This window comes from Salmo salar, chromosome 17 (genome assembly GCF_965601325.2).
Source record: "Salmo salar chromosome 17, fSalSal1, whole genome shotgun sequence".
Classification (NCBI taxonomy): domain Eukaryota; kingdom Metazoa; phylum Chordata; class Actinopteri; order Salmoniformes; family Salmonidae; genus Salmo; species Salmo salar.
In genome coordinates, this window is record NC_138307.1 from 72,262,970 (window position 1) to 72,523,479 (window position 260,510).

At 38.6% G+C, this 260,510-nt stretch overlaps 2 protein-coding genes across 2 annotated transcripts; one reads left to right on the top strand and one right to left on the bottom strand.

Annotated features, from left to right (window-relative positions):
• Positions 1-22,460: 22,460 nt before the first annotated feature.
• On the bottom strand, positions 22,461-213,987 carry LOC106609680 (transcription factor E2F7). Its single transcript, XM_045700104.2, has 13 exons — positions 213,753-213,987; positions 213,050-213,139; positions 198,123-198,413; positions 197,534-197,693; positions 196,352-196,600; positions 194,662-194,820; positions 194,158-194,295; positions 193,520-193,687; positions 191,775-191,862; positions 190,244-190,613; positions 26,380-26,581; positions 25,561-25,922; positions 22,461-24,571 (listed from the first exon to the last, which is right to left on the bottom strand). Exons 2-13 carry the CDS (start codon positions 213,137-213,139, stop codon positions 24,416-24,418), a joined length of 2,433 nt encoding a protein of 810 aa, XP_045556060.2. The 5' UTR covers positions 213,753-213,987; the 3' UTR covers positions 22,461-24,415.
• A 14,473-nt stretch (positions 213,988-228,460) lies between these two features.
• Positions 228,461-238,915, top strand: LOC106593762 (fish-egg lectin). The gene is made up of 5 exons (XM_082963341.1): positions 228,461-228,500; positions 236,800-237,033; positions 237,220-237,437; positions 237,571-237,689; positions 238,361-238,915. The coding sequence occupies exons 1-5, from the start codon at positions 228,461-228,463 to the stop codon at positions 238,500-238,502; spliced, it is 753 nt and encodes a 250-aa protein (XP_082819467.1). The 3' UTR covers positions 238,503-238,915.
• Positions 238,916-260,510: the final 21,595 nt, after the last annotated feature.

Genomic DNA, 260,510 nt, shown 5'->3' on the forward strand with positions numbered 1-260,510 from the left:
TGTAATGCTCAGTATCATGCCCAGCAGGAACCAGATGTAATGTCCAGTATCATGCCCAGCCCAAATCAGATGTTATGTCCAGTATCATGCCCAGCCTGAACCAGATGTAATGTCCAGTATCATGCCCAGCCTGAAGCAGATGTAATGTCCAGTATCATGCCCAGCCTGAAGCAGATGTAATGTCCAGTATCATGCCCAGCCTGAAGCAGATGTAATGTCCAGTATCATGCCCAGCCTGAACCAGATGTAATGTCCAGTATCATGCCCAGCCTGAACCAGATGTAATGTTCAGTATCATGCCTAGCATGAACCAGATGTAATGTCCAGTATCATGTTCAGCTCGAACCAGATGTACTGTCCAGTATCATGCCCAGCCCGAACCAGATGTAATGTCCAGTATCATGCCCGAACCAGATGAAATGTCCAGTATCATGCCCGAACCAGATGTAATGTCCAGTTTCATGCCCGAACCAGATGTAATGTCCAGTATCATGCCCAGCCCGAACCAGATGTAATGTTCAGTATCATGCCCAGCCTGAACCAGATGTAATGTTCAGTATCATGCCTAGCATGAACCAGATGTAATGTTCAGTATCATGCCCAGCCTGAACCAGATGTAATGTCCAGTATCATGCCCAGCCTGAACCAGATGTAATGTTCAGTATCATGCCTAGCATGAACCAGATGTAATGTCCAGTATCATGCCCAGCATGAACCAGATGTAATGTCCAGAAACACGCCCAGCCTGAACCAGATGTAATGTTCAGTGTCATGCCCAGCATGAACCAGATGTAATGTCCAGTATCATGCCCAGCCTGAACCAGATGTAATGTTTAGTGTCATGCCCAGCATGAACCAGATGTAATGTCCAGTATCATGCCCAGCCTGAACCTGATGTAATGTCCAGTATCATGCCCGAACCAGATGTAATGTCCAGTATCATGTCCAGCCCGAACCAGATGTAATGTCCAGTATCATGTTCAGCCCGAACCAGATGTATTGTCCAGTTTCATGCCCAGCCCGAACCAGATGTAATGTCCAGTATCATGCCCAGCCTGAACCAGATGTAATGTTCAGTATCATGCCCAGCCCGAACCAGATGTAATGTTCAGTATCATGCCCAGCAGGAACCAGATGTAATGTCCAGTATCATGCCCAGCCCGAACCAGATGTAATGTCCAGTATCATGCCCAGCCTGAACCAGATGTAATGTCCAGTATCATGCCCAGCCCGAACCAGATGTAATGTCCAGCATCATGTTCAGCCCGAACCAGATGTATTGTCCAGTATCATGCCCAGCCCGAACCAGATGTAATGTCCAGTATCATGCCCAGCCTGAACCAGATGTAATGTTCAGTATCATGCCCGAACCAGATGTAATGTTCAGTATCATGCCCAGCCCGAACCAGATGTAATGTTCAGTATCATGCCCAGCAGGAACCAGATGTAATGTCCAGTATCATGCCCAGCCCGAATCAGATGTAATGTCCAGTATCATGCCCAGCCTGAAGCAGATGTAGTGTCCAGTATCATGCCCAGCCTGAACCAGATGTAATGTCCAGTATTATGCCCAGCCTGAACCAGATGTAATGTCCAGTATCATGCCCAGCCTGAACCAGATGTAATGTCCAGTATCATGCCCAGCCTGAACCAGATGTAATATTCAGTATCATGCCCAGCCTGAACCAGATGTAATGTTCAGTATCATGCCCAACCCGAACCAGATGTAATGTTCAGTATCATGCCCAGCATGAACCAGATGTAATGTCCAGTATCATGCCCAGCCTGAACCAGATGTAATGTTCAGTATCATGCCCAGCCTGAACCAGATGTAATGTTCAGTGTCATGCCCAGCCTGAACCAGATGTAATGTTCAGTGTCATGCCTAGCATGAACCAGATGTAATGTCCAGTATCATGCCCAGCATGAACCAGATGTAATGTCCAGAAACACGCCCAGCCTGAACCAGATGTAATGTCCAGTATCATGCCCAGCCTGAACCAGATGTAATGTTTAGTGTCATGCCCAGCATGAACCAGATTTAATGTCCAGTATCATGCCCAGCCTGAACCTGATGTAATGTCCAGTATCATGCCCGAACCAGAAGTAATGTCCAGTATCATGCCCAGCCCGAACCAGATGTAATGTCCAGTATCATGTTCAGCCCGAACCAGATGTATTGTCCAGTATCATGCCCAGCCCGAACCAGATGTAATGTCCAGTATCATGCCCAGCCTGAACCAGATGTAATGTTCAGTATCATGCCCGAACCAGATGTAATGTTCAGTATCATGCCCAGCCCGAACCAGATGTAATGCTCAGTATCATGCCCAGCAGGAACCAGATGTAATGTCCAGTATCATGCCCAGCCCAAATCAGATGTTATGTCCAGTATCATGCCCAGCCTGAACCAGATGTAATGTCCAGTATCATGCCCAGCCTGAAGCAGATGTAATGTCCAGTATCATGCCCAGCCTGAAGCAGATGTAATGTCCAGTATCATGCCCAGCCTGAAGCAGATGTAATGTCCAGTATCATGCCCAGCCTGAACCAGATGTAATGTCCAGTATCATGCCCAGCCTGAACCAGATGTAATGTTCAGTATCATGCCTAGCATGAACCAGATGTAATGTCCAGTATCATGTTCAGCTCGAACCAGATGTACTGTCCAGTATCATGCCCAGCCCGAACCAGATGTAATGTCCAGTATCATGCCCGAACCAGATGAAATGTCCAGTATCATGCCCGAACCAGATGTAATGTCCAGTTTCATGCCCGAACCAGATGTAATGTCCAGTATCATGCCCAGCCCGAACCAGATGTAATGTTCAGTATCATGCCCAGCCTGAACCAGATGTAATGTTCAGTATCATGCCTAGCATGAACCAGATGTAATGTTCAGTATCATGCCCAGCCTGAACCAGATGTAATGTCCAGTATCATGCCCAGCCTGAACCAGATGTAATGTTCAGTATCATGCCTAGCATGAACCAGATGTAATGTCCAGTATCATGCCCAGCATGAACCAGATGTAATGTCCAGAAACACGCCCAGCCTGAACCAGATGTAATGTTCAGTGTCATGCCCAGCATGAACCAGATGTAATGTCCAGTATCATGCCCAGCCTGAACCAGATGTAATGTTTAGTGTCATGCCCAGCATGAACCAGATGTAATGTCCAGTATCATGCCCAGCCTGAACCTGATGTAATGTCCAGTATCATGCCCGAACCAGATGTAATGTCCAGTATCATGTCCAGCCCGAACCAGATGTAATGTCCAGTATCATGTTCAGCCCGAACCAGATGTATTGTCCAGTTTCATGCCCAGCCCGAACCAGATGTAATGTCCAGTATTATGCCCAGCCTGAACCAGATGTAATGTTCAGTATCATGCCCAGCCCGAACCAGATGTAATGTTCAGTATCATGCCCAGCAGGAACCAGATGTAATGTCCAGTATCATGCCCAGCCCGAATCAGATGTAATGTCCAGTATCATGCCCAGCCTGAACCAGATGTAATGTCCAGTATCATGCCCAGCCCGAACCAGATGTAATGTCCAGCATCATGTTCAGCCCGAACCAGATGTATTGTCCAGTATCATGCCCAGCCCGAACCAGATGTAATGTCCAGTATCATGCCCAGCCTGAACCAGATGTAATGTTCAGTATCATGCCCGAACCAGATGTAATGTTCAGTATCATGCCCAGCCCGAACCAGATGTAATGTTCAGTATCATGCCCAGCAGGAACCAGATGTAATGTCCAGTATCATGCCCAGCCCGAATCAGATGTAATGTCCAGTATCATGCCCAGCCTGAAGCAGATGTAGTGTCCAGTATCATGCCCAGCCTGAACCAGATGTAATGTCCAGTATTATGCCCAGCCTGAACCAGATGTAATGTCCAGTATCATGCCCAGCCTGAACCAGATGTAATGTCCAGTATCATGCCCAGCCTGAACCAGATGTAATATTCAGTATCATGCCCAGCCTGAACCAGATGTAATGTTCAGTATCATGCCCAACCCGAACCAGATGTAATGTTCAGTATCATGCCCAGCATGAACCAGATGTAATGTCCAGTATCATGCCCAGCCTGAACCAGATGTAATGTTCAGTATCATGCCCAGCCTGAACCAGATGTAATGTTCAGTGTCATGCCCAGCCTGAACCAGATGTAATGTTCAGTGTCATGCCTAGCATGAACCAGATGTAATGTCCAGTATCATGCCCAGCATGAACCAGATGTAATGTCCAGAAACACGCCCAGCCTGAACCAGATGTAATGTCCAGTATCATGCCCAGCCTGAACCAGATGTAATGTTTAGTGTCATGCCCAGCATGAACCAGATTTAATGTCCAGTATCATGCCCAGCCTGAACCTGATGTAATGTCCAGTATCATGCCCGAACCAGAAGTAATGTCCAGTATCATGCCCAGCCCGAACCAGATGTAATGTCCAGTATCATGTTCAGCCCGAACCAGATGTATTGTCCAGTATCATGCCCAGCCCGAACCAGATGTAATGTCCAGTATCATGCCCAGCCTGAACCAGATGTAATGTTCAGTATCATGCCCGAACCAGATGTAATGTTCAGTATCATGCCCAGCCCGAACCAGATGTAATGCTCAGTATCATGCCCAGCAGGAACCAGATGTAATGTCCAGTATCATGCCCAGCCCAAATCAGATGTTATGTCCAGTATCATGCCCAGCCTGAACCAGATGTAATGTCCAGTATCATGCCCAGCCTGAAGTAGATGTAATGTCCAGTATCATGCCCAGCCTGAAGCAGATGTAATGTCCAGTATCATGCCCAGCCTGAAGCAGATGTAATGTCCAGTATCATGCCCAGCCTGAACCAGATGTAATGTTCAGTATCCTGCCCAGCCTGAACCAGATGTAATGTTCAGTATCATGCCCAGCCCGAACCAGATGTAATGTTCAGTATCATGCCCAGCATGAACCAGATGTAATGTCCATTATCATGCCCAGCCTGAACCAGATGTAATGTTCAGTATCATGCCCAGCCTGAACCAGATGTAATGTTCAGTGTGATGCCCAGCCTGAACAAGATGTAATGTTCAGTATCATGCCCAGCCTGAACCAGATGTAATGTTCAGTGTCATGCCCGAACCAGATGTAATGTCCAGTTTCATGCCCGAACCAGATGTAATGTCCAGTATCATGCCCAGCCCGAACCAGATGTAATGTTCAGTATCATGCCCAGCCTGAACCAGATGTAATGTTCAGTATCATGCCTAGCATGAACCAGATGTAATGTTCAGTATCATGCCCAGCCTGAACCAGGTTTAATGTCCAGTATCATGCCCAGCCTGAACCAGATGTAATGTTCAGTATCATGCCTAGCATGAACCAGATGTAATGTCCAGTATCATGCCCAGCATGAACCTGATGTAATGTCCAGAAACACGCCCAGCCTGAACCAGATGTAATGTTCAGTGTCATGCCCAGCATGAACCAGATGTAATGTCGAGTATCATGCCCAGCATGAACCAGATGTAATGTCGAGTATCATGCCCAGCATGAACCAGATGTAATGTCCAGTATCATGCCCAGCCTGAACCTGATGTAATGTCCAGTATCATGCCCGAACCAGATGTAATGTCCAGTATCATGCCCAGCCCGAACCAGATGTAATGTCCAGTATCATGTTCAGCCCGAACCAGATGTATTGTCCAGTATCATGCCCAGCCCGAACCAGATGTAATGTCCAGTATCATGCCCAGCCTGAACCAGATGTAATGTTCAGTATCATGCCCGAACCAGATGTAATGTTCAGTATCATGCCCAGACCGAACCAGATGTAATGTTCAGTATCATGCCCAGCAGGAACCAGATGTAATGTCCAGTATCATGCCCAGCCCGAATCAGATGTAATGTCCAGTATCATGCCCAACCTGAACCAGATGTAATGTCCAGTATCATGCCCAGCCTGAAGCAGATGTAATGTCCAGTATCATGCCCAGCCTGAAGCAGATGTAATGTCCAGTATCATGCCCAGCCTGAACCAGATGTAATGTCCAGTATCATGCCCAGCCTGAACCAGATGTAATGTTCAGTATCATGCCTGAACCAGATGTAATGTTCAGTATCATGTCCAGCCTGAACCAGATGTAATGTTCAGTATCATGCCCAGCCTGAACCAGATGTAATATTCAGTATCATGCCTGAACCAGATGTAATGTTCAGTATCATGTCCAGACTGAACCAGATGTAATGTCCAGTATCATGCCCAGCCTGAACCAGATGTAATGTCCAGTATCATGCCCGAACCAGATGTAACGTCCAGTATCATGCCAGAACCAGATGTAACGTCCAGTATCACGCCCAGCCTGAACCAGATGTAATGTCCAGTATAATGCCCAGCATGAACCAGATGTAATGTCCAGTATCATGCCCAGCCTGAACCAGATGTAATGTCCAGTATCATGCCCAGCCTGAACCAGATGTAATGTTCAGTATCATGCCCAGCCTGAACCAGATGTAATGTTCAGTATCATGCCCAGCCCGAACCAGATGTAATGTTCAGTATCATGCCCAGCCCGAACCAGATGTAATGTTCAGTTTTATGCCCAGCCTGAACCAGATGTAATGTCCAGTATCATGCCCAGCCTGAACCAGATGTAATGTCCAGTATCATGCCCAGCCTGAACCAGATGTAATGTCCAGTATCATGCCCGAACCAGATGTAACGTCCAGTATCATGCCAGAACCAGATGTAACGTCCAGTATCACGCCCAGCCTGAACCAGATGTAATGTCCAGTATCATGCCCAGCATGAACCAGATGTAATGTTCAGTATCATGCCCAGCATGAACCAGATGTAATGTCCAGTATCATGCCCAGCCTGAACCAGATGTAATGTTTAGTGTCATGCCCAGCATGAACCAGGTGTAATGTCCAGTATCATGCCCAGCCCGAACCAGATGTAATGTCCAGTATCATGCCCAGCCCGAACAAGATGTATTGTCCAGTATCATGCCCAGCCTGATCCAGATATAATGTCCAGTATCATGCCCAGCCTGAACCAGATGTAATGTCCAGTATCATGCCCGAACCAAATGTAATGTCCAGTATCATGCCCAGCCCGAACCAGATGTAATGTCCAGTATCATACCCAGCATGAACCAGATGTAATGTCCAGTATCATGTCCGAACCAGATGTAATGTCCAGTATCATGTTCAGCTCGAACCAGATGTAATGTCCAGTATCATGCCCAGCCCGAAACAGATGTATTGTCCAGTATCATGCCCGAACCAGATGTAATGTCCAGTTTCATGCCCGAACCAGATGTAATGTCCAGTATCATGCCCAGCCCGAACCAGATGTAATGTTCAGTATCATGCCCAGCCTGAACCAGATGTAATGTTCAGTATCATGCCTAGCATGAACCAGATGTAATGTTCAGTATCATGCCCAGCCTGAACCAGATGTAATGTCCAGTATCATGCCCAGCCTGAACCAGATGTAATGTTCAGTATCATGCCTAGCATGAACCAGATGTAATGTCCAGTATCATGCCCAGCATGAACCAGATGTAATGTCCAGAAACACGCCCAGCCTGAACCAGATGTAATGTTCAGTGTCATGCCCAGCATGAACCAGATGTAATGTCCAGTATCATGCCCAGCCTGAACCAGATGTAATGTTTAGTGTCATGCCCAGCATGAACCAGATGTAATGTCCAGTATCATGCCCAGCCTGAACCTGATGTAATGTCCAGTATCATGCCCGAACCAGATGTAATGTCCAGTATCATGCCCAGCCCGAACCAGATGTAATGTCCAGTATCATGTTCAGCCCGAACCAGATGTATTGTCCAGTATCATGCCCAGCCCGAACCAGATGTAATGTCCAGTATCATGCCCAGCCTGAACCAGATGTAATGTTCAGTATCATGCCCGAACCAGATGTAATGTTCAGTATCATGCCCAGCCCGAACCAGATGTAATGTTCAGTATCATGCCCAGCAGGAACCAGATGTAATGTCCAGTATCATGCCCAGCCCGAATCAGATGTAATGTCCAGTATCATGCCCAGCCTGAACCAGATGTAATGTCCAGTATCATGCCCAGCCCGAACCAGATGTAATGTCCAGTATCATGTTCAGCCCGAACCAGATGTATTGTCCAGTATCATGCCCAGCCCGAACCAGATGTAATGTCCAGTATCATGCCCAGCCTGAACCAGATGTAATGTTCAGTATCATGCCCGAACCAGATGTAATGTTCAGTATCATGCCCAGCCCGAACCAGATGTAATGTTCAGTATCATGCCCAGCAGGAACCAGATGTAATGTCCAGTATCATGCCCAGCCCGAATCAGATGTAATGTCCAGTATCATGCCCAGCCTGAACCAGATGTAATGTCCAGTATCATGCCCAGCCCGAACCAGATGTAATGTCCAGTATCATGTTCAGCCCGAACCAGATGTATTGTCCAGTATCATGCCCAGCCCGAACCAGATGTAATGTCCAGTATCATGCCCAGCCTGAACCAGATGTAATGTTCAGTATCATGCCCGAACCAGATGTAATGTTCAGTATCATGCCCAGCCCGAACCAGATGTAATGTTCAGTATCATGCCCAGCAGGAACCAGATGTAATGTCCAGTATCATGCCCAGCCCGAATCAGATGTAATGTCCAGTATCATGCCCAGCCTGAAGCAGATGTAATGTCCAGTATCATGCCCAGCCTGAACCAGATGTAATGTCCAGTATCATGCCCAGCCTGAACCAGATGTAATGTCCAGTATCATGCCCAGCCTGAACCAGATGTAATGTCCAGTATCATGCCCAGCCTGAACCAGATGTAATATTCAGTATCATGCCCAGCCTGAACCAGATGTAATGTCCAGTATCATGCCCAGCCCGAACCAGATGTAATGTTCAGTATCATGCCCAGCATGAACCAGATGTAATGTCCAGTATCATGCCCAGCCTGAACCAGATGTAATGTTCAGTATCATGCCCAGCCTGAACCAGATGTAATGTTCAGTGTCATGCCCAGCCTGAACCAGATGTAATGTTCAGTGTCATGCCTAGCATGAACCAGATGTAATGTCCAGTATCATGCCCAGCATGAACCAGATGTAATGTCCAGAAACACGCCCAGCCTGAACCAGATGTAATGTCCAGTATCATGCCCAGCCTGAACCAGATGTAATGTTTAGTGTCATGCCCAGCATGAACCAGATGTAATGTCCAGTATCATGCCCAGCCTGAACCTGATGTAATGTCCAGTATCATGCCCGAACCAGATGTAATGTCCAGTATCATGCCCAGCCCGAACCAGATGTAATGTCCAGTATCATGTTCAGCCCGAACCAGATGTATTGTCCAGTATCATGCCCAGCCCGAACCAGATGTAATGTCCAGTATCATGCCCAGCCCGAACCAGATGTAATGTTCAGTATCATGCCCGAACCAGATGTAATGTTCAGTATCATGCCCAGCCCGAACCAGATGTAATGCTCAGTATCATGCCCAGCAGGAACCAGATGTAATGTCCAGTATCCTGCCCAGCCCAAATCAGATGTAATGTCCAGTATCATGCCCAGCCTGAACCAGATGTAATGTCCAGTATCATGCCCAGCCTGAAGCAGATGTAATGTCCAGTATCATGCCCAGCCTGAAGCAGATGTAATGTCCAGTATCATGCCCAGCCTGAACCAGATGTAATGTCCAGTATCATGCCCAGCCTGAACCAGATGTAATGTCCAGTATCATGCCCAGCCTGAACCAGATGTAATGTCCAGTATCATGCCCAGCCTGAACCAGATGTAATGTTCAGTATCCTGCCCATCCTGAACCAGATGTAATGTTCAGTATCATGCCCAGCCCGAACCAGATGTAATGTTCAGTATCATGCCCAGCATGAACCAGATGTAATGTCCAGTATCATGCCCATCCTGAACCAGATGTAATGTTCAGTATCATGCCCAGCCCGAACCAGATGTAATGTTCAGTATCATGCCCAGCCCGAACCAGATGTAATGTTCAGTATCATGCCTGAACCAGATGTAATGTCCAGTATCATGCCCAGCATGAACCAGATGTAATGTCCAGTATCATGCCCAGCCTGAACGAGATGTAATGTTCAGTATCATGCCCAGCCTGAACCAGATGTAATGTTCAGTATCATGCCCAGCCCGAACCAGATGTAATGTTCAGTATCATGCCTGAACCAGATGTAAAGTCCAGTATCATGCCCAGCATGAACCAGATGTAATGTCCAGTATCATGCCCAGCAGGAACCAGATGTAATGTCCAGTATCATGCCCAGCCCCTGAACCAGATGTAATGTTCAGTATCATGCCCGAACCAGATGTAATGTTCAGTATCATGCCCAGCCCAAACCAGATGTAATGTTCAGTATCATGCCCAGCAGGAACCAGATGTAATGTCCAGTATCATGCCCAGCCCGAATCAGATGTAATGTCCAGTATCATGCCCAGCCTGAAGCAGATGTAATGTCCAGTATCATGCCCAGCCTGAAGCAGATGTAATGTCCAGTATCATGCCCAGCCTGAAGCAGATGTAATGTCCAGTATCATGCCCAGCCTGAACCAGATGTAATGTTCAGTATCCTGCCCAGCCTGAACCAGATGTAATGTTCAGTATCATGCCCAGCCCGAACCAGATGTAATGTTCAGTATCATGCCCAGCATGAACCAGATGTAATGTCCAGTATCATGCCCAGCCTGAACCAGATGTAATGTTCAGTATCATGCCCAGCCTGAACCAGATGTAATGTTCAGTGTCATGCCCAGCCTGAACCAGATGTAATGTTCAGTATCATGCCCAGCCTGAACCAGATGTAATGTTCAGTGTCATGCCCGAACCAGATGTAATGTTCAGTATCATGCCCAGCATGAACCAGATGTAATGTCCAGTATCATGCCCAGCATGAACCAGATGTAATGTTTAGTGTCATGCCCAGCATGAACCAGGTGTAATGTCCAGTATCATGCCCAGCCCGAACCAGATGTAATGTCCAGTATCATGCCCAGCCCGAACCAGATGTATTGTCCAGTATCATGCCCAGCCTGAACCAGATGTAATGTCCAGTATCATGCCCGAACCAGATGTAATGTCCAGTATCATGCCCGAACCAGATGTAATGTCCAGTAACATGCCTAGCATGAACCAGATGTAATGTCCAGTATCATGCCCAGCATGAACCAGATGTAATGTCCAGTATCATGTCCCGAACCAGATGTAATGTCCAGTATCATGCCCAGCCCGAACCAGATGTAATGTCCAGTATCATGCCCAGCCTGAACCTGATGTAATGTCCAGTATCATGCCCGAACCAGATGTAATGTCCAGTATCATGCCCAGCCCGAACCAGATGTAATGTCCAGTATCATGTTCAGCCCGAACCAGATGTATTGTCCAGTATCATGCCCAGCCCGAACCAGATGTAATGTCCAGTATCATGCCCAGCCTGAACCAGATGTAATGTTCAGTATCATGCCCGAACCAGATGTAATGTTCAGTATCATGCCCAGACCTGAACCAGATGTAATGTTCAGTATCATGCCCAGCATGAACCAGATGTAATGTCCAGTATCATGCCCAGCCCGAACCAGATGTAATGTCCAGTGTCATGCCCAGCCCGAACCAGATGTAATGTCCAGTATCATGCCCAGCCCGAACCAGATGTAATGTCCAGTATCATGCCCAGCCTGAAGCAGATGTAATGTCCAGTATCATACCCGAACCAGATGTAATGTCCAGTATCATGCCCAGCCTGAACCAGATGTAATGTCCAGTATCATGCCCAGCCTGAACCAGATGTAATGTTCAGAATCATGCCCAGCCTGAACCAGATGTAATGTTCAGTGTCATGCCCAGCCTGAACCAGATGTAATGTTCAGTGTCATGCCCAGCCTGAACCAGATGTAATGTTCAGTGTCATGCCCGAACCAGATGTAATGTTCAGTATCATGCCCAGCATGAACCAGATGTAATGTCCAGTATCATGCCCAGCATGAACCAGATGTAATGTTCAGTATCATGCCCAGCCTGAACCAGATGTAATATTCAGTATCATGCCTGAACCAGATGTAATGTTCAGTATCATGTCCAGACTGAACCAGATGTAATGTCCAGTATCATGCCCAGCCTGAACCAGATGTAATGTCCAGTATCATGCCCGAACCAGATGTAACGTCCAGTATCATGCCAGAACCAGATGTAACGTCCAGTATCACGCCCAGCCTGAACCAGATGTAATGTCCAGTATAATGCCCAGCATGAACCAGATGTAATGTCCAGTATCATGCCCAGCCTGAACCAGATGTAATGTCCAGTATCATGCCCAGCCTGAACCAGATGTAATGTTCAGTATCATGCCCAGCCTGAACCAGATGTAATGTTCAGTATCATGCCCAGCCCGAACCAGATGTAATGTTCAGTATCATGCCCAGCCCGAACCAGATGTAATGTTCAGTATCATGCCCAGCCTGAACCAGATGTAATGTCCAGTATCATGCCCAGCCTGAACCAGATGTAATGTCCAGTATCATGCCCAGCCTGAACCAGATGTAATGTCCAGTATCATGCCCGAACCAGATGTAACGTCCAGTATCATGCCAGAACCAGATGTAACGTCCAGTATCACGCCCAGCCTGAACCAGATGTAATGTCCAGTATCATGCCCAGCATGAACCAGATGTAATGTTCAGTATCATGCCCAGCATGAACCAGATGTAATGTCCAGTATCATGCCCAGCCTGAACCAGATGTAATGTTTAGTGTCATGCCCAGCATGAACCAGGTGTAATGTCCAGTATCATGCCCAGCCCGAACCAGATGTAATGTCCAGTATCATGCCCAGCCCGAACAAGATGTATTGTCCAGTATCATGCCCAGCCTGATCCAGATATAATATCCAGTATCATGCCCAGCCTGAACCAGATGTAATGTCCAGTATCATGCCCGAACCAAATGTAATGTCCAGTATCATGCCCAGCCCGAACCAGATGTAATGTCCAGTATCATACCCAGCATGAACCAGATGTAATGTCCAGTATCATGTCCGAACCAGATGTAATGTCCAGTATCATGTTCAGCTCGAACCAGATGTAATGTCCAGTATCATGCCCAGCCCGAAACAGATGTATTGTCCAGTATCATGCCCGAACCAGATGTAATGTCCAGTTTCATGCCCGAACCAGATGTAATGTCCAGTATCATGCCCAGCCCGAACCAGATGTAATGTTCAGTATCATGCCCAGCCTGAACCAGATGTAATGTTCAGTATCATGCCTAGCATGAACCAGATGTAATGTTCAGTATCATGCCCAGCCTGAACCAGATGTAATGTCCAGTATCATGCCCAGCCTGAACCAGATGTAATGTTCAGTATCATGCCTAGCATGAACCAGATGTAATGTCCAGTATCATGCCCAGCATGAACCAGATGTAATGTCCAGAAACACGCCCAGCCTGAACCAGATGTAATGTTCAGTGTCATGCCCAGCATGAACCAGATGTAATGTCCAGTATCATGCCCAGCCTGAACCAGATGTAATGTTTAGTGTCATGCCCAGCATGAACCAGATGTAATGTCCAGTATCATGCCCAGCCTGAACCTGATGTAATGTCCAGTATCATGCCCGAACCAGATGTAATGTCCAGTATCATGCCCAGCCCGAACCAGATGTAATGTCCAGTATCATGTTCAGCCCGAACCAGATGTATTGTCCAGTATCATGCCCAGCCCGAACCAGATGTAATGTCCAGTATCATGCCCAGCCTGAACCAGATGTAATGTTCAGTATCATGCCCGAACCAGATGTAATGTTCAGTATCATGCCCAGCCCGAACCAGATGTAATGTTCAGTATCATGCCCAGCAGGAACCAGATGTAATGTCCAGTATCATGCCCAGCCCGAATCAGATGTAATGTCCAGTATCATGCCCAGCCTGAACCAGATGTAATGTCCAGTATCATGCCCAGCCCGAACCAGATGTAATGTCCAGTATCATGTTCAGCCCGAACCAGATGTATTGTCCAGTATCATGCCCAGCCCGAACCAGATGTAATGTCCAGTATCATGCCCAGCCTGAACCAGATGTAATGTTCAGTATCATGCCCGAACCAGATGTAATGTTCAGTATCATGCCCAGCCCGAACCAGATGTAATGTTCAGTATCATGCCCAGCAGGAACCAGATGTAATGTCCAGTATCATGCCCAGCCTGAATCAGATGTAATGTCCAGTATCATGCCCAGCCTGAACCAGATGTAATGTCCAGTATCATGCCCAGCCCGAACCAGATGTAATGTCCAGTATCATGTTCAGCCCGAACCAGATGTATTGTCCAGTATCATGCCCAGCCCGAACCAGATGTAATGTCCAGTATCATGCCCAGCCTGAACCAGATGTAATGTTCAGTATCATGCCCGAACCAGATGTAATGTTCAGTATCATGCCCAGCCCGAACCAGATGTAATGTTCAGTATCATGCCCAGCAGGAACCAGATGTAATGTCCAGTATCATGCCCAGCCCGAATCAGATGTAATGTCCAGTATCATGCCCAGCCTGAAGCAGATGTAATGTCCAGTATCATGCCCAGCCTGAACCAGATGTAATGTCCAGTATCATGCCCAGCCTGAACCAGATGTAATGTCCAGTATCATGCCCAGCCTGAACCAGATGTAATGTCCAGTATCATGCCCAGCCTGAACCAGATGTAATATTCAGTATCATGCCCAGCCTGAACCAGATGTAATGTCCAGTATCATGCCCAGCCCGAACCAGATGTAATGTTCAGTATCATGCCCAGCATGAACCAGATGTAATGTCCAGTATCATGCCCAGCCTGAACCAGATGTAATGTTCAGTATCATGCCCAGCCTGAACCAGATGTAATGTTCAGTGTCATGCCCAGCCTGAACCAGATGTAATGTTCAGTGTCATGCCTAGCATGAACCAGATGTAATGTCCAGTATCATGCCCAGCATGAACCAGATGTAATGTCCAGAAACACGCCCAGCCTGAACCAGATGTAATGTCCAGTATCATGCCCAGCCTGAACCAGATGTAATGTTTAGTGTCATGCCCAGCATGAACCAGATGTAATGTCCAGTATCATGCCCAGCCTGAACCTGATGTAATGTCCAGTATCATGCCCGAACCAGATGTAATGTCCAGTATCATGCCCAGCCCGAACCAGATGTAATGTCCAGTATCATGTTCAGCCCGAACCAGATGTATTGTCCAGTATCATGCCCAGCCCGAACCAGATGTAATGTCCAGTATCATGCCCAGCCTGAACGAGATGTAATGTTCAGTATCATGCCCAGCCTGAACCAGATGTAATGTTCAGTATCATGCCCAGCCCGAACCAGATGTAATGTTCAGTATCATGCCTGAACCAGATGTAAAGTCCAGTATCATGCCCAGCATGAACCAGATGTAATGTCCAGTATCATACCCAGCCTGAACCAGATGTAATGTTCAGTATCATGCCCAGCCTGAACCAGATGTAATGTTCAGTGTCATGCCCAGCCTGAACCAGATGTAATGTTCAGTGTCATGCCTAGCATGAACCAGATGTAATGTCCAGTATCATGCCCAGCATGAACCAGATGTAATGTCCAGAAACACGCCCAGCCTGAACCAGATGTAATGTCCAGTATCATGCCCAGCCTGAACCAGATGTAATGTTTAGTGTCATGCCCAGCATTAACCAGATGTAATGTCCAGTATCATGCCCAGCCTGAACCTGATGTAATGTCCAGTATCATGCCCGAACCAGATGTAATGTCCAGTATCATGCCCAGCCCGAACCAGATGTAATGTCCAGTATCATGTTCAGCCCGAACCAGATGTATTGTCCAGTATCATGCCCAGCCCGAACCAGATGTAATGTCCAGTATCATGCCCAGCCTGAACCAGATGTAATGTTCAGTATCATGCCCGAACCAGATGTAATGTTCAGTATCATGCCCAGCCCGAACCAGATGTAATGCTCAGTATCATGCCCAGCAGGAACCAGATGTAATGTCCAGTATCATGCCCAGCCCAAATCAGATGTAATGTCCAGTATCATGCCCAGCCTGAACCAGATGTAATGTCCAGTATCATGCCCAGCCTGAAGCAGATGTAATGTCCAGTATCATGCCCAGCCTGAAGCAGATGTAATGTCCAGTATCATGCCCAGCCTGAAGCAGATGTAATGTCCAGTATCATGCCCAGCCTGAACCAGATGTAATGTCCAGTATCATGCCCAGCCTGAACCAGATGTAATGTCCAGTATCATGCCCAGCCTGAACCAGATGTAATGTTCAGTATCCTGCCCAGCCTGAACCAGATGTAATGTTCAGTATCATGCCCAGCCCGAACCAGATGTAATGTTCAGTATCATGCCCAGCATGAACCAGATGTAATGTCCAGTATCATGCCCAGCCTGAACCAGATGTAATGTTCAGTATCATGCCCAGCCTGAACCAGATGTAATGTTCAGTGTCATGCCCAGCCTGAACCAGATGTAATGTTCAGTATCATGCCCAGCCTGAACCAGATGTAATGTTCAGTGTCATGCCCGAACCAGATGTAATGTTCAGTATCATGCCCAGCATGAACCAGATGTAATGTCCAGTATCATGCCCAGCATGAACCAGATGTAATGTTTAGTGTCATGCCCAGCATGAACCAGGTGTAATGTCCAGTATCATGCCCAGCCCGAACCAGATGTAATGTCCAGTATCATGCCCAGCCCGAACCAGATGTATTGTCCAGTATCATGCCCAGCCTGAACCAGATGTAATGTCCAGTATCATGCCCGAACCAGATGTAATGTCCAGTATCATGCCCGAACCAGATGTAATGTCCAGTAACATGCCTAGCATGAACCAGATGTAATGTCCAGTATCATGCCCAGCATGAACCAGATGTAATGTCCAGTATCATGTCCGAACCAGATGTAATGTCCAGTATCATGCCCAGCCCGAACCAGATGTAATGTCCAGTATCATGCCCAGCCCGAACCAGATGTAATGTTCAGTATCATGCCCGAACCAGATGTAATGTCCAGTATCATGCCCGAACCAGATGTAATGTCCAGTATCATGCCCGAACCAGATGTAATGTCCAGTTTCATGCCCGAACCAGATGTAATGTCCAGTATCATGCCCGAACCAGATGTAATGTCCAGTATCATGCCCGAACCAGATGTAATGTCCAGTTTCATGCCCGAACCAGATGTAATGTCCAGTATCATGCCCAGCCCGAACCAGATGTAATGTTCAGTATCATGCCCAGCCTGAACCAGATGTAATGTTCAGTATCATGCCTAGCATGAACCAGATGTAATGTTCAGTATCATGCCCAGCCTGAACCAGATGTAATGTCCAGTATCATGCCCAGCCTGAACCAGATGTAATGTTCAGTATCATGCCCAGCATGAACCAGATGTAATGTCCAGTATCATGCCCAGCATGAACCAGATGTAATGTCCGGTATCACGCCCAGCCTGAACCAGATGTAATGTTCAGTGTCATGCCCAGCCCGAACCAGATGTAATGTCCAGTATCATGCCCAGCCCGAACCAGATGTAATGTCCAGTATCATGCCCAGCCTGAAGCAGATGTAATGTCCAGTATCATACCCGAACCAGATGTAATGTCCAGTATCATGCCCAGCCTGAACCAGATGTAATGTTCAGTATCATGCCCAGCCTGAACCAGATGTAATGTTCAGAATCATGCCCAGCCTGAACCAGATGTAATGTTCAGTGTCATGCCCAGCCTGAACCAGATGTAATGTTCAGTGTCATGCCCAGCCTGAACCAGATGTAATGTTCAGTGTCATGCCCGAACCAGATGTAATGTTCAGTATCGTGCCCAGCATGAACCAGATGTAATGTCCAGTATCATGCCCAGCATGAACCAGATGTAATGTTCAGTATCATGCCCAGCCTGAACCAGATGTAATGTTTAGTGTCATGCCCAGCATGAACCAGATGTAATGTTCAGTATCATGCCCAGCCTGAACCAGATGTAATGTTTAGTGTCATGGGTTTAATGGCACAGGCAGGGAGCCCCGCCAACAGCGAGTTGCAGTAATCCAGACGGGAGATGACAAGTGCCTGGATTAGGACCTGCGCCGCTTCCTGTGTAAGGCAGGTTCGTACTCTGCGAATGTTGTAGAGCATGAACCTACAGGATCGGGTCACCGCCTTGATGTTAATGGAGAACGACAGGGTGTTGTCCAGGGTCACGCCAAGGCTCTTAGCACTCTGGGAGGAGGACACAATGGAGTTGTCAACCGTGATGGCGAGATCATGGAACGGGCAGTCCTTCCCCGGGAGGAAGAGCAGCTCCGTCTTGCCGAGGTTCAGCTTGAGGTGGTGATCCGTCATCCACACTGATATGTCTGCCAGACATGCAGAGATGCGATTCGCCACCCGGTTATCAGAAGGGGGAAAGGAGAAGATTAATTGTGTGTCGTCTGCGTAGCAATAATAGGAGAGACCATGTGAGGATATGACAGAGCCAAGTGACTTGGTGTATAGCGAGAATAGGAGAGGGCCTAGAACTGAGCCCTGGGGGACACCAGTGGTGAGAGCACGTGGTGCGGAGACGGATTCTCACCACGCCACCTGGTAGGAGCGACCTGTCAGGTAGGACGCAATCCAAGAGTGAGCCGCGCCGGAGATGCCCAACTTGGAGAGGGTGGAGAGGAGGATCTGATCTTAATGTCCAGTATCATACCCGAACCAGATGTAATGTCTATGGCACACCATTTGGTAAGCCTCTGGTGGTGCTTTCTAGTGAATTAGTAGAAGAGTTTCACAAATCATTATGTGTAATGTGTATCATGTTAACCTATTGAATGGAACATAATGGAGCCTACAGTAGAGTCACATCACATCTGGGGCCATATGCATCAAACGTAGGAGTGCTGATTTAGGATCAGATTTGCCTTTGAGATCATAATATTTAAAAGAATATCCTAGATTTTTATTTTGTTATTTTATTTCACCTTTATTTAACCAGGTAGGCAAGTTGAGAACAAGTTCTCATTGACAATTGCGACCTGGCCAAGATAAAGCAAAGCAGTTCGACAACATACAAAAACACAGAGTTACACATGGAGTAAAACAACATACAATCAATGATACAGTAGAAAAAAATAAGACTATATAAAATGTGAGCAAATGATGTGAGATAAGGGAGGTAAAGGCAAAAAAGGCCATGGTGGCAAAGTAAATAAAGTATAGCAAGTAAAACACTGGAATGGTAGATTTGTTATTTGAAGAAAGTCAAAGTTAAAATATAAATAAGATGGTACAAAGGAGCAAAATAAATAAAATAAATAAATACAGTAGGGGAAGAGGTAGTAGTTTGGGCTAAATTATAGATGGGCTATGTACAGGTGCAGTGATCTGGGAGCTGCTCTGATAGCTGGTGCTTAAAGCTAGTGAGGGAGAAAAGTGTTTCCAGTTTCAGAGATTTTTGTAGTTCGTTCCAGTCATTGGCAGCAGAGATCAGCACTCCTACCCTGTCCTCGGGCTTAACCTCTTCATACTGACCTACTTTTACTTCCTTTTTCTAGTCTCTGCCAAAGGATTAGATTTGGAACTATGTTTGGGTGCAAACAATCAGTTTCAAATATAGAAATCCTGGAAGGAGTGGGCAGAGAGTGGGCTCATGGGCCTAACCTGTTATGCCTATATTGGCACTGCTCAGGCCAAGGCTTTTCAGCTGGAATGCAAATAATATGAAATGTAATTCAGAAATCGCACTCTAGTGATTTCTTGTGGCGGGCCTGGGCACATGCACACTGACTTCGGTGGCTAGCTGGACGGTGTTTCTACCGACACATTGCTGCGGCTGGCTTCCGGGTTAAGCGAGCATTGTGTCAAGAAGCAGTGCAGCTTGGCGGGGTCGTGTTGTGGAGGACGCATGGTTCTCGACCTTCACCTTAGACCGCTGACCCACTCGGGAGTCCTGTCTGTAGATGTTTTTGACCTCTCCCAAGGTAACCGTTGAGAAAAACAACACATTCACATGATTGGCATTAGTGTGCAATTATAATGACCCCCTGAGCTCTACTCATGTTTCTTACTGTCCACAGGGAGTCCTGCTTGTTTAACGTCTCTATGATGTTAACAACAGGTGATGTTGGGGAGCCTAAGTGGTGTTCAGCTGCAGCAGCTGCTTTGATGAGGAAACACCTGTTATCACCAGTAACACCTGCAGCCGCTAGCAGCCCACACCATAGAACTAGAATCCCATTACATCACCATAGAACTAGAATCACATTACATCACCATAGAACTAGAATCCCATTACATCACCATAGAACTAGAATCACATTACATCACCATAGAACTAGAATCACATTACATCACCATAGAACTAGAATCCCATTACATCACCATAGAACTAGAATCCCATTACATCACCATAGAACTAGAATCCCATTACATCACCATAGAACTAGAATCCCATTACATCACCATAGAACTCGAATCACATTACATCACCATAGAACTAGAATCACATTACATCACCATAGAACTAGAATCACATCACCATAGAACTAGAATCCCATTACATCACCATAGAACTAGAATCACATTACATCACCATAGAACTCGAATCACATTACATCACCATAGAACTAGAATCACATCACCATAGAACTAGAATCCCATTACATCACCATAGAACTAGAATCACATTACATCACCATAGAACTAGAATCACATTACATCACCATAGAACTAGAATCACATCACCATAGAACTAGAATCCCATTACAACACCATAGAACTAGAATCACATTACATCACCATAGAACTAGAATCACATCACCATAGAACTAGAATCCCATTACATCACCATAGAACTAGAATCACATTACATCACCATAGAACTAGAATCACATTACATCACCATAGAACTAGAATCACATCACCATAGAACTAGAATCCCATTACATCACCATAGAACTAGAATCACATTACATCACCATAGAACTAGAATCACATTACATCACCATAGAACTAGAATCACATCACCATAGAACTAGAATCCCATTACATCACCATAGAACTAGAATCACATTACATCACCATAGAACTAGAATCACTGATTCTTGTTTTTGTTCTTTGTTTCTTGTACAAGTTAACAAAATCAATGAAAACAAAATCAATAGTGCTCTTCCTTTTATATATCACAATCACTATTGTACCGTTTCTATTTTTACATTGCAAACAAAACAGAGAAAAAAAACAATTCTGTCCACAATCACTAGAACAAATTCATTCTTCTTGTCTTCCAAAGAACTGCATAATTGTTGGCCATGTAGTTGAAAATGTCCCAGTATGACTAAATAAAGTGTTAGCTGAGGCCCGTGTAACTTGGCTAGAAGTCATGTATGTTGCTTGTTTCCTCCAGACAGATGCTGGCCTGCTACTCTTTTGCAGCTATTCCAACTATAGCAGAACACGTCATTGTGACGCAACCATGATCTTCTTGGATGGAGAAAGATGACTTCAGGACTGATATTGTAATACATTTTTCATATCAAACACCACAGATATCAATATGGTTATCTGAAGTCTAAACAGAGACTTTTGTTTCATGTTTGTCTAAGGCTGAGCAATTCACTCAGCATTCTCTAATATCAATTATGAATGAAATAAGAGCCCAGACATGACAGTCTACTCTGTTCTCCCAGTTGAAGAATTGTGTATTTGTGTATGGTTTAGTACCTTCAGGGGGAGAATACCAGTACGTTATACTTAACTGGACGTCATTGGCTGTTAAATATTTATTTTTTAATGCCTGGACACTACCAGCTTATGCCGTTGATTCATCTACAGATGTTTGTGATGTCGTAAATACATACAAGGCCTAAGCCCGAACCGAGCCCATGGGCAGCAACCCACCAGGTTTATTACACCTGTAATAAAATACCGGATTGGTCTGCAGTCACACTGACAGGATGTGTTTGCCTGACCTCTATTATTAGGACAGCTTTGATTGGATTTAGAGAGGTCATTGGCCCTGTTTGAATACTGTTAGAATAATTAACGTGATCTGATAGATGACCAGTCCAGGCATGTCCATGTCAGACTAGTGAATACTTCAGAGAAAGGAAGAAGGAAGGATGCAGGTATTCATTCAGGGCCTTTATACGATATGGTAGCACGCCATTTCTTTGAGTAATCTACTGCCATCTATTGGTCAGTTCCTTCAATGGCAGCCAAGTGCCAATGCCTTATTCACTATATTGTGTAGTACAACTACCTGTGGCTAAATATGATGTAATTTGACAGAACAAAGTGTCATTGCTCAGAGCTAGATATACAACGCTAGATTTACCTGTGCAAAATCTATTTGTGAGAAATACAACGAGTTGCTCATATCACTTGCATTTCTATGAAGACAACACAAAACGCAGCTGGACATTTTCACTTTTTTATTACAAAGGTTGTGGATGTCTAGAGAAAGAAACTGTTTGTCCCATAACATACATACAGCTAGTAGTAAGCACCGTGAAAATAACAATGTGTTGTAATGTTACAAAAGGTTTCCTACAAAGCAGCGGACGGATAACTACAGAAACTAGCAGTGCAATTATTATTTTATGATAAGAAGCAGCATTAAATTAAACATTTCAAGGTTTTGAAGTAATAATTAAAAACATATGAATACAATATACAAAAATAATTACTGGTTAAAAAAAAGAAAGATTTCTGTACCTGAACAACACATCTACAGCAGCGGGGGCTGCTGAGGGGAGGACGGCTCATAATAATGACCAGAACAGAGCAAATGGAATGGTATCAAACACCTGGAAACCATGTGTGATGTATTTGATACCATTCCACTGATTCCACTCGTCATTACCATGAGCCCGTCCTCTTTAATTAAGGTGCCACCAACCTCCTGTGTTCTACAGTTCAAGTAGATGATCAGCACCCTTCGGTGTAATGTAACTTTTCCTCAATTACGCCCCCCAAAAAATATTCCAGGGGCCAAACTCTAATGCACGTCATTTAATGCATTAAATACAGTACTTCGATATTTCACTCTAGTCTCCAGTATATACCCCTGGATAACTAAGTAATTCAAGTATCTCGTAACATCATCAAATCATTTCACATTTCGTTTTCACCTTGCATGCGGTGGCGTAAGCACATTGACAGAGAGCTATGCTGGTATTTGGTGTCATCCTTAAAGCCCAACAACTGGAAACCTGTAAACCACATTAGTGTTGTAAAAATACATAACCCTTTGGCGTGGCCAAGATGCCAGTCTTTGTACCAAAAACCCTGGCAGCCATTTTGTAGGCCTTAAGCTCACCAATGTGTTGCTGTGACTGCTTAAAGGAAAACTCCACCCAAAACATTTTTGGACTACATCAACAATGGACTAATGAAACATATAGCAAAAGATAGTTTTTGGGTGAAGTTTCCTTTAAGTTAAGACCTAATTTGCACAGTGAAAACCAGTGTTTTTTAAACCTCTTAGAGCCAGGTCAGTTACACGCTAGAAGTGCAACCGAGAAGCCGTAAACGTATCGATATCTCTTCCACATCGTGACTTATTACCAACACCAGTTTCTGAAATGTGTCCTCATGGGAAACCTTTCCACAGATATCATTCACCTATGATCAACTGTTTTCCCTTTTCCTACGGATACCGTTTTTACCGAATCCCTACGGAGCCAGCGAAACTCTCAAAAATCAGACGTATATTCTTAGTGCTAAAAGTAGAGTAACATCATCAGAATTGTTACTCAACAGTCCCAATACTCAACAGATATATTAGCTAATATATAAATAACGTTGGGATATAATAAAGTCATGGGTGGAGCGATTACCAAGGTAGCTCAATCTTTCTATGGAAGATGGACTACAAAAATAAATATGAGTGGTATGTAACTCCCACCACAGGAGGGCACTAAAACAAAAGACAACACTGCTTCCCTGAGTCCTCTGATAGTTATCGGTGTCCTACAGTCCAATCATGAGGAACTCGAGGGTGAAGTTTCCCCTACGATCAGCTTCCCTTCCCCCAATCCTAACCTTAACCATTAGTGGGGTAAATGCAAACTGGCCCAAAATCAGAGTCTAGGGGCAACTTCACCCTACATGATGAGGCACTTAAAGGAGGTATCGTATAGACTAGCATTCATTCACTAGTAATAAGGCGAAGCACCAGTGGTATGAAAGCAACAGTTAGGTCATACAGAAAAGATACCCTGAGAGTCAGTGCGTGGGGAGTAAAGCCAAAGCTAGCGCAGTCAGAGCACGTTTAGCCGGAGAGCAACATTTGTCCATTCCTCTCGGGCCAATAGGCAGCCTTTCAGGTTATAACTAACAGCCAGGCCCACTTTAAAAGGTCCCCAGACTTCTAATTGGTCAGTGGTTGGCCGATGTCCAGCCTCCTCTGGACGGAGCCTCGTCGGCGGGCCACGGGGTTTGTGGTGGCCGTTCCCAGGGTCCCCGGCGTCTGGAAGAAGGCCTTGGAGCCACCGCCAGCTGTCGCCTCCTTGGGAGTCTGTGGTGTCTGTGGAGGAGAGACAAGAGAGGGAGGCCCTGAAACCACACAGTTTAAGGAACGCTGCATCTGCCGAGCATCTCACTCCAGATGAATAATAAACTCTGGCAGTAGAGTATCACTGTGACAGTATTCCATCTACCCCTCACCCCTCTTCCAAATACCAGCCTTATAAAATACCACTCAATTCAATTCTAAGAAACAACAAGGATACATTTCAGCTTGAACGGGGCCACTGCGAAACACAGCGATGCATTTCTAAGCAGAGCAAGAGAACAACCTCAATTTGGAAACGGACCACTTGTATCAGTCTTCATTCCATCAATGTTAGGAGAGGGAGTGCATAGCAGGAATGGGAGACCGTGTACATGGCTGATTCATTTGTTATGGATGTACACGTTGGCTCGTCCAATCATTAATAATGTCCCTTCATTTGGCGCAGAAAGTCTAAGGAGGGAGACTGTGTCCCAAATGGTACCCTATTCCCTACATAATGCACTACTTTAGACAACAGTCCTATGGGCTCTGGTCAAAAGTAGTGAGTTATAGTTATAGGGAATAGAGTCCAATTTGGGATACACCCGAAGTCTGAGAAGTGTCTTCTCGAGGCACAGAGCGACGACGTCATCAGAGCGACGACGTCATCAGAGCTATGTTGGGGAGTTTAATTGTCTTTTAACGACCAAAAGATTCATGAACTCTACCGAGGTGGAAAAAGCTATATTTTCATTTTCGGGGATAATCTTTTTAAAACAAACAAAAGCTGAACTACTGTGGAGTAGTTAAACATGATAAATGGAGTTTGACGGTGGCATTTCCAGTGTTTGTCTGCTACACAAAAGGTCATACATCATGTGACTGGATTTAACTGCTTTCCAACTATAATCTGATCCATGTGAAATGGTCTGTCTGTCTGTCTGTCTTCCTATCATCCTGCCCGTCTTCCTGCCTGCCTGCCCGTCTTCCTGCCTGCCTGCCTGTCTTCCTGCCTGTCTCACCTGTGTCTCTGTCTGGATGAAGGTCAGAGGCGGTCTGGACTCCAAGGGAAAATGTGGAGGTATGGGTCCCGACCCGAACAGCCTGTGCTGCTCTGGACAGGAGAGGGCCGGCGCCACTGCCACCCCATTGAACTCCGGGGCTCCAGCCACTGCGTAGGGCCCGGCGGATCCCACCACGAAGCAGGCGGGGGACATCATGGCGGACATGTTGAAATTGAGATTGGCATCGCCCCTGTTGGCCATGCGCGGGTAGGGGGAGAGGGTGGAGGAGGACACGAGGACATAGGGCAGGGTGCCAGCAGGTAGAGTCAGGCCGCCTGTTGTCTGACCAGCAGAGAGGAGGAAGTTGAGACCGTTGAGACCTGGAGGGGAGAGGGGTGAGTGAGGACGAGTCATCTGTGAAAAATGGCACCCTATTCCCTATTTAGTGCACTACTTTTGACCAGCGCCCTATGGAACCATGAGGAGGGGGAATGGACATCACTTCAACCAACAGGAGACGAGGTGCAGCCAAAAATCACAAGAACATCTAGAAAAATAGGTGTGATCATCACTCACAATGCTTTTATCCTTGAAAGACTACAAATCCCTACATGGGACTGAGGTCACTACGTTAAGGACACTGGTCCTAAGTAGACCTTACAACAAGTCTATCAGCACTACCTGTACAGTCCAATATCCATCCTGGCACAGAGTCGAAGGTCATGTTTCAGACACACATAGAAAAAAAATGATGGTAGTGTGGATAATGAGAGACATTAACTGAGCAACACTGCAACACTGACTGACTGGCACCGAGTTGTTTTTAACATAGCATACCTGCAGAGTTAGGCACATAGAGGTAGTGTGAAGGCTGGACCAGGTTGTTGTGGGGGCTCTGTCTGCCCACCTCCCCGTCTCGGAGGACTCTCAATGGGGCCTCTTCCCTGGCTAGTCCCCCTGGGTGCTCTAGGGAGCTGGTCCTTAGGCTGGTGGTCATCTGCAAGCTGTTTCCCTCCATACTCCTTCCCTCCACACTCCTCTAGGAAAATAAAAACAAGGGACATGTTGAGAGGAGTAGGGTGAAGTTTCCCCTAGACGCTGATCTTGGGTCAGTTTTGTATTTTCCCCACTAATAATTAAGGTTAGGATTGAGGGAGGGGAAGCTGATCCTAGAAATGTACCTACACTTGTAGAAAAAAGGGTTCCAAAAGGGTTCTTCAGCTGTCCCCATAGGAGAACCCTTTTTTGTTCCCGGTAGAACTCTCTGTACGGGTATAGCCCGAAGAACCCTATAAGGTTCTAGATGGCACCTTTTTTTCTAAGAGTGTAGGGAAACTTCCCCCTGGAGCCTGATGCGTGTGAAAAGGAAGATCAAATCAAACTTTATGTCACATGCGTCAAGTACAACAAGTGTAGACCTTACTGTGAAATGCTTACTTACAAGCCCTTAATCAACAGTGCAGTCCAAGAAGAAGAATAAAATAACAATAACGAGGCTATATACAGGGGGTCCCGGTTCCTTAGTCAATGTCCGGGGGTACAGGTTAGCCGAGGTAATTTGTACATGTAGGTGGGGGTGAAGTGACTATGCATAGATAACAAACAGCAAGTAGCAGCAAGGGGGGTGGGGGGCAATGCAATTGTATTAATTGTTGAGCAGTCTTATGGCTTGGGGGTAGAAGCTGTTAAGGAGCCTTTTGGTCCTATACTTGGTGCTGCGGTACCGCTTGCCGTGCGGTAGCAGAGAAAACAGTCTATGACTTGGTGACTGGAGTCTCTGACAATTTTTTGGGCTTTCCTCTGACACCGCCTAGTATAGAGGTCCTGGATGGCAGGAAGCTTGGCCCCAGTGATGTACTGGGCCGTTCACACTACCCTCTGTAGCACCTTACGGTCAGAGGCCGAACAGTTGCCATACCAGGAGGTGATGCAACCGGTCAGGATGCTCTCAATGGTGCAGCTGTAGAACCTTTTGACGATCTGGGGACCCATGCCAAATCTTTTCAGTCTCCTGAGGAGGAAAAGGTCTTCACGACTGTCTTGGTGTGTTCGGACCATGATAGTTTGTTGGTGATGTGGACACCAAGGCACTTGAAGCTCTTGACCCACTACACTACAGTTAATGGGGGCCTGTTCGGCCCGCCTTTTCCTGTAGTCCACAATCAGCTCCTATTCTTCAGTTTTTAATATGACCCTCCCACAGCCCAATGCTGCAGCGCTCCCTGGTGCATCCCATAATTAATTTACGATGAGCTTTGATCATATTTCCTTCTCAAATAATGAGCCATGAAATTGCATGGCTCATCTACAAAAATGATGGCTCTGTTTTGCTAATTTTCCAAGCACAAGAAATGTGAACTTCTATGCTTACTCTGCAGAGGATTTTGTGACTGCTTCAGGTGAATGTACTAGACTACTGGTAGGTAAGAAATACTGTGTGGATTTGAGCACACCTACCATGACTTATCTAGCTCCTCAATTTGAATAGAAGTGAGAGGCTGAGATTAATAGTCTGGGGTTTTGTACAAATATCCCATACATCAACAAAACAATAATGCCATTGTGTTTAATTACAACTTGGAATACTTTTATCCAAGTCAGTGAGCATGCAGTGATTCAGATTTTAATTTAATGCTTCGCTTTCGGGAATCATTAACAAGATTTTCTGAATTAAATCACAGAATGTATGATGATGAAATGTACTGAAATACATTTTGTCCTCTACTACTTCAATGTCTTCATAATGTCTTCTATTACTTCAATGTCTTCATATCATCATAATGTCCTCTACTACTTCAATGTCTTCATATCATCATAATGTCCTCTAATCATCATCATGTCCTCTATTACTTCAATGTCTTCATATCATCATCATGTCCTCTACTACTTCAATATCTTCATATCATCATCATGTCCTCTACTATTTCAATGTCTTCATATCATCATCACTGTCCTCTACTACTTCAATGCTCTTCATCACTGTCCTCTACTACTTCAATGTCTTCATCATCATCATGTCCTCTATTACTTCAATGTCTTCATATCATCATCATGTCCTCTACTACTTCAATGTCTTCATATCATCATAATGTCCTCTACAACTTCAATGTCTTCATATCATCATAATGTCCTCTATTACTTCAATGTCTTCATATCATCATCATGTCCTCTATTACTTCAATGTCTTCATATCATCATCATGTCCTCTACTACTTCAATGTCTTCATCACTGTCCTCTACTACTTCAATGTCTTCATCACTGTCCTCTACTACTTCAATGTCTTCATATCATCATGTCCTCTACTACTTCAATGTCTTCATATCATCATGTCCTCTATTACTTCAATGTCTTCATATCATCATAATGTCCTCTACTACTTCAATGTCTTCATACTGTCCTCTACTACTTCAATGTCTTCATATCATCATGTCCTCTACTACTTCAATGTCTTCATCATCATCATGTCCTCTAATACTTCAATGTCTTCATATCATCATCATGTCCTCTACTACTTCAATGTCTTCATATCATCATGTCCTCTACTACTTCAATGTCTTCATCATCATCATGTCCTCTACTACTTCAATGTCTTCATCATCATCATGTCCTCTATTACTTCAATGTCTTCATATCATCATCATGTCCTCTACTACTTCAATGTCTTCATACTGTCCTCTACTACTTCAATGTCTTCATATCATCATGTCCTCTACTACTTCAATGTCTTCATATCATCATCATGTCCTCTACTACTTCAATGTCTTCATCATCATCATGTCCTCTATTACTTCAATGTCTTCATATCATCATGTCCTCTACTACTTCAATGTCTTCATCACATGTCCTCTACTACTTCAATGTCTTCATATCATCATCATGTCCTCTACTACTTCAATGTCTTCATATCATCATCATGTCCTCTACTACTTCAATGTCTTCATACTGTCCTCTACTACTACAATGTCTTCATATCATCATGTCCTCTACTACTTCAATGTCTTCATATCATCATAATGTCCTCTACTACTTCAATGTCTTCATACTGTCCTCTACTACTTCAATGTCTTCATACTGTCCTCTACTACTTCAATGTCTTCACATCATCATGTCCTCTATTACTTCAATGTCTTCATATCATCATCATGTCCTCTATTACTTCAATGTCTTCATATCATCATCATGTCCTCTATTACTTCAATGTATTCATATCATCATCATGTCCTCTACTACTTCAATGTCTTCATATCATCATCATGTCCTCTACTACTTCAATGTCTTCATATCATCATGTCCTCTACTACTTCAATGTCTTCATATCATCATGTCCTCTACTACTTCAATGTCTTCATATCATCATGTCCTCTACTACTTCAATGTCTTCATATCATCATCATGTCCTCTACTACTTCAATGTCTTCATATCATCATCATGTCCTCTACTACTTCAATGTCTTCATATCATCATCATGTCCTCTACTACTTCAATGTCTTCATATCATCATCATGTCCTCTACTACTTCAATGTCTTCATATCATCATCATGTCCTCTACTACTTCAATGTCTTCATATCATCATGTCCTCTACTACTTCAATGTCTTCATATCATCATCATGTCCTCTACTACTTCAATGTCTTCATACTGTCCTCTACTACCAATGTCTTCATATCATCATGTCCTCTACTACTTCAATGTCTTCATATCATCATCATGTCCTCTACTACTTCAATGTCTTCATACTGTCCTCTACTACTTCAATGTCTTCATATCATCATCATGTCCTCTATTACTTCAATGTCTTCACATCATCATCATGTCCTCTACTACTTCAATGTCTTCATATCATCATCATGTCCTCTACTACTTCAATGTCTTCATATCATCATGTCCTCTATTACTTCAATGTCTTCATATCATCATCATGTCCTCTACTACTTCAATGTCTTCATATCATCATCATGTCCTCTACTACTTCAATGTCTTCATATCATCATCATGTCCTCTACTACTTCAAGGACTTCATATCATCATCATGTCCTCTACTACTTCAATGTCTTCATATCATCACTGTCCTCTACTACTTCAATGTCTTCATATCATCATGTCCTCTATTACTTCAATGTCTTCATATCATCATCATGTCCTCTACTACTTCAATGTCTTCATATCATCATCATGTCCTCTACTACTTCAATGTCTTCATATCATCATCATGTCCTCTACTACTTCAAGGACTTCTATCATCATCATGTCCTCTACTACTTCAATGTCTTCATATCATCACTGTCCTCTACTACTTCAATGTCTTCATATCATCATGTCCTCTATTACTTCAATGTCTTCATATCATCATCATGTCCTCTACTACTTCAATGTCTTCATATCATCATCATGTCCTCTACTACTTCAATGTCTTCATATCATCATCATGTCCTCTACTACTTCAATGTCTTCATATCATCATCATGTCCTCTACTACTTCAATGTCTTCATATCATCATCATGTCCTCTACTACTTCAATGTCTTCATATCATCATGTCCTCTACTACTTCAATGTCTTCATATCATCATGTCCTCTACTACTTCAATGTCTTCATATCATCATGTCCTCTACTACTTCAATGTCTTCATACTGTCCTCTACTACTTCAATGTCCTCATACTGTCCTCTACTACTTCAATGTCTTCATATCATCATGTCCTCTACTACTTCAATGTCTTCATATCATCATGTCCTCTATTACTTCAATGTCTTCATATCATCATAATGTCCTCTACTACTACAATGTCTTCATATCATCATCATGTCCTCTACTACTTCAATGTCTTCATATCATCATCATGTCCTCTATTACTTCAATGTCTTCATATCATCATCGTGTCCTCTACTACTTCAATGTCTTCATATCATCATCATGTCCTCTACTACTTCAATGTCTTCATATCATCATCATGTCCTCTATTACTTCAATGTCTTCATATCATCATGTCCTCTACTACTTCAATGTCTTCATATAATCATAATGTCCTCTATTACTTCAATGTCTTCATATCATCATCATGTCCTCTACTACTTCAATGTCTTCATATCATCATCATGTCCTCTACTACTTCAATGTCTTCATATCATCATCATGTCCTCTACTACTTCAATGTCTTCATATCATCATCATGTCCTCTATTACTTCAATGTCTTCATATCATCATCATGTCCTCTACTACTTCAATGTCTTCATATCATCATCATGTCCTCTACTAATTCAATGTCTTCATATCATCATCATGTCCTCTATTACGTCAATGTCTTCATATCATCATCATGTCCTCTACTACTTCAATGTCTTCATATCATCATGTCCTCTACTACTTCAATGTCTTCATATCATCATGTCCTCTATTACTTCAATGTCTTCATATCATCATGTCCTCTACTACTTCAATGTCTTCATATCATCATGTCCTCTATTACTTCAATGTCTTCATATCATCATGTCCTCTACTACTTCAATGTCTTCATATCATCATGTCCTCTACTACTTCAATGTCTTCATATCATCATGTCCTCTACTACTTCAATGTCTTCATATCATCATGTCCTCTATTACTTCAATGTCTTCATATCATCATAATGTCCTCTACTACTTCAATGTCTTCATACTGTCCTCTACTACTTCAATGTCTTCATATCATCATGTCCTCTATTACTTCAATGTCTTCATATCATCATCATGTCCTCTACTACTTCAATGTCTTCATATCATCATCATGTCCTCTACTACTTCAATGTCTTCATATCATCATCATGTCCTCTACTACTTCAATGTCTTCATATCATCATGTCCTCTATTACTCAATGTCTTCATATCATCATCATGTCCTCTACTACTTCAATGTCTTCATATCATCATCATGTCCTCTACTACTTCAATGTCTTCATATCATCATCATGTCCTCTACTACTTCAATGTCTTCATATCATCATCATCAGGCCCTCTACTACTTCAATGTCTTCATATCATCATCATGTCCTCTACTACTTCAATGTCTTCATATCATCATCATGTCCTCTACTACTTCAATGTCTTCATATCATCATGTCCTCTATTACTTCAATGTCTTCATATCATCATGTCCTCTATTACTTCAATGTCTTCATATCATCATGTCCTCTACTACTTCAATGTCTTCATATCATCATCATGTCCTCTACTACTTCAATGTCTTCATACTGTCCTCTACTACTTCAATGTCTTCATATCATCATGTCCTCTACTACTTCAATGTCTTCATATCATCATAATGTCCTCTACTACTTCAATGTCTTCATACTGTCCTCTACTACTTCAATGTCTTCATACTGTCCTCTACTACTTCAATGTCTTCACATCATCATGTCCTCTATTACTTCAATGTCTTCATATCATCATCATGTCCTCTATTACTTCAATGTCTTCATATCATCATCATGTCCTCTATTACTTCAATGTATTCATATCATCATCATGTCCTCTACTACTTCAATGTCTTCATATCATCATCATGTCCTCTACTACTTCAATGTCTTCATATCATCATGTCCTCTACTACTTCAATGTCTTCATATCATCATGTCCTCTACTACTTCAATGTCTTCATATCATCATGTCCTCTACTACTTCAATGTCTTCATATCATCATCATGTCCTCTACTACTTCAATGTCTTCATATCATCATCATGTCCTCTACTACTTCAATGTCTTCATATCATCATCATGTCCTCTACTACTTCAATGTCTTCATATCATCATCATGTCCTCTACTACTTCAATGTCTTCATATCATCATCATGTCCTCTACTACTTCAATGTCTTCATATCATCATGTCCTCTACTACTTCAATGTCTTCATATCATCATCATGTCCTCTACTACTTCAATGTCTTCATACTGTCCTCTACTACAATGTCTTCATATCATCATGTCCTCTACTACTTCAATGTCTTCATATCATCATCATGTCCTCTACTACTTCAATGTCTTCATACTGTCCTCTACTACTTCAATGTCTTCATATCATCATCATGTCCTCTATTACTTCAATGTCTTCATATCATCATCATGTCCTCTACTACTTCAATGTCTTCATATCATCATCATGTCCTCTACTACTTCAATGTCTTCATATCATCATGTCCTCTATTACTTCAATGTCTTCATATCATCATCATGTCCTCTACTACTTCAATGTCTTCATATCATCATCATGTCCTCTACTACTTCAATGTCTTCATATCATCATCATGTCCTCTACTACTTCAAGGACTTCATATCATCATCATGTCCTCTACTACTTCAATGTCTTCATATCATACTGTCCTCTACTACTTCAATGTCTTCATATCATCACGTCCTCTATTACTTCAATGTCTTCATATCATCATCATGTCCTCTACTACTTCAATGTCTTCATATCATCATCATGTCCTCCACTACTTCAATGTCTTCATATAATCATGTCCTCTACTACTTCAATGTCTTCATATCATCATGTCCTCTACTACTTCAATGTCTTCATATCATCATGTCCTCTACTACTTCAATGTCTTCATATCATCATGTCCTCTACTACTTCAATGTCTTCATACTGTCCTCTACTACTTCAATGTCCTCATACTGTCCTCTACTACTTCAATGTCTTCATATCATCATGTCCTCTACTACTTCAATATCTTCATATCATCATGTCCTCTATTACTTCAATGTCTTCATATCATCATAATGTCCTCCACTACTAGAATGTCTTCATATCATCATCATGTCCTCTATTACTTCAATGTCTTCATATCATCATCATGTCCTCTACTACTTCAATGTCTTCATATCATCATCATGTCCTCTACTACTTCAATGTCTTCATATCATCATCATGTCCTCTACTACTTAAATGTCTTCATATCATCATGTCCTCTATTACTTCAATGTCTTCATATCATCATCATGTCCTCTACTACTTCAATGTCTTCATATCATCATCATGTCCTCTACTACTTCAATGTCTTCATACTGTCCTCTACTACTTCAATGTCTTCATACTGTCCTCTACTACTTCAATGTCTTCATATCATCATGTCCTCTATTACTTCAATGTCTTCATATCATCATGTCCTCTACTACTTCAATGTCTTCATATCATCATGTCCTCTACTACTTCAATGTCTTCATATCATCATGTCCTCTATTACTTCAATGTCTTCATATCATCATGTCCTCTACTACTTCAATGTCTTCATATCATCATGTCCTCTACTACTTCAATGTCTTCATATCATCATGTCCTCTATTACTTCAATGTCTTCATATCATCATAATGTCCTCTACTACTTCAATGTCTTCATATCATCATAATGTCCTCTACTACTTCAAGGACTTCATATCATCATCATGTCCTCTACTACTTCAATGTCTTCATATCATACTGTCCTCTACTACTTCAATGTCTTCATATCATCATGTCCTCTATTACTTCAATGTCTTCATATCATCATCATGTCCTCTACTACTTCAATGTCTTCATATCATCATCATGTCCTCTACTACTTCAATGTCTTCATATCATCATCATGTCCTCTACTACTTCAATGTCTTCATATCATCATCATGTCCTCTACTACTTCAATGTCTTCATATCATCATCATGTCCTCTACTACTTCAATGTCTTCATATCATCATGTCCTCTACTACTTCAATGTCTTCATATCATCATGTCCTCTACTACTTCAATGTCTTCATATCATCATGTCCTCTACTACTTCAATGTCTTCATACTGTCCTCTACTACTTCAATGTCCTCATACTGTCCTCTACTACTTCAATGTCTTCATATCATCATGTCCTCTACTACTTCAATATCTTCATATCATCATGTCCTCTATTACTTCAATGTCTTCATATCATCATAATGTCCTCTACTACTACAATGTCTTCATATCATCATCATGTCCTCTACTACTTCAATGTCTTCATATCATCATCATGTCCTCTATTACTTCAATGTCTTCATATCATCATCGTGTCCTCTACTACTTCAATGTCTTCATATCATCATCATGTCCTCTACTACTTCAATGTCTTCATATCATCATCATGTCCTCTATTACTTCAATGTCTTCATATCATCATGTCCTCTACTACTTCAATGTCTTCATATAATCATAATGTCCTCTATTACTTCAATGTCTTCATATCATCATCATGTCCTCTACTACTTCAATGTCTTCATATCATCATCATGTCCTCTACTACTTCAATGTCTTCATATCATCATCATGTCCTCTACTACTTCAATGTCTTCATATCATCATCATGTCCTCTATTACTTCAATGTCTTCATATCATCATCATGTCCTCTACTACTTCAATGTCTTCATATCATCATCATGTCCTCTACTAATTCAATGTCTTCATATCATCATCATGTCCTCTATTACGTCAATGTCTTCATATCATCATCATGTCCTCTACTACTTCAATGTCTTCATATCATCATGTCCTCTACTACTTCAATGTCTTCATATCATCATGTCCTCTATTACTTCAATGTCTTCATATCATCATGTCCTCTACTACTTCAATGTCTTCATATCATCATGTCCTCTATTACTTCAATGTCTTCATATCATCATGTCCTCTACTACTTCAATGTCTTCATATCATCATGTCCTCTACTACTTCAATGTCTTCATATCATCATGTCCTCTACTACTTCAATGTCTTCATATCATCATGTCCTCTATTACTTCAATGTCTTCATATCATCATAATGTCCTCTACTACTTCAATGTCTTCATACTGTCCTCTACTACTTCAATGTCTTCATATCATCATGTCCTCTATTACTTCAATGTCTTCATATCATCATCATGTCCTCTACTACTTCAATGTCTTCATATCATCATCATGTCCTCTACTACTTCAATGTCTTCATATCATCATCATGTCCTCTACTACTTCAATGTCTTCATATCATCATGTCCTCTATTACTCAATGTCTTCATATCATCATCATGTCCTCTACTACTTCAATGTCTTCATATCATCATCATGTCCTCTACTACTTCAATGTCTTCATATCATCATCATGTCCTCTACTACTTCAATGTCTTCATATCATCATCATCAGGCCCTCTACTACTTCAATGTCTTCATATCATCATCATGTCCTCTACTACTTCAATGTCTTCATATCATCATCATGTCCTCTACTACTTCAATGTCTTCATATCATCATGTCCTCTATTACTTCAATGTCTTCATATCATCATGTCCTCTATTACTTCAATGTCTTCATATCATCATGTCCTCTACTACTTCAATGTCTTCATATCATCATCATGTCCTCTACTACTTCAATGTCTTCATACTGTCCTCTACTACTTCAATGTCTTCATATCATCATGTCCTCTACTACTTCAATGTCTTCATATCATCATAATGTCCTCTACTACTTCAATGTCTTCATACTGTCCTCTACTACTTCAATGTCTTCATACTGTCCTCTACTACTTCAATGTCTTCACATCATCATGTCCTCTATTACTTCAATGTCTTCATATCATCATCATGTCCTCTATTACTTCAATGTCTTCATATCATCATCATGTCCTCTATTACTTCAATGTATTCATATCATCATCATGTCCTCTACTACTTCAATGTCTTCATATCATCATCATGTCCTCTACTACTTCAATGTCTTCATATCATCATGTCCTCTACTACTTCAATGTCTTCATATCATCATGTCCTCTACTACTTCAATGTCTTCATATCATCATGTCCTCTACTACTTCAATGTCTTCATATCATCATCATGTCCTCTACTACTTCAATGTCTTCATATCATCATCATGTCCTCTACTACTTCAATGTCTTCATATCATCATCATGTCCTCTACTACTTCAATGTCTTCATATCATCATCATGTCCTCTACTACTTCAATGTCTTCATATCATCATGTCCTCTACTACTTCAATGTCTTCATATCATCATCATGTCCTCTACTACTTCAATGTCTTCATACTGTCCTCTACTACAATGTCTTCATATCATCATGTCCTCTACTACTTCAATGTCTTCATATCATCATCATGTCCTCTACTACTTCAATGTCTTCATACTGTCCTCTACTACTTCAATGTCTTCATATCATCATCATGTCCTCTATTACTTCAATGTCTTCATATCATCATCATGTCCTCTACTACTTCAATGTCTTCATATCATCATCATGTCCTCTACTACTTCAATGTCTTCATATCATCATGTCCTCTATTACTTCAATGTCTTCATATCATCATCATGTCCTCTACTACTTCAATGTCTTCATATCATCATCATGTCCTCTACTACTTCAATGTCTTCATATCATCATCATGTCCTCTACTACTTCAAGGACTTCATATCATCATCATGTCCTCTACTACTTCAATGTCTTCATATCATACTGTCCTCTACTACTTCAATGTCTTCATATCATCACGTCCTCTATTACTTCAATGTCTTCATATCATCATCATGTCCTCTACTACTTCAATGTCTTCATATCATCATCATGTCCTCCACTACTTCAATGTCTTCATATAATCATGTCCTCTACTACTTCAATGTCTTCATATCATCATGTCCTCTACTACTTCAATGTCTTCATATCATCATGTCCTCTACTACTTCAATGTCTTCATATCATCATGTCCTCTACTACTTCAATGTCTTCATACTGTCCTCTACTACTTCAATGTCCTCATACTGTCCTCTACTACTTCAATGTCTTCATATCATCATGTCCTCTACTACTTCAATATCTTCATATCATCATGTCCTCTATTACTTCAATGTCTTCATATCATCATAATGTCCTCCACTACTAGAATGTCTTCATATCATCATCATGTCCTCTATTACTTCAATGTCTTCATATCATCATCATGTCCTCTACTACTTCAATGTCTTCATATCATCATCATGTCCTCTACTACTTCAATGTCTTCATATCATCATCATGTCCTCTACTACTTAAATGTCTTCATATCATCATGTCCTCTATTACTTCAATGTCTTCATATCATCATCATGTCCTCTACTACTTCAATGTCTTCATATCATCATCATGTCCTCTACTACTTCAATGTCTTCATACTGTCCTCTACTACTTCAATGTCTTCATACTGTCCTCTACTACTTCAATGTCTTCATATCATCATGTCCTCTATTACTTCAATGTCTTCATATCATCATGTCCTCTACTACTTCAATGTCTTCATATCATCATGTCCTCTACTACTTCAATGTCTTCATATCATCATGTCCTCTATTACTTCAATGTCTTCATATCATCATGTCCTCTACTACTTCAATGTCTTCATATCATCATGTCCTCTACTACTTCAATGTCTTCATATCATCATGTCCTCTATTACTTCAATGTCTTCATATCATCATAATGTCCTCTACTACTTCAATGTCTTCATACTGTCCTCTACTACTTCAATGTCTTCATATCATCATGTCCTCTATTACTTCAATGTCTTCATATCATCATCATGTCCTCTACTACTTCAATGTCTTCATATCATCATCATGTCCTCTACTACTTCAATGTCTTCATATCATCATGTCCTCTACTACTTCAATGTCTTCATATCATCATGTCCTCTACTACTTCAATGTCTTCATACTGTCCTCTACTACTTCAATGTCCTCATACTGTCCTCTACTACTTCAATGTCTTCATATCATCATGTCCTCTACTACTTCAATATCTTCATATCATCATGTCCTCTATTACTTCAATGTCTTCATATCATCATAATGTCCTCTACTACTACAATGTCTTCATATCATCATCATGTCCTCTACTACTTCAATGTCTTCATATCATCATCATGTCCTCTATTACTTCAATGTCTTCATATCATCATCGTGTCCTCTACTACTTCAATGTCTTCATATCATCATCATGTCCTCTACTACTTCAATGTCTTCATATCATCATCATGTCCTCTATTACTTCAATGTCTTCATATCATCATGTCCTCTACTACTTCAATGTCTTCATATAATCATAATGTCCTCTATTACTTCAATGTCTTCATATCATCATCATGTCCTCTACTACTTCAATGTCTTCATATCATCATCATGTCCTCTACTACTTCAATGTCTTCATATCATCATCATGTCCTCTACTACTTCAATGTCTTCATATCATCATGTCCTCTATTACTTCAATGTCTTCATATCATCATGTCCTCTATTACTTCAATGTCTTCATATCATCATGTCCTCTACTACTTCAATGTCTTCATATCATCATCATGTCCTCTACTACTTCAATGTCTTCATACTGTCCTCTACTACTTCAATGTCTTCATATCATCATGTCCTCTACTACTTCAATGTCTTCATATCATCATAATGTCCTCTACTACTTCAATGTCTTCATACTGTCCTCTACTACTTCAATGTCTTCATATCATCATGTCCTCTACTACTTCAATGTCTTCATATCATCATCATGTCCTCTACTACTTCAATGTCTTCATATCATCATCATGTCCTCTACTACTTCAATGTCTTCATATCATCATCATGTCCTCTATTACTTCAATGTCTTCATATCATCATCATGTCCTCTACTACTTCAATGTCTTCATATCATCATCATGTCCTCTATTACGTCAATGTCTTCATATCATCATCATGTCCTCTACTACTTCAATGTCTTCATATCATCATGTCCTCTACTACTTCAATGTCTTCATATCATCATGTCCTCTATTACTTCAATGTCTTCATATCATCATGTCCTCTACTACTTCAATGTCTTCATATCATCATGTCCTCTATTACTTCACTGTCTTCATATCATCATGTCCTCTACTACTTCAATGTCTTCATATCATCATGTCCTCTACTACTTCAATGTCTTCATATCATCATGTCCTCTACTACGTCAATGTCTTCATATCATCATGTCCTCTATTACTTCAATGTCTTCATATCATCATAATGTCCTCTACTACTTCAATGTCTTCATACTGTCCTCTACTACTTCAATGTCTTCATATCATCATGTCCTCTATTACTTCAATGTCTTCATATCATCATCATGTCCTCTACTACTTCAATGTCTTCATATCATCATCATGTCCTCTACTACTTCAATGTCTTCATATCATCATCATGTCCTCTACTACTTCAATGTCTTCATATCATCATGTCCTCTATTACTCAATGTCTTCATATCATCATCATGTCCTCTACTACTTCAATGTCTTCATATCATCATCATGTCCTCTACTACTTCAATGTCTTCATATCATCATCATGTCCTCTACTACTTCAATGTCTTCATATCATCATCATCAGGCCCTCTACTACTTCAATGTCTTCATATCATCATCATGTCCTCTACTACTTCAATGTCTTCATATCATCATCATGTCCTCTACTACTTCAATGTCTTCATATCATCATGTCCTCTATTACTTCAATGTCTTCATATCATCATGTCCTCTATTACTTCAATGTCTTCATATCATCATGTCCTCTACTACTTCAATGTCTTCATATCATCATCATGTCCTCTACTACTTCAATGTCTTCATACTGTCCTCTACTACTTCAATGTCTTCATATCATCATGTCCTCTACTACTTCAATGTCTTCATATCATCATAATGTCCTCTACTACTTCAATGTCTTCATACTGTCCTCTACTACTTCAATGTCTTCATACTGTCCTCTACTACTTCAATGTCTTCACATCATCATGTCCTCTATTACTTCAATGTCTTCATATCATCATCATGTCCTCTATTACTTCAATGTCTTCATATCATCATCATGTCCTCTATTACTTCAATGTATTCATATCATCATCATGTCCTCTACTACTTCAATGTCTTCATATCATCATCATGTCCTCTACTACTTCAATGTCTTCATATCATCATGTCCTCTACTACTTCAATGTCTTCATATCATCATGTCCTCTACTACTTCAATGTCTTCATATCATCATGTCCTCTACTACTTCAATGTCTTCATATCATCATCATGTCCTCTACTACTTCAATGTCTTCATATCATCATCATGTCCTCTACTACTTCAATGTCTTCATATCATCATCATGTCCTCTACTACTTCAATGTCTTCATATCATCATCATGTCCTCTACTACTTCAATGTCTTCATATCATCATCATGTCCTCTACTACTTCAATGTCTTCATATCATCATGTCCTCTACTACTTCAATGTCTTCATATCATCATCATGTCCTCTACTACTTCAATGTCTTCATACTGTCCTCTACTACAATGTCTTCATATCATCATGTCCTCTACTACTTCAATGTCTTCATATCATCATCATGTCCTCTACTACTTCAATGTCTTCATACTGTCCTCTACTACTTCAATGTCTTCATATCATCATCATGTCCTCTATTACTTCAATGTCTTCATATCATCATCATGTCCTCTACTACTTCAATGTCTTCATATCATCATCATGTCCTCTATTACTTCAATGTCTTCATATCATCATCATGTCCTCTACTACTTCAATGTCTTCATATCATCATCATGTCCTCTACTACTTCAATGTCTTCATATCATCATGTCCTCTATTACTTCAATGTCTTCATATCATCATCATGTCCTCTACTACTTCAATGTCTTCATATCATCATCATGTCCTCTACTACTTCAATGTCTTCATATCATCATGTCCTCTATTACTTCAATGTCTTCATATCATCATCATGTCCTCTACTACTTCAATGTCTTCATATCATCATCATGTCCTCTACTACTTCAATGTCTTCATATCATCATCATGTCCTCTACTACTTCAAGGACTTCATATCATCATCATGTCCTCTACTACTTCAATGTCTTCATATCATACTGTCCTCTACTACTTCAATGTCTTCATATCATCACGTCCTCTATTACTTCAATGTCTTCATATCATCATCATGTCCTCTACTACTTCAATGTCTTCATATCATCATCATGTCCTCTACTACTTCAATGTCTTCATATCATCATCATGTCCTCTACTACTTCAAGGACTTCATATCATCATCATGTCCTCTACTACTTCAATGTCTTCATATCATACTGTCCTCTACTACTTCAATGTCTTCATATCATCATGTCCTCTATTACTTCAATGTCTTCATATCATCATCATGTCCTCTACTACTTCAATGTCTTCATATCATCATCATGTCCTCTACTACTTCAATGTCTTCATATCATCATCATGTCCTCTACTACTTCAATGTCTTCATATCATCATCATGTCCTCTACTACTTCAATGTCTTCATATCATCATCATGTCCTCTACTACTTCAATGTCTTCATATCATCATGTCCTCTACTACTTCAATGTCTTCATATCATCATGTCCTCTACTACTTCAATGTCTTCATATCATCATGTCCTCTACTACTTCAATGTCTTCATACTGTCCTCTACTACTTCAATGTCCTCATACTGTCCTCTACTACTTCAATGTCTTCATATCATCATGTCCTCTACTACTTCAATATCTTCATATCATCATGTCCTCTATTACTTCAATGTCTTCATATCATCATAATGTCCTCTACTACTACAATGTCTTCATATCATCATCATGTCCTCTACTACTTCAATGTCTTCATATCATCATCATGTCCTCTATTACTTCAATGTCTTCATATCATCATCGTGTCCTCTACTACTTCAATGTCTTCATATCATCATCATGTCCTCTACTACTTCAATGTCTTCATATCATCATCATGTCCTCTATTACTTCAATGTCTTCATATCATCATGTCCTCTACTACTTCAATGTCTTCATATAATCATAATGTCCTCTATTACTTCAATGTCTTCATATCATCATCATGTCCTCTACTACTTCAATGTCTTCATATCATCATCATGTCCTCTACTACTTCAATGTCTTCATATCATCATCATGTCCTCTACTACTTCAATGTCTTCATATCATCATCATGTCCTCTATTACTTCAATGTCTTCATATCATCATCATGTCCTCTACTACTTCAATGTCTTCATATCATCATCATGTCCTCTACTAATTCAATGTCTTCATATCATCATCATGTCCTCTATTACGTCAATGTCTTCATATCATCATCATGTCCTCTACTACTTCAATGTCTTCATATCATCATGTCCTCTACTACTTCAATGTCTTCATATCATCATGTCCTCTATTACTTCAATGTCTTCATATCATCATGTCCTCTACTACTTCAATGTCTTCATATCATCATGTCCTCTATTACTTCAATGTCTTCATATCATCATGTCCTCTACTACTTCAATGTCTTCATATCATCATGTCCTCTACTACTTCAATGTCTTCATATCATCATGTCCTCTACTACTTCAATGTCTTCATATCATCATGTCCTCTATTACTTCAATGTCTTCATATCATCATAATGTCCTCTACTACTTCAATGTCTTCATACTGTCCTCTACTACTTCAATGTCTTCATATCATCATGTCCTCTATTACTTCAATGTCTTCATATCATCATCATGTCCTCTACTACTTCAATGTCTTCATATCATCATCATGTCCTCTACTACTTCAATGTCTTCATATCATCATCATGTCCTCTACTACTTCAATGTCTTCATATCATCATGTCCTCTATTACTCAATGTCTTCATATCATCATCATGTCCTCTACTACTTCAATGTCTTCATATCATCATCATGTCCTCTACTACTTCAATGTCTTCATATCATCATCATGTCCTCTACTACTTCAATGTCTTCATATCATCATCATCAGGCCCTCTACTACTTCAATGTCTTCATATCATCATCATGTCCTCTACTACTTCAATGTCTTCATATCATCATCATGTCCTCTACTACTTCAATGTCTTCATATCATCATGTCCTCTATTACTTCAATGTCTTCATATCATCATGTCCTCTATTACTTCAATGTCTTCATATCATCATGTCCTCTACTACTTCAATGTCTTCATATCATCATCATGTCCACTACTACTTCAATGTCTTCATACTGTCCTCTACTACTTCAATGTCTTCATATCATCATGTCCTCTACTACTTCAATGTCTTCATATCATCATAATGTCCTCTACTACTTCAATGTCTTCATACTGTCCTCTACTACTTCAATGTCTTCATACTGTCCTCTACTACTTCAATGTCTTCACATCATCATGTCCTCTATTACTTCAATGTCTTCATATCATCATCATGTCCTCTATTACTTCAATGTCTTCATATCATCATCATGTCCTCTATTACTTCAATGTATTCATATCATCATCATGTCCTCTACTACTTCAATGTCTTCATATCATCATCATGTCCTCTACTACTTCAATGTCTTCATATCATCATGTCCTCTACTACTTCAATGTCTTCATATCATCATGTCCTCTACTACTTCAATGTCTTCATATCATCATGTCCTCTACTACTTCAATGTCTTCATATCATCATCATGTCCTCTACTACTTCAATGTCTTCATATCATCATCATGTCCTCTACTACTTCAATGTCTTCATATCATCATCATGTCCTCTACTACTTCAATGTCTTCATATCATCATCATGTCCTCTACTACTTCAATGTCTTCATATCATCATCATGTCCTCTACTACTTCAATGTCTTCATATCATCATGTCCTCTACTACTTCAATGTCTTCATATCATCATCATGTCCTCTACTACTTCAATGTCTTCATACTGTCCTCTACTACAATGTCTTCATATCATCATGTCCTCTACTACTTCAATGTCTTCATATCATCATCATGTCCTCTACTACTTCAATGTCTTCATACTGTCCTCTACTACTTCAATGTCTTCATATCATCATCATGTCCTCTATTACTTCAATGTCTTCATATCATCATCATGTCCTCTACTACTTCAATGTCTTCATATCATCATCATGTCCTCTACTACTTCAATGTCTTCATATCATCATGTCCTCTATTACTTCAATGTCTTCATATCATCATCATGTCCTCTACTACTTCAATGTCTTCATATCATCATCATGTCCTCTACTACTTCAATGTCTTCATATCATCATCATGTCCTCTACTACTTCAAGGACTTCATATCATCATCATGTCCTCTACTACTTCAATGTCTTCATATCATACTGTCCTCTACTACTTCAATGTCTTCATATCATCACGTCCTCTATTACTTCAATGTCTTCATATCATCATCATGTCCTCTACTACTTCAATGTCTTCATATCATCATCATGTCCTCCACTACTTCAATGTCTTCATATAATCATGTCCTCTACTACTTCAATGTCTTCATATCATCATGTCCTCTACTACTTCAATGTCTTCATATCATCATGTCCTCTACTACTTCAATGTCTTCATATCATCATGTCCTCTACTACTTCAATGTCTTCATACTGTCCTCTACTACTTCAATGTCCTCATACTGTCCTCTACTACTTCAATGTCTTCATATCATCATGTCCTCTACTACTTCAATATCTTCATATCATCATGTCCTCTATTACTTCAATGTCTTCATATCATCATAATGTCCTCCACTACTAGAATGTCTTCATATCATCATCATGTCCTCTATTACTTCAATGTCTTCATATCATCATCATGTCCTCTACTACTTCAATGTCTTCATATCATCATCATGTCCTCTACTACTTCAATGTCTTCATATCATCATCATGTCCTCTACTACTTAAATGTCTTCATATCATCATGTCCTCTATTACTTCAATGTCTTCATATCATCATCATGTCCTCTACTACTTCAATGTCTTCATATCATCATCATGTCCTCTACTACTTCAATGTCTTCATACTGTCCTCTACTACTTCAATGTCTTCATACTGTCCTCTACTACTTCAATGTCTTCATATCATCATGTCCTCTATTACTTCAATGTCTTCATATCATCATGTCCTCTACTACTTCAATGTCTTCATATCATCATGTCCTCTACTACTTCAATGTCTTCATATCATCATGTCCTCTATTACTTCAATGTCTTCATATCATCATGTCCTCTACTACTTCAATGTCTTCATATCATCATGTCCTCTACTACTTCAATGTCTTCATATCATCATGTCCTCTATTACTTCAATGTCTTCATATCATCATAATGTCCTCTACTACTTCAATGTCTTCATACTGTCCTCTACTACTTCAATGTCTTCATATCATCATGTCCTCTATTACTTCAATGTCTTCATATCATCATCATGTCCTCTACTACTTCAATGTCTTCATATCATCATCATGTCCTCTACTACTTCAATGTCTTCATATCATCATGTCCTCTACTACTTCAATGTCTTCATATCATCATGTCCTCTACTACTTCAATGTCTTCATACTGTCCTCTACTACTTCAATGTCCTCATACTGTCCTCTACTACTTCAATGTCTTCATATCATCATGTCCTCTACTACTTCAATATCTTCATATCATCATGTCCTCTATTACTTCAATGTCTTCATATCATCATAATGTCCTCTACTACTACAATGTCTTCATATCATCATCATGTCCTCTACTACTTCAATGTCTTCATATCATCATCATGTCCTCTATTACTTCAATGTCTTCATATCATCATCGTGTCCTCTACTACTTCAATGTCTTCATACCATCATCATGTCCTCTACTACTTCAATGTCTTCATATCATCATCATGTCCTCTATTACTTCAATGTCTTCATATCATCATGTCCTCTACTACTTCAATGTCTTCATATAATCATAATGTCCTCTATCACTTCAATGTCTTCATATCATCATCATGTCCTCTACTACTTCAATGTCTTCATATCATCATCATGTCCTCTACTACTTCAATGTCTTCATATCATCATCATGTCCTCTACTACTTCAATGTCTTCATATCATCATGTCCTCTATTACTTCAATGTCTTCATATCATCATGTCCTCTATTACTTCAATGTCTTCATATCATCATGTCCTCTACTACTTCAATGTCTTCATATCATCATCATGTCCTCTACTACTTCAATGTCTTCATACTGTCCTCTACTACTTCAATGTCTTCATATCATCATGTCCTCTACTACTTCAATGTCTTCATATCATCATAATGTCCTCTACTACTTCAATGTCTTCATACTGTCCTCTACTACTTCAATGTCTTCATATCATCATGTCCTCTACTACTTCAATGTCTTCATATCATCATCATGTCCTCTACTACTTCAATGTCTTCATATCATCATCATGTCCTCTACTACTTCAATGTCTTCATATCATCATCATGTCCTCTATTACTTCAATGTCTTCATATCATCATCATGTCCTCTACTACTTCAATGTCTTCATATCATCATCATGTCCTCTACTAATTCAATGTCTTCATATCATCATCATGTCCTCTATTACGTCAATGTCTTCATATCATCATCATGTCCTCTACTACTTCAATGTCTTCATATCATCATGTCCTCTACTACTTCAATGTCTTCATATCATCATGTCCTCTATTACTTCAATGTCTTCATATCATCATGTCCTCTACTACTTCAATGTCTTCATATCATCATGTCCTCTATTACTTCAATGTCTTCATATCATCATGTCCTCTACTACTTCAATGTCTTCATATCATCATGTCCTCTACTACTTCAATGTCTTCATATCATCATGTCCTCTACTACGTCAATGTCTTCATATCATCATGTCCTCTATTACTTCAATGTCTTCATATCATCATAATGTCCTCTACTACTTCAATGTCTTCATACTGTCCTCTACTACTTCAATGTCTTCATATCATCATGTCCTCTATTACTTCAATGTCTTCATATCATCATCATGTCCTCTACTACTTCAATGTCTTCATATCATCATCATGTCCTCTACTACTTCAATGTCTTCATATCATCATCATGTCCTCTACTACTTCAATGTCTTCATATCATCATGTCCTCTATTACTCAATGTCTTCATATCATCATCATGTCCTCTACTACTTCAATGTCTTCATATCATCATCATGTCCTCTACTACTTCAATGTCTTCATATCATCATCATGTCCTCTACTACTTCAATGTCTTCATATCATCATCATCAGGCCCTCTACTACTTCAATGTCTTCATATCATCATCATGTCCTCTACTACTTCAATGTCTTCATATCATCATCATGTCCTCTACTACTTCAATGTCTTCATATCATCATGTCCTCTATTACTTCAATGTCTTCATATCATCATGTCCTCTATTACTTCAATGTCTTCATATCATCATGTCCTCTACTACTTCAATGTCTTCATATCATCATCATGTCCTCTACTACTTCAATGTCTTCATACTGTCCTCTACTACTTCAATGTCTTCATATCATCATGTCCTCTACTACTTCAATGTCTTCATACTGTCCTCTACTACAATGTCTTCATATCATCATGTCCTCTACTACTTCAATGTCTTCATATCATCATCATGTCCTCTACTACTTCAATGTCTTCATACTGTCCTCTACTACTTCAATGTCTTCATATCATCATCATGTCCTCTATTACTTCAATGTCTTCATATCATCATCATGTCCTCTACTACTTCAATGTCTTCATATCATCATCATGTCCTCTACTACTTCAATGTCTTCATATCATCATGTCCTCTATTACTTCAATGTCTTCATATCATCATCATGTCCTCTACTACTTCAATGTCTTCATATCATCATCATGTCCTCTACTACTTCAATGTCTTCATATCATCATCATGTCCTCTACTACTTCAAGGACTTCATATCATCATCATGTCCTCTACTACTTCAATGTCTTCATATCATACTGTCCTCTACTACTTCAATGTCTTCATATCATCACGTCCTCTATTACTTCAATGTCTTCATATCATCATCATGTCCTCTACTACTTCAATGTCTTCATATCATCATCATGTCCTCTACTACTTCAATGTCTTCATATCATCATCATGTCCTCTACTACTTCAAGGACTTCATATCATCATCATGTCCTCTACTACTTCAATGTCTTCATATCATACTGTCCTCTACTACTTCAATGTCTTCATATCATCATGTCCTCTATTACTTCAATGTCTTCATATCATCATCATGTCCTCTACTACTTCAATGTCTTCATATCATCATCATGTCCTCTACTACTTCAATGTCTTCATATCATCATCATGTCCTCTACTACTTCAATGTCTTCATATCATCATCATGTCCTCTACTACTTCAATGTCTTCATATCATCATCATGTCCTCTACTACTTCAATGTCTTCATATCATCATGTCCTCTACTACTTCAATGTCTTCATATCATCATGTCCTCTACTACTTCAATGTCTTCATATCATCATGTCCTCTACTACTTCAATGTCTTCATACTGTCCTCTACTACTTCAATGTCCTCATACTGTCCTCTACTACTTCAATGTCTTCATATCATCATGTCCCCTACTACTTCAATATCTTCATATCATCATGTCCTCTATTACTTCAATGTCTTCATATCATCATAATGTCCTCTACTACTACAATGTCTTCATATCATCATCATGTCCTCTACTACTTCAATGTCTTCATATCATCATCATGTCCTCTATTACTTCAATGTCTTCATATCATCATCGTGTCCTCTACTACTTCAATGTCTTCATATCATCATCATGTCCTCTACTACTTCAATGTCTTCATATCATCATCATGTCCTCTATTACTTCAATGTCTTCATATCATCATGTCCTCTACTACTTCAATGTCTTCATATAATCATAATGTCCTCTATTACTTCAATGTCTTCATATCATCATCATGTCCTCTACTACTTCAATGTCTTCATATCATCATCATGTCCTCTACTACTTCAATGTCTTCATATCATCATCATGTCCTCTACTACTTCAATGTCTTCATATCATCATCATGTCCTCTATTACTTCAATGTCTTCATATCATCATCATGTCCTCTACTACTTCAATGTCTTCATATCATCATCATGTCCTCTACTAATTCAATGTCTTCATATCATCATCATGTCCTCTATTACGTCAATGTCTTCATATCATCATCATGTCCTCTACTACTTCAATGTCTTCATATCATCATGTCCTCTACTACTTCAATGTCTTCATATCATCATGTCCTCTATTACTTCAATGTCTTCATATCATCATGTCCTCTACTACTTCAATGTCTTCATATCATCATGTCCTCTATTACTTCAATGTCTTCATATCATCATGTCCTCTACTACTTCAATGTCTTCATATCATCATGTCCTCTACTACTTCAATGTCTTCATATCATCATGTCCTCTACTACTTCAATGTCTTCATATCATCATGTCCTCTATTACTTCAATGTCTTCATATCATCATAATGTCCTCTACTACTTCAATGTCTTCATACTGTCCTCTACTACTTCAATGTCTTCATATCATCATGTCCTCTATTACTTCAATGTCTTCATATCATCATCATGTCCTCTACTACTTCAATGTCTTCATATCATCATCATGTCCTCTACTACTTCAATGTCTTCATATCATCATCATGTCCTCTACTACTTCAATGTCTTCATATCATCATGTCCTCTATTACTCAATGTCTTCATATCATCATCATGTCCTCTACTACTTCAATGTCTTCATATCATCATCATGTCCTCTACTACTTCAATGTCTTCATATCATCATCATGTCCTCTACTACTTCAATGTCTTCATATCATCATCATCAGGCCCTCTACTACTTCAATGTCTTCATATCATCATCATGTCCTCTACTACTTCAATGTCTTCATATCATCATCATGTCCTCTACTACTTCAATGTCTTCATATCATCATGTCCTCTATTACTTCAATGTCTTCATATCATCATGTCCTCTATTACTTCAATGTCTTCATATCATCATGTCCTCTACTACTTCAATGTCTTCATATCATCATCATGTCCTCTACTACTTCAATGTCTTCATACTGTCCTCTACTACTTCAATGTCTTCATATCATCATGTCCTCTACTACTTCAATGTCTTCATATCATCATAATGTCCTCTACTACTTCAATGTCTTCATACTGTCCTCTACTACTTCAATGTCTTCATACTGTCCTCTACTACTTCAATGTCTTCACATCATCATGTCCTCTATTACTTCAATGTCTTCATATCATCATCATGTCCTCTATTACTTCAATGTCTTCATATCATCATCATGTCCTCTATTACTTCAATGTATTCATATCATCATCATGTCCTCTACTACTTCAATGTCTTCATATCATCATCATGTCCTCTACTACTTCAATGTCTTCATATCATCATGTCCTCTACTACTTCAATGTCTTCATATCATCATGTCCTCTACTACTTCAATGTCTTCATATCATCATGTCCTCTACTACTTCAATGTCTTCATATCATCATCATGTCCACTACTACTTCAATGTCTTCATATCATCATCATGTCCTCTACTACTTCAATGTCTTCATATCATCATCATGTCCTCTACTACTTCAATGTCTTCATATCATCATCATGTCCTCTACTACTTCAATGTCTTCATATCATCATCATGTCCTCTACTACTTCAATGTCTTCATATCATCATGTCCTCTACTACTTCAATGTCTTCATATCATCATCATGTCCTCTACTACTTCAATGTCTTCATACTGTCCTCTACTACAATGTCTTCATATCATCATGTCCTCTACTACTTCAATGTCTTCATATCATCATCATGTCCTCTACTACTTCAATGTCTTCATACTGTCCTCTACTACTTCAATGTCTTCATATCATCATCATGTCCTCTATTACTTCAATGTCTTCATATCATCATCATGTCCTCTACTACTTCAATGTCTTCATATCATCATCATGTCCTCTACTACTTCAATGTCTTCATATCATCATGTCCTCTATTACTTCAATGTCTTCATATCATCATCATGTCCTCTACTACTTCAATGTCTTCATATCATCATCATGTCCTCTACTACTTCAATGTCTTCATATCATCATCATGTCCTCTACTACTTCAAGGACTTCATATCATCATCATGTCCTCTACTACTTCAATGTCTTCATATCATACTGTCCTCTACTACTTCAATGTCTTCATATCATCACGTCCTCTATTACTTCAATGTCTTCATATCATCATCATGTCCTCTACTACTTCAATGTCTTCATATCATCATCATGTCCTCCACTACTTCAATGTCTTCATATAATCATGTCCTCTACTACTTCAATGTCTTCATATCATCATGTCCTCTACTACTTCAATGTCTTCATATCATCATGTCCTCTACTACTTCAATGTCTTCATATCATCATGTCCTCTACTACTTCAATGTCTTCATACTGTCCTCTACTACTTCAATGTCCTCATACTGTCCTCTACTACTTCAATGTCTTCATATCATCATGTCCTCTACTACTTCAATATCTTCATATCATCATGTCCTCTATTACTTCAATGTCTTCATATCATCATAATGTCCTCCACTACTAGAATGTCTTCATATCATCATCATGTCCTCTATTACTTCAATGTCTTCATATCATCATCATGTCCTCTACTACTTCAATGTCTTCATATCATCATCATGTCCTCTACTACTTCAATGTCTTCATATCATCATCATGTCCTCTACTACTTAAATGTCTTCATATCATCATGTCCTCTATTACTTCAATGTCTTCATATCATCATCATGTCCTCTACTACTTCAATGTCTTCATATCATCATCATGTCCTCTACTACTTCAATGTCTTCATACTGTCCTCTACTACTTCAATGTCTTCATACTGTCCTCTACTACTTCAATGTCTTCATATCATCATGTCCTCTATTACTTCAATGTCTTCATATCATCATGTCCTCTACTACTTCAATGTCTTCATATCATCATGTCCTCTACTACTTCAATGTCTTCATATCATCATGTCCTCTATTACTTCAATGTCTTCATATCATCATGTCCTCTACTACTTCAATGTCTTCATATCATCATGTCCTCTACTACTTCAATGTCTTCATATCATCATGTCCTCTATTACTTCAATGTCTTCATATCATCATAATGTCCTCTACTACTTCAATGTCTTCATACTGTCCTCTACTACTTCAATGTCTTCATATCATCATGTCCTCTATTACTTCAATGTCTTCATATCATCATCATGTCCTCTACTACTTCAATGTCTTCATATCATCATCATGTCCTCTACTACTTCAATGTCTTCATATCATCATGTCCTCTACTACTTCAATGTCTTCATATCATCATGTCCTCTACTACTTCAATGTCTTCATACTGTCCTCTACTACTTCAATGTCCTCATACTGTCCTCTACTACTTCAATGTCTTCATATCATCATGTCCTCTACTACTTCAATATCTTCATATCATCATGTCCTCTATTACTTCAATGTCTTCATATCATCATAATGTCCTCTACTACTACAATGTCTTCATATCATCATCATGTCCTCTACTACTTCAATGTCTTCATATCATCATCATGTCCTCTATTACTTCAATGTCTTCATATCATCATCGTGTCCTCTACTACTTCAATGTCTTCATATCATCATCATGTCCTCTACTACTTCAATGTCTTCATATCATCATCATGTCCTCTATTACTTCAATGTCTTCATATCATCATGTCCTCTACTACTTCAATGTCTTCATATAATCATAATGTCCTCTATTACTTCAATGTCTTCATATCATCATCATGTCCTCTACTACTTCAATGTCTTCATATCATCATCATGTCCTCTACTACTTCAATGTCTTCATATCATCATCATGTCCTCTACTACTTCAATGTCTTCATATCATCATGTCCTCTATTACTTCAATGTCTTCATATCATCATGTCCTCTATTACTTCAATGTCTTCATATCATCATGTCCTCTACTACTTCAATGTCTTCATATCATCATCATGTCCTCTACTACTTCAATGTCTTCATACTGTCCTCTACTACTTCAATGTCTTCATATCATCATGTCCTCTACTACTTCAATGTCTTCATATCATCATAATGTCCTCTACTACTTCAATGTCTTCATACTGTCCTCTACTACTTCAATGTCTTCATACTGTCCTCTACTACTTCAATGTCTTCACATCATCATGTTCTCTATTACTTCAATGTCTTCATATCATCATCATGTCCTCTATTACTTCAATGTATTCATATCATCATCATGTCCTCTACTACTTCAATGTCTTCATATCATCATCATGTCCTCTACTACTTCAATGTCTTCATATCATCATGTCCTCTACTACTTCAATGTCTTCATATCATCATGTCCTCTACTACTTCAATGTCTTCATATCATCATGTCCTCTACTACTTCAATGTCTTCATATCATCATGTCCTCTACTACTTCAATGTCTTCATATCATCATCATGTCCTCTACTACTTCAATGTCTTCATATCATCATCATGTCCTCGACTACTTCAATGTCTTCATATCATCATCATGTCCTCTACTACTTCAATGTCTTCATATCATCATCATGTCCTCTACTACTTCAATGTCTTCATATCATCATGTCCTCTACTACTTCAATGTCTTCATATCATCATCATGTCCTCTACTACTTCAATGTCTTCATACTGTCCTCTACTACAATGTCTTCATATCATCATGTCCTCTACTACTTCAATGTCTTCATATCATCATCAAGTCCTCTACTACTTCAATGTCTTCATACTGTCCTCTACTACTTCAATGTCTTCATATCATCATCATGTCCTCTATTACTTCAATGTCTTCATATCATCATCATGTCCTCTACTACTTCAATGTCTTCATATCATCATCATGTCCTCTACTACTTCAATGTCTTCATATCATCATGTCCTCTATTACTTCAATGTCTTCATATCATCATCATGTCCTCTACTACTTCAATGTCTTCATATCATCATGTCCTCTACTACTTCAATGTCTTCATATCATACTGTCCTCTACTACTTCAATGTCTTCATATCATCACGTCCTCTATTACTTCAATGTCTTCATATCATCATCATGTCCTCTACTACTTCAATGTCTTCATATCATCATCATGTCCTCTACTACTTCAATGTCTTCATACTGTCCTCTATTACTTCAATGTCTTCATATCATCATGTCCTCTACTACTTCAATGTCTTCATATCATCATGTCCTCTACTACTTCAATGTCTTCATATCATCATGTCCTCTATTACTTCAATGTCTTCATATCATCATCATGTCCTCTACTACTTCAATGTCTTCATATCATCATCATGTCCTCTACTACTTCAATGTCTTCATATCATCATCATGTCCTCTACTACTTCAATGTCTTCATATCATCATCATGTCCTCTACTACTTCAATGTCTTCATATCATCATCATGTCCTCTACTACTTCAATGTCTTCATATCATCATGTCCTCTATTACTTCAATGTCTTCATATCATCATGTCCTCTATTACTTCAATGTCTTCATATCATCATGTCCTCTATTACTTCAATGTCTTCATATCATCATGTCCTCTACTACTTCAATGTCTTCATACTGTCCTCTACTACTTCAATGTCCTCATACTGTCCTCTACTACTTCAATGTCTTCATATCATCATGTCCTCTACTACTTCAATATCTTCATATCATCATGTCCTCTATTACTTCAATGTCTTCATATCATCATAATGTCCTCTACTACTACAATGTCTTCATATCATCATCATGTCCTCTACTACTTCAATGTCTTCATATCATCATCATGTCCTCTATTACTTCAATGTCTTCATATCATCATCGTGTCCTCTACTACTTCAATGTCTTCATATCATCATCATGTCCTCTACTACTTCAATGTCTTCATATCATCATCATGTCCTCTATTACTTCAATGTCTTCATATCATCATGTCCTCTACTACTTCAATGTCTTCATATAATCATAATGTCCTCTATTACTTCAATGTCTTCATATCATCATCATGTCCTCTACTACTTCAATGTCTTCATATCATCATCATGTCCTCTACTACTTCAATGTCTTCATATCATCATCATGTCCTCTACTACTTCAATGTCTTCATATCATCATCATGTCCTCTACTACTTCAATGTCTTCATATCATCATCATGTCCTCTACTAATTCAATGTCTTCATATCATCATCATGTCCTCTATTACGTCAATGTCTTCATATCATCATCATGTCCTCTACTACTTCAATGTCTTCATATCATCATGTCCTCTACTACTTCAATGTCTTCATATCATCATGTCCTCTATTACTTCAATGTCTTCATATCATCATGTCCTCTACTACTTCAATGTCTTCATATCATCATGTCCTCTATTACTTCAATGTCTTCATATCATCATGTCCTCTACTACTTCAATGTCTTCATATCATCATGTCCTCTACTACTTCAATGTCTTCATATCATCATGTCCTCTACTACTTCAATGTCTTCATATCATCATGTCCTCTATTACTTCAATGTCTTCATATCATCATAATGTCCTCTACTACTTCAATGTCTTCATACTGTCCTCTACTACTTCAATGTCTTCATATCATCATGTCCTCTATTACTTCAATGTCTTCATATCATCATCATGTCCTCTACTACTTCAATGTCTTCATATCATCATCATGTCCTCTACTACTTCAATGTCTTCATATCATCATCATGTCCTCTACTACTTCAATGTCTTCATATCATCATGTCCTCTATTACTCAATGTCTTCATATCATCATCATGTCCTCTACTACTTCAATGTCTTCATATCATCATCATGTCCTCTACTACTTCAATGTCTTCATATCATCATCATGTCCTCTACTACTTCAATGTCTTCATATCATCATCATCAGGCCCTCTACTACTTCAATGTCTTCATATCATCATCATGTCCTCTACTACTTCAATGTCTTCATATCATCATCATGTCCTCTACTACTTCAATGTCTTCATATCATCATGTCCTCTATTACTTCAATGTCTTCATATCATCATGTCCTCTATTACTTCAATGTCTTCATATCATCATGTCCTCTACTACTTCAATGTCTTCATATCATCATCATGTCCTCTACTACTTCAATGTCTTCATACTGTCCGCTACTACTTCAATGTCTTCATACTGTCCTCTACTACTTCAATGTCTTCACATCATCATGTCCTCTATTACTTCAATGTCTTCATATCATCATCATGTCCTCTATTACTTCAATGTCTTCATATCATCATCATGTCCTCTATTACTTCAATGTATTCATATCATCATCATGTCCTCTACTACTTCAATGTCTTCATATCATCATCATGTCCTCTACTACTTCAATGTCTTCATATCATCATGTCCTCTACTACTTCAATGTCTTCATATCATCATGTCCTCTACTACTTCAATGTCTTCATATCATCATGTCCTCTACTACTTCAATGTCTTCATATCATCATCATGTCCTCTACTACTTCAATGTCTTCATATCATCATCATGTCCTCTACTACTTCAATGTCTTCATATCATCATCATGTCCTCTACTACTTCAATGTCTTCATATCATCATCATGTCCTCTACTACTTCAATGTCTTCATATCATCATGTCCTCTACTACTTCAATGTCTTCATATCATCATCATGTCCTCTACTACTTCAATGTCTTCATACTGTCCTCTACTACAATGTCTTCATATCATCATGTCCTCTACTACTTCAATGTCTTCATATCATCATCATGTCCTCTACTACTTCAATGTCTTCATATCATCATCATGTCCTCTACTACTTCAATGTCTTCATATCATCATGTCCTCTATTACTTCAATGTCTTCATATCATCATCATGTCCTCTACTACTTCAATGTCTTCATATCATCATCATGTCCTCTACTACTTCAATGTCTTCATATCATCATCATGTCCTCTACTACTTCAAGGACTTCATATCATCATCATGTCCTCTACTACTTCAATGTCTTCATATCATACTGTCCTCTACTACTTCAATGTCTTCATATCATCACGTCCTCTATTACTTCAATGTCTTCATATCATCATCATGTCCTCTACTACTTCAATGTCTTCATATCATCATCATGTCCTCTACTACTTCAATGTCTTCATACTGTCCTCTATTACTTCAATGTCTTCATATCATCATGTCCTCTACTACTTCAATGTCTTCATATCATCATGTCCTCTACTACTTCAATGTCTTCATATCATCATCATGTCCTCTATTACTTCAATGTCTTCATATCATCATCATGTCCTCTACTACTTCAATGTCTTCATATCATCATCATGTCCTCTACTACTTCAATGTCTTCATATCATCATCATGTCCTCTACTACTTCAATGTCTTCATATCATCATCATGTCCTCTACTACTTCAATGTCTTCATATCATCATGTCCTCTATTACTTCAATGTCTTCATATCATCATGTCCTCTACTACTTCAATGTCTTCATATCATCATCATGTCCTCTACTACTTCAATGTCTTCATATCATCATGTCCTCTATTACTCAATGTCTTCATATCATCATCATGTCCTCTACTACTTCAATGTCTTCATATCATCATCATGTCCTCTACTACTTCAATGTCTTCATATCATCATCATGTCCTCTACTACTTCAATGTCTTCATATCATCATCATCAGGCCCTCTACTACTTCAATGTCTTCATATCATCATCATGTCCTCTACTACTTCAATGTCTTCATATCATCATCATGTCCTCTACTACTTCAATGTCTTCATATCATCATGTCCTCTATTACTTCAATGTCTTCATATCATCATGTCCTCTATTACTTCAATGTCTTCATATCATCATGTCCTCTACTACTTCAATGTCTTCATATCATCATCATGTCCTCTACTACTTCAATGTCTTCATACTGTCCTCTACTACTTCAATGTCTTCATATCATCATGTCCTCTACTACTTCAATGTCTTCATATCATCATAATGTCCTCTACTACTTCAATGTCTTCATACTGTCCTCTACTACTTCAATGTCTTCATACTGTCCTCTACTACTTCAATGTCTTCATCATCATCATGTCCTCTATTACTTCAATGTCTTCATATCATCATCATGTCCTCTATTACTTCAATGTCTTCATATCATCATCATGTCCTCTATTACTTCAATGTCTTCATATCATCATCATGTCCTCTACTACTTCAATGTCTTCATATCATCATCATGTCCTCTACTACTTCAATGTCTTCATATCATCATGTCCTCTACTACTTCAATGTCTTCATATCATCATGTCCTCTACTACTTCAATGTCTTCATATCATCATGTCCTCTATTACTTCAATGTCTTCATATCATCATCATGTCCTCTACTACTTCAATGTCTTCATATCATCATCATGTCCTCTACTACTTCAATGTCTTCATACTGTCCTCTATTACTTCAATGTCTTCATATCATCATGTCCTCTACTACTTCAATGTCTTCATATCATCATGTCCTCTACTACTTCAATGTCTTCATATCATCATCATGTCCTCTACTACTTCAATGTCTTCATATCATCATCATGTCCTCTACTACTTCAATGTCTTCATATCATCATCATGTCCTCTACTACTTCAATGTCTTCATATCATCATCATGTCCTCTACTACTTCAATGTCTTCATATCATCATCATGTCCTCTACTACTTCAATGTCTTCATATCATCATCATGTCCTCTACTACTTCAATGTCTTCATATCATCATGTCCTCTATTACTTCAATGTCTTCATATCATCATGTCCTCTACTACTTCAATGTCTTCATATCATCATCATGTCCTCTACTACTTCAATGTCTTCATATCATCATGTCCTCTATTACTTCAATGTCTTCATATCATCATCATGTCCTCTACTACTTCAATGTCTTCATATCATCATCATGTCCTCTACTACTTCAATGTCTTCATATCATCATCATGTCCTCTACTACTTCAATGTCTTCATATCATCATCATCAGTCCTCTACTACTTCAATGTCTTCATATCATCATCATGTCCTCTACTACTTCAATGTCTTCATATCATCATCATGTCCTCTACTACTTCAATGTCTTCATATCATCATGTCCTCTATTACTTCAATGTCTTCATATCATCATGTCCTCTATTACTTCAATGTCTTCATATCATCATGTCCTCTACTACTTCAATGTCTTCATATCATCATCATGTCCTCTACTACTTCAATGTCTTCATATCATGTCCTCTACTACTTCAATGTCTTCATATCATCATGTCCTCTACTACTTCAATGTCTTCATATCATCATAATGTCCTCTACTACTTCAATGTCTTCATACTGTCCTCTACTACTTCAATGTCTTCATACTGTCCTCTACTACTTCAATGTCTTCACATCATCATGTCCTCTATTACTTCAATGTCTTCATATCATCATCATGTCCTCTATTACTTCAATGTCTTCATATCATCATCATGTCCTCTATTACTTCAATGTATTCATATCATCATCATGTCCTCTACTACTTCAATGTCTTCATATCATCATCATGTCCTCTACTACTTCAATGTCTTCATATCATCATGTCCTCTACTACTTCAATGTCTTCATATCATCATGTCCTCTACTACTTCAATGTCTTCATATCATCATGTCCTCTACTACTTCAATGTCTTCATATCATCATCATGTCCTCTACTACTTCAATGTCTTCATATCATCATCATGTCCTCTACTACTTCAATGTCTTCATATCATCATCATGTCCTCTACTACTTCAATGTCTTCATATCATCATCATGTCCTCTACTACTTCAATGTCTTCATATCATCATCATGTCCTCTACTACTTCAATGTCTTCATATCATCATGTCCTCTACTACTTCAATGTCTTCATATCATCATCATGTCCTCTACTACTTCAATGTCTTCATACTGTCCTCTACTACAATGTCTTCATATCATCATGTCCTCTACTACTTCAATGTCTTCATATCATCATCATGTCCTCTACTACTTCAATGTCTTCATACTGTCCTCTACTACTTCAATGTCTTCATATCATCATCATGTCCTCTATTACTTCAATGTCTTCATATCATCATCATGTCCTCTACTACTTCAATGTCTTCATATCATCATCATGTCCTCTACTACTTCAATGTCTTCATATCATCATGTCCTCTATTACTTCAATGTCTTCATATCATCATCATGTCCTCTACTACTTCAATGTCTTCATATCATCATCATGTCCTCTACTACTTCAATGTCTTCATATCATCATCATGTCCTCTACTACTTCAAGGACTTCATATCATCATCATGTCCTCTACTACTTCAATGTCTTCATATCATACTGTCCTCTACTACTTCAATGTCTTCATATCATCACGTCCTCTATTACTTCAATGTCTTCATATCATCATCATGTCCTCTACTACTTCAATGTCTTCATATCATCATCATGTCCTCTACTACTTCAATGTCTTCATATCATCATCATGTCCTCTACTACTTCAAGGACTTCATATCATCATCATGTCCTCTACTACTTCAATGTCTTCATATCATACATGTCCTCTACTACTTCAATGTCTTCATATCATCATGTCCTCTATTACTTCAATGTCTTCATATCATCATCATGTCCTCTACTACTTCAATGTCTTCATATCATCATCATGTCCTCTACTACTTCAATGTCTTCATATCATCATCATGTCCTCTACTACTTCAATGTCTTCATATCATCATCATGTCCTCTACTACTTCAATGTCTTCATATCATCATCATGTCCTCTACTACTTCAATGTCTTCATATCATCATGTCCTCTACTACTTCAATGTCTTCATATCATCATGTCCTCTACTACTTCAATGTCTTCATATCATCATGTCCTCTACTACTTCAATGTCTTCATACTGTCCTCTACTACTTCAATGTCCTCATACTGTCCTCTACTACTTCAATGTCTTCATATCATCATGTCCCCTACTACTTCAATGTCTTCATATCATCATGTCCTCTATTACTTCAATGTCTTCATATCATCATAATGTCCTCTACTACTACAATGTCTTCATATCATCATCATGTCCTCTACTACTTCAATGTCTTCATATCATCATCATGTCCTCTATTACTTCAATGTCTTCATATCATCATCGTGTCCTCTACTACTTCAATGTCTTCATATCATCATCATGTCCTCTACTACTTCAATGTCTTCATATCATCATCATGTCCTCTATTACTTCAATGTCTTCATATCATCATGTCCTCTACTACTTCAATGTCTTCATATAATCATAATGTCCTCTATTACTTCAATGTCTTCATATCATCATCATGTCCTCTACTACTTCAATGTCTTCATATCATCATCATGTCCTCTACTACTTCAATGTCTTCATATCATCATCATGTCCTCTACTACTTCAATGTCTTCATATCATCATCATGTCCTCTATTACTTCAATGTCTTCATATCATCATCATGTCCTCTACTACTTCAATGTCTTCATATCATCATCATGTCCTCTACTACTTCAATGTCTTCATATCATCATCATGTCCTCTATTACGTCAATGTCTTCATATCATCATCATGTCCTCTACTACTTCAATGTCTTCATATCATCATGTCCTCTACTACTTCAATGTCTTCATATCATCATGTCCTCTATTACTTCAATGTCTTCATATCATCATGTCCTCTACTACTTCAATGTCTTCATATCATCATGTCCTCTATTACTTCAATGTCTTCATATCATCATGTCCTCTACTACTTCAATGTCTTCATATCATCATGTCCTCTACTACTTCAATGTCTTCATATCATCATGTCCTCTACTACTTCAATGTCTTCATATCATCATGTCCTCTATTACTTCAATGTCTTCATATCATCATAATGTCCTCTACTACTTCAATGTCTTCATACTGTCCTCTACTACTTCAATGTCTTCATATCATCATGTCCTCTATTACTTCAATGTCTTCATATCATCATCATGTCCTCTACTACTTCAATGTCTTCATATCATCATCATGTCCTCTACTACTTCAATGTCTTCATATCATCATCATGTCCTCTACTACTTCAATGTCTTCATATCATCATGTCCTCTATTACTCAATGTCTTCATATCATCATCATGTCCTCTACTACTTCAATGTCTTCATATCATCATCATGTCCTCTACTACTTCAATGTCTTCATATCATCATCATGTCCTCTACTACTTCAATGTCTTCATATCATCATCATCGGCCTCTACTACTTCAATGTCTTCATATCATCATCATGTCCTCTACTACTTCAATGTCTTCATATCATCATCATGTCCTCTACTACTTCAATGTCTTCATATCATCATGTCCTCTACTACTTCAATGTCTTCATATCATCATGTCCTCTACTACTTCAATGTCTTCATATCATCATGTCCTCTACTACTTCAATGTCTTCATATCATCATCATGTCCTCTACTACTTCAATGTCTTCATACTGTCCTCTACTACTTCAATGTCTTCATACTGTCCTCTACTACTTCAATGTCTTCACATCATCATGTCCTCTATTACTTCAATGTCTTCATATCATCATCATGTCCTCTATTACTTCAATGTCTTCATATCATCATCATGTCCTCTATTACTTCAATGTCTTCATATCATCATCATGTCCTCTACTACTTCAATGTCTTCATATCATCATCATGTCCTCTACTACTTCAATGTCTTCATATCATCATGTCCTCTACTACTTCAATGTCTTCATATCATCATGTCCTCTACTACTTCAATGTCTTCATATCATCATGTCCTCTACTACTTCAATGTCTTCATATCATCATCATGTCCTCTACTACTTCAATGTCTTCATATCATCATCATGTCCTCTACTACTTCAATGTCTTCATATCATCATCATGTCCTCTACTACTTCAATGTCTTCATATCATCATCATGTCCTCTACTACTTCAATGTCTTCATATCATCATCATGTCCTCTACTACTTCAATGTCTTCATATCATCATGTCCTCTACTACTTCAATGTCTTCATATCATCATCATGTCCTCTACTACTTCAATGTCTTCATACTGTCCTCTACTACAATGTCTTCATATCATCATGTCCTCTACTACTTCAATGTCTTCATATCATCATCATGTCCTCTACTACTTCAATGTCTTCATACTGTCCTCTACTACTTCAATGTCTTCATATCATCATCATGTCCTCTATTACTTCAATGTCTTCATATCATCATCATGTCCTCTACTACTTCAATGTCTTCATATCATCATCATGTCCTCTACTACTTCAATGTCTTCATATCATCATGTCCTCTATTACTTCAATGTCTTCATATCATCATCATGTCCTCTACTACTTCAATGTCTTCATATCATCATCATGTCCTCTACTACTTCAATGTCTTCATATCATCATCATGTCCTCTACTACTTCAAGGACTTCATATCATCATCATGTCCTCTACTACTTCAATGTCTTCATATCATACTGTCCTCTACTACTTCAATGTCTTCATATCATCACGTCCTCTATTACTTCAATGTCTTCATATCATCATCATGTCCTCTACTACTTCAATGTCTTCATATCATCATCATGTCCTCTACTACTTCAATGTCTTCATATAATCATGTCCTCTACTACTTCAATGTCTTCATATCATCATGTCCTCTACTACTTCAATGTCTTCATATCATCATGTCCTCTACTACTTCAATGTCTTCATATCATCATGTCCTCTACTACTTCAATGTCTTCATACTGTCCTCTACTACTTCAATGTCCTCATACTGTCCTCTACTACTTCAATGTCTTCATATCATCATGTCCTCTACTACTTCAATATCTTCATATCATCATGTCCTCTATTACTTCAATGTCTTCATATCATCATAATGTCCTCTACTACTTCAATGTCTTCATATCATCATCATGTCCTCTATTACTTCAATGTCTTCATATCATCATCATGTCCTCTACTACTTCAATGTCTTCATATCATCATCATGTCCTCTACTACTTCAATGTCTTCATATCATCATCATGTCCTCTACTACTTCAATGTCTTCATATCATCATGTCCTCTATTACTTCAATGTCTTCATATCATCATCATGTCCTCTACTACTTCAATGTCTTCATATCATCATCATGTCCTCTACTACTTCAATGTCTTCATACTGTCCTCTACTACTTCAATGTCTTCATACTGTCCTCTACTACTTCAATGTCTTCATATCATCATGTCCTCTATTACTTCAATGTCTTCATATCATCATGTCCTCTACTACTTCAATGTCTTCATATCATCATGTCCTCTACTACTTCAATGTCTTCATATCATCATGTCCTCTATTACTTCAATGTCTTCATATCATCATGTCCTCTACTACTTCAATGTCTTCATATCATCATGTCCTCTACTACTTCAATGTCTTCATATCATCATGTCCTCTATTACTTCAATGTCTTCATATCATCATAATGTCCTCTACTACTTCAATGTCTTCATACTGTCCTCTACTACTTCAATGTCTTCATATCATCATGTCCTCTATTACTTCAATGTCTTCATATCATCATCATGTCCTCTACTACTTCAATGTCTTCATATCATCATCATGTCCTCTACTACTTCAATGTCTTCATATCATCATGTCCTCTACTACTTCAATGTCTTCATATCATCATGTCCTCTACTACTTCAATGTCTTCATACTGTCCTCTACTACTTCAATGTCCTCATACTGTCCTCTACTACTTCAATGTCTTCATATCATCATGTCCTCTACTACTTCAATATCTTCATATCATCATGTCCTCTATTACTTCAATGTCTTCATATCATCATAATGTCCTCTACTACTACAATGTCTTCATATCATCATCATGTCCTCTACTACTTCAATGTCTTCATATCATCATCATGTCCTCTACTACTTCAATGTCTTCATATCATCATCATGTCCTCTATTACTTCAATGTCTTCATATCATCATGTCCTCTACTACTTCAATGTCTTCATATAATCATAATGTCCTCTATTACTTCAATGTCTTCATATCATCATCATGTCCTCTACTACTTCAATGTCTTCATATCATCATCATGTCCTCTACTACTTCAATGTCTTCATATCATCATCATGTCCTCTACTACTTCAATGTCTTCATATCATCATGTCCTCTATTACTTCAATGTCTTCATATCATCATGTCCTCTATTACTTCAATGTCTTCATATCATCATGTCCTCTACTACTTCAATGTCTTCATATCATCATCATGTCCTCTACTACTTCAATGTCTTCATACTGTCCTCTACTACTTCAATGTCTTCATATCATCATGTCCTCTACTACTTCAATGTCTTCATATCATCATAATGTCCTCTACTACTTCAATGTCTTCATACTGTCCTCTACTACTTCAATGTCTTCATACTGTCCTCTACTACTTCAATGTCTTCACATCATCATGTTCTCTATTACTTCAATGTCTTCATATCATCATCATGTCCTCTATTACTTCAATGTCTTCATATCATCATCATGTCCTCTATTACTTCAATGTATTCATATCATCATCATGTCCTCTACTACTTCAATGTCTTCATATCATCATCATGTCCTCTACTACTTCAATGTCTTCATATCATCATGTCCTCTACTACTTCAATGTCTTCATATCATCATGTCCTCTACTACTTCAATGTCTTCATATCATCATGTCCTCTACTACTTCAATGTCTTCATATCATCATGTCCTCTACTACTTCAATGTCTTCATATCATCATCATGTCCTCTACTACTTCAATGTCTTCATATCATCATCATGTCCTCGACTACTTCAATGTCTTCATATCATCATCATGTCCTCTACTACTTCAATGTCTTCATATCATCATCATGTCCTCTACTACTTCAATGTCTTCATATCATCATGTCCTCTACTACTTCAATGTCTTCATATCATCATCATGTCCTCTACTACTTCAATGTCTTCATACTGTCCTCTACTACAATGTCTTCATATCATCATGTCCTCTACTACTTCAATGTCTTCATATCATCATCAAGTCCTCTACTACTTCAATGTCTTCATACTGTCCTCTACTACTTCAATGTCTTCATATCATCATCATGTCCTCTATTACTTCAATGTCTTCATATCATCATCATGTCCTCTACTACTTCAATGTCTTCATATCATCATCATGTCCTCTACTACTTCAATGTCTTCATATCATCATGTCCTCTATTACTTCAATGTCTTCATATCATCATCATGTCCTCTACTACTTCAATGTCTTCATATCATCATGTCCTCTACTACTTCAATGTCTTCATATCATACTGTCCTCTACTACTTCAATGTCTTCATATCATCACGTCCTCTATTACTTCAATGTCTTCATATCATCATCATGTCCTCTACTACTTCAATGTCTTCATATCATCATCATGTCCTCTACTACTTCAATGTCTTCATACTGTCCTCTATTACTTCAATGTCTTCATATCATCATGTCCTCTACTACTTCAATGTCTTCATATCATCATGTCCTCTACTACTTCAATGTCTTCATATCATCATGTCCTCTATTACTTCAATGTCTTCATATCATCATCATGTCCTCTACTACTTCAATGTCTTCATATCATCATCATGTCCTCTACTACTTCAATGTCTTCATATCATCATCATGTCCTCTACTACTTCAATGTCTTCATATCATCATCATGTCCTCTACTACTTCAATGTCTTCATATCATCATCATGTCCTCTACTACTTCAATGTCTTCATATCATCATGTCCTCTATTACTTCAATGTCTTCATATCATCATGTCCTCTATTACTTCAATGTCTTCATATCATCATGTCCTCTATTACTTCAATGTCTTCATATCATCATGTCCTCTACTACTTCAATGTCTTCATACTGTCCTCTACTACTTCAATGTCCTCATACTGTCCTCTACTACTTCAATGTCTTCATATCATCATGTCCTCTACTACTTCAATATCTTCATATCATCATGTCCTCTATTACTTCAATGTCTTCATATCATCATAATGTCCTCTACTACTACAATGTCTTCATATCATCATCATGTCCTCTACTACTTCAATGTCTTCATATCATCATCATGTCCTCTATTACTTCAATGTCTTCATATCATCATCGTGTCCTCTACTACTTCAATGTCTTCATATCATCATCATGTCCTCTACTACTTCAATGTCTTCATATCATCATCATGTCCTCTATTACTTCAATGTCTTCATATCATCATGTCCTCTACTACTTCAATGTCTTCATATAATCATAATGTCCTCTATTACTTCAATGTCTTCATATCATCATCATGTCCTCTACTACTTCAATGTCTTCATATCATCATCATGTCCTCTACTACTTCAATGTCTTCATATCATCATCATGTCCTCTACTACTTCAATGTCTTCATATCATCATCATGTCCTCTACTACTTCAATGTCTTCATATCATCATGTCCTCTATTACTTCAATGTCTTCATATCATCATGTCCTCTATTACTTCAATGTCTTCATATCATCATGTCCTCTACTACTTCAATGTCTTCATATCATCATCATGTCCTCTACTACTTCAATGTCTTCATACTGTCCTCTACTACTTCAATGTCTTCATATCATCATGTCCTCTACTACTTCAATGTCTTCATATCATCATAATGTCCTCTACTACTTCAATGTCTTCATACTGTCCTCTACTACTTCAATGTCTTCATACTGTCCTCTACTACTTCAATGTCTTCACATCATCATGTTCTCTATTACTTCAATGTCTTCATATCATCATCATGTCCTCTATTACTTCAATGTCTTCATATCATCATCATGTCCTCTATTACTTCAATGTATTCATATCATCATCATGTCCTCTACTACTTCAATGTCTTCATATCATCATCATGTCCTCTACTACTTCAATGTCTTCATATCATCATGTCCTCTACTACTTCAATGTCTTCATATCATCATGTCCTCTACTACTTCAATGTCTTCATATCATCATGTCCTCTACTACTTCAATGTCTTCATATCATCATGTCCTCTACTACTTCAATGTCTTCATATCATCATCATGTCCTCTACTACTTCAATGTCTTCATATCATCATCATGTCCTCGACTACTTCAATGTCTTCATATCATCATCATGTCCTCTACTACTTCAATGTCTTCATATCATCATCATGTCCTCTACTACTTCAATGTCTTCATATCATCATGTCCTCTACTACTTCAATGTCTTCATATCATCATCATGTCCTCTACTACTTCAATGTCTTCATACTGTCCTCTACTACAATGTCTTCATATCATCATGTCCTCTACTACTTCAATGTCTTCATATCATCATCAAGTCCTCTACTACTTCAATGTCTTCATACTGTCCTCTACTACTTCAATGTCTTCATATCATCATCATGTCCTCTATTACTTCAATGTCTTCATATCATCATCATGTCCTCTACTACTTCAATGTCTTCATATCATCATCATGTCCTCTACTACTTCAATGTCTTCATATCATCATGTCCTCTATTACTTCAATGTCTTCATATCATCATCATGTCCTCTACTACTTCAATGTCTTCATATCATCATGTCCTCTACTACTTCAATGTCTTCATATCATACTGTCCTCTACTACTTCAATGTCTTCATATCATCACGTCCTCTATTACTTCAATGTCTTCATATCATCATCATGTCCTCTACTACTTCAATGTCTTCATATCATCATCATGTCCTCTACTACTTCAATGTCTTCATACTGTCCTCTATTACTTCAATGTCTTCATATCATCATGTCCTCTACTACTTCAATGTCTTCATATCATCATGTCCTCTACTACTTCAATGTCTTCATATCATCATGTCCTCTATTACTTCAATGTCTTCATATCATCATCATGTCCTCTACTACTTCAATGTCTTCATATCATCATCATGTCCTCTACTACTTCAATGTCTTCATATCATCATCATGTCCTCTACTACTTCAATGTCTTCATATCATCATCATGTCCTCTACTACTTCAATGTCTTCATATCATCATCATGTCCTCTACTACTTCAATGTCTTCATATCATCATGTCCTCTATTACTTCAATGTCTTCATATCATCATGTCCTCTATTACTTCAATGTCTTCATATCATCATGTCCTCTATTACTTCAATGTCTTCATATCATCATGTCCTCTACTACTTCAATGTCTTCATACTGTCCTCTACTACTTCAATGTCCTCATACTGTCCTCTACTACTTCAATGTCTTCATATCATCATGTCCTCTACTACTTCAATATCTTCATATCATCATGTCCTCTATTACTTCAATGTCTTCATATCATCATAATGTCCTCTACTACTACAATGTCTTCATATCATCATCATGTCCTCTACTACTTCAATGTCTTCATATCATCATCATGTCCTCTATTACTTCAATGTCTTCATATCATCATCGTGTCCTCTACTACTTCAATGTCTTCATATCATCATCATGTCCTCTACTACTTCAATGTCTTCATATCATCATCATGTCCTCTATTACTTCAATGTCTTCATATCATCATGTCCTCTACTACTTCAATGTCTTCATATAATCATAATGTCCTCTATTACTTCAATGTCTTCATATCATCATCATGTCCTCTACTACTTCAATGTCTTCATATCATCATCATGTCCTCTACTACTTCAATGTCTTCATATCATCATCATGTCCTCTACTACTTCAATGTCTTCATATCATCATCATGTCCTCTACTACTTCAATGTCTTCATATCATCATCATGTCCTCTACTAATTCAATGTCTTCATATCATCATCATGTCCTCTATTACGTCAATGTCTTCATATCATCATCATGTCCTCTACTACTTCAATGTCTTCATATCATCATGTCCTCTACTACTTCAATGTCTTCATATCATCATGTCCTCTATTACTTCAATGTCTTCATATCATCATGTCCTCTACTACTTCAATGTCTTCATATCATCATGTCCTCTATTACTTCAATGTCTTCATATCATCATGTCCTCTACTACTTCAATGTCTTCATATCATCATGTCCTCTACTACTTCAATGTCTTCATATCATCATGTCCTCTACTACTTCAATGTCTTCATATCATCATGTCCTCTATTACTTCAATGTCTTCATATCATCATAATGTCCTCTACTACTTCAATGTCTTCATACTGTCCTCTACTACTTCAATGTCTTCATATCATCATGTCCTCTATTACTTCAATGTCTTCATATCATCATCATGTCCTCTACTACTTCAATGTCTTCATATCATCATCATGTCCTCTACTACTTCAATGTCTTCATATCATCATCATGTCCTCTACTACTTCAATGTCTTCATATCATCATGTCCTCTATTACTCAATGTCTTCATATCATCATCATGTCCTCTACTACTTCAATGTCTTCATATCATCATCATGTCCTCTACTACTTCAATGTCTTCATATCATCATCATGTCCTCTACTACTTCAATGTCTTCATATCATCATCATCAGGCCCTCTACTACTTCAATGTCTTCATATCATCATCATGTCCTCTACTACTTCAATGTCTTCATATCATCATCATGTCCTCTACTACTTCAATGTCTTCATATCATCATGTCCTCTATTACTTCAATGTCTTCATATCATCATGTCCTCTATTACTTCAATGTCTTCATATCATCATGTCCTCTACTACTTCAATGTCTTCATATCATCATCATGTCCTCTACTACTTCAATGTCTTCATACTGTCCGCTACTACTTCAATGTCTTCATACTGTCCTCTACTACTTCAATGTCTTCACATCATCATGTCCTCTATTACTTCAATGTCTTCATATCATCATCATGTCCTCTATTACTTCAATGTCTTCATATCATCATCATGTCCTCTATTACTTCAATGTATTCATATCATCATCATGTCCTCTACTACTTCAATGTCTTCATATCATCATCATGTCCTCTACTACTTCAATGTCTTCATATCATCATGTCCTCTACTACTTCAATGTCTTCATATCATCATGTCCTCTACTACTTCAATGTCTTCATATCATCATGTCCTCTACTACTTCAATGTCTTCATATCATCATCATGTCCTCTACTACTTCAATGTCTTCATATCATCATCATGTCCTCTACTACTTCAATGTCTTCATATCATCATCATGTCCTCTACTACTTCAATGTCTTCATATCATCATCATGTCCTCTACTACGTCAATGTCTTCATATCATCATGTCCTCTACTACTTCAATGTCTTCATATCATCATCATGTCCTCTACTACTTCAATGTCTTCATACTGTCCTCTACTACAATGTCTTCATATCATCATGTCCTCTACTACTTCAATGTCTTCATATCATCATCATGTCCTCTACTACTTCAATGTCTTCATATCATCATCATGTCCTCTACTACTTCAATGTCTTCATATCATCATGTCCTCTATTACTTCAATGTCTTCATATCATCATCATGTCCTCTACTACTTCAATGTCTTCATATCATCATCATGTCCTCTACTACTTCAATGTCTTCATATCATCATCATGTCCTCTACTACTTCAAGGACTTCATATCATCATCATGTCCTCTACTACTTCAATGTCTTCATATCATACTGTCCTCTACTACTTCAATGTCTTCATATCATCACGTCCTCTATTACTTCAATGTCTTCATATCATCATCATGTCCTCTACTACTTCAATGTCTTCATATCATCATCATGTCCTCTACTACTTCAATGTCTTCATACTGTCCTCTATTACTTCAATGTCTTCATATCATCATGTCCTCTACTACTTCAATGTCTTCATATCATCATGTCCTCTACTACTTCAATGTCTTCATATCATCATCATGTCCTCTATTACTTCAATGTCTTCATATCATCATCATGTCCTCTACTACTTCAATGTCTTCATATCATCATCATGTCCTCTACTACTTCAATGTCTTCATATCATCATCATGTCCTCTATTACTTCAATGTCTTCATATCATCATCATGTCCTCTACTACTTCAATGTCTTCATATCATCATCATGTCCTCTACTAATTCAATGTCTTCATATCATCATCATGTCCTCTATTACGTCAATGTCTTCATATCATCATCATGTCCTCTACTACTTCAATGTCTTCATATCATCATGTCCTCTACTACTTCAATGTCTTCATATCATCATGTCCTCTATTACTTCAATGTCTTCATATCATCATGTCCTCTACTACTTCAATGTCTTCATATCATCATGTCCTCTATTACTTCAATGTCTTCATATCATCATGTCCTCTACTACTTCAATGTCTTCATATCATCATGTCCTCTACTACTTCAATGTCTTCATATCATCATGTCCTCTACTACTTCAATGTCTTCATATCATCATGTCCTCTATTACTTCAATGTCTTCATATCATCATAATGTCCTCTACTACTTCAATGTCTTCATACTGTCCTCTACTACTTCAATGTCTTCATATCATCATGTCCTCTATTACTTCAATGTCTTCATATCATCATCATGTCCTCTACTACTTCAATGTCTTCATATCATCATCATGTCCTCTACTACTTCAATGTCTTCATATCATCATCATGTCCTCTACTACTTCAATGTCTTCATATCATCATGTCCTCTATTACTCAATGTCTTCATATCATCATCATGTCCTCTACTACTTCAATGTCTTCATATCATCATCATGTCCTCTACTACTTCAATGTCTTCATATCATCATCATGTCCTCTACTACTTCAATGTCTTCATATCATCATCATCAGGCCCTCTACTACTTCAATGTCTTCATATCATCATCATGTCCTCTACTACTTCAATGTCTTCATATCATCATCATGTCCTCTACTACTTCAATGTCTTCATATCATCATGTCCTCTATTACTTCAATGTCTTCATATCATCATGTCCTCTATTACTTCAATGTCTTCATATCATCATGTCCTCTACTACTTCAATGTCTTCATATCATCATCATGTCCTCTACTACTTCAATGTCTTCATACTGTCCTCTACTACTTCAATGTCTTCATATCATCATGTCCTCTACTACTTCAATGTCTTCATATCATCATAATGTCCTCTACTACTTCAATGTCTTCATACTGTCCTCTACTACTTCAATGTCTTCATACTGTCCTCTACTACTTCAATGTCTTCACATCATCATGTCCTCTATTACTTCAATGTCTTCATATCATCATCATGTCCTCTATTACTTCAATGTCTTCATATCATCATCATGTCCTCTATTACTTCAATGTATTCATATCATCATCATGTCCTCTACTACTTCAATGTCTTCATATCATCATCATGTCCTCTACTACTTCAATGTCTTCATATCATCATGTCCTCTACTACTTCAATGTCTTCATATCATCATGTCCTCTACTACTTCAATGTCTTCATATCATCATGTCCTCTACTACTTCAATGTCTTCATATCATCATCATGTCCACTACTACTTCAATGTCTTCATATCATCATCATGTCCTCTACTACTTCAATGTCTTCATATCATCATCATGTCCTCTACTACTTCAATGTCTTCATATCATCATCATGTCCTCTACTACTTCAATGTCTTCATATCATCATCATGTCCTCTACTACTTCAATGTCTTCATATCATCATGTCCTCTACTACTTCAATGTCTTCATATCATCATCATGTCCTCTACTACTTCAATGTCTTCATACTGTCCTCTACTACAATGTCTTCATATCATCATGTCCTCTACTACTTCAATGTCTTCATATCATCATCATGTCCTCTACTACTTCAATGTCTTCATACTGTCCTCTACTACTTCAATGTCTTCATATCATCATCATGTCCTCTATTACTTCAATGTCTTCATATCATCATCATGTCCTCTACTACTTCAATGTCTTCATATCATCATCATGTCCTCTACTACTTCAATGTCTTCATATCATCATCATGTCCTCTATTACTTCAATGTCTTCATATCATCATCATGTCCTCTACTACTTCAATGTCTTCATATCATCATCATGTCCTCTACTACTTCAATGTCTTCATATCATCATCATGTCCTCTACTACTTCAAGGACTTCATATCATCATCATGTCCTCTACTACTTCAATGTCTTCATATCATACTGTCCTCTACTACTTCAATGTCTTCATATCATCACGTCCTCTATTACTTCAATGTCTTCATATCATCATCATGTCCTCTACTACTTCAATGTCTTCATATCATCATCATGTCCTCCACTACTTCAATGTCTTCATATAATCATGTCCTCTACTACTTCAATGTCTTCATATCATCATGTCCTCTACTACTTCAATGTCTTCATATCATCATGTCCTCTACTACTTCAATGTCTTCATATCATCATGTCCTCTACTACTTCAATGTCTTCATACTGTCCTCTACTACTTCAATGTCCTCATACTGTCCTCTACTACTTCAATGTCTTCATATCATCATGTCCTCTACTACTTCAATATCTTCATATCATCATGTCCTCTATTACTTCAATGTCTTCATATCATCATAATGTCCTCCACTACTAGAATGTCTTCATATCATCATCATGTCCTCTATTACTTCAATGTCTTCATATCATCATCATGTCCTCTACTACTTCAATGTCTTCATATCATCATCATGTCCTCTACTACTTCAATGTCTTCATATCATCATCATGTCCTCTACTACTTAAATGTCTTCATATCATCATGTCCTCTATTACTTCAATGTCTTCATATCATCATCATGTCCTCTACTACTTCAATGTCTTCATATCATCATCATGTCCTCTACTACTTCAATGTCTTCATACTGTCCTCTACTACTTCAATGTCTTCATACTGTCCTCTACTACTTCAATGTCTTCATATCATCATGTCCTCTATTACTTCAATGTCTTCATATCATCATGTCCTCTACTACTTCAATGTCTTCATATCATCATGTCCTCTACTACTTCAATGTCTTCATATCATCATGTCCTCTATTACTTCAATGTCTTCATATCATCATGTCCTCTACTACTTCAATGTCTTCATATCATCATGTCCTCTACTACTTCAATGTCTTCATATCATCATGTCCTCTATTACTTCAATGTCTTCATATCATCATAATGTCCTCTACTACTTCAATGTCTTCATACTGTCCTCTACTACTTCAATGTCTTCATATCATCATGTCCTCTATTACTTCAATGTCTTCATATCATCATCATGTCCTCTACTACTTCAATGTCTTCATATCATCATCATGTCCTCTACTACTTCAATGTCTTCATATCATCATGTCCTCTACTACTTCAATGTCTTCATATCATCATGTCCTCTACTACTTCAATGTCTTCATACTGTCCTCTACTACTTCAATGTCCTCATACTGTCCTCTACTACTTCAATGTCTTCATATCATCATGTCCTCTACTACTTCAATATCTTCATATCATCATGTCCTCTATTACTTCAATGTCTTCATATCATCATAATGTCCTCTACTACTACAATGTCTTCATATCATCATCATGTCCTCTACTACTTCAATGTCTTCATATCATCATCATGTCCTCTATTACTTCAATGTCTTCATATCATCATCGTGTCCTCTACTACTTCAATGTCTTCATATCATCATCATGTCCTCTACTACTTCAATGTCTTCATATCATCATCATGTCCTCTATTACTTCAATGTCTTCATATCATCATGTCCTCTACTACTTCAATGTCTTCATATAATCATAATGTCCTCTATTACTTCAATGTCTTCATATCATCATCATGTCCTCTACTACTTCAATGTCTTCATATCATCATCATGTCCTCTACTACTTCAATGTCTTCATATCATCATCATGTCCTCTACTACTTCAATGTCTTCATATCATCATGTCCTCTATTACTTCAATGTCTTCATATCATCATGTCCTCTATTACTTCAATGTCTTCATATCATCATGTCCTCTACTACTTCAATGTCTTCATATCATCATCATGTCCTCTACTACTTCAATGTCTTCATACTGTCCTCTACTACTTCAATGTCTTCATATCATCATGTCCTCTACTACTTCAATGTCTTCATATCATCATAATGTCCTCTACTACTTCAATGTCTTCATACTGTCCTCTACTACTTCAATGTCTTCATACTGTCCTCTACTACTTCAATGTCTTCACATCATCATGTTCTCTATTACTTCAATGTCTTCATATCATCATCATGTCCTCTATTACTTCAATGTCTTCATATCATCATCATGTCCTCTATTACTTCAATGTATTCATATCATCATCATGTCCTCTACTACTTCAATGTCTTCATATCATCATCATGTCCTCTACTACTTCAATGTCTTCATATCATCATGTCCTCTACTACTTCAATGTCTTCATATCATCATGTCCTCTACTACTTCAATGTCTTCATATCATCATGTCCTCTACTACTTCAATGTCTTCATATCATCATGTCCTCTACTACTTCAATGTCTTCATATCATCATCATGTCCTCTACTACTTCAATGTCTTCATATCATCATCATGTCCTCGACTACTTCAATGTCTTCATATCATCATCATGTCCTCTACTACTTCAATGTCTTCATATCATCATCATGTCCTCTACTACTTCAATGTCTTCATATCATCATGTCCTCTACTACTTCAATGTCTTCATATCATCATCATGTCCTCTACTACTTCAATGTCTTCATACTGTCCTCTACTACAATGTCTTCATATCATCATGTCCTCTACTACTTCAATGTCTTCATATCATCATCAAGTCCTCTACTACTTCAATGTCTTCATACTGTCCTCTACTACTTCAATGTCTTCATATCATCATCATGTCCTCTATTACTTCAATGTCTTCATATCATCATCATGTCCTCTACTACTTCAATGTCTTCATATCATCATCATGTCCTCTACTACTTCAATGTCTTCATATCATCATGTCCTCTATTACTTCAATGTCTTCATATCATCATCATGTCCTCTACTACTTCAATGTCTTCATATCATCATGTCCTCTACTACTTCAATGTCTTCATATCATACTGTCCTCTACTACTTCAATGTCTTCATATCATCACGTCCTCTATTACTTCAATGTCTTCATATCATCATCATGTCCTCTACTACTTCAATGTCTTCATATCATCATCATGTCCTCTACTACTTCAATGTCTTCATACTGTCCTCTATTACTTCAATGTCTTCATATCATCATGTCCTCTACTACTTCAATGTCTTCATATCATCATGTCCTCTACTACTTCAATGTCTTCATATCATCATGTCCTCTATTACTTCAATGTCTTCATATCATCATCATGTCCTCTACTACTTCAATGTCTTCATATCATCATCATGTCCTCTACTACTTCAATGTCTTCATATCATCATCATGTCCTCTACTACTTCAATGTCTTCATATCATCATCATGTCCTCTACTACTTCAATGTCTTCATATCATCATCATGTCCTCTACTACTTCAATGTCTTCATATCATCATGTCCTCTATTACTTCAATGTCTTCATATCATCATGTCCTCTATTACTTCAATGTCTTCATATCATCATGTCCTCTATTACTTCAATGTCTTCATATCATCATGTCCTCTACTACTTCAATGTCTTCATACTGTCCTCTACTACTTCAATGTCCTCATACTGTCCTCTACTACTTCAATGTCTTCATATCATCATGTCCTCTACTACTTCAATATCTTCATATCATCATGTCCTCTATTACTTCAATGTCTTCATATCATCATAATGTCCTCTACTACTACAATGTCTTCATATCATCATCATGTCCTCTACTACTTCAATGTCTTCATATCATCATCATGTCCTCTATTACTTCAATGTCTTCATATCATCATCGTGTCCTCTACTACTTCAATGTCTTCATATCATCATCATGTCCTCTACTACTTCAATGTCTTCATATCATCATCATGTCCTCTATTACTTCAATGTCTTCATATCATCATGTCCTCTACTACTTCAATGTCTTCATATAATCATAATGTCCTCTATTACTTCAATGTCTTCATATCATCATCATGTCCTCTACTACTTCAATGTCTTCATATCATCATCATGTCCTCTACTACTTCAATGTCTTCATATCATCATCATGTCCTCTACTACTTCAATGTCTTCATATCATCATCATGTCCTCTACTACTTCAATGTCTTCATATCATCATCATGTCCTCTACTAATTCAATGTCTTCATATCATCATCATGTCCTCTATTACGTCAATGTCTTCATATCATCATCATGTCCTCTACTACTTCAATGTCTTCATATCATCATGTCCTCTACTACTTCAATGTCTTCATATCATCATGTCCTCTATTACTTCAATGTCTTCATATCATCATGTCCTCTACTACTTCAATGTCTTCATATCATCATGTCCTCTATTACTTCAATGTCTTCATATCATCATGTCCTCTACTACTTCAATGTCTTCATATCATCATGTCCTCTACTACTTCAATGTCTTCATATCATCATGTCCTCTACTACTTCAATGTCTTCATATCATCATGTCCTCTATTACTTCAATGTCTTCATATCATCATAATGTCCTCTACTACTTCAATGTCTTCATACTGTCCTCTACTACTTCAATGTCTTCATATCATCATGTCCTCTATTACTTCAATGTCTTCATATCATCATCATGTCCTCTACTACTTCAATGTCTTCATATCATCATCATGTCCTCTACTACTTCAATGTCTTCATATCATCATCATGTCCTCTACTACTTCAATGTCTTCATATCATCATGTCCTCTATTACTCAATGTCTTCATATCATCATCATGTCCTCTACTACTTCAATGTCTTCATATCATCATCATGTCCTCTACTACTTCAATGTCTTCATATCATCATCATGTCCTCTACTACTTCAATGTCTTCATATCATCATCATCAGGCCCTCTACTACTTCAATGTCTTCATATCATCATCATGTCCTCTACTACTTCAATGTCTTCATATCATCATCATGTCCTCTACTACTTCAATGTCTTCATATCATCATGTCCTCTATTACTTCAATGTCTTCATATCATCATGTCCTCTATTACTTCAATGTCTTCATATCATCATGTCCTCTACTACTTCAATGTCTTCATATCATCATCATGTCCTCTACTACTTCAATGTCTTCATACTGTCCGCTACTACTTCAATGTCTTCATACTGTCCTCTACTACTTCAATGTCTTCACATCATCATGTCCTCTATTACTTCAATGTCTTCATATCATCATCATGTCCTCTATTACTTCAATGTCTTCATATCATCATCATGTCCTCTATTACTTCAATGTATTCATATCATCATCATGTCCTCTACTACTTCAATGTCTTCATATCATCATCATGTCCTCTACTACTTCAATGTCTTCATATCATCATGTCCTCTACTACTTCAATGTCTTCATATCATCATGTCCTCTACTACTTCAATGTCTTCATATCATCATGTCCTCTACTACTTCAATGTCTTCATATCATCATCATGTCCTCTACTACTTCAATGTCTTCATATCATCATCATGTCCTCTACTACTTCAATGTCTTCATATCATCATCATGTCCTCTACTACTTCAATGTCTTCATATCATCATCATGTCCTCTACTACTTCAATGTCTTCATATCATCATGTCCTCTACTACTTCAATGTCTTCATATCATCATCATGTCCTCTACTACTTCAATGTCTTCATACTGTCCTCTACTACAATGTCTTCATATCATCATGTCCTCTACTACTTCAATGTCTTCATATCATCATCATGTCCTCTACTACTTCAATGTCTTCATATCATCATCATGTCCTCTACTACTTCAATGTCTTCATATCATCATGTCCTCTATTACTTCAATGTCTTCATATCATCATCATGTCCTCTACTACTTCAATGTCTTCATATCATCATCATGTCCTCTACTACTTCAATGTCTTCATATCATCATCATGTCCTCTACTACTTCAAGGACTTCATAGCATCATCATGTCCTCTACTACTTCAATGTCTTCATATCATACTGTCCTCTACTACTTCAATGTCTTCATATCATCACGTCCTCTATTACTTCAATGTCTTCATATCATCATCATGTCCTCTACTACTTCAATGTCTTCATATCATCATCATGTCCTCTACTACTTCAATGTCTTCATACTGTCCTCTATTACTTCAATGTCTTCATATCATCATGTCCTCTACTACTTCAATGTCTTCATATCATCATGTCCTCTACTACTTCAATGTCTTCATATCATCATCATGTCCTCTATTACTTCAATGTCTTCATATCATCATCATGTCCTCTACTACTTCAATGTCTTCATATCATCATCATGTCCTCTACTACTTCAATGTCTTCATATCATCATCATGTCCTCTACTACTTCAATGTCTTCATATCATCATCATGTCCTCTACTACTTCAATGTCTTCATATCATCATCATGTCCTCTACTACTTCAATGTCTTCATATCATCATGTCCTCTATTACTTCAATGTCTTCATATCATCATGTCCTCTACTACTTCAATGTCTTCATATCATCATCATGTCCTCTACTACTTCAATGTCTTCATATCATCATGTCCTCTACTACTTCAATGTCTTCATATCATCATGTCCTCTACTACTTCAATGTCTTCATACTGTCCTCTACTACTTCAATGTCCTCATACTGTCCTCTACTACTTCAATGTCTTCATATCATCATGTCCTCTACTACTTCAATATCTTCATATCATCATGTCCTCTATTACTTCAATGTCTTCATATCATCATAATGTCCTCTACTACTACAATGTCTTCATATCATCATCATGTCCTCTACTACTTCAATGTCTTCATATCATCATCATGTCCTCTATTACTTCAATGTCTTCATATCATCATCGTGTCCTCTACTACTTCAATGTCTTCATATCATCATCATGTCCTCTACTACTTCAATGTCTTCATATCATCATCATGTCCTCTATTACTTCAATGTCTTCATATCATCATGTCCTCTACTACTTCAATGTCTTCATATAATCATAATGTCCTCTATTACTTCAATGTCTTCATATCATCATCATGTCCTCTACTACTTCAATGTCTTCATATCATCATCATGTCCTCTACTACTTCAATGTCTTCATATCATCATCATGTCCTCTACTACTTCAATGTCTTCATATCATCATCATGTCCTCTATTACTTCAATGTCTTCATATCATCATCATGTCCTCTACTACTTCAATGTCTTCATATCATCATCATGTCCTCTACTAATTCAATGTCTTCATATCATCATCATGTCCTCTATTACGTCAATGTCTTCATATCATCATCATGTCCTCTACTACTTCAATGTCTTCATATCATCATGTCCTCTACTACTTCAATGTCTTCATATCATCATGTCCTCTATTACTTCAATGTCTTCATATCATCATGTCCTCTACTACTTCAATGTCTTCATATCATCATGTCCTCTATTACTTCAATGTCTTCATATCATCATGTCCTCTACTACTTCAATGTCTTCATATCATCATGTCCTCTACTACTTCAATGTCTTCATATCATCATGTCCTCTACTACTTCAATGTCTTCATATCATCATGTCCTCTATTACTTCAATGTCTTCATATCATCATAATGTCCTCTACTACTTCAATGTCTTCATACTGTCCTCTACTACTTCAATGTCTTCATATCATCATGTCCTCTATTACTTCAATGTCTTCATATCATCATCATGTCCTCTACTACTTCAATGTCTTCATATCATCATCATGTCCTCTACTACTTCAATGTCTTCATATCATCATCATGTCCTCTACTACTTCAATGTCTTCATATCATCATGTCCTCTATTACTCAATGTCTTCATATCATCATCATGTCCTCTACTACTTCAATGTCTTCATATCATCATCATGTCCTCTACTACTTCAATGTCTTCATATCATCATCATGTCCTCTACTACTTCAATGTCTTCATATCATCATCATCATCAGGCCCTCTACTACTTCAATGTCTTCATATAGTCATCATGTCCTCTACTACTTCAATGTCTTCATATCATCATCATGTCCTCTACTACTTCAATGTCTTCATATCATCATGTCCTCTATTACTTCAATGTCTTCATATCATCATGTCCTCTATTACTTCAATGTCTTCATATCATCATGTCCTCTACTACTTCAATATCTTCATATCATCATGTCCTCTATTACTTCAATGTCTTCATATCATCATAATGTCCTCTACTACTACAATGTCTTCATATCATCATCATGTCCTCTACTACTTCAATGTCTTCATATCATCATCATGTCCTCTATTACTTCAATGTCTTCATATCATCATCGTGTCCTCTACTACTTCAATGTCTTCATATCATCATCATGTCCTCTACTACTTCAATGTCTTCATATCATCATCATGTCCTCTATTACTTCAATGTCTTCATATCATCATGTCCTCTACTACTTCAATGTCTTCATATAATCATAATGTCCTCTATTACTTCAATGTCTTCATATCATCATCATGTCCTCTACTACTTCAATGTCTTCATATCATCATCATGTCCTCTACTACTTCAATGTCTTCATATCATCATCATGTCCTCTACTACTTCAATGTCTTCATATCATCATGTCCTCTATTACTTCAATGTCTTCATATCATCATGTCCTCTATTACTTCAATGTCTTCATATCATCATGTCCTCTACTACTTCAATGTCTTCATATCATCATCATGTCCTCTACTACTTCAATGTCTTCATACTGTCCTCTACTACTTCAATGTCTTCATACTGTCCTCTACTACTTCAATGTCTTCACATCATCATGTCCTCTATTACTTCAATGTCTTCATATCATCATCATGTCCTCTATTACTTCAATGTCTTCATATCATCATCATGTCCTCTATTACTTCAATGTATTCATATCATCATCATGTCCTCTACTACTTCAATGTCTTCATAACATCATCATGTCCTCTACTACTTCAATGTCTTCATATCATCATGTCCTCTACTACTTCAATGTCTTCATATCATCATGTCCTCTACTACTTCAATGTCTTCATATCATCATGTCCTCTACTACTTCAATGTCTTCATATCATCATCATGTCCTCTACTACTTCAATGTCTTCATATCATCATCATGTCCTCTACTACTTCAATGTCTTCATACTGTCCTCTACTACTTCAATGTCTTCATATCATCATCATGTCCTCTACTACTTCAATGTCTTCATATCATCATCATGTCCTCTACTACTTCAATGTCTTCATATCATCATGTCCTCTACTACTTCAATATCTTCATATCATCATGTCCTCTATTACTTCAATGTCTTCATATCATCATAATGTCCTCTACTACTACAATGTCTTCATATCATCATCATGTCCTCTACTACTTCAATGTCTTCATATCATCATCATGTCCTCTATTACTTCAATGTCTTCATATCATCATCGTGTCCTCTACTACTTCAATGTCTTCATATCATCATCATGTCCTCTACTACTTCAATGTCTTCATATCATCATCATGTCCTCTATTACTTCAATGTCTTCATATCATCATGTCCTCTACTACTTCAATGTCTTCATATAATCATAATGTCCTCTATTACTTCAATGTCTTCATATCATCATCATGTCCTCTACTACTTCAATGTCTTCATATCATCATCATGTCCTCTACTACTTCAATGTCTTCATATCATCATCATGTCCTCTACTACTTCAATGTCTTCATATCATCATCATGTCCTCTACTACTTCAATGTCTTCATATCATCATCATGTCCTCTACTAATTCAATGTCTTCATATCATCATCATGTCCTCTATTACGTCAATGTCTTCATATCATCATCATGTCCTCTACTACTTCAATGTCTTCATATCATCATGTCCTCTACTACTTCAATGTCTTCATATCATCATGTCCTCTATTACTTCAATGTCTTCATATCATCATGTCCTCTACTACTTCAATGTCTTCATATCATCATGTCCTCTATTACTTCAATGTCTTCATATCATCATGTCCTCTACTACTTCAATGTCTTCATATCATCATGTCCTCTACTACTTCAATGTCTTCATATCATCATGTCCTCTACTACTTCAATGTCTTCATATCATCATGTCCTCTATTACTTCAATGTCTTCATATCATCATAATGTCCTCTACTACTTCAATGTCTTCATACTGTCCTCTACTACTTCAATGTCTTCATATCATCATGTCCTCTATTACTTCAATGTCTTCATATCATCATCATGTCCTCTACTACTTCAATGTCTTCATATCATCATCATGTCCTCTACTACTTCAATGTCTTCATATCATCATCATGTCCTCTACTACTTCAATGTCTTCATATCATCATGTCCTCTATTACTCAATGTCTTCATATCATCATCATGTCCTCTACTACTTCAATGTCTTCATATCATCATCATGTCCTCTACTACTTCAATGTCTTCATATCATCATCATGTCCTCTACTACTTCAATGTCTTCATATCATCATCATCAGGCCCTCTACTACTTCAATGTCTTCATATCATCATCATGTCCTCTACTACTTCAATGTCTTCATATCATCATCATGTCCTCTACTACTTCAATGTCTTCATATCATCATGTCCTCTATTACTTCAATGTCTTCATATCATCATGTCCTCTATTACTTCAATGTCTTCATATCATCATGTCCTCTACTACTTCAATGTCTTCATATCATCATCATGTCCTCTACTACTTCAATGTCTTCATACTGTCCGCTACTACTTCAATGTCTTCATACTGTCCTCTACTACTTCAATGTCTTCACATCATCATGTCCTCTATTACTTCAATGTCTTCATATCATCATCATGTCCTCTATTACTTCAATGTCTTCATATCATCATCATGTCCTCTATTACTTCAATGTATTCATATCATCATCATGTCCTCTACTACTTCAATGTCTTCATATCATCATCATGTCCTCTACTACTTCAATGTCTTCATATCATCATGTCCTCTACTACTTCAATGTCTTCATATCATCATGTCCTCTACTACTTCAATGTCTTCATATCATCATGTCCTCTACTACTTCAATGTCTTCATATCATCATCATGTCCTCTACTACTTCAATGTCTTCATATCATCATCATGTCCTCTACTACTTCAATGTCTTCATATCATCATCATGTCCTCTACTACTTCAATGTCTTCATATCATCATCATGTCCTCTACTACTTCAATGTCTTCATATCATCATGTCCTCTACTACTTCAATGTCTTCATATCATCATCATGTCCTCTACTACTTCAATGTCTTCATACTGTCCTCTACTACAATGTCTTCATATCATCATGTCCTCTACTACTTCAATGTCTTCATATCATCATCATGTCCTCTACTACTTCAATGTCTTCATATCATCATCATGTCCTCTACTACTTCAATGTCTTCATATCATCATGTCCTCTATTACTTCAATGTCTTCATATCATCATCATGTCCTCTACTACTTCAATGTCTTCATATCATCATCATGTCCTCTACTACTTCAATGTCTTCATATCATCATCATGTCCTCTACTACTTCAAGGACTTCATATCATCATCATGTCCTCTACTACTTCAATGTCTTCATATCATACTGTCCTCTACTACTTCAATGTCTTCATATCATCACGTCCTCTATTACTTCAATGTCTTCATATCATCATCATGTCCTCTACTACTTCAATGTCTTCATATCATCATCATGTCCTCTACTACTTCAATGTCTTCATACTGTCCTCTATTACTTCAATGTCTTCATATCATCATGTCCTCTACTACTTCAATGTCTTCATATCATCATGTCCTCTACTACTTCAATGTCTTCATATCATCATCATGTCCTCTATTACTTCAATGTCTTCATATCATCATCATGTCCTCTACTACTTCAATGTCTTCATATCATCATCATGTCCTCTACTACTTCAATGTCTTCATATCATCATCATGTCCTCTACTACTTCAATGTCTTCATATCATCATCATGTCCTCTACTACTTCAATGTCTTCATATCATCATCATGTCCTCTACTACTTCAATGTCTTCATATCATCATGTCCTCTATTACTTCAATGTCTTCATATCATCATGTCCTCTACTACTTCAATGTCTTCATATCATCATCATGTCCTCTACTACTTCAATGTCTTCATATCATCATGTCCTCTACTACTTCAATGTCTTCATATCATCATGTCCTCTACTACTTCAATGTCTTCATACTGTCCTCTACTACTTCAATGTCCTCATACTGTCCTCTACTACTTCAATGTCTTCATATCATCATGTCCTCTACTACTTCAATATCTTCATATCATCATGTCCTCTATTACTTCAATGTCTTCATATCATCATAATGTCCTCTACTACTACAATGTCTTCATATCATCATCATGTCCTCTACTACTTCAATGTCTTCATATCATCATCATGTCCTCTATTACTTCAATGTCTTCATATCATCATCGTGTCCTCTACTACTTCAATGTCTTCATATCATCATCATGTCCTCTACTACTTCAATGTCTTCATATCATCATCATGTCCTCTATTACTTCAATGTCTTCATATCATCATGTCCTCTACTACTTCAATGTCTTCATATAATCATAATGTCCTCTATTACTTCAATGTCTTCATATCATCATCATGTCCTCTACTACTTCAATGTCTTCATATCATCATCATGTCCTCTACTACTTCAATGTCTTCATATCATCATCATGTCCTCTACTACTTCAATGTCTTCATATCATCATCATGTCCTCTATTACTTCAATGTCTTCATATCATCATCATGTCCTCTACTACTTCAATGTCTTCATATCATCATCATGTCCTCTACTAATTCAATGTCTTCATATCATCATCATGTCCTCTATTACGTCAATGTCTTCATATCATCATCATGTCCTCTACTACTTCAATGTCTTCATATCATCATGTCCTCTACTACTTCAATGTCTTCATATCATCATGTCCTCTATTACTTCAATGTCTTCATATCATCATGTCCTCTACTACTTCAATGTCTTCATATCATCATGTCCTCTATTACTTCAATGTCTTCATATCATCATGTCCTCTACTACTTCAATGTCTTCATATCATCATGTCCTCTACTACTTCAATGTCTTCATATCATCATGTCCTCTACTACTTCAATGTCTTCATATCATCATGTCCTCTATTACTTCAATGTCTTCATATCATCATAATGTCCTCTACTACTTCAATGTCTTCATACTGTCCTCTACTACTTCAATGTCTTCATATCATCATGTCCTCTATTACTTCAATGTCTTCATATCATCATCATGTCCTCTACTACTTCAATGTCTTCATATCATCATCATGTCCTCTACTACTTCAATGTCTTCATATCATCATCATGTCCTCTACTACTTCAATGTCTTCATATCATCATGTCCTCTATTACTCAATGTCTTCATATCATCATCATGTCCTCTACTACTTCAATGTCTTCATATCATCATCATGTCCTCTACTACTTCAATGTCTTCATATCATCATCATGTCCTCTACTACTTCAATGTCTTCATATCATCATCATCATCAGGCCCTCTACTACTTCAATGTCTTCATATAGTCATCATGTCCTCTACTACTTCAATGTCTTCATATCATCATCATGTCCTCTACTACTTCAATGTCTTCATATCATCATGTCCTCTATTACTTCAATGTCTTCATATCATCATGTCCTCTATTACTTCAATGTCTTCATATCATCATGTCCTCTACTACTTCAATATCTTCATATCATCATGTCCTCTATTACTTCAATGTCTTCATATCATCATAATGTCCTCTACTACTACAATGTCTTCATATCATCATCATGTCCTCTACTACTTCAATGTCTTCATATCATCATCATGTCCTCTATTACTTCAATGTCTTCATATCATCATCGTGTCCTCTACTACTTCAATGTCTTCATATCATCATCATGTCCTCTACTACTTCAATGTCTTCATATCATCATCATGTCCTCTATTACTTCAATGTCTTCATATCATCATGTCCTCTACTACTTCAATGTCTTCATATAATCATAATGTCCTCTATTACTTCAATGTCTTCATATCATCATCATGTCCTCTACTACTTCAATGTCTTCATATCATCATCATGTCCTCTACTACTTCAATGTCTTCATATCATCATCATGTCCTCTACTACTTCAATGTCTTCATATCATCATGTCCTCTATTACTTCAATGTCTTCATATCATCATGTCCTCTATTACTTCAATGTCTTCATATCATCATGTCCTCTACTACTTCAATGTCTTCATATCATCATCATGTCCTCTACTACTTCAATGTCTTCATACTGTCCTCTACTACTTCAATGTCTTCATACTGTCCTCTACTACTTCAATGTCTTCACATCATCATGTCCTCTATTACTTCAATGTCTTCATATCATCATCATGTCCTCTATTACTTCAATGTCTTCATATCATCATCATGTCCTCTATTACTTCAATGTATTCATATCATCATCATGTCCTCTACTACTTCAATGTCTTCATATCATCATCATGTCCTCTACTACTTCAATGTCTTCATATCATCATGTCCTCTACTACTTCAATGTCTTCATATCATCATGTCCTCTACTACTTCAATGTCTTCATATCATCATGTCCTCTACTACTTCAATGTCTTCATATCATCATCATGTCCTCTACTACTTCAATGTCTTCATATCATCATCATGTCCTCTACTACTTCAATGTCTTCATACTGTCCTCTACTACTTCAATGTCTTCATATCATCATCATGTCCTCTACTACTTCAATGTCTTCATATCATCATCATGTCCTCTACTACTTCAATGTCTTCATATCATCATGTCCTCTACTACTTCAATGTCTTCATATCATCATCATGTCCTCTACTACTTCAATGTCTTCATACTGTCCTCTACTACAATGTCTTCATATCATCATGTCCTCTACTACTTCAATGTCTTCATATCATCATCATGTCCTCTACTACTTCAATGTCTTCATACTGTCCTCTACTACTTCAATGTCTTCATATCATCATCATGTCCTCTATTACTTCAATGTCTTCATATCATCATCATGTCCTCTACTACTTCAATGTCTTCATATCATCATCATGTCCTCTACTACTTCAATGTCTTCATATCATCATGTCCTCTATTACTTCAATGTCTTCATATCATCATCATGTCCTCAACTACTTCAATGTCTTCATATCATCATCATGTCCTCTACTACTTCAATGTCTTCATATCATCATCATGTCCTCTACTACTTCAAGGACTTCATATCATCATCATGTCCTCTACTACTTCAATGTCTTCATATCATACTGTCCTCTACTACTTCAATGTCTTCATATCATCACGTCCTCTATTACTTCAATGTCTTCATATCATCATCATGTCCTCTACTACATCAATGTCTTCATATCATCATCATGTCCTCTACTACTTCAATGTCTTCATACTGTCCTCTATTACTTCAATGTCTTCATATCATCATGTCCTCTACTACTTCAATGTCTTCATATCATCATGTCCTCTACTACTTCAATGTCTTCATATCATCATGTCCTCTATTACTTCAATGTCTTCATATCATCATCATGTCCTCTACTACTTCAATGTCTTCATATCATCATCATGTCCTCTACTACTTCAATGTCTTCATATCATCATCATGTCCTCTACTACTTCAATGTCTTCATATCATCATCATGTCCTCTACTACTTCAATGTCTTCATATCATCATGTCCTCTATTACTTCAATGTCTTCATATCATCATGTCCTCTACTACTTCAATGTCTTCATATCATCATCATGTCCTCTACTACTTCAATGTCTTCATATCATCATGTCCTCTACTACTTCAATCTCTTCATATCATCATGTCCTCTACTACTTCAATGTCTTCATACTGTCCTCTACTACTTCAATGTCCTCATACTGTCCTCTACTACTTCAATGTCTTCATATCATCATGTCCTCTACTACTTCAATATCTTCATATCATCATGTCCTCTATTACTTCAATGTCTTCATATCATCATAATGTCCTCTACTACTACAATGTCTTCATATCATCATCATGTCCTCTACTACTTCAATGTCTTCATATCATCATCATGTCCTCTATTACTTCAATGTCTTCATATCATCATCGTGTCCTCTACTACTTCAATGTCTTCATATCATCATCATGTCCTCTACTACTTCAATGTCTTCATATCATCATCATGTCCTCTATTACTTCAATGTCTTCATATCATCATGTCCTCTACTACTTCAATGTCTGCATATAATCATAATGTCCTCTATTACTTCAATGTCTTCATATCATCATCATGTCCTCTACTACTTCAATGTCTTCATATCATCATCATGTCCTCTACTACTTCAATGTCTTCATATCATCATCATGTCCTCTACTACTTCAATGTCTTCATATCATCATCATGTCCTCTATTACTTCAATGTCTTCATATCATCATCATGTCCTCTACTACTTCAATGTCTTCATATCATCATCATGTCCTCTACTAATTCAATGTCTTCATATCATCATCATGTCCTCTATTACGTCAATGTCTTCATATCATCATCATGTCCTCTACTACTTCAATGTCTTCATATCATCATGTCCTCTACTACTTCAATGTCTTCATATCATCATGTCCTCTATTACTTCAATGTCTTCATATCATCATGTCCTCTACTACTTCAATGTCTTCATATCATCATGTCCTCTATTACTTCAATGTCTTCATATCATCATGTCCTCTACTACTTCAATGTCTTCATATCATCATGTCCTCTACTACTTCAATGTCTTCATATCATCATGTCCTCTACTACTTCAATGTCTTCATATCATCATGTCCTCTATTACTTCAATGTCTTCATATCATCATAATGTCCTCTACTACTTCAATGTCTTCATACTGTCCTCTACTACTTCAATGTCTTCATATCATCATGTCCTCTATTACTTCAATGTCTTCATATCATCATCATGTCCTCTACTACTTCAATGTCTTCATATCATCATCATGTCCTCTACTACTTCAATGTCTTCATATCATCATCATGTCCTCTACTACTTCAATGTCTTCATATCATCATGTCCTCTATTACTCAATGTCTTCATATCATCATCATGTCCTCTACTACTTCAATGTCTTCATATCATCATCATGTCCTCTACTACTTCAATGTCTTCATATCATCATCATGTCCTCTACTACTTCAATGTCTTCATATCATCATCATCAGGCCCTCTACTACTTCAATGTCTTCATATCATCATCATGTCCTCTACTACTTCAATGTCTTCATATCATCATCATGTCCTCTACTACTTCAATGTCTTCATATCATCATGTCCTCTATTACTTCAATGTCTTCATATCATCATGTCCTCTATTACTTCAATGTCTTCATATCATCATGTCCTCTACTACTTCAATGTCTTCATATCATCATCATGTCCTCTACTACTTCAATGTCTTCATACTGTCCTCTACTACTTCAATGTCTTCATACTGTCCTCTACTACTTCAATGTCTTCATATCATCATGTCCTCTACTACTTCAATGTCTTCATATTATCATAATGTCCTCTACTACTTCAATGTCTTCATACTGTCCTCTACTACTTCAATGTCTTCATACTGTCCTCTACTACTTCAATGTCTTCACATCATCATGTCCTCTATTACTTCAATGTCTTCATATCATCATCATGTCCTCTATTACTTCAATGTCTTCATATCATCATCATGTCCTCTATTACTTCAATGTATTCATATCATCATCATGTCCTCTACTACTTCAATGTCTTCATATCATCATCATGTCCTCTACTACTTCAATGTCTTCATATCATCATGTCCTCTACTACTTCAATGTCTTCATATCATCATGTCCTCTACTACTTCAATGTCTTCATATCATCATGTCCTCTACTACTTCAATGTCTTCATATCATCATCATGTCCTCTACTACTTCAATGTCTTCATATCATCATCATGTCCTCTACTACTTCAATGTCTTCATATCATCATCATGTCCTCTACTACTTCAATGTCTTCATATCATCATCATGTCCTCTACTACTTCAATGTCTTCATATCATCATCATGTCCTCTACTACTTCAATGTCTTCATATCATCATGTCCTCTACTACTTCAATGTCTTCATATCATCATCATGTCCTCTACTACTTCAATGTCTTCATATCATCATCATGTCCTCTACTACTTCAATGTCTTCATATCATCATGTCCTCTATTACTTCAATGTCTTCATATCATCATGTCCTCTATTACTTCAATGTCTTCATATCATCATGTCCTCTACTACTTCAATGTCTTCATATCATCATCATGTCCTCTACTACTTCAATGTCTTCATACTGTCCTCTACTACTTCAATGTCTTCATATCATCATGTCCTCTACTACTTCAATGTCTTCATATTATCATAATGTCCTCTACTACTTCAATGTCTTCATACTGTCCTCTACTACTTCAATGTCTTCATACTGTCCTCTACTACTTCAATGTCTTCACATCATCATGTCCTCTATTACTTCAATGTCTTCATATCATCATCATGTCCTCTATTACTTCAATGTCTTCATATCATCATCATGTCCTCTATTACTTCAATGTATTCATATCATCATCATGTCCTCTACTACTTCAATGTCTTCATATCATCATCATGTCCTCTACTACTTCAATGTCTTCATATCATCATGTCCTCTACTACTTCAATGTCTTCATATCATCATGTCCTCTACTACTTCAATGTCTTCATATCATCATGTCCTCTACTACTTCAATGTCTTCATATCATCATCATGTCCTCTACTACTTCAATGTCTTCATATCATCATCATGTCCTCTACTACTTCAATGTCTTCATATCATCATCATGTCCTCTACTACTTCAATGTCTTCATATCATCATCATGTCCTCTACTACTTCAATGTCTTCATATCATCATGTCCTCTACTACTTCAATGTCTTCATATCATCATCATGTCCTCTACTACTTCAATGTCTTCATACTGTCCTCTACTACAATGTCTTCATATCATCATGTCCTCTACTACTTCAATGTCTTCATATCATCATCATGTCCTCTACTACTTCAATGTCTTCATATCATCATCATGTCCTCTACTACTTCAATGTCTTCATATCATCATGTCCTCTATTACTTCAATGTCTTCATATCATCATCATGTCCTCTACTACTTCAATGTCTTCATATCATCATCATGTCCTCTACTACTTCAATGTCTTCATATCATCATCATGTCCTCTACTACTTCAAGGACTTCATATCATCATCATGTCCTCTACTACTTCAATGTCTTCATATCATACTGTCCTCTACTACTTCAATGTCTTCATATCATCACGTCCTCTATTACTTCAATGTCTTCATATCATCATCATGTCCTCTACTACTTCAATGTCTTCATATCATCATCATGTCCTCTACTACTTCAATGTCTTCATACTGTCCTCTATTACTTCAATGTCTTCATATCATCATGTCCTCTACTACTTCAATGTCTTCATATCATCATGTCCTCTACTACTTCAATGTCTTCATATCATCATGTCCTCTATTACTTCAATGTCTTCATATCATCATCATGTCCTCTACTACTTCAATGTCTTCATATCATCATCATGTCCTCTACTACTTCAATGTCTTCATATCATCATCATGTCCTCTACTACTTCAATGTCTTCATATCATCATCATGTCCTCTACTACTTCAATGTCTTCATATCATCATCATGTCCTCTACTACTTCAATGTCTTCATATCATCATGTCCTCTATTACTTCAATGTCTTCATATCATCATGTCCTCTACTACTTCAATGTCTTCATATCATCATCATGTCCTCTACTACTTCAATGTCTTCATATCATCATCATGTCCTCTACTACTTCAATGTCTTCATATCATCATCATGTCCTCTACTACTTCAATGTCTTCATATCATCATCATGTCCTCTATTACTTCAATGTCTTCATATCATCATCATGTCCTCTACTACTTCAATGTCTTCATATCATCATCATGTCCTCTACTAATTCAATGTCTTCATATCATCATCATGTCCTCTATTACGTCAATGTCTTCATATCATCATCATGTCCTCTACTACTTCAATGTCTTCATATCATCATGTCCTCTACTACTTCAATGTCTTCATATCATCATGTCCTCTATTACTTCAATGTCTTCATATCATCATGTCCTCTACTACTTCAATGTCTTCATATCATCATGTCCTCTATTACTTCAATGTCTTCATATCATCATGTCCTCTACTACTTCAATGTCTTCATATCATCATGTCCTCTACTACTTCAATGTCTTCATATCATCATGTCCTCTACTACTTCAATGTCTTCATATCATCATGTCCTCTATTACTTCAATGTCTTCATATCATCATAATGTCCTCTACTACTTCAATGTCTTCATACTGTCCTCTACTACTTCAATGTCTTCATATCATCATGTCCTCTATTACTTCAATGTCTTCATATCATCATCATGTCCTCTACTACTTCAATGTCTTCATATCATCATCATGTCCTCTACTACTTCAATGTCTTCATATCATCATCATGTCCTCTACTACTTCAATGTCTTCATATCATCATGTCCTCTATTACTCAATGTCTTCATATCATCATCATGTCCTCTACTACTTCAATGTCTTCATATCATCATCATGTCCTCTACTACTTCAATGTCTTCATATCATCATCATGTCCTCTACTACTTCAATGTCTTCATATCATCATCATCAGGCCCTCTACTACTTCAATGTCTTCATATCATCATGTCCTCTATTACTTCAATGTCTTCATATCATCATCATGTCCTCTACTACTTCAATGTCTTCATATCATCATCATGTCCTCTACTACTTCAATGTCTTCATATCATCATCATGTCCTCTACTACTTCAATGTCTTCATATCATCATCATGTCCTCTACTACTTCAATGTCTTCATATCATCATCATGTCCTCTACTACTTCAATGTCTTCATATCATCATGTCCTCTATTACTTCAATGTCTTCATATCATCATGTCCTCTACTACTTCAATGTCTTCATATCATCATCATGTCCTCTACTACTTCAATGTCTTCATATCATCATCATGTCCTCTACTACTTCAATGTCTTCATATCATCATCATGTCCTCTACTACTTCAATGTCTTCATATCATCATCATGTCCTCTATTACTTCAATGTCTTCATATCATCATCATGTCCTCTACTACTTCAATGTCTTCATATCATCATCATGTCCTCTACTAATTCAATGTCTTCATATCATCATCATGTCCTCTATTACGTCAATGTCTTCATATCATCATCATGTCCTCTACTACTTCAATGTCTTCATATCATCATGTCCTCTACTACTTCAATGTCTTCATATCATCATGTCCTCTATTACTTCAATGTCTTCATATCATCATGTCCTCTACTACTTCAATGTCTTCATATCATCATGTCCTCTATTACTTCAATGTCTTCATATCATCATGTCCTCTACTACTTCAATGTCTTCATATCATCATGTCCTCTACTACTTCAATGTCTTCATATCATCATGTCCTCTACTACTTCAATGTCTTCATATCATCATGTCCTCTATTACTTCAATGTCTTCATATCATCATAATGTCCTCTACTACTTCAATGTCTTCATACTGTCCTCTACTACTTCAATGTCTTCATATCATCATGTCCTCTATTACTTCAATGTCTTCATATCATCATCATGTCCTCTACTACTTCAATGTCTTCATATCATCATCATGTCCTCTACTACTTCAATGTCTTCATATCATCATCATGTCCTCTACTACTTCAATGTCTTCATATCATCATGTCCTCTATTACTCAATGTCTTCATATCATCATCATGTCCTCTACTACTTCAATGTCTTCATATCATCATCATGTCCTCTACTACTTCAATGTCTTCATATCATCATCATGTCCTCTACTACTTCAATGTCTTCATATCATCATCATCAGGCCCTCTACTACTTCAATGTCTTCATATCATCATCATGTCCTCTACTACTTCAATGTCTTCATATCATCATCGTGTCCTCTACTACTTCAATGTCTTCATATCATCATCATGTCCTCTACTACTTCAATGTCTTCATATCATCATCATGTCCTCTATTACTTCAATGTCTTCATATCATCATGTCCTCTACTACTTCAATGTCTTCATATAATCATAATGTCCTCTATTACTTCAATGTCTTCATATCATCATCATGTCCTCTACTACTTCAATGTCTTCATATCATCATCATGTCCTCTACTACTTCAATGTCTTCATATCATCATCATGTCCTCTACTACTTCAATGTCTTCATATCATCATCATGTCCTCTATTACTTCAATGTCTTCATATCATCATCATGTCCTCTACTACTTCAATGTCTTCATATCATCATCATGTCCTCTACTAATTCAATGTCTTCATATCATCATCATGTCCTCTATTACGTCAATGTCTTCATATCATCATCATGTCCTCTACTACTTCAATGTCTTCATATCATCATGTCCTCTACTACTTCAATGTCTTCATATCATCATGTCCTCTATTACTTCAATGTCTTCATATCATCATGTCCTCTACTACTTCAATGTCTTCATATCATCATGTCCTCTATTACTTCAATGTCTTCATATCATCATGTCCTCTACTACTTCAATGTCTTCATATCATCATGTCCTCTACTACTTCAATGTCTTCATATCATCATGTCCTCTACTACTTCAATGTCTTCATATCATCATGTCCTCTATTACTTCAATGTCTTCATATCATCATAATGTCCTCTACTACTTCAATGTCTTCATACTGTCCTCTACTACTTCAATGTCTTCATATCATCATGTCCTCTATTACTTCAATGTCTTCATATCATCATCATGTCCTCTACTACTTCAATGTCTTCATATCATCATCATGTCCTCTACTACTTCAATGTCTTCATATCATCATCATGTCCTCTACTACTTCAATGTCTTCATATCATCATGTCCTCTATTACTCAATGTCTTCATATCATCATCATGTCCTCTACTACTTCAATGTCTTCATATCATCATCATGTCCTCTACTACTTCAATGTCTTCATATCATCATCATGTCCTCTACTACTTCAATGTCTTCATATCATCATCATCATCAGGCCCTCTACTACTTCAATGTCTTCATATAGTCATCATGTCCTCTACTACTTCAATGTCTTCATATCATCATCATGTCCTCTACTACTTCAATGTCTTCATATCATCATGTCCTCTATTACTTCAATGTCTTCATATCATCATGTCCTCTATTACTTCAATGTCTTCATATCATCATGTCCTCTACTACTTCAATATCTTCATATCATCATGTCCTCTATTACTTCAATGTCTTCATATCATCATAATGTCCTCTACTACTACAATGTCTTCATATCATCATCATGTCCTCTACTACTTCAATGTCTTCATATCATCATCATGTCCTCTATTACTTCAATGTCTTCATATCATCATCGTGTCCTCTACTACTTCAATGTCTTCATATCATCATCATGTCCTCTACTACTTCAATGTCTTCATATCATCATCATGTCCTCTATTACTTCAATGTCTTCATATCATCATGTCCTCTACTACTTCAATGTCTTCATATAATCATAATGTCCTCTATTACTTCAATGTCTTCATATCATCATCATGTCCTCTACTACTTCAATGTCTTCATATCATCATCATGTCCTCTACTACTTCAATGTCTTCATATCATCATCATGTCCTCTACTACTTCAATGTCTTCATATCATCATGTCCTCTATTACTTCAATGTCTTCATATCATCATGTCCTCTATTACTTCAATGTCTTCATATCATCATGTCCTCTACTACTTCAATGTCTTCATATCATCATCATGTCCTCTACTACTTCAATGTCTTCATACTGTCCTCTACTACTTCAATGTCTTCATACTGTCCTCTACTACTTCAATGTCTTCACATCATCATGTCCTCTATTACTTCAATGTCTTCATATCATCATCATGTCCTCTATTACTTCAATGTCTTCATATCATCATCATGTCCTCTATTACTTCAATGTATTCATATCATCATCATGTCCTCTACTACTTCAATGTCTTCATATCATCATCATGTCCTCTACTACTTCAATGTCTTCATATCATCATGTCCTCTACTACTTCAATGTCTTCATATCATCATGTCCTCTACTACTTCAATGTCTTCATATCATCATGTCCTCTACTACTTCAATGTCTTCATATCATCATCATGTCCTCTACTACTTCAATGTCTTCATATCATCATCATGTCCTCTACTACTTCAATGTCTTCATACTGTCCTCTACTACTTCAATGTCTTCATATCATCATCATGTCCTCTACTACTTCAATGTCTTCATATCATCATCATGTCCTCTACTACTTCAATGTCTTCATATCATCATGTCCTCTACTACTTCAATGTCTTCATATCATCATCATGTCCTCTACTACTTCAATGTCTTCATACTGTCCTCTACTACAATGTCTTCATATCATCATGTCCTCTACTACTTCAATGTCTTCATATCATCATCATGTCCTCTACTACTTCAATGTCTTCATACTGTCCTCTACTACTTCAATGTCTTCATATCATCATCATGTCCTCTATTACTTCAATGTCTTCATATCATCATCATGTCCTCTACTACTTCAATGTCTTCATATCATCATCATGTCCTCTACTACTTCAATGTCTTCATATCATCATGTCCTCTATTACTTCAATGTCTTCATATCATCATCATGTCCTCTACTACTTCAATGTCTTCATATCATCATCATGTCCTCTACTACTTCAATGTCTTCATATCATCATCATGTCCTCTACTACTTCAAGGACTTCATATCATCATCATGTCCTCTACTACTTCAATGTCTTCATATCATACTGTCCTCTACTACTTCAATGTCTTCATATCATCACGTCCTCTATTACTTCAATGTCTTCATATCATCATCATGTCCTCTACTACATCAATGTCTTCATATCATCATCATGTCCTCTACTACTTCAATGTCTTCATACTGTCCTCTATTACTTCAATGTCTTCATATCATCATGTCCTCTACTACTTCAATGTCTTCATATCATCATGTCCTCTACTACTTCAATGTCTTCATATCATCATGTCCTCTATTACTTCAATGTCTTCATATCATCATCATGTCCTCTACTACTTCAATGTCTTCATATCATCATCATGTCCTCTACTACTTCAATGTCTTCATATCATCATCATGTCCTCTACTACTTCAATGTCTTCATATCATCATCATGTCCTCTACTACTTCAATGTCTTCATATCATCATGTCCTCTATTACTTCAATGTCTTCATATCATCATGTCCTCTACTACTTCAATGTCTTCATATCATCATCATGTCCTCTACTACTTCAATGTCTTCATATCATCATGTCCTCTACTACTTCAATCTCTTCATATCATCATGTCCTCTACTACTTCAATGTCTTCATACTGTCCTCTACTACTTCAATGTCCTCATACTGTCCTCTACTACTTCAATGTCTTCATATCATCATGTCCTCTACTACTTCAATATCTTCATATCATCATGTCCTCTATTACTTCAATGTCTTCATATCATCATAATGTCCTCTACTACTACAATGTCTTCATATCATCATCATGTCCTCTACTACTTCAATGTCTTCATATCATCATCATGTCCTCTATTACTTCAATGTCTTCATATCATCATCGTGTCCTCTACTACTTCAATGTCTTCATATCATCATCATGTCCTCTACTACTTCAATGTCTTCATATCATCATCATGTCCTCTATTACTTCAATGTCTTCATATCATCATGTCCTCTACTACTTCAATGTCTTCATATAATCATAATGTCCTCTATTACTTCAATGTCTTCATATCATCATCATGTCCTCTACTACTTCAATGTCTTCATATCATCATCATGTCCTCTACTACTTCAATGTCTTCATATCATCATCATGTCCTCTACTACTTCAATGTCTTCATATCATCATCATGTCCTCTATTACTTCAATGTCTTCATATCATCATCATGTCCTCTACTACTTCAATGTCTTCATATCATCATCATGTCCTCTACTAATTCAATGTCTTCATATCATCATCATGTCCTCTATTACGTCAATGTCTTCATATCATCATCATGTCCTCTACTACTTCAATGTCTTCATATCATCATGTCCTCTACTACTTCAATGTCTTCATATCATCATGTCCTCTATTACTTCAATGTCTTCATATCATCATGTCCTCTACTACTTCAATGTCTTCATATCATCATGTCCTCTATTACTTCAATGTCTTCATATCATCATGTCCTCTACTACTTCAATGTCTTCATATCATCATGTCCTCTACTACTTCAATGTCTTCATATCATCATGTCCTCTACTACTTCAATGTCTTCATATCATCATGTCCTCTATTACTTCAATGTCTTCATATCATCATAATGTCCTCTACTACTTCAATGTCTTCATACTGTCCTCTACTACTTCAATGTCTTCATATCATCATGTCCTCTATTACTTCAATGTCTTCATATCATCATCATGTCCTCTACTACTTCAATGTCTTCATATCATCATCATGTCCTCTACTACTTCAATGTCTTCATATCATCATCATGTCCTCTACTACTTCAATGTCTTCATATCATCATGTCCTCTATTACTCAATGTCTTCATATCATCATCATGTCCTCTACTACTTCAATGTCTTCATATCATCATCATGTCCTCTACTACTTCAATGTCTTCATATCATCATCATGTCCTCTACTACTTCAATGTCTTCATATCATCATCATCAGGCCCTCTACTACTTCAATGTCTTCATATCATCATCATGTCCTCTACTACTTCAATGTCTTCATATCATCATCATGTCCTCTACTACTTCAATGTCTTCATATCATCATGTCCTCTATTACTTCAATGTCTTCATATCATCATGTCCTCTATTACTTCAATGTCTTCATATCATCATGTCCTCTACTACTTCAATGTCTTCATATCATCATCATGTCCTCTACTACTTCAATGTCTTCATACTGTCCTCTACTACTTCAATGTCTTCATACTGTCCTCTACTACTTCAATGTCTTCATATCATCATGTCCTCTACTACTTCAATGTCTTCATATTATCATAATGTCCTCTACTACTTCAATGTCTTCATACTGTCCTCTACTACTTCAATGTCTTCATACTGTCCTCTACTACTTCAATGTCTTCACATCATCATGTCCTCTATTACTTCAATGTCTTCATATCATCATCATGTCCTCTATTACTTCAATGTCTTCATATCATCATCATGTCCTCTATTACTTCAATGTATTCATATCATCATCATGTCCTCTACTACTTCAATGTCTTCATATCATCATCATGTCCTCTACTACTTCAATGTCTTCATATCATCATGTCCTCTACTACTTCAATGTCTTCATATCATCATGTCCTCTACTACTTCAATGTCTTCATATCATCATGTCCTCTACTACTTCAATGTCTTCATATCATCATCATGTCCTCTACTACTTCAATGTCTTCATATCATCATCATGTCCTCTACTACTTCAATGTCTTCATATCATCATCATGTCCTCTACTACTTCAATGTCTTCATATCATCATCATGTCCTCTACTACTTCAATGTCTTCATATCATCATCATGTCCTCTACTACTTCAATGTCTTCATATCATCATGTCCTCTACTACTTCAATGTCTTCATATCATCATCATGTCCTCTACTACTTCAATGTCTTCATATCATCATCATGTCCTCTACTACTTCAATGTCTTCATATCATCATGTCCTCTATTACTTCAATGTCTTCATATCATCATGTCCTCTATTACTTCAATGTCTTCATATCATCATGTCCTCTACTACTTCAATGTCTTCATATCATCATCATGTCCTCTACTACTTCAATGTCTTCATACTGTCCTCTACTACTTCAATGTCTTCATACTGTCCTCTACTACTTCAATGTCTTCATATCATCATGTCCTCTACTACTTCAATGTCTTCATATTATCATAATGTCCTCTACTACTTCAATGTCTTCATACTGTCCTCTACTACTTCAATGTCTTCATACTGTCCTCTACTACTTCAATGTCTTCACATCATCATGTCCTCTATTACTTCAATGTCTTCATATCATCATCATGTCCTCTATTACTTCAATGTCTTCATATCATCATCATGTCCTCTATTACTTCAATGTATTCATATCATCATCATGTCCTCTACTACTTCAATGTCTTCATATCATCATCATGTCCTCTACTACTTCAATGTCTTCATATCATCATGTCCTCTACTACTTCAATGTCTTCATATCATCATGTCCTCTACTACTTCAATGTCTTCATATCATCATGTCCTCTACTACTTCAATGTCTTCATATCATCATCATGTCCTCTACTACTTCAATGTCTTCATATCATCATCATGTCCTCTACTACTTCAATGTCTTCATATCATCATCATGTCCTCTACTACTTCAATGTCTTCATATCATCATCATGTCCTCTACTACTTCAATGTCTTCATATCATCATGTCCTCTACTACTTCAATGTCTTCATATCATCATCATGTCCTCTACTACTTCAATGTCTTCATACTGTCCTCTACTACAATGTCTTCATATCATCATGTCCTCTACTACTTCAATGTCTTCATATCATCATCATGTCCTCTACTACTTCAATGTCTTCATATCATCATCATGTCCTCTACTACTTCAATGTCTTCATATCATCATGTCCTCTATTACTTCAATGTCTTCATATCATCATCATGTCCTCTACTACTTCAATGTCTTCATATCATCATCATGTCCTCTACTACTTCAATGTCTTCATATCATCATCATGTCCTCTACTACTTCAAGGACTTCATATCATCATCATGTCCTCTACTACTTCAATGTCTTCATATCATACTGTCCTCTACTACTTCAATGTCTTCATATCATCACGTCCTCTATTACTTCAATGTCTTCATATCATCATCATGTCCTCTACTACTTCAATGTCTTCATATCATCATCATGTCCTCTACTACTTCAATGTCTTCATACTGTCCTCTATTACTTCAATGTCTTCATATCATCATGTCCTCTACTACTTCAATGTCTTCATATCATCATGTCCTCTACTACTTCAATGTCTTCATATCATCATGTCCTCTATTACTTCAATGTCTTCATATCATCATCATGTCCTCTACTACTTCAATGTCTTCATATCATCATCATGTCCTCTACTACTTCAATGTCTTCATATCATCATCATGTCCTCTACTACTTCAATGTCTTCATATCATCATCATGTCCTCTACTACTTCAATGTCTTCATATCATCATCATGTCCTCTACTACTTCAATGTCTTCATATCATCATGTCCTCTATTACTTCAATGTCTTCATATCATCATGTCCTCTACTACTTCAATGTCTTCATATCATCATCATGTCCTCTACTACTTCAATGTCTTCATATCATCATCATGTCCTCTACTACTTCAATGTCTTCATATCATCATCATGTCCTCTACTACTTCAATGTCTTCATATCATCATCATGTCCTCTATTACTTCAATGTCTTCATATCATCATCATGTCCTCTACTACTTCAATGTCTTCATATCATCATCATGTCCTCTACTAATTCAATGTCTTCATATCATCATCATGTCCTCTATTACGTCAATGTCTTCATATCATCATCATGTCCTCTACTACTTCAATGTCTTCATATCATCATGTCCTCTACTACTTCAATGTCTTCATATCATCATGTCCTCTATTACTTCAATGTCTTCATATCATCATGTCCTCTACTACTTCAATGTCTTCATATCATCATGTCCTCTATTACTTCAATGTCTTCATATCATCATGTCCTCTACTACTTCAATGTCTTCATATCATCATGTCCTCTACTACTTCAATGTCTTCATATCATCATGTCCTCTACTACTTCAATGTCTTCATATCATCATGTCCTCTATTACTTCAATGTCTTCATATCATCATAATGTCCTCTACTACTTCAATGTCTTCATACTGTCCTCTACTACTTCAATGTCTTCATATCATCATGTCCTCTATTACTTCAATGTCTTCATATCATCATCATGTCCTCTACTACTTCAATGTCTTCATATCATCATCATGTCCTCTACTACTTCAATGTCTTCATATCATCATCATGTCCTCTACTACTTCAATGTCTTCATATCATCATGTCCTCTATTACTCAATGTCTTCATATCATCATCATGTCCTCTACTACTTCAATGTCTTCATATCATCATCATGTCCTCTACTACTTCAATGTCTTCATATCATCATCATGTCCTCTACTACTTCAATGTCTTCATATCATCATCATCAGGCCCTCTACTACTTCAATGTCTTCATATCATCATGTCCTCTATTACTTCAATGTCTTCATATCATCATCATGTCCTCTACTACTTCAATGTCTTCATATCATCATCATGTCCTCTACTACTTCAATGTCTTCATATCATCATCATGTCCTCTACTACTTCAATGTCTTCATATCATCATCATGTCCTCTACTACTTCAATGTCTTCATATCATCATCATGTCCTCTACTACTTCAATGTCTTCATATCATCATGTCCTCTATTACTTCAATGTCTTCATATCATCATGTCCTCTACTACTTCAATGTCTTCATATCATCATCATGTCCTCTACTACTTCAATGTCTTCATATCATCATCATGTCCTCTACTACTTCAATGTCTTCATATCATCATCATGTCCTCTACTACTTCAATGTCTTCATATCATCATCATGTCCTCTATTACTTCAATGTCTTCATATCATCATCATGTCCTCTACTACTTCAATGTCTTCATATCATCATCATGTCCTCTACTAATTCAATGTCTTCATATCATCATCATGTCCTCTATTACGTCAATGTCTTCATATCATCATCATGTCCTCTACTACTTCAATGTCTTCATATCATCATGTCCTCTACTACTTCAATGTCTTCATATCATCATGTCCTCTATTACTTCAATGTCTTCATATCATCATGTCCTCTACTACTTCAATGTCTTCATATCATCATGTCCTCTATTACTTCAATGTCTTCATATCATCATGTCCTCTACTACTTCAATGTCTTCATATCATCATGTCCTCTACTACTTCAATGTCTTCATATCATCATGTCCTCTACTACTTCAATGTCTTCATATCATCATGTCCTCTATTACTTCAATGTCTTCATATCATCATAATGTCCTCTACTACTTCAATGTCTTCATACTGTCCTCTACTACTTCAATGTCTTCATATCATCATGTCCTCTATTACTTCAATGTCTTCATATCATCATCATGTCCTCTACTACTTCAATGTCTTCATATCATCATCATGTCCTCTACTACTTCAATGTCTTCATATCATCATCATGTCCTCTACTACTTCAATGTCTTCATATCATCATGTCCTCTATTACTCAATGTCTTCATATCATCATCATGTCCTCTACTACTTCAATGTCTTCATATCATCATCATGTCCTCTACTACTTCAATGTCTTCATATCATCATCATGTCCTCTACTACTTCAATGTCTTCATATCATCATCATCAGGCCCTCTACTACTTCAATGTCTTCATATCATCATCATGTCCTCTACTACTTCAATGTCTTCATATCATCATCATGTCCTCTACTACTTCAATGTCTTCATATCATCATGTCCTCTATTACTTCAATGTCTTCATATCATCATGTCCTCTATTACTTCAATGTCTTCATATCATCATGTCCTCTACTACTTCAATGTCTTCATATCATCATCATGTCCTCTACTACTTCAATGTCTTCATACTGTCCTCTACTACTTCAATGTCTTCATATCATCATGTCCTCTACTACTTCAATGTCTTCATATTATCATAATGTCCTCTACTACATCAATGTCTTCATACTGTCCTCTACTACTTCAATGTCTTCATATCATCATCATGTCCTCTATTACTTCAATGTCTTCATATCATCATCATGTCCTCTATTACTTCAATGTATTCATATCATCATCATGTCCTCTACTACTTCAATGTCTTCATATCATCATCATGTCCTCTACTACTTCAATGTCTTCATATCATCATGTCCTCTACTACTTCAATGTCTTCATATCATCATGTCCTCTACTACTTCAATGTCTTCATATCATCATGTCCTCTACTACTTCAATGTCTTCATATCATCATCATGTCCTCTACTACTTCAATGTCTTCATATCATCATCATGTCCTCTACTACTTCAATGTCTTCATATCATCATCATGTCCTCTACTACTTCAATGTCTTCATATCATCATCATGTCCTCTACTACTTCAATGTCTTCATATCATCATCATGTCCTCTACTACTTCAATGTCTTCATATCATCATGTCCTCTACTACTTCAATGTCTTCATATCATCATCATGTCCTCTACTACTTCAATGTCTTCATATCATCATGTCCTCTATTACTTCAATGTCTTCATATCATCATGTCCTCTACTACTTTAATGTCTTCATATCATCATCATGTCCTCTACTACTTCAATGTCTTCATATCATCATCATGTCCTCTACTACTTCAATGTCTTCATATCATCATGTCCTCTATTACTTCAATGTCTTCATATCATCATCATGTCCTCTACTACTTCAATGTCTTCATATCATCATCATGTCCTCTACTACTTCAATGTCTTCATATCATCATCATGTCCTCTACTACTTCAAGGACTTCATATCATCATCATGTCCTCTACTACTTCAATGTCTTCATATCATACTGTCCTCTACTACTTCAATGTCTTCATATCATCACGTCCTCTATTACTTCAATGTCTTCATATCATCATCATGTCCTCTACTACTTCAATGTCTTCATATCATCATCATGTCCTCTACTACTTCAATGTCTTCATACTGTCCTCTATTACTTCAATGTCTTCATATCATCATGTCCTCTACTACTTCAATGTCTTCATATCATCATGTCCTCTACTACTTCAATGTCTTCATATCATCATGTCCTCTATTACTTCAATGTCTTCATATCATCATCATGTCCTCTACTACTTCAATGTCTTCATATCATCATCATGTCCTCTACTACTTCAATGTCTTCATATCATCATCATGTCCTCTACTACTTCAATGTCTTCATATCATCATCATGTCCTCTACTACTTCAATGTCTTCATATCATCATCATGTCCTCTACTACTTCAATGTCTTCATATCATCATGTCCTCTATTACTTCAATGTCTTCATATCATCATGTCCTCTACTACTTCAATGTCTTCATATCATCATCATGTCCTCTACTACTTCAATGTCTTCATATCATCATGTCCTCTACTACTTCAATGTCTTCATATCATCATGTCCTCTACTACTTCAATGTCTTCATACTGTCCTCTACTACTTCAATGTCCTCATACTGTCCTCTACTACTTCAATGTCTTCATATCATCATGTCCTCTACTACTTCAATATCTTCATATCATCATGTCCTCTATTACTTCAATGTCTTCATATCATCATAATGTCCTCTACTACTACAATGTCTTCATATCATCATCATGTCCTCTACTACTTCAATGTCTTCATATCATCATCATGTCCTCTATTACTTCAATGTCTTCATATCATCATCGTGTCCTCTACTACTTCAATGTCTTCATATCATCATCATGTCCTCTACTACTTCAATGTCTTCATATCATCATCATGTCCTCTATTACTTCAATGTCTTCATATCATCATGTCCTCTACTACTTCAATGTCTTCATATAATCATAATGTCCTCTATTACTTCAATGTCTTCATATCATCATCACGTCCTCTACTACTTCAATGTCTTCATATCATCATCATGTCCTCTACTACTTCAATGTCTTCATATCATCATCATGTCCTCTACTACTTCAATGTCTTCATATCATCATCATGTCCTCTATTACTTCAATGTCTTCATATCATCATCATGTCCTCTACTACTTCAATGTCTTCATATCATCATCATGTCCTCTACTAATTCAATGTCTTCATATCATCATCATGTCCTCTATTACGTCAATGTCTTCATATCATCATCATGTCCTCTACTACTTCAATGTCTTCATATCATCATGTCCTCTACTACTTCAATGTCTTCATATCATCATGTCCTCTATTACTTCAATGTCTTCATATCATCATGTCCTCTACTACTTCAATGTCTTCATATCATCATGTCCTCTATTACTTCAATGTCTTCATATCATCATGTCCTCTACTACTTCAATGTCTTCATATCATCATGTCCTCTACTACTTCAATGTCTTCATATCATCATGTCCTCTACTACTTCAATGTCTTCATATCATCATGTCCTCTATTACTTCAATGTCTTCATATCATCATAATGTCCTCTACTACTTCAATGTCTTCATACTGTCCTCTACTACTTCAATGTCTTCATATCATCATGTCCTCTATTACTTCAATGTCTTCATATCATCATCATGTCCTCTACTACTTCAATGTCTTCATATCATCATCATGTCCTCTACTACTTCAATGTCTTCATATCATCATCATGTCCTCTACTACTTCAATGTCTTCATATCATCATGTCCTCTATTACTCAATGTCTTCATATCATCATCATGTCCTCTACTACTTCAATGTCTTCATATCATCATCATGTCCTCTACTACTTCAATGTCTTCATATCATCATCATGTCCTCTACTACTTCAATGTCTTCATATCATCATCATCAGGCCCTCTACTACTTCAATGTCTTCATATCATCATCATGTCCTCTACTACTTCAATGTCTTCATATCATCATCATGTCCTCTACTACTTCAATGTCTTCATATCATCATGTCCTCTATTACTTCAATGTCTTCATATCATCATGTCCTCTATTACTTCAATGTCTTCATATCATCATGTCCTCTACTACTTCAATGTCTTCATATCATCATCATGTCCTCTACTACTTCAATGTCTTCATATCATCATCATCAGGCCCTCTACTACTTCAATGTCTTCATATCATCATCATGTCCTCTACTACTTCAATGTCTTCATATCATCATCATGTCCTCTACTACTTCAATGTCTTCATATCATCATGTCCTCTATTACTTCAATGTCTTCATATCATCATGTCCTCTATTACTTCAATGTCTTCATATCATCATGTCCTCTACTACTTCAATGTCTTCATATCATCATCATGTCCTCTACTACTTCAATGTCTTCATACTGTCCTCTACTACTTCAATGTCTTCATATCATCATGTCCTCTACTACTTCAATGTCTTCATATCATCATAATGTCCTCTACTACTTCAATGTCTTCATACTGTCCTCTACTACTTCAATGTCTTCATACTGTCCTCTACTACTTCAATGTCTTCACATCATCATGTCCTCTATTACTTCAATGTCTTCATATCATCATCATGTCCTCTACTACTTCAATGTCTTCATATCATCATCATGTCCTCTACTACTTCAATGTCTTCATACTGTCCTCTATTACTTCAATGTCTTCATATCATCATGTCCTCTACTACTTCAATGTCTTCATATCATCATGTCCTCTACTACTTCAATGTCTTCATATCATCATGTCCTCTATTACTTCAATGTCTTCATATCATCATCATGTCCTCTACTACTTCAATGTCTTCATATCATCATCATGTCCTCTACTACTTCAATGTCTTCATATCATCATCATGTCCTCTACTACTTCAATGTCTTCATATCATCATCATGTCCTCTACTACTTCAATGTCTTCATATCATCATCATGTCCTCTACTACTTCAATGTCTTCATATCATCATGTCCTCTATTACTTCAATGTCTTCATATCATCATGTCCTCTACTACTTCAATGTCTTCATATCATCATCATGTCCTCTACTACTTCAATGTCTTCATATCATCATGTCCTCTACTACTTCAATGTCTTCATATCATCATGTCCTCTACTACTTCAATGTCTTCATACTGTCCTCTACTACTTCAATGTCCTCATACTGTCCTCTACTACTTCAATGTCTTCATATCATCATGTCCTCTACTACTTCAATATCTTCATATCATCATGTCCTCTATTACTTCAATGTCTTCATATCATCATAATGTCCTCTACTACTACAATGTCTTCATATCATCATCATGTCCTCTACTACTTCAATGTCTTCATATCATCATCATGTCCTCTATTACTTCAATGTCTTCATATCATCATCGTGTCCTCTACTACTTCAATGTCTTCATATCATCATGTCCTCTACTACTTCAATGTCTTCATATCATCATCATGTCCTCTATTACTTCAATGTCTTCATATCATCATGTCCTCTACTACTTCAATGTCTTCATATAATCATAATGTCCTCTATTACTTCAATGTCTTCATATCATCATAATGTCCTCTACTACTTCAATGTCTTCATATCATCATCATGTCCTCTACTAATTCAATGTCTTCATATCATCATCATGTCCTCTATTACGTCAATGTCTTCATATCATCATCATGTCCTCTACTACTTCAATGTCTTCATATCATCATGTCCTCTATTACTTCAATGTCTTCATATCATCATCATGTCCTCTACTACTTCAATGTCTTCATATCATCATCATGTCCTCTACTAATTCAATGTCTTCATATCATCATCATGTCCTCTATTACGTCAATGTCTTCATATCATCATCATGTCCTCTACTACTTCAATGTCTTCATATCATCATGTCCTCTACTACTTCAATGTCTTCATATCATCATGTCCTCTATTACTTCAATGTCTTCATATCATCATGTCCTCTACTACTTCAATGTCTTCATATCATCATGTCCTCTATTACTTCAATGTCTTCATATCATCATGTCCTCTACTACTTCAATGTCTTCATATCATCATGTCCTCTACTACTTCAATGTCTTCATATCATCATGTCCTCTACTACTTCAATGTCTTCATATCATCATGTCCTCTATTACTTCAATGTCTTCATATCATCATAATGTCCTCTACTACTTCAATGTCTTCATACTGTCCTCTACTACTTCAATGTCTTCATATCATCATGTCCTCTATTACTTCAATGTCTTCATATCATCATCATGTCCTCTACTACTTCAATGTCTTCATATCATCATCATGTCCTCTACTACTTCAATGTCTTCATATCATCATCATGTCCTCTACTACTTCAATGTCTTCATATCATCATGTCCTCTATTACTCAATGTCTTTATATCATCATCATGTCCTCTACTACTTCAATGTCTTCATATCATCATCATGTCCTCTACTACTTCAATGTCTTCATATCATCATCATGTCCTCTACTACTTCAATGTCTTCATATCATCATCATCAGGCCCTCTACTACTTCAATGTCTTCATATCATCATCATGTCCTCTACTACTTCAATGTCTTCATATCATCATCATGTCCTCTACTACTTCAATGTCTTCATATCATCATGTCCTCTATTACTTCAATGTCTTCATATCATCATGTCCTCTATTACTTCAATGTCTTCATATCATCATGTCCTCTACTACTTCAATGTCTTCATATCATCATCATGTCCTCTACTACTTCAATGTCTTCATACTGTCCTCTACTACTTCAATGTCTTCATACTGTCCTCTACTACTTCAATGTCTTCATATCATCATGTCCTCTACTACTTCAATGTCTTCATATTATCATAATGTCCTCTACTACTTCAATGTCTTCATACTGTCCTCTACTACTTCAATGTCTTCATACTGTCCTCTACTACTTCAATGTCTTCACATCATCATGTCCTCTATTACTTCAATGTCTTCATATCATCATCATGTCCTCTATTACTTCAATGTCTTCATATCATCATCATGTCCTCTATTACTTCAATGTATTCATATCATCATCATGTCCTCTACTACTTCAATGTCTTCATATCATCATCATGTCCTCTACTACTTCAATGTCTTCATATCATCATGTCCTCTACTACTTCAATGTCTTCATATCATCATGTCCTCTACTACTTCAATGTCTTCATATCATCATGTCCTCTACTACTTCAATGTCTTCATATCATCATCATGTCCTCTACTACTTCAATGTCTTCATATCATCATCATGTCCTCTACTACTTCAATGTCTTCATATCATCATCATGTCCTCTACTACTTCAATGTCTTCATATCATCATCATGTCCTCTACTACTTCAATGTCTTCATATCATCATCATGTCCTCTACTACTTCAATGTCTTCATATCATCATGTCCTCTACTACTTCAATGTCTTCATATCATCATCATGTCCTCTACTACTTCAATGTCTTCATACTGTCCTCTACTACAATGTCTTCATATCATCATGTCCTCTACTACTTCAATGTCTTCATATCATCATCATGTCCTCTACTACTTCAATGTCTTCATATCATCATCATGTCCTCTACTACTTCAATGTCTTCATATCATCATGTCCTCTATTACTTCAATGTCTTCATATCATCATCATGTCCTCTACTACTTCAATGTCTTCATATCATCATCATGTCCTCTACTACTTCAATGTCTTCATATCATCATCATGTCCTCTACTACTTCAAGGACTTCATATCATCATCATGTCCTCTACTACTTCAATGTCTTCATATCATACTGTCCTCTACTACTTCAATGTCTTCATATCATCACGTCCTCTATTACTTCAATGTCTTCATATCATCATCATGTCCTCTACTACTTCAATGTCTTCATATCATCATCATGTCCTCTACTACTTCAATGTCTTCATACTGTCCTCTATTACTTCAATGTCTTCATATCATCATGTCCTCTACTACTTCAATGTCTTCATATCATCATGTCCTCTACTACTTCAATGTCTTCATATCATCATGTCCTCTATTACTTCAATGTCTTCATATCATCATCATGTCCTCTACTACTTCAATGTCTTCATATCATCATCATGTCCTCTACTACTTCAATGTCTTCATATCATCATCATGTCCTCTACTACTTCAATGTCTTCATATCATCATCATGTCCTCTACTACTTCAATGTCTTCATATCATCATCATGTCCTCTACTACTTCAATGTCTTCATATCATCATGTCCTCTATTACTTCAATGTCTTCATATCATCATGTCCTCTACTACTTCAATGTCTTCATATCATCATCATGTCCTCTACTACTTCAATGTCTTCATATCATCATCATGTCCTCTACTACTTCAATGTCTTCATATCATCATCATGTCCTCTATTACTTCAATGTCTTCATATCATCATCATGTCCTCTACTACTTCAATGTCTTCATATCATCATCATGTCCTCTACTAATTCAATGTCTTCATATCATCATCATGTCCTCTATTACGTCAATGTCTTCATATCATCATCATGTCCTCTACTACTTCAATGTCTTCATATCATCATGTCCTCTACTACTTCAATGTCTTCATATCATCATGTCCTCTATTACTTCAATGTCTTCATATCATCATGTCCTCTACTACTTCAATGTCTTCATATCATCATGTCCTCTATTACTTCAATGTCTTCATATCATCATGTCCTCTACTACTTCAATGTCTTCATATCATCATGTCCTCTACTACTTCAATGTCTTCATATCATCATGTCCTCTACTACTTCAATGTCTTCATATCATCATGTCCTCTATTACTTCAATGTCTTCATATCATCATAATGTCCTCTACTACTTCAATGTCTTCATACTGTCCTCTACTACTTCAATGTCTTCATATCATCATGTCCTCTATTACTTCAATGTCTTCATATCATCATCATGTCCTCTACTACTTCAATGTCTTCATATCATCATCATGTCCTCTACTACTTCAATGTCTTCATATCATCATCATGTCCTCTACTACTTCAATGTCTTCATATCATCATGTCCTCTATTACTCAATGTCTTCATATCATCATCATGTCCTCTACTACTTCAATGTCTTCATATCATCATCATGTCCTCTACTACTTCAATGTCTTCATATCATCATCATGTCCTCTACTACTTCAATGTCTTCATATCATCATCATCAGGCCCTCTACTACTTCAATGTCTTCATATCATCATGTCCTCTATTACTTCAATGTCTTCATATCATCATCATGTCCTCTACTACTTCAATGTCTTCATATCATCATCATGTCCTCTACTACTTCAATGTCTTCATATCATCATCATGTCCTCTACTACTTCAATGTCTTCATATCATCATCATGTCCTCTACTACTTCAATGTCTTCATATCATCATCATGTCCTCTACTACTTCAATGTCTTCATATCATCATGTCCTCTATTACTTCAATGTCTTCATATCATCATGTCCTCTACTACTTCAATGTCTTCATATCATCATCATGTCCTCTACTACTTCAATGTCTTCATATCATCATCATGTCCTCTACTACTTCAATGTCTTCATATCATCATCATGTCCTCTACTACTTCAATGTCTTCATATCATCATCATGTCCTCTATTACTTCAATGTCTTCATATCATCATCATGTCCTCTACTACTTCAATGTCTTCATATCATCATCATGTCCTCTACTAATTCAATGTCTTCATATCATCATCATGTCCTCTATTACGTCAATGTCTTCATATCATCATCATGTCCTCTACTACTTCAATGTCTTCATATCATCATGTCCTCTACTACTTCAATGTCTTCATATCATCATGTCCTCTATTACTTCAATGTCTTCATATCATCATGTCCTCTACTACTTCAATGTCTTCATATCATCATGTCCTCTACTACTTCAATGTCTTCATATCATCATGTCCTCTACTACTTCAATGTCTTCATATCATCATGTCCTCTACTACTTCAATGTCTTCATATCATCATGTCCTCTATTACTTCAATGTCTTCATATCATCATAATGTCCTCTACTACTTCAATGTCTTCATACTGTCCTCTACTACTTCAATGTCTTCATATCATCATGTCCTCTATTACTTCAATGTCTTCATATCATCATCATGTCCTCTACTACTTCAATGTCTTCATATCATCATCATGTCCTCTACTACTTCAATGTCTTCATATCATCATCATGTCCTCTACTACTTCAATGTCTTCATATCATCATGTCCTCTATTACTCAATGTCTTCATATCATCATCATGTCCTCTACTACTTCAATGTCTTCATATCATCATCATGTCCTCTACTACTTCAATGTCTTCATATCATCATCATGTCCTCTACTACTTCAATGTCTTCATATCATCATCATCAGGCCCTCTACTACTTCAATGTCTTCATATCATCATCATGTCCTCTACTACTTCAATGTCTTCATATCATCATCATGTCCTCTACTACTTCAATGTCTTCATATCATCATGTCCTCTATTACTTCAATGTCTTCATATCATCATGTCCTCTATTACTTCAATGTCTTCATATCATCATGTCCTCTACTACTTCAATGTCTTCATATCATCATCATGTCCTCTACTACTTCAATGTCTTCATACTGTCCTCTACTACTTCAATGTCTTCATATCATCATGTCCTCTACTACTTCAATGTCTTCATATTATCATAATGTCCTCTACTACATCAATGTCTTCATACTGTCCTCTACTACTTCAATGTCTTCATACTGTCCTCTACTACTTCAATGTCTTCACATCATCATGTCCTCTATTACTTCAATGTCTTCATATCATCATCATGTCCTCTATTACTTCAATGTCTTCATATCATCATCATGTCCTCTATTACTTCAATGTATTCATATCATCATCATGTCCTCTACTACTTCAATGTCTTCATATCATCATCATGTCCTCTACTACTTCAATGTCTTCATATCATCATGTCCTCTACTACTTCAATGTCTTCATATCATCATGTCCTCTACTACTTCAATGTCTTCATATCATCATGTCCTCTACTACTTCAATGTCTTCATATCATCATCATGTCCTCTACTACTTCAATGTCTTCGTATCATCATCATGTCCTCTACTACTTCAATGTCTTCATATCATCATCATGTCCTCTACTACTTCAATGTCTTCATATCATCATCATGTCCTCTACTACTTCAATGTCTTCATATCATCATCATGTCCTCTACTACTTCAATGTCTTCATATCATCATGTCCTCTACTACTTCAATGTCTTCATATCATCATCATGTCCTCTACTACTTCAATGTCTTCATACTGTCCTCTACTACAATGTCTTCATATCATCATGTCCTCTACTACTTCAATGTCTTCATATCATCATCATGTCCTCTACTACTTCAATGTCTTCATATCATCATCATGTCCTCTACTACTTCAATGTCTTCATATCATCATGTCCTCTATTACTTCAATGTCTTCATATCATCATCATGTCCTCTACTACTTCAATGTCTTCATATCATCATCATGTCCTCTACTACTTCAATGTCTTCATATCATCATCATGTCCTCTACTACTTCAAGGACTTCATATCATCATCATGTCCTCTACTACTTCAATTTCTTCATATCATACTGTCCTCTACTACTTCAATGTCTTCATATCATCACGTCCTCTATTACTTCAATGTCTTCATATCATCATCATGTCCTCTACTACTTCAATGTCTTCATATCATCATCATGTCCTCTACTACTTCAATGTCTTCATACTGTCCTCTATTACTTCAATGTCTTCATATCATCATGTCCTCTACTACTTCAATGTCTTCATATCATCATGTCCTCTACTACTTCAATGTCTTCATATCATCATGTCCTCTATTACTTCAATGTCTTCATATCATCATCATGTCCTCTACTACTTCAATGTCTTCATATCATCATCATGTCCTCTACTACTTCAATGTCTTCATATCATCATCATGTCCTCTACTACTTCAATGTCTTCATATCATCATCATGTCCTCTACTACTTCAATGTCTTCATATCATCATCATGTCCTCTACTACTTCAATGTCTTCATATCATCATGTCCTCTATTACTTCAATGTCTTCATATCATCATGTCCTCTACTACTTCAATGTCTTCATATCATCATCATGTCCTCTACTACTTCAATGTCTTCATATCATCATGTCCTCTACTACTTCAATGTCTTCATATCATCATGTCCTCTACTACTTCAATGTCTTCATACTGTCCTCTACTACTTCAATGTCCTCATACTGTCCTCTACTACTTCAATGTCTTCATATCATCATGTCCTCTACTACTTCAATATCTTCATATCATCATGTCCTCTATTACTTCAATGTCTTCATATCATCATAATGTCCTCTACTACTACAATGTCTTCATATCATCATCATGTCCTCTACTACTTCAATGTCTTCATATCATCATCATGTCCTCTATTACTTCAATGTCTTCATATCATCATCGTGTCCTCTACTACTTCAATGTCTTCATATCATCATCATGTCCTCTACTACTTCAATGTCTTCATATCATCATCATGTCCTCTATTACTTCAATGTCTTCATATCATCATGTCCTCTACTACTTCAATGTCTTCATATAATCATAATGTCCTCTATTACTTCAATGTCTTCATATCATCATCACGTCCTCTACTACTTCAATGTCTTCATATCATCATCATGTCCTCTACTACTTCAATGTCTTCATATCATCATCATGTCCTCTACTACTTCAATGTCTTCATATCATCATCATGTCCTCTATTACTTCAATGTCTTCATATCATCATCATGTCCTCTACTACTTCAATGTCTTCATATCATCATCATGTCCTCTACTAATTCAATGTCTTCATATCATCATCATGTCCTCTATTACGTCAATGTCTTCATATCATCATCATGTCCTCTACTACTTCAATGTCTTCATATCATCATGTCCTCTACTACTTCAATGTCTTCATATCATCATGTCCTCTATTACTTCAATGTCTTCATATCATCATGTCCTCTACTACTTCAATGTCTTCATATCATCATGTCCTCTATTACTTCAATGTCTTCATATCATCATGTCCTCTACTACTTCAATGTCTTCATATCATCATGTCCTCTACTACTTCAATGTCTTCATATCATCATGTCCTCTACTACTTCAATGTCTTCATATCATCATGTCCTCTATTACTTCAATGTCTTCATATCATCATAATGTCCTCTACTACTTCAATGTCTTCATACTGTCCTCTACTACTTCAATGTCTTCATATCATCATGTCCTCTATTACTTCAATGTCTTCATATCATCATCATGTCCTCTACTACTTCAATGTCTTCATATCATCATCATGTCCTCTACTACTTCAATGTCTTCATATCATCATCATGTCCTCTACTACTTCAATGTCTTCATATCATCATGTCCTCTATTACTCAATGTCTTCATATCATCATCATGTCCTCTACTACTTCAATGTCTTCATATCATCATCATGTCCTCTACTACTTCAATGTCTTCATATCATCATCATGTCCTCTACTACTTCAATGTCTTCATATCATCATCATCAGGCCCTCTACTACTTCAATGTCTTCATATCATCATCATGTCCTCTACTACTTCAATGTCTTCATATCATCATCATGTCCTCTACTACTTCAATGTCTTCATATCATCATGTCCTCTATTACTTCAATGTCTTCATATCATCATGTCCTCTATTACTTCAATGTCTTCATATCATCATGTCCTCTACTACTTCAATGTCTTCATATCATCATCATGTCCTCTACTACTTCAATGTCTTCATATCATCATCATCAGGCCCTCTACTACTTCAATGTCTTCATATCATCATCATGTCCTCTACTACTTCAATGTCTTCATATCATCATCATGTCCTCTACTACTTCAATGTCTTCATATCATCATGTCCTCTATTACTTCAATGTCTTCATATCATCATGTCCTCTATTACTTCAATGTCTTCATATCATCATGTCCTCTACTACTTCAATGTCTTCATATCATCATCATGTCCTCTACTACTTCAATGTCTTCATACTGTCCTCTACTACTTCAATGTCTTCATATCATCATGTCCTCTACTACTTCAATGTCTTCATATCATCATAATGTCCTCTACTACTTCAATGTCTTCATACTGTCCTCTACTACTTCAATGTCTTCATACTGTCCTCTACTACTTCAATGTCTTCACATCATCATGTCCTCTATTACTTCAATGTCTTCATATCATCATCATGTCCTCTATTACTTCAATGTCTTCATATCATCATCATGTCCTCTATTACTTCAATGTATTCATATCATCATCATGTCCTCTACTACTTCAATGTCTTCATATCATCATCATGTCCTCTACTACTTCAAAGTCTTCATATCATCATGTCCTCTACTACTTCAATGTCTTCATATCATCATGTCCTCTACTACTTCAATGTCTTCATATCATCATGTCCTCTACTACTTCAATGTCTTCATATCATCATCATGTCCTCTACTACTTCAATGTCTTCATATCATCATCATGTCCTCTACTACTTCAATGTCTTCATATCATCATCATGTCCTCTACTACTTCAATGTCTTCATATCATCATGTCCTCTACTACTTCAATGTCTTCATATCATCATCATGTCCTCTACTACTTCAATGTCTTCATACTGTCCTCTACTACAATGTCTTCATATCATCATGTCCTCTACTACTTCAATGTCTTCATATCATCATCATGTCCTCTACTACTTCAATGTCTTCATACTGTCCTCTACTACTTCAATGTCTTCATATCATCATCATGTCCTCTATTACTTCAATGTCTTCATATCATCATCATGTCCTCTACTACTTCAATGTCTTCATATCATCATCATGTCCTCTACTACTTCAATGTCTTCATATCATCATGTCCTCTATTACTTCAATGTCTTCATATCATCATCATGTCCTCTACTACTTCAATGTCTTCATATCATCATCATGTCCTCTACTACTTCAATGTCTTCATATCATCATCATGTCCTCTACTACTTCAATGTCTTCATATCATCATCATGTCCTCTACTACTTCAATGTCTTCATATCATCATGTCCTCTACTACTTCAATGTCTTCATATCATCATCATGTCCTCTACTACTTCAATGTCTTCATACTGTCCTCTACTACAATGTCTTCATATCATCATGTCCTCTACTACTTCAATGTCTTCATATCATCATCATGTCCTCTACTACTTCAATGTCTTCATACTGTCCTCTACTACTTCAATGTCTTCATATCATCATCATGTCCTCTATTACTTCAATGTCTTCATATCATCATCATGTCCTCTACTACTTCAATGTCTTCATATCATCATCATGTCCTCTACTACTTCAATGTCTTCATATCATCATGTCCTCTATTACTTCAATGTCTTCATATCATCATCATGTCCTCTACTACTTCAATGTCTTCATATCATCATCATGTCCTCTACTACTTCAATGTCTTCATATCATCATCATGTCCTCTACTACTTCAATGACTTCATATCATCATCATGTCCTCTACTACTTCAATGTCTTCATATCATACTGTCCTCTACTACTTCAATGTCTTCATATAATCACGTCCTCTATTACTTCAATGTCTTCATATCATCATCATGTCCTCTACTACTTCAATGTCTTCATATCATCATGTCCTCTATTACTTCAATGTCTTCATATCATCATAATGTCCTCTACTACTTCAATGTCTTCATACTGTCCTCTACTACTTCAATGTCTTCATATCATCATGTCCTCTATTACTTCAATGTCTTCATATCATCATCATGTCCTCTACTACTTCAATGTCTTCATATCATCATCATGTCCTCTACTACTTCAATGTCTTCATATCATCATCATGTCCTCTACTACTTCAATGTCTTCATATCATCATGTCCTCTATTACTCAATGTCTTCATATCATCATCATGTCCTCTACTACTTCAATGTCTTCATATCATCATCATGTCCTCTACTACTTCAATGTCTTCATATCATCATCATGTCCTCTACTACTTCAATGTCTTCATATCATCATCATCAGGCCCTCTACTACTTCAATGTCTTCATATCATCATCATGTCCTCTACTACTTCAATGTCTTCATATCATCATCATGTCCTCTACTACTTCAATGTCTTCATATCATCATGTCCTCTATTACTTCAATGTCTTCATATCATCATGTCCTCTATTACTTCAATGTCTTCATATCATCATGTCCTCTACTACTTCAATGTCTTCATATCATCATCATGTCCTCTACTACTTCAATGTCTTCATACTGTCCTCTACTACTTCAATGTCTTCATATCATCATGTCCTCTACTACTTCAATGTCTTCATATTATCATAATGTCCTCTACTACATCAATGTCTTCATACTGTCCTCTACTACTTCAATGTCTTCATACTGTCCTCTACTACTTCAATGTCTTCACATCATCATGTCCTCTATTACTTCAATGTCTTCATATCATCATCATGTCCTCTATTACTTCAATGTCTTCATATCATCATCATGTCCTCTATTACTTCAATGTATTCATATCATCATCATGTCCTCTACTACTTCAATGTCTTCATATCATCATCATGTCCTCTACTACTTCAATGTCTTCATATCATCATGTCCTCTACTACTTCAATGTCTTCATATCATCATGTCCTCTACTACTTCAATGTCTTCATATCATCATGTCCTCTACTACTTCAATGTCTTCATATCATCATCATGTCCTCTACTACTTCAATGTCTTCGTATCATCATCATGTCCTCTACTACTTCAATGTCTTCATATCATCATCATGTCCTCTACTACTTCAATGTCTTCATATCATCATCATGTCCTCTACTACTTCAATGTCTTCATATCATCATCATGTCCTCTACTACTTCAATGTCTTCATATCATCATGTCCTCTACTACTTCAATGTCTTCATATCATCATCATGTCCTCTACTACTTCAATGTCTTCATACTGTCCTCTACTACAATGTCTTCATATCATCATGTCCTCTACTACTTCAATGTCTTCATATCATCATCATGTCCTCTACTACTTCAATGTCTTCATATCATCATCATGTCCTCTACTACTTCAATGTCTTCATATCATCATGTCCTCTATTACTTCAATGTCTTCATATCATCATCATGTCCTCTACTACTTCAATGTCTTCATATCATCATCATGTCCTCTACTACTTCAATGTCTTCATATCATCATCATGTCCTCTACTACTTCAAGGACTTCATATCATCATCATGTCCTCTACTACTTCAATTTCTTCATATCATACTGTCCTCTACTACTTCAATGTCTTCATATCATCACGTCCTCTATTACTTCAATGTCTTCATATCATCATCATGTCCTCTACTACTTCAATGTCTTCATATCATCATCATGTCCTCTACTACTTCAATGTCTTCATACTGTCCTCTATTACTTCAATGTCTTCATATCATCATGTCCTCTACTACTTCAATGTCTTCATATCATCATGTCCTCTACTACTTCAATGTCTTCATATCATCATGTCCTCTATTACTTCAATGTCTTCATATCATCATCATGTCCTCTACTACTTCAATGTCTTCATATCATCATCATGTCCTCTACTACTTCAATGTCTTCATATCATCATCATGTCCTCTACTACTTCAATGTCTTCATATCATCATCATGTCCTCTACTACTTCAATGTCTTCATATCATCATCATGTCCTCTACTACTTCAATGTCTTCATATCATCATGTCCTCTATTACTTCAATGTCTTCATATCATCATGTCCTCTACTACTTCAATGTCTTCATATCATCATCATGTCCTCTACTACTTCAATGTCTTCATATCATCATGTCCTCTACTACTTCAATGTCTTCATATCATCATGTCCTCTACTACTTCAATGTCTTCATACTGTCCTCTACTACTTCAATGTCCTCATACTGTCCTCTACTACTTCAATGTCTTCATATCATCATGTCCTCTACTACTTCAATATCTTCATATCATCATGTCCTCTATTACTTCAATGTCTTCATATCATCATAATGTCCTCTACTACTACAATGTCTTCATATCATCATCATGTCCTCTACTACTTCAATGTCTTCATATCATCATCATGTCCTCTATTACTTCAATGTCTTCATATCATCATCGTGTCCTCTACTACTTCAATGTCTTCATATCATCATCATGTCCTCTACTACTTCAATGTCTTCATATCATCATCATGTCCTCTATTACTTCAATGTCTTCATATCATCATGTCCTCTACTACTTCAATGTCTTCATATAATCATAATGTCCTCTATTACTTCAATGTCTTCATATCATCATCACGTCCTCTACTACTTCAATGTCTTCATATCATCATCATGTCCTCTACTACTTCAATGTCTTCATATCATCATCATGTCCTCTACTACTTCAATGTCTTCATATCATCATCATGTCCTCTATTACTTCAATGTCTTCATATCATCATCATGTCCTCTACTACTTCAATGTCTTCATATCATCATCATGTCCTCTACTAATTCAATGTCTTCATATCATCATCATGTCCTCTATTACGTCAATGTCTTCATATCATCATCATGTCCTCTACTACTTCAATGTCTTCATATCATCATGTCCTCTACTACTTCAATGTCTTCATATCATCATGTCCTCTATTACTTCAATGTCTTCATATCATCATGTCCTCTACTACTTCAATGTCTTCATATCATCATGTCCTCTATTACTTCAATGTCTTCATATCATCATGTCCTCTACTACTTCAATGTCTTCATATCATCATGTCCTCTACTACTTCAATGTCTTCATATCATCATGTCCTCTACTACTTCAATGTCTTCATATCATCATGTCCTCTATTACTTCAATGTCTTCATATCATCATAATGTCCTCTACTACTTCAATGTCTTCATACTGTCCTCTACTACTTCAATGTCTTCATATCATCATGTCCTCTATTACTTCAATGTCTTCATATCATCATCATGTCCTCTACTACTTCAATGTCTTCATATCATCATCATGTCCTCTACTACTTCAATGTCTTCATATCATCATCATGTCCTCTACTACTTCAATGTCTTCATATCATCATGTCCTCTATTACTCAATGTCTTCATATCATCATCATGTCCTCTACTACTTCAATGTCTTCATATCATCATCATGTCCTCTACTACTTCAATGTCTTCATATCATCATCATGTCCTCTACTACTTCAATGTCTTCATATCATCATCATCAGGCCCTCTACTACTTCAATGTCTTCATATCATCATCATGTCCTCTACTACTTCAATGTCTTCATATCATCATCATGTCCTCTACTACTTCAATGTCTTCATATCATCATGTCCTCTATTACTTCAATGTCTTCATATCATCATGTCCTCTATTACTTCAATGTCTTCATATCATCATGTCCTCTACTACTTCAATGTCTTCATATCATCATCATGTCCTCTACTACTTCAATGTCTTCATATCATCATCATCAGGCCCTCTACTACTTCAATGTCTTCATATCATCATCATGTCCTCTACTACTTCAATGTCTTCATATCATCATCATGTCCTCTACTACTTCAATGTCTTCATATCATCATGTCCTCTATTACTTCAATGTCTTCATATCATCATGTCCTCTATTACTTCAATGTCTTCATATCATCATGTCCTCTACTACTTCAATGTCTTCATATCATCATCATGTCCTCTACTACTTCAATGTCTTCATACTGTCCTCTACTACTTCAATGTCTTCATATCATCATGTCCTCTACTACTTCAATGTCTTCATATCATCATAATGTCCTCAACTACTTCAATGTCTTCATACTGTCCTCTACTACTTCAATGTCTTCATACTGTCCTCTACTACTTCAATGTCTTCACATCATCATGTCCTCTATTACTTCAATGTCTTCATATCATCATCATGTCCTCTATTACTTCAATGTCTTCATATCATCATCATGTCCTCTATTACTTCAATGTATTCATATCATCATCATGTCCTCTACTACTTCAATGTCTTCATATCATCATCATGTCCTCTACTACTTCAAAGTCTTCATATCATCATGTCCTCTACTACTTCAATGTCTTCATATCATCATGTCCTCTACTACTTCAATGTCTTCATATCATCATGTCCTCTACTACTTCAATGTCTTCATATCATCATCATGTCCTCTACTACTTCAATGTCTTCATATCATCATCATGTCCTCTACTACTTCAATGTCTTCATATCATCATCATGTCCTCTACTACTTCAATGTCTTCATATCATCATGTCCTCTACTACTTCAATGTCTTCATATCATCATCATGTCCTCTACTACTTCAATGTCTTCATACTGTCCTCTACTACAATGTCTTCATATCATCATGTCCTCTACTACTTCAATGTCTTCATATCATCATCATGTCCTCTACTACTTCAATGTCTTCATACTGTCCTCTACTACTTCAATGTCTTCATATCATCATCATGTCCTCTATTACTTCAATGTCTTCATATCATCATCATGTCCTCTACTACTTCAATGTCTTCATATCATCATCATGTCCGCTACTACTTCAATGTCTTCATATCATCATGTCCTCTATTACTTCAATGTCTTCATATCATCATCATGTCCTCTACTACTTCAATGTCTTCATATCATCATCATGTCCTCTACTACTTCAATGTCTTCATATCATCATCATGTCCTCTACTACTTCAATGTCTTCATATCATCATCATGTCCTCTACTACTTCAATGTCTTCATATCATCATGTCCTCTACTACTTCAATGTCTTCATATCATCATCATGTCCTCTACTACTTCAATGTCTTCATACTGTCCTCTACTACAATGTCTTCATATCATCATGTCCTCTACTACTTCAATGTCTTCATATCATCATCATGTCCTCTACTACTTCAATGTCTTCATACTGTCCTCTACTACTTCAATGTCTTCATATCATCATCATGTCCTCTATTACTTCAATGTCTTCATATCATCATCATGTCCTCTACTACTTCAATGTCTTCATATCATCATCATGTCCTCTACTACTTCAATGTCTTCATATCATCATGTCCTCTATTACTTCAATGTCTTCATATCATCATCATGTCCTCTACTACTTCAATGTCTTCATATCATCATCATGTCCTCTACTACTTCAATGTCTTCATATCATCATCATGTCCTCTACTACTTCAATGACTTCATATCATCATCATGTCCTCTACTACTTCAATGTCTTCATATCATACTGTCCTCTACTACTTCAATGTCTTCATATAATCACGTCCTCTATTACTTCAATGTCTTCATATCATCATCATGTCCTCTACTACTTCAATGTCTTCATATCATCATGTCCTCTATTACTTCAATGTCTTCATATCATCATAATGTCCTCTACTACTTCAATGTCTTCATACTGTCCTCTACTACTTCAATGTCTTCATATCATCATGTCCTCTATTACTTCAATGTCTTCATATCATCATCATGTCCTCTACTACTTCAATGTCTTCATATCATCATCATGTCCTCTACTACTTCAATGTCTTCATATCATCATCATGTCCTCTACTACTTCAATGTCTTCATATCATCATGTCCTCTATTACTCAATGTCTTCATATCATCATCATGTCCTCTACTACTTCAATGTCTTCATATCATCATCATGTCCTCTACTACTTCAATGTCTTCATATCATCATCATGTCCTCTACTACTTCAATGTCTTCATATCATCATCATCAGGCCCTCTACTACTTCAATGTCTTCATATCATCATCATGTCCTCTACTACTTCAATGTCTTCATATCATCATCATGTCCTCTACTACTTCAATGTCTTCATATCATCATGTCCTCTATTACTTCAATGTCTTCATATCATCATGTCCTCTATTACTTCAATGTCTTCATATCATCATGTCCTCTACTACTTCAATGTCTTCATATCATCATCATGTCCTCTACTACTTCAATGTCTTCATACTGTCCTCTACTACTTCAATGTCTTCATATCATCATGTCCTCTACTACTTCAATGTCTTCATATTATCATAATGTCCTCTACTACATCAATGTCTTCATACTGTCCTCTACTACTTCAATGTCTTCATACTGTCCTCTACTACTTCAATGTCTTCACATCATCATGTCCTCTATTACTTCAATGTCTTCATATCATCATCATGTCCTCTATTACTTCAATGTCTTCATATCATCATCATGTCCTCTATTACTTCAATGTATTCATATCATCATCATGTCCTCTACTACTTCAATGTCTTCATATCATCATCATGTCCTCTACTACTTCAATGTCTTCATATCATCATGTCCTCTACTACTTCAATGTCTTCATATCATCATGTCCTCTACTACTTCAATGTCTTCATATCATCATGTCCTCTACTACTTCAATGTCTTCATATCATCATCATGTCCTCTACTACTTCAATGTCTTCGTATCATCATCATGTCCTCTACTACTTCAATGTCTTCATATCATCATCATGTCCTCTACTACTTCAATGTCTTCATATCATCATCATGTCCTCTACTACTTCAATGTCTTCATATCATCATCATGTCCTCTACTACTTCAATGTCTTCATATCATCATGTCCTCTACTACTTCAATGTCTTCATATCATCATCATGTCCTCTACTACTTCAATGTCTTCATACTGTCCTCTACTACAATGTCTTCATATCATCATGTCCTCTACTACTTCAATGTCTTCATATCATCATGTCCTCTACTACTTCAATGTCTTCATATCATCATGTCCTCTACTACTTCAATGTCTTCATATCATCATGTCCTCTATTACTTCAATGTCTTCATATCATCATCATGTCCTCTACTACTTCAATGTCTTCATATCATCATCATGTCCTCTACTACTTCAATGTCTTCATATCATCATCATGTCCTCTACTACTTCAATGTCTTCATATCATCATCATGTCCTCTACTACTTCAATGTCTTCATATCATCATCATGTCCTCTACTACTTCAATGTCTTCATATCATCATGTCCTCTATTACTTCAATGTCTTCATATCATCATGTCCTCTACTACTTCAATGTCTTCATATCATCATCATGTCCTCTACTACTTCAATGTCTTCATATCATCATGTCCTCTACTACTTCAATGTCTTCATATCATCATGTCCTCTACTACTTCAATGTCTTCATACTGTCCTCTACTACTTCAATGTCCTCATACTGTCCTCTACTACTTCAATGTCTTCATATCATCATGTCCTCTACTACTTCAATATCTTCATATCATCATGTCCTCTATTACTTCAATGTCTTCATATCATCATAATGTCCTCTACTACTACAATGTCTTCATATCATCATCATGTCCTCTACTACTTCAATGTCTTCATATCATCATCATGTCCTCTATTACTTCAATGTCTTCATATCATCATCGTGTCCTCTACTACTTCAATGTCTTCATATCATCATCATGTCCTCTACTACTTCAATGTCTTCATATCATCATCATGTCCTCTATTACTTCAATGTCTTCATATCATCATGTCCTCTACTACTTCAATGTCTTCATATAATCATAATGTCCTCTATTACTTCAATGTCTTCATATCATCATCACGTCCTCTACTACTTCAATGTCTTCATATCATCATCATGTCCTCTACTACTTCAATGTCTTCATATCATCATCATGTCCTCTACTACTTCAATGTCTTCATATCATCATCATGTCCTCTATTACTTCAATGTCTTCATATCATCATCATGTCCTCTACTACTTCAATGTCTTCATATCATCATCATGTCCTCTACTAATTCAATGTCTTCATATCATCATCATGTCCTCTATTACGTCAATGTCTTCATATCATCATCATGTCCTCTACTACTTCAATGTCTTCATATCATCATGTCCTCTACTACTTCAATGTCTTCATATCATCATGTCCTCTATTACTTCAATGTCTTCATATCATCATGTCCTCTACTACTTCAATGTCTTCATATCATCATGTCCTCTATTACTTCAATGTCTTCATATCATCATGTCCTCTACTACTTCAATGTCTTCATATCATCATGTCCTCTACTACTTCAATGTCTTCATATCATCATGTCCTCTACTACTTCAATGTCTTCATATCATCATGTCCTCTATTACTTCAATGTCTTCATATCATCATAATGTCCTCTACTACTTCAATGTCTTCATACTGTCCTCTACTACTTCAATGTCTTCATATCATCATGTCCTCTATTACTTCAATGTCTTCATATCATCATCATGTCCTCTACTACTTCAATGTCTTCATATCATCATCATGTCCTCTACTACTTCAATGTCTTCATATCATCATCATGTCCTCTACTACTTCAATGTCTTCATATCATCATGTCCTCTATTACTCAATGTCTTCATATCATCATCATGTCCTCTACTACTTCAATGTCTTCATATCATCATCATGTCCTCTACTACTTCAATGTCTTCATATCATCATCATGTCCTCTACTACTTCAATGTCTTCATATCATCATCATCAGGCCCTCTACTACTTCAATGTCTTCATATCATCATCATGTCCTCTACTACTTCAATGTCTTCATATCATCATCATGTCCTCTACTACTTCAATGTCTTCATATCATCATGTCCTCTATTACTTCAATGTCTTCATATCATCATGTCCTCTATTACTTCAATGTCTTCATATCATCATGTCCTCTACTACTTCAATGTCTTCATATCATCATCATGTCCTCTACTACTTCAATGTCTTCATATCATCATCATGTCCTCTACTACTTCAATGTCTTCATATCATCATCATGTCCTCTACTACTTCAATGTCTTCATATCATCATCATGTCCTCTATTACTTCAATGTCTTCATATCATCATCATGTCCTCTACTACTTCAATGTCTTCATATCATCATCATGTCCTCTACTAATTCAATGTCTTCATATCATCATCATGTCCTCTATTACGTCAATGTCTTCATATCATCATCATGTCCTCTACTACTTCAATGTCTTCATATCATCATGTCCTCTACTACTTCAATGTCTTCATATCATCATGTCCTCTATTACTTCAATGTCTTCATATCATCATGTCCTCTACTACTTCAATGTCTTCATATCATCATGTCCTCTATTACTTCAATGTCTTCATATCATCATGTCCTCTACTACTTCAATGTCTTCATATCATCATGTCCTCTACTACTTCAATGTCTTCATATCATCATGTCCTCTACTACTTCAATGTCTTCATATCATCATGTCCTCTATTACTTCAATGTCTTCATATCATCATAATGTCCTCTACTACTTCAATGTCTTCATACTGTCCTCTACTACTTCAATGTCTTCATATCATCATGTCCTCTATTACTTCAATGTCTTCATATCATCATCATGTCCTCTACTACTTCAATGTCTTCATATCATCATCATGTCCTCTACTACTTCAATGTCTTCATATCATCATCATGTCCTCTACTACTTCAATGTCTTCATATCATCATCATGTCCTCTACTACTTCAATGTCTTCATATCATCATCATGTCCTCTACTACTTCAATGTCTTCATATCATCATCATGTCCTCTACTACTTCAATGTCTTCATATCATCATGTCCTCTACTACTTCAATGTCTTCATATCATCATCATGTCCTCTACTACTTCAATGTCTTCATACTGTCCTCTACTACAATGTCTTCATATCATCATGTCCTCTACTACTTCAATGTCTTCATATCATCATCATGTCCTCTACTACTTCAATGTCTTCATACTGTCCTCTACTACTTCAATGTCTTCATATCATCATCATGTCCTCTATTACTTCAATGTCTTCATATCATCATCATGTCCTCTACTACTTCAATGTCTTCATATCATCATCATGTCCTCTACTACTTCAATGTCTTCATATCATCATGTCCTCTATTACTTCAATGTCTTCATATCATCATCATGTCCTCTACTACTTCAATGTCTTCATATCATCATCATGTCCTCTACTACTTCAATGTCTTCATATCATCATCATGTCCTCTACTACTTCAAGGACTTCATATCATCATCATGTCCTCTACTACTTCAATGTCTTCATATAATCATGTCCTCTACTACTTCAATGTCTTCATATCATCATGTCCTCTACTACTTCAATGTCTTCATATCATCATGTCCTCTACTACTTCAATGTCTTCATATCATCATGTCCCCTACTACTTCAATGTCTTCATACTGTCCTCTACTACTTCAATGTCCTCATACTGTCCTCTACTACTTCAATGTCTTCATATCATCATGTCCTCTACTACTTCAATATCTTCATATCATCATGTCCTCTATTACTTCAATGTCTTCATATCATCATAATGTCCTCTACTACTAGAATGTCTTCATATCATCATCATGTCCTCTATTACTTCAATGTCTTCATATCATCATCATGTCCTCTACTACTTCAATGTCTTCATATCATCATCATGTCCTCTACTACTTCAATGTCTTCATATCATCATCATGTCCTCTACTACTTAAATGTCTTCATATCATCATGTCCTCTATTACTTCAATGTCTTCATATCATCATCATGTCCTCTACTACTTCAATGTCTTCATATCATCATCATGTCCTCTACTACTTCAATGTCTTCATACTGTCCTCTACTACTTCAATGTCTTCATACTGTCCTCTACTACTTCAATGTCTTCATATCATCATGTCCTCTATTACTTCAATGTCTTCATATCATCATGTCCTCTACTACTTCAATGTCTTCATATCATCATGTCCTCTACTACTTCAATGTCTTCATATCATCATGTCCTCTATTACTTCAATGTCTTCATATCATCATGTCCTCTACTACTTCAATGTCTTCATATCATCATGTCCTCTACTACTTCAATGTCTTCATATCATCATGTCCTCTATTACTTCAATGTCTTCATATCATCATAATGTCCTCTACTACTTCAATGTCTTCATACTGTCCTCTACTACTTCAATGTCTTCATATCATCATGTCCTCTATTACTTCAATGTCTTCATATCATCATCATGTCCTCTACTACTTCAATGTCTTCATATCATCATCATGTCCTCTACTACTTCAATGTCTTCATATCATCATGTCCTCTACTACTTCAATGTCTTCATATCATCATGTCCTCTACTACTTCAATGTCTTCATACTGTCCTCTACTACTTCAATGTCCTCATACTGTCCTCTACTACTTCAATGTCTTCATATCATCATGTCCTCTACTACTTCAATATCTTCATATCATCATGTCCTCTATTACTTCAATGTCCTCATATCATCATAATGTCCTCTACTACTACAATGTCTTCATATCATCATCATGTCCTCTACTACTTCAATGTCTTCATATCATCATCATGTCCTCTATTACTTCAATGTCTTCATATCATCATCGTGTCCTCTACTACTTCAATGTCTTCATATCATCATCATGTCCTCTACTAGATCAATGTCTTCATATCATCATCATGTCCTCTATTACTTCAATGTCTTCATATCATCATGTCCTCTACTACTTCAATGTCTTCATATAATCATAATGTCCTCTATTACTTCAATGTCTTCATATCATCATCATGTCCTCTACTACTTCAATGTCTTCATATCATCATCATGTCCTCTACTACTTCAATGTCTTCATATCATCATCATGTCCTCTACTACTTCAATGTCTTCATATCATCATCATGTCCTCTATTACTTCAATGTCTTCATATCATCATCATGTCCTCTACTACTTCAATGTCTTCATATCATCATCATGTCCTCTACTACTTCAATGTCTTCATATCATCATCATGTCCTCTACTACTTCAATGTCTTCATATCATCATCATGTCCTCTACTACTTCAATGTCTTCATATCATCATGTCCTCTACTACTTCAATGTCTTCATATCATCATCATGTCCTCTACTACTTCAATGTCTTCATATCATCATCATGTCCTCTATTACTTCAATGTCTTCATATCATCATCATGTCATCTACTACTTCAATGTCTTCATATCATCATCATGTCCTCTACTACTTCAATGTCTTCATATCATCATCATGTCCTCTATTACTTCAATGTCTTCAAATCATCATGTCCTCTACTACTTCAATGTCTTCATATAATCATAATGTCCTCTATTACTTCAATGTCTTCATATCATCATCAAGTCCTCTACTACTTCAATATCTTCATATCATCATCATGTCCTCTACTACTTCAATGTCTTCATATCATCATCATGTCCTCTACTACTTCAATGTCTTCATATCATCATCATGTCCTCTATTACTTCAATGTCTTCATATCATCATCATGTCCTCTACTACTTCAATGTCTTCATATCATCATCATGTCCTCTACTAATTCAATGTCTTCATATCATCATCATGTCCTCTACTACTTCAATGTCTTCATATCATCATCATGTCCTTTACTACTTCAATGTCTTCATATCATCATCATGTCCTCTACTACTTCAATGTCTTCACATCATCATCATGTCCTCTACTACTTCAATGTCTTCATATCATCATGTCCTCTATTACTTCAATGTCTTCATATCATCATGTCCTCTATTACTTCAATGTCTTCATATCATCATGTCCTCTACTACTTCAATGTCTTCATATCATCATCATGTCCTCTACTACTTCAATGTCTTCATATCATCATGTCCTCTACTACTTCAATGTCTTCATATCATCATGTCCTCTACTACTTCAATGTCTTCATACTGTCCTCTACTACTTCAATGTCCTCATACTGTCCTCTACTATTTCAATGTCTTCATATCATCATGTCCTCTACTACTTCAATATCTTCATATCATCATGTCCTCTATTACTTCAATGTCTTCATATCATCATAATGTCCTCTACTACTACAATGTCTTCATATCATCATCATGTCCTCTACTACTTCAATGTCTTCATATCATCATCATGTCCTCTATTACTTCAATGTCTTCATATCATCATCGTGTCCTCTACTACTTCAATGTCTTCATATCATCATCATGTCCTCTACTACTTCAATGTCTTCATATCATCATCATGTCCTCTATTACTTCAATGTCTTCATATCATCATGTCCTCTACTACTTCAATGTCTTCATATAATTATAATGTCCTCTATTACTTCAATGTCTTCATATCATCATCATGTCCTCTACTACTTCAATGTCTTCATATCATCATCATGTCCTCTACTACTTCAATGTCTTCATATCATCATCATGTCCTCTACTACTTCAATGTCTTCATATCATCATCATGTCCTCTACTACTTCAATGTCTTCATATCATCATCATGTCCTCTACTACTTCAATGTCTTCATATCATCATGTCCTCTACTACTTCAATGTCTTCATATCATCATCATGTCCTCTACTACTTCAATGTCTTCATACTGTCCTCTACTACAATGTCTTCATATCATCATGTCCTCTACTACTTCAATGTCTTCATATCATCATCATGTCCTCTACTACTTCAATGTCTTCATACTGTCCTCTACTACTTCAATGTCTTCATATCATCATCATGTCCTCTATTACTTCAATGTCTTCATATCATCATCATGTCCTCTACTACTTCAATGTCTTCATATCATCATCATGTCCTCTACTACTTCAATGTCTTCATATCATCATGTCCTCTATTACTTCAATGTCTTCATATCATCATCATGTCCTCTACTACTTCAATGTCTTCATATCATCATCATGTCCTCTACTACTTCAATGTCTTCATATCATCATCATGTCCTCTACTACTTCAATGTCTTCATATCATCATCATGTCCTCTATTACTTCAATGTCTTCATATCATCATCGTGTCCTCTACTACTTCAATGTCTTCATATCATCATCATGTCCTCTACTACTTCAATGTCTTCATATCATCATCATGTCCTCTATTACTTCAATGTCTTCATATCATCATGTCCTCTACTACTTCAATGTCTTCATATAATCATAATGTCCTCTATTACTTCAATGTCTTCATATCATCATCATGTCCTCTACTACTTCAATGTCTTCATATCATCATCATGTCCTCTACTACTTCAATGTCTTCATATCATCATCATGTCCTCTACTACTTCAATGTCTTCATATCATCATCATGTCCTCTACTACTTCAATGTCTTCATATCATCATGTCCTCTACTACTTCAATGTCTTCATATCATCATCATGTCCTCTACTACTTCAATGTCTTCATACTGTCCTCTACTACAATGTCTTCATATCATCATGTCCTCTACTACTTCAATGTCTTCATATCATCATCATGTCCTCTACTACTTCAATGTCTTCATACTGTCCTCTACTACTTCAATGTCTTCATATCATCATCATGTCCTCTACTACTTCAATGTCTTCATATCATCATCATGTCCTCTACTACTTCAATGTCTTCATATCATCATGTCCTCTATTACTTCAATGTCTTCATATCATCATCATGTCCTCTACTACTTCAATGTCTTCATATCATCATCATGTCCTCTACTACTTCAATGTCTTCATATCATCATCATGTCCTCTACTACTTCAAGGACTTCATATCATCATCATGTCCTCTACTACTTCAATGTCTTCATATCATACTGTCCTCTACTACTTCAATGTCTTCATATAATCACGTCCTCTATTACTTCAATGTCTTCATATCATCATCATGTCCTCTACTACTTCAATGTCTTCATATCATCATCATGTCCTCCACTACTTCAATGTCTTCATATAATCATGTCCTCTACTACTTCAATGTCTTCATATCATCATGTCCTCTACTACTTCAATGTCTTCATATCATCATGTCCTCTACTACTTCAATGTCTTCATATCATCATGTCCCCTACTACTTCAATGTCTTCATACTGTCCTCTACTACTTCAATGTCCTCATACTGTCCTCTACTACTTCAATGTCTTCATATCATCATGTCCTCTACTACTTCAATATCTTCATATCATCATGTCCTCTATTACTTCAATGTCTTCATATCATCATAATGTCCTCTACTACTAGAATGTCTTCATATCATCATCATGTCCTCTATTACTTCAATGTCTTCATATCATCATCATGTCCTCTACTACTTCAATGTCTTCATATCATCATCATGTCCTCTACTACTTCAATGTCTTCATATCATCATCATGTCCTCTACTACTTAAATGTCTTCATATCATCATGTCCTCTATTACTTCAATGTCTTCATATCATCATCATGTCCTCTACTACTTCAATGTCTTCATATCATCATCATGTCCTCTACTACTTCAATGTCTTCATACTGTCCTCTACTACTTCAATGTCTTCATACTGTCCTCTACTACTTCAATGTCTTCATATCATCATGTCCTCTATTACTTCAATGTCTTCATATCATCATGTCCTCTACTACTTCAATGTCTTCATATCATCATGTCCTCTACTACTTCAATGTCTTCATATCATCATGTCCTCTATTACTTCAATGTCTTCATATCATCATGTCCTCTACTACTTCAATGTCTTCATATCATCATGTCCTCTACTACTTCAATGTCTTCATATCATCATGTCCTCTATTACTTCAATGTCTTCATATCATCATAATGTCCTCTACTACTTCAATGTCTTCATACTGTCCTCTACTACTTCAATGTCTTCATATCATCATGTCCTCTATTACTTCAATGTCTTCATATCATCATCATGTCCTCTACTACTTCAATGTCTTCATATCATCATCATGTCCTCTACTACTTCAATGTCTTCATATCATCATGTCCTCTACTACTTCAATGTCTTCATATCATCATGTCCTCTACTACTTCAATGTCTTCATACTGTCCTCTACTACTTCAATGTCCTCATACTGTCCTCTACTACTTCAATGTCTTCATATCATCATGTCCTCTACTACTTCAATATCTTCATATCATCATGTCCTCTATTACTTCAATGTCCTCATATCATCATAATGTCCTCTACTACTACAATGTCTTCATATCATCATCATGTCCTCTACTACTTCAATGTCTTCATATCATCATCATGTCCTCTATTACTTCAATGTCTTCATATCATCATCGTGTCCTCTACTACTTCAATGTCTTCATATCATCATCATGTCCTCTACTACTTCAATGTCTTCATATCATCATCATGTCCTCTATTACTTCAATGTCTTCATATCATCATGTCCTCTACTACTTCAATGTCTTCATATAATCATAATGTCCTCTATTACTTCAATGTCTTCATATCATCATCATGTCCTCTACTACTTCAATGTCTTCATATCATCATCATGTCCTCTACTACTTCAATGTCTTCATATCATCATCATGTCCTCTACTACTTCAATGTCTTCATATCATCATCATGTCCTCTATTACTTCAATGTCTTCATATCATCATCATGTCCTCTACTACTTCAATGTCTTCATATCATCATCATGTCCTCTACTACTTCAATGTCTTCATATCATCATCATGTCCTCTACTACTTCAATGTCTTCATATCATCATCATGTCCTCTACTACTTCAATGTCTTCATATCATCATGTCCTCTACTACTTCAATGTCTTCATATCATCATCATGTCCTCTACTACTTCAATGTCTTCATATCATCATCATGTCCTCTATTACTTCAATGTCTTCATATCATCATCATGTCATGTACTACTTCAATGTCTTCATATCATCATCATGTCCTCTACTACTTCAATGTCTTCATATCATCATCATGTCCTCTATTACTTCAATGTCTTCAAATCATCATGTCCTCTACTACTTCAATGTCTTCATATAATCATAATGTCCTCTATTACTTCAATGTCTTCATATCATCATCAAGTCCTCTACTACTTCAATGTCTTCATATCATCATCATGTCCTCTACTACTTCAATGTCTTCATATCATCATCATGTCCTCTACTACTTCAATGTCTTCATATCATCATCATGTCCTCTATTACTTCAATGTCTTCATATCATCATCATGTCCTCTACTACTTCAATGTCTTCATATCATCATCATGTCCTCTACTAATTCAATGTCTTCATATCATCATCATGTCCTCTACTACTTCAATGTCTTCATATCATCATCATGTCCTTTACTACTTCAATGTCTTCATATCATCATCATGTCCTCTACTACTTCAATGTCTTCACATCATCATCATGTCCTCTACTACTTCAATGTCTTCATATCATCATCATGTCCTCTATTACTTCAATGTCTTCATATCATCATGTCCTCTATTACTTCAATGTCTTCATATCATCATGTCCTCTACTACTTCAATGTCTTCATATCATCATCATGTCCTCTACTACTTCAATGTCTTCATATCATCATGTCCTCTACTACTTCAATGTCTTCATATCATCATGTCCTCTACTACTTCAATGTCTTCATACTGTCCTCTACTACTTCAATGTCCTCATACTGTCCTCTACTACTTCAATGTCTTCATATCATCATGTCCTCTACTACTTCAATATCTTCATATCATCATGTCCTCTATTACTTCAATGTCTTCATATCATCATAATGTCCTCTACTACTACAATGTCTTCATATCATCATCATGTCCTCTACTACTTCAATGTCTTCATATCATCATCATGTCCTCTATTACTTCAATGTCTTCATATCATCATCGTGTCCTCTACTACTTCAATGTCTTCATATCATCATCATGTCCTCTACTACTTCAATGTCTTCATATCATCATCATGTCCTCTATTACTTCAATGTCTTCATATCATCATGTCCTCTACTACTTCAATGTCTTCATATAATCATAATGTCCTCTATTACTTCAATGTCTTCATATCATCATCATGTCCTCTACTACTTCAATGTCTTCATATCATCATCATGTCCTCTACTACTTCAATGTCTTCATATCATCATCATGTCCTCTACTACTTCAATGTCTTCATATCATCATCATGTCCTCTATTACTTCAATGTCTTCATATCATCATCATGTCCTCTACTACTTCAATGTCTTCATATCATCATCATGTCCTCTACTAATTCAATGTCTTCATATCATCATCAAGTCCTCTATTACGTCAATGTCTTCATATCATCATCATGTCCTCTACTACTTCAATGTCTTCATATCATCATGTCCTCTACTACTTCAATGTCTTCATATCATCATGTCCTCTATTACTTCAATGTCTTCATATCATCATGTCCTCTACTACTTCAATGTCTTCATATCATCATGTCCTCTATTACTTCAATGTCTTCATATCATCATGTCCTCTACTACTTCAATGTCTTCATATCATCATGTCCTCTACTACTTCAATGTCTTCATATCATCATGTCCTCTACTACTTCAATGTCTTCATATCATCATGTCCTCTATTACTTCAATGTCTTCATATCATCATAATGTCCTCTACTACTTCAATGTCTTCATACTGTCCTCTACTACTTCAATGTCTTCATATCATCATGTCCTCTATTACTTCAATGTCTTCATATCATCATCATGTCCTCTACTACTTCAATGTCTTCATATCATCATGTCCTCTACTACTTCAATGTCTTCATATCATCATCATGTCCTCTACTACTTCAATGTCTTCATATCATCATCATGTCCTCTATTACTTCAATGTCTTCATATCATCATCATGTCATCTACTACTTCAATGTCTTCATATCATCATCATGTCCTCTACTACTTCAATGTCTTCATATCATCATCATGTCCTCTACTACTTCAATGTCTTCATATCATCATGTCCTCTATTACTTCAATGTCTTCATATCATCATCATGTCCCCTACTACTTCAATGTCTTCATATCATCATCATGTCCTCTACTACTTCAATGTCTTCATACTGTCCTCTACTACTTCAATGTCTTCATACTGTCCTCAAATACTTCAATGTCTTCATATCATCATGTCCTCTATTACTTCAATGTCTTCATATCATCATGTCCTCTACTACTTCAATGTCTTCATATCATCATGTCCTCTACTACTTCAATGTCTTCATATCATCATGTCCTCTATTACTTCAATGTCTTCATATCATCATCATGTCCTCTACTACTTCAATGTCTTCATATCATCATAATGTCCTCTACAACTTCAATGTCTTCATATCATCATAATGTCCTCTATTACTTCAATGTCTTCATATCATCATCATGTCCTCTATTACTTCAATGTCTTCATATCATCATCATGTCCTCTACTACTTCAATGTCTTCATACTGTCCTCTACTACTTCAATGTCTTCATACTGTCCTCTACTACTTCAATGTCTTCATATCATCATGTCCTCTACTACTTCAATGTCTTCATATCATCATGTCCTCTATTACTTCAATGTCTTCATATCATCATAATGTCCTCTACTACTTCAATGTCTTCATACTGTCCTCTACTACTTCAATGTCTTCATATCATCATGTCCTCTACTACTTCAATGTCTTCATATCATCATGTCCTCTACTACTTCAATGTCTTCATATCATCATCATGTCCTCTACTACTTCAATGTCTTCATATCATCATCATGTCCTCTACTACTTCAATGTCTTCATATCATCATGTCCTCTATTACTTCAATGTCTTCATATCATCATGTCCTCTACTACTTCAATGTCTTCATATCATCATGTCCTCTACTACTTCAATGTCTTCATATCATCATGTCCTCTATTACTTCAATGTCTTCATATCATCATGTCCTCAACTACTTCAATGTCTTCATATCATCATGTCCTCTATTACTTCAATGTCTTCATATCATCATAATGTCCTCTACTACTTCAATGTCTTCATACTGTCCTCTACTACTTCAATGTCTTCATATCATCATGTCCTCTATTACTTCAATGTCTTCATATCATCATCATGTCCTCTACTACTTCAATGTCTTCATATCATCATGTCCTCTACTACTTCAATGTCTTCATATCATCATCATGTCTTCTACTACTTCAATGTCTTCATATCATCATCATGTCCTCTATTACTTCAATGTCTTCATATCATCATCATGTCATCTACTACTTCAATGTCTTCATATCATCATCATGTCCTCTACTACTTCAATGTCTTCATATCATCATCATGTCCTCTATTACTTCAATGTCTTCATATCATCATGTCCTCTACTACTTCAATGTCTTCATATAATCATAATGTCCTCTATTACTTCAATGTCTTCATATCATCATCAAGTCCTCTACTACTTCAATGTCTTCATATCATCATCATGTCCTCTACTACTTCAATGTCTTCATATCATCATCATGTCTTCTACTACTTCAATGTCTTCATATCATCATCATGTCCTCTATTACTTCAATGTCTTCATATCATCATCATGTCCTCTACTACTTCAATGTCTTCATATCATCATCATGTCCTCTACTAATTCAATGTCTTCATATCATCATCATGTCCTCTATTACATCAATGTCTTCATATCATCATCATGTCCTCTACTACTTCAATGTCTTCATATCATCATCATGTCCTTTACTACTTCAATGTCTTCATATCATCATGTCCTCTACTACTTCAATGTCTTCATATCATCATCATGTCCTCTACTACTTCAATGTCTTCATATCATCATCATGTCCTCTACTACTTCAATGTCTTCATATCATCATCATGTCCTCTACTACTTCAATGTCTTCATATCATCATCATGTCCTCTACTACTTCAATGTCTTCATATCATCATCATGTCCTCTACTACTTCAATGTCTTCATATCATCATGTCCTCTACTACTTCAATGTCTTCATATTATCATCATGTCCTCTACTACTTCAATGTCTTCATACTGTCCTCTACTACAATGTCTTCATATCATCATGTCCTCTACTACTTCAATGTCTTCATATCATCATCATGTCCTCTACTACTTCAATGTCTTCATATCATCATCATGTCCTCTACTACTTCAATGTCTTCATATCATCATGTCCTCTATTACTTCAATGTCTTCATATCATCATCATGTCCTCTACTACTTCAATGTCTTCATATCATCATCATGTCCTCTACTACTTCAATGTCTTCATATCATCATCATGTCCTCTACTACTTCAAGGACTTCATATCATCATCATGTCCTCTACTACTTCAATGTCTTCATATCATACTGTCCTCTACTACTTCAATGTCTTCATATCATCACGTCCTCTATTACTTCAATGTCTTCATATCATCATCATGTCCTCTACTACTTCAATGTCTTCATATCATCATCATGTCCTCTACTACTTCAATGTCTTCATACTGTCCTCTATTACTTCAATGTCTTCATATCATCATGTCCTCTACTACTTCAATGTCTTCATATCATCATGTCCTCTACTACTTCAATGTCTTCATATCATCATGTCCTCTATTACTTCAATGTCTTCATATCATCATCATGTCCTCTACTACTTCAATGTCTTCATATCATCATGTCCTCTACTACTTCAATGTCTTCATATCATCATCATGTCCTCTACTACTTCAATGTCTTCATATCATCATCATGTCCTCTACTACTTCAATGTCTTCATATCATCATCATGTCCTCTACTACTTCAATGTCTTCATATCATCATGTCCTCTATTACTTCAATGTCTTCATATCATCATGTCCTCTACTACTTCAATGTCTTCATATCATCATCATGTCCTCTACTACTTCAATGTCTTCATATCATCATGTCCTCTACTACTTCAATGTCTTCATATCATCATGTCCTCTACTACTTCAATGTCTTCATACTGTCCTCTACTACTTCAATGTCCTCATACTGTCCTCTACTACTTCAATGTCTTCATATCATCATGTCCTCTACTACTTCAATATCTTCATATCATCATGTCCTCTATTACTTCAATGTCTTCATATCATCATAATGTCCTCTACTACTACAATGTCTTCATATCATCATCATGTCCTCTACTACTTCAATGTCTTCATATCATCACCATGTCCTCTATTACTTCAATGTCTTCATATCATCATCGTGTCCTCTACTACTTCAATGTCTTCATATCATCATCATGTCCTCTACTACTTCAATGTCTTCATATCATCATCATGTCCTCTATTACTTCAATGTCTTCATATCATCATGTCCTCTACTACTTCAATGTCTTCATATAATCATAATGTCCTCTATTACTTCAATGTCTTCATATCATCATCACGTCCTCTACTACTTCAATGTCTTCATATCATCATCATGTCCTCTACTACTTCAATGTCTTCATATCATCATCATGTCCTCTACTACTTCAATGTCTTCATATCATCATCATGTCCTCTATTACTTCAATGTCTTCATATCATCATCATGTCCTCTACTACTTCAATGTCTTCATATCATCATCATGTCCTCTACTAATTCAATGTCTTCATATCATCATCATGTCCTCTATTACGTCAATGTCTTCATATCATCATCATGTCCTCTACTACTTCAATGTCTTCATATCATCATGTCCTCTACTACTTCAATGTCTTCATATCATCATGTCCTCTATTACTTCAATGTCTTCATATCATCATGTCCTCTACTACTTCAATGTCTTCATATCATCATGTCCTCTATTACTTCAATGTCTTCATATCATCATGTCCTCTACTACTTCAATGTCTTCATATCATCATGTCCTCTACTACTTCAATGTCTTCATATCATCATGTCCTCTACTACTTCAATGTCTTCATATCATCATGTCCTCTATTACTTCAATGTCTTCATATCATCATAATGTCCTCTACTACTTCAATGTCTTCATACTGTCCTCTACTACTTCAATGTCTTCATATCATCATGTCCTCTATTACTTCAATGTCTTCATATCATCATCATGTCCTCTACTACTTCAATGTCTTCATATCATCATCATGTCCTCTACTACTTCAATGTCTTCATATCATCATCATGTCCTCTACTACTTCAATGTCTTCATATCATCATGTCCTCTATTACTCAATGTCTTCATATCATCATCATGTCCTCTACTACTTCAATGTCTTCATATCATCATCATGTCCTCTACTACTTCAATGTCTTCATATCATCATCATGTCCTCTACTACTTCAATGTCTTCATATCATCATCATCAGGCCCTCTACTACTTCAATGTCTTCATATCATCATCATGTCCTCTACTACTTCAATGTCTTCATATCATCATCATGTCCTCTACTACTTCAATGTCTTCATATCATCATGTCCTCTATTACTTCAATGTCTTCATATCATCATGTCCTCTATTACTTCAATGTCTTCATATCATCATGTCCTCTACTACTTCAATGTCTTCATATCATCATCATGTCCTCTACTACTTCAATGTCTTCATACTGTCCTCTACTACTTCAATGTCTTCATATCATCATGTCCTCTACTACTTCAATGTCTTCATATCATCATAATGTCCTCTACTACTTCAATGTCTTCATACTGTCCTCTACTACTTCAATGTCTTCATACTGTCCTCTACTACTTCAATGTCTTCACATGATCATGTCCTCTATTACTTCAATGTCTTCATATCATCATCATGTCCTCTATTACTTCAATGTCTTCATATCATCATCATGTCCTCTATTACTTCAATGTCTTCATATCATCATCATGTCCTCTACTACTTCAATGTCTTCATATCATCATCATGTCCTCTACTACTTCAATGTCTTCATATCATCATCATGTCCTCTACTACTTCAATGTCTTCATATCATCATGTCCTCTATTACTCAATGTCTTCATATCATCATCATGTCCTCTACTACTTCAATGTCTTCATATCATCATCATGTCCTCTACTACTTCAATGTCTTCATATCATCATCATGTCCTCTACTACTTCAATGTCTTCATATCATCATCATCAGGCCCTCTACTACTTCAATGTCTTCATATCATCATCATGTCCTCTACTACTTCAATGTCTTCATATCATCATCATGTCCTCTACTACTTCAATGTCTTCATATCATCATGTCCTCTATTACTTCAATGTCTTCATATCATCATGTCCTCTATTACTTCAATGTCTTCATATCATCATGTCCTCTACTACTTCAATGTCTTCATATCATCATCATGTCCTCTACTACTTCAATGTCTTCATACTGTCCTCTACTACTTCAATGTCTTCATATCATCATGTCCTCTACTACTTCAATGTCTTCATATCATCATAATGTCCTCTACTACTTCAATGTCTTCATACTGTCCTCTACTACTTCAATGTCTTCATACTGTCCTCTACTACTTCAATGTCTTCACATCATCATGTCCTCTATTACTTCAATGTCTTCATATCATCATCATGTCCTCTATTACTTCAATGTCTTCATATCATCATCATGTCCTCTATTACTTCAATGTATTCATATCATCATCATGTCCTCTACTACTTCAATGTCTTCATATCATCATCATGTCCTCTACTACTTCAATGTCTTCATATCATCATGTCCTCTACTACTTCAATGTCTTCATATCATCATGTCCTCTACTACTTCAATGTCTTCATATCATCATGTCCTCTACTACTTCAATGTCTTCATATCATCATCATGTCCTCTACTACTTCAATGTCTTCATATCATCATCATGTCCTCTACTACTTCAATGTCTTCATATCATCATCATGTCCTCTACTACTTCAATGTCTTCATATCATCATCATGTCCTCTACTACTTCAATGTCTTCATATCATCATCATGTCCTCTACTACTTCAATGTCTTCATATCATCATGTCCTCTACTACTTCAATGTCTTCATATCATCATCATGTCCTCTACTACTTCAATGTCTTCATACTGTCCTCTACTACAATGTCTTCATATCATCATGTCCTCTACTACTTCAATGTCTTCATATCATCATCATGTCCTCTACTACTTCAATGTCTTCATACTGTCCTCTACTACTTCAATGTCTTCATATCATCATCATGTCCTCTATTACTTCAATGTCTTCATATCATCATCATGTCCTCTACTACTTCAATGTCTTCATATCATCATCATGTCCTCTACTACTTCAATGTCTTCATATCATCATGTCCTCTATTACTTCAATGTCTTCATATCATCATCATGTCCTCTACTACTTCAATGTCTTCATATCATCATCATGTCCTCTACTACTTCAATGTCTTCATATCATCATCATGTCCTCTACTACTTCAAGGACTTCATATCATCATCATGTCCTCTACTACTTCAATGTCTTCATATCATACTGTCCTCTACTACTTCAATGTCTTCATATAATCACGTCCTCTATTACTTCAATGTCTTCATATCATCATCATGTCCTCTACTACTTCAATGTCTTCATATCATCATCATGTCCTCCACTACTTCAATGTCTTCATATAATCATGTCCTCTACTACTTCAATGTCTTCATATCATCATGTCCTCTACTACTTCAATGTCTTCATATCATCATGTCCTCTACTACTTCAATGTCTTCATATCATCATGTCCTCTACTACTTCAATGTCTTCATACTGTCCTCTACTACTTCAATGTCCTCATACTGTCCTCTACTACTTCAATGTCTTCATATCATCATGTCCTCTACTACTTCAATATCTTCATATCATCATGTCCTCTATTACTTCAATGTCTTCATATCATCATAATGTCCTCTACTACTAGAATGTCTTCATATCATCATCATGTCCTCTATTACTTCAATGTCTTCATATCATCATCATGTCCTCTACTACTTCAATGTCTTCATATCATCATCATGTCCTCTACTACTTCAATGTCTTCATATCATCATCATGTCCTCTACTACTTAAATGTCTTCATATCATCATGTCCTCTATTACTTCAATGTCTTCATATCATCATCATGTCCTCTACTACTTCAATGTCTTCATATCATCATCATGTCCTCTACTACTTCAATGTCTTCATACTGTCCTCTACTACTTCAATGTCTTCATACTGTCCTCTACTACTTCAATGTCTTCATATCATCATGTCCTCTATTACTTCAATGTCTTCATATCATCATGTCCTCTACTACTTCAATGTCTTCATATCATCATGTCCTCTACTACTTCAATGTCTTCATATCATCATGTCCTCTATTACTTCAATGTCTTCATATCATCATGTCCTCTACTACTTCAATGTCTTCATATCATCATGTCCTCTACTACTTCAATGTCTTCATATCATCATGTCCTCTATTACTTCAATGTCTTCATATCATCATAATGTCCTCTACTACTTCAATGTCTTCATACTGTCCTCTACTACTTCAATGTCTTCATATCATCATGTCCTCTATTACTTCAATGTCTTCATATCATCATCATGTCCTCTACTACTTCAATGTCTTCATATCATCATCATGTCCTCTACTACTTCAATGTCTTCATATCATCATGTCCTCTACTACTTCAATGTCTTCATATCATCATGTCCTCTACTACTTCAATGTCTTCATATCATCATGTCCTCTACTACTTCAATGTCTTCATATCATCATCATGTCCTCTACTACTTCAATGTCTTCATATCATCATCATGTCCTCTACTACTTCAATGTCTTCATATCATCATCATGTCCTCTACTACTTCAATGTCTTCATATCATCATCATGTCCTCTACTACTTCAATGTCTTCATATCATCATCATGTCCTCTACTACTTCAATGTCTTCATATCATCATGTCCTCTACTACTTCAATGTCTTCATATCATCATCATGTCCTCTACTACTTCAATGTCTTCATACTGTCCTCTACTACAATGTCTTCATATCATCATGTCCTCTACTACTTCAATGTCTTCATATCATCATCATGTCCTCTACTACTTCAATGTCTTCATACTGTCCTCTACTACTTCAATGTCTTCATATCATCATCATGTCCTCTATTACTTCAATGTCTTCATATCATCATCATGTCCTCTACTACTTCAATGTCTTCATATCATCATCATGTCCTCTACTACTTCAATGTCTTCATATCATCATGTCCTCTATTACTTCAATGTCTTCATATCATCATCATGTCCTCTACTACTTCAATGTCTTCATATCATCATCATGTCCTCTACTACTTCAATGTCTTCATATCATCATCATGTCCTCTACTACTTCAAGGACTTCATATCATCATCATGTCCTCTACTACTTCAATGTCTTCATATCATACTGTCCTCTACTACTTCAATGTCTTCATATAATCACGTCCTCTATTACTTCAATGTCTTCATATCATCATCATGTCCTCTACTACTTCAATGTCTTCATATCATCATCATGTCCTCCACTACTTCAATGTCTTCATATAATCATGTCCTCTACTACTTCAATGTCTTCATATCATCATGTCCTCTACTACTTCAATGTCTTCATATCATCATGTCCTCTACTACTTCAATGTCTTCATATCATCATGTCCTCTACTACTTCAATGTCTTCATACTGTCCTCTACTACTTCAATGTCCTCATACTGTCCTCTACTACTTCAATGTCTTCATATCATCATGTCCTCTACTACTTCAATATCTTCATATCATCATGTCCTCTATTACTTCAATGTCTTCATATCATCATAATGTCCTCTACTACTAGAATGTCTTCATATCATCATCATGTCCTCTATTACTTCAATGTCTTCATATCATCATCATGTCCTCTACTACTTCAATGTCTTCATATCATCATCATGTCCTCTACTACTTCAATGTCTTCATATCATCATCATGTCCTCTACTACTTAAATGTCTTCATATCATCATGTCCTCTATTACTTCAATGTCTTCATATCATCATCATGTCCTCTACTACTTCAATGTCTTCATATCATCATCATGTCCTCTACTACTTCAATGTCTTCATACTGTCCTCTACTACTTCAATGTCTTCATACTGTCCTCTACTACTTCAATGTCTTCATATCATCATGTCCTCTATTACTTCAATGTCTTCATATCATCATGTCCTCTACTACTTCAATGTCTTCATATCATCATGTCCTCTACTACTTCAATGTCTTCATATCATCATGTCCTCTATTACTTCAATGTCTTCATATCATCATGTCCTCTACTACTTCAATGTCTTCATATCATCATGTCCTCTACTACTTCAATGTCTTCATATCATCATGTCCTCTATTACTTCAATGTCTTCATATCATCATAATGTCCTCTACTACTTCAATGTCTTCATACTGTCCTCTACTACTTCAATGTCTTCATATCATCATGTCCTCTATTACTTCAATGTCTTCATATCATCATCATGTCCTCTACTACTTCAATGTCTTCATATCATCATCATGTCCTCTACTACTTCAATGTCTTCATATCATCATGTCCTCTACTACTTCAATGTCTTCATATCATCATGTCCTCTACTACTTCAATGTCTTCATACTGTCCTCTACTACTTCAATGTCCTCATACTGTCCTCTACTACTTCAATGTCTTCATATCATCATGTCCTCTACTACTTCAATATCTTCATATCATCATGTCCTCTATTACTTCAATGTCCTCATATCATCATAATGTCCTCTACTACTACAATGTCTTCATATCATCATCATGTCCTCTACTACTTCAATGTCTTCATATCATCATCATGTCCTCTATTACTTCAATGTCTTCATATCATCATCGTGTCCTCTACTACTTCAATGTCTTCATATCATCATCATGTCCTCTACTACTTCAATGTCTTCATATCATCATCATGTCCTCTATTACTTCAATGTCTTCATATCATCATGTCCTCTACTACTTCAATGTCTTCATATAATCATAATGTCCTCTATTACTTCAATGTCTTCATATCATCATCATGTCCTCTACTACTTCAATGTCTTCATATCATCATCATGTCCTCTACTACTTCAATGTCTTCATATCATCATCATGTCCTCTACTACTTCAATGTCTTCATATCATCATCATGTCCTCTATTACTTCAATGTCTTCATATCATCATCATGTCCTCTACTACTTCAATGTCTTCATATCATCATCATGTCCTCTACTACTTCAATGTCTTCATATCATCATCATGTCCTCTACTACTTCAATGTCTTCATATCATCATCATGTCCTCTACTACTTCAATGTCTTCATATCATCATGTCCTCTACTACTTCAATGTCTTCATATCATCATCATGTCCTCTACTACTTCAATGTCTTCATATCATCATCATGTCCTCTATTACTTCAATGTCTTCATATCATCATCATGTCATCTACTACTTCAATGTCTTCATATCATCATCATGTCCTCTACTACTTCAATGTCTTCATATCATCATCATGTCCTCTATTACTTCAATGTCTTCAAATCATCATGTCCTCTACTACTTCAATGTCTTCATATAATCATAATGTCCTCTATTACTTCAATGTCTTCATATCATCATCAAGTTCTCTACTACTTCAATGTCTTCATATCATCATCATGTCCTCTACTACTTCAATGTCTTCATATCATCATCATGTCCTCTACTACTTCAATGTCTTCATATCATCATCATGTCCTCTATTACTTCAATGTCTTCATATCATCATCATGTCCTCTACTACTTCAATGTCTTCATATCATCATCATGTCCTCTACTAATTCAATGTCTTCATATCATCATCATGTCCTCTACTACTTCAATGTCTTCATATCATCATCATGTCCTTTACTACTTCAATGTCTTCATATCATCATCATGTCCTCTACTACTTCAATGTCTTCACATCATCATCATGTCCTCTACTACTTCAATGTCTTCATATCATCATGTCCTCTATTACTTCAATGTCTTCATATCATCATGTCCTCTATTACTTCAATGTCTTCATATCATCATGTCCTCTACTACTTCAATGTCTTCATATCATCATCATGTCCTCTACTACTTCAATGTCTTCATATCATCATGTCCTCTACTACTTCAATGTCTTCATATCATCATGTCCTCTACTACTTCAATGTCTTCATACTGTCCTCTACTACTTCAATGTCCTCATACTGTCCTCTACTACTTCAATGTCTTCATATCATCATGTCCTCTACTACTTCAATATCTTCATATCATCATGTCCTCTATTACTTCAATGTCTTCATATCATCATAATGTCCTCTACTACTACAATGTCTTCATATCATCATCATGTCCTCTACTACTTCAATGTCTTCATATCATCATCATGTCCTCTATTACTTCAATGTCTTCATATCATCATCGTGTCCTCTACTACTACAATGTCTTCATATCATCATCATGTCCTCTACTACTTCAATGTCTTCATATCATCATCATGTCCTCTATTACTTCAATGTCCTCATACTGTCCTCTACTACTTCAATGTCTTCATATCATCATGTCCTCTACTACTTCAATATCTTCATATCATCATGTCCTCTATTACTTCAATGTCTTCATATCATCATAATGTCCTCTACTACTAGAATGTCTTCATATCATCATCATGTCCTCTATTACTTCAATGTCTTCATATCATCATCATGTCCTCTACTACTTCAATGTCTTCATATCATCATCATGTCCTCTACTACTTCAATGTCTTCATATCATCATCATGTCCTCTACTACTTAAATGTCTTCATATCATCATGTCCTCTATTACTTCAATGTCTTCATATCATCATCATGTCCTCTACTACTTCAATGTCTTCATATCATCATCATGTCCTCTACTACTTCAATGTCTTCATACTGTCCTCTACTACTTCAATGTCTTCATACTGTCCTCTACTACTTCAATGTCTTCATATCATCATGTCCTCTATTACTTCAATGTCTTCATATCATCATGTCCTCTACTACTTCAATGTCTTCATATCATCATGTCCTCTACTACTTCAATGTCTTCATATCATCATGTCCTCTATTACTTCAATGTCTTCATATCATCATGTCCTCTACTACTTCAATGTCTTCATATCATCATGTCCTCTACTACTTCAATGTCTTCATATCATCATGTCCTCTATTACTTCAATGTCTTCATATCATCATAATGTCCTCTACTACTTCAATGTCTTCATACTGTCCTCTACTACTTCAATGTCTTCATATCATCATGTCCTCTATTACTTCAATGTCTTCATATCATCATCATGTCCTCTACTACTTCAATGTCTTCATATCATCATCATGTCCTCTACTACTTCAATGTCTTCATATCATCATGTCCTCTACTACTTCAATGTCTTCATATCATCATCATGTCCTCTACTACTTCAATGTCTTCATACTGTCCTCTACTACAATGTCTTCATATCATCATGTCCTCTACTACTTCAATGTCTTCATATCATCATCATGTCCTCTACTACTTCAATGTCTTCATACTGTCCTCTACTACTTCAATGTCTTCATATCATCATCATGTCCTCTATTACTTCAATGTCTTCATATCATCATCATGTCCTCTACTACTTCAATGTCTTCATATCATCATCATGTCCTCTACTACTTCAATGTCTTCATATCATCATGTCCTCTATTACTTCAATGTCTTCATATCATCATCATGTCCTCTACTACTTCAATGTCTTCATATCATCATCATGTCCTCTACTACTTCAATGTCTTCATATCATCATCATGTCCTCTACTACTTCAAGGACTTCATATCATCATCATGTCCTCTACTACTTCAATGTCTTCATATCATACTGTCCTCTACTACTTCAATGTCTTCATATAATCACGTCCTCTATTACTTCAATGTCTTCATATCATCATCATGTCCTCTACTACTTCAATGTCTTCATATCATCATCATGTCCTCCACTACTTCAATGTCTTCATATAATCATGTCCTCTACTACTTCAATGTCTTCATATCATCATGTCCTCTACTACTTCAATGTCTTCATATCATCATGTCCTCTACTACTTCAATGTCTTCATATCATCATGTCCTCTACTACTTCAATGTCTTCATACTGTCCTCTACTACTTCAATGTCCTCATACTGTCCTCTACTACTTCAATGTCTTCATATCATCATGTCCTCTACTACTTCAATATCTTCATATCATCATGTCCTCTATTACTTCAATGTCTTCATATCATCATAATGTCCTCTACTACTAGAATGTCTTCATATCATCATCATGTCCTCTATTACTTCAATGTCTTCATATCATCATCATGTCCTCTACTACTTCAATGTCTTCATATCATCATCATGTCCTCTACTACTTCAATGTCTTCATATCATCATCATGTCCTCTACTACTTAAATGTCTTCATATCATCATGTCCTCTATTACTTCAATGTCTTCATATCATCATCATGTCCTCTACTACTTCAATGTCTTCATATCATCATCATGTCCTCTACTACTTCAATGTCTTCATACTGTCCTCTACTACTTCAATGTCTTCATACTGTCCTCTACTACTTCAATGTCTTCATATCATCATGTCCTCTATTACTTCAATGTCTTCATATCATCATGTCCTCTACTACTTCAATGTCTTCATATCATCATGTCCTCTACTACTTCAATGTCTTCATATCATCATGTCCTCTATTACTTCAATGTCTTCATATCATCATGTCCTCTACTACTTCAATGTCTTCATATCATCATGTCCTCTACTACTTCAATGTCTTCATATCATCATGTCCTCTATTACTTCAATGTCTTCATATCATCATAATGTCCTCTACTACTTCAATGTCTTCATACTGTCCTCTACTACTTCAATGTCTTCATATCATCATGTCCTCTATTACTTCAATGTCTTCATATCATCATCATGTCCTCTACTACTTCAATGTCTTCATATCATCATCATGTCCTCTACTACTTCAATGTCTTCATATCATCATGTCCTCTACTACTTCAATGTCTTCATATCATCATGTCCTCTACTACTTCAATGTCTTCATACTGTCCTCTACTACTTCAATGTCCTCATACTGTCCTCTACTACTTCAATGTCTTCATATCATCATGTCCTCTACTACTTCAATATCTTCATATCATCATGTCCTCTATTACTTCAATGTCCTCATATCATCATAATGTCCTCTACTACTACAATGTCTTCATATCATCATCATGTCCTCTACTACTTCAATGTCTTCATATCATCATCATGTCCTCTATTACTTCAATGTCTTCATATCATCATCGTGTCCTCTACTACTTCAATGTCTTCATATCATCATCATGTCCTCTACTACTTCAATGTCTTCATATCATCATCATGTCCTCTATTACTTCAATGTCTTCATATCATCATGTCCTCTACTACTTCAATGTCTTCATATAATCATAATGTCCTCTATTACTTCAATGTCTTCATATCATCATCATGTCCTCTACTACTTCAATGTCTTCATATCATCATCATGTCCTCTACTACTTCAATGTCTTCATATCATCATCATGTCCTCTACTACTTCAATGTCTTCATATCATCATCATGTCCTCTATTACTTCAATGTCTTCATATCATCATCATGTCCTCTACTACTTCAATGTCTTCATATCATCATCATGTCCTCTACTACTTCAATGTCTTCATATCATCATCATGTCCTCTACTACTTCAATGTCTTCATATCATCATCATGTCCTCTACTACTTCAATGTCTTCATATCATCATGTCCTCTACTACTTCAATGTCTTCATATCATCATCATGTCCTCTACTACTTCAATGTCTTCATATCATCATCATGTCCTCTATTACTTCAATGTCTTCATATCATCATCATGTCATCTACTACTTCAATGTCTTCATATCATCATCATGTCCTCTACTACTTCAATGTCTTCATATCATCATCATGTCCTCTATTACTTCAATGTCTTCAAATCATCATGTCCTCTACTACTTCAATGTCTTCATATAATCATAATGTCCTCTATTACTTCAATGTCTTCATATCATCATCAAGTTCTCTACTACTTCAATGTCTTCATATCATCATCATGTCCTCTACTACTTCAATGTCTTCATATCATCATCATGTCCTCTACTACTTCAATGTCTTCATATCATCATCATGTCCTCTATTACTTCAATGTCTTCATATCATCATCATGTCCTCTACTACTTCAATGTCTTCATATCATCATCATGTCCTCTACTAATTCAATGTCTTCATATCATCATCATGTCCTCTACTACTTCAATGTCTTCATATCATCATCATGTCCTTTACTACTTCAATGTCTTCATATCATCATCATGTCCTCTACTACTTCAATGTCTTCACATCATCATCATGTCCTCTACTACTTCAATGTCTTCATATCATCATGTCCTCTATTACTTCAATGTCTTCATATCATCATGTCCTCTATTACTTCAATGTCTTCATATCATCATGTCCTCTACTACTTCAATGTCTTCATATCATCATCATGTCCTCTACTACTTCAATGTCTTCATATCATCATGTCCTCTACTACTTCAATGTCTTCATATCATCATGTCCTCTACTACTTCAATGTCTTCATACTGTCCTCTACTACTTCAATGTCCTCATACTGTCCTCTACTACTTCAATGTCTTCATATCATCATGTCCTCTACTACTTCAATATCTTCATATCATCATGTCCTCTATTACTTCAATGTCTTCATATCATCATAATGTCCTCTACTACTACAATGTCTTCATATCATCATCATGTCCTCTACTACTTCAATGTCTTCATATCATCATCATGTCCTCTATTACTTCAATGTCTTCATATCATCATCGTGTCCTCTACTACTACAATGTCTTCATATCATCATCATGTCCTCTACTACTTCAATGTCTTCATATCATCATCATGTCCTCTATTACTTCAATGTCCTCATACTGTCCTCTACTACTTCAATGTCTTCATATCATCATGTCCTCTACTACTTCAATATCTTCATATCATCATGTCCTCTATTACTTCAATGTCTTCATATCATCATAATGTCCTCTACTACTAGAATGTCTTCATATCATCATCATGTCCTCTATTACTTCAATGTCTTCATATCATCATCATGTCCTCTACTACTTCAATGTCTTCATATCATCATCATGTCCTCTACTACTTCAATGTCTTCATATCATCATCATGTCCTCTACTACTTAAATGTCTTCATATCATCATGTCCTCTATTACTTCAATGTCTTCATATCATCATCATGTCCTCTACTACTTCAATGTCTTCATATCATCATCATGTCCTCTACTACTTCAATGTCTTCATACTGTCCTCTACTACTTCAATATCTTCATACTGTCCTCTACTACTTCAATGTCTTCATATCATCATGTCCTCTATTACTTCAATGTCTTCATATCATCATGTCCTCTACTACTTCAATGTCTTCATATCATCATGTCCTCTACTACTTCAATGTCTTCATATCATCATGTCCTCTATTACTTCAATGTCTTCATATCATCATGTCCTCTACTACTTCAATGTCTTCATATCATCATGTCCTCTACTACTTCAATGTCTTCATATCATCATGTCCTCTATTACTTCAATGTCTTCATATCATCATAATGTCCTCTACTACTTCAATGTCTTCATACTGTCCTCTACTACTTCAATGTCTTCATATCATCATGTCCTCTATTACTTCAATGTCTTCATATCATCATCATGTCCTCTACTACTTCAATGTCTTCATATCATCATCATGTCCTCTACTACTTCAATGTCTTCATATCATCATGTCCTCTACTACTTCAATGTCTTCATATCATCATGTCCTCTACTACTTCAATGTCTTCATACTGTCCTCTACTACTTCAATGTCCTCATACTGTCCTCTACTACTTCAATGTCTTCATATCATCATGTCCTCTACTACTTCAATATCTTCATATCATCATGTCCTCTATTACTTCAATGTCCTCATATCATCATAATGTCCTCTACTACTACAATGTCTTCATATCATCATCATGTCCTCTACTACTTCAATGTCTTCATATCATCATCATGTCCTCTATTACTTCAATGTCTTCATATCATCATCGTGTCCTCTACTACTTCAATGTCTTCATATCATCATCATGTCCTCTACTACTTCAATGTCTTCATATCATCATCATGTCCTCTATTACTTCAATGTCTTCATATCATCATGTCCTCTACTACTTCAATGTCTTCATATAATCATAATGTCCTCTATTACTTCAATGTCTTCATATCATCATCATGTCCTCTACTACTTCAATGTCTTCATATCATCATCATGTCCTCTACTACTTCAATGTCTTCATATCATCATCATGTCCTCTACTACTTCAATGTCTTCATATCATCATCATGTCCTCTATTACTTCAATGTCTTCATATCATCATCATGTCCTCTACTACTTCAATGTCTTCATATCATCATCATGTCCTCTACTACTTCAATGTCTTCATATCATCATCATGTCCTCTACTACTTCAATGTCTTCATATCATCATCATGTCCTCTACTACTTCAATGTCTTCATATCATCATGTCCTCTACTACTTCAATGTCTTCATATCATCATCATGTCCTCTACTACTTCAATGTCTTCATATCATCATCATGTCCTCTATTACTTCAATGTCTTCATATCATCATCATGTCATCTACTACTTCAATGTCTTCATATCATCATCATGTCCTCTACTACTTCAATGTCTTCATATCATCATCATGTCCTCTATTACTTCAATGTCTTCAAATCATCATGTCCTCTACTACTTCAATGTCTTCATATAATCATAATGTCCTCTATTACTTCAATGTCTTCATATCATCATCAAGTTCTCTACTACTTCAATGTCTTCATATCATCATCATGTCCTCTACTACTTCAATGTCTTCATATCATCATCATGTCCTCTACTACTTCAATGTCTTCATATCATCATCATGTCCTCTATTACTTCAATGTCTTCATATCATCATCATGTCCTCTACTACTTCAATGTCTTCATATCATCATCATGTCCTCTACTAATTCAATGTCTTCATATCATCATCATGTCCTCTACTACTTCAATGTCTTCATATCATCATCATGTCCTTTACTACTTCAATGTCTTCATATCATCATCATGTCCTCTACTACTTCAATGTCTTCACATCATCATCATGTCCTCTACTACTTCAATGTCTTCATATCATCATGTCCTCTATTACTTCAATGTCTTCATATCATCATGTCCTCTATTACTTCAATGTCTTCATATCATCATGTCCTCTACTACTTCAATGTCTTCATATCATCATCATGTCCTCTACTACTTCAATGTCTTCATATCATCATGTCCTCTACTACTTCAATGTCTTCATATCATCATGTCCTCTACTACTTCAATGTCTTCATACTGTCCTCTACTACTTCAATGTCCTCATACTGTCCTCTACTACTTCAATGTCTTCATATCATCATGTCCTCTACTACTTCAATATCTTCATATCATCATGTCCTCTATTACTTCAATGTCTTCATATCATCATAATGTCCTCTACTACTACAATGTCTTCATATCATCATCATGTCCTCTACTACTTCAATGTCTTCATATCATCATCATGTCCTCTATTACTTCAATGTCTTCATATCATCATCGTGTCCTCTACTACTACAATGTCTTCATATCATCATCATGTCCTCTACTACTTCAATGTCTTCATATCATCATCATGTCCTCTATTACTTCAATGTCTTCATATCATCATCGTGTCCTCTACTACTTCAATGTCTTCATATCATCATCATGTCCTCTACTACTTCAATGTCTTCATATCATCATCATGTCCTCTATTACTTCAATGTCTTCATATCATCATGTCCTCTACTACTTCAATATCTTCATATAATCATAATGTCCTCTATTACTTCAATGTCTTCATATCATCATCATGTCCTCTACTACTTCAATGTCTTCATATCATCATCATGTCCTCTACTACTTCAATGTCTTCATATCATCATCATGTCCTCTACTACTTCAATGTCTTCATATCATCATCATGTCCTCTATTACTTCAATGTCTTCATATCATCATCATGTCCTCTACTACTTCAATGTCTTCATATCATCATCATGTCCTCTACTACTTCAATGTCTTCATATCATCATCATGTCCTCTACTACTTCAATGTCTTCATATCATCATCATGTCCTCTACTACTTCAATGTCTTCATATCATCATGTCCTCTACTACTTCAATGTCTTCATATCATCATCATGTCCTCTACTACTTCAATGTCTTCATATCATCATCATGTCCTCTATTACTTCAATGTCTTCATATCATCATCATGTCATCTACTACTTCAATGTCTTCATATCATCATCATGTCCTCTACTACTTCAATGTCTTCATATCATCATCATGTCCTCTATTACTTCAATGTCTTCAAATCATCATGTCCTCTACTACTTCAATGTCTTCATATAATCATAATGTCCTCTATTACTTCAATGTCTTCATATCATCATCAAGTCCTCTACTACTTCAATGTCTTCATATCATCATCATGTCCTCTACTACTTCAATGTCTTCATATCATCATCATGTCCTCTACTACTTCAATGTCTTCATATCATCATCATGTCCTCTATTACTTCAATGTCTTCATATCATCATCATGTCCTCTACTACTTCAATGTCTTCATATCATCATCATGTCCTCTACTAATTCAATGTCTTCATATCATCATCATGTCCTCTACTACTTCAATGTCTTCATATCATCATCATGTCCTTTACTACTTCAATGTCTTCATATCATCATCATGTCCTCTACTACTTCAATGTCTTCACATCATCATCATGTCCTCTACTACTTCAATGTCTTCATATCATCATGTCCTCTATTACTTCAATGTCTTCATATCATCATGTCCTCTATTACTTCAATGTCTTCATATCATCATGTCCTCTACTACTTCAATGTCTTCATATCATCATCATGTCCTCTACTACTTCAATGTCTTCATATCATCATGTCCTCTACTACTTCAATGTCTTCATATCATCATGTCCTCTACTACTTCAATGTCTTCATACTGTCCTCTACTACTTCAATGTCCTCATACTGTCCTCTACTACTTCAATGTCTTCATATCATCATGTCCTCTACTACTTCAATATCTTCATATCATCATGTCCTCTATTACTTCAATGTCTTCATATCATCATAATGTCCTCTACTACTACAATGTCTTCATATCATCATCATGTCCTCTACTACTTCAATGTCTTCATATCATCATCATGTCCTCTATTACTTCAATGTCTTCATATCATCATCGTGTCCTCTACTACTTCAATGTCTTCATATCATCATCATGTCCTCTACTACTTCAATGTCTTCATATCATCATCATGTCCTCTATTACTTCAATGTCTTCATATCATCATGTCCTCTACTACTTCAATGTCTTCATATAATCATAATGTCCTCTATTACTTCAATGTCTTCATATCATCATCATGTCCTCTACTACTTCAATGTCTTCATATCATCATCATGTCCTCTACTACTTCAATGTCTTCATATCATCATCATGTCCTCTACTACTTCAATGTCTTCATATCATCATCATGTCCTCTATTACTTCAATGTCTTCATATCATCATCATGTCCTCTACTACTTCAATGTCTTCATATCATCATCATGTCCTCTACTAATTCAATGTCTTCATATCATCATCATGTCCTCTATTACGTCAATGTCTTCATATCATCATCATGTCCTCTACTACTTCAATGTCTTCATATCATCATGTCCTCTACTACTTCAATGTCTTCATATCATCATGTCCTCTATTACTTCAATGTCTTCATATCATCATGTCCTCTACTACTTCAATGTCTTCATATCATCATGTCCTCTATTACTTCAATGTCTTCATATCATCATGTCCTCTACTACTTCAATGTCTTCATATCATCATGTCCTCTACTACTTCAATGTCTTCATATCATCATGTCCTCTACTACTTCAATGTCTTCATATCATCATGTCCTCTATTACTTCAATGTCTTCATATCATCATAATGTCCTCTACTACTTCAATGTCTTCATACTGTCCTCTACTACTTCAATGTCTTCATATCATCATGTCCTCTATTACTTCAATGTCTTCATATCATCATCATGTCCTCTACTACTTCAATGTCTTCATATCATCATGTCCTCTACTACTTCAATGTCTTCATATCATCATCATGTCCTCTACTACTTCAATGTCTTCATATCATCATCATGTCCTCTATTACTTCAATGTCTTCATATCATCATCATGTCCTCTACTACTTCAATGTCTTCATATCATCATCATGTCCTCTACTACTTCAATGTCTTCATATCATCATCATGTCCTCTACTACTTCAATGTCTTCATATCATCATGTCCTCTACTACTTCAATGTCTTCATATCATCATGTCCTCTACTACTTCAATGTCTTCATACTGTCCTCTACTACTTCAATGTCCTCATACTGTCCTCTACTACTTCAATGTCTTCATATCATCATGTCCTCTACTACTTCAATATCTTCATATCATCATGTCCTCTATTACTTCAATGTCCTCATATCATCATAATGTCCTCTACTACTACAATGTCTTCATATCATCATCATGTCCTCTACTACTTCAATGTCTTCATATCATCATCATGTCCTCTATTACTTCAATGTCTTCATATCATCATCGTGTCCTCTACTACTTCAATGTCTTCATATCATCATCATGTCCTCTACTACTTCAATGTCTTCATATCATCATCATGTCCTCTATTACTTCAATGTCTTCATATCATCATGTCCTCTACTACTTCAATGTCTTCATATAATCATAATGTCCTCTATTACTTCAATGTCTTCATATCATCATCATGTCCTCTACTACTTCAATGTCTTCATATCATCATCATGTCCTCTACTACTTCAATGTCTTCATATCATCATCATGTCCTCTACTACTTCAATGTCTTCATATCATCATCATGTCCTCTATTACTTCAATGTCTTCATATCATCATCATGTCCTCTACTACTTCAATGTCTTCATATCATCATCATGTCCTCTACTACTTCAATGTCTTCATATCATCATCATGTCCTCTACTACTTCAATGTCTTCATATCATCATCATGTCCTCTACTACTTCAATGTCTTCATATCATCATGTCCTCTACTACTTCAATGTCTTCATATCATCATCATGTCCTCTACTACTTCAATGTCTTCATATCATCATCATGTCCTCTATTACTTCAATGTCTTCATATCATCATCATGTCATCTACTACTTCAATGTCTTCATATCATCATCATGTCCTCTACTACTTCAATGTCTTCATATCATCATCATGTCCTCTATTACTTCAATGTCTTCAAATCATCATGTCCTCTACTACTTCAATGTCTTCATATAATCATAATGTCCTCTATTACTTCAATGTCTTCATATCATCATCAAGTCCTCTACTACTTCAATGTCTTCATATCATCATCATGTCCTCTACTACTTCAATGTCTTCATATCATCATCATGTCCTCTACTACTTCAATGTCTTCATATCATCATCATGTCCTCTATTACTTCAATGTCTTCATATCATCATCATGTCCTCTACTACTTCAATGTCTTCATATCATCATCATGTCCTCTACTAATTCAATGTCTTCATATCATCATCATGTCCTCTACTACTTCAATGTCTTCATATCATCATCATGTCCTTTACTACTTCAATGTCTTCATATCATCATCATGTCCTCTACTACTTCAATGTCTTCACATCATCATCATGTCCTCTACTACTTCAATGTCTTCATATCATCATGTCCTCTATTACTTCAATGTCTTCATATCATCATGTCCTCTATTACTTCAATGTCTTCATATCATCATGTCCTCTACTACTTCAATGTCTTCATATCATCATCATGTCCTCTACTACTTCAATGTCTTCATATCATCATGTCCTCTACTACTTCAATGTCTTCATATCATCATGTCCTCTACTACTTCAATGTCTTCATACTGTCCTCTACTACTTCAATGTCCTCATACTGTCCTCTACTACTTCAATGTCTTCATATCATCATGTCCTCTACTACTTCAATATCTTCATATCATCATGTCCTCTATTACTTCAATGTCTTCATATCATCATAATGTCCTCTACTACTACAATGTCTTCATATCATCATCATGTCCTCTACTACTTCAATGTCTTCATATCATCATCATGTCCTCTATTACTTCAATGTCTTCATATCATCATCGTGTCCTCTACTACTTCAATGTCTTCATATCATCATCATGTCCTCTACTACTTCAATGTCTTCATATCATCATCATGTCCTCTATTACTTCAATGTCTTCATATCATCATGTCCTCTACTACTTCAATGTCTTCATATAATCATAATGTCCTCTATTACTTCAATGTCTTCATATCATCATCATGTCCTCTACTACTTCAATGTCTTCATATCATCATCATGTCCTCTACTACTTCAATGTCTTCATATCATCATCATGTCCTCTACTACTTCAATGTCTTCATATCATCATCATGTCCTCTATTACTTCAATGTCTTCATATCATCATCATGTCCTCTACTACTTCAATGTCTTCATATCATCATCATGTCCTCTACTAATTCAATGTCTTCATATCATCATCATGTCCTCTATTACGTCAATGTCTTCATATCATCATCATGTCCTCTACTACTTCAATGTCTTCATATCATCATGTCCTCTACTACTTCAATGTCTTCATATCATCATGTCCTCTATTACTTCAATGTCTTCATATCATCATGTCCTCTACTACTTCAATGTCTTCATATCATCATGTCCTCTATTACTTCAATGTCTTCATATCATCATGTCCTCTACTACTTCAATGTCTTCATATCATCATGTCCTCTACTACTTCAATGTCTTCATATCATCATGTCCTCTACTACTTCAATGTCTTCATATCATCATGTCCTCTATTACTTCAATGTCTTCATATCATCATAATGTCCTCTACTACTTCAATGTCTTCATACTGTCCTCTACTACTTCAATGTCTTCATATCATCATGTCCTCTATTACTTCAATGTCTTCATATCATCATCATGTCCTCTACTACTTCAATGTCTTCATATCATCATGTCCTCTACTACTTCAATGTCTTCATATCATCATCATGTCCTCTACTACTTCAATGTCTTCATATCATCATCATGTCCTCTATTACTTCAATGTCTTCATATCATCATCATGTCCTCTACTACTTCAATGTCTTCATATCATCATCATGTCCTCTACTACTTCAATGTCTTCATATCATCATCATGTCCTCTACTACTTCAATGTCTTCATATCATCATGTCCTCTATTACTTCAATGTCTTCATATCATCATCATGTCCCCTACTACTTCAATGTCTTCATATCATCATCATGTCCTCTACTACTTCAATGTCTTCATACTGTCCTCTACTACTTCAATGTCTTCATACTGTCCTCAAATACTTCAATGTCTTCATATCATCATGTCCTCTATTACTTCAATGTCTTCATATCATCATGTCCTCTACTACTTCAATGTCTTCATATCATCATGTCCTCTACTACTTCAATGTCTTCATATCATCATGTCCTCTATTACTTCAATGTCTTCATATCATCATCATGTCCTCTACTACTTCAATGTCTTCATATCATCATAATGTCCTCTACAACTTCAATGTCTTCATATCATCATAATGTCCTCTATTACTTCAATGTCTTCATATCATCATCATGTCCTCTATTACTTCAATGTCTTCATATCATCATCATGTCCTCTACTACTTCAATGTCTTCATACTGTTCTCTACTACTTCAATGTCTTCATACTGTCCTCTACTACTTCAATGTCTTCATATCATCATGTCCTCTACTACTTCAATGTCTTCATATCATCATGTCCTCTATTACTTCAATGTCTTCATATCATCATAATGTCCTCTACTACTTCAATGTCTTCATACTGTCCTCTACTACTTCAATGTCTTCATATCATCATGTCCTCTACTACTTCAATGTCTTCATATCATCATGTCCTCTACTACTTCAATGTCTTCATATCATCATCATGTCCTCTACTACTTCAATGTCTTCATATCATCATCATGTCCTCTACTACTTCAATGTCTTCATATCATCATGTCCTCTATTACTTCAATGTCTTCATATCATCATGTCCTCTACTACTTCAATGTCTTCATATCATCATGTCCTCTACTACTTCAATGTCTTCATATCATCATGTCCTCTATTACTTCAATGTCTTCATATCATCATGTCCTCAACTACTTCAATGTCTTCATATCATCATGTCCTCTATTACTTCAATGTCTTCATATCATCATAATGTCCTCTACTACTTCAATGTCTTCATACTGTCCTCTACTACTTCAATGTCTTCATATCATCATGTCCTCTATTACTTCAATGTCTTCATATCATCATCATGTCCTCTACTACTTCAATGTCTTCATATCATCATGTCCTCTACTACTTCAATGTCTTCATATCATCATCATGTCTTCTACTACTTCAATGTCTTCATATCATCATCATGTCCTCTATTACTTCAATGTCTTCATATCATCATCATGTCATCTACTACTTCAATGTCTTCATATCATCATCATGTCCTCTACTTCTTCAATGTCTTCATATCATCATCATGTCCTCTATTACTTCAATGTCTTCATATCATCATGTCCTCTACTACTTCAATGTCTTCATATAATCATAATGTCCTCTATTACTTCAATGTCTTCATATCATCATCAAGTCCTCTACTACTTCAATGTCTTCATATCATCATCATGTCCTCTACTACTTCAATGTCTTCATATCATCATCATGTCCTCTACTACTTCAATGTCTTCATATCATCATCATGTCCTCTATTACTTCAATGTCTTCATATCATCATCATGTCCTCTACTACTTCAATGTCTTCATATCATCATCATGTCCTCTACTACTTCAATGTCTTCATATCATCATCATGTCCTCTATTACTTCAATGTCTTCATATCATCATCATGTCCTCTACTACTTCAATGTCTTCATATCATCATCATGTCCTCTACTAATTCAATGTCTTCATATCATCATCATGTCCTCTACTACTTCAATGTCTTCATATCATCATCATGTCCTTTACTACTTCAATGTCTTCATATCATCATCATGTCCTCTACTACTTCAATGTCTTCACATCATCATCATGTCCTCTACTACTTCAATGTCTTCATATCATCATGTCCTCTATTACTTCAATGTCTTCATATCATCATGTCCTCTATTACTTCAATGTCTTCATATCATCATGTCCTCTACTACTTCAATGTCTTCATATCATCATCATGTCCTCTACTACTTCAATGTCTTCATATCATCATGTCCTCTACTACTTCAATGTCTTCATATCATCATGTCCTCTACTACTTCAATGTCTTCATACTGTCCTCTACTACTTCAATGTCCTCATACTGTCCTCTACTACTTCAATGTCTTCATATCATCATGTCCTCTACTACTTCAATATCTTCATATCATCATGTCCTCTATTACTTCAATGTCTTCATATCATCATAATGTCCTCTACTACTACAATGTCTTCATATCATCATCATGTCCTCTACTACTTCAATGTCTTCATATCATCATCATGTCCTCTATTACTTCAATGTCTTCATATCATCATCGTGTCCTCTACTACTACAATGTCTTCATATCATCATCATGTCCTCTACTACTTCAATGTCTTCATATCATCATCATGTCCTCTATTACTTCAATGTCTTCATATCATCATCGTGTCCTCTACTACTTCAATGTCTTCATATCATCATCATGTCCTCTACTACTTCAATGTCTTCATATCATCATCATGTCCTCTATTACTTCAATGTCTTCATATCATCATGTCCTCTACTACTTCAATGTCTTCATATAATCATAATGTCCTCTATTACTTCAATGTCTTCATATCATCATCATGTCCTCTACTACTTCAATGTCTTCATATCATCATCATGTCCTCTACTACTTCAATGTCTTCATATCATCATCATGTCCTCTACTACTTCAATGTCTTCATATCATCATCATGTCCTCTATTACTTCAATGTCTTCATATCATCATCATGTCCTCTACTACTTCAATGTCTTCATATCATCATCATGTCCTCTACTACTTCAATGTCTTCATATCATCATCATGTCCTCTACTACTTCAATGTCTTCATATCATCATCATGTCCTCTACTACTTCAATGTCTTCATATCATCATGTCCTCTACTACTTCAATGTCTTCATATCATCATCATGTCCTCTACTACTTCAATGTCTTCATATCATCATCATGTCCTCTATTACTTCAATGTCTTCATATCATCATCATGTCATCTACTACTTCAATGTCTTCATATCATCATCATGTCCTCTACTACTTCAATGTCTTCATATCATCATCATGTCCTCTATTACTTCAATGTCTTCAAATCATCATGTCCTCTACTACTTCAATGTCTTCATATAATCATAATGTCCTCTATTACTTCAATGTCTTCATATCATCATCAAGTCCTCTACTACTTCAATGTCTTCATATCATCATCATGTCCTCTACTACTTCAATGTCTTCATATCATCATCATGTCCTCTATTACTTCAATGTCTTCATATCATCATCATGTCCTCTACTACTTCAATGTCTTCATATCATCATCATGTCCTCTACTAATTCAATGTCTTCATATCATCATCATGTCCTCTATTACGTCAATGTCTTCATATCATCATCATGTCCTCTACTACTTCAATGTCTTCATATCATCATGTCCTCTACTACTTCAATGTCTTCATATCATCATGTCCTCTATTACTTCAATGTCTTCATATCATCATGTCCTCTACTACTTCAATGTCTTCATATCATCATGTCCTCTATTACTTCAATGTCTTCATATCATCATGTCCTCTACTACTTCAATGTCTTCATATCATCATGTCCTCTACTACTTCAATGTCTTCATATCATCATGTCCTCTACTACTTCAATGTCTTCATATCATCATGTCCTCTATTACTTCAATGTCTTCATATCATCATAATGTCCTCTACTACTTCAATGTCTTCATACTGTCCTCTACTACTTCAATGTCTTCATATCATCATGTCCTCTATTACTTCAATGTCTTCATATCATCATCATGTCCTCTACTACTTCAATGTCTTCATATCATCATGTCCTCTACTACTTCAATGTCTTCATATCATCATCATGTCCTCTACTACTTCAATGTCTTCATATCATCATCATGTCCTCTATTACTTCAATGTCTTCATATCATCATCATGTCCTCTACTACTTCAATGTCTTCATATCATCATCATGTCCTCTACTACTTCAATGTCTTCATATCATCATCATGTCCTCTACTACTTCAATGTCTTCATATCATCATGTCCTCTATTACTTCAATGTCTTCATATCATCATCATGTCCCCTACTACTTCAATGTCTTCATATCATCATCATGTCCTCTACTACTTCAATGTCTTCATACTGTCCTCTACTACTTCAATGTCTTCATACTGTCCTCAAATACTTCAATGTCTTCATATCATCATGTCCTCTATTACTTCAATGTCTTCATATCATCATGTCCTCTACTACTTCAATGTCTTCATATCATCATGTCCTCTACTACTTCAATGTCTTCATATCATCATGTCCTCTATTACTTCAATGTCTTCATATCATCATCATGTCCTCTACTACTTCAATGTCTTCATATCATCATAATGTCCTCTACAACTTCAATGTCTTCATATCATCATAATGTCCTCTATTACTTCAATGTCTTCATATCATCATCATGTCCTCTATTACTTCAATGTCTTCATATCATCATCATGTCCTCTACTACTTCAATGTCTTCATACTGTTCTCTACTACTTCAATGTCTTCATACTGTCCTCTACTACTTCAATGTCTTCATATCATCATGTCCTCTACTACTTCAATGTCTTCATATCATCATGTCCTCTATTACTTCAATGTCTTCATATCATCATAATGTCCTCTACTACTTCAATGTCTTCATACTGTCCTCTACTACTTCAATGTCTTCATATCATCATGTCCTCTACTACTTCAATGTCTTCATATCATCATGTCCTCTACTACTTCAATGTCTTCATATCATCATCATGTCCTCTACTACTTCAATGTCTTCATATCATCATCATGTCCTCTACTACTTCAATGTCTTCATATCATCATGTCCTCTATTACTTCAATGTCTTCATATCATCATGTCCTCTACTACTTCAATGTCTTCATATCATCATGTCCTCTACTACTTCAATGTCTTCATATCATCATGTCCTCTATTACTTCAATGTCTTCATATCATCATGTCCTCAACTACTTCAATGTCTTCATATCATCATGTCCTCTATTACTTCAATGTCTTCATATCATCATAATGTCCTCTACTACTTCAATGTCTTCATACTGTCCTCTACTACTTCAATGTCTTCATATCATCATGTCCTCTATTACTTCAATGTCTTCATATCATCATCATGTCCTCTACTACTTCAATGTCTTCATATCATCATGTCCTCTACTACTTCAATGTCTTCATATCATCATCATGTCTTCTACTACTTCAATGTCTTCATATCATCATCATGTCCTCTATTACTTCAATGTCTTCATATCATCATCATGTCATCTACTACTTCAATGTCTTCATATCATCATCATGTCCTCTACTTCTTCAATGTCTTCATATCATCATCATGTCCTCTATTACTTCAATGTCTTCATATCATCATGTCCTCTACTACTTCAATGTCTTCATATAATCATAATGTCCTCTATTACTTCAATGTCTTCATATCATCATCAAGTCCTCTACTACTTCAATGTCTTCATATCATCATCATGTCCTCTACTACTTCAATGTCTTCATATCATCATCATGTCCTCTACTACTTCAATGTCTTCATATCATCATCATGTCCTCTATTACTTCAATGTCTTCATATCATCATCATGTCCTCTACTACTTCAATGTCTTCATATCATCATCATGTCCTCTACTACTTCAATGTCTTCATATCATCATCATGTCCTCTATTACTTCAATGTCTTCATATCATCATCATGTCCTCTACTACTTCAATGTCTTCATATCATCATCATGTCCTCTACTAATTCAATGTCTTCATATCATCATCATGTCCTCTACTACTTCAATGTCTTCATATCATCATCATGTCCTTTACTACTTCAATGTCTTCATATCATCATCATGTCCTCTACTACTTCAATGTCTTCACATCATCATCATGTCCTCTACTACTTCAATGTCTTCATATCATCATGTCCTCTATTACTTCAATGTCTTCATATCATCATGTCCTCTATTACTTCAATGTCTTCATATCATCATGTCCTCTACTACTTCAATGTCTTCATATCATCATCATGTCCTCTACTACTTCAATGTCTTCATATCATCATGTCCTCTACTACTTCAATGTCTTCATATCATCATGTCCTCTACTACTTCAATGTCTTCATACTGTCCTCTACTACTTCAATGTCCTCATACTGTCCTCTACTACTTCAATGTCTTCATATCATCATGTCCTCTACTACTTCAATATCTTCATATCATCATGTCCTCTATTACTTCAATGTCTTCATATCATCATAATGTCCTCTACTACTACAATGTCTTCATATCATCATCATGTCCTCTACTACTTCAATGTCTTCATATCATCATCATGTCCTCTATTACTTCAATGTCTTCATATCATCATCGTGTCCTCTACTACTACAATGTCTTCATATCATCATCATGTCCTCTACTACTTCAATGTCTTCATATCATCATCATGTCCTCTATTACTTCAATGTCTTCATATCATCATCGTGTCCTCTACTACTTCAATGTCTTCATATCATCATCATGTCCTCTACTACTTCAATGTCTTCATATCATCATCATGTCCTCTATTACTTCAATGTCTTCATATCATCATGTCCTCTACTACTTCAATGTCTTCATATAATCATAATGTCCTCTATTACTTCAATGTCTTCATATCATCATCATGTCCTCTACTACTTCAATGTCTTCATATCATCATCATGTCCTCTACTACTTCAATGTCTTCATATCATCATCATGTCCTCTACTACTTCAATGTCTTCATATCATCATCATGTCCTCTATTACTTCAATGTCTTCATATCATCATCATGTCCTCTACTACTTCAATGTCTTCATATCATCATCATGTCCTCTACTACTTCAATGTCTTCATATCATCATCATGTCCTCTACTACTTCAATGTCTTCATATCATCATCATGTCCTCTACTACTTCAATGTCTTCATATCATCATGTCCTCTACTACTTCAATGTCTTCATATCATCATCATGTCCTCTACTACTTCAATGTCTTCATATCATCATCATGTCCTCTATTACTTCAATGTCTTCATATCATCATCATGTCATCTACTACTTCAATGTCTTCATATCATCATCATGTCCTCTACTACTTCAATGTCTTCATATCATCATCATGTCCTCTATTACTTCAATGTCTTCAAATCATCATGTCCTCTACTACTTCAATGTCTTCATATAATCATAATGTCCTCTATTACTTCAATGTCTTCATATCATCATCAAGTCCTCTACTACTTCAATGTCTTCATATCATCATCATGTCCTCTACTACTTCAATGTCTTCATATCATCATCATGTCCTCTACTACTTCAATGTCTTCATATCATCATCATGTCCTCTATTACTTCAATGTCTTCATATCATCATCATGTCCTCTACTACTTCAATGTCTTCATATCATCATCATGTCCTCTACTAATTCAATGTCTTCATATCATCATCATGTCCTCTACTACTTCAATGTCTTCATATCATCATCATGTCCTTTACTACTTCAATGTCTTCATATCATCATCATGTCCTCTACTACTTCAATGTCTTCACATCATCATCATGTCCTCTACTACTTCAATGTCTTCATATCATCATGTCCTCTATTACTTCAATGTCTTCATATCATCATGTCCTCTATTACTTCAATGTCTTCATATCATCATGTCCTCTACTACTTCAATGTCTTCATATCATCATCATGTCCTCTACTACTTCAATGTCTTCATATCATCATGTCCTCTACTACTTCAATGTCTTCATATCATCATGTCCTCTACTACTTCAATGTCTTCATACTGTCCTCTACTACTTCAATGTCCTCATACTGTCCTCTACTACTTCAATGTCTTCATATCATCATGTCCTCTACTACTTCAATATCTTCATATCATCATGTCCTCTATTACTTCAATGTCTTCATATCATCATAATGTCCTCTACTACTACAATGTCTTCATATCATCATCATGTCCTCTACTACTTCAATGTCTTCATATCATCATCATGTCCTCTATTACTTCAATGTCTTCATATCATCATCGTGTCCTCTACTACTTCAATGTCTTCATATCATCATCATGTCCTCTACTACTTCAATGTCTTCATATCATCATCATGTCCTCTATTACTTCAATGTCTTCATATCATCATGTCCTCTACTACTTCAATGTCTTCATATAATCATAATGTCCTCTATTACTTCAATGTCTTCATATCATCATCATGTCCTCTACTACTTCAATGTCTTCATATCATCATCATGTCCTCTACTACTTCAATGTCTTCATATCATCATCATGTCCTCTACTACTTCAATGTCTTCATATCATCATCATGTCCTCTATTACTTCAATGTCTTCATATCATCATCATGTCCTCTACTACTTCAATGTCTTCATATCATCATCATGTCCTCTACTAATTCAATGTCTTCATATCATCATCATGTCCTCTATTACGTCAATGTCTTCATATCATCATCATGTCCTCTACTACTTCAATGTCTTCATATCATCATGTCCTCTACTACTTCAATGTCTTCATATCATCATGTCCTCTATTACTTCAATGTCTTCATATCATCATGTCCTCTACTACTTCAATGTCTTCATATCATCATGTCCTCTATTACTTCAATGTCTTCATATCATCATGTCCTCTACTACTTCAATGTCTTCATATCATCATGTCCTCTACTACTTCAATGTCTTCATATCATCATGTCCTCTACTACTTCAATGTCTTCATATCATCATGTCCTCTATTACTTCAATGTCTTCATATCATCATAATGTCCTCTACTACTTCAATGTCTTCATACTGTCCTCTACTACTTCAATGTCTTCATATCATCATGTCCTCTATTACTTCAATGTCTTCATATCATCATCATGTCCTCTACTACTTCAATGTCTTCATATCATCATGTCCTCTACTACTTCAATGTCTTCATATCATCATCATGTCCTCTACTACTTCAATGTCTTCATATCATCATCATGTCCTCTATTACTTCAATGTCTTCATATCATCATCATGTCCTCTACTACTTCAATGTCTTCATATCATCATCATGTCCTCTACTACTTCAATGTCTTCATATCATCATCATGTCCTCTACTACTTCAATGTCTTCATATCATCATGTCCTCTACTACTTCAATGTCTTCATATCATCATGTCCTCTACTACTTCAATGTCTTCATACTGTCCTCTACTACTTCAATGTCCTCATACTGTCCTCTACTACTTCAATGTCTTCATATCATCATGTCCTCTACTACTTCAATATCTTCATATCATCATGTCCTCTATTACTTCAATGTCCTCATATCATCATAATGTCCTCTACTACTACAATGTCTTCATATCATCATCATGTCCTCTACTACTTCAATGTCTTCATATCATCATCATGTCCTCTATTACTTCAATGTCTTCATATCATCATCGTGTCCTCTACTACTTCAATGTCTTCATATCATCATCATGTCCTCTACTACTTCAATGTCTTCATATCATCATCATGTCCTCTATTACTTCAATGTCTTCATATCATCATGTCCTCTACTACTTCAATGTCTTCATATAATCATAATGTCCTCTATTACTTCAATGTCTTCATATCATCATCATGTCCTCTACTACTTCAATGTCTTCATATCATCATCATGTCCTCTACTACTTCAATGTCTTCATATCATCATCATGTCCTCTACTACTTCAATGTCTTCATATCATCATCATGTCCTCTATTACTTCAATGTCTTCATATCATCATCATGTCCTCTACTACTTCAATGTCTTCATATCATCATCATGTCCTCTACTACTTCAATGTCTTCATATCATCATCATGTCCTCTACTACTTCAATGTCTTCATATCATCATCATGTCCTCTACTACTTCAATGTCTTCATATCATCATGTCCTCTACTACTTCAATGTCTTCATATCATCATCATGTCCTCTACTACTTCAATGTCTTCATATCATCATCATGTCCTCTATTACTTCAATGTCTTCATATCATCATCATGTCATCTACTACTTCAATGTCTTCATATCATCATCATGTCCTCTACTACTTCAATGTCTTCATATCATCATCATGTCCTCTATTACTTCAATGTCTTCAAATCATCATGTCCTCTACTACTTCAATGTCTTCATATAATCATAATGTCCTCTATTACTTCAATGTCTTCATATCATCATCAAGTCCTCTACTACTTCAATGTCTTCATATCATCATCATGTCCTCTACTACTTCAATGTCTTCATATCATCATCATGTCCTCTACTACTTCAATGTCTTCATATCATCATCATGTCCTCTATTACTTCAATGTCTTCATATCATCATCATGTCCTCTACTACTTCAATGTCTTCATATCATCATCATGTCCTCTACTAATTCAATGTCTTCATATCATCATCATGTCCTCTACTACTTCAATGTCTTCATATCATCATCATGTCCTTTACTACTTCAATGTCTTCATATCATCATCATGTCCTCTACTACTTCAATGTCTTCACATCATCATCATGTCCTCTACTACTTCAATGTCTTCATATCATCATGTCCTCTATTACTTCAATGTCTTCATATCATCATGTCCTCTATTACTTCAATGTCTTCATATCATCATGTCCTCTACTACTTCAATGTCTTCATATCATCATCATGTCCTCTACTACTTCAATGTCTTCATATCATCATGTCCTCTACTACTTCAATGTCTTCATATCATCATGTCCTCTACTACTTCAATGTCTTCATACTGTCCTCTACTACTTCAATGTCCTCATACTGTCCTCTACTACTTCAATGTCTTCATATCATCATGTCCTCTACTACTTCAATATCTTCATATCATCATGTCCTCTATTACTTCAATGTCTTCATATCATCATAATGTCCTCTACTACTACAATGTCTTCATATCATCATCATGTCCTCTACTACTTCAATGTCTTCATATCATCATCATGTCCTCTATTACTTCAATGTCTTCATATCATCATCGTGTCCTCTACTACTTCAATGTCTTCATATCATCATCATGTCCTCTACTACTTCAATGTCTTCATATCATCATCATGTCCTCTATTACTTCAATGTCTTCATATCATCATGTCCTCTACTACTTCAATGTCTTCATATAATCATAATGTCCTCTATTACTTCAATGTCTTCATATCATCATCATGTCCTCTACTACTTCAATGTCTTCATATCATCATCATGTCCTCTACTACTTCAATGTCTTCATATCATCATCATGTCCTCTACTACTTCAATGTCTTCATATCATCATCATGTCCTCTATTACTTCAATGTCTTCATATCATCATCATGTCCTCTACTACTTCAATGTCTTCATATCATCATCATGTCCTCTACTAATTCAATGTCTTCATATCATCATCATGTCCTCTATTACGTCAATGTCTTCATATCATCATCATGTCCTCTACTACTTCAATGTCTTCATATCATCATGTCCTCTACTACTTCAATGTCTTCATATCATCATGTCCTCTATTACTTCAATGTCTTCATATCATCATGTCCTCTACTACTTCAATGTCTTCATATCATCATGTCCTCTATTACTTCAATGTCTTCATATCATCATGTCCTCTACTACTTCAATGTCTTCATATCATCATGTCCTCTACTACTTCAATGTCTTCATATCATCATGTCCTCTACTACTTCAATGTCTTCATATCATCATGTCCTCTATTACTTCAATGTCTTCATATCATCATAATGTCCTCTACTACTTCAATGTCTTCATACTGTCCTCTACTACTTCAATGTCTTCATATCATCATGTCCTCTATTACTTCAATGTCTTCATATCATCATCATGTCCTCTACTACTTCAATGTCTTCATATCATCATGTCCTCTACTACTTCAATGTCTTCATATCATCATCATGTCCTCTACTACTTCAATGTCTTCATATCATCATCATGTCCTCTATTACTTCAATGTCTTCATATCATCATCATGTCCTCTACTACTTCAATGTCTTCATATCATCATCATGTCCTCTACTACTTCAATGTCTTCATATCATCATCATGTCCTCTACTACTTCAATGTCTTCATATCATCATGTCCTCTATTACTTCAATGTCTTCATATCATCATCATGTCCCCTACTACTTCAATGTCTTCATATCATCATCATGTCCTCTACTACTTCAATGTCTTCATACTGTCCTCTACTACTTCAATGTCTTCATACTGTCCTCAAATACTTCAATGTCTTCATATCATCATGTCCTCTATTACTTCAATGTCTTCATATCATCATGTCCTCTACTACTTCAATGTCTTCATATCATCATGTCCTCTACTACTTCAATGTCTTCATATCATCATGTCCTCTATTACTTCAATGTCTTCATATCATCATCATGTCCTCTACTACTTCAATGTCTTCATATCATCATAATGTCCTCTACAACTTCAATGTCTTCATATCATCATAATGTCCTCTATTACTTCAATGTCTTCATATCATCATCATGTCCTCTATTACTTCAATGTCTTCATATCATCATCATGTCCTCTACTACTTCAATGTCTTCATACTGTTCTCTACTACTTCAATGTCTTCATACTGTCCTCTACTACTTCAATGTCTTCATATCATCATGTCCTCTACTACTTCAATGTCTTCATATCATCATGTCCTCTATTACTTCAATGTCTTCATATCATCATAATGTCCTCTACTACTTCAATGTCTTCATACTGTCCTCTACTACTTCAATGTCTTCATATCATCATGTCCTCTACTACTTCAATGTCTTCATATCATCATGTCCTCTACTACTTCAATGTCTTCATATCATCATCATGTCCTCTACTACTTCAATGTCTTCATATCATCATCATGTCCTCTACTACTTCAATGTCTTCATATCATCATGTCCTCTATTACTTCAATGTCTTCATATCATCATGTCCTCTACTACTTCAATGTCTTCATATCATCATGTCCTCTACTACTTCAATGTCTTCATATCATCATGTCCTCTATTACTTCAATGTCTTCATATCATCATGTCCTCAACTACTTCAATGTCTTCATATCATCATGTCCTCTATTACTTCAATGTCTTCATATCATCATAATGTCCTCTACTACTTCAATGTCTTCATACTGTCCTCTACTACTTCAATGTCTTCATATCATCATGTCCTCTATTACTTCAATGTCTTCATATCATCATCATGTCCTCTACTACTTCAATGTCTTCATATCATCATGTCCTCTACTACTTCAATGTCTTCATATCATCATCATGTCTTCTACTACTTCAATGTCTTCATATCATCATCATGTCCTCTATTACTTCAATGTCTTCATATCATCATCATGTCATCTACTACTTCAATGTCTTCATATCATCATCATGTCCTCTACTTCTTCAATGTCTTCATATCATCATCATGTCCTCTATTACTTCAATGTCTTCATATCATCATGTCCTCTACTACTTCAATGTCTTCATATAATCATAATGTCCTCTATTACTTCAATGTCTTCATATCATCATCAAGTCCTCTACTACTTCAATGTCTTCATATCATCATCATGTCCTCTACTACTTCAATGTCTTCATATCATCATCATGTCCTCTACTACTTCAATGTCTTCATATCATCATCATGTCCTCTATTACTTCAATGTCTTCATATCATCATCATGTCCTCTACTACTTCAATGTCTTCATATCATCATCATGTCCTCTACTAATTCAATGTCTTCATATCATCATCATGTCCTCTATTACTTCAATGTCTTCATATCATCATCATGTCCTCTACTACTTCAATGTCTTCATATCATCATCATGTCCTTTACTACTTCAATGTCTTCATATCATCATCATGTCCTCTACTACTTCAATGTCTTCACATCATCATCATCATGTCCTCTACTACTTCAATGTCTTCATATCATCATGTCCTCTATTACTTCAATGTCTTCATATCATCATGTCCTCTACTACTTCAATGTCTTCATATCATCATGTCCTCTACTACTTCAATGTCTTCATATCATCATGTCCTCTATTACTTCAATGTCTTCATATCATCATCATGTCCTCTACTACTTCAATGTCTTCATATCATCATCATGTCCTCTACTACTTCAATGTCTTCATATCATCATCATGTCCTCTACTACTTCAATGTCTTCATATCATCATCATGTCCTCTACTACTTCAATGTCTTCATATCATCATCATGTCCTCTACTACTTCAATGTCTTCATATCATCATGTCCTCTATTACTTCAATGTCTTCATATCATCATGTCCTCTACTACTTCAATGTCTTCATATCATCATCATGTCCTCTACTACTTCAATGTCTTCATATCATCATGTCCTCTACTACTTCAATGTCTTCATATCATCATGTCCTCTACTACTTCAATGTCTTCATACTGTCCTCTACTACTTCAATGTCCTCATACTGTCCTCTACTACTTCAATGTCTTCATATCATCATGTCCTCTACTACTTCAATATCTTCATATCATCATGTCCTCTATTACTTCAATGTCTTCATATCATCATAATGTCCTCTACTACTACAATGTCTTCATATCATCATCATGTCCTCTACTACTTCAATGTCTTCATATCATCATCATGTCCTCTATTACTTCAATGTCTTCATATCATCATCGTGTCCTCTACTACTTCAATGTCTTCATATCATCATCATGTCCTCTACTACTTCAATGTCTTCATATCATCATCATGTCCTCTATTACTTCAATGTCTTCATATCATCATCATGTCATCTACTACTTCAATGTCTTCATATCATCATCATGTCCTCTACTACTTCAATGTCTTCATATCATCATCATGTCCTCTATTACTTCAATGTCTTCATATCATCATGTCCTCTACTACTTCAATGTCTTCATATAATCATAATGTCCTCTATTACTTCAATGTCTTCATATCATCATCAAGTCCTCTACTACTTCAATGTCTTCATATCATCATCATGTCCTCTACTACTTCAATGTCTTCATATCATCATCATGTCCTCTACTACTTCAATGTCTTCATATCATCATCATGTCCTCTATTACTTCAATGTCTTCATATCATCATCATGTCCTCTACTACTTCAATGTCTTCATATCATCATCATGTCCTCTACTAATTCAATGTCTTCATATCATCATCATGTCCTCTATTACTTCAATGTCTTCATATCATCATCATGTCCTCTACTACTTCAATGTCTTCATATCATCATCATGTCCTCTACTACTTCAATGTCTTCACATCATCATCATGTCCTCTACTACTTCAATGTCTTCATATCATCATGTCCTCTATTACTTCAATGTCTTCATATCATCATGTCCTCTACTACTTCAATGTCTTCATATCATCATGTCCTCTACTACTTCAATGTCTTCATATCATCATGTCCTCTATTACTTCAATGTCTTCATATCATCATCATGTCCTCTACTACTTCAATGTCTTCATATCATCATCATGTCCTCTACTACTTCAATGTCTTCATATCATCATCATGTCCTCTACTACTTCAATGTCTTCATATCATCATCATGTCCTCTACTACTTCAATGTCTTCATATCATCATCATGTCCTCTACTACTTCAATGTCTTCATATCATCATGTCCTCTATTACTTCAATGTCTTCATATCATCATGTCCTCTACTACTTCAATGTCTTCATATCATCATCATGTCCTCTACTACTTCAATGTCTTCATATGATCATGTCCTCTACTACTTCAATGTCTTCATATCATCATGTCCTCTACTACTTCAATGTCTTCATACTGTCCTCTACTACTTCAATGTCCTCATACTGTCCTCTACTACTTCAATGTCTTCATATCATCATGTCCTCTACTACTTCAATATCTTCATATCATCATGTCCTCTATTACTTCAATGTCTTCATATCATCATAATGTCCTCTACTACTACAATGTCTTCATATCATCATCATGTCCTCTACTACTTCAATGTCTTCATATCATCATCATGTCCTCTATTACTTCAATGTCTTCATATCATCATCGTGTCCTCTACTACTTCAATGTCTTCATATCATCATCATGTCCTCTACTACTTCAATGTCTTCATATCATCATCATGTCCTCTATTACTTCAATGTCTTCATATCATCATGTCCTCTACTACTTCAATGTCTTCATATAATCATAATGTCCTCTATTACTTCAATGTCTTCATATCATCATCATGTCCTCTACTACTTCAATGTCTTCATATCATCATCATGTCCTCTACTACTTCAATGTCTTCATATCATCATGTCCTCTATTACTTCAATGTCTTCATATCATCATCATGTCCTCTACTACTTCAATGTCTTCATATCATCATCATGTCCTCTACTACTTCAATGTCTTCATATCATCATCATGTCCTCTACTAATTCAATGTCTTCATATCATCATCATGTCCTCTATTACGTCAATGTCTTCATATCATCATCATGTCCTCTACTACTTCAATGTCTTCATATCATCATGTCCTCTACTACTTCAATGTCTTCATATCATCATGTCCTCTATTACTTCAATGTCTTCATATCATCATGTCCTCTACTACTTCAATGTCTTCATATCATCATGTCCTCTATTACTTCAATGTCTTCATATCATCATGTCCTCTACTACTTCAATGTCTTCATATCATCATGTCCTCTACTACTTCAATGTCTTCATATCATCATGTCCTCTATTACTTCAATGTCTTCATATCATCATAATGTCCTCTACTACTTCAATGTCTTCATACTGTCCTCTACTACTTCAATGTCTTCATATCATCATGTCCTCTATTACTTCAATGTCTTCATATCATCATCATGTCCTCTACTACTTCAATGTCTTCATATCATCATGTCCTCTACTACTTCAATGTCTTCATATCATCATCATGTCCTCTACTACTTCAATGTCTTCATATCATCATCATGTCCTCTATTACTTCAATGTCTTCATATCATCATCATGTCATCTACTACTTCAATGTCTTCATATCATCATCATGTCCTCTACTACTTCAATGTCTTCATATCATCATCATGTCCTCTACTACTTCAATGTCTTCATATCATCATGTCCTCTATTACTTCAATGTCTTCATATCATCATCATGTCCCCTACTACTTCAATGTCTTCATATCATCATCATGTCCTCTACTACTTCAATGTCTTCATACTGTCCTCTACTACTTCAATGTCTTCATACTGTCCTCAAATACTTCAATGTCTTCATATCATCATGTCCTCTATTACTTCAATGTCTTCATATCATCATGTCCTCTACTACTTCAATGTCTTCATATCATCATGTCCTCTACTACTTCAATGTCTTCATATCATCATGTCCTCTATTACTTCAATGTCTTCATATCATCATCATGTCCTCTACTACTTCAATGTCTTCATATCATCATAATGTCCTCTACAACTTCAATGTCTTCATATCATCATAATGTCCTCTATTACTTCAATGTCTTCATATCATCATCATGTCCTCTATTACTTCAATGTCTTCATATCATCATCATGTCCTCTACTACTTCAATGTCTTCATACTGTCCTCTACTACTTCAATGTCTTCATACTGTCCTCTACTACTTCAATGTCTTCATATCATCATGTCCTCTACTACTTCAATGTCTTCATATCATCATGTCCTCTATTACTTCAATGTCTTCATATCATCATAATGTCCTCTACTACTTCAATGTCTTCATACTGTCCTCTACTACTTCAATGTCTTCATATCATCATGTCCTCTACTACTTCAATGTCTTCATATCATCATGTCCTCTACTACTTCAATGTCTTCATATCATCATCATGTCCTCTACTACTTCAATGTCTTCATATCATCATGTCCTCTACTACTTCAATGTCTTCATATCATCATGTCCTCTACTACTTCAATGTCTTCATATCATCATGTCCTCTATTACTTCAATGTCTTCATATCATCATCATGTCCTCTACTACTTCAATGTCTTCATACTGTCCTCTACTACTTCAATGTCTTCATATCATCATGTCCTCTACTACTTCAATGTCTTCATATCATCATCATGTCCTCTACTACTTCAATGTCTTCATATCATCATGTCCTCTATTACTTCAATGTCTTCATATCATCATGTCCTCTACTACTTCAATGTCTTCATAATGTCCTCTACTACTTCAATGTCTTCATATCATCATCATGTCCTCTACTACTTCAATGTCTTCATATCATCATCATGTCCTCTACTACTTCAATGTCTTCATACTGTCCTCTACTACTACAATGTCTTCATATCATCATAATGTCCTCTACTACTACAATGTCTTCATATCATCATAATGTCCTTTACTACTTCAATGTCTTCATATCATCATCATGTCCTCTACTACTTCAATGTCTTCATATCATCATGTCCTCTATTACTTCAATGTCTTCATGTCATCATCATGTCCTCTACTACTTCAATGTCTTCATATCATCATAATGTCCTCTACTACTTCAATGTCTTCATATCATCATCATGTCCTCTACTACTTCAATGTCTTCATATCATCATCATGTCCTCTATTACTTCAATGTCTTCATATCATCATACTGTCCTCTACTACTTCAATGTCTTCATATCATCATGTCCTCTACTACTTCAATGTCTTCATATCATCATCATGTCCTCTATTACTTCAATGTCTTCATATCATCATCATGTCCTCTACTACTTCAAGGTCTTCATACTGTCCACTACTACTTCAATGTCTTCATATCATCATGTCCTCTACTACTTCAATGTCTTCATATCATCATGTCCTCTACTACTTCAATGTCTTCATATCATCATCATGTCCTCTACTACTTCAATGTCTTCATATCATCATCATGTCCTCTACTACTTCAATGTCTTCATATCATCATGTCCTCTACTACTTCAATGTCTTCATATCATCATCATGTCCTCTACTACTTCAATGTCTTCATATCATCATGTCCTCTACTACTTCAATGTCTTCATATCATCATACTGTCCTCTACTACTTCAATGTCTTCATACTGTCCTCTACTACTTCAATGTCTTCATATCATCATGTCCTCTATTACTTCAATGTCTTCATATCATCATCATGTCCTCTACTACTTCAATGTCTTCATATCATCATGTCCTCTATTACTTCAATGTCTTCATATCATCATCATGTCCTCTACTACTTCAATGTCTTCATATCATCATGTCCTCTACTACTTCAATGTCTTCATACTGTCCTCTACTACTTCAATGTCTTCATATCATCATGTCCTCTATTACTTCAATGTCTTCATATCATCATGTCCTCTATTACTTCAATGTCTTCATATCATCATCATGTCCTCTACTACTTCAATGTCTTCATATCATCATCATGTCCTCTACTACTTCAATGTCTTCATATCATCATCATGTCCTCTACTACTTCAATGTCTTCATATCATCATGTCCTCTATTACTCAATGTCTTCATATCATCATCATGTCCTCTACTACTTCAATGTCTTCATATCATCATCATGTCCTCAACTACTTCAATGTCTTCATATCATCATCATCAGGCCCTCTACTACTTCAATGTCTTCATATCATCATCATCAGGCCCTCTACTACTTCAATGTCTTCATATCATCATCATCAGGCCCTCTACTACTTCAATGTCTTCATATCATCATCATGTCCTCTACTACTTCAATGTCTTCATATCATCATCATGTCCTCTACTACTTCAATGTCTTCATATCATCATGTCCTCTATTACTTCAATGTCTTCATATCATCATGTCCTCTATTACTTCAATGTCTTCATATCATCATGTCCTCTACTACTTCAATGTCTTCATATCATCATCATGTCCTCTACTACTTCAATGTCTTCATACTGTCCTCTACTACTTCAATGTCTTCATATCATCATGTCCTCTACTACTTCAATGTCTTCATATCATCATAATGTCCTCTACTACTTCAATGTCTTCATACTGTCCTCTACTACTTCAATGTCTTCATACTGTCCTCTACTACTTCAATGTCTTCACATCATCATGTCCTCTATTACTTCAATGTCTTCATATCATCATCATGTCCTCTATTACTTCAATGTCTTCATATCATCATCATGTACTCTATTACTTCAATGTATTCATATCATCATCATGTCCTCTACTACTTCAATGTCTTCATATCATCATCTTGTCCTCTACTACTTCAATGTCTTCATATCATCATGTCCTCTACTACTTCAATGTCTTCATATCATCATCATGTCCTCTACTACTTCAATGTCTTCATATCATCATGTCCTCTACTACTTCAATGTCTTCATATCATCATACTGTCCTCTACTACTTCAATGTCTTCATACTGTCCTCTACTACTTCAATGTCTTCATATCATCATGTCCTCTATTACTTCAATGTCTTCATATCATCATCATGTCCTCTACTACTTCAATGTCTTCATATCATCATCATGTCCTCTACTAATTCAATGTCTTCATATCATCATCATGTCCTCTATTACGTCAATGTCTTCATATCATCATCATGTCCTCTACTACTTCAATGTCTTCATATCATCATGTCCTCTACTACTTCAATGTCTTCATATCATCATGTCCTCTATTACTTCAATGTCTTCATATCATCATGTCCTCTACTACTTCAATGTCTTCATATCATCATCATGTCCTCTATTACTTCAATGTCTTCATACTGTCCTCTACTACTTCAATGTCTTCATACTGTCCTCTACTACTTCAATGTCTTCATATCATCATCATGTCCTCTACTACTTCAATGTCTTCATATCATCATCATGTCCTCTACTACTTCAATGTCTTCATATCATCATGTCCTCTACTACTTCAATGTCTTCATATCATCATAATGTCCTCTATTACTTCAATGTCTTCATATCATCATCATGTCCTCTACTACTTCAATGTCTTCATATCATCATCATGTCCTCTACTACTTCAATGTCTTCATATCATCATCATGTCCTCTACTACTTCAATGTCTTCATATCATCATCATGTCCTCTACTACTTCAATGTCTTCATATCATCATCATGTCCTCTACTACTTCAATGTCTTCATACTGTCCTCTACTACTTCAATGTCTTCATATCATCATGTCCTCTATTACTTCAATGTCTTCATATCATCATGTCCTCTATTACTTCAATGTCTTCATATCATCATGTCCTCTACTACTTCAATGTCTTCATATCATCATGTCCTCTACTACTTCAATGTCTTCATACTGTCCTCTACTACTTCAATGTCTTCATACTGTCCTCTACTACTTCAATGTCTTCATATCATCATGTCCTCTACTACTTCAATGTCTTCATATCATCATGTCCTCTACTACTTCAATGTCTTCATACTGTCCTCTACTACTTCAATGTCTTCATACTGTCCTCTACTACTTCAATGTCTTCATATCATAATGTCCTCTACTACTTCAATGTCTTCATATCATCATCAGAAGCTCTCGATTCTCTAATCAATCAGTATAATGTTGCTAAGCAACTTTGGAGGAAACCTCTTTTCATTATGAAGAGATCTCTGAACATAAACAGCACATTCTTCTGAGTTATGTCTTTCACCTTCACATGTAATGAACCTCACAAAATCATGGGCTGCTTCTCAAATGGCACCCTATTCCCTATATAGTGCACTACTTTTGGTCAGGGCCCATAGGGAACAGGGTGTCATTTGGGACACAACCGTGGAGGAAAATGAAACTCCCCTCCTTGGAGAAAACATTCCCGTACATAAACAAACCATTTGTTTGTTCAGGACTGAGTCCCAAGTGGCACCCTATTCGCTTCATAGTGCACTACCCTATAGACCCTGGTCTAAAGTAGTGCACTATATAGCAAATAGGGTTCCATATAGGAAGCGACACAGATACTTCCAGTACACATGTTGAATGAAACCAACAGAGGACAAGGTTATGTACTGTGACTGTGATCTTTAGAGTGTGTCTAACTGGAGTGTCCAGCCAGACAGGCAGTTCTGTGTGTGTGTGACTTCCCAGCAGTCGTATCAGTGTGTGAGTCACTCTTATAAATAACAAAAGGGCATCATTGGGAAGCTCATTATTAACAATGCATAGAGTGTACTGGTCACCTTGGAAACCAGTGTGTTATTAAGACTGAGGGTTCTATTCAATCAGATCTGCTTTATGTGACATTGGCATAGAGATTGTTTTGGCGGTGTCTGAGGTGGAACTGCGTTAGAGCTGTCAAATCCACAAGCAGCTCACATCACTATACCTAAAGCGGACATTGCCATTGGCTGCACGGAGTCGCATTATGAGAATCCCATGCAGCCTCGTTTACAAGATTGAACACTGATAGAACTCGTCATTATGTCGATGTAGCCTACACTTTCTCCTTCTGAACTTTAACGTGAGTGGGACGCGGTGTCGCAGTTCCACCTCCGACACCGCCAAAACATCAGCTATGAGGGAGTCCACTATCGCCGGTTAACGCTTGATCTGATTGAATCTAGGCCCGAGACATTACAGTATGAAGCGTCGCTCTCCCTGACCTGTCTTGTCGGTTGTCAAATCACCACGCTTCTAATTAAAAGGGGAAGTTTAGTTTTTCACAACTTTCGGGGTGAGGAACCCTCTATCGTTAAGTAGTAAAACACTGAACTTCCCCTTTAAATATGGATCATACATTACTGTGATTGGTCTAGCAGGAGGATGATCTACAGTGATCTAAGGTCAGAGTTGATCCTAGGTACAGTGTGGAAACATGGACAACGACTACCTGAAGCGTGTCAGGCTTATTGTCAATCAGAGATCCACAGTACATCTGTGGATTTCACGTTTTCTCCACAAACTCACCTTTTCAGATAGCTCCGTCTCAGGCGACTCCCTCTTCTCTTCCACTCCTTCATCCTTCTTCCTCTTGCCCAGGATGCTCTCTCTGGACCCTGACCCCGGTGACCTTTGAACTTCCGTGGTCAAGCGGTCAAGCCCATCCTGCGCCGCCGGACCTCCGTACAGCATGACCACCGAGGCCTGGGACAGGCTGGGTAGATAGGCCATGTGGTGGGGATGGGGGGAGAATGCTGGGGGTTGTGGGGACAGGGGTCCCACGTATGAACCCTCTGGGTGGACGGGCACGGCCAGGGGGGCTAGGCCCGGGGAGCAGAGCAGGGAGTTGCCGTCACTGTGGGTGGGGCTCTGAAGTCTGCCGCTGGGGTGGGAGACACTGCAAAGACAGAGAGGAACCAACTTAGACATATGTTTCTGTCATTCTCTCCAAGCAAATGCTCTGTAGCAGGGCTGTCAAATTCATTTCCTGGAGGGGCCCAGTATCTGCAGGTCTTCGCTCCAATGAATGATATGAATTAGTTAGGAACTCTCTAGGTCTTAAACGGACATGGTCCTCGAAGAACTGAGTTTCACACCCCTGCATTATACTGTTTATAAAAAAAGACGGGACATTAGAATGTAGAAACATATAGTAGTAAAATCCTTAAATGATATTTTTGCCAGAAACACAAGACAGTGGTGACGGTGCATTAGCCAGACAAGATTTCAATTGTAAAAAATACAACAACAAACCCCTCCCTCTCAGCAGTTTGGAACCAGCAACCTTTACTCGTCTCCTCCCCTCCTCCACCCCCACTCCAAAAACACTTAGAGCAGCAACAGCCTTGAGACGGCTGTGGCTTGGCCACCGGTGAAATAGCCACCACATCCCTAGTAGAAATGGTCAGAAACCGAGAGGACCAGGAGACACTGCAGCCAACTCATGTAAAACATGTCAACCCCAGCCTAAACAAACACCAGGGTAAGAGTAAAAACAGAAAGCGAACCATTACGAAAACCACCTTTTAGAAATGAAATGAACTGTGAGACGTGGACCAATAACAGTTTGCGGAGAGTTTCAGCCAGGCCTATTAACAACTCCAAGTCGGAGCCTCTGGGGCTGGTCATTTGCACGCATCACTTCCTCTAAGGGCCCAGTTTCCTGTTCCTGAGCTCCAACTAAATCACCACATAGAACGTGTCTCAAATGGCCTCCTATTCACTATATAGTGCACTACTTTTGACCAGGGCACATAGGGCTCCCATAGGGCTCTGGTCAAAAGTATTTTATTCACATGGCAGCCCTGTAGTATACCAGTGGACCTGATGTGTCATTACATTCAACCAACAAGCTAGTCCTTGGCAACCGGCTGGCCATCAGTGTAATAGATCATGAAATGCAACACAGAAGTTGTAGATTGTTTGCAGTAAATCTAAGGTTATTACCACTGGATGGCGTATGAAAAGTGATGGCGTGATTAGGAACAGGATTTGTAGCAGCCTGGGGGGTTTGGTGTGTGTGTGTGAGCGAGCCTCCTTCCGTGTGTGTTCTACTTACCCTGTAACAGTGGTTCCAAACTGCAGCCGGCACACCGCGCTGTTGCTCACACACCTTCTGGAATAGTCCACTGACTGGGGAAGCAGACCTGGACAGAACCGAGGGAGACGTGAGTTAATTACATTTATAAGTATTACTTTATTTGAATGGTCCCAAATAGACGGTTGGTAGATGTTCAGCTAACTAGCTGTAACCCTAACCTTATCCTAAGTCTGAACCCGACCTGTAACCCTAACCTTATCCTAAGTCTGAACCCGACCTGTAACCCTAACCTTATCCTAAGTCTGAACCCGACCTGTAACCCTAACCTTATCCTAAGTCTGAACCCGACCTGTAACCCTAACCTTATCCTAAGTCTGAACCCTACCTGTAACCCTAACCTTATCCTAAGTCTGAACCCTACCTGTAACCCTAACCTTATCCTAAGTCTGAACCCGACCTGTAACCCTAACCTTATCCTAAGTCTGAACCCGACCTGTAACCCTAACCTTATCCTAAGTCTGAACCCGACCTGTAACCCTAACCTTATCCTAAGTCTGAACCCGACCTGTAACCCTAACCTTATCCTAAGTCTGAACCCGACCTGTAACCCTAACCTTATCCTAAGTCTGAACCCTACCTGTAACCCTAACCTTATCCTAAGTCTGAACCCTACCTGTAACCCTAACCTTATCCTAAGTCTGAACCCTACCTGTAACCCTAACCTTATCCTAAGTCTGAACCCTACCTGTAACCCTAACCTTACCCTAAGTCTGAACCCGACCTGTAACCCTAACCTTATCCTAAGTCTGAACCCTACCTGTAACCCTAACCTTATCCTAAGTCTGAACCCTACCTGTAACCCTAACCTTATCCTAAGTCTGAACCCTACCTGTAACCCTAACCTTATCCTAAGTCTGAACCCTACCTGTAACCCTAACCTTATCCTAAGTCTGAACCCTACCTGTAACCCTAACCTTATCCTAAGTCTGAACCCTACCTGTAACCCTAACCTTATCCTAAGTCTGAACCCTACCTGTAACCCTAACCTTATCCTAAGTCTGAACCCTACCTGTAACCCTAACCTTATCCTAAGTCTGAACCCTACCTGTAACCCTAACCTTATCCTAAGTCTGAACACTACCTGTAACCCTAACCTTATCCTAAGTCTGAACCCGACCTGTAACCCTAACCTTATCCTAAGTCTGAACCCTACCTGTAACCCTAACCTTATCCTAAGTCTGAACCCGACCTGTAACCCTAACCTTATCCTAAGTCTGAACCCTACCTGTAACCCTAACCTTATCCTAAGTCTGAACCCTACCTGTAACCCTAACCTTATCCTAAGTCTGAACCCTACCTGTAACCCTAACCTTATCCTAAGTCTGAACCCTACCTGTAACCCTAACCTTATCCTAAGTCTGAACCCTACCTGTAACCCTAACCTTATCCTAAGTCTGAACCCTACCTGTAACCCTAACCTTATCCTAAGTCTGAACCCTACCTGTAACCCTAACCTTATCCTAAGTCTGAACCCTACCTGTAACCCTAACCTTATCCTAAGTCTGAACCCTACCTGTAACCCTAACCTTATCCTAAGTCTGAACCCTACCTGTAACCCTAACCTTATCCTAAGTCTGAACCCTACCTGTAACCCTAGTATATCAACAGATTAGTAGTTGGTTGACAGTTGACAGCTATGTGCTCTAACCCACTGAGTCATTGGGAACCAGTTGTGATGTGAGCTGTCTGTCCTGACTCCTTACCCGTGACCTCTCTGCGTGGGCTGCTGGGCGCCGAGTTGACGCGGCGTTGGCTGGCCACGGAGGTGGGCACCACACTGAAGGAGGCATGGCGTGCCAGCCTCTGTTTCCTGCCGCCCGGAAGAGCGATGGCTTCCGGAAGAGCGATGGCCGCCACAGCCTCAGAGTCCTCTGTTGAAAAACAGAGTGGTCAGTGAGTTCTGTGTGTCAGTAGGAGTAGGGTGAAGTTTCCCCTCGACACTGATCTTGGGTCAGTTTAACATTTTCCACACTAATAGTTAAGGCTAGGATAGGAGGAGAGGAAGCTGATCCTAGATCTGTGCCTAGGAGAAATTCATCCCAGAGCGTGTTAGTCTTGGTCAGTAGACAGGTTAATGATTCGTTTTAGTAGTAGTGAAGAGAGTTCCATTATAAATGTATAATGAATCCATTTCCATTTACTGTAATATTGTTTAATAGATAGTCTCCCTATGAAGTACTGAGCTGATGCCCTTCTGAACCAATATGGGAGTGATGTTATTTGTTTTACCACCGAGGACCACTGTGAAAGGTGTTTTAATGAATGCTTTTAAGTGCTGTCCTCTGGGGATCCACATCTGGCTGTATTATTCACTACCCAAATCATTTCAATTCAATCTTACCACGGCTGCTGTGGAAGTCTGCCGGGCCGATCCATTTGAACGCAGGCTTCCTCCCCCTCTCCTCCCGGACGTGGACCTTCTTGATCAATCCCAGACTCGTCAGGACGTTGGCGATGTCATACAGCCGCCGAACCTTAGCTGAAGACAGATCAAAATGATTCATCTGATTAGAATCTAACACCACAGTAAAAAGGCCAATGGGAGGGATGTCTGGGGGTATCTGTGGTGTACAGTGACGTTGCCCCTAGACGCTGATCTTGGGTCAGTTTTGCATCTTCCCCACTAATGTTTAAGGTTAGGATTATTAGAGGAAAAGCTGATCCTAGGATTGTACTAGGGGAAACTCAACCTGCAGCTATTTGGTGGCTGGGTTGTGATCATTAGGCCCCAAAGGGAAGAAACTGACTGAAACAGGTAGGGGCTACCTGGACTTGATGTTGTGTCAGAGGCTCTTTGACTGCACGGTCAAAAGTCGTGCACTATGTAGGTAAATAGGATGCTTACTTTTGTACTTGCTGTGGCTGGCGGGGTCCTGGCTTTCCTCGATGAGGATTTTGGCGGCCACGTCCAGAGTGACCGTCTGGGTCCTGGACACCAGGAAGAGCATGACAAACTTCTGACTCATGATGCGTAGGGACTTGTCTTTCCTCGTGCTGGCGGCCGCTGCAAACAGACAAGCAGAACAAAGCTAAAGGGAATACTGGGTCCTATTCACTAAGTGGCAAACGGAAGAAAATGGACAGAAACAGGGAGGGAACTACCTGAACTTGTTTTCGCTTTTCCGTTGCAAAACGTTTTGCGATGGTGTGCACTAATGAATAGGACGTTGCAGTGGCTTGTATGGTCTAGTGGCTAGTGCTGCCGACAGCAGTTACATACCAGTGTCAGCATGGGTTTGAATCTGACCTACAGCATGTCACACGCTCCTCCTATAGTAATAATAATAATAATAATAATACTACTTTATGGTCCATGTTACAGAGAACGATGGAAATTTGATTCAAGACCTGAGTTACCTGTCAAACAGGTGGTCTTGTCAAACAGAACCATAATACGAACGACAACATTCCTTATTCAGTGAGAGAAAGTGACTCTGCCCTCCTCTCCCTGGGGGTGACACCAAAGGGACACGTTATGACGGGAAGTGGCAGGCCTAGTGTTCTGCAGGAGGGGACGCCAGATCCATGGCAACCACTGCCTCTCTAGGGAACAGTAGCTTTGGATTCTGTTAGCTAGCTACATGCAGCTACCTAGTTAGGTAATTAGCCACGTTGAAACACACAGCCCAGTGTTGTCCGGGTTAGGGTTTGGCCGGGGTAGCCATCATTGTAAATAATAATTTGTTCTTAACTGACTTGCCTAGTTAAATAATGGTTAAATAAAAAATACAAATGATTTGCCTTTAAGCCCAAGTCGATGAAAGCATTCCTCATCGTCATGGAGACGAGGGTAGGGGGCAGGGCCTCACGGGTTTATCAAGGCTGATGGGATTCTTTGTGTTAATGTGTGTGATGACCAAGCGCTCCTCGTCAATGTGATGGATCACTAATACAACTGGGAGATGACAGCAGAGGAATGGCGACAGAAGCGAAGCTTGGCGGCTGAGCTTCTGATGTGGCACATATTAACTAGTAATCTCCAAACACCCGCTGAAGTTAATTAACCAGACTGTTTGACTAATAACGACACAGGGTAGAAGTGATCCGTTACCTGTTGTGAGAAGCTCCCCCCCAATCCTAACCTTAACCATTAGTGCGGAAAATGCAACACTGAACCAAGATCAGTGTCTAGGGGCAACTTCACCCTTCTCCTATCATGGAGACGGTTGACCAGAATACATTGCGGTCTAGAAAGTATCTTGTTACAGTTTACCTAACCTTCAGTAATCACATTTCCTGTATTTTAGACAGAAAATCGGACAAAATAATTTTGTCAAACACACACCCTGCACATCCAAACAAATCCAAACTTCAGTTGCACACGGAGCATTGAAGGCACTCCAAATCTCCCATTGACATACATGCAGAATTGACACCAAACTTCTAGCTTCAGTCACACATCCCAAATTATAATTCAACCCTGCTGTGTCCATCAGCCGCCCCTGATGTAGCAATCGCAGATTGTCCCTTTAGGACAACGTAAAACTAACCCAAGGTCAGCGTCTAGGGGCAATTTCCCCCTACTCTGCTCTCACCACAGCTGGAGTCTCCTTCCCCTCCCTCCTCTGGGGGGTGTGTGGTGGCTCCCTCTCTGTGACCGCCCTCCCCGGCCTGCTCCATGTGCAGGTGGTAGCGCTGCTGCCTGCCCATCCCCTGCAGCTCGGCCAGGGTGGACCCCAGGCGCCGCCGCCCGTACCACACGTACTGGTTCTTAGCCACGCGCCCCACGATCATCAGAGACTCCAGGACGTTTACGATGTCGTAGATCCGCCGCCGCTCCACCCCTAAAGACAGACAGACAGACAGACACCGGGGACAGGTCAGACTGGGGTCAGCAACATGATTTCAGTGTTCTGTTATGTGAGCTGATTATAGAACAAAGCTCTAACTAACAAAGCTCTAACTAAGGTACCTCAACAGGATTTAATGATGCAGTAGATCATGTCTGGCTGCATCTTGACTTTCCTCATAGTCTCAGACATGGCTTGGTTTATACTACAACCTGGTGCTATTCTGGAAGGTACAGTGGTTTATACTACAACCTGGTGCTATTCTGGAAGGTACAGTGGTTTATACTACAACCTGGTGCTATTCTGGAAGGTACAGTGGTTTATACTACAACCTGGTGCTATTCTGGAAGGTACAGTGGTTTATACTACAACCTGGTGCTATTCTGGAAGGTACAGTGGTTTATACTACAACCTGGTGCTATTCTGGAAGGTACAGTGGTTTATACTACAACCTGGTGCTATTCTGGAAGGTACAGTGGGATACGAGGGCTCTGCGTGAAGGTATCCATAGCAACCGTTTCCAAAATCCAATAGTGCGTGATATTTCACATAGCTAATGTAATATCTGTTTTATGAGCTATTTCCATTATTGTCTTCCTTTCTGTGCGGTTACCAATTATGGCAGCCTCCCTGAGCCGGGTCGTGTTCATTAGTCATAAAACGGAAGACAACGGGTCATTTGTAGCTGAGTTGAGAGAGCATGATGCTTATAACACAAGGGTAGTGGGATCGATTCTCGGTACTGCCCATATCTATAATGTCAGCATGCATGACTAAGTTGCTTCGGATAAAAGCGTCTGCCAAATGGCATTTATTATTGACGGACTGAAACAGGGAGGGACTGTTGAAACATTTTACATCGCTTGCCCTGATGAACATGACCCAGGTGTAGCTGTAATCTCCCTCTCTGGAGTCATTGGCTCTTACCCAGGCTGGTAGACACCTCATCCAATGAGATACTGATGGTGTCAGAGGTTGGATAGTCCGGATACAGGGCCAGGAACTTCTGGCACAGCAGGCCCAGGCTCTTCTGCTTCCTGCTGGGCTTCCTTTCCCCCTCTTCCTCCTCCTCGTCCACCACATCAAACTGATCAGAGAGACAAAGCATTGTCAAGAAAGTAATTGAGTCTAGAATTGTAGAATTTAATACAGCATGATACTTAAGATTTCAGCATCTATAAATCCATTAGTTGGAAGATGATAATAAAATCCAACAGTATGATGATAATGTCACTGTATATTCAAGATAACATTTACTACCAGCAGTTTCTGGCATAACCTTTGCTAATCTCAATCCATACAAATTACCCATAACACAATACTAAATGCTTGCCCAAAGGCGGCCATCACCATCAATTCAGTATAGGAGGTCAGTGACAGTGTCCCAAATGGCATCCTATTCCCTATACAGGTGACTAGTGTTGACCAGAGCCCTGTAAACCATGGTTAAAAGTGGTGCACTATAAAGGGAACAGGGTGCCATTTGGGGTGCAGTTGGTGAGTGGTCAAAGGGTACCTGGCACGGGCCATCCACCTCCTCCACTGCTCTCTCATTCTCAATGGGCCTAAACAGCACCTTCTTCATCTCTCTGTCGCGGATGTCAGGGCTGGCAGCACTGATGAGCATCCTGAGGTTGGCAGTGGGGGTCCAGGGGTCCGCATGGGGAGGTGCCCCCCGCTCAGAAGGCTTAACAGGGGTGCTATGGAGGTGTTCCGGGGTAGGAGGCTTACTGCCATACAGCAGCATGGTGGCAGTGGTGTCTATCTTGTGAGGGGTGGTTCTTCTTCGCTCTACACATCTGTTCTCCTGTGAAGGAGCACAATGTTATGAACTTTGATTAAGTGGGGCGGAGTGATATGAAATGTGGTGCATTTGTAGGCAGATCTACTTAATTTAAATAACGTTTTTACTATCTACAGTTTTTACTTTTTAATTACCGTTTATAATACACACACACCACACACATTCCCGCCCCCTCGCTCGACATTTTCATTCAACTTTTTCCACCCCGGACGCTTTATCTGGACATGGTTCTACAGGACCTCCACCCCGAAGCTAAGTAGTAACATTAACATGATGCCTTCTAATTGCAGTTGCTGTTCTCATAATATACAGGAGAACAATCACCTTATGGTGAGGATAGCCATGCTGCAAGCCCAGCTTCAGATGCAATCGTTGGGCAAGGGTCATTTAAGTGTTGGAAAGGATGAAAGTGTCTGTGTCACCAGTAAGTACAGATAGTAATATAAATCCCCTCGCACAGTCCCCGCAGCCGAACAATTTTCTCATGGCTTCTGGAAGGAAATGCTGTAGGAAAGCTCAACCGGTTCTCCCCATTAAGCAACGAGTCGGAGTCCGAGTCTTCTCTGGTCTCTCCTCAACCCGTTACGGGGTCTGAGACGCCGAAGCCTCCCATCATTAGCTCTGACAGATTGAACACCCTAGTCAATGGCGACTAAATTTTCTGTAGTATTAGACTTCCAGCGATCATACACTGTTTACCAGGGGTCAGGGCTACCGACGTTAAGGCTAATCTGAAGATGGTGCTGGCTAAAGCTAAAACTGGCGAGTGTAGAGTATAGAGATATTGTTATCCACGTCGGCACCAACGATGTTAGGATGAAACAGTCAGAGGTCACCAAGCGCAGCATAGCTTCAGCGTGTAAATCAGCTAGAAAGATGTGTCGGCATCGATTAATTGTCTCTGGCCCCCTCCCAGTTAGGGGGAGTGATGAGCTCTACAGCAGAGAGTCTCTGGCCTCCTCCCAGTTAGGGGGAGTGATGAGCTCTACAGCAGAGAGTCTCTGGCCTCCTCCCAGTTAGGGGGAGTGATGAGCTCTACAGCAGAGAGTCTCTGGCCTCCTCCCAGTTAGGGGGAGGGATGAGCTCTACAGCAGAGAGTCTCTGGCCCCCTCCCAGTTAGGGGGAGGGATGAGCTCTACAGCAGAGAGTCTCTGGCCCCCTCCCAGTTAGGGGGAGTGATGAGCTCTACAGCAGAGAGTCTCTGGCCTCCTCCCAGTTAGGGGGAGTGATGAGCTCTACAGCAGAGAGTCTCTGGCCTCCTCCCAGTTAGGGGGAGTGATGAGCTCTACAGCAGAGAGTCTCTGGCCTCCTCCCAGTTAGGGGGAGTGATGAGCTCTACAGCAGAGAGTCTCTGGCCTCCTCCCAGTTAGGGGGAGGGATGAGCTCTACAGCAGAGAGTCTCTGGCCTCCTCCCAGTTAGAGGGAGTGATGAGCTCTACAGCAGAGAGTCTCTGGCCTCCTCCCAGTTAGGGGGAGTGATGAGCTCTACAGCAGAGAGTCTCTGGCCTCCTCCCAGTTAGGGGGAGTGATGAGCTCTACAGCAGAGAGTCTCTGGCCTCCTCCCAGTTAGGGGGAGTGATGAGCTCTACAGCAGAGAGTCTCTGGCCTCCTCCCAGTTAGGGGGAGGGATGAGCTCTACAGCAGAGTCTCTGGCCTCCTCCCAGTTAGGGGGAGTGATGAGCTCTACAGCAGAGAGTCTCTGGCCTCCTCCCAGTTAGGGGGAGTGATGAGCTCTACAGCAGAGAGTCTCTGGCCTCCTCCCAGTTAGGGGGAGGGATGAGCTCTACAGCAGAGAGTCTCTGGCCTCCTCCCAGTTAGAGGGAGTGATGAGCTCTACAGCAGAGAGTCTCTGGCCTCCTCCCAGTTAGAGGGAGTGATGAGCTCTACAGCAGAGAGTCTCTGGCCTCCTCCCAGTTAGGGGGAGTGATGAGCTCTACAGCAGAGAGTCTCTGGCCTCCTCCCAGTTAGGGGGAGTGATGAGCTCTACAGCAGAGAGTCTCTGGCCTCCTCCCAGTTAGGGGGAGTGATGAGCTCTACAGCAGAGAGTCTCTGGCCTCCTCCCAGTTAGGGGGAGGGATGAGCTCTACAGCAGAGTCTCTGGCCTCCTCCCAGTTAGGGGGAGTGATGAGCTCTACAGCAGAGAGTCTCTGGCCTCCTCCCAGTTAGGGGGAGGGATGAGCTCTACAGCAGAGAGTCTCTGGCCTCCTCCCAGTTAGAGGGAGTGATGAGCTCTACAGCAGAGTCTCTGGCCTCCTCCCAGTTAGGGGGAGTGATGAGCTCTACAGCAGAGTCTCTGGCCTCCTCCCAGTTAGGGGGAGTGATGAGCTCTACAGCAGAGAGTCTCTGGCCTCCTCCCAGTTAGGGGGAGTGATGAGCTCTACAGCAGAGGCTCACAACTCAATCGCTGGTTGAAAACTGTTTTCTGCCCCTCCCAAAAGATAGAATTTGTAGATAATTGGCCCTCTTTCTGGGACTCACCCACAAACAGGACCAAGCCTGGCCTGCTGAGGAGTGACAGACTCCATCCTAGCTGGAGGGGTGCTCTCATCTCATCTATGAACATAGACAGGGCTCTAACTCCTGTAGCTCCACAATGAGATGGGGTGCAGGCCAGGCAGCAGGCTGTTAGCCAGCCTGCCAGCTTAGTGGAGTCTGCCACTAGCATAGTCAGTGTAGTCAGCTCAGCTATGCCCACTGAGACTGTGTCTGTGTCTTGATCTAGGTTGGGCAGAACTTAACATGGCGGTGTTCGCCTTAGCAACCTCACTGGAATAAAGACCTCCTCCATTCCTGCCATTATTGAAAGAGATCGTGATACCTCACATCTCAAAATTGGGTTACTTAATGTTAGATCCCTCACTTCCAAGGCAGTTATAGTCAATGAACTAATCACTGATGATAATCTTGATGTGATTGGCCTGACTGAAACATGGCTTAAGCCTGATGAATTTACTGTGTTAAATGAGGCCTCACCTCCTGGTTACACTAGTGACCATATCCCCCGTGCATCCCGCAAAGGCGGAGGTGTTGCTAACATTTACGAGAGCAAATTTCAATTTACAAAAAAAAAAAAATGACTGAGTTTTCATCCTTTGAGCTTCTAGTCATGAAATCTATGCAGCCTACTCAATCACTTTTTACAGCTACTGTTTATAGGCCTCCTGGGCCATATACAGCGTTCCTCACTGAGTTCCTATCGGACCTTGTAATCACGGCAGATAATATTCAAATTTTTGGTGACTTTAATATTCGCATGGAAAAGTCCACAGACCCACTCCAAAAGGCTTTCGGAGCCATCATCAACTCAATGGGTTTTGTCCAACATGTCTCTGGACCTACTCACTGCCACAGTCATACTCTGGACCTAGTTTTGTCCCGTGGAATAAATATTGTGGATCTTAATGTTTTTCCTCATAATCCTGGACTATCGGACCACCATTTTATTCCGTTTGCAATTGTAACAAATAATCTGCTCAGACCCCAACCAAGGATCATCAAAAGCCCTGCTATAAATTCTCAGACAACCCAAAGATTCCTAGATGCCCTTCCAGACTCCCTCCACCTACCCAAGGACGTCAGAGTATACAAAATCGGTTAACCACTTAACTGAGGGACTAAATGTAATCTTGCGTAATACCCTAGATGCAGTCGCACCCCTAAAAACAAAAAACATTTGTCATAAGAAACTAGCTCCCTGGTATACTGAAAATACCTGAGCCCTGAAGCAAGCTTCCAGAAAATTGGAACGGAAATGGTGCTACACCAAACTGGAAGTCTTCCGACTAGCTTGGAAAAACAGTACCGAGCAGTATCGAAGAGCCCTCACTGCTGCTCGTTCATCCTATTTTTCCAACTTAATTGAGGAGAAGAACAATCCAAAATGTATTTTTTTAATACTGTCGCAAAGCTAACTAAAAAGCAGCATTCCCCAAGAGAGGATGGCTTTCACTTCAGGAGTGATAATTTCATTAACTTCTTCGACAAAAAGATAATGATCATTAGAAAGCAAATTATGGACTCCTCTTTAAATCTGCGTATTTCTCCAAAGCTCAGTTGTCCTGAGTCTGCGCAACACTGCCAAGACATAGGATCAAGGGAGACACTCAAGTTTTTTGATACTATATCTCTTGACACATTGATGAAAATAGTCTGAGCCTCTAAACCTTCAAGCTGCATACTGGACCCTATTCCAACTAAACTACTGAAAGAGCTGCTTCCTGTGCTTGGCCTTCCTATGTTGAATATAATAAACGGCTCCCTTTCCACTGGATGTGTACCAAACTCACTAAAAGTGGCAGTAATAAAGCCTCTCTTGAAAAAGCCGAACCTTGACCCGGAAAATATATATATTAAAAAAAAAAATATTGGCTTATATCAAATCTCCCATTCCTCCCAAAAAATGTTTAAGAAGCTGTTGCGCAGCAACTCACTGCCTTCCTGAAGACAATGTATACAAAACGCTTCAGTCTGGTTCATACCCCATCATAGCACTGAGACTGCACTCGTGAAGGTGGTAAATGACCTTTTAATGGCGTCAGACCAAGGCTCTGCATCTGTCCTCGTGCTCCTAGACCTTAGTGCTGCTTTTGATACCATCGATCACCATTCTTTTGGAGATTTGGAAACCCAAATTGGTCTACAAGGACAAGTTCTGGCCTGGTTTAGATCTTATCTGTTGGAAAGATATCAGTTTGTCTTTGTGGATGAGAGGTCGACCGATTAATCGGAATGGCCGATTAATTAGGGCCGATTTCAAGTTTTCATAACAATCAGTATCGGCATTTTTGGGCACCGATTTTGGCCGATTACATTGCACTCCACGAGGAGACTGCGTGGCAGGCTGACTACCTGTTATGCGAGTGCAGCAAGGAGCCAAGGTAAGGTGCTAGCTAGCATTAAACTTATCTTATAAAAAACAAAAAAATCTATCTTAACATAATCACTAATATATTGAAGTCTCATGTTAAAAGGAACCACCAGCTTTCATATGTTCTCCTATTCTGAGCAAGGAACTTAAACATTAACTTTTTTACATGGCACATATTGCACTTTTACTTTCTTCTCCAACACTTTGTTTTTGCATTATTTAAACTAAATTGAACATGTTTCATTATTTATTTGAGACTAAATTGATTTTATTGATGTATTATATTAAGTTAAAATAAAAGTGTTCATTGTTCATTCAGTATTGTTGCAATTTTCATTATTACAATATATAAATAAAAAAAAATATATATATATAAAATTGGCCGATTAATCTGTATCGGCTTTTTTTGGCCCTCCAATAATCGGTATCGGCGTTGAAAAAATCATAAATCGGTCGACCTCTAAAGTGGATGCTTTGTCTTCTGACAAATCAACTGTAAATTTCGGTGTTCCTCAAGGTTCACTATATATTTTACCTCTTGGTGATGTCATTCGGGAAACATAATGTTAACGTTCACTGCTATGCGGACGACACACAGCTGTACATTTCGATGAAACATGGTGAAGCCCCAAAATTGCCCTCAGTGGAAGCCTGTGTTTCAGACATAAGGAAGTGGATGGTGGCAAATGTTTTACTTTTAAACTCGGACAAAACAGAGATGCTTGTTCTAGGTCCCAAGAAACAAATAGATCTTATGTTGGATCTGACAATTAATCTTGATGGTTGCACAGTCATCTCAAATAAAACTGTGAAGGACCTCGGTGTTAACCTGGACCCTGATCTCTATTTTGACGAACATATCAAGAATATTTCAAGGACAGCTTTCTTCCATCTACGTAACATTGTAAAAATCAGAAACTTTCTGTCCAAAAACGATGCAGAAAAAAGTATCCATGTGTAGTAGAGTGATGTTGTTCCCCTAGATTATGCACCAAGTTGCACGCAAGGACAGTTCAAGTAGGCCAGGTCAAGAGGGGATGTTAATAAGTTAATAACAATAATTCAATGTGTTTTCTTTATTTAATTACAGCAGCATAGTTAATGTTATTTTTTGGTGTACACATTTTTTTTTATATCTATATTGTAAATACACCTAATTGTAAAAGTTTGTATATTTTGGTTTGGTCCATCGCGGGTTATCCGTACTTACAGACCCTTTTATCGTTCTCTTTTGCCGGACCTTCAGCTAGCAAGGTATGTTGTCCTTGGCGCCGTAATTTGGCAATATAAAACTGTGGTAAAGTTACATAAAGTGCTGTTACGCAATTATATGTTTTGTTACAATGTGAACAATTATAAAGATTTATGTTAACTTTCACCAAGCTCGCTAATTAGGGTACCTATTGTAACTCGGGAGTATTTGGGACCGTGTTTGAGTGAGTTGCTATGTGCTCACGCAGGTGCCCGAGAGCTGTGACTGCACCGAGGGCTAACATATTGTGTGTTGTCTCTTCGTGTGCAGGTATGTCTTTTATTTTGTTCCGAATATGTTGTATATAATTTTAATTGTATTGTATAGTGTGCTGTTGGGCACTGAATGTATGTATGCAGTTCCCGCTCTTTTGGCCGGACCTTCAGCTAGCAAGGTGCCCGAGAGCTGTGACTGCACCGAGGGCTAACATATTGCATGTTGTCTCTTCGTGTGCAGGACCAATAAACATGATTCAACCATCAGAATTCCAGTTGTGGCAGTGTCCTGATTAAAAGTACACAACGCAGAACGAACCACGCTACAAACTGGTGCCGTGACCTGCCGACTGGTCAGCTCAAGCCGACCCCCGGGAGCTGTGCATGTGGCTGAGGTGCACGACCTGCGCATGCGCATTTGTTGATGGTTTGCTGTAAACTAATATAAACTGTAAACAGTGAATGTGAGTGTAGCATACTCATTAGATACAGGTATTCGTGCTTATTTGTATGTTTTTGATGAATTTGTTTATTGCAATTTTTTTTTGTATTTGTATGCAGTAAATTACATTGTATTTTAGTGCTCTGTTGAGCCATGGAAGACTCTCAAGTCCACAAATTTAGTTATGCTGGGGATTTTAGTGTGGGTAGAGGGAGGGGTGTCCTTGCATTTACACCACTTGTACAGTCAGCTCCTGGGAGTAGAGCGTTTGCTAGTCCTGAGTTTGCAAGCGCTGGGAGGGGTAGGCTGTTTGTTCCACCTGACCAGGGTATCCCACCTCTGTCTATTGATGTACCGTCATCCACAGTCCTCAGTGATAATGGGACGCCTCCGAGTCAGCTTAGTGACATTATTAAGCAGATTGGTTCAGAGATAGATTCACCTATCAGAGCGAGTTTACTGCAGTCTGGGGTTTCAAGTCTTGCTCCTGCCTGTCCCCCTCACCAACCCCAGCAATTTCCCCTGCCTGAGCAGTGTGGGTCAACCTTTATTGATGCGTCCAAGCTGAATCTGGTTGTGAAGTCCGATGTTAGTCCTCCACCTTTCTTTAGGGGTGATGGCTCAGATAAGTACTCTGTCCTGGAGTGGGAGGAGTTAATGGGAGTCTACTTAGAGAAGAGGGGTTACACTGGGTCTGAGAATGTTGGGGAGGTGATGTCTAGGCTCATGGGGAGGGCACGGGATGTGACCAAAGTCTGGATGCGTAACAACCCTGTTGTCACAGATGTTAAGCCGGTGTTCAGTGTTCTCAAGCAACACTTTGGGGATACTGTCTGCTCAGGTATGCCATTAGCTGATTTCTATTCAATCAAACCATATGCTAATGAGGGTCCAATAGATTTCTGGATTAGGCTTAACAAAGCTGCAGAGGCAGCCAAACAGTACCTTGTGAGTGAGGGCAGGACCCTACCCAATGAGTGCTCAGAGTTGGCAGTCATGTTTGTACGCAACTGTCCTGATAAAGAGTTGGCCCAAGTGTTCAAGAGCAAACCCCTTCGTGACTGGACAGCCAGTGAGGTACAGTGAACCAGACCAGGCACCATCTATATCTGAGGGTGAGACATTAGAGAAGGTTTTGACTTTGTTAGAGAAGGCTCTGGTCAGCAATACTCAGTCTGTGAACAGAGGGCCCCGTAAACAGTTCCACAAACGTCAGCGTGAGTGCGCCGTCTGTGGAAGCACTAATCACTGGACCAAAGCTCACTGTCAGATGCACCAGCTGTGCTTCAAGTGCTTCTCTCCGGGCCACATTAGCTTTGACTGTAGTGAGGCTGGGCAGCGACAGAGCCCTGGATGTGGACAGACTGGCAGGTCTCAGGAAAACTAGAATGCCTCCATTCTGAGGAGGGCAATGTGGGGCAGTCTTATTTTTCCTCCACTGATGATGATATCCAATCTGTTTATTCTTACTTTTGTGAGTCAGTACCCAAGAACAACACAGTCATTTTTCAGAACACAATGAGAATTACGCAGAATGACAGTTTGTTTTACACCTCCGTGCTAGTACAGGATAAAGTTGAGCTGAAGGGGATGTTAGATAGTGGGTCCATGGCTACTACTCTGCGCGCAGATATTGTACCTCGGTTGAAGGAGGCAGGAGTGGTAGAGGGGAACTTTCTAGCTCCTTCAGACATCATCCTGGTGGGTTGTGGTGGGAAGCAAACTAGCCCAGTGGGCATGTGTGATTTAAAAATTCAGCTTTATGGTTTCAGCTATGTAGTCCCAGTGCTTATTGTAGATGGGCAGGTTGATGAACTCATTGTGGGCACTAATGTGTTGAAGTCTTTGATTAGACAGTTCAAATCAAATGACAGCTACTGGCGGGTGGTGGGTACACCAGGTTCCTCTAGCCAGTGCGATGACAGCCACTTCCTGCGTCTTCTGTCAAATCTGGAGAGATGGAGAGGAGACTCCATCCCAGATAAAGTAGGCACCATTAAGTTGAAGAGAGCAGTAACGCTCCAACCCATGAGTGAGCATCTGGTGTGGGGCCGCCTACCCCCAAAGACAAAACTTTCTGTGGGCAGTACTGTTGTTGTCGAGCCCAGCACGTCTCGTTGTGTGAATCGACACATACTAGTGGGGAGAGTAGTTACGCCTCTGTGGGGGGATGGATGGCTACCTGTGAAGATAGTGAATCCAACAACATCACCAGTTACCCTGAGACGAAATGCTAAAGTGGCGGATGTGTATCCTTGCATTGCATTAGAGGATTTTGATGATGTCAAGCAGCAAGCAGCTTACCAGAACGTGGCTAAAGTTCAATGTGACAGCTCACACGGCAGTCTGACAGCTAAGAGTTCAGTTGGTGGCAGTGTAGTTCATGGCAACAGTACACTGAGCAATCTTGGACTTCAAGGCCTGTCTGTTGAGGAGTGTCCAGTTTCACAGTTCTGGAAGGATAAACTTGTCAATTTAATTGGGAAGTATGACACAGTGTTCTCTAGACATAGCCTAGATTGTGGTGAGGCAAAGGGGTTCTGCCATCGCATACGGCTGACTGGTGACCGCCCATTTCGATTACCTTATCGTAGGCTTTCTCCAGCTCATTACCAAAATCTCAGGGAAACACTGGATGATATGGAGGAAAAGGAAATCGTCAGAAAATCCAGCAGTGAGTATGCCTCACCTTTGGTGCTGGTATGGAAAAAGAATGGGGACTTGCGCCTATGTACTGACTTTAGGTGGTTAAATGCACGCACTGTAAAGGACGCTCATCCCCTGCCTCATCAGGCTGATGTACTGGCCGCGCTGGGAGGTAATGCCTTCTTCAGCACAATGGACTTGACGTCAGGGTATTATAACGTGCCACTGCATGAAGAGGATAAGAAATACACTGCCTTTTCCTCTCCTTTAGGTCTGCACGAGTACAATCGGTTGCCTCAGGGCCTATGCAACAGCCCGGCTACGTTTATGAGAATGATGCTGACCATCTTTGGTGACCAAAACTTTCTAAGTCTCCTTTGTTATTTGGATGATCTGATGGTTTTTGCTAAGACTGAGGAAGAGAGTCTGCAGAGACTTGAGATGGTTTTTCAGCGGTTGCAGGAGCACAATCTTAAACTGTCTCCGTCTAAGTGCAAGTTTTTGAGGAGGTCTGTTAAGTTTTTGGGTCACATCATTTCTCAGGAGGGTGTAGCCACTGACCCTGCTAAAGTTCAAACTATTTTGAACGTGACTGAGAGCGAGATGATGGAAGCTGATGGTGTCACTCCGTCTCCTAGCAAAATCCGTTATTTTCTTGGTATGGTAGTATACTATCAACACTACATTGAGAATTGTTCCATGGTTGCTAGGCCGTTGTTTCAGCTAACTACAGGTCAGAAGAAGCCTAGGGGAGGCAAGGGTAGGAGGAGGCCTGGTCCCTCTCGCAGGCTCACTGCTGCAGACTGGACTGCCGAATGTCAACTCGCTTTTGAAGTTTTGAAATCAGCACTAGTTGACCAGGCACTGCTGGCTCATCCAGATTTTTCTCAGCCATTTTTACTTTCTGTGGATGCATCTACTAGTGGTTTGGGAGCTGTACTATCCCAAGTGCAAGATGGGATGGCAATAGCCAGGCCAATAGCTTTTGCTAGTAAATCTCTTAATCATGCACAATCCAAGTATCCTGCTCACCGGCTGGAATTTCTAGCCATGAAATGGGCCATTCATGATAAATTCAGCCATTGGCTGCGAGGGCATAAGTTTACTGTGTGGACCGACAACAATCCACTCAAATATATTCTTACAAAGCCGAGACTTGATGCATGCGAGCAGAGATGGGTCGCAAAGCTGGCACCCTTTGACTTTGATATCCAGTACATACCAGGTCCCAAGAATGTCGTTGCTGATGCCTTGAGCAGAGAGCCATTTGTTCGCTCCACAGTTTTGCACCGACTGACAAGAATCCCATATGATGTCCTGCTGGAGGAAGCCAGAGGTCTTCGAGTGGGTGATGTTCAAGACATGTTCCGCCTCTCCTGTGAACAGCCCGAGGCTGGCTGTGGAACGTCTATGGCTCCTGGGAGTGAGTTAAGTAGAGCTGGAGACAATGTCAGTGGGTTGGTTTCCTGTGAAGAGGTGTCTGCTGTCCTCCATGCTCACCGCCGATGGGATGATGGTGCCACGGTGAGGGCCATTTCACATGCGCAGCACCTTGAGAAGTTGATGTCCATGGGTCAGAGCCCTTTACCTGTCTTTACACACAAGGAGCTGTATGATAACCAGTCACTGGATCCTGTCATCAGCAGAGTCATGTTCTTTGTAGATAGAGGCCGGCGCCCATCTAGGAGAGAGCGAGTCCTTGAAGCTAATGAAACAGTTTATACTCTAAGACAGTGGGGAAAACTCACCACACGGTTAGGGATTCTGTATCGTGTCTCAAAACACCCAGTGAGTAAGAAGAAAATATTCCAGTATGTTGTACCTGTGTCTTTGAGAGGCCTTGTGTTGAAGGGAGTTCATGATGATGCTGGTCATCAGGGTCAGCAGCGCACATTGTGGCTTACGAGACAGCGGTTTTACTGGGACTCTATGGAAAAGGATGTCAAGGAATACGTGGCCCACTGTAAGAGATGCGTGTTGAGTAAAGCACCTGAGCCTGAAGCAAGAGCTCCACTTGTCTCCATTGTGACAACGGCACCTTTGGAACTTGTGTGTATTGATTTCTGGACTGCAGAAGATTCAAACAACAAGTCTATTGATGTGTTAGTAGTGACTGATCACTTTACTAAGCTGGCATGTGCGTATCCGTGTCCAAACCAGTCTGCTAAGACTGTGGCTCGTGTTCTCTGGAATAATTTCTTCTGCGTTTATGGGTTCGCTGATTGTATTCATTCTGACAGGGGTGCTAACTTTGAAAGTTCACTTATTGCAGAATTACTTCAGTTATCTGGTGTTGGAAAGTCCCACACCACACCTTATCATCCCATGGGGAACAGTCAAGCAGAACGTCTAAATCGCACGCTGGGTGGGATGATTAGAGCTCTGCCAGCTAGGTCCAAGGCTAAATGGCCTCAGATGTTGAACACATTGACATTCTCCTATAACTGCACTGTTCACGAGACTACTGGGTTTCCGCCCTTCTTCTTGATGTTTGGACGCACCCCTAGGCTGCCAGTAGATGTTATGTTTGAAAGTGTGCTGTTGGATGGGGACACGGTCGATGTGGATAAGTATGTCCAGTCTTTGGGTGAGGATCTGAGAGAAGCCATGACATTGGGGGTGAATGTAGTAGAGTGATGTTGTTCCCCTAGATTATGCACCAAGTTGCACGCAAGGACAGTTCAAGTAGGCCAGGTCAAGAGGGGATGTTAATAAGTTAATAACAATAATAATAATTCAATGTGTTTTCTTTATTTAATTACAGCAGCATAGTTAATGTTATTTTTCGGTGTACAAACATTTTTTGATATCTATATTGTAAATACACCTAATTGTAAAAGTTTGTATATTTTGGTTTGGTCCATCGCGGGTTATCCGTACTTACGGACCCTTTTATCGTTCTCTTTTGCCGGACCTTCAGCTAGCAAGGTATGTTGTCCTTGGCGCCGTAATTTGGCAATATAAAACTGTGGTAAAGTTACATAAAGTGCTGTTACGCAATTATATGTTTTGTTACAATGTGAACAATTATAAAGATTTATGTTAACTTTCACCAAGCTCGCTAATTAGGGTACCTATTGTAACTCGGGAGTATTTGGGACCGTGTTTGAGTGAGTTGCTATGTGCTCACGCAGGTGCCCGAGAGCTGTGACTGCACCGAGGGCTAACATATTGTGTGTTGTCTCTTCGTGTGCAGGTATGTCTTTTATTTTGTTCCGAATATGTTGTATATAATTTTAATTGTATTGTATAGTGTGCTGTTGGGCACTGAATGTATGTATGCAGTTCCTGCTCTTTTGGCCGGACCTTCAGCTAGCAAGGTGCCCGAGAGCTGTGACTGCACCGAGGGCTAACATATTGTGTGTTGTCTCTTCGTGTGCAGGACCAATAAACATGATTCAACCATCATAATTCCAGTTGTGGCAGTGTCCTGATTAAAAGTACACAACGCAGAACGAACCACGCTACACATGCTTTTGTCACTTCTAGATTAAGACTGCTGCAATGCTCTACTTTCCAGCTACCTGGATAAAGCACTACATAAACTTCAGTTAGTGCTAAACATGGCTGCTAGAATCTTGACTAGAACCACATTTTTTTTATCATATTACTCCAGTGCTAGCCTCTCTACACTGGCTTCCTGTTAAGGCTCGGGCTGATTTCAAGGTTTTACTGCTAACCTACAAAGCATTACATGGGCTTGCTCCTACCTATCTTTCCGATGTGGTCCTGCCGTACATACCTACACGTACGCTACGGTCACAAGACGCAGGCCCTAGAATTTCTAAGCAAACAGCTGGAGGCCGGGGTTTCTCCTATAGAGCTCCATTTTTATGGAATGGTCTGCCTACCCATGTGAGAGACGCAGACTCGGTCTCGACCTTTAAGTCTTTATTGAAGACTCATCTGTTCAGTAGGTCCTATTATTGAGTGTAGTCTGGCCCAGGGGTGTGAAGGTGAACGGAAAGGTTCTGGAGCGATGAACCGCCCTTGGTGTCTCTGCCTAGCCGGTTCCTCCCTCTCCACTGTGATTCTCTGCCTTTAACCCTATTACGGGGGCTGAGTCACTGGCTTATTGGTGCTCTTCCGTGCCGTCCCTAGGAAGGGTGCATCACTTGAGTCACTGACGTGATCTTCCTGTCCGGGTTGGCGCCCCCCTTGTGCCGTGGGGGAGATCTTCGTGGGCTATACTCGGCCTTGTCTCAGGGTAGTAGGTTGAAGATATCCCTCTAGTGGTGTGGGGGCTGTGCCTTGGCAAAGTGGGTGGGGTTATATCCTGCCTGTTTGGCCCTGTCCGGGAGTATCGTCGGACAGGGCCACAGTGTCTCCCGACCCCTCCTGTCTCAGCCTCCAGTATTTCTGCTGCAATAGTTTGTGTCGGGGGGCTAGGGTCAGTCTGTTATATCTGGAGTTTTCATGTCTTATCCGGTGTCCTGTGTGAATTTAAGTATGCTCCCTCTAATTCTGTCTCTCTCTCTCTTCTCTCGGAGGACCTGAGCCCTAGGACCATGCCTCAGGATTACCTGGCCTGAAGACTCCTTGCTGTCCCCAGTCCACCTGGCCATGCTGCTGCTCCAGTTTCAACTGTTCTGCCTGCGGCTATGGAACCCTGACCTGTTCACTGGACGTGCTACCTTGTCCCAGACCTGCTGTTTTGGACTCAGCTTACCGCACCTGCTGTCTCTAACTCTGAATGATTGGCTATGAAAAGCCAACTGACATTTACTCCTGAGGTGCTGACCTGTTGCACCCTCTACAACCACTGTGAATATTATTATCTGACCCTGCTGGTCATCTATGAACATCTTGGCCATGTTCTGTTATAATCTCCACCTGGCACAGCCAGCAGAGGACTGGCCACCCCTCAGAGCCTGGTTCAAGGTTTCTTCCTAGGTTCTGGCCTAGGGAGTTTTTCCTAGCCACCGTGCTTCTACATTTGCATTCCTTGCTGTTTGGGGTTTTAGGCTGGGTTTCTGTACAGCACTTTGTGACATCGGCTGATGTAAAAAAAGGGCTTTATAAATCAATTTGATTGATTGATTTAGTTCATGTGAGAAATAATTTTATTTCAAGACACTCCAGGCAGGTCATATAACAGTGCTACAAATTCACGAAAGGAGGAATTGACTCTGAAGATTGTTTCTGAGTGTCTCTTCAATAAGGAATAATAAATAATAAGGAATTGAAGGGTTCATTTGACTTGGAATCAAAACATACCTTCTGATCATTTCTGCCTCCAACTTCCATGTCTACTTTGCTCTTCTTTGGACTTATGAGATCTCTCAAAGCTAGACATTCAACTTCCATCTGAAAAACAATTAGCCATATCATATTAATTTGTCTCTGAACTGTGCAGAAAGGTCATTATTTAGTTTCATACAGTTATATTTCAGTCACTACTTTGCTATAGCCAAATGCAGCAAATAGATCGATCTATTACAGGGCCATAAGATACCAGTGGTCAGAAGATTTTGGCGCAAAGACCTTAGCCCACCTAACGTTAGCTGATGACTCTAGCTAGTTAACTACCTAGCTATCTACTATCGCATCTAACTCTGACACGTTCAATACTGAATATTGCTACTGTAAAAGTCCTGATGGCAAGACGAATACACAATAAATAGCTAAATTGTAGCTATAGTACACAATGGAAACACTTTGCAAAAAAAGGATGCAATCTTGGGAAGAATTTTCTTTGGGCAAATTGAGTATTAATACTGATCCATTCAACGTGACACTTAACTAGCTAAAAGCTAACAGGTTGCAAGACAAAAAGTATAATTACACTGTTAATCAATAAACAAAACATATGTGTCTATTTACTTAATACATAAATACCTAGCTACATTATTTACCTGCTGGCTGTCATCTAACTTACTGTAGCTAGGCTAGCTAACGTTAGTGATTATTATTTACTCACCTTCTTCAGCGTTTCCTACGTAACGTAAGAAGATAAAGTTGTCAATACCAACGTACAGTATCTCCAATTGCACAGACTTATTGGTGGTACGTTGTTTAACTCAAATCAACATAATTTTCATTTCTTAAATAAGCGGGCTTTCTTCTAATATCCAGCTGTAAAGCTTCTCCTGTCCCGCTAAAGTTACTTGTGTTGGAATTGCATTACTGAACAGGAATAGCTGCAACCAAAAACACCCGCTAAAGCATTTTTTTCTGGCGCTCTCATGCGTTTCACTCAGTCGAGCCAATCAGCATCCTGATGTTGTGACGCGTACAATTGATTTATCCAATAGGCAAGGGGCAACAACCACGCCTCTAAAGATTTCTTGGCGGGGCAGTCCGCGCGGTCTTCACTGGGACTCGTGCTGTTCAGTTTGACTGCTGCTGTTCATGGTGTTTGAGTGGCATAGCAGCGCAGTTAGAAACCCTATTAATAACCTTAATCATAGAGGAGTTGTTGTTGCATGTATCGACTACAGACACACTGCGGTTCCATCTAATTAGCTTGCATGGTTCAGGGAAACAGATGGGACAGGAGTGGGTGGCGCTCATTCTACCTGTGACACCGCGCGAAAAGTTGGAAACTGAGTAGCCCAATACCCAGGGTCCCGCCCTCAGGCTTTCCCTGTCCCTCGAGCAGGTTATCACATCATCCCCGCCCAATATTTCAGGACGGTTTACTTTGAAAAATGTAGGTTTACAAAAATAATATAGAATTCATATTCTTGATTTATTTGCAAAAAACTAAATGTTTTTCAGATAGGCATATTTAATATATTAGCAATTATTGAATTGTAAATGTAAACAGTGCAAAATTAGCAATGGAGAACAATTGGCTATTGATTGGTCCTGGTTGCCTATGCTATATCTCTGCTTTCAGAGAGATAGCACCTTCCCAAAGCACCTGAAACCCTGCCTCTTCAAAGAGTATTTAAAATAAACCCTCACCTCACCCCCCCCCCCCCCCAAAAAAAAACTTTCCTGAAGAAACACTTGCTCTTGAACCCCCCCCTTCTAGCTCTGGCTTTGCTTATAGCTACTTTACTGAGGGAAAGTGTACTTACTATGACTGTGATATGTGGTTGTCCCACCTAGCTATCTTAAGATGAATGCACTAACTGTAAGTCACTCTGGATAAGAGTGTCTGCTGAAGCACTAATATGTCAAATGTGCAGTGTTGCATTCTCTGCATGAACAGGATGGATGGCAATATGCTTTCAACAACAATGTGGATTTGAAACCTGACTGTTGTTCTCTCTCTCTGTCAAGCTCTATTTGTCACTCAAAGAGCTGATCGTAGGCTATGTCACTGGATCCATTACAGTAGATAGCCCATTCTTAGTAGTCACAAGTGTGTCTGTCTGTCTCACCAAGGCAGTGTTGTGACATTGCCTTTTGTTTAAAAGAAAAACCGTAGGATTACTTTGTGTGAAGCCTCATATTCAATGTCCTCTGTGAAGTCATCATTACTTTCATCTTATTATATGAAGCTTACTTAGGGAGAGAGTTTGTTTACTGGCAACAAGAGTTATTGCCCACCTCTTTGGGTATAGATCATTCAGATGCTCATAAATGTTATCCATTAAATGTCACATCAGATTTCCCCTCTGTACCAATATTAGAAGCCACAAATTGTTCTAGCATCTTTGATACATTCTAAAATAACATTCAGATTGAACTCCAAAGGCATTAACTGGTCAGTCACATTATGTTTGACACGGTGGAATAGTGAGCAGTTGCACTTCCGGCTGCATCCAGCCTCCCAATCTAATTGCCTCAGAATGCCACCCTGACATTTTCTTAACAGGTCCCTGGGAATTGTGGAAAATCAATGTGTATTAGTCTGAAGAGCGTTAGCCAATATTTGCAGTCCTTTAAACGACTCAAAATGTCTTCCAACTGCTGACATTTTGGATGGGCTCCATTTAAAAAATAAATAAAAACTTTACTGTAATGTTTCGTATCTGGACTGCTGTTACTATGCATCTCTGCTCGTCAGCTTTTTTACGTTATTCCGGTATAGGTGGGAAATATTCCTAATAAACCACAGCACAATGGGCATTGTGCTGCTATAATAGGATGCTACTATCCAGTTTGCATACCATTGGTATGGAAACCCAGTAGTAGCCTCCTATTACAGCAGCACCATGCCCATGATAGAAATGAAGTCTTGAGCATAGAGGAGAAGCCTGGCCGAATGGCAGAGTACTGTGGCAGGACCCCAGGGGCCATGGGAATAGGGTGTCATTTGGGCTGCAAGGGTGCCATTTGGACTGCAGGCTGTCATTTTCTCTGGGCACAGCACTAGGATTTGAATGGAATCAGAAAAGGTGATTTTATCTCCCTGCTAACTATCATTGTGGCAACGTTGGGGTGACCAGCTAGACATTCATTCAGCTTGCAGCTTCATCTGCCCTGTATGATAGCACTATAGGTCTTATACAGGAGGGAGTTGCATTCAGACACTTCTTCCAACACACAAAGACAGGAATATGAATGTTGTAGCACCTCTGGTTTGGGCCCTGTTGGAATACTCCAGAAATAATCCTGTCTGCCTCCTACCTTCACAGATGTAAATTGGTGGTTGGATTGGTGAAAGTAATTGAGTGGTAACCTTGTACACCAATCCTATCACTTATAGATCTGTGCTTCCCTCTCAAGGAAACAAGGAAGGGTGAATTTTTTATGTATTCCTGAGTGTTCTTAACTCTAGGTTGACTGACATGACCAAGGCAACTTATCAAAGTCGTCAATCGGGACCATAATTAGCTGAATCAGGTGTTCTACTGCAGGGCTGGAAGGACAGCCTGCACACCCAGTAGCTCTCCAAGCCCAGAGTTGGAGTACCCTGGACTATGGCTTAGCTGTCCCCTGGTGACAGCGTTGGTTTTCATGTGTCCATGGCAACACAGATGGAACAAACATAGAGAAGGGGTTTCATGGACCACAACAGCTGTCTGCTAAACACAGCATGCTTGAGAGACAAACAAGTGTTCCATCTGCCATTGGCTCTGTGAATGATTACCTCTTAACCACCAATATACAGTCGCATATGTCTTGTCCAACAGTCTTAAATATTATACCTTTGTGTGTGTGTGTGTGTGTGTGTGTGTGTGTGTGTGTGTGTGTGTGTGTGTGTGTGTGTGTGTGTGTGTGTGTGTGTGTGTGTGTGTGTGTGTGTGTGTGTGTGTGTGTGTGTGTGTGTGTGTGTATTATAAAATGCATTGGTTGATAGAAACTTTGGCTTGGGGTTGATATTAAAAACGGTATACTCCCTGAATAGCTGTTTAGTTGGTAAACACAAACCTTCACATGCATCAGAGTGATTCAGAAAAAGTATCTGTCTGATGTGAACAGGGAATAGATTCACCACATCTCATCACAGTAATTCATAATAAACAGCAAGCTTGAGTTGACCATCTCCATTTATAACATTGTTAGTGAACTGCTAAAAGCCCAGCGGCCTGGGACACAGATCGATCTTAACTGAAGGGATGGCATTTCATGAGTGCGTGCATTAGCATGACGCTAAAAGTGTTTGGTCAGTGGGCTCTCTGGACAGCTTTCGATGGGAGATCATCATAGGCCTGTTGAGAAACAGCATTAAAAGCAGATTAGGATCAAACTGAAGGAAATGGACTGTCCAGTAAGAAACATTCATTTTTATTTTCCGTTGCAAAACGTTTTATAACGTTGCTTGCCCCAATGAACACAATCCTATTGTTGTTCTGGTTCCACTTTCATCTATTACCTTTTGTCATGTGACAACCTCAGGTTTCTTGTACTCCTCCTAAGGCATCAAGGCAATTACAGGGTATGCTTCCCAAATAGCACCCTATTCCCTATATCAGGGAGGGCAACTCCAGTCCTTGGAATGGTGTCACACATTTTCCCCATCCCTAGCAAACACAGCTGATTAAACTAATTGCATTCTAAACTGAAGTTCAAGATTAGTTGATTATTGGAGTCCGGTGTGTTGGCTGAGGATGGGGCAAAAGTGTAACACCAATCAGGCCATCGAGGACTGGAGTTGCCCATCCCTGATGTAGGGAATAACGTGGCTCCTCAGTCAGTCAAGCACTGTTGTTTGGGGAGCTGTCTATTGCCCTCACACATAACCCCCCGACAGGATCTTGTTGCCAGGGACAAGCTGAGACTTGCCCATCTTCCTGACAGATGCTCCACTGGACTTCTGTTTGGGTTTATAATCTACACGGTTGGCTGACTTCTCTGTATCTGTGGTTGAGGGAAGATCACCACCCACTGGCCAGCTAATGACATGGCAGTGTACATTACTCCTGACAGGTCAAAAGGTCATCCACAGATGGGCGCAAGGTAACATTCCTAGACACTGATTTTGGGTCAGTTTAGCATTTTCCTTACTAATGGTTAAGGTTAGGTTTGGGGGAAACAAGCAGAGATGTTATGGTTAAAAAAAATCTCCCATGATGACAGATAAAACAATAGATGAGGTGGATCTGTACCTACAGGAAACTTCACCCCGGAGCAGACTTCACTCCCTGTTTTCTTATCTTGGTGTAGGGTACTGGGTGGGGTGACCCCAAAGCATGTGGTGAATAATCTCTCCTACCTCAGATTTAAAGATCTGAGTCATGTTCTTTAGGCACCATACATAAGAAAATTAACTGAAACAGGGAGGGACAACCTGGATTTAAGAAACGGTCATTTTCTTTTTCCATTGTGTGGCGTTATGAACACGATCCAGGTCACCTTCAACCTGCGAGTGGACAAACAACCTGACAGAGATAGATGCCTTGAGCCAGCATTCCATCTGTTTCACTATATCAGTACCAGCCATTCGGTCCACCATTTGAACAACACAGATAAAAATCACCCTGTCAGCCTTTCTCTTACAAAATCCAAGAACCACAACCAATGTGTTGTTGACTAGTTCGTTGGAAATGACCAACGTCTCTTTCTTATCATTATTTGAGGGGTTTTATGACACTCAGTTCATCATTAGAATTCTTAACCAAATCAAATCATTGATGTCTTTTCAATTTGTCCAATTGCAACAATATTGCCAAATTGATGAGCTAATAAAATCAACCACCTGTTTTTCCGAGCCTTTAATAGAAACCTGCATAAATCCATTTAGGCACTTCAGTCCCTATCAACGTTACTTGGACATTTTGGCGAACCTCAGGCGAACGCTTCTCAGTCGTAATCCAACAGATGCTATGCAGGCTGCACATTATATAGGCGGCGTCCCAAATGGCACCCTATTCTCTTTGTAGTGCACTACTTTTGACCAGGCTCTGGCACACACACTGTAAAGGGGGACGTCTTTAATCACTGGGGCTGGCGCTAGGACCCTATCCAGTCAATTTATGCCCTTGGGACCCCGTTTGATCAGAGTCTTGGTAGTCCCAGCCCACTGATGATGAATGGCACACTTAATCGTTTGCCTCTCTCACTAGCACTTTCTCACCACACAAGAGATCAATATGGCTCTTAAGGGCTGGTGTGATGGTGTTTTGATATCCTCTCAACTACATTCCATCACTTTCTCTCCCCCTCTCTTATTCACTCCTCTTCTCTTTCTCTCCCCATCTCTTACTCATTCCCTCCTCTCTTTCACCCCCTCTCTTACTCCCTCCCTCCCTCCTCCTCTCTTTCTCTCCCCCACTCTTACTCACTCCTCCTCTCTTTCTCTCTCTCCCTCTCTCACTCCCTCCCTTTCTCTCTCTCTAACTCCCTCCCTCCTCTCGATCGCTCTCCCTCTCTCCTCCTCCTCTCTTTCTCTCCCCCCTCTTACTCCCTCCTCCTCTCTTTCTCTCTCTCTCCCTCTCTCACTCCCTCCCTCCCTCTCTTTCTCTCTCCCTCTCTCTCTAACTCCCTCCCTCCTCTCTTTCTCTCTCCCTCTCTCCTCCCTCCTCCTCTCTTTCTCTCCCCCTCTCTTACTCCCTCCTCCTCTCTTTCTCTCCCCCTCTCTTACTCCCTCCTCTCTTTCTCTCTCTCTCCCTCCCTCTCTCACTCCCTCCCTCTCTTTCTCTCTCCCTCTCTCCTCCTCCTCTCTTTCTCTCCCCCTCTCTTACTCCCTCCCTCCTCTCTTTCTCTCCCCCTCTCACTCCCTCCCCCTCTCTCCTCCTCTCTTTCTCTCTCCCTCTCTTACCCACTCCCCCCTCTTCTCTTTCTCTCTCTCTCTCCCCCTCAATCAACCAACCAATGGTGACAATAGGATTTTGAAGTTATAACATTTGAGACCTAGATTTGGCCTGTATGGAATGTTAGGAGTACCAACGGCATGCATCCAGCAGAAAAGTATATCAAATCCAATCGAATTTAAATAAAAAGATGGTTGAATATGCTTCATATACTGTAGAATATAATTGATGGATGTTGTCAGGCAGCTGCTCAACATTATTATATTTTACTAGGCAAGTCAGTTAAGAATAAATTCTTATTTGCAATGACAGCGGGTTAACTGCCTTGTCCAGGGGAAGAACAACAGATTTTTATCTTGTCAGCTGAGGGATTCGACCTAGCAACCTTTCAGTTACTGGCCCAAGACTCTAACCACTAGCTACCTGCCACTTCGTGAAGTGTTACCAAATATGAGGTATGAATAATTTTTATGACCCCATAGGGAGCAGGATTTATTTTAAGGAGTTATCAGACTGTAAGCATAAAATTAATGAAGTGTTACCATTTGTCCTTTTCAAATGAAAGAGGAATTGACTGAGATTTAGACCCTATCAAAGCTGTAGGACTGTATTAATTAAGCTTCTCAGAGAAGTAGTGCTGACCCAGGATCAGCCTCCCCGTTTATAATCTTATTAATTATGATCTCAAGGTAAAACTGATTATAGATCAGCACTCTTACTCCAAGACGTTTTATGAATAGTGGTTCATTGCAAACCATCTCAAGTGGAGTAGCAGATCTGTGTGTGGACTCCAACAAGTGTAGCAGTATGTTGAGCTGTGTACACATTATGCTGTTGGCTAACCTTAGCAAATAACTTGTGTAGCAGGTTATATGCTAAGGTTAGCCAACAGCATAATGTGTACACAGCTCAACATTGTCACAAAATCCTTCGTGCTGTTGAAAGGAGGACCAAGGCGCAGCGGGAATATGGATGCTCATATTTTAATTTAAAAAAAGTCGTAAAGCATCCACTGAAAAAACAATAAACACAACAGGGACAGTCTTACAGGCATACAAAAACGCAGTGCAAGGACAACCACCCACAACCCCAAAGAAAAACACACACACCTATATAGGACTTCCAATCAAAGGCAACTCAACACACCTGCCTTCAATTGGAAGTCCCAATCAACAACACAAACATTCCCAACACAAACATGCCACGTCCTGACCCCAAAACTAAAACACTAGCTCCATCTGCTGGTCAGGACGTGACAGTACCCCCCCCCCCTCAAGGTGCAGACCCCGGAATGCACCTACCAACAGAAAAACACCAACAAAAAACCCATAAACAATAAGGGAGGGAAGGGAGGGTGGCTGCCGTCACCGACGGCACTGTGCTACACCCTCCCCCCCAACCCACCTTCGGCGTCGCCCACTTTGATGGCGCCGATAGCTGCGCCGGGCAGACGGGCTGACCCTGGCAGACGGACCACTCGGGCTGGACCGGGGGACAGGAGGGCCCCTCGGGCTGGGCCGGAGGGCAGGAGGGCCACTCGGGCTGGGCCGGAGGGCAGGAGGGCCACTCGGGCTGGGCCGGAGGGCAGGAGGGCCACTCGGGCTGGACCGGAGGGCAGGAGGGCCACTCGGGCTGGACCGGAGGGAAGGAGGGCCACTCGGGCTGGACCGGAAGGCAGGAGGGCCACTCGGGCTGGACCGGAGGGCGGTCGGGCCACTCTGGCAGAACCGGGCGGTCGGGCCACTCTGGCAGAACCGGGCGGTCGGGCCACTCTGGCAGAACCGGGCGGTCGGGCCACTCTGGCAGAACCGGGCGGTCGGGCCACTCTGGCAGAACCGGGCGGTCGGGCCACTCTGGCAGAACCGGGCGGTCGGGCCACTCTGGCGGCTCCTGACTAGCGGGCGGCTCTGGTGGCTCCTGACTAGCGGGCGGCTCTGGCGGCTCCTGACTGGCGGGCGGCTCTGGCGGCTCCTGACTGGCGGGCGGCTCTGGCGACTCCTGACTGGCGGGCGGCTCTGGCGACTGTTGACTGGCGGGCGGCTCTGGCGACTGTTGACTGGCGGGCGGCTCTGGCGACTGTTTACTGGCGGGCGGCTCTGGCGACTGTTGACTGGCGGGCGGCTCTGGCGACTGTTGACTGGCGGGCGGCTCTGGCGACTGTTGACTGGCGGGCGGCTCTGGCGACTGTTGACTGGCGGGCAGCTCTGGCGACTGTTGACTGGCGGGCAGCTCTGGCGACTGTTGACTGGCGGGCAGCTCTGGCGACTGTTGACTGGCGGGCAGCTCTGGCGACTGTTGACTGGCGGGCAGCTCTGGCGACTGTTGACTGGCGGGCAGCTCTGGTGACTGTTGACTGGCGGGCAGCTCTGGTGACTCACGCCTGGCGAGGCTGGGCTGATGCAATAGCCTCCTGATGCGTGGGGCTAGTACCGGGCGGACTGGGCTGTGCGTCCGTATAGGCGAGATGGTGCGTACCTCAGCATAACATGGCGCCCTCCGCCTCATACGCACCTCCCTGTAGTCACGGGTAGCTGGCTTACGGCTCTTCCCTGGCCTGGCCAAGCTACCCGTGTGCCCCCCCCCCAAAAAAATCTTGGGGCTGCCTCTCGGGTTTCCTAGCCAACCGTGTTCCAGCATAACGTTCCCGATGGTTCCTCTGTCCAGCTGCCTCCACTCTCCTGAGTGCCTCCACCTGTTCCCATGGGAGGCGATCCCTTCCGGCCAGGATCTCTTCCCAGGTGTAGGCTCCCTTGCCGTCCAGGACATCCTCCCATGTCCATTCCTCCCTTTTTCTCTCCTGTCGCTGCTCCTTCCTCTTCCGCTGCTTGGTCCTGGTTTGGTGGGTGGTTCTGTCACAAAATCCTTCGTGCTGTTGAAAGGAGGACCAAGGCGCAGCGGGAATATGGATGCTCATATTTTAATTTCAAAAAAAGTAGTAAAGCATCCACTGAAAAAACAATAAACACAACAGGGACAGTCTTACAGGCATACAAAAACGCAGGTCAAGGACAACCACCCACAACCCCAAAGAAAAACACACACACCTATATAGGACTTCCAATCAAAGGCAACTCAACACACCTGCCTTCAATTGGAAGTCCCAATCAACAACAAAACTAAAACACTAGCTCCATCTGCTGGTCAGGACGTGACAAACATATTGCTACACTTGTTGGAGTCCACACACAGATCTGCTACTCCACTTGAGATGAAGTTGTGTAATGGACTAGTGTGATATGCTGTTGCGTGCGGCTGAAATAGCCATCATTATTAGTTATCTGAGATAAGGTTAGTTAAACAATCTTTTTATTTGATTGATTAATACCAATGGTTTCTATGTACACTAGATGAGTCCCAGGGGGTGCTGTTTTGAAGCCACCATGCCTCCATCTTGGAACTCCCCCACCATTGGAAGCTATAGAAATGCATTTATTAATATCTACATTTGTTTTTACCACTTTTATTATATTACAGACACCTTCATGCATTCTTTTAAATTATATTATGTGAGCTAAACATTCAAATATATACTTCTATTTAAACATTTTCCTTAAAGTACATTTTTTTGAAAGTACTAATGTTACTAAAAAATACTTAAATGCATGTAATTTTGTCCTTGAAACATTTAAATGAACAACTGTAGAATTCCATTAATTCCTATGGTGGACTGCTTCTTCTGTATTAGAAAAAAGGGTTCTAAAAGGGTTCTTCGGCTGTCCCCATAGGATAACTATTGTGGGTTCCATGTAGAACCCTCTGTAGAAAGGGTTCTATATGGAACCCAAAGGGTTCTACCTGCAACCAAAAAAGGTTATATAAAGGGTACTCCTATGGGGACAGCCGAAGAACCCATTAAGATTCTAGAGAGCACCTTTTTTCTAAGAGTGTGGGGAGTGCCAATATGGCGGACAGGTGGCTTCAAAGCCTCTCATTAGCCAATACATAGCATCAACAATCCAGGGTTTATATACATAATTGATTATATACTTTAGTATACTGTGCTTTGATAGAAATTACAAAACTAATTTATGACACAACCATATCACTCTGTAGTCACAAAAAGAATACTTTCCATGATCTCATTTAGTTGATGGAACAGTTTGAGAACCAGTACAATAACTGATCCATATCAACCACAATGGAAAACTGATGAGTATAGCTGAGTTGTTGTTATGGAGAGAATTAGTATTGATCCTATGGATTTCCTGCTACAGCGTACTCAAGGTTTTCATCTTACCCTGACTCCCATATGACACATGTCCCCAGTTTCTATTAGTGCAGAAGAAAGGGAAAGGAAGTGGAGAGATGGAGAGAAAAAGAACAACCTCCCTCCCCTCTTCATCTTCATCTACCTCATTACTTTACCTAGGTCTGTGATAAAACAGGGCTGTAATTTTCACTGACCGAGCCTTGGTGATTTCATCCCTTACAGCCAAATGTTATTATCTACAGAACACTGCCCCCAGCCCAATCCTAAGGCTGGGAATTCCACAAAATATCCTAGCAACATCCTTTGTTTACAATGTTGGACATTTTGTTTATTATTTATCATGTGTCTATGTCCTGATGGTATTCGGACAGAGATGGACTGGGCCCACAAATCACTTCGGGCATTTGAAACAGACAGGTCAATTTCTTTAACGTATTTTTCATTTTTTTCATCATTAGCCAAATAATTATAATTATAATTCTGCACAAAACCCCCAATTTAGACAGGACTTTAGACAGGACTTTAGACAGGACTTTAGACATGATCGCATGGGCTAAAGATGGAGCAGCCCATCTGGCATTAGTCCGGACTGCCCTATCCGTTTCTGTTTGGTCACCAATCTCCAGGTGTACTGCTAGTGCAGTAGTGTGGTTGGGGCCTGCTTCATTCACTGCTGCACATTTCCATGGCCACATCACTTTTCTTCCCTGATGTTCTTTGCTTCAGGCCATTCCTTCATACACTCAGGTACATATACACAATGTTTTTGTTTTCTCATAATGCCAGGTGAAGCAAAAACAAGAATGATACAATTTGCTGGAATTTGCAGTCACCCTGTGTAGGCTGTTAAGGTAAACATTTGTATTATGTATCAGAGCTTGCCTGTGGCAGGGCCTCTACTACTCCCACAGTCAGGGCACTTTAAAGCCAGCGCTGCATGTAAGATAACACTACGATGTAATGGTCCATAAGGCCTGGGCTCCATTTCACCACTGATTTCCCCAACTCCAGACAGAGTTTCTGCACTGAATTCAAAATACTCTGAGAAGCTATCAGTTCGCTCCTACAGCATACATATGTGCTGGCGCCACTTTATGTGAATACTTATATATATATATATATATATATATATATATATATATATATATATATATATATACACTGCGTGCACAATTATTAGGCAAGTGAGTATTCTAATCTTATCATTGTTTCTATTCACATTTTCGAACTCCAAACCATATAAACTTGAATGCTTATTGGATTTAATCATTTTCAGGTGATATGTATTTGTGTAACGAGGGAGGGTGTAGCGAAAGTGAATAACACCTTATATCAAGGTGTGCATAATTATTAGGCAGCCTCATTACCTCAGGTAAAATGGGCCAAAAAATGAATTTAACTGACACTGAAAAGCCAAAAATGTAAAATGCCTTTCAGACGGATGCGACACTCTTTAAATAGCTAAACTATTGAGGTGTGACCACCGGACATTCAAACGTTTTGTTGCGAATAGTCAACTGGGGCGCAAAAACGCATGGGGAAGAAAATGAGCAAATTAACTGCAAAAGACTTGAGAAGAATTAAACGTCAAACTACCAGGAACCCATTATCCTCCAGTGCCACCGTATTCCAGAACTGAAACCTACCTGGAGTGTTCAGAAGTACAAGGTGTCAAGTGCTCAGAGACATGGCCAAGGTCAAGAAGTCTGAAACAAGACCACCACTGAATAAGATTCACAAGTTGAAGCGTCAAGATTGGGCAAAGAAATACCTGAAAACAGATTTTTCAAAGGTTTTATGGACAGATGAAATGAAAGTGACTCTTGATGGACCAAATGGATGCGCCCGTGGCTGAATCAGTAATGGACACAGGGCACCACTTTGAGTCAGGTGCCAGCGAGGTGAAGGAGGGGTACTGGTATGGGCTGCTATCATTGAGGATGAGGTAGTTGGACCTTTTCGGGTTGAAGATGGACTGAAACTCAACTCCCAAACCTACTGCCAGTTTCTGGAAGATTCTTTTGTCAAACAGTGGTACAGGAAGAAGTCCTCAGCATTCCAGAAGGCCATGATCTTCATGCAGGACAATGCTTCATCACATGCATCCAACTACTCCACTGCTTGGCTAGCCAGCAAGGGCCTCAAAGATGCCTGAATAATGACCTGGCCCCCTTCCTCACCTGACTTAAATCCTATTGAGAACTTGTGGGCCCTTCTCAAACGTGAGATTTACAGTGATGGAAGACAATACACCTTTTTGAACAGCATTTGGGAGGCTGTGGTTGCTGCTTCAGTGAAAATTTATCATGAACAGATCAAGAAACTGACAGACTCCATGGATGGAAGGCTCATGGCAGTTATTGAAAATAAGGGTGGCTATATTGGTCACTGAATATTTTTGAAAGGCCAAAAATGTTATATAATTGTCATTTTGTGTTACTTATCTGTTACACTTACTCTAAAAATGGAGAATAAACAAGTGAGTTGAGAGAAATTATTTTTGTAATTTAGTTGCCTAATAATTGTGCACACTAATAGTTGCATAATAATTGTGCACACTTATATATTTCCCTGAGAAAGACAAAACTCACTTTTCCTTTGTTAAACATTCAGGTTTGAGGTTCAATAACATTTTGGATTGACTGAGAGCATTGTGTTTGTTCAACAATAAAATTAATCCCGAGGAATACAATTTGCCTAATAATTGTGCACGCAGTGAATATATATATATATATATATATATATATATATATATATATATATATATATATATATATATATATATATATGATAGATAGATAGATATCTCTCTCTCTCTCTAGGTAGGTCCCCTGCTAAGTTGACTGCAGTAAGTTGTGAATCAATCAAAGATCTTTCGCAGGTTTGGAGTCTGCTGAGACCACAGAATTAAACAGAACACCTACTGTATAATTAAGCAATAAGGCCCGAGGAGGTGTGGTGTATGGCCAATATACCACGGCTTAGGGCTGTTCTTATGCACAATGCAACACAGATTGCCTGGATACAGCCATTAGCTGGTAAATTGGGCATATTCCACAAACCCCCAAGGTGCTTTATTGCTGTTATAAATTGGTTACCAACATAATTAGAGCAGTGAAAAAGAAAGTGTTGTGATACCCATGGTATACGTTATGATATACCACAGTTTCCAGCCAATCAGCATTCAGGCCTCAAACCACCAAGTTTATAATTGTAAGATTATAGGATCTCCATGGTAGGTACACTGTCTGTCTTTGAGACTGCTCTGCTCCGGTCCATAGGGTTGTTGTTACTGTAGACTGCTCTGCTCCGGTCCATAGGGTTGTTGTTACTGTAGACTGCTCTGCTCTGGTCCATAGGGTTGTTGTTACTGTAGACTGCTCTGCTCCAGTCCATAGGGTTGTTGTTAATGTAGACTGCTCTGCTCCGGTCCATAGGGTTGTTGTTACTGTAGACTGCTCTGCTCCAGTCCATAGGGTTGTTGTTACTGTAGACTGCTCTGCTCCAGTCCATAGGGTTGTTGTTACTGTAGACTGCTCTGCTCCGGTCCATAGGGTTGTTGTTACTGTAGACTGCTCTGTTCCGGTCCATAGGGTTGTTGTTACTGTAGACTGCTCTGCTCCGGTCCATAGGGTTGTTGTTACTGTAGACTGCTCTGCTCCGGTCCATAGGGTTGTTGTTACTGTAGACTGCTCTGCTCCGGTCCATAGGGTTGTTGTTACTGTAGACTGCTCTGCTCCGGTCCATAGGGTTGTTGTTACTGTAGACTGCTCTGCTCCGGTCCATAGGGTAGTTGTTACTGTAGACTGCTCTGCTCCGGTCCATAGGGTTGTTGTTACTGTAGACTGCTCTGCTCCGGTCCATAGGGTTGTTGTTACTGTAGACTGCTCTGCTCCGGTCCATAGGGTTGTTGTTACTGTAGACTGCTCTGTTCCGGTCCATAGGGTTGTTGTTACTGTAGACTGCTCTGCTCCGGTCCATAGGGTTGTTGTTGTTGTGTTATGGATAAGAGAAGTACCCACAGAGCACTGGTGCGTCATACAGCCAACATTCTAATGGCCCTTCACCCACAGCAAATGACAATAATAGCACCTCATCTTGTTCAGTAGCTATGGTGCAGGTTTGTAGTCTACCGTGTTGCGGGGAGGTTAATTAAAAAACAGTGACCCCGCTTTTGATATTTTGTGTGTATGCCAGTAAGAACGGGGTATTCAGAATTCAACATACTGCAGAAGGTTGTTCTGATGGAATCTGAAGCAGAAAGGTGAAGGAAAAGGACATGGGTATATATAGTAAACTAATATAGAGTTTATTAAGCTAATAACCAGAATGCATTTGCTGAGTGGCCAGAACCACATTGACATAGATGGTACTTGCCACACTCTCCAGAATGACTTGCATAATTCATATTAATCATGCCAGTGACCTCCCATAACTTAGTGAGACTCTTTGCAGGGATCTGAAGCAGTGTGTAATGGCTGTGTAATATCTGCAAATGAGGACAAGTTAGGTCTCTGGTGGGGTCCTCACTCATGGACAATACTAGCTCATTTAAGCTAAGTTTAGGCTTCAGTGATTTCCACACTGAGTACAGGCCTTTCTCTCAGGATCGATTGAGCTTTCCCCCAGCAACCCCATTATGCTAAAGGAACCCATCAGCACGCACCCACCAGTATGCACCCACCAGCCCCCACACACACACACACACACACACACACACACCACACACACACACACACACACACACACACACCACACACACACACACACACACACACACACACACACACACACACACACACCCTGGACTCTCCTTGTCAGATAAAACTATACAAAATATACTCACGTCACCAAAAAATGTATTACAATACACTGTTTTTAAATGAAGGTCCACAGTAGCCTCAACAGCATTCTGTAGGGTAGTACAATGGTGTAGCCAGAGGACAGCTAGCTTCCGTCCTCCTCTAGGTACATTGACTTCAATACAAAACCTAGGAGGCTCATTGTTCTCCCCCTTCCATAATAATTAACACAGTAGTTATGACGACTTCCAGAGGACTTCCTCCAACCTATCAGAGCTTTTGCAGCATGAACTGAGATGTTGTCAACCCAGTCAAAGGACCAGAGAATGAATCTAGTACTGAAAGCACAAGCTACAGCTAACTAGCACTGCTGTGCATAAAATGTAGTGGGTAGTTGACTCAAAGAGAAAGACAGACAATAGTTTAACAGTTTTGAAGAAATGTATTTCTTAAAAAATGAAGGAGAAGCGAGAGAGAGAGAGATATAGTTACATTTTGTGTATTTTTTTCACTTTCACTTACTTAGCTACTGAATACAACTAGCTAGTTTAGCCTACTCAAACACCCGACTCAAACAGAGGGGGATGCTATGTTAGCTAGCTGAACAGGCAGGGGCTCGGGTGTTTGATGTCCTTGGTGATCTTTTTGGCCGATGCACTTGTTAATGAACTCGCACACCGAGTCAGCGTATTCGTCAATGTTGTTGTTCGCAGCAATGCGGAACATATCCCAGTCCACGTGATCGAAACAATCTTGAAGCGTGGAATCCGATATGTCGGACCAGCGTTGAACAGACCTGAGGGCGGGAGCTTCCTGTTTTAGTTTCTGTCTATAGGCTGGGAGCAACAAAATGGAGTCGTGGTCAGCTTTTCCAAAGGGAGGGCGGGGGAGGGCCTTATATGCGTCACGGAAGTTAGAATATCAGTGGTCTAGGGTTTTGCCCGCCCTGGTAGCACAACCGATATGCTGATAGAATTTGGGGAGCCTTGTTTTCAGATTAGCCTTGTTAAAATCCCCGGCTACAATAAATGCAGTCTCAGGATATGTGGTTTCCAGTTTACATAGAGTCCAATGAAGTTCTTTCAGGGCCGTCGATGTGTCTGCTTGGGGGGGGATATACACGACTGTGATTATAATAGAAGAGAATTCTCTTGGTAGATTATGCGGTCGGCATTTGATTGTGAGGAATTCTAAGTCAGGTAAACAAAATGACTTGAGTTCCTGTATGTTGTTATGATCACACCACGTCTCGTTAATCATAAGGCATACACCCCCACCCTTCTTCTTACCAGAGAGATGCTTGTTTCTGTCGGCGCGATGCGTGAAGAAACCAGGTGGCTGTACCGACTCAGATAGCGTGTCTCGAGTGAGTCATGGTTCCGTGAAACAAAGAACGTTACAGTCTCGGATGTCTCTCTGGAATGCTACCCTTGCTCGGATTTCGTCTACCTTGCTGTCAAGAGACTGGACGTTGGCGAGTAGTATGCTCGGGAGCGGTGCGCGATGTGCCCGTCTACGGGGCCTGACCAGAAGACCACTCCGTCTGCCCCTTCTTCTATGGCGTCGTTGTTTTTGATCGCCTGCTGGGATCCAGATCCATTGTCCTGGGTGGTAGGCCAAACAGAGGATCCGCTTCGGGAAAGTCGTATTTCTGGTCGTAATGTTGGTGAATTGACGTTGCTCTTATATCCAATAGTTCCTCCCGACTGTATGTAGTAAAACCTAAGATTACCTGGGGTAACAATGTAAGAAATAACACATAAAAAGCTAAATACTGCATAGTTTCCTAGGAACGCGAAGCGAGGCGGCCATCTTTGTCGACGCCGGAAGTTAACAATCTGTAGACCCTGCCACATATGTCTCGTGTTTGAGCCGTTGAATTGCGACTCCACTTTGTCTCTATACTGACACTCTGCTTGTTTGATTGCCTTATGGAGGGAATAACTACACTGTTTGTATTCGGCCATATTCCCAGTTGCCTTGCCATGATTAAATGCGGTGGTATGTGCTTTCAGTTTTGTGCGAATGCTGCTATCAATCGTCTTTTTACACTCGTATTCAAACCAGCAACATTTCGGTTATTGGCCCAACACTCTAAACTCGAAGATACTTTCTGCCTATAGGTGGAAGAAGGAAACTAAATGAGGAAAACTCTCTACACCACTTTTGTTTTTCATCACTATTAAGTTGACAGATATGAATCTACAAACACTAGGTTGGCAAAAAGACAAGAGACTGCGGTCAACTTTGCATGGATAAACAGTGTTTGTTTGTATTGTATGAATCTTTTGTCACAGTAACCAACCCCTGAGACACCAAACACACAACAGGCTGTTTATCATGACCCACAATCTTGAGACCACATCCTGAAACACTGTTTCAGTGTGCATACAGGGCTAATTGCAGTCTAGCCATGATCCACAACACCTTTACATACACTACATGACCTAGGGGGGCCTACCCACGAACCACAAAAAACAGGCCCAGACCATTATTCGTTAACCACCAAACTTTACAGTTGGCACTATGCATTTGGGCAGGTAGCGTTCTCCTGGCATCCGCCAAACCCAGATGAATCCATCGGACTGCCAGATGGTGAAGCGGGATTCATCACTCCAGAGAACGTGTTTCCACTGCTCCAGAGTCCAATGGCGGCAAGCTTTACACCACTCCAGCTGACGCTTGGCAATGCGCATGGTAATCTTAGGCTTCTGAATGGCTGCTCGGCGATGGAAACTAATTTCATGAATCTCCCAATGAACATTTATTGTGCTGATGTTGTTTACAGAGGCAGTTTGGAACTCGGTAGTGAGTGTTGCAAACGAGGACAGATAATTTTTACGTGCTGCGCGCTTCAGCACTCGGCGGTCCAGTTCTGTGAGCTTGTTTGGCCTACCACTTCGCGGCTGAGTCGTTGTTGCTCCTAGATGTTTCCACTTCACAATAACAGCACTTACAGTTGACCGGGGCAGCTCTAGCAGGACAGAAATTTGACGAATTGACTTGTTGGAAAGGTGGCCTCCTATGACTGTGCCACGTTGAAAGTCACTGAGCTCTCCAGTAAGGCCATTCTACTGCCAATGTTTGTCTATGAAAATTTCATGGCTGTTTGCTTGATTAAATACACCTGTCAGCAACTGGTGTGGCTGAATCCACAAATTTGAAGAGATGTCCACATGATCATTTGTTAAAGAGAAATGAAATTCCTGACATTTATTCCTAGGAAAAATTACCTTTCTTAAGTCAGTTAGGATCAACACTTTATTTTAAGAATGTGAAATGTCAGAATAATAGTAGAGAGAATGATTTATTTCAGCTTTTATTTTTTTCATCACATTCCCAGTGGGTCAGAAGTTTACATACACTCAATTAGTATTTCCCAGCATTGCCTTTAAATTGTTTAACTTGGGTCAAACATTTCGGGTAGCCTTCCACAGGCTCCCCACAATAAGTTGGGTGAATTTTGACTAATTCCTCCTGACAGAGCTGGTGTAACTGAGTCAGGTTTGTAGGCCTCCTTGCTCGCACACGCTTTTTCAGTTCTGCCAACAAATCTTCTATTGGGATAGCGGTCAGGGCGTTAAGATGGCCACTCCAATACCTTGACTTTGTTGTCCTTAAGCCATTTTGCCACAACTTTGGAAGTATGCTTGGGGTCATTGTTCATTTGGAAGACCCATTTGCCACCGAGCTTTAACTGCCTGACTGATGTCTTGAGATGTTGCTTCAATATATCCACATCATTTTCCTCCCTCATGATGCCATCTATTTTGTGAAGTGCACCAGTCCCTCCTACAGCAAAGCACCCCCACAACATGATGCTGCCACCCCCGTGCTTCATGGTTGGGATTGTGTTTTTCGGCTTGCAAGCCTCCCCCTTTTTCCTCCAAACATAACGATGGTCATTATGGCCAAATAGTTCTATTTTTGTTTCATCAGACCAAAGTACAATCTTTGTCCCCATGTGCAGTTGCAAACCGTAGTCTGGCTTTTTTATGGCTGTTTTAGAGCAGTGGCTTCTTCCTTGCTGAGCGGCCTTTCAGGTTATGTCGATATAGGACTTGTTTGACTGTGGATATAGATACTTTTGTATCTGTTTCCTCCAGCATCTTCACAAGGTCCTTTGCTGTTGTTCTGGGATTGATTTTTACTTTTCGCACCAAAGTACGTTCATCTCTAGGAGACAGAACGGGTCTCCTTCCTGAGCGGTAAGACGCTGCGTGGTCCCATGGTGTTTATACTTGTGTACTATTGTTTGTACAGATGAACGTGGTACCTTCAGGGGTTTGGAAATGTCTCCCAAGGATGGACAAGACTTGTGGAAGTATACAACTTTTTTCTGAGGTCTTGGCTGATATCTTTTGATTTTCCCATGATGTCAAGCAAAGAGGCACTGAGTTTGAAGGTAGGCCTTGAAATACATCCACAGGTACACCTCCAGTTGACTCAAATGAGGTCAATTAGCCTATCAGAAGCTTCTAAAGCCATGACATCATTTTCTGGAATTTGTCCAAACTGTTCAAAGGCACAGTCAACTTTGTGTATGTAAACTTCTGCGAGCAGGCCTTTCTAATCGACCTGGCCCAGGTATCCTGGAAGAATATTGACCTCATTCCGTCAGTCGAGGATGCCTGGTCGTTCTTTAAAAGTAATTTCCTCACCATCTTATATAATCATGCCCCTTTCAAAAAATGTAGAACTAAGAATAGATATAGCCCTTGGTTCACTCCAGACCTGACTGCCCTCGACCAGTACAAAAACATCCTGTGCAATAGCATCAATAGCATCAAATAGTCCCCGTGATATGCAACTGTTCAGGGAAGTCAGGAACCAATACACCCAGTCAGTCAGGAAAGCAAAGGCTAGCTTTTTCAAACAGAAATTTGCATCCTGTAGCTCTAACTCCAAAAAGTTTTGGGACACTGTAAAGTCCATGGAGAACAACAGCACCTCCTCCCAGCTGCCCACTGCACTGAGGCTAGGTAACACAGTCACCACCAATAAATCCATGATAATCGAAAATTTCAAAGCATTTCTCTACGGCTGGCCATGCTTTCCTCCTGGCTACCCGAACCCCGGCCAACAGCTCTGCCCCCCGCCCCCCCCCCCGCAGCTACCTGCCCGAGCCTCCCCTACTTCTCCTTCACCCAAATCCAGATAGCAGATGTTCTGAAAGAGCTGCAAAGCCTGGACCTGTACAAATCAGCTGGGCTAGACAATCTAGACCCTCTCTTTCTAAAACTATCCGTTGCCATTGTTGCAACCCCTATTACCAGTCTGTTCAACCTCTCTTTCGTATCGTACGAGATCCCTAAAGATTGGAAAGCTGCCTCGGTCATCCCCCTCTTCAAAGGAGGTTGGTCACGGGTGCACATCAGCCACGCTCAAGGTACTAAACGATATCATAACCGCCATCGATAAAAGACAGTACTGTGCAGCCGTCTTCATCGACCTGGCCAAGGCTTCGACTCTGTCAATCACCGTATTCTTATCGGCAGACTCAATAGCCTTGGTTTCTAAAATGACTGCCTCGCCTGGTTCACCAACTACTTTGCAGACAGAGTTCAGTGTGTCAAATCGGAGGGCCTGTTGCCCGGACCTCTGGCAGTCTCTATGGGGGTACCATAGGGTTAAATTCTCATCCGACTCTTTTCTCTGTATATATCAATGATGTCGCTCTTGCTGTGGGTGATTCCCTGGTCCACCTCTACGGAGACGACATCATCCTGTATACATCTGGCCCTTCTTTGAACACTGTGTTAACTAACCTCCAAACGAGCTTCAATGCCATACAACACTCCTTCCGTGGCTTCCAACTGCTCTTAAACGCTAGTAAAACCAAATGCATGCTTTTCAACCGTTCGCTGCCAGCACCCGCCCGCCCGACTAGCATCACTACCCTGGACGGTTCTGACCTAGAATATGTGGACAACTACAAATACCTAGGTGTCTGGCTAGATTGTAAACTCTCCTTCCAGACTCATATTAAACATCTCCAATCCAAAATCAAATCTAGAATCGGCTTTCTATTTTGCAACAAAGCCTCCTTCACTCATGCCGCCTAACTTACCCTAGTTAAACTGACTATCCTACCGATCCTCAACTTCGGCGATGTCATCTACAAAATAGATTCCAATACTCTACTCAGCAAACTGGATGCAGTCTATCACAGTGCCATCCGTTTTGTTACCAAAGCCCCTTATACCACCCACCACTGCGACCTGTATGCTCTAGTCGGCTGGCCCTCGCTACATATTCATCGCCAGACCCACTGGCTCCAGGTCATCTATAAATCTGTGCTAGGTAAAGCTCCGCCTTATCTCAGCTCACTGGTCACGACAACAACGCCCACCCATAGCACACGCTCCAGCAGGTATATCTCACTGGTCATCCCCAAAGCCAACACCTACTTTGGCCGCCTTTCCTTCCAGTTTTCTGCTGCCAGTTACTGGAACGAATTGCAAAAATAGCTGAAGCTGTAGACTTATATCTCCCTCACCAACTTTAAACATCAGCTATCTGAGCAGCTAACCGATCGCTGCAGCTGTACATAGTCCATCTGTAAATAGCCCACCCAATCTACCTACCTCATCCCCATATTGTTTTTATTTACTTTTCTTCTCTATTGCACACCAGTATCTCTACTTGCACATCATCATCTGCTCATTTATTACTCCAGTGTTAATCCGCTAAATTGTAATTACCTCGCTACTATGGCCTATTTATTGCCTGCCTACCTCCCGCCATTTGCACACACTGTATATAGACTTTCTTTTTTTCTATTGTGTTATTGACTGTACGCTTGTTTATTCCATGTGTAACTCTGTGTTGTTGTTTGTGTCGCACTGCTTTGCTTTATCTTGGCCAGGTCGCAGTTGTAAATGAGAACTTGTTCTCAACTAACCTACCTGGTTAAATAAATGTAAAATAAAAATAAAAACTTCTGAACCACTGGAATTGTGATACAGTGAATTATAAGTGAAATAATCTGTCTGCAAACAATTGTTGGAAAAATTACTTGTGTCATGCACAAAGTAGATGTCCTAACCGACTTGACAAAACTATAGTTTGTTAACAAGAAATTTGTGGAGTGGTTGAAAAAATAGTTTTAATGACTCCAACCTAAGTGTATGTAAACTTCTGACTTCAACTGTAGGTGTGCAAAGCTCTTATGAGACTTACCCAAGAAGACTCACCACTGTAATCGCTGCCAAAGGTGTTTCTACGTATTCTAAGTAAATACTTATCTAACTGAGATAAATTAGTGTTATATTTTCCATTCATAAAAAAATAACGTAATTTTTCTTCCACTTTGACACTACAGAGTATTTCGAGTAGATTGTTGACAAAAATTACAATTAATCAATTTTAATCCCACTTGGTAAGACAAAATGTGAAGAAATCCAAGGTGGGTGTAGACTTTCTACAGGCAATGCATTTCAAAATATAAACATGGCAAATGCATATTACAACGTAAATACAGCAAACATGAGAAGAACACATGAATGATCTTTGTCATCAGGTGACTTTAACACAACCCTTCTCTCTCCCGGACACCGGACACCATCAAGTCTACGTTAAACAGGTAGAACAGGAATCCATCATTGGTGAAAGGTATGTGCAGGGCTATAAAAGCGCCAAATCTTGCAAGGGGACAATTGAAGTCTGGTGTACAACCAAACTTATACTGTAGATCTACATAGACATCATGAGAGCCACTGCAGCCGTCCTATTGGTCCTCTGTTTCATGGTAAGTTACCATCATCTGAAACATGCTTGATCAACTTGGAATTGATCATCAAGTTCGCTCCATAATGTCATCCTCCTTTTTTTTGGTGTACTCTACTCACGTCTTTGTCTCCATAGCATGGGACTGTCAGGAGGTAGTGGATATCAAGAATCTGATGCAGATTGATGCAGGACTGGGGCAAGTGGTTGCAACGGACACAAGTCAAATCCCCTACTACCTCGTAGGTGATAAATGGATCCGCATGCCTGGTTACCTGAAGCATATCACTGTAGGACCAGCAGGGATCTGGGGTGTCAACAAGGACTATGCAATCTACAAGTATGTGGCCGGTAACTGGGTGCAAGCTGCAGGTAAGTGGAGAGCATTACTCAATATTTATCCAGAGGACACCTGCTTCTTAGCTTTCCTGAAACCATCAGGCTGTTGAAAAAACTATTGATGTTTTAAATTGTAACTTGTAGGTAATTTGCCAGTACTCACAGATATGTGCTCCTTGTTTGCTTGTCCCTCTGTCTGTCTGTCTTTGTGGTCTTCAGGCCTTCTGAAACAGTTGGATGCTGGAGGTGACCAGTTTGTTGTGGGGGCTAACATGAACGATACTCCATTCTGTCTGACAAGTAGTGCCACAGTTGGCTACAAGGGTCCAGCCTCACCCCTTCCATGGACAGGATTGCCAGGAGCTGTGAAGTACTACAGCTGCGGACCCTTTGGGTGCTGGGCAGTCAACAAGAATGATGATATCTACTTAATGAGTGTAAGATCTGGGAAAGAGTGTGAGAGCTGGAGTAGAGTAGTAGAGGATGGAGAGTGTCAGTTATTTTAAAACTGTTTCATATTATAACTGTTGAAATTGTCCTAAAACCCTGATTGTATAGTTTTTTTTCCAGCTGAATCAAGACTGCCAAAACAACGGGTGGAGTCACATTGAAGGCAAGCTTTCCATGATTGAGGTGGCAACTGATGGTAGTGTCTTTGGGGTCAACTCTGCGGGTAGTGTTTATACCAGGTAAGGTTGCTACTGAACTATGTGTATGGTCCACCACCCCCCCCCCCAACAGTATTAACTTGAAAATGACTTGTAATAATAGCTTAGAATAATAATGGTGTACCTTTAGTTATAACTCTGATCCTTACAGTACATGCTATGTGAATCTCCTTACACAAAAACTAAAATACTGTAGATACATAAATAAAATCAGTTAAATATAATCAGATCTAAACTTATAGGACTTATTAAGAAATGTGTAGACAGTGTACGATAAAATATGTAAAAGTTGGATGTCCTGTAAAGCTACAGTTTGTGATAAAAAACAACAACTTCCCAGACACCCCACCACTTGTTCTGGTAAACAGCTGAGGAATGTAGTGAGAGAAATGTAACCACTCTCACATTCATACATGGAGCTACGGATGCAAAGACACAACCATTTTTTGTTTGACATTTTTTTAACATGTTTTTTAAAGCAATACATTGTTTGTTTACAATAACATTGTTTACAAACAATTGAGTAAAAGCTTACATTTTGGCTTCTGATGTGGTTGAATAAAGCTCAAGAGGCAGAAGTTATATTCTTCAAAAATCTATGGCTATGTTGAATTATTAAAGTCCAAAAAAGGATGTACTTAATAAAATGGATAAGCTTTAAAACATGAACCCCAACCCTTTCTTCAACACAGAGACGGCATCACAGCCAGTAAACCAGAGGGCACCGGATGGAGCAATATCCCAATGGGCATGCTCATGGGCCACGTGACCTACGACCTTGGCCGTCTTTGGGTCGTCTCCAAGTCTGCCGTCACCATGGTGTGCACACATTAGCCTCTTCTCTGTAGCTGAAGGCCGTTCGGGATCTGTCTAAAGTTCACTTGCTAACTCATTGATCTCTCTGTCTGGAAAAGCCTTTAGTTCATAAAAATCCTTCATTTTAAAACCTATTGCTCTACCTATTATTTTCAGTTCTTCAATGATCTTATTGACATTTAAAAAAATGTCAATGAAGATGTTATATTTTCTTGACCACTCCTTGATTAACTCTTCAATAGATCTTTGCCATGGAGGCTATTTAAGTGTAGTGTAAACTAGGGCATGGTCATGTTGCTCACAATCCACATGGGTTTTGCTGTGCTTCAGAGGTCATCAATAGGATTGGATGGAATCCTTGTCATTGTTTATTATCTCATTATATAATAATTTCCTGCAAAAATAAAGCATTCATTTTGAAACTATTGTAATTTCTGTGTTATTGTTTTTTTTATGATATTGAACAGAGGGATTTTAGGTTGCTCTGCCAGTGGTGATTTTAGCATCGAAATCTTGGTGGGGCAAACTCAATCAATAGTTTTTTAGATACATGCCAGCAAAGCCACTGCACAACACAAACTGCCCACAAACTATTAGACCCTACAGAAATCTATCCCAACAGCAGAGCTTCCTTTCAGCACCATGGAGAGAATCCTTACCACCACTACACCTAGCTCTCAGCGGAGCCTGGCAACCTGGTCTCAGAGTATTTAGTATTATTCTGTACGTAAATCCGGGGACACTCAATTTAGTATCATATGTTAAATTTCGTATGGTATGTATTCATTTGTGGATATCCATTACCATTTTAACATGATATGTTACGAATTATAATTTGTATTATGTTACGAACTTGCAAAGCGTACAATATGTTAGATATTCTGGTTAGGTGGCTAACGTTAGCTAGCTGGCTAATGTTAGCTAGGCTAGGTTAGGGATTAAGTTTAGGAGTTTGGTTAAAGGGTTAATGTTAGGGGAACGGTTAGCTAAAAGGTTTAAGGTTAGGCGACGGGTTAGCTAACATGTTAAGTAGTTGTAATGTACCTAATAAATAGTAAGTACTTGAAGTTGCTAATTAGCTAAATTGCTAAAGCTAGCCGTGATGAGATTCAAACGCGTTATACGCCCACCCATCCACCCAGACTTAAGTAATCATATGTCATACCAAACCTAACATATCATACTAATTTGAGTGTCCCAGACTTATGTTTATGAGACCAGGCTTAGCCCCGTCTTGCAGCAATACAGTTCATTCGGCCTAATTTACTGCATTTTATAAAAACATAGCTGATATGGCTGACTTGCTTAAATATATATGGTTTCCATGGATTCCTTGTGAATTTGTGTAACTTGATAAGAATCACAATCTGCTTCTGTAATAGTGAATGCCGACATGAGTTTAGACTTTGAACCATACACGAACATTATTACATTTATGTTCAGTAAATTAAGGTTTGTTCTGATCATTAGCAAACGAGCTGCGACGAGGTAGGCCTATTCCTTCAGTACTTTCAAACAGGACACCGACAGAAATTCAGATGTTAGTTCAGATAAATTCAGCAATGTGTTGAGGCCTTAATACCTTTACACTTCTTTTAATCACCACACACACACACAGAGAGAGAGACGGTTAGCCTAGCATTTGAAGTATTTTATTAGGCCTTTGTGGTCTAAAAAGGAAGGAAAATACAATCACGAGGATGCACTTTTATAGGCAATATATCGACTCTCAGACAGCGCATTGAGCAAACAAAACAACCCTTGCAAAATCAACTGGAATTACATGGGTCTATTAACAAACTTTTTGTTGAAAATAAATATTTGAATGGAAAGAGACTGTCACTGGCAAACATGGTTACAGACCCAACAACATTGTATAGTGTCCCCTCCTCATGGAGAAAAACACCTGAGCTAATTATAATACACAAAGTAAGCAAAACAATTAAATGCATAAGTCAAAAATTACCTAAAATTATGAACAAGATACTAATGAGATAGACCTATATAAGCAATATAACAATTGAGATGTACAAAATACGGCATAAGGGAACAATGAGCGGATAAGAGGGAAGCCATCATTTTGATTAAGACATCAATGAGCGAGTTTAAATGCCTATTTGTTTCAGCACTTTTGAAATGGACAGCAACAGAATGGGCCGTTCTTACAGTATTCTCCCTATACACCAAGTCAGAACCTTAGGATAAATAACAGGGGCATATAAGCAGACAATAAAAGCTCCTACAATATTCAATGATGACAGTTCTCTAAAACTGGCTATTGGCTACAGGTGCACCACCCGTCAGAACATTCAGCTAAGTTTTGAGGGGAGAGGGACCAAATTCTTATGGTGAGACACATGGGCTACCGGCTTACTACACAACATACAGTTAGTGTTACTTTCTCAGCTACAGTTTACATATCTCCCTGGCATACTACATAATTTATGCAGCAGTTTACAATAAATATTTTTGGACTCACCATTGTTGTGCTGTGCTCACTTGAACAGGAAGGTGGCATGGCAGTCCCTCTTGTGGGCAAACTTTGTCATCATGAAACTTTGTCATCAAAGTCTGGCATTCTCTGGATGAAGTCATGCTGGATTGATGCATGGCCAATGATTTCAACCTTTTCTGGCCCATAGTGTTGCGTGTGAATGTTTATCCTTTTAAGCTTGATAATGAGACTCTTTCAGACAGATGTTTTCAAGGCTTAAACCCAGACTTGGACCACACACCCTCCACCGAATAGCAGGCAAAATAGTGATTGCTTTGCGGCACTTGCACTTAGCCACTGATTCCTTCCAAACCACTCATTGTTGAATTTGTGATGTCCGACTTGTCGTGTAATTTTTATGTCCAGTGGCCGATGAGCACAGAGATGTTTTATTCATAATTTATCTTCATATGACAAGGATTGGAAAGTATTACCCAGTAGATTGTCAATGTGATTCATGATGATGAATTCTTGTCTAGCTAGCTAGCATGCTAGCTAAGATTTGGAATGTATGATGTTGACATGATCAGTCCAATCAAAGCTACGGTATAACGTGTTTTGATGTCATTTTATCTGAACCAAAGATAGACATCTATGAGTGGTTCAGATTTTGGTTTGGACCGGACTAAAAACCAATGTCCGTGGACATGGAAATCAAGACCGGTCCAGACAGGACAAAATAAAAGACGTCCAAAAGGTGTCGGCATCGATCCGTGCTTATTGGGGTGTAGCCTACAGTGTTGCCTGAAACTGCATTTTATGAATGGCCATCTATATGGTAGGCCTACCACTGTGAAACACCCAAGAAAGAATGTCAGGTCCAACAGGACCAAAAAAAGACGTCCAGTGGACAATGGCGTCGGCCTGTGCTTACTGGGGTGTAGCGTACCATGTGGGCCATCAAATGAATTTTATAAATAATGTGTTAGGCCCACCATTTGTAAAACAGGCTGTTGTGTCATACATTATATCTCCTCCCTGTAGGCTACAGAAAAGGCTACATACTATTTCTACCATATGCTATATTCAGGTACGGGATCAAGCACATGCACCAACATTTTTTATGGGTTTAATCATAGAATTACATATACAGTCCCTAAGGATCTCTGAGGGCCTAGTCATAAAGATTTTTTTACTTTTCAAATATGTTACCTTCTATTGTGGCATAAACACAACCAATCAAGATGTTTTCATCTGATTGTCAAACTATAATTTCAAAGGGCTCATTCATAGGCCACCCACACACATTTATCCACTTGCAAGATATTTCCAGCTTCCAAACAGTGTTGAGTGGAAAGAGACATCTGTTACACAAAACACCAAAATGTTTAATGTCAAATTTGGCTATTGTCAGTAGGGTAGATTTTATGCGCCCACTGCTGTTCCCGCGCATTTCGGTGCCGGCCACTCATCTCTGCCTTGGCAAAATATCAGTGTTCTCGTTGAACCACATCGCATTTGAGTGTAGGCTATACCATTCTTTTTCAAGTCCATTCGCTCATTTGTCATGCCTCTGACATGCAGTAATCAGAAAAAGGTGTGTAATAGCCTACAGTTTTTTTTTTACATTTTGTTTTAATTCTTGTGAATGGCTAATGTTTCACCTTGGCTCTATCTCCTACATGATCTATGTTTGTGGAACGTCACAGCGAAGCTTTTTTTGGCCTTTCTAGGGAGTTTTTCCTAGGGAGTTTTTCCTAGCCACCGTGCTTCTTTCACATGCATTGCTTGCTGTTTGGGGTTTTAGGCTGGGTTTCTGTACAGCACTTTTAGATATCAGCTGATGTACGAAGGGCTATATAAATAAATTTGATTTGATTTGATGATCTATGTTTGTGGAGCATCACAGCGACGCTTTTAGCCAACAGAGATGCCGCTGAGAATGAACAAGCAAAATATTTTTCACCCCTGCCTTATCACAGGGCGGCATCAGCGCTCATCTAAAAAGCCCATATGCCACCGGTTGAGAGAAATTGTAATGGTTTTTGTGCAGAATTACATGAGGTTTTATGGGTTGTTGTTGAAGGTGGGTCTTGGTCAGAGAAAATGCCGCCCTCGTCCATGTGCCTCCATAGACGGCCGCATAAGATTTCTGTATTACTATCCAAGTCTGTACCCAAACAATTCGAGCTTCTACTTCTAAAAATGCACCTTTCCAGAAACAAGTCTCTCACTGTTGCCGCTTGCTATAGACCACCCTCTGCCCCCAGCTGTGCCCTCGACACCATATGTGAATTGATTGCCCCCCATCTATCTTCTGAGTTTGTGCTACTAGGTGACCTAAACTGGGACATGCTTAACACCCCGGCCATCCTACAATCTAAGCTTGATGCCCTCAATCTCACACAAATTATCAATGAACCTACCAGGTACAACCCCAAATCCGTAAACACGGGCACACTCATAGATATCCTAACTAACTCACCCTCCAAATACACCTCTGCTGTTTTCTATCAAGATCTCAGCGATCACTGCTTCATTGCCTGCATCCGTAATGGGTCTGCAGCCAAACGACCACCCCTCATCACTGTCAAACGCTCCCTAAAACACTTCTGCGAGCAGGCCTTTCTAATCGGCCTGGCCGGGGTATCCTGGAATGACATTGACCTCATCCCGTCAGTAGAGGATGCCTGGTTATTCTTTAAAAGTGCCTTCCTCACCATCTTAAATAAGCATGCCCCATTCAAAAAATGTAGAACTAGGAATAAATATAGTCGTTGGTTCACTCCAGACCTGTCTGCCCTTGACCAGCACAAAAGCATCCTGTGGCGTTCTACATTAGCTTCGAATAGCCCCCGTGATATGCAACTTTTCAGGGAAGTTAGGAACAAATATACACAGGCAGTTAGGAATGCTAAGACTAGCTTTTTCAAACAGAAATTTGCATCCTGTAGTACAAACTCAAAAAAGTTCTGGGACACTGTAAAGTCCATGGAGAATAAGAGCACCTCCTCCCAGCTGCTCACTGCTCTGAGGCTAGGAAACACTGTTACCACAGATAAATCAACTATAATTGAGAACTTCAACAAGCATTTCTCTACGGCTGGGCATGCTTTCCACCTGGCTACCACTACCCCGGTCAACTGCCCGGCACCCTCCACAGCAACCCACCAAAGCCCCCACCATTTCTCCTTCACCCAAATCCAGATAGCTGATGTTCTGAAAGAGCTGCAAAATCTGGACCCCTACAAATCAGCCAGGCTTGTCACGTCCTGACCAGTAAAGGGGTTATTTGTTCTTGTAGTTTGGTCAGAATGTGGCAGGGGGTATTTGTTTTATGTGGTTCAGGGTGTGTTTGTGTATGTGTTCATGTATAGGGGGTATTTGGTTTATAAGGTTTGGGGTGGTTGTTTATGTAGAGGGGTATTTGATTTATTAGTCCAGGGTTTTGGTTATTGTTCTATGTTAGTTTAGTTCTATGTTCAGTCTAGTCATTTGTATTTCTATGTTTAGTTAATTGGTGTTGGGGCCTTCAGTTGGAGGCAGCTGTCTATCGTTGCCTCTGAATGAAAGTCCTATAAATAGGTATGTGTTTTGTCATGGGATTTTGTGGGAGATTGTTGCTGTGTATAGCTTTGTGCCTTACCGGCCTGTTCGTTGTCGTCGTGTTTTTTTTGTATATGTGTTTGTTTTGGTTTTCCTTCTTTATCCTTTAATAAAAGAAGATGAGTATACATTTTCCCGCTGCGTTTTGGTCTAAACCCTACGACACCGTGACAAGGCTAGACAATCTGGACCCTCTCTTTCCAAAATTATCTGCCGAAATTGTTGCAACCCTTATTCAACGTCTCTTTCGTATTGTCTGAGATTCCCAAAGATTGGAAAGCTGCCACGGTCATCCCCCTCTTCAAAGGGGGTGACACTCTAGACCCAAACTGCTACAGACCTATATCTATCCTACCCTGTCTTTCTAAGGTCTTCGAAAGCCAAGTTAACAAACAGATTACTGACCATTTCGAATCCCACCGTACCTTCTCCGCTATGCAATCTGGTTTCAGAGCTGGTCATGGGAGCACCTCAGCCACGCTCAAGGTCCTAAACGACATCATAACCGCCATCGATAAGAGACATTACTGTGCAGCCGTATTCATCGACCTGGCCAAGGCTTTCAACTCTGTCAATCACCACATTCTTATTGGCAGACTCGACAGCCTTAGTTTCTCAAATGATTTCCTCGCCTGGTTTAACCTGTTTGGGATAGGGGGCAGTATTTTCACGGCCGGATTAAAAACTTACCCGATTTAATCTGGTTATTACTCCTGCCCAGAAACTAGAATATGCATATAATTTGTAGATTTGGATAGAAAACACCCTAAAGGTTCTAAAACTGTTTGACTGGTGTCTGTGAGAACAGACAGAACAGAACTCATATGGCAGGCCAAAACCTGAGAAGATTCTATATGGGAAGTGCCCTGTCTGACCATTTCTTGGCCTTCTGTAGCCTCTTTATCAAAAATACAGGATCTCTGCTGTAACGTGACATTTTCTAAGGCTTTCATTGGCTCTCAGAAGGCGCCAGAACGCGGAATGATAACTCTGCAGTCTCTGGGCGAAAAACAGTAGGGGTTTTGGAGAGTGGTACTTCTGAGAACAATGGCACTGGCGCGCGTGCATGAGACGACTCCATTTTCTTCTTTCAGTGTTTGAACGGATACAACGTCTCCCGGTTGGAATATTATCGCTATTTTACGAGAAAAATCGCATAAAAATTGATTTTAAACAGCGTTTGACATGCTTCGAAGTACGGTAATGGAATATTTTGAATTTTTTTGTCACGAAATGCGCTGGCGCGTCACCCTTCGGATAGTGATTTGAACGCACGAACCAAACGGAGCTATTTGGATATAACTATGGATTATTTGGAACCAAAACAACATTGGGTGTTGAAGTAGAAGTCCTGGGAGTGCATTCTGCCGAAGAACAGCAAAGGTAATCCAATTTTACTTATAGTAAATCTGAGTTTGGTGAGTGCCAAACTTGGTGGGTGTCAAAATAGCTAGCCATCATGGCCGGGCTATCTACTCAGAATATTGCAAAATGTGCTTTCACTGAAAAGCGATTTTAAAATCGGACACCGCGATTGTATAAAGGAGTTCTGTATCTATAATTCTTAAAATAATTGTTATTTTTTTTGTCAACGTTTATCGTGAGTAATTTTGTAAATTCACCGGTAGTTTTCGGTGGGTATGCTAGTTCTGAACGTCACATGCTAATGTAAAAAGCTGTTTTTTTTATATAAATATGAACTTGATTGAACAAAACATGCATGTATTGTATAACATAATGTCCTAGGAGTGTCATCTGATGAAGATCATCAAAGGTTAGTGCTGCATTTAGCTGTGGTTTTGGTTTTTGTGACATATATGCTAGCTTGAAAAATGGGTGTGTGATTATTTCTGGCTGGGTACTCTCCTGACATAATCTAATGTTTTGCTTTCGTTGTAAAGCCTTTTTGAAATCGGACAATGTGGTTAGATAAAGGAGAGTCTTGTCTTTGAAATGGTGTAAAATAGTCATATGTTTGAAAAATGTAAGTTTTTGCATTTTTGAGGTTTTTGTAATTTGCGCCACACTATACCATTGGATATTGGTGAGGCGTTCCGCTAGCAGAACATCTGTCCCTAACAGGTTAACAAACACTTTTCTGATAGAGTTCAGTGTGTCAAATTGGAGGGCCTGTTGTCTGGACCTCTGGCAATCTCTATGGGGGTGCCACAGGGTTCAATTCTCGGGCTGACTCTCTTCTCTGTAAACATCAATGATTTCGCTCTTGCTGCTGGTGATGCTCTGATCCACCTCTACGCAGACAACACTATTCTGTATACTTCTGTCCCCTCTTTGGACACTGTGTTAACTAACCTCCAGACGAGCTTCAATGCCATGCAACTCTCCTTCCGTGGCCTCCAACTGCTCTTAAATGCAAGTAAAACTAAATGCATGCTATTCAATCGATCACTGCATCACTACTCTGGACGGCTCTGACTTAGAAGATGTGGACAACTACAAATACCTGGGTGTCTGGTTAGACTGTAAACTCTCCTTCCAGACTCACATTAAGCAGCTCCAATCCAAAATTAAATCTAGAATCGGCTTCCTATATCGCAACAAAGCATCCTTCACTCATGCTGCCAAACATACCCTCTTAAAATTGACCATCCTACCGATCCTCGACTTCGGCGATGTCATCTATAAAATAGCCTCCAACGCTCTACTCAACAAATTGGATGCAGTCTATCACAGTGCCATCCATTTTGTCACCAAAGCCCCATACACTACCCACCACTGCGACCTGTACGCTCTCGTTGGTTGGCCCTCGCTTCATACTCGTCGGCAAACCCACTGGCTACAGGTTATCTAGTCTCTGCTAGGTAAAGCCCCGCCTTATCTCAGCTCACTGGTCACCATAGCAGCACCCACTCGTAGCACGCACTCCAGCAGGAATATCTCACTGGTCACCCCCAAAGCCAATTCCTCCTTTGGTCGCCTATCCTTCCAGTTCTCTGCTGCCAGTGACTGGAACGAACTGCAAAAATCACTGAAGCTGGAGACTCATATCTCCCTCACTAGCTTTAAGCACCAGCTGTCAGAACAGCTCACAGATCACTGCACCTGTGTACATAGCCCATCTGTAAACAGCCCATCTACAGTGGGGCAAAAAAGTATTTAGTCAGCCACCAATTGTGCAAGTTCTCCCACTTAAAAAGATGAGAGAGGCCTGTAATGTTCATCATAGGTACACGTCAACTATGACAGACAAAATGAGAAGAAAAAAATCCAGAAAATCACATTGTAGGATTTTTAATGAATTTATTTGCAAATTATGGTGGAAAATAAGTATTTGGTCACCTACAAGCAAGCAAGATTTCTGGCTCCCACAGACCTGTAACTTCTTCTTTAAGAGGCTCCTCTGTCCTCCACTCGTTACCTGTATTAATGGCACCTGTTTGAACTTGTTATCATTCTAAAAGACACCTGCCCACAACCTCAAACAATCACACTCCAAACTCCACTATGACCAAGTCCAAAGAGCTGTCAAAGGACACCAAAAACAAAATTGTAGACCTGCACCAGGCTGGGAAGACTGAATCTGCAATAGGTAAGCAGCTTGGTTTGAAGAAATCAACTGTGGGAGCAATTATTAGGAAATGGAAGACATACAAGACCACTGATAATCTCCCTCGATCTGGGGCTCCATGCAAGATCTCACCCCGTGGGGTCAAAATGATCACAAGAACGGTGAGCAAAAATCCCAGAACCACACGGGGGGACCTAGTGAATGACCTGCAGAGAGCTGGGACCAAAGTAACAAAGCCTACCATCTGCAAGGGCATTGAAGATGAAACGTGGCTGGGTCTTTCAGCATGACAATGATCCCAAACACACCGCCCGGGCAACGAAGGAGTGGCTTCGTAAGAAGCATTTCAAGGTCCTGGAGTGGCCTAGCCAGTCTCCAGATCTCAACCCCATAGAACATCTTTGGAGGGAGTTGAAAGTCCGTGTTGCCCAGCGACAGCCCCAAAACATCACTGCTCTAGAGGAGATCTGCATGGAGGAATGGGCCAAAATACCAGCAACAGTGTGTGAAAACCTTGTGAAGACTTACAGAAAACGTTTGACCTGTGTCACTGCCAACAAAGGGTATATAACAAAGTATTGAGATAAACTTTTGTTATTGACCAAATACTTATTTTCCACCATAATTTGCAAATAAATTCATAAAAAATCCTACAATGTGGTTTTCTGGATTTTTTTCCCTCATTTTGTCTGTCATAGTTGAAGTGTACCTATGATTACAGGCCTCTCTCATCTTTTTAAGTGGGAGAACCTGCACAATTGGTGGCTGACTAAATACTTTTTTGCCCCACGGTATCTACCCCATCCCCTTACTGTATTTATTTTATTATTTATTTTATTTATCTTGCTCCTTTGTACCCCAGTATCTCTACTTGCACATTCATCTTCTGCACATCTGCCATTCCAGTGTTTAATTGCTATATTGTATATACTTCGCCACCATGGCCTATTTATTGCCTTATCTCCCTTATCTTACCTCATTTGCACTCACTGTATATAGACTTTTTGTTTTCTTATTTTCTACTGTATTATTGACTGTATGTTTTGTTTATTCCATGTGTAACTCTGTGTTGTTGTATGTGTTGAATTGCTATGCTTTATCTTGGCCAGGTCGCAGTTGCTGTTGAGAACTTGTTCTCAACTAGCCTACCTGGTTAAATATAGGTGAAATAAAAAAATAAAAAATAATCCTGCCTAATGAGCGGGCCGGCCATGCTTAGAGGGTAGGTACAGGGTACGACTGCGGTAAAATAAAGCTATACACAATTAAGACAAGCACACAACTCAGAATGGAGTCTATTTCATAAAAATAAAGCAGTAATCATTTGTATCTCAAACCCTACAGACTTTATAGACGTTTTTGTGAGAAGAACCGTTTTCAGGATCTGCCCTGGTCTCACAAGCACTGCTCTAGCTCAGCCCCCGTTAATCACACAGGCTAATGGTTGGTCTCAATGGATGCAGAATAAATAGACTAATGCAATGCTGCTCAAACACTCAATATTTCAAAGGGGTTGGAAGCACTAAATCACGGAAATGTTACTGTGGGATTCAAGGTATTTTGAACACATGAACTCCACCTCTTTCTTCAACACAGAGTCAGCATCACAGCCAGTAAACCAGAGGGCACTGGATGGAGCAATGTCTAAATGTGCAGGGATTGACGGTAAGGATTGTCCTATTGCCTCCTGGGGAAAGTGAACTGACCAGTCACGCAAGTTAAGCCTGCTCTAAGGTAGCCCCACTGCTCTGAGATAGCCCCACTGCTCTGAGGTAGCACCATTGGGCCGGTGATATAAAAAAGTGAATTCAAGCCAACTGAAACTAACTCCAGTAGTCCTAACCTAAACAAATCTTTCTGGTTCCTCTTTATTTAAGTGTAGTGAAAGACAGACAATGTATGGCAGTCAGGCTAGTTGAGCCTGTTCTGAGATTTCTTTTACTTAACAACCAAAATACATACGTCCACCGCTATGTGTAGTTAAAAGGCACTTCTGAGTGTAAACAGCTCATTTACATTTTCAGGCAAGTGATCCAATCTTCAGGTAACCCAAAAAATACTCCTGACTTGCCCAATGGGCAGGTGCCTTTCAGACTTTAATGTAAATCCCTGATGTCCATGAAGCACGTGACCTACGACCTGTGTCGTCTTTGGGTCGTCTCCACGTCTGGCTTCACCATGCAGTGCACACATTGAGAATAATTAGTAGTGGGCAAAAACATCCATCATTCTGTATGAGCAAGGCATTTGAGAATGCAATCCTTGTCATAGCTCATCATCTCTCATATTACATCATGATCATAGCCCGATCTACCATTCGTGTGCAATAACTAGGCACTCAGTCAAGGTTCAAATGTTCATAGTTCAATGTTAGATGAGCAATAAGCATCCCATAACTAGGCAGCATAATAGGCATCCCATAACTAGTCATCAATCAATGTTCAAATAGTTAGGTCGCAGACACGACATAAACACCTTACCTAAATGTACACTTTAAAACATTTCACTTGGAAAAAGTCCAGTGAGCTTCGATATGGCTGTACTTAAAATTGGGTAATTGTTCAGCAGACATGGAATACTCCATCAACCCAATGATTTCTGCTCAGTGTAAAACAATTTTCAACTTAAATATTGAAGTTTGCCTTTGCAACACAGATAGCTGAGTTGATCAAACAAGGGAGTATAATTTGCTGAGACTGACAACTTTAGAATACTCTGTTGGCTGAAAATACATGTCTCATTAACATATTTCCCAGTCTGCTACCACTGAAATAACAGCCAAGTCTTGTCAATGTTGATATACCCTGTATGGTTGTGATGTCACGCCCTGACCTTAGAGAGATGTTTATTTTCCTCTAGTTTGGTTAGGTCAGGGTGTGATGTGGGGTGGGCAATCTAGTTTGTCTATTTCTTTGTGTTGAGCTGAGTATGGTTCCTAATCAGAGGCAGCTGGCTATTGTTATCTCTGATTAGGAATCATACTTAGGCAGCCCTTTTTCCCCCCACCTTTAGTTGTGGGATCTTGTTTTTGTGTAGCTGCCTTTGAGCAGCCCCAGAACGTCACGTTTTCGGTTTGCTCCTATTTGTTGTTTTGGTGAATTTCATTTTCATTAAAAAGATGTGGAATTCCATGCACGCTGTGCCTTGGTTTATTTATGATCTTGAGTTCGAAGATAGCGATTGTGACTTGTGGTTAAATAAAAAGCAACAGATTTGGTTTCCTTCCCTGTTTCGGCAGCCTCCCTGAATCTCCATCCGACACTCTAAAATGTAGATGACTGCCTTTAGCAAATTCTCTTCTTACCAGTGATAAACAAATAATTCACCAGATTTGTCAGTTGTGTTTGATCTGATCAAATGCCACTTGTCAAAACAACAGGGTTCTTGGCGCATATGCAGTTGATAATGTGTTAGTTAAAAAAGAATATAAGTAATCTGAGTACATTAGCTTTTCAATGGATCACAAACTGTTTGTGCATATTGATAAAAAAATATAATAATTGTACTATAAATGGAACTAACAGAAATTGTGAAAACGGGTTTGCCCTGTCTACACTAGTGAGATTGTTGTATCTGTTTATCTGGTCTGTGGTTACTCAGGCCAGGTTTCATAGAAGCCAGAGTCTTGTCGTGCCTGGAGAAATAGTTATAACATTCCATTTCAACATGATACTGATATGAGAGATTGACAAAACAGCGTTGCGTTTCCCTTTAAGTTGCAGCAGTATCAGTTAGGTAGCAGGGCAGTAGCAGTTAGGTAGCGGGGCCGTATTAGTTAGGTAGCGAAGCTGCAGCAGTTAGGTAGCGGCGCTCCAGCAGTTAGGTAGCGGGGCTGCAGCAGTTAGGTAGCAGGGCTGCAGCAGTTAGGTAGCGGGGCTGCAGCAGTTAGGTAGCGGGGCCGTATTAGTTAGGTAGCGGGGCTGCAGCAGTTAGGTAGCGGGGCTGCAGTAGAAGTTAGGTAGCAGGGCAGTAGCAGTTAGGTAGCGGGGCTGCAGCAGTTAGGTAGCAGGGCTGCAGCAGTTAGGTAGCGGGGCTGCAGCAGTTAGGTAGCGGGGCAGTATTAGTTAGGGAGCGGTGCTGCAGCAGTTTGGTAGCCGGGCTGCAGCAGTTAAGTAGCGGGGCTGCAGTAGAAGTTAGGTAACGGGGTCTTTCACCTATCCATTAATTGTCTGTATTTACCCTAACCATTAAAGAAGAACCAGAAAAGCCTGTCTCGGTCCAGCCTCCCATCAACTCTTTGATAAACAGGTGGAACAGGAAGCCATCATTGCTTTTAAAGCTATGTGCCGGGCTATTAAAGCGCAAAGCCCTGCAATGGGACGATTGAAGTCTGGTGTAAAATCTCAATTTATACTGTAGATCTACAGAGACCATGAGAGCCGCTGCAGCCGTCCTATTGGTCCTCTGTCTCCTGACCATCAGTCACGGTAAGTTACCATCATCTGAAACATGCTTGATGAACTTGGAATTGATCAAGATTTTATTGGTGCAATCTACTCATATGTCTTTGACTCTATAGCATGGGACAATCAGGAGCTAGTGGACATCAAGAATCTGATGCAGATTGATGTAGGACTGGGCAAGTGGTTGCAACGGACACAAGTAAAATGTCCTACTACCCGGTAGGTGATAATTGGGTCTGCCTGTCTGGTTCCCTGAATCATATCACTGTAGGACCAGCAGGGATCTGGGGTATCAACAAGGCAGACTCAATTCACAAGTGTGTGGCCAGTAACTGGGTGCAAGCTGCAGGTAAGTGGAGAGCACTGCTCAATATTTATCCAGAGGACACCTGCTTCTTAGCTTTCCTGATACCATCAGGGTGTTGAAAAAATGATTAATGTTTTACAATTTTAACATGTAAGTCATTTGGCAGAATTCACAGATACGTGCTCCCGTTTGCTTGTCTGTCCGTCTGTCTTTGTTGTCTTCAGGCCTTCTGAAGCAGGTGGATGCTGGAGGTGTTCAGTTTATTGTTGGACGATACTCCATACTGTCGGACACGCACAAGGGACCAGACACCCCTTCCATGGACAAGAGTGCCAGGAAGTATGAAGTACTACAGTTGTGGACCCTTTGGCTGCTGGGCAGTCAACAAGAATGATGATATCTACTTAATTAGTGTAAGATCTGGGAAAGAGTGTGAGAGCTGGAGTAGAGTAGTAGAGGATGAAGAGTGTCAGATATTTTAAAACTGTTTCATATTATAACTGTTGAAATTGTCCTAAAACACTGATTGAATCTGTTTGTTTCCAGCTGAATCAAGACTGCCTAAACAACGGGTGGAGTCCCATTGACGGCAAGCTTTTTATGATTGAGGTGGCAACTGATGGTAGTGGGGTCAACTTTTTGGGTGATATTTATACTAGGTAAGGTTGTGTTAGGTTCTGAACAAACAGAGTAAAAAATCACGAAAAGCTCAAACTAAGTTCATTCACCCACTGGGTTAAACAACTGCAAAATACAAAAACATGATTGCACATACACATATATTTTTGTCCTCCCACTAGCCGGAATCAACTCCTTGCACATCTAGACAGCCAATACATCTCTGTTGCTAGTCAAGAACTTGTTTGGTTCCTCTCACTGGTGTAGTCATGGCCCCGCCTGACGCTAAAACCTTTGTGGTCTGTTCCTTCTCACTCCATCTGACCTGTGACCTGGGCCGAATTCCTCTCTCCTCCTTAATCCACACCTGTCCTCCCTTATCTGTGACTGAAACCAGACATTTGCCCTGTGCTTCCCCCCTTAGGATACATGAGATTCAACAATAACATGTTTGACAGAATGTAAACTTTCTTCATTCCCATGTCTCAGTCAACAATTTTCCATACACCTACAGTACCAGTCAAAAGTTAGGACACAACTACTCATTCAAGGGTTTTTTCTTTAGTTTTACTATTTTCTACATTGTAGAATAATAGTGAAGACATCAAAACTGTGAAATAACACATATGGAATCGTGTAGTTACCAAAAAATGTTAAACAAATCAAAATATATTTTAGATTCTTCAACGTAGTATCACATAGTGATCCAAGATGGCGTAGCAGTGCAGACGTGTTTGTCGTTGTCCTGTGTAAATTGTCTTTTTTCGTCTTTTGTATATATTTCAATCTCTTTTTCCATTTTTAAATTAAATATACCTTCCGGCAACCCGCCTCACCCAATGTGATACGGATCCGCTATTTTTTTTAGACCTTACAGCTAGAACCTCCATCAGAAGATAGCCATCAGATGCTAGCCAGCTAATTAGCTACCAGCTATTTAGTCATTGTTAGCCACTGCTAGCGGCCTTTACCTCTAGCTCAGACACCAGCCGCTTTTACCCTGGATAAAACCCGCCAGTCTGCTCAGTGCAATATCAACCCTGAGAATTATTGGACTGCTTTTCTCCACCATTACTCCATTACTGGACCATTACTCCAGATCACCACAGCTAGCTAGCTGCTACCGAGTGGCCCAGCCCCGAAGCTAGCCTTTGAGCCAGGCCCATCTCCCGGCCTGCTCAGTGGACCCTATGATCACTCGGCTACACAGCTGATGCCCCCCGGACTCTTCACTAACACGACTAGAAGCCACTACATCGCCGGATTCCTGCCGTAAGCTCTGGACCTTTGCATCGGATCATCGCAACTAGCTAGCTGCTACCGAGTGGCTAACGCCTTTGTCCCGAAGCTAGTACAAGTTAGCCCCGAGCCAGGCGCATCTCCCGGCTAGCAAACAAAATTACTCCAGCTACAATACCTCTTTAACCAATTGACCTGGACCCTTTGTCGACACGGAGCCCCGCCGATCCATCACGTCTGGTCTGCCGACGTAATTCAGTCCGATGTTCCCTCAACCGCCCTTTGTCGGATGTCGGTGAAGACGCTTCTGCTAGCACCGGCCTGCTAACCTTTATGAACGCTGTGTCTCCTGCTTGTTAGCGTAGTAACGACTTCCCTGTTTCATTTATTTCTGTTCACTGGACCCTATGATATCTGGCTTCATAGCTGATGCCTGCTGGACTGTTCATTAATTACGGTACTCCATTTTGTTTATCTGTCGGCCCCAGACTTCGAACTCAGGCCCTGTGTGTAGTTAACTGACCCTCTCTGCCCATTCATCGCCATTTTACCTGTTGTTGTTGTCTTAGCTGATTAGCTGTTGCTGTCTTACTCATTGTTGTCTTAGCTAGCTCACCCAATCAACACCTGTGATTGCTTTATGCCTCGCTTTATGTCTCTCTCTAATGTCAATATGCCTTGTATACTGTTGTTTAGGGTAGTTATCATTGTTTTATTTTACTGCGGAGCCCCTATCCCCACTCAACATGACTCAGATACCGCTTTTGCCCCACCTCCCACAAATAGGGTGACCTCAACTAGCATAATTAGCGCCTCCAGAGATGCAACCTCTTATCGTCACTTAATGCCTAGGTTTACCTCCACTGTACCCGCACCCTACCAAACCCCTGTCTGTACATTATGCCCTGAATCTTTTCTACCACACCCAGAAATCTGCTCCTTTTATTCTCTGTCCCCAATGCACTAGACGACCAGATTTGATAGCCTTTAGCTGTAAATCATATCAAATGTTTTTATATAGCCCTTCTTACATCAGCTGATATCTCAAAGTGCTGAACAGAAACCCAGCCTAAAACCCCAAATAGCAAGCAAAGCAGGTGTAGAAGCACGGTGGCTAGGAAAAACTCCCTAGAAAGGCCAAAACCTAGGAAGAAACCTAGAGGAACCAGGCTATGAGGGGTGGCCAGTCCTCTTCTGGCTGTGCCGGGTGGAGATTATAACAGAACAAGGCCAAGATGTTCAAATGTTCATAAATGACCAGCACGGTCAAATAATAATAATCACAGTAGTTGTCGAGGGTGCAACAAGTCAGCACCTCAAGACTAAATGTCAGTTGGCTTTTCATAGCCGATCATTGAGAGTATCTCTACCGCTCCTGCTGTCTGTAGCGAGTTGAGAACAGCAGGTCTGGGACAGGTAGCACGTCCAGTGAACAGGTCAGGGTTCCATAGCCCCAGGCAGAACAGTTGAAACTGGAGCAGCAGCACGGCCAGGTGGACTGGGGACAGCAAGGAGTCATCATGCCAGGTAGTCTTGAGGCATGGTCCTAGGGCTCCTCAGCCCCTGTAATAGGGTTAGAGGCAGAGAATCCCAGTGGAGAGAGGGGAACTGGCCAGGCAGAGACAGCAAGGGCGGTTCGTTGCTCCAGAGCTTTTCCGTTCACCTTCACACTCCTGGGCCAGACTACACTCAATCATAGGACCTACTGAAGAGATGAGTCTTCAGTAAAGACTTAAAGGTTGAGACCGAGTCTGCGTCTCTCACATGGGTAGGCAGACCATTCCATAAAAATGGAGCTCTATAGGAGAAAGCCCTGCCTCCAGCTGTTTGCTTAGAAATTCTAGGGACAATTAGGAGGCCTGTGTCTTGTGACCGTAGCGTACGTGTAGGTATGTACTGCAGGACCAAATCGGAAAAATAGGTAGGAGCAAGCCCATGTAATGCTTTGTAGGTTAGCAGTAAAAACTTAATCAGACCTTGCCTTAACAGGAAGCCAGTGTAGGGAGGCTAGCACTGGAGTAATATGATCAATTTTTTTTGGTTCTAGTCAGGATTCTACCAGCCGTATTTAGCACTAACTGAAGTTTATTTAGCCATATTACAACCTATGTGTTGTGATAGTTGAGTTGTTTGCTCTATAACATGTTAGTTCATATGCCTTGACATGTATGCCTAAGGCCGAGGCAATAAGAATACACCGTGACAGAATAAATTCAACCACACCTTTGTTTCATCATTTTCAGACCACTAAACAACTATTGATTTAGAACCACGTTACCCGCAAGTATAAAAAAATAAACAGGAGCTGCCTTCACTATTCCAGCACCATTTAATCTTCAACATTTTAACATCAAATCCCCTATGCTTAGTCTAATACAGTGACAACTAATATACCAAAATATACCAAAAACGATTTAGTCCAATCAATGTCCAATAAATGTAATCTCACTGTGTTCTTTGGGACCTTCAATGGTGCAGAAATGTGTTGGTATCCTTCCCTATATCTGTGCCTCGACACAATCCTGTCTCAGAGCTCTACAGACAATTCCTTTGATATCATGAATTGGTTTTTGCTCTGACATGCACTGTCAACTGTGGGACCTGATATAGACAGGTTTGTACCTTTCCAAATCATGTCCAATCAATTGAATTTACAACAGGTGGATGATCAATGAAAACAGGATGCACCTGAGCTCAAAATGAGTCTCGTATCAAAGGGTCTGAATACTTGTGTAAATAAGGTATTAATATTTTTTATATTCAACAAATGTGAAGAAAAAAATCTTGCTTTGTCGTTATGGGGTATTGTGTGTGCAGATGTCGTTTTGTGCCGTCTGCTTTGCATAATATAAGGAATGCAAAATTATTTGTACTTTTAATTTTGATAGTATATTTAGACTATTACTCAAGGACTATTTTACTGGGTGACTTTCACTTGTAGGTGTGGACTCATCTAGTGGGCTGGACACTTGACGTTTTTACCATCAGAAGCCAGAGGTTGAGGGTAAATGGGTGCCTGTCAGGGGAGCTGGCATCATCAACAGGCTCACCTCTGGGACTTCCTCTCACCACTCCGATATATACTGTATATTCTGTCGTAGCCACTACACTCTTAGAAAAAAGGGTTCCAAAAGGGTTGTTTGGCTGTCCCCATAGAATAACAATTTTTGATTCAAAGTAGAACCCTTTTTGGTTCCAGATAGAACTCTTTTGGGCTCCATGTAGGACCTCCCAAAAGGGTTCTACCTGGAACCAAAAAGGGTTCTTCAAAGGATTTTCCCATGGGGACAGCTGAAGAACCCTTTTCGGTTCTAGATCTCACCTTTTTTTCTAAGAGTGTACGAGAACCAACTCAACCTGTTGTTTGTGGACGACTCAGTAATAGTCCTTCATGCAGTTAAAACTGCTGATGATTTTGTACATTGATGCGACAGTTTATTCTTACAACTGAATGTGACAAACACTAGAGATATGTGTATTGATTTCAGGCATTAACCCCATACCCCTCAGAACACTATCATCCACAGCCAGGTGGTAGACAGCAGGTGGTAGACATCATGTTCTAGCTGGTCTGACTAGCATGGTCTAGCTGGTTTTGCTAGTGACAAGCCTTCAGTGTATTTTGGACAATATTGACAAGCCTTCATTCACTGTGTTTTTGACACAGGTGACAAAACTTCACTGAATTTTGGACACATACAAGCTTATAATGGTGATGCTGTTATACTGGTGACGAAGCTGGTCAAGCTGGTCTGACCACGTCCAACAGTTTGGGTAGTCATTCTGGATGCATATTGTGTGAGAAGAAAAGTTCAAAATTGTTGATATCCCCACTCTGGCTGGATTCTGATAGGAATTAAACATCCCTTTTCAAGCTAGCATGACGTGACTTGATTCTGGTGACTGGCTTATTTTGGTCACCATCAAAAACACAGTGAAGTCTGGTCATCACAAAAACACAACAAAGAGACCACGGAAACACAGCGAAGGCTGGTCACCAGCATCGTCAACAGTCTCGTCCTGGTCTAGGCTGTTTTTCTCAGCAGCGGAGGCTGCCATCTTTATGCATGTGAATACTCTACACTTCAATTCTGTAGGTGGACACATCAAACGTACAGGCCTAAAGAAAGTCTACACCTCCATTTTGTTGTGTTACAAAGTGGGATTGAAAAATATGTAATTGTATAGTTTTTGTGGGGGGGGGGGTTAGAAGGATTACTTTATCCTATCCTAGGTATTCCTTAAAGAGGTGGGGTTTCAGGTGTCTCCGGAAGGTGGTGATTGACTCCGCTGTCCTGGCGTCGTGAGGGAGCTTGTTCCACCATTGGTGTGCCAGAGCAGCGAACAGTTTTGACTGGGCTGAGCGGGAACTGTGCTTCCTCAGAGGTAGGGGGGCCAGCAGGCCAGAGGTGGATGAACGCAGTGCCCTTGTTTGGGTGTAGGGCCTGATCAGAGCCTGAAGGTACGGAGGTGCCGTTCCCTTCACAGCTCCGTAGGCAATCACCATGTTCTTGTAGCGGATGCGAGCTTCAACTGGAAGCCAGTGGAGAGAGCGGAGGAGCGGGGTGACGTGAGAGAACTTGGGAAGGTTGAACACCAGACGGGCTGCGGCGTTCTGGATGAGTTGTAGGGGTTTAATGGCACAGGCAGGGAGCCCAGCCAACAGCGAGTTGCAGTAATCCAGATGGGAGATGACAAGTGCCTGGATTAGGACCTGCGCCGCTTCCTGTGTGAGGCAGGGTCGTACTCTGCGAATGTTGTAGAGCATGAACCTACAGGATCGGGTCACCGCCTTGATGTTAGTGGAGAACGACAGGGTGTTGTCCAGGATCACGCCAAGGTTCTTAGCACTCTGGGAGGAGGACACAAGGGAGTTGTCAACCGTGATGGCGAGATCATGGAACGGGCAGTCCTTCCCCGGGAGGAAGAGCAGCTCCGTCTTGCCGAGGTTCAGCTTGAGGTGGTGATCCGTCATCCACACTGATATGTCTGACAGACGTGCAGAGATGCGATTCGCCACCTGGTTATCAGAAGGGGGAAAGGAGAAGATGAATTGTGTGTCGTCTGCATAGCAATGATAGGAGAGACCATGTGAGGATATGACAGAGCCAAGTGACTTGGTGTATAGCGAGAATAGGAGAGGGCCTAGAACAGAGCCCTGGGGGACACCAGTGGTGAGAGCGCATGGTGCGGAGACAGATTCTCGCCACGCCACCTGGTAGGAGCGACCTGTCAGGTAGGACGCAATCCAAGCGTGGGCCGCGCCGGAGATGCCCAACTCGGAGAGGGTGGAGAGGAGGATCTGATGGTTCACAGTATCAAAGGCAGCAGATAGGTCTAGAAGGATGAGTGCAGAGGAGAGAGAGTTAGCTTTAGCAGTGCGGAGAGCCTCCGTGACACAGAGAAGAGCAGTCTCAGTTGAATGCCCAGTCTTGAAACCTGACTGATTAGGATCAAGAAGGTCATTCTGAGAGAGATAGCAGGAGAGCTGGCCAAGGACGGCACGTTCAAGAGTTTTGGTGAGAAAAGAAAGAAGGGATACTGGTCTGTAGTTGTTGACATCGGAAGGATCGAGTGTAGGTTTTTTCAGAAGGGGTGCAACTCTCGCTCTCTTGAAGACGGAAAGGACGTAGCCAGCGGTCAAGGATGAGTTGATGAGCGAGGTGAGGTAGGGGAGAAGGTCTCCGGAAATGGTCTGGAGAAGAGAGGAGGGGATAGGGTCAAGTGGGCAGGTTGTTGGGTGGCCGGCCGTCACAAGACGCGAGATTTCATCTGGAGAGAGAGGGGAGAAAGAGGTCAAAGCACAGGGTAGGGCAGTGTGAGCAGGACCAGCGGTGTCGTTTGACTTAGCAAACGAGGATCGGATATCGTCAACCTTCTTTTCAAAATG

Excerpts from the sequence above, each read along its gene's own strand:
- LOC106609680 (XM_045700104.2), bottom strand. The coding sequence starts at position 213,139 with ATGGAAGTTGAATGTCTAGCTTTGAGAGATCTCATAAGTCCAAAGAAG. Across the intron at positions 193,688-194,157 it reads AGACTTCCACAGCAGCCGTG|AGGACTCTGAGGCTGTGGCG; the intron begins GTAAGATTGAAT and ends GTTTTTCAACAG. Across the intron at positions 24,572-25,560 it reads TCATCCAGACAGAGACACAG|ACACCACAGACTCCCAAGGA; the intron begins GTGAGACAGGCA and ends TCTCCTCCACAG.
- LOC106593762 (XM_082963341.1), top strand. The coding sequence starts at position 228,461 with ATGCATTTGCTGAGTGGCCAGAACCACATTGACATAGATG. Across the intron at positions 237,438-237,570 it reads ATGATATCTACTTAATGAGT|CTGAATCAAGACTGCCAAAA; the intron begins GTAAGATCTGGG and ends TTTTTTTTCCAG. Across the intron at positions 237,690-238,360 it reads GCGGGTAGTGTTTATACCAG|AGACGGCATCACAGCCAGTA; the intron begins GTAAGGTTGCTA and ends TCTTCAACACAG.